The following is a 233070-nucleotide window of genomic DNA, read 5'->3' as shown; positions in this document are numbered from 1 at the left end:
TGTAAGAAAAACCTTAGAGAGTTCTGTAAATGATCATCAAAATAGCTGGCAGTGTTCAGCTGCAGGGTAGTTTATCTAAAAACAAACCCCAATGTTTTATTTATTTATCTTTATTTTCATAGTTTTCAATCAATCACTGGTGTGTGAGTGTGTTTGTGTGTGTGTGTGTGTGTGTGTGTGTGTGTGTGTGTGTGTGTGTGTGTGTGTGTGTGTGTGTGTGTGAAGTAACTCAGTTTTTGCATTTATATCAATTACTTGAGTAAATTGACCAGGTTATATAATAACACTGGTTCTTATTTTTATTGTCGGAGGTGACCCGATGGACTGGCGACCAGTTTGTACTCCTCCTCGCCTGATGGTAGGTGGAATAGGCTCAAGCCCCTCCGCAGCCCTAAATTTGTTTGAGAGGTAATGTATTGAATGGTGGATGAATGAATGGATGAATGGAAAATTATTTGAAACACTCTACTAACACATTTTTGGCTTTATGTGGATAGACAGATACCACGAACTGCCACACAGGGGCGCTTTCGAAAACCTGTTATTACAGTGTCGTCGTGCTATGTTCAGAGGCATGTGGTACAGTTTGTTGCTGCTGATTCAATGTTACAAATATTCATATTTCTTAAGATCTCGTGACAATTTTCTTCAATGTCAGATGTACGCGGGTACATTTGGGAAAAAAAGTATCTGCATGCATTTATTCATTGTATTCCTGAATATTAAGAGAAGCTGTGTGTTTCCTCCTATCGGCAGCAGGTTGCTGGCGTGCAATCAGTTCGGTGCGCATTTACTTGACCGTCTGCACATGGGCTTTAAACTTGGCACTTGCTCGATGTTTGGCACGGTTTAATGTTTACCGTCAATTTGCAGCGCCGCGTGTCAGAGAGCAAGCAGTCACGGTGAGCCACGCCTATTGCCCATGTGCTCCATCCACCAATCCCTTCATCCCTCCCCGCAGCACACGCTCCGTATTTTGCATAAAATGTGTATCAGTAGGGCAGCGCTCTCTCCGGCACATGCAGAGCGCACATGTAGCGTGGCTTTACAGAGCACATCCCACGGTCGAATAAGCGCATCACACTCCCCTCAGCCCTAGATCCCCGCCAATGAGCCAATGAGAATGCAAAAAAGTGTGAAAGGAGGGGGGGTAGAGAAAGGACTCTGCGAAACACAGAGAGCGAGCCAAACCCCACACAAACAGACATAGCTCAAGTTGGGGCGAGGGAAAAGGCGGTCACATTTCCTCCTCACCTGCAAACGTGATTGATGTGGGTGTTTGTATCAGTGGGTGTGTATGTCATGCCTGCCACTCTCACGCTGGTCATAGATGTGCTGAGTCCACTTTCCTAGAATTATAGAGAATCGCTTAATCTTCGCTCGTGCGACAACAACCCTAACCGTGCGGTACAGTTTCCAGAGCTCAGAAGGCATCCAGGTATCTTTGAGGAGACCAGCCTGCAGTTCACCTCTCTCAAAGAGGAACTGATTCTCACACACTTATATCCTACAGTTTACTGGGGAAGAATAACTTTGATCGCACTGGACGCATTTTCATCACTGCTTCCATTTTTTGCGCTCTATGGAGCAGGTGTTGTGCGAATAACTCCATCCTGACTTTTTCGTCTGTCTTCAAGAGACTTTTGTTCGAGGCTGGTGACATTCGCCGACATCTGTCGTCGAGTTTTTTTGAAGTTATCAACACCAACAAGAGAGATGGATAACAGCCCCGGTGGTGGTAAGATTAACTTTGATATTATGCTTGGCTTCCAGCAGCTGTTTAGTTTTGGTGGCAATGACTGTGGCACAGGAATTGATAAGTGTGTCAGCCATTCATGATATTGGCAATAATCAAGAGGCTAAAGCAAGTGAAAACTTTCTGACTTTCATTTATAGTAAAATAGAATAAAATTTAAAAAAACAAACATTTTATTATCAGTATGAATACAAGTATAATTGAAAGGAACAGGAAAGTGTAATACCTGAAAATATTTGTTTCTTCTAATAATGTTGTATTTTATGCTTGATGTGTTCGTTCCTATATAAACGAATAAACGCAAGATTGAGATTGCATTTCTGAGTTTAAGTGTTGGGCAGGTTTTCCGCAGTTTGTGACTATATTCCGCCTGCATCATCTTGCTCTTTCGTCTTTCAATCACCATAGATTGTTTGTATGGTAAATAAAAAAACTATCCATTGTAAGATTTGCAGCAAAACCTTAAAGAAGTTACTGCGTTGTGTTCACATGTCAAAGCGTGGACTAAAGCGAACCGCTCATGGTTGTGTAGAGGTTGGCCACTTCCTGCCTCTCGCAGTGAAAACAAACTCAAGTGGATTTACAGTCGCCGGGTTGTCAGTGTTATCACAGTCTGTCAGAGGCAGCACTGTACCACGTCAGGGAGAAAAGAAGAACAGACTTTGGCGTAAACGGCGCGTGTTTGTAACATCAAGGCCATCGCTGAAGTGCCTGCACTATAAAAGTTGATAACAGCAGAACTTCCATCCGTTCAGAGGTATTAGGCAGCGTTTTTTTTTTTCTCGAGGTCAGCCACGCTCTCGGCCTCTCTATCAAAACTGACAGTAAATCATTTACAACAGCGACGGTCACGTTCCAGCACAGGTGAGGAGCTCTGTCAACAAGTTACTCCAGTCCGGGAGCAAAACTGAACCCTCTCACTAAGTGTGTGTTTCTACTGATAAGTGGACGAGTGCTTGTCCAACAAGCAGGAAATAAAGTCATTACTTATTGTACATAGCTGTAGCGTTATAAAGCCAGTGACCACGTTAGACTCCGCGCTATTTTTTATTTTTTTTTTAATGAATATTCGGTGTTTGTAGCCTATATAAGTGCAAGCAACTTTAGAGTTTTTCAAGTTGTTATTTATTTATTTTTTTCTATCCAATTGGTATGTTTTACTTGGTCCAGGGCTGTTTAAAACTCATAGGGACAAAAGGCATTTTAAAACACTGAAAAATATAGCCTATATATTTTTTAAGGTTTATTTTAATGTTATATTTTTTTAGGTTACAGTCTTGAACTTTAGAATCTTAATAGTGTGATGGGGATACACATGATATAGGCCTATCTTAATTTCGTTTATGAATGAGTTATTTAAACAAAGCTCATCGTGACAGTATATCCAATGTTACAATTAATTTATATGATCCACTCTGTATCCGGTATACGTAGCTATAGGCCTATATTCTGGCCAACTGAAGAAAACATCAAAGTGTATCACTCATACAGTGTCATTGACCCAAAAAAGTAAGGGATATGGGTTGCATTCTGTCACGTGGGCAGTGTTTCACCCTTGTCCCAGGCTGACAGTGGGGATGTGTTGCTGGTGGTGCACAGTCATACCACCCCGCCGAATAACACACTGCTCTATTAAATTTGGCTCTTTAATTATAAGCCGCTGGCGCACTGCAGAAGCACATGGTTTCTGGCTGGAGCACAACTTCATGACATCCAAATGAAAGCTTGACTCAAGCCTCCTCACGTGGCTTCCCTCGCAGAGCCGCGTGCGACGCGTGAGATTTTCGGGCCCTCCTCCCGCCGCTTCATTGCTCTCACGGACGCTTCCGTGTTGATGCCGCCTGCGGCGATGGTGAGGAAGAGTTTGGTCAGTGGGTCAGCGATTCCATGCATCACCTTTTTTTTCCACCCTCTCTGGTCACGTTTCCCCGCCTCATGCAATGTGTGCTTATTGAAAGCTTCTCCCCACCTCTTTTTTTTTTTCTTGTCTTCATTCGAATCATGGACATCGCAATGTGGTAGCCTATGACTCAATTTTGAAACTGCAACATCTGTCCCCATCAGGTCAGAGCACACATCCGCTTAGGTTGCGTTTCAGTGGGAACGTGACACTTGTACATCTTCCTGCCATCAGCTGCGTTCTCCGAACTATGCTGAAACCGGCAGCAGATCAAAAGCATTGAGATCTGTTACTGGTCGAGGCTGGTAACACTGAAACTGGCCACGATTGAGTAAGCGTTAAACTTAGCTCCAGTCGACACAACCTGTCCTGATATTTATGAAACATAGCCCACAGCTATCCCCTGTTATATGAAAGCCCTGGTGGTAATTGCATGAGCCCGAGCAGTTGTGTGATATAAAGTGATACTCGAGGCACATAGACACACTTCTCTCAAGTTCTTGTGATATTGACCTACTTACACAAGCCTGCGGTAATGAAGTCTACCGCAAACGCCCAAGTGTTCTGGATATGTTCAGTAGCACACACTAACTTTTTTTTTTTGGTCAAACTGTATGACTTTGTTTTACAGCATACAACACACCTACAACAATGCTAGTATGAAACTAACAGCAATTATATTTGTGCACTTTCTATACAAGCAACCCCTATAAAGTGAAAATGAGAGATAAAGGACAAACAGAGATAAACAGTGAAGGGAGAGCCTGACTGCGGAGTGCTCACTGCTCACGTTTCTCTGCCTGCCTCCAGTCCCAGGCAGATTAGTGCTTACACGAGTAGGCTAAACTCATGATGGGCAGAGACGACTGATTGACTTCTCAATCAAAGCTGCCTGTGGTGACCTAGATTGTCACCGTCTTGTTGTACCTACTGTGACTAGGCGCATGGCAACCCTCTTTGGCTGCATGGGAAACCCCAGAGAACATGCAAGTATATGTATAACCCATCGTAGAATTTTGATTGATATCACAGGCTACCGGTGAAATGTGTAATTAATGAGTCAGTAAGGCAGTGTTGCCCACTGCTTGGCCTAGTAATTCGAGGCTCTAAATGAAAAGCACTTTGCAGCCTATGTGGATACTTCCTGCAGCGTGTTAAAGGGATTATCTACTGACTGTGTTGATAGCACGTTGGCTAATGTTGGTCATTCATAAACACTGGGCTGCTGAACATGTGAGTCTTCAGGTGGACATGCAATGTGTTTGGGTGGAGTAGGAGGTTGGGCAATGACTGGGTGTAAGCTCGGGGAGAGGTGAGGCGTAGGCCTGCGTCTGCTGGGTCTGTCTATGACTCTGGCATGAGTCAACAAATCCACCAACACGTGCTGATGGAGGGATTATCAAAACATTTGAGCCAAACAAGCAACATTTACAGGAGAGAGATAGGTTTGCCATATCGCTAGATTTATAAGAGGCTAAATAAAGTTTTAGACTGAAAACTGTATTTGTTTACTATATTGTTTAAAACACTTGAGTGGATTTCCAAAGGACCTGCAGCGTTCTGGCCGATACAATGAAATATTTTTCTTTGCAAAAAACGTGACTCATATTCTTCAACTGTTGGACTGGTGCACTGACTGCAGAGGTCTGCCGAGGATTAGTGCCACCTCACGCCCCGGGAGCTTCCCAGGCAGCTTATGTTTATAAATACACATCTGACTTCACGTCGTTGTATTTTTCTACACGAGACTGCGGATTTGGTTCGGGCAGTAACCGTGTCAGGAGTCCATGCATGTGAGGCAGCGGTCAGGTGTCTTGCTGTTAGCTCGCGCTGGGCACGGTGCCAGGGGAGCGAGGCTATTATTGGAGCGGAGGAGGCAGCAGACCCCGCAGACACGTGAGGTCGTGTCTCAGCTCATCCACAACGCCTGACTAAGTGCGCGCACAGGGAGAGAGAGAGCGGATGAGAAGGATGCTCAAACGTGTGAATAAAAACATATACCACACATTTAGACAGGGTCTGAATGATGAGTTAGCATGACATGGGAACTACTCACAATAGTAGCAATTTCGTCGCATCCAGATAAAAGTCTGTGTTTCGTTGCCGTGCGGCCAGCGGTACTTTTAGCGCGGTCTTTATCCGCACTTTTACTCCCGTTGCACCCAAGATGAGGCAACGATGCTGCAAGGACTCAGAGCTGTTCTTTTCTCGCCAATGGTTGTGCAACATTACATCACATCACATCTAACTGGAGCCGCTGAACGGTTTCCAGGGAGATATGGATCCAAATCTGTAATAACAGAATGTGATTAATTTACTTCTGCCACTTTATATTGTGCTGCAGGTGTAGCATATGGATATAATGTCACGTCACACGGACAGCTGAATATTTTCTACACTTTAGTTTCAGGTCAAGTCTAACTACCTGACCAACTCTGAGATCTAATGTCCTCCATTCTTTCCCTACAGGAGGAGTCATCCTGTATGCAGGATCCTCTGGCAGTTCCAGCCCAAGCCCTGGCAGCCCCTCCAGTGGTTACCAGAGTCAGTCACCTTGCTCCCACTCCCAGCCCTCATCTCCAGAGGAGGTTACCTTTACAGAGATTGGGGCACTAAAACAGGGCAGAGCAGCTGGGCGCAACACTCCATCCTCCAAACTAGTGTTCCAGTTTCCAGAGGTCTATGGCAGCCCCTCAGCAGCAGCTACTCCACAGAATTCCTATGCACACCCCATCACAGCAAAGAGGCCCTGCGGCTTTGCAGGAACTTTCACAAGTTAGTATTTCCTCACTCTTGAAATGTATATACTTAATCCTTCATCTAAGTTTTTCTTGCTCATCTAACCTCTGTTTCCTTTTCCATAGAGACAGGTGGGATGGTCCTGCTTTGTAAGGTCTGCGGCGACATTGCATCGGGTTTCCATTATGGAGTACATGCATGTGAGGGCTGCAAGGTAAGCCACTTATCAAGCAGTCCGGTGAAATCTTTTGACATTGTATTGATTTTGGTGCACCAATTTCATCTGACGTTTACATGTCTGTGTGTGTGTCCATCAGGGTTTTTTCCGCCGCAGCATCCAGCAGAACATCAACTACAAGATGTGTGTGAAGAATGAGAACTGTCTGATCATGCGCATGAACCGCAACCGATGCCAGCACTGCCGCTTCAAGAAATGCCTCTCTGTTGGCATGTCAAGAGATGGTGAGACATCCTGACATATTTCTTAATGAGAGATACCATCATGCAGCTCTGCCCCACAGTGTTCTGATCAGTCAAAAGCAGCAGCTTTTTTTTTTAGGTCATCATGCCAGTAGCTCAGTCACTCTGCACCTGTGTTGCCCTCCTACTTTGTCTCTGCACTGCCACAAATAACCATCTCTCTTTGCATCAGTCTCTCAAGTTTCTCAGTGTCTTTCTGCTGCCCTTTGCAGCATCCTCCCACAACACTGTTACCTTTATGCTTTTGTTCAGCACAGCCCATCCCCCTTTATGTACCCAGCATGTTCCCCCAGCTCTCTTACATCTCCCCCTCAGACAGTGATTTATGAGTAAAGGAGCCTTGAAGTCCCTTAAGCTATCTATCATTTGGAAAACTGCAGCAAACACAGGAATTATTTCGGGAAATTGGAACAGGGTCAACTTGATTGCCTTGTGTATGCACAAAGAACATCTTACTGCAGTTGTTAAGGGACAGGGCAACAATTAAGCAAGGGATGCAGAAACATTGTTGTGACAGACTTAATCAGGCATGACACCCCAATCACCTGGTTTTAGTACTGAAAGCTGAGACTTGATTGATCACCTATCATTTCACATAAAGAAACAGTTTGGCTGACCTAGAAAAACAAAACAGAATTGGCCCTTATAGTGTACTCATACATCATGACCTACTTGGTGTAGTTTGCGTGCTTTCTCCTTCTCAGTATGGTTTCTGCTTATCTCCACCCTCCAGCACTCTGCATTTCCTAATCTAGTAAAGAGGTTAGTGTTATTTCTGCGTGTGCTTGACACTTCTGGTGCACAGAGAAAATAGGGTGGCAAAATGCAGCTCAGTCAGAAAACAGTCAGGCCGACCCTCGGAGGGGAGATTTTCGAGAGTGTGAAGGACCACGACCTAGAAACCCCTTTTTTTGCTCTGTTTCAACCATGACGAAAACAGGAAAACCGCATTCAACTGCCTGCAGACCACAATAAACAGTTCACCCTGATTTTACACCATGCAGCTGTGTTACTTGGGCTTTGCAATATAGGCAAATGGCAAGTTGGCATACTTTTCTTCCCCTAACCAAAGCATCATTTTTTAGAACAACAGCTCATTTGTCTGCATTTGCCTTTCTTTTATCATACTTTTTACAGCACCATGTTCCTTTGACCCAACGCATTATTTATGTAAATTTCTTGACTTTAACACATGGGAATACCAGTGCATTGCTTTACAGGTGTTATTGCGGCAATTCATATTAACTGCCAAAAATCAGGTGTGCTTTACTTGCAAAAAACTTTGAACTTACTTTGAAGCTGCACCAGTTTAACTTTTTTTCTTTTTGCTTTACCTAACTCCACCTTGTGGGTACATACACACACAAAATACTATTTCCATCACTTTACACTGACACACATTCACTTCCGACAGATATAACCTAACTCTCCCCTTAACCACAGCTTGCTTTATCAGAACTTTTGTCCTAATTTTAAACTGAATCTTCACCTTAAGATCTAATGATTTGCACAATAAGGACTTCTTGTCCTTAAAAAGGAGGCTGGTTCCCACAATACAAACAGTCCCCATGCAAGCTCAGTATAAGCAGATACAAACTCTTACTATCCTTTTTTACTGTCTTTCACGTCAGCCCTTTCATGTTCACATCAGTGTCTCCTCCACTCATTTAAGCATCTCAAGCCCACCTTTCTCATCCTTCTCCCTCTCACAATCTCAGTGCCAGTGACATCACGCTCACGTTGCTCCACTGCCCTACTTACAAATGGAAGGAGAGAGCACAAGAGGAGCACTAGAGGAAGGAAGCAGAGATGGATAGAGGGGAGGATGAGGCAGATGGCACTAGGGGGTATATAAATAGCCTCTCCAGCTGATGGGTACTGAGAGTAGGGGGATGGGGAGAGGTGAGAAAATAATGGGTTTCATCTCCAACCTTGAATGTATCTCCTTGAAATCCTTCAATGCAGTTTTTTGTGGTTTGGATATTTGCACTTGTATAAGGAGGTATTAAGTGTAACACCTTACTGTAGCAGTCTTGTGTTTCCTGAATAGCACCGCTCTGGACGTGGAATGCACCTGCCTCTTGTCACTGAGGTTCCTGCGTTTTTATACTTGTGTGTTGCGTCTTATTAATTTGTTCATCGAAGGAAAAGAAAAGTCTTTTCAAGAACTACCACGTAAATTGGGTTTCTAAAAAAAGATAGATAACAAGATGATGAATAAAAACCAAAGCACAGAACATATCCAGTGTTACTGTCCATGTTGTCACAATGACTGGAAGCTGATGTTTCCTCACTGCTTGTGTCTTCTCCAGCTGTGCGTTTTGGCCGCATCCCTAAGAGAGAGAAGCAGCGTCTTATGGATGAGATGCAGAGCTACATGAACAGCCTAAATGAGTCCGCCGCCATGGACATGGACTCTTCAATGAGGGACAGTCCCATCAACACAGATGATTGCCACTCAAAAGAGGAAATCGGGGCCATTTCCAGAGCCTATCACAACATTTTCAGCAGCAACAGCAGCAACAATGACAGATCATCCACCAGGGCCAACATTACCTCTAACAACAACACATGTCCCTTTTCTACGGATGGCAGTTTTCCTCAAGTTTCATCTCAAGCCACCCCTGCCCAGAGTTATCAGTCTTGTCCTGTTGCCCCTGCAACTGCATGCCCTGTTGCCTCTAATGACAACCAACCTGCATTTCATAATGTGGACAACAATCGCTATTCCTATATGGTATCAACAAATCAGAATCATAACCAGTCAAATGTTACACCTCAAAGGAGCAGCTCTGCCAATCATAACAGTTTTCACAATGGAGAAAGTGCCCATAATCAGCCCTCCTGCCCATGGAAATTACCTCCAGGAGCAAAAGTCCTGGTAAGTACAAGTAGCCAACAGAATCGAATTAAGACCTCTGTATGTTATCTTATTTGACCATAAATTAATGAGTCTGCTGATGTTTTGGTTTTCTTTTAGGCCTGTCCTCTCAATGCATGCCCTGTATCAGGGGCAGAGCGGTCAAGTCAGGACATTTGGGAGTCCTTCTCTCAGTGTTTCACCCCTGCTGTCAAGGAGGTGGTAGAGTTTGCCAAAGGGATTCCTGGATTTCAAGAGCTTAGCCAGCAGGACCAGGTTGTGCTGCTAAAATCCGGCACCTTCCAGGTAACACTCATCTCAAATTCTTACTTTCTTTACCATAAATGCTAAATATGTGTCCCATTCTTTATGTATCCAAGTGTGGCTGTCTTAAATTGATCTTTTTGTTCTTCTGTTTTTTCCCATTTCTCATGTGTTCAGGTTCTCATGGTAAGGTTTTGCACCTTGTTCAATGCTGAGCAGCGAACCGTAACCTTCTTGAATGGCCAAACCTACCCCCTGTCTACCTTGAAAGCTTTGGGCATGAGCTCTCTGCTGGATGCAATGTTTGAATTCAGTGAGAAGTTGGGCTCCCTTGGGTTAGAGCCTGATGAGATGGCCCTCTTCATGGCTGTGGTGCTGGTGTCTGCAGGTGAGAGAGTGATAGATACGAATGCCGCAGAGCATTGAGAATTTGATTAGGAGCCAGTAACATACCAACTGTGTCAGCCACTCACGATAACCTCCTCCATGCTCCTCAGATCGTTCAGGCATCTCAGACATGCAGGCTGTGGAGCGACTACAGGAGGGTCTCATCTGCGCCCTTCGGTCCCTGATCACTTGCCGTCGCCCAGACAACACCAACCTCTTTCCCAAGCTCCTCCTGCGGCTGCCAGACCTGCGGACCCTCAACAATATGCACTCTGACAAACTGTTGGCCTTTCGTATTGACCCTTAACCAGGGCGGCCATTACCATTTTTGACAGATCATTTATTCATTTGCTCATTATATCCAGTGTAATTAATTATATAAGCCAGTTCACTTCTGTGTATTCCTTCAGTCGTACAATATCGACGGGCCATCACTAAGCAGCATCTGAAGAAAGGATATTGTAGATCGAAACAGTTATTACTTAGGGACCACTGGTGATGATTTACTGTGCATCAGTTTTTATATAAGAGAAAGGGAACCTGTATATAATATATAGTGAAACCTGAAATATTAAGGTAGTTGTGTTATCGCTGTTTCACCAACATACCATCTGCATTATTTGGAACGAGACCACAACTTCATGTGTCACTTGTACACAATAGAAAGTATTCTGTCACTTGCTATTTTTTTTTACTAATTGTCCAGAAAATGTTTGAAATACTTGAGTTTAAATATGCCAACTACATTAGTCAGCGGCATTTTATATTATTATTATTTCACAAAAACATTTTGTTTGTGTCAATGTATTGAATCACATCTGGACACTCCATGCAAATTGGACTTTGAAGTTCCTTTGTCTGCTGTAAATATTATTTTACCCAAATGTCTACGTATTTTTTGCTGAAGAGATTCAAAGGATCGGAAATGCTGTAGGAGTAGGGAGTAAAGAAGAATGTATTGATCTTCCTGAACTAACTGGGGGCTTAAGAATTTGTTGGAGGGATTCTCAGATGCTTAAACACAATTTTCTGGTATTAGACGATGTTACCAACCAGCACAAACCCTGAAATCACCAGCGCTCACTCCACATGCACCCTTCCTCTGCCCCCAATGTTTGTCATACAAACACAAGAGATATTTTTGGATGGGAGATCTAAATTGATTGGTTCTCTCACTGTTAGCTTGTTTGATTAAGGCTAATTGAGAACATCTTGTACATTTTGTAAATTTCTGTCTTCCTAAATAGTATCATAACAATGATATAAAGTTCGAATTATGCATTATTCCGCTTCTGTGTCCTTATTTCTGTCTATTCAAGCAAAATGCAGGGAGGAAGATGTTATAAATAGTTAGCATGGTATGGCTCTCAAAATTTAGAAACACAACTGAAAGTGTCCATTTGCACATCTGAGTAAAGTTAGATAATGCACTTTATCAACATGCAGGTTTTTACTTTGAACTATTTGACTGTGCATGTCATGGCTCAAGAAATCCACCAACCTGAGTTGGACAGAATCCACCAAGTTGATCATTATTAGTGTGCATTTTCTGCAAATAATAAAGCATGTATGTCATTGGAAAACATGAAAAAAAAAAAAGCACAACATCTGTCAAGAGCTACAACTTAAAATAACTAATGATTTGTGAACAGATAAATAATGGAAGAAGTATTCAGTGGCTTTACTTGAGTAAAAAGAGTAATTCAACATGTGGGTGTAATTAGAAAACTGGAAAACGCAGGAAGATTTTAAAAATGTGACTCATATACTACTTTAGATTAAACAGTTTCATTATTGTTACTTATGATATAAAGATAATATATCATATTTTCTCTTGTTGTGTTTGATAGAGACAGAGCCAAAAATCCAAATCAGACTCCAACTGATAGATATTTCCCTTACAAATTATTTTCAAAAATGTAGCAATTGTTTGGTTGTGTAAAAATACGAAGTTTAACGTTTCAAACTGACACAGTTTAAAGCCAAGTTTGATCCAACCAAAGGCCCAAACTATGTATTTAAAAAGTTTGACCTGAATTTTTATTCAAGTATTTTTCACATGATAAATCGCATGGAATCGTGAAAATATTTTCATTGAATTAAATTTCAAATCAAGCAACTTTTTTTCCCCCCAATTAACCAAGTGTTTCAGCTCTACATCGGTCTGTGAAGGCTGGTGAACCCAGGAAATGTTTCTATATTTTTTGATAATATCATGTTAATTTTCCAATTCTAACATTGTAACATGATAACTCATCAGATTTTCAAGTGTTACTGATGGATAAACAGAACTTAATTAAACAAAGTAGGCAAAATATTCCACTTGGTCATTTATTGATGAAAATGATCCAATATCTAATACTTATTTATGGAGACTGTATTTAACATTTAGGGTTGGAGGAGAAACAAGAGTAAAATTAAACATTCAATTAGAAGTTAGTCAGTTATGGGCAAAATCCTAGTTTTATTTAAAGAACTGTGTTAAACGTCAATCTGATCCTCAAAACTGGTTTTGAAACTGATTGAAATCCATCTCTAAACTACTGTTACTCTCTTCAGGAGTAATCAGTCAATAAAGACTGCCAAAGACCAAGGTGTGTGTCAGTCTGCAAAGCCACAAAGATATTGTAAACTCAACAAAAATAACTAACGCCCTTTCTTAGACTGACTGATATTAATGTTCACAAGTCTTAAGAACAATGGATTGCATGGCAGAGTTGCAAAGGGACAGGTCTTCAAAAAGAGCACTGCTACCTGATTGCAGTTTGCTACGGATCCTGTGGAAAAACTGTACCTGTAATGTGGACTCTCAACACCAAAAAAGGCTTTTTTTAAGGCTATGGTTTAAATGAGAAAATCCTGAAATGGAAGAAAAAATGAATTCTCAGTTATATCCAATTCTTAAAGTAAATGCCAGAGGGTTTGACCCACCAAAGAATGGTTAAAGAAGATTAATGTCAATATTTTTGGAATAGCAAAGTCTGGCTCCTGACTTTGTCACTTTGAAAGACTTTAATGGTTAACAGTTCTGTCTCAAGAAAAGGGCTAAAACTCCTCTAAAGTGATGTATAGGACGAGTCATCACTTACTGGAAACAGTGGTTTGCAGTGATTGGTGCACAAGGTTAATGCAGAAAAATCTGCTTTTAGTATTCTGTAGGCTGTAAATGATTTAATTGATAGCTGCTGATTCTATTGATAATCTACAGGTCTGAATGGGCTGCTGACTTTTGCTATGTCGACAAGTATGTAATGTGGTGTCAGTTTATGTAAGCCCATCTTTATTTACTTTTAGGACTTATATGAAAATATTGCGGGTGTTCTAGGCTATATTTATGCAGACATTTTAGACAATTCTAGAGGGATTGTAGTATAACTTGATAATAGGTGTTACCACAGATTCTAGATAGGCTGTGGTGTTACTGAGTTATTCAATCTAAAATGTGCGAGAAATTAAATACAGAGTATCTACCCCAATTTATACCAACGTGCTTTTACTCCAATGGCGAATGAATAAACTGAACCGTTGCCTTCTCCTCTTCAAAAAATAAAACTAATGCAGGGATGCCACCTTCTGGTGAAATAGAAAAAAAAAACGGATACCGGAAGTGAATGCTGTGTTTGCAAGAGTGCACTTGCTAATACCTTCTACTATCACTTTGTTGTTTAAACCTATCACTTTCTACGTCGTATATTTAATATGGGACAGTTGTCAAACGATACGGTAAGATATATTATGTATTGTGATACAGCTGTAAAAACAAATGGGAGGAAAGTGGCGGAAATTAAACCGACTTATATCTTTGCAGAAAGTTAGCTTGCCGGCTAACGTTAGCTATGAACAAGTCGCTGTGTAAAATAACTATTTTCTTCAGGGAACTTAAACGTGGATATTCTGTGTTTCACTCATTCACTTTTACAACTCTATTCTGACATAACTAGCTAGAGCGCTTGTTGTTGAGCAATGACAACAAATGTGTATTTACATAATTAGTGAAATTAAATAATAAGCCAAGTATTTCCCCACACGTTATTAGTTGTAACGCACTTGTCTATCTTGTCTTTCCATAGGTGCTGAGAAACAGAATGAAAAGAGTTGGAAATACCTCAACACCTCAGCTTTGATCTTAAGTGGGTGCAGTGTGTACCAGCATGTTGGTAACATCATACCTCGCCATTATTTTCCTGCTTGCCCTTTGTGTTGGCCTGGAGTTCACAGCACGCCGCCTAACTCCACCTCAGTCCGCTCCTACTGCTGTGGCCAACCCAGCTTTCCGACGCTTCCAGACTATATTTCTCAGAGCATATCTTTTGGCTTTGTGGGCAGACTGGCTCCAGGGTCCGTACCTCTACAAACTGTACCTCCACTACAGCTTCCTGGAATCCCAAATAGCGATTTTATATGTATGTGGCCTGGCCTCTTGTGTTCTGTTTGCTCCGTTTTCAGGCTGGCTCCCTCAGGTCCTGGGCCGCAGATGGACGTGTCTTCTTTTCTGCTTGTCCTACTCAGCTTGTTGTCTCACTAAGCTTTCCAGAGACTACTTTGTTTTGATTGTGGGCCGTATTCTGGGGGGTCTGTCTACATCCCTGCTCGCCACCACATTTGAATCCTGGTACGTGCAGAGACATGTAGACGTCCACGATTTTCCCAAGGAGTGGATCCCCAGCACCTTCACCAAAGCTGCCACCTGGAACCATGCCCTTGCTGTGGGAGCAGGGCTGATGGCTAACTTGCTAGCTGAGTGGCTCCACCTTGGACCAGTTGCTCCTTTTCTTCTGGCTGTCCCATGCCTGGGCTGCTGTGGCTGGGTGGTGCTAACAGACTGGGGAAAGGAGGAGGCTGAAGGAGGTCCAGAAGGAGACAAACAGACTCTGCTCCTTGGTACTCCAAATGGAGGTGTGGCTCGTTTGTCTGCTAAAGGCCGGTTCTCACGGAGCTGCCATGAGGGACTGCGCTGTCTGCTCACAGACAGGAGAGTCCTCCTCTTGGGTGGAGTCCAGGCTCTATTTGAAAGTGTCCTCTACATTTTTGTTTTCCTGTGGACCCCAGTCCTAGACCCTCATGGGCCTCCTTTAGGAATAGTGTTCTCCTGCCTGATGGCTGCCAGTATGGTTGGCTCCTTGCTGTATCGCTTAGCAACCTCCACTCGCTATCGTCTACAGCCTGGACATTTGCTCTGCCTCGCTGTACTCATGGCCTTTTTTTCTTTCTTCATGCTAACCTTTTCCACTGCACCAGGACAACCTAGGCCTCACGAATCCTTTCTGGCCTTTCTGCTGCTGGAACTGGCTTGTGGTCTGTACTTCCCTGCAGTCAGCTTTCTGCAGGGCAGGGTGATCCCAGAGGAAAAGCGAGCTGGTGTACTGGCATGGTTCCGGGTGCCTCTGCACCTGCTGGCCTGCCTTGGACTGCTGGCACTCCATGGGGAGGTATCAGGAACTGGTGGTGGGGAGAGTGGCAGCGGCAGCAGACACATGTTTGGAGGTTGTGCCGTCATGATGCTGGCAGCCCTGATGGCCGTCGTTAGTCTTTTCACCCTGGGCAGAAATGACACAGACCTGAAGCTGGAAGGAAGCAGAGGGGAAGGGGAAATGTAGTTCGGACTTGATACAAACACCAGTTTGTGATTGTCTAATTTAATGTGCCATTTTTGCCTGGCTGAAGTTACAAAACTTGTGTTTGACTGGAGTAAACTGCCAAATGAAGAAAATCCTCATCCACTGGTGGGGGGGTAGAATGAAATGATTTTAATTTTTTTCTGTATATGGTTTGCTGCTTCTTGGTTTTTATATGTGGGAGACTTTTATCAGTCTTGACAGTCTAAGGATATGTCTACTTTCATTAGGCAAATAAACAAATTTGTCCGGCTCCTTGAAACATTCCATTAATCATTCCTTATTTCCTAAAACTGCAACAATATATCCACCTTTCCTGACATCACATGATGGAAGCATATCAAGAATCTCTTTAAGAATCAGAAATGCATATGCTTTTTCTTTTGGGGGAGGGGGCAAATGTGTAAAAATTGACTTGAAATGATTTGAGGTTCACTGAGAAATGACTGAATATCCGAGCAAGTAAGTTCAAGGCCAGCATGTAGCCCGGTATCTTGCAGTAAGTCTCTCACAGTTCTTTTGCTAGGACTTGGTGTATTTTTATAGAAAACGGTGTGCTACCGTTGCTCAGACTTTTTTCCAATGCTTTTTCTGTATCGTCTAGCAGGTATTTTGTTTATTTTTTCACGGCATTTCTCTCTCCTTTACACTTTTAAATAAAAGTGCACCTGTTGTCTGTGACAAATTTATTTGTTTTGTTTTATTTTACCAGTACTTTTGGTTTGTGAATTGTGGATGCTTTATGTGGATTTTTGTCATGTCAGACGAGTACTTTTTGAAAATGATTCATGAAATGCTGCTCATGCAGAATGTAGTTGCTCCTGTTTAATTTAATTCAAGATTATGCTCACCTTTACATAGTCTACCATGTGGCTACAAGTAGTCATTTGCTTGAAAGTCGGTGCTTAAAACAGGTGAGGATTCATTCAAACAAAAAAAAGTCAAATTTGTTTGACAGAAAATAGATTTACTAGCTTTGATCTAAGAATTTTAACGTAATTCTAGCCCTTATACCACCCCCCTCCGTAGCTCTACTGCAGACTATATTTCCAGATTTCTCTGGACTTCTGTACCCATAACCCATCATGCCGGTTCACGCTCCCCATTTATCCCGGTGCTGTGGTACAGTCCCTGCTCTTCTCTATGGAGCAGCTTCATCTGGATGCTGCTAGAACATCTCTGCGTGAGTGAGGGAGGGGCATCTGCACGAGTCCAAACTGCCTGTTTTGGGGATTACATCACTGCATCGTCAGAGTCAGTTGTTCAGCCTTAGCAGCCAAGAAGAGTACCATAGTCCGAGATCCTGTCTCACAGCTGTCAGTCTTTGGCTAGAATTGGAAGAGGTACTCTGAAAAAGGAAGGAGACACCATTCCCACTGACTGGTCGGCACACAGATTAAAACGACCTGCAGCAGCACGACAAACGGGCATCATGACACAGGGCAAGGTATGAATTAGTTTATTTGAATGCTTTTGTTTGGGGATTATCTCCATGCTTTACAATTAGAACCGTTTAAATAGTTGGTATTGATGTCTGTGCCCGACATCATTACATATGACTCTGTCAGTGTGCATGCCTAGCCTGTCCCTTTTCTCCTCTCAAATGCGTGATGGCAGTGCGGATTATTTAGCTATATTTATTATTTAGCGGACTATTTAAGATAGTTGATAGATTTTGTCATTCGTATTGAAATAGTGACTTTGCAGTACATAAATAACCTCCTGTGTACAGTAGCTGGAACATGAAGTAGATCATTCGTGGCACCATCCTAAATGCTTTTTTATTCTCCTTTGGGCTGATTTAGTCTGTTTTCTGTGCTCTGTAAGATGCTGATTGAAATGCGTCACTGGCTTTTAACGCGCTGCGTCACCTGACACCCAACTTCTTTCTGAACCTCTAATAAAGCGTGCTGTGGCCCTGTTCTCACCTGATACGAGACACCGTTATTTTTTTTCCAGCTTGAGTCTCTCGAAGGTCATTTTGTTCAAGAAGGATGCTTATATTTTATTAACCCTCTAATCATTTGTTTTAAAACATCACCAATTTACCATGTCTTGCGGACATGGATGACCCATATGAGGTACAAAATCTGGCTTCCACCTGTCCACCTGACGATTTTTGACCCATCAGTCTAAACGCTGCTGGTATAATTGGATGCAGTTAAAGTTTTAAAGAATATGAAATATGCGCACTTGTCTGTACTTGCGTACTCGTGTACTTCTAAAACGTCATCACTGAAGGACCAAACAGTTCCAATTCAAAGTACGCACCCCAGTACGCTCCACATTCCCGGATGTGTGCTTGCTCCGCCCATTTTATCGAGTTTGCTTCTGTGGTGACTTGTGTAGACGTCAGACAGCTTGCTATCCCAGAAAGCAGTGCGGCACGAGCGATGATGACGTTCCGTTCCAAATACATGAGGGTGCTTGTGTGCTTGTGTGCTCAGAAGTCCATACTTCTGACAAGTCCATACTTGTAAGCACACGAGTACGGACTTGCGTACTTGGGTATTGAGAAACGGCCCGGGTTATCATTTCTTCCTTTTTTTTTTTTCAGATGTGTTGGCTAAAACAGTCAACTATTAAAAGTGGTTGACATTTCAAGTCAAGGTCTGGGTTTAAGTTGCTCTCGAAATACGAAAGATGAACGCAGTTGTAGTAGAAAAAGTTAGCAATGACCCAAAATGTCAAAGTAGGGTTGTTGATTTAAAGGGGAAATAAAAAATAAGTGAACTCACACAAAGTAACAGACTTATATCAGATGTTATTTATTTGATCTTTTTTTTTCCCTTTTTTTTAATTCACTGACTGCATGACACTTTTTAATTTGGTTGTACAAAAATGAACGCACTCCAATGACAAAGATGTAATTAAATTGAATTGAATTGAATTTAATTAAATTGTATATACTGAAAGGCAAAAATGTTAGTCTGTTATACCTAAAAGTGCAGCGAGTGTACGAATGTACCTTATTACAATTCTCAAGTCATTGTTCCAAAATCTGCACGTGCAGTATGCACTGTTCATCGTTGTGTACTACAGTACTTTCATCAGTATTGGATTAGCAGTAATCAAACATCTGCAAATGAGATTGCGAAGCTCCTACAATGGGGCTTACTTCTAGTCATCCTGGAAAAGTATTAGGTATATATGTAATAAATCTATGCATTTACACCATTATGTTTTTGTGGAATCCATGTATGTGTTAGATCAAAGGAATTAGATGATTAATTCATTGGCAGTAGCTAAATGCGGCTCCTCAAACGTGTAACACAGTTGAAGACTGGACATTTCAATCTCTGGTCAAATGATAATGTGATCTTTGTAGCTGCTCAAACACTGATTCACTTACTGTCTTTTCTTTCTTTTTCTTATTTTTTTTTGGATCGAATCAGCTGGCGCTTGCTAACAAGGCCACCGATGGCTCCACCAGCAGACAGGCCTTAGTGACACCAGCTCCTCCGTCATATGAAGAAGCAACTTCGAGTATGACTACACTTTTTCTTTGTCTTCAGTTAATCATAAAGTTTACCTTTTACTCATACATATGACAGCTGTTAACAGTGTAGGGGTTATATTCAGGCTAAATAATTGCTAAAAAGTCTGAAATGAATGTGTCTTTTAGGCATCAGTGCTCCTTGCTACAATGATGTTGAGATGCTTACAGAATTCACCTGGGATGATCGCAACATCAGGAGAATCTTCATTCGGAAGGTGCCATAACATCGCACTGTTTTTGCAAATGCTGTCTATCACAACTAATTTACCTCAGTGTCTGACCAATACCCATCTATACAATACAACACAGATTTGTTTTTTAGACTGATTTGCTTTCTTGTAGGTGTACGCCATTCTGATGATCCAGCTTTTGGTCACACTTGCTATTGTGGCTCTTTTCACATTCTGGTAAGTGTTGGACTCTATTTAAATTCCTCTCAATTTGATTAAAGTAATTAGCATTGAATTGTTCGAGTAGTGTACTTACTTAAGATGTGTCTTTTAGCGACCCCGTGAAGGCCTACATTCAGACCAATCCTGGATGGTACTGGGCCTCATAGTAAGTATTAAGTTTAGTTAGAAATACACACATACTTTTGCTTGATGTAACGTCTGTCCAAATGTATGTCTAATATTATTTCTTTTGTTTCACAGTGCCGTATTCTTTGTCACTTATCTTACTCTATCATGCTGCTCTGCACCAAGGTAAACATGGAGTTAAAAAAATAATGCACATCATAAAAAAGCAAAATCATCTCAAGTATTGCAATCACATACCTCTCTCTTCCCTACAGGAGACAGTTTCCATGGAATCTGATTCTACTTGCCATCTTTGTGAGTGGAAGGCTGAAAATGGATTTTCATTTATTGAATGTTATGTGCATGTCTCCTCATTTTTGGATGAGTAATGTTTCAAATGAACCTGCAGACTGATTTAGAATACCCAAAGAGACATTCATGGATCGACACCTGTTATTTATGTCGACCTCTTAAGGTTACAAATCATTACAAGGGTTAAAATTATCTTAAAATGAATGAATAAATATGTTTTGCTGAAGCTATTCCAGTCAGAACTTATCTAAAGATATTAAAACGAAAAAAAAACAAAAAATTTAATTTTAAAAAATGCCCACATTCTGACATGACTGTCCTTTCTGCCATGACAGACCCTCTCCCTTTCCTACATGACAGGGATGTTGTCCAGGTATGTTTCAATATTTTCTTTCTCTTTAATGTAATTGCCTTGTTTTACTTGATGTGGTGAATTCCAGAGGGTTTGCATGCAGATATTCATATCAGCTATATTAATGGCTTTTGTGTTCATGTAAATAGTAAAAACATATCAAAAGGTCTCTTTATTTAACATTCATTTGATCTGCTTGATCTCATGATGACCTATCCAACTTGCGTGTGTGTGGTCAGTGAAACAATATAAATATATCTTGTGTTTTTTTTTTTTAAAGCTTCTATAACACCAAGTCAGTGGTGATGTGTCTGGGAATCACAGTCGCAGTCTGTCTCCTGGTCACAATCTTCAGTTTTCAAACTAAGGTGAGAAAAATTAAATGTATTTGGCTTACAGATCTTCATTATGTTTTTGATACATGCCGGTTTTGGAGTTCAAATTACTCACAAAGACTACCTTTTCTGTCTTATGTGCTCTCCATCCAGTTTGATGTTACTTCATGCCAAGGTGTAATCTTTATCTTCTGCCTCGTAATGTTCATCTCTGGACTGGTGCTGGCGATTGTCCTTCCTTTTCAATATGTAAGTATGATCAACCAAATCAGTCAATCGCATCATTTGTCTGGTAAAACTGGAATGTGGTTAAGAGAACTACACAAATGAAATAATGGACTAAAAAGTTTAGGCACACCTACTCATTCAAGATTTTCAGATTATTTCTTTTGTCTTTAGAACAATATTCAAGACATTAACGTGATTAGATAACACTTGTGGAATTAACAGTTCGCCAAAAACTTGAAATGATATAAACAAAGAAAAACAGGTTTTAAATATGTGACTTGTCAAAAAAAAGATCTTCATCTGTTATCAGTGGTCAGGACCTGTTGGCGTCACATTTCAAGGCACAAAGTACCCCTTAAGCACCATTTTTCCATTTACGAGGTAGTGTGACATGCATGTCCCTCACAGTCTGAAGCAGACACCGTGAGACTGTAATCAAATGCCGCTGACATCCCCGTCACAGGACACCGTCGCACTGGTAGGAAAATAACGACACTTGTTGCATAAGGGAGATGTGTGCCCTCTAGAATGTGGTTGGTTCTGTTAAAGGGTTTATTTCAACCCAAACTATCTGGAAAAATCTGGCAATAAACTAACCAGTGACGGAAATTGAAATATTCTAAACCAAAATGTAATGGTAGCAGTTCCATCCAGAACTCTGACAGTCACCTGCCTGAAGTCCACCTCCTCCACTCAGCAAATATGCACCAGTGTTAAACACCCAGATCCAGCTACATGCGAGTGTAAACCACTACCCCTGCATGCTGAAATTTGATGTTAAAAGTGTACTATGTGCACTGAATTAAAACTCCAAGAGTTCCTGCACAAAGGAATTCGAGTATATGGGTAGTTTAGTCTAATGGCAGTCAGTTTCATCCCAGTTTATTTCTGAAATATTGGTTGTTTTTGCTTTTATTTCTTAAAAGTTTCAAGCTGTTTTTCTTATTCTGTTGTTTCTTTCATATTTAATGCATTGTGTAAATTATGTAAAACACTTTAGGAGGGTCTTGCCATAGTATAGATAACTACAGCTGGGCGGTTTGCTGCAAAGCAACATAACCTTTCAAAGACATTTAGAATGGAGGACGCTCCTGATACTTAAAACCATTCCTAGTGACAAGTAGTTGTTAAGGAGGCTGGTTGAGATATCTCAAGTATACCATGCAAAGCTAGCAACTAACCTCAATGGTATTTTTGTTTACTGTATAAATCCACACGAGTCTATTAGTAGTTTGGATTTCTTCAGCATTGTTCTTTAATGCAGAAGGTTTTGTCATTTGTTCTAGACCTCTTGACCAAGGGCTGCCTGGGGCTGTTTTGTATAACAATCTAATGATAAGTTAATTGAATCTTCAATTTCAAAATAGATAAAACTTCTTGAATGAGTAGATGTTTCTAACCCTCTTTTTGGAGCCCTTTTCATTAAATGTCGTGCAAACTCATATGTCTCGTGATTAATATGTGTTCCCTTAGCTACGAATATATTTAGTTTTCCAATCTAAGATGGAGTACATCTCAAGCTGTGATTTACTGTAATCACATCTAACTGAATCATTTTTGTGAATTAGGTACCTTGGTTGGATGCCATATATGCCGCCCTGGGAGCCATTCTATTCACAGTGGTAAGAGTAAAGATAGAGTCAAGCCATTAATGATGGAGCAGATCACATTCTGTAGAGCACATTAAGCATAAAACATCAAAATAAAAGAGATTTATAATTTCCTCTCTTATCATCTTTTGCAGTTTTTGGCATTTGACACCCAGCTCCTCATGGGGAACAAGCGGTACACCATGAGTCCTGAAGAGTATGTCTTTGCAACTCTCAACATCTACCTTGATATTGTGTACATCTTCTCCTTCTTCCTTCAGATCTTTGGAACCAAACGAGAATAAACTACATTCCCTATGTGCATGCAAGAGCTGCACTGTTATGGAAATTTAGGCAAACAAGATAAAGAGTCTTAAAACTTTGTTGATTGTGGTGACAGTGCTTCCAATCAGTTATTACGGCTTTATTTTCTGCCTGATACCTATGGGGTCCCCAATACTTTGTAAACAGCTAAACATGCACAATGATGCACGTCAGTATCCACACCCAAGATGTCCGAGACCTTTCCCTCCACCTCCAGCATGTTTGTGAACCCTTGTCCCAAACTACAGGTCAGCTTACTAGCTTTTCATGACAAGAAACACTCAGTGATCCATGATCTCCCTCCATTTGGTGTTGTTGAAATTTTCTGGGAGTGTCTATATGAAGCCGTTAGGGTGCATATGTGTCATAAATTACTGCAGACAATAAATGTTACTGCTCTTTAGGGTGTATTAAATGTAGAAATCAAGCATGACCTTTTGGCCTAACTATGCCAAGTACAGTCATTCCATCTTTTGGCTATTGCTGTGGGTGTTCATTTAGCGACTGAAAGTGCAAATGTAACTTAAGAATTGCTTAAAAAGTGTAAATAATTTCCTGTGTTTTTTGACATATCTGATGCTGTCTATGAACTGTGAATTACAACACAGTCCTCTGCTGTATTTAACAGTGAGAGGAGGTGATGAATTTTGAATGACAATCTGAAAATGTTTCTATTGAATTTAGGAGTGTGCTGCTCATATCCTCTTTGATTTGTAAACTCATATTCATGGTATACTGTATGGTCATATTGATGATTTTCACAAAGCTTCCATTCATTGTTTTCACTTTGTAGTTGCAGTGTTTGTAAGTCTTTGGTCCAACGTGTCTGTTTGTATTGTAAACTTTTTGATTTGAGATTGTTCACAGATTAATTTGAGGAAAGATACTTGGTTTGAAACTAATGGGTTTTGGTTATTTTACTCTGTAAACTTATGAGTTTAAGTGGTAACAAGCAGTAAATGTAAACATAACAGTGCCAAACACTCATGGTAACTTTTGATAAGGTCTGTACTTGTGGAGGGGCTTGAGTGATATAATTTAATGAGATTTGAAGTTTATTTTTCTATGATAGAATGTTATATTTCTGAAAGTGTGTAATATAAAATAGAAAGTTTGATTCCTGAAAAGAATTTATAAGTCTTTAAAAGTGGACTTTTTATTCCAGTTATTCTATTCTATTGGTGCAGTTTATTGTTTTAAAAGGACAGAGCATTTCATTGCAGAATTAGTGTTACTGTATTCATTTATCAAAGGATGTGTACAAATATGGTCACCAGTTCTCTTTGAATAAATAAATTGTACTTTAACACCTTTGAACTGGCATCTTATTTAATCCGTTATGCATGTGAAACTCCTCCCAAAAGATTCATAAGGAAAACTGTCAAATCGTGGCACATTTCACAGATCATCATAAATATCTTCATCACAGTTTTGTGAAAGTTTTGAAAGTGTTTTAGGCTTCTTTTTTTTTTAAAAAAAAACACATTAATTTTTAAGTCTGGGTTAAAAATCACTATCTAATATGTTTGCACTGCTTACATGTCATATGACTTCCAAAATGTTTAGCCCATTTGAAGGAAGCAGTTATATTCATGTTCAGGACAGTTACGAGTATGTTAACCCAGAATTGCAAAAATTAGACTTGATGCCGCCGTAATTGTTTAGACCCTCGGAAAACAGATTTTTCAAATAAAGATCGATTATCTTTTCGATTTAAAAATCATAAGAAAAAGCATAAACGGTTATACACAGATACAAATGTGTCGAAAATACTAAATAACCGCGTGCGCGTGGTGTATACACGTGATTAACATAAAATCCATATTCACAGTTTAGCCGACGGGTGTGACGTGTTATTAAAGGCTTTCCTCCAGTCTGCAATCAACCAGTAAATGTAGGTTATATTTGATTTTACAGCATCCAGGCATCCAATCAGAAGGTGCGATGGTACTACGTCCAGATCAGCCATGTTGTGGTTTTGAATGAGGAAGAAGCGGGAGATGTTATTCTTTACAAGTTTATTTGCAATTTATAGTCACATTAATGATATATAAATGAGTTAGGGTGTGACTCAAAATGATAGCAAATTTTCCGACCGCGCTGGTAGCGACTTATCGTATTCCTATTGGAATTTAACCATACTTCAATAAATTAGCCGTGTAGCTAACAGCACTAGCTAGCGTCCTAGCTAGGCACAGCTAATTCCAAGCTAACTAGCTTACTGTTGTTGTGTCGGTGGGAAATTAAAATGGTATTTGTGGGGAGTGTTAGCCTTTGAAGCAGCCTTAGCTAACCTACCTCTGTTGAATGAAGCACGCGAGCTTCATTTGGCTTGCTTATTTTGACAGTGAGACCGATAGTAGCCATAACGATTTATCTTTAAATCCGCGGTGTCATTTCTGAAACTTTTTAGCCATGTTGAACAAAATCTACGAATGGATAGAAACGAGCTTTGCCAATCTTCGCAATGGTGAACCAGCTGCGGAACACTCACATGGACACCGTGCAGCAAGAGATGGTCCAGTAAGACGGAAAAGACCCATTGAATGGTATGAACTATTAAAGCTTAAGCGAGCGCTATTGTGTTTAAAAGTATGCGAGCTTTAACTGACTCGGAGTTATCCAATGAATCAAAGACCGTTGCCTTTCTGTTCGCGTTTTGTTTATTTTCAGTTTAGTGAAGACGATTTCATTAATACGCTAATATGGAAACATACATTTGTTTTCCCCTAAGTTTGGAGGATGACCATAACATCGACCAAGATGGTTTAGTGATTAAGAAATCACGAATGGGTACGTGCACTATAATTTACATATACCATTTTGTGATTAACCTTGTGGATGTGGTTTTATCAGGAGGAGCCTCATAACGGCTATTAATTTGGATTGTTTGACAAATCTACAGGGGATCTTATTGAGTCTGTCAAAAGTGCAGCTGAAGGAGTCAAGAGTCAAAGTACCAGTGTGGCTACATGGATGAGGAACAACGTAAGCCCAACTTTGAGAAATTTTCTGCCTACCTCCCCTGATTCCCCTCCTGGAGAGTCCCAACCTTCAACATCATCAGCAGTCTGTACAGGAAGGCCGGTAAGACTTACATTTAGAGGGTATCATCGTGAATACAGATTAAAAACCCTTTTGGTTAGGCCTTTCACACTTTTTAACACTATTGCCTGATCACTGAATTTTAGCTGGTCACATTGATTTTCAGTAGCTGTTTGCACAGTTTTCATCCCCCTTTTTTTTTTTTACATAGCCTGTTTATATAGTGCCACCTAAATTATAATATTTGTCCAACACCTTTTGATGAGCAAGCACTAACCTTTTAATGGTGGATTTTATTAGAAATTCCAAACGGCACAATTGAATGCATGTAACTTAGAAGAGACAACTTGTGGCAAAAAAGGTGATGAGAGGTGATCACTCAAAGGGGATGTATACACAAATTTAAAACTAAAAGTGACTTAAGATGAACAGAAAATGATCATTTAATCATTAAAACTGTGTTTAAAGTTTGTGATGGCCCTATCTTTGCCTTTTTTGTTTCATTTTCCTCTGTGTCTATTTTTGGCTGAAGGTAGTTGACAGGAATTCTTTGGATGAGACATTTGCTGCCCCCTCAACAACTCTGGAGTGGAAAACATCCAAATCAGGTACATCTATCGCTTAAGTGTGCATTAACTTTTTAAATACACTCTAACTTTCTGAAACGGTGTGTAAACCTCAGCTGCCAACCTAACTCTAAAGTAAGGGGATTAGGCGCTGGGTTAAAATCGCTTTGCCTGTAATCTTTCCTTTGGGATTGTGACATTATGTCATTGACTTCTTTATATTATGTTTTTTAAAATGGTGTTGAAGCTCAGAGTAGCTGGGGTAGGCAATTTAACGTCAAGGCTGCAAGGGTATACGGGCCTTCAACTATTGGAGAGAAATGAATTATTTCACTGTTGTTTTTAAATCCCCCTCCAACTTTAGATTGGTTGCGCAATGAGAAGTCTATCATGGGATCAAAAGTCTGTAGGCGACAGGTGTGCATGAGTCCTACACATCGCGAGGTGCCAAAAACAAATGGGCACTCTGTCAATATGCCACCCTCTGTCACCCCCAAATTGCAACCCTCCCCACGGTTACGCAGGCCCCTAAATCCCCGACCACATGGGATTTCAAGGTAATTCTTGCATCTTGGTTTTTACCTCTTGCAAAAAAAAAAATCTCTCTGTCAGTAGATGCTTTTGCTTTGGGATTGTTTGTTAATAATCAGGTGTCAGTTAATGATTTTTGATCATTGAAATGTGTCAGCAGTTTGTTTGGTGGAGTGGGCACAACAAGCAGCTCCTGCACAAGCATGTATGAGAAGACCTTTCCCATCAAAGTGGTGCAGAGCCCGACGCACAGCATCTCATCAAGCCGGTTACACAGAACCAGGCCACGCTGTACAGCACAGGAGGTAAGGCACAAGGACAATAAGGCACCGTGTGGTTCCCTCTGATTTGTTTGATCCATTTGTTTGTTAATATTGTTGTCCTCTTGTGTAATTATCAGTCGGTTCGTGAAGAGGAGAAGGAGATCTACAGGCAGCTTCTGACCATGGTGTCTGGTGGTCAGTCATCTTTCCTTCACAACGGCAGCTCACACACCATTGTGAGGTCACACAGAGATTTGTATGTATCAAACAAATATAAGATACTTATAACAATATCTGCTTTACTGTTGAGTCTTTTTACTAAACTTTGTTCAGATAATTCCTGCTGTCTCATCTGTTGCCGCCTGCTTTCATTGTCTCATCAGCACCAGCTTCCTCACCAGCCGCAGAATTCGACAAATCTCTTCTCCAGCTGGGTCAGCAACAGGAGTAACTTCAGAGGGACCCAGTGGTCCCCCCAGCCCCAGGGGAATATCTAGCCAATGCTCCAGCAACCTCCCCAGCCCAGTGGGAGTCTCCAGCAAGTCAGGGATAGGATCTCAAGACACAGACCTCAGTTCCAGCATAGCAGCAGCTTTCACATCAGCTCCTTCCCCATCAGCTCTGCAGGATAACATCTCTCAGGACACACAGTCATCCGGTGAGACATCATCATGACAACTTAAGACAGTATAAAATTAAATCTCACAAGTATTTAAATATTTGCATGTCTTATGTATTTCTGGGTGTAATGTACTTTTCTTTTCTTACAGCACATGATGGTGACTCTGTAATTATTGTAAATGAGAAAAAAGGTAAAAAGCAAGACAGCTCAAGGTTAGTTTCTTTTTTTTTTCTTCTTTTTTTTAATGTCAAGGTTGCTATTTTATTCAGATTAGTCAGATTCTCCTAAACACTGTGAACAATTTACCCCAAACATCACCCATAAAGTTGGTGGATGGCAGATCTCCCCTCATATTCCTTCATGTAACCCCTGAAGATCAGTGCATCTGTTCCCTAATATTGTTTGTTGTGCTTTCAGAGTTGAACTAGTGCCTGAAATCACAAAAGACGTAGCTTTGCTTTCTTTGCTATATCTTTACCTTTATAAATAGCATATGTTTCATGTTAGGAGAAGTGTGTCTTTGGCTCTTTTATTACAATATTCATCATCTTATTCATTTCACAAGGCTGCACAGATGTATCAGAATTTATATCTGGTAACCATTTCAGCTCTTCAGGATATCCTATAAACTTTTCAAACTTTTCTTACCTCCCTTTCTGAGTGTGTTCCTGGTAATCAATTCTCCATTTGTTAAATTTATAATGGCATTCTCTTTATATTTCTGTCTGTTAAATAAAGGTTTAAACAGATAAATAGTTTACATGTTAGGTTTTTGTTGCACTTTAAAAAACTTCCCGACTTTGCAGGAAATAGCATTGCAAATATCATATGAGAATGAGTTGACGTTGACATCTAAATATTTAGCATGCACTAAGGTAATAATTATCAAAGTTAGTTTGATGCGCATGAACAGCATATTTTTCTGTTTTATAGTGTGCCATGTTTCCAAGCTGAGCTATGGATCAAAGAATTGTAAGTACACTCTACATAATCAATCACTATTCATTTTTCGCTGATACTAGAATTGAACGTGGCAAAGAGAAACCTTTTTTGTGCGACTAGGACTAGCATGTATGACTCTCGAGCGAGAGAAAGACGGAGACAAATAGAAGAACAGGAAGCTCTTGCCGCCCAGCTGCTGCGACAGGTGAGCGGTCACTGCTAAGGCCCTCGTTTCGGTCCGGTTTTGTTGTAATAATTTCCTCCTTTATCAACCGATTGATGTCCTGTCATTTGTCGTCTTCAGCGCTTGTCTGAGGAGGGGCAGCATAGCTCACATGTGGAGGTCCGTGTTCGTGTTCCTTTGGAAAAGGAGGTTCCTTTGACTCTTGTGATAGAGGAGCCGAAGCCTTTGGAGGAGACGCCAGAATTTCCTGAACTCACAGAGGTGTGGTCATTGTATCTTGATATACTTGATACTTTTGTATCTTGATATATTTGCTGTGTATGTATTTAGGTGAGCATCTCAAATAGATGTGCATTGAATATCAGAGGTCCGTTTCACGAAGCAGGTTTTGTGAAAACTCGTGAGTTGATTAACCCTGAAATGAGGGAAACTCTGAGTTTTCCGTTTCACAAAGGGAGGTATCTCAACCCCGAGAAAGAGGGGTAACTCTAGCCTGTTTCACAAAGAGAGGTAACTTAACCTCTCGGTCAGTTACCGTAGTAACAGACTCTCTGAACCTAACCTGGTCGGGACCAGGTTTTATTCAGGAAACCTCGAGTTTCTCTCTGTCTCCGCCCTCTTTCAGCCACACACGCCATTTGATTTCCTCATTCATTCAGTCAGCAGAGCGAGTTCTTCTACTTCTATGAGTCCATTAGGAACAGCAGGAGGCGACTTTTTTCACCAACATGGCATGTCCTTTTGACAACGATCCCGTGGATGAAGGTGCAGCAATATTGTGCAGAGAAATAAATATTCATTGGGAGATGTTTATCAGACGTGACGGGAGAGTTTATCATAGATGTTTTTGCATTTACAGACAATTATCTTTTTGAGCGGCACCATCAGAATTTTGTTCGGACAAAAGAAAAAATAAATAATAATAAATATTTGTATGAATAGGCTTAAAAAAGACATATATAGGCCTATTATATTTTATAAAGACACTCGTGTCTTGGGGGTGGACTCCCCCCAGGGACTCCCTCAGCCACTGGCCCTCCGTTAGAGGTGGCGGTGCTGGGCACCACCCGTTTTACGGGCATCTGCCTTCTTTCTGTTGGCTCAGTAGAAGTCTGTGTTAGTTTAAATAGGCTTAATTATTTAACAGAACATGATATAGATGAGAAGACATAGTTTATGTGTGTGAAAACAGCATTATGTTGGGAATAAAATAACTGCACAGTCAAATAGCCACTTAATATTTATTTTACAGTGTAAAACATGATCAAAATGAGGTACCTCCATGCCGAGGTCTCACCTGTTTGAACAATGTTTTTATATTTCATCTTAAACTGTTCCCAAGTGCGTTTCTCCCCCGCGAGATTGCACCTAAATGAAATAAATGAATGGGCACAAGCAGTTTTCCCTGTAATATTATTGGGATTGCAAAGGACTACATTTAAACTTACACTTTTGCAGCTGCAGCGGTGTTGCACTTATTTCTAAAATGTGTTGAAACTCGCCGTATGAGCGCATTAAGATTTCCAATTCGAGGTTGGTGAAAAACGTAGCCCCTCCTCTTCCCCGTTGCCATGGTGACTCGTCGAATCGGGGTTCCATTGATGCTGGCTTTTTAAAGTTGTGGCGCACACGCAAAACTCAAGGTGAACCTACTCAGAGTTGATTAAACTCACTCAAATCAGCGTTTCTGGAACCGAAAACTCAGAGTTTTCTATCTCAGAGTAGATCAACTCAGAGATCAGGAATAGACTCAGAGTTGGTTGAACCTGCTACGTGAAACGGACCCCAGGTAGTCCAGTATGTGTGTTATATGCAGTTGGAGTTGGAGAAAAACTAGATGTTAAACCCAAATGGTGCCTTGATATGTTTTTATGGATCATATCGGGATTCCCACCATATGCCATTTCACTGGTATGCTGTTGTACTTTATTCCTCAGGAAATGGATGCTGAGGTGAATGGGGCACTGATGAAAGGGGGTAATCCTTATGAAGTACTAAGTGAAGGTTTCGGTCTCAGCCTGACACGAAAAGACCTGCAAACCCTCAGCAACCTCAACTGGCTCAACGATGAGGTGAAAACACATAATGCTCATGTTCTCGTCTAAAAGAGACTCGCTTGTTTCAATGGTCAGCATTAATATTCATTCAACAATAACCTCTGTTTGCATGCATTACGATACTTAAAAGTCCGTGACCATTGTCCTATTTTTAATGTAATAACAGTTTTAGCCGTACAATCCATTCAAACTGTCCCCTTTTCATTTCTCAGGTGATCAACTTTTATATGAACCTGCTGGTTGAGCGCAGCAAGAAGCCCAGCCTGCCATCAGTCAATACGTTCAACACCTTTTTCTATCCTAAACTACGGAGCAGCGGATACTCTGCTGTCCGCCGCTGGACAAAGAAGACAGACGTTTTTGCTAAAGACGTCCTGTTGGTTCCTGTTCACTTGGGAATGCATTGGTGCCTCTCTGTAAGTCTTAATGGCTGTTTTTGTAAACCTGGAAGTAAGATTCATGTATGTTACTTTCGTTGCTTAATGTTACTTTCTTTTTTTAATTGTTCTTCTTTTCTTCCCAGGTGGTGGATTTCCGCAAAAAGTCCATCATGTACTTTGATTCAATGGGGGGAAACAATGATCAAGCGTGCCATATATTGTTGTAAGTTTCTGCCATTGTTTGTATGTTTTTTTTTTTTTTTTATGGGACATGTTTGAGCAGATAAATGTAACTGCTGCTTGACCGTTATGAATAATTGAAGTGTTTTGATTGACATTTATTTTGTCTAACAGTAACTACCTGCAGCAGGAGAGTAAAGACAAGAAGGGCAAAGAACTGGAAACCTCAGGTTGGACTCTGCACAGCAAAAAGTCCAGTGTAAGTCCAACACACCCGGGCCAAAAGCCTCAAAGTGTCTGTATTCGTTGTATAGCCAGTACAGTTCAGCAGGTTGTTTTGTTTTCATACAGAACAGGCTAGCATCCAGGGGCCGCTAAAGGGCCTTTTTAAAAAAAAAATAAATAAATAAAAACAATTTTTTATCTTTGTACATGCAGTATTGTTTAGTGTTGCTGTAAAGTGTCAGACTAGTGTCACTCATAGTGCTGCCTGCTTCTCTGTAGAGCTGAGTTTTTGCCAGCATTGGATAAAAAGTTACATTCCAGAGCAGTGTCTTAGGAGTCGCTAAAGTAATTAATTGTTAATAATAAAAAATGTCCTACCAGATTTTTAACTTATGACTCATTGTTTGTGGGTGATGGCCAGATGACGCTCCTTGAAGCACTGAACCTTTGCAACCTCGAATGCTCAGTAGTAACATCTGCTTATCAGCTTTGATTAACATTTTTTGAAACGGTGTAATATATCTGTAGAAGCTAATGCACACCAGTGTGTAAAATGTAATCATCATTACAAACTGAATAGATAAATGAAGATTTTTTTTTTTTTTTTTAAATTTGCCTCAATGGCTACCTCAACCTCTTGTTTTGACACCATACTGTTGCTGTTGTGTGAGATGGTAAACTCACACAAGGCTGTTATCTCTTCCAGGTTTTCTATCATCTTGTTACACGGATCTTCTTTTGTTCATTTTTATTTGCACCCATTTCAGTTGCACTAATGAAAACCTTACAGAGCCACTCTGCAGATGAAATATTCGTTTTAAAAAAAACAAAAAAAAAAACAACAAAAATGGTAACGCCAGATCAACCAGTCGTACTTCTGCATCGGGAGCAAGGCTTCATTAGTCATCAGTCACGAGAATTCTGGGAAAATGATACAAGGCTCGAATCAGGGCTTCATTTGAAATGGCCCCCACGACTCGACGCGTGCTTCAGAGCTTCATTTCATGGGTCCCATCGCTATTGCACTCATAAAATGTTTGAAATTTGTGTTAAATGAACACCTGCATCCCTCTTTCATTTGTAGGAAATCCCGCAGCAGATGAACGGCAGCGACTGTGGGATGTTCACATGCAAATATGCAGATTACATTACCAAAGACAAGCCAATCACATTCACACAGGTGATCACTAACGGCACCGGCATTTATTCAGTAAAACGCGTGTGGCTTCAGACTGTATAACCATTCTTTATTTTGACAGAAACACATGCCCTACTTCAGAAGAAGGATGGTTTGGGAGATTGTGAACCACAAGCTGTTGTGATATCAGGAGGGTGACTGAGAACTTGTGCAGTCAGCTCAGAGCTCGTGATGAAGACTGAGCTACGATCCTCAGGAGGACACGCGGACAGTGATCCTCATTCTGGGAAAGACTTGCAGACCAGCTCCTCTGATCAGGAACCAGCTGCTCTCGTCCTCAAAGGTCATTTAAGCCCACAGCAAGGGTTTGCTGATGGGATGTCGCTGGAGCACAAATCACTGCCTCCCAGTTCTCTTTTCCAGTTCTTTGATTTTCTTTGGTGCACCATTGGAGCATCAGTATAGCAGCTGAAACACTGCGTGTTTTGTATTGAACAGGCAGTACTGTTCCGAAATCACACTTGTAGTGACCTACAAATCATACTCTGAGGTGTAATGTTTCTTCTTGTTTTGTTTTGTATACATGAGTGTGTTGTCTAGTAAGATTGTTATTACATTTATACTCGTATGGTGCAAAAAAGAAAAAAAAGTTTTGCTTTACTTTGAAAGAAGGGAAATCCCTTCATTTCAAGGTCAAAACCTCTGGACACGAGGCTTCAGTTTAGTTTCTTTAATGTTAAACAGCTCTCAACCGGCAGCAATGAGTAATTAACAAACATCCAAAATGGTTTGTTAAGCTTCTGTTGGTCACTTATTGTGTTTACTAACTCCTGCGAGTATATTGCACAGTACGAGCATAATACTTCAAACTGATTCTTTATTTAAATGTCGTTGAAATGCACAAAAGTCTTAAATGGGACATGACCTCAGAGTATGATTTGGAATGAAAATGAATGTTCTCGTACTTCAGTGACTCAAATGTAACGAAACGGTTACAACCTAAAACAGCAGGGTAATTAAAAGCTTTTGCCATTTCCTTCTTATTCATATTCTTGATAAGATTGTAAATTGAGCTTCAAAGTCTATTTTATGTATTTGAGATCCTTTTTGTTCAACAGCAACTTTTGGAACATATTCAGTATATTTTGGATTTTGTACATACTTAAAATATATGCAGCCTACAGTGTAATAAACTTTTTTTTTTTTTTTAAAAAAAACCTGTTTTATCGAAATGTAAGTCTGTTTTAGAAATAAAGTGGAGAGTATTGCGATGTTTGTATGTTGCCTCCGAGTCGGTATGATATGCAGGTACCACGTTTGATAAACATGAGAACCCTACGTGTGTCTTGGCTTATTTCAATTGTGTCATCTGTTGCGTAATAAAAAACACACAAACCACAGTGGGGGAAAAAACAAACCCAAAACATTTATTTCAAAGGGCAAAAAACAACAAATCTTTTAAATCAAGCAGTGAAAAGTTGAAGCTATTGGGATTTCTTTTTTTTTTTCTTCTTCATGAGGGGAAAAACAAAATCCTGCTTCGTGGCACAAACGTTACTGAAGAGAGGTTGATGCAGAGAGCAAGACTTCACGGTCGTTGTTGAGCAGGAGTTACAAAGTTGACCTAAGGTGAAGCGTCGAACCACGCTCGGGGGAAACCAAAATCAGCAGCAGCTTGTGTTCAGACTCACGCCAGCGCTCGGGTTTTTCCTTCAGTGTTTTTCGGATTACGACAGTGGAGCACAAGGTAGAAGTTTAAACACGCACGTTCGTGTTCAGCGTAGCTCAACGCGGCAGCTTCAACATCTGCAGTTCATGGAAAACGATTCCAGTCAGTAACGCTTCACAACCCCTTCCGGCGCACTTAAGGCATTTCTGTGAAGCAAAATTCAAAAAGGGAAGGAGACACGAAGCTGAGCATAAAAGCTGAAATGGGATGGAGCGCCGAGTCGCATCTAAAGCAACCCCACAATGTCTTTGTTAAATAAAACGTGCCTTCTTACTCACAAAAACAAACCAGCCTCTTTTTTTTTTCTTTTTCCTTTTCTCTTGTTTAAAGTTTGCACGTTTCCTACAGTCATATTAACAACCACCTTTTGGTGTGACATAGTTCCCTTTTCATGCAGCAACTGTGCTAGCAATTAATGAACCAAAGATGCGTGTGTCAGAAAACAAAAACATCCGTTTATAATGAAAGACAAGCCATGTCCGCCAGAAGGTAAAGCCACATTGTGAGGTGATCTATTGTCATCATAAGAAGTGTCTCTTGGATATTGTAACATTGCATTTCTACGGACAATAAATTAATTGCATAGATCATCAGACCTTGGGTGTGTTTTCCGAACATTGGACGGAAGAGTAAAAGGATGTGGACACAGTACCAGCTGTGAACAGCCATGAGACAGACTGTAGTTGGTCATTGCCTGTGAACCTTGTACACAAACTGAATCTACATCGCTCTGGCAGAATGAGGTAAGTCAAGGTTTTGAGCATAATTTCTTTTCTCCGACATTGATCCCAACAGCACGGGGTTCAACTCTGTAACAATGCATCTGAACCTAACATACATATTTCATCCATGATCTGGAGTCATGTTTTTAAAGTGCCAACATTCGTGACACAGAACAGAACTGAAATGTCTTTAAAAAAAATAAAAATATTAAAGCCTCTTTGACATCAACACTGAAACCAGAACAAGATGAGGATGCAAACATACAAATAATCACATTTTTTTTTCTTTTTTGGTAAAAAAAAAAAAGAAAAGAGCCGTCTATCGTCTATTTCTCACTATATGCAGCACGCAACACACTATCAAATATAAATCAAAACCTCTTTGAAAAATAGGATCAATCTTAAAAGTATTTAAACGAAATCAGATAAAAGGGAAACCTTTAAATAACAAATATTTTAGGAAATGAATGTGAAAGCCAGAGATGCAGACACACACCGGCATTAAAGCATCTCCAAATTGACCAAAAGAATCGACCTAAGTAGTGTTTTTAAGAGTTTAAAACAGGACAGAACAATGCTATGCCAGTTGATCTCCATGCCTATGCAATAATATCTTCATACCTTAATAACAACGGCTAATGCTTGCTTCAGAAAATACATTTTTGCGGGATTCGCTGGAAATCAGCGTCCCCCTCTTGTTTACGAGGGCATTGGGAAAAATGAATATATGCGGCCACGCATTCTTTGCACATTTCAGACCATCTGATAAAATGTTGTTATCAAAATAACTACACTATTACTTCACAGGTAATGAGGAAATCAAAGGAAAACCTGAATACATGTACATCTCTTATTTACAGGCAGCTCTGTGTGTTTTCCCTGTTAAGAAACTTTGGATTCCATCAGGTGGAGCAGCTCAGAGTCAACAATCAGTATCAACTCTGGTAATAATACAGTGGCATGCAAAAGTTTGGGCATCAAGCTGTGCCAAGAAGATGGACTACTGACCCAAATGCAGAAAGTTTAAGTTGAAAGAATATTTCAAGCAGGTTTAGGGTATTCATTTTTTTGATCTATGCAATGTTTGAGAGAAATAACAGGAAAGTGGCGCCCAAAGAGATCTGAGCCCTCGCATAATTAGCATATTAGGGGCTCTGTTATGTAGACAGTCGTCATAAGGAAAGGGTAGATGCTAATTTCAAAGCTAACAATCAAGCAGCCAGCAGCTGCCTGGCACTTAAAATGTGAAAAATCAATGCCCACAAAGCAGGAGAAGGATATGATAAGATAGCAAATCATTTTTAAGGGAGCCTTCTCTGGCGGTCAAGTTTTGATCTGGAGGACCAAAAAAAAGTTTCAGCTTGTCGCATCTCTGGAGAAGGTCAATCAAAACTGTATAAGACTTCAAGAAGATTTAGCAAAAAGTTCTCCGCTCCACTGCACAGCCACACTTGCACAATATGACATTAATTAAAGAGTTTTCCAAAGAAAAACCTCTTACTGCATCCTCAAAAAACAATTAATTCCTACATTCTTTGCAAATGAACAACCATGCAAGCCTGTAGCATGTCGGAAACAAGTACTCTGGACTGCTGAAAGTTAATTTAGAAACTTTTCGGCAACAATGAGCAACGCTGTGTTTGGAGAAATAAAGGTGGAAAATTGTGACAAAGGAACATGTCTCCCACATAAAGCACAATGGTGGATTGGGGAGCTGGCAGAGTGGGCAAATATTTCCCCAAACAATAACTCAAACTTAGCTTCAACATTAAAAACACTTACAACATGTGTTAGTTTCTAATGGGACGGGGGTGTTACCTTCAGGAACTTTTTAATTTTTTGGATTTATAAAAAGCAATCATGTCCAAAATGATCGTCATCTTTAATGTTAAGCCTTTTGAAAGTCATCTTTTACATTAACCACAGTAAGAATGTTGACCAAACTCGTCCATGCCACTGTATCTGGAATGCTTTAAATCTATTCATTTCTTTTGAAGAGGTCCTCTCTGTTAAATCTATCATCTCGAAATGTTGTCGTCTTTAATCATTTGATTGTCTGAAGCTTAGTCAAGACTGTTTGAACCATAATTTATGCGAGAGTCAAGTGCCAAAAAAGGAAGTGAGACAACCTCAGGAAATGTTTCATACCTGATTAATCATCACTATCCACATCCGTCCAGACTCTACATTATGAGGCCATCAGCTTACACAGGGACTTCTGTCTTTTCAAATATCTGCACCAATCAATCAAATTAGGACATGTAACGATAGAAACACATAAAAACAAAGCATTATGTACAAAAAGGCAGTTCAACCGGAAGTAAAATCAGCTATCTTACAAAGGTCAAAACAAAACCTGACTTTAAAAAAAAAAAAAAGAAAGGAAAAACACACTAAAAACACAGTGTTGAGATGTTATTTTCCTGGTTTCATTGTAGCTCCCCGGAGTAGTACTAGAAAAGCACTAGAACGACGTTCAAAAAAACCTTTTAAAATGTGTAGTGTGTGTGACTTCATTCTTGACTGTTATCAAAATAGATGCTCCTTGGTGAGTTCCTCCTGGTTTCCCGCTATCCTCCAGCTTTTTCTTGTTTGGAGTAAAAGAATTTGCTTTAATATAGGAGTTTATAGAAAATATCTTTCTTTTTTTTTTTTGTCCTTTATGTTGAACAGTCCATGCCCTGCAACCCCCCCCCCCCCCCCCCACCGCCTCCGCCAGATGCCCCCTCGTCTGATGTGTCTGATGCCTTACACGCAGAGTCACTGTGCTGCATTTCCGCACTTGGGCCCCTTAAGAGTCCCGTCTGGGCTCCGGAGGAAGATCTGACACAGAGACCAGCCAATTAGAAACAAGAGCTGCTGCGGCACAGAATCTATTTACATTCATAAAGCAACAACCCAAACTAACCTCTTCACTTGTTATGCTGGTAGGAGTAGGTTGTGTGTTCTGTGGGTGTCTCTATGGCAATGGGTTGTTGGACGGCACTTTCCTGAGCGAGAGGCAGAGAAGATTAAATCCATGAGCGATTGTTTATCACATGTTCGTGTTACACTAGAAGAAAAAAGGGTTACCTCAACTGAGATGTTGGTGGCAGGCACTTGGGTGTATGGGGGTATGTAAGTCCCCTGCATAGATGTATTTGCAGGCATATACTGGAGGATAATGGAAATATTGAGCTCATTAGAAATTACAGCTACACTGGGAAGATACTGTCAAATTTCACCTGCATTCATCAGCCTAAATTACAAAGGGAGCTGCACCTCGAAAATAGCATCCCTTACAACTCTGAACCTGACGATAAACCCAACTTGCAGTTGATGTAAGTCTTTATCTTCATTCTGAAGTGATGGCATATCCCCAGGCAGGACAGAAACTCCACAAGCATTCTTCTTTCATACCTTGTCTAAGACAATCTCAACCTGGCTTAGTAGACATGACAGCTAAAGAGTTTTCCAACATCTGCTACCATTTGGAGCCACAAATCTGTCAAGTTGTTTAGTGCAGCTTTAGCAGTTAAATCTCAATGACAGCTCAATGCTAAATAACCCGCAGGCAACTTACTGTGCCACCGCTGCCCATGGAAAGGTGGCTGAGCTGCTGAGTCAGGGGCCCCATCATGGAGGATGGCTGGATGGACATGGTGGGGTCCATTCCTGATGTCATAACTGCTCCCTGTGAAAAAACACACTATGCTGTTAGCATTAACTATGAAGTCAGCTGAATATTAAGAGGGTTCAACTGCAACAGTAACGGGTTGTAAGGCCAGCAGCTTGGAGGCTCAAGACACTCACTGTGGGCGGCATTATGTATGACTGGTGATGTATCCAGGATGGGTTGTGCACCTGCAGTATTTCATGCCAGATAACATAATATAAATAACAATATCAAATAAAACATACAAAGCTAGTTTAGAGGACAAACTCTAGAATGTTGCAATTTCCAGAGTCTAACACTACAACTATACCTGATAGGTGGACACAGGCGAATGCATATATGCAGAGAGGGAGGCTGGCCCCATCATCCGATTTGGTGCAATGCTATAGGGAGAGGAGTAGAACCTGCAGAGAGAGAGAGACACAGTTATAAATGACCACAATGTAATCCCAGTTATGCTGGCTGTACAAGAGACTGATCAGAGGTGTCGTACTGACCCGTTCTGTAAGGCTGTAGTGGGGTCATAAGTCAGGGTCATCCCACCCTGAAGGAAACAGATAAAGAGGTATGTCTTCATAAAAGGAGAGTATTAGTAAGGTCATCAGGTATTAAAATAAAATCATAAATAAACTCACAGACTCCCCATCTCTCGTCCAGGGTCGACCATTCTGCAGATATTTTCCTTGGCTCTGACGTTTCTTCTGGCCTCCGTCAGCAAATTTACACAGCAAGGGTTCTGATGGCACTGAACCAGGGATTTTTCAAGATAAGAAAACATAGTGAACAATTATATTCTCTCTCATGGATGTTAACTACTTTGAATTGGATTGTTTTCTTAGACCAATCATTTGTTTTTAAAATAAAAAAAAATAAAAAAAATAAGCTGTAGGATAAAGACGGCTTAAAGACTCACCTGGAACTCCAGGAGGAATTTTGATATATTTTCCATTGAAATGTTGGATGATGGCCTCACATTTCTCTGTTGACTCCATCCTATAACAAAAAAGCAGTTAACAGTTTTTATCTACAAAAAAGGTGCAGGTGACAAGCTTCGAATGTCTTTTTGGAGATTGTATAACAGTAACGACCACCAGAGGGCTCACTTGTTCTAATGAACACTGATCACCTCAAGTTGATGTGCACTTCAGAAGTGATTTCAATCCAGTTGTGCAAAACGTTAAAGCTCCTACCTGGCAAAGCCCACTCCTCGGCTGGTCCCGTTGGCATCTCGGAGGATGCGAGTGGAAATGGCCTGACTGAAGGGCTTCAGCATGTTCTCCAGCTCGTGCTCATCCATAGACATGGGCAGGTTGGAAATGTACAAGTTGGTGGGGTCCTGCTCCTGTTGCTGACCAGGGAGATAACCAGGGGAGGATTAATGGATTAGCAAATGGAGGAGACAGAGGTCTTTGTTTCCTCATGATGAAAATTATGGCATAAACACAGCAGCTCCCCAAAAATGAAAAGCCATATAAGGGGAGTTGAATGGCCTTTTCACAGGAAGCCTCTGAAAAATCTGATATTCAGAAGGTTGACAGATGGTTAGAAATGAGTTTACATAAATCTATACAATAAGAGAGAAAAGGTAGAGGAGCTGAGGGTGGATTTAATTTTAGCCTTGTATGAAGAAGTGCCCTGCATGGATAAGATGCAATGAGAAAACATGGTTTAGTATCACAAAATCCTCATTTAATCTGTACAGCAAACAGTACAGCACCCCTAATGTGAAACTTTTGGTTGAATTAAATAACACCCCCACCGCCAATGAAAAAAAAAAGATATTTGAAAGAGGAGAAGTGAAAGAAACCAGAGGTAACAGAGGAGGAGTCCTCTCTTGGGACGATGCAGTAGACAGTGTGTGCATACTCCCATCACTCTTATCATGTTATTATCATAACGGCAGAAAGGAGGCCATTGAGCGCTCTCAGCCCCTTAAGAGGCTGAAAGCGCACAATCCAGGTAATGTGATACCAAATCCTGATTAAATGTCATATGGCTCTTCATCCATGGATGGTCTAAAATGATGAAGCGTTGTCTCTTGATGATGAGAGCAGAGCAATGACATTTAAGACGAAGACCTGTGGAGAATATCTGGGGCTCTATTATATCATCACCCCACAAAGCAAACTTTATCATCCTGTTTCCTGGATCATGGCAATGTGTCTCTGAACTACAAGCTGTTATTTCATGTGGTAATCCTGACCTTGAATGCAGGCATAGGTTTTTAAAACTCAGCGGAAATATGAGACTCTTCCGGATCTACTTGTGAGAAAACAATTGTCATAAAGTGCATGCTTTCTCTTTTCTAGGACTAGTTTCTTCTTTCCTTCCTTCCCTGCTCAAACAAATTTAATTTGATCTACACCATCTTGTAAGGTAACCAGTCTGTATCACCCTGAAACCATTATGCATATTCATCATCTGTGATGTGATTAAAAGCCTGTAAATGCAGTACGAGTTCATTTCCATGCCATGAATAATGCATGTGTAATCGCTGCGACCTGTGATGAAGGTGATTTCTCCCTCTCATCCTCCTTCACAGCAGTGGAAACTACAGCTGAAGCCCTGAGAGCGAGCAGAGGAGACCTGCTGCAGATTTCAACTGTGAATGACTCAGAGTGAGTCAGAGAAAAAAATTCTGACGCAAACACAAGTCTTGTTGTAAACCTCGGCTGTTGGACCAAGTGAGATCAAGTTATTTTGCGAGCAAGAAGCCGTATGAATGTCAGTGATCCAGCTTAGCGCGAGATCAGCTTTCCCAAGGTGTTGCCGGTGTGCGTGTCCATGAGTGTGTGCCATAATCCGACTGAGGCAAGGCTGCTGAAGTACATGTGCGGTTGTCATGTGCACTGTATATATGTGTGTGTGTGTGTGTGTTGACAGGGCGGTTGGCTGGGCACTGTGCCCTGCTGACTGGGGAGCTGCTCAGACACTGAGTCAGATGCCACGAGGGACAACAGACAACTTCTTTGTACAGCGAGCTCAGAAAGAAGGCCCTGGGACATGCTCCCCAAACACCATCACCGCGGTGGACACACATGTACCTGTGTGGATCTTGTTTGTGCAAAGACATATTCTTCAGTGCATTGATACCCATGAAGACACTGGTTAGGCACTCGCCCTGACAGTGGACCACGCAGCAAACGCCCCTCCACAAACCCAACGGACAACAAACAATGTGTTTAACTGGCTTTCACTTTACTCACAAACCAAGACTAAAATACAACAGATACAACAGAACTGAGCTCCTTCCCAGTGTCAGTTAAATGACCACTTTCTCTAATTTGCTTATATAAAAATGTATACTACCATTTCATATTAACCATATCAAAATAGGCAGAAGCCTGTACAGGTTTTACTGCCGAGATTTAAATATTTCACTTCTTTATTTCATTTATGGTCTCACATTATATTCCAGAAATTTTGTTTGGCTGCTCTTTTTTGAACAGGTTGTGCTTTCCTACCTTTCTTTTTTAAATACCTAAAAGGTGTTCCATTGGATTCCATCAGGTGATGATGTTTACTTTTTCTCCTATTCGGAAATTCTTCTGTAACTTTGCCAGCGAGCTTTGAATCATTATTATGGAGTATTCTTCTCTCCAGTTTCTGGAGACTGAAAGTCCTCTTTGTTTACTAGTATTTTTGAAAAGTCATAGGCATTCATAGGCATTCCCCTTTATGTGTCATCCCTCCAGCACCATGTGTACTCAAGCAGGCTAATTTCACCAAACTCCCAGCTTCATCCTGAAGCAGCTGAATTCACTGCTATTCCTGAAGAGGTTTGTGTAAAATGCATCATCTAAACAAAACAAATCTTGCTCTACAAGAACGTGCTCCTTCCTGTGCTATTTGGAAATGTTTAATCTTTCAGCTTTGTGCAAGAATGCAAAATTCTAATTTTTCATACCACCCATAGATATTGGCTCTATGGCACTTTTCTACGCATTCTCTTGTCCATCTGTTTTTCAGAGTTAGATTGGGCAAGAAGAACATTCTCCATGATGTTATTTAAGGAAATTGGCCACTGTGGCTCTGATTAGTGGAACTATAGTTCCATTCTAAATCTCCTGATTACTGCAACTGTGTCTTAATACATTTTTAGCTGGTCATTGATCCACCCATGTCAAGTCTCACTGTTAGATTTCTTTCAATTCCTCTAGCAGTTCTTTTTCCAAGTCCCACGAAGCAAATGTGGACCCAGCCCACAGATCTAAAACTGAAAAAGTTCCCGAATTTCATGGATTTTATCCCCAGAAACATCCATCCATTTTCTATACCCGCTCAATCCAATTCAGGGTCACAGGGGGCTGGAGCCTATCCCAGCTGTCATTGAGCGAGAGGCGGAGTACACCCTGGATGGGTCGCCAGTCCATCACAGGGACACACAACAACCATGCACGCTCACACTCACTCCTAGGGAAAATTAATTCATTTAAATTTTATCTATATTGCAACAAATGTCAGCTCAGTTGTGAGAAATAAACGCACCCATAACTGACATCTCAAGTGGGGTTCTTACCTTGGCCATCTGAGCCTGTACTCCGCCTGCCTTCAGTGCTGTCACTGCCTTCTGAGCTGAGGCAGGACTGTCAAAGTCCACAAAGCCATAGCCTGCAGAGATCAAAACACACGACGAGACACACAAGTCATGACAACGAGATACGATGCATACCGCAGGACTGGCAAGAAGTTTGAATGCAATTAGGAATGGTAGCAGTATTTGACTCTAAAGATACAACCTGCTCCTCTTGCTTTAAACTCAGCTTGTCCACAAAGGGCAGATGAGGATCATGTAACATTGCCCATATTATGTCACGCAATGCATAGCTGTTAAGCAGGTACAGTGTAAAGTTTAACGGACAGCAGAGCCCTAAGAAAAACATTTAGAAAGCTTTCTGAAATGTGAGGAAAAATTTAAGAATTAATCTTTAATTAATTTAAAGCTGTACTGAACAGACACAAATACAAAGCAAAAGATTTTTTGTTTGTTTTTCCACTGACCAACTTAAATTTTTTTTTATAGAAATAAGAAATCAAGAGAAATTCAAAATATAGACAGACACTGAAACTGATCTTTCAGCCTTGATCAACAGCACTTTTACTCCTCACCTTTGCATTTGTTGGTAGTCTTGTCCAAGATGGCCTTCGTGGAAACAATTTTCCCATACCTGCAAAAAACAGCAAGTTTCATACTCAGCCATCACACTTGCACTGTGTACTGAGAGTCTTTAATTACTTGCACATATTACATTGCAGGATTTAATAAACACGGTTTCTCTCTAAACTTAATGCACGTGTTGGCCCTGATGACTGAATAATATTTCACCTGAAGCATTCTGTGCGGTTGCAATTACACCATCTGATAATAAATTCTATGCATAAGGAAATCTTTAAGGGGGAAGGGTAAATTAAATGAGAGTAATACCCTGTGGTTTTCTACATGCTAGAAATCACTATAGATTTTCCATGTCTTATTCTTTCCAGCTCACGAACAATATTAATAGGGATCATACCTCAAGGGAAATCCAAAATGATGTGACAATTTGGTAAAAATTAATGTCCCTGTTGCATTTTCAGAGCACCCCACAAGACACCATCAACATAGAAATCTTGCTTTATCTGCTCAACATGATGGATGACGATACTGCAGATGCAGAGGAAGGATAGTGCTTGACTTTGGCAAACGCTCCTGTGCAGCAGTATCTATCAGTTACCATCTCTCCAGGCATGTGCATGCAGTGTAATCTGATATGCCTCTCCTTGGCTGTCCTGTCCAATGTTGGCTCCCGGCCATGCTCTCATTCTACTAACCAGCTTCTCCGTTGGCAGCCTTTTACCCTCTACTGGGTCTTAGTGCCTCCCAACAGTGCAATCCAGCTTTCATCCTGTCAACATTGCACCACTGCATCTGCGCTGCAGAAGTCACTTTCAAATTGAAATTTGTTTATCGGGATAAAGTGATGTCCTTCTAAAACTGTAATCTGACAGTCCATCTCTTGGATTATTCAGAACTCAAAATCTATCTTTTTAATTTGCTTTTCTTTTCCTTTCACCAAAGGAAGTCTGGATTTGTGTTTTTAAAAAATATATTTTTAATGAAGAAGCTTTGAGGGTATCTGAGCAGATACCCAACCAACTCATGATTTTACTTGAATAATAGAATGTTTAGAATTTGAAGCAGGGAATATACATGTAAATACCTAAGTACTGACAACACAGTGTGTATAATCTCAATACAAAGCCATGTAAGAAGACCAAACAGTGATTGATTTGATCTGAGAGTTCAGCGACTTTCAATAGTCATCTCAATATAGCAGAATACAAATGTAAACTGATGATAAATCATGCTTTAAGGAACAATAACTTATCTGTATTCAACGGCTGCTTCCAGCAGCATTCTTAGCTCCTCTCGTTTTTTTCCTCTAATCAAATTAAATTTAATTCAAATATGTCTAAATGCAACAAAAGCCCAACTATAATAATGTAAATGGAGTTTCGTCTATCACAGTTTTTTAAAATCCCCATTCAGTGCTGTTTCACTGGAGGTCTGTGGTATTACACATTTGACCTCCAGTACAACATTACTTTTTGAAGTTATAACTGAAATTTAAGCTATGAGCTCTGCTTGCTGCATACTTGCTGCTTACTGAATTACACTCAGAGGTCTCAGTCTTCATGATGCTGAGTAAAAAAAGAAAAAGGGCTCGAAACTCAGCCACGTGTGAGACAGCCCAGCTTACAGAATCAAGCCCAGCGTCCGTCCACTGCCAACCACTAGAGACAAGAGCAAGACCCAGAGCGGCATTAGGGCACCCAGAGAGATAACTGCAGCAGCCAGAGATGGAGGACCAACCCCCATCCCCTGCTCTCATCCCTCACTCTGTACATAGTGCATCTCAGAGGCTTGCATACAACAACTCTCAGTGTGGGGGAAGGGAGCTTTGGGAGGGCTTGTCCTGGCAGTGTGGACTCTTGTACAGTGTTTACTATACAAACTTGAGTTGAGAAAGTCAGATTCCCGCCACAGGTTGTCTTCCTGCTGCTTTACATCCTAATCTACAAGCTCATTCATTATTTACTAAAATGTGATACAACATTCCCAGTAAGTCTAATTCAAACGAAAATTGCTCTGGCTTTGATGTGCTCTACTGGAAAGCGAATTTCATGCAGTGATTTAATCAGCTCTCTAAAGACAGAAATATGAGAACTTCCCCCATGGAACACCTCTTGACATACAAACCCTGAACTCTGTTCACTCCTCCCCCTCTGGTTCCCTCGATCCTCACCCCACCCCACCCCACTCCCCCCCCACCACCGTGCCATTGCCCTTGTTTGTCTTTCCCTTTCCCCTGGGCTCTCCGTTTCCTGTAGGGTTGGGCAGCCTCATGTGAGCCATATCTTCCAGACAGCTGTAAAATAGCAGGCCTCACCCTCCCTCTCTCCCTTCTTAAATCTTTGTAGCCCCATTTCCCTCCTTTTCTCTCAATTCTCTCCTATGCTCCTCTGGTTCTCATCACCAGGCTCCAGAATTCAATTATGTAAAAAGGGATCATTCATCTGAGCCCTCTGTGTTTTGATGTCTTTCACTGAAGACCTAACAAACATATCAGATGGATTGGACAATGGCGTTGTTTGATGTCTGACTACATGCTGACCACAACAGAGTTTCTAAAGAATCCCAATTATACTTATAATACAGAATATGACTTTGGACGAAAGGCTCCGATTTTCCTCACACTGTATTATGAAAAGGAAAAATGTATAGATGAACAATAAATCATGTAGCTTAAAGGCATCAGGAGGAAGAGACAGAGAAGGATTTAATGAGAGAGAGTTAGACTAAACATTCCGTATCTAGTTGTTGGAAAGTCTGCGCTCAGCTGTGTCAAACTGAGAGCTCTTAGTTTAGAGCCCAGCGACTGTTGGTTTTTCCATGGAGCCACTACACAATCTGTCTGAGAAAGGATGGATGAAAATGTGACCCTCTTTTACTTTTCAGAAATACCTAATGAGGTGCGCTGAAGCATTCATGAGCATTTCGAGTATAAGGAAGCCATCCATCTGCTGTATTTGCCCATGCTGACATGCAAACCATTCAGCCTTTCAGCCAGCCAGCCATCACCTATCACTCAGAACTATCGTAATGGACTCTGCTCCTCTAACTAGGTTTGTGCTCACAGTGTACGAGCAGAGAGATTTACTGGGTGTGTAAGAGGACAGTGAGGCAATTGGTTTTTCCTTGACTTACGGCTGACAGAGTTTGACCAGATCCTGGTCTGTGGTTCCTGGGTGGAGGCCGCGGATGTAAAGATTGGTTTTGCTGAGCTGCTCTCCCCCGCTGCTGCTGCTGCCATTGCTGATGGTAGTTGTGTTGCTATTGTTGTTGCTGTTGGGGCTTGGAGGAGCCATCTGATGGTTGGAGGGGGACACATATGTCTGCTGCAAAGCAAACAGAAAGCATAATCAGATTTGAAATGGTACACGTCTACACGGCGCAGATACCAGGGTAGGTGCATAAAACTTGACATCTCATCTGATGAGTTATTTAACTGGATATGAAACAACAATCCAGCCAGATGGGGTCATGGGCTTGAAGCCAGGGTATCGACAGAAATTTATTGCTTTAGCTGACAAAGTTGGATGAGACGATTGACAATGAAAAAGATTCAATTGAGAAAAACATTTCTTCAAACATATATCATTAAATGTATCAAACCGCTGCAATCTATCACAAGCAGTTTGGTTTACATAGCAAAGAGTTCTTTGGCTGGAGAAAAAGGAATAGTGCCCCTGCAAGTCAGTGTTCATCATTCTGTACAATAACAAAGGAGGGTTGAGGTTTGCAATATTGAGTTTGACCCGGTCAACGGGAAAATCGAGCCAAATAGTATCTTAACAAAGAAACTGTTAGGAAATAGTTTTTTGAAAAATAATTGACACATCTATACGGTAAGCAGGCGTATTTCCAACTAGATTTTTTGTTTGCAAAAGAAATTGAACTAGTTGTACGACTAGACTGAATTTCCTCTGTTAAGTTGTATGTTGTCTATAATGTCACGTCTGTTTTCTTGAACTGTGTCTGCATATCAGATCCATTTTACAAACAGAAACAAAAATGGAATTTTTCCATACACTAATCAGCACAAACCAAATTCCATTCATCAATGTTGTACTGAAAGACATACATTATTCAAAATTGCTGAACAAATAAAATGAGTAATGAGCAAAATGTCAGCTTCTTTGCCTTGCTGTAGCATCAGTGTCCATGCTGCAGGCCAGGAACTATTTGATTAACCCGGGTCAGCAGGTCAAACTACAGGGAACAATGAGATGGCTTGTATGGGTGGGTAATTCCACAAAACTTTGTTGAAATCCATTTGAAGATTAAATAAGGGATGGGATCGCCATTCCTGTTATGACTATTAGTACTATCTTTAATCAAAAGCAGGTACAGTGGTATCATTTTAATTAGGGAAATATGCAATGACTTACGAGGTGAAGGCATTGTTTCCTGTCTGAATCTAAATATACTTCTGAATGAGTTACCATTACATTTTTAATTCATTTATTCACGTTAACCACTTGTATGTTTATGCACAAGTCAGTTTTTAGTTGCTTTTCATTGGGCACATGTAGTTAAAGTTGATGCAGCTTGAAATGATCCTTTTAAAACTTCAATCGTCCTGAAACAAGACGTGACATAAATCGCTCCACTTGCCCTTCATGGCCTGTTAAGTACCATGTATTGTGATCTGCTTTTCAGTTTGCTGTTCTTACAAGATCTAAACGTCCATCGCCTACATAACGTCGCATTTTTTTGTTTCATTTTTCCTAATTCGTTTGATATTTGTGTAGTACCTAATGCAATATCTGTTTTAAGCCATCTTGTTACTTCGTTGTGGAGAGTGAGTGCAGGAGTAACAAGTTGGCAAACTCTTGGTAAAGCTTAATAGCTCGGGGTGTTCTTGAAAGTTTCCTTCCCCCCCCCAACACAGTAACAATAAATCACCTGCAAAGAAAAGCATACCATCTTTAAAGAGACCATTGTCAATGTTTCAACTATACTCAACATGACGTGGATTTTTTTTTTATTGAGATTGAACCTATAAAAGAGCAATTTCATTATGTCATGTATTTCTAAAAAGTAATGCTGACTTTAGGACGTCACCTATAATTCCAACTATGATAGTGATTGTAAAATATTGATGCAATTTTCCCAAAGTACAAAGATATTTTATCTTTATTGTAAATCCAATATTGTAAATAAATAGGAAAGTGTGTTATGACCTATTGGCCATCTCTTATTGCTCATATGCTGTGCAGTGTAACAGCAGCATCCCTTCAAATGTAAGTGAAATGAGTAGCAGAATCAGTCATTTCTACCCTTCGCTGCCTTATGTTTTCCAAACTAATGTTGGATCTTTTTTTTTTTTTTTTTTCTTAGTCAAGCGGAGAAAATCACAGTGATTCACAGAGCCCATTCATCTTGGTCTGCCTCTTTAATCTCCCTCTCCTCTTTAGCATCAACAGTACACTGTTTGTTTTTCCACAATTACACAGCCTGCTCCTCGGCTTTCCTGGACTTCACTGTAGGCGGCTTGCACCGCCTTTCAGGGGAGATGCACCTGCAGAGGCTTGGAGAGATAGGATCTGATGGGAGACCAAGTCCGGGCCTGAGCCTTGCTACTGAGGCCTGTCTAATTGGGATCTGAGCTTGTTAGCGGAAAGTGCTAATCCCTCTCATGTGCTCTCTAGTCAGAAGGTAGTGTCTCATTAGGAGCGCTCTGCTAGGCTTCATCTGAGAAGATGATGGCAGGGAGTCGACTCCGCATCTCACCCCCAGCTGCACCAGCCCCAGCTCAAGGTGTTTTTCTCATCCGCGTACAGTAAAGTCCAATGTAATGGTGCAATCATGTGCAAATATGCATGCAGATGAACACAAATGCAGTTAAGAAGGCAAGGTCAAGTCTTGAGTCTTGAGTGTGCACCACTGGGAATCACAGATCTCATTTTCACTGCCTGCAAGACTACACATCCCCTCAGTTGTTCTGTACACAAAATATGACCTCCTGGCATGACAACAATTTCCTTCCTACTCACTACTCTTTAGTTCAGATAGCTGTTCACATTTCTAATATACATCCATAACAGTATAATCTCCGAGCATTATTTACATTCCAACACAAATGTTTGCATTTCTGTCCTTGAGGTGGACGAGGGGATGTGTTCTTGATGTGCTTGGTTTAAGTTTTTAGTTCTTTATCTTTTACTACATTCATGGAGACATCACAGGTCTGTGGGAATCAGCTTCACTAACCTACAAGTGGCACACAAGCACTGGGTGGGGAAATACATTTTTTTTTCCCCTCCACAATAACTATTAATCCTGTCGTCAGCTATTTCTGCTCTCTCACTTCGTGCCATTCGAGCAGAAAAGCTGGAAATGTGTACAGTCCTCCCGTCACTGTTACTATCAGATTTTGCATTCATCACAGCAGAAAGCTAAATCAGATCTTTATTTCATTAGCTGTGCAAGAATCCTACGTACAATAGGTGGCCTGCAGCATGGTGCAGGGAATGGGAACATGCCCCAGGCAGCAGCAGGAGAAGACTGATGAGGTGATTACAGATGGAGGGAACAGAGGTGATGCCTGTAGGGATTAAAGCTAACTCAAGGACCTTTTAAGCCAAAAAGAAACAATCAGGATTGAGGGTATGCCTTTAACTTTACAGTAACACCAGAGCATGGCTGTCCCACCTATGAATGCTACATCTCTCTCGCAACTCAAACCTTTTGATCAGCTGATAAGAGAGTGTGTTAAAAGAATCTTGCAAGCTTTCATGACTATTTGGTCATTCCACTTAGTTCTGCAGGCACAACAGGACATTTAATATCAATGCAATCCAAAGAAAACTATTTTCATTCATTTCGAAAAGTACTAGACTCAGTTTGAATGCTTTTTCTGAGAAAAGCTCATTATTCTAAACATAACTTGACAATAAATGTACAATTCAGTTATTAAAACAGCTTTTTCTATGTCGTGAAGCAGTTACAGCTTATGAATACATGCCAGACTACACTGTGTAATACAGAAAAAACAAACAAATGTGAGGTCCTACCTGTTTGGTTAAAGGCACTGTGGAAAAGATCATAATATTAAAGATGCAATCTCTTTATATTAAATCTCTGCAGCTGCTGGATTAAAAAAGAAAAAAAGGAGGGCTAGAAAAACAGTGCACGGTGGGAAGAACCAAATAAGAAAAGTGTTGAAAACCCTCGACGTCTAGCGGCTTATAGGTGAGACCTCCCTGCTCCTCTTCTCCTGACTGAGTCCACTTTCATCTTGACGCTGAAAAGGTCTGTTTTCAAACCAAATCAAGGTATGTGAAACATGCGGGAGGAGGAAAAAGAGACGGGGACTTAATGGAAAGCAGAGGGGAAAAAAGGGTGGGGGGGTGTCTCTCTTCATCCTTTTCTTCTCTCCGCCCTTTCTCTCGTAGTAAATGACACAGAACAGAGGTTACCACTTGAGGCTGGATTTACAAGTCTCCCCTCAGTGTGACTTTGGCGCTCTGACAATGTGAGAAGTGTAAAGGAAAAAAAAAGTGTGTGCGTGTCTTCTTTTTGAAAGAAATTTGAAAGCTTTGAGTTTGTAGAGCCCCTGCTGAAGTGAACATGTTGTCTGAATCCAGGATTCCAGGAATTCCGGGTGATTAATCTGAGCAATCTGAATTCCTTCCAGCTGTGAGGCAGAGAAGGGAATGACACAAGCAGGAGGGATGCGTTTGATTTCAGCTTTTTTTTTTTTTTTGGCTGTTCCTTGCAACAATATGAATGAAATTCATATTCAAGGGGACGTTTATGGATTAAATCTTACTAGTTAAACCATCGAATGCACTGTTGTTGCAAACAATTCTGTAAAATACCATCTTTTTTTATGTAACGTCTCTATGGTCTGCACAGCACAAGGGAATGAAAATAGATAACAATATGATCCAATGAATTATTCATGTCAGTGAGCCAGCCAATCAATATCGCAGCTTATATTCAGCTTTGAGTCATTGTACCCCACAGCTAATCTGCACATTCTAGTACGGTAGCAAAAAAAAATCGTCTAAAATAAGGTTTCTGCAGAGTTAGAGCACGGGCTCTGTAACTTTCCTCTACTTTATAGTGTTATGCAAACCCTCTCTAATCATTACTGAAGGGGTGGGGCGTATCACTACGCGTAAAAGAGAAGGAAAACTTTGCAAACTTGTGTTCAATTCGGTTAAATATTACCAAAATATCTGCGTAGTTCATTTATTTCATATGAAAGTCGAATTAAAAAAAAGAAAAAAGAAAAGCTGTCGAGAGCCTATGTGGATGCCGGCGCGCCTGTGGAACAGAAGTGTAAGCTGCTCTCTGCGCTGGCTGTATGTAGGAAGGGAGCCGCGGCCGCGTCGGAACAAACGAAAGCAAACTGTGCAAGTAATCCACGGGTTACAATGTAACAGGGCCCGTGTTAGTTTGGAACAGTGTGACAACAGCCCAGGAAAAAGCCGACAACAAATGTAGCAACAGCCACCAAAGAGAGTTTAAACGTCGCCTCTGATCCACTTTCAAGGACACTGCAGCTTAAACAGCCGAGCAGCTTTTCACAGGAGAGGCAGAGCTCGAACAACGCCGCATCGACTAAATTAGTTACTTTCAGAGGGACGTGATAGAAGTAGCTGCGGCGCCATTATTTACCTTCTTGCTGTTTTTGCCGGTGTAGCCGTTGTAGCCGTTGTAAGGGTTGATTCCTGTCCTTGGCGGCACAGAGAGCAGCATTTTTACGCGGCGCTGTGTCCGGAGAAGCGGAGAGTCAGCTGACGTCAGTCAGGGAAATTCAGCCAGGAACAGCGGTGGTGATTGGAGTCGCTCTCCTCAGCACTCTGATGGAGTCCAGTCGCTATCGCGCCTATATGCTTATGTGTTATATCTGTTTTCAACTTAAGAGTGCCATGCCGACAACAACACAAGCCTTATCAAATGCAACTCGTGCTCAGGAGAAAGAGAGATATTTTGCTTTAACTTCGACCTACCTACAACATAGGCTACCATTTAAAAAAAATAATCACGATACAATATTATATTGCCATATTACAAATGTAATCGTCTTATGCTGCTCGAAAAAATCTAAAGCAATGAACTGCTTAATAAATAAGAAGAAAATGATTTAGTGGCCTCACACCTACAGGAAAGAAACTACTCAAAGTCTACTGCCGCAGGTTCTGTATCGGTTGGGTACGTGATGTGGGACTTGTCTTCAATATGCTTTGGGCAAACGGCAGATATCTCTCCGATTACCATCTACATAACACGAAGTTCAATGAACAATGATTTTTCTTGGCCCCAGGTAGCTTGGTGAGTCAAACTGATTGAATATAGGTTTTGGCACCCTTTTAATGGTGTCTCAGCTCTGGGCCATAATGGTTGCCAGATTTGGGTGTGTGAATTTGGGCCGTTATGGGTTGAGACATGGCACAATAAACCTTGGACCATTAAGGAGCCAGTTCAGCTGATCTGAAATATACAAGATACAGACTTAGTTCAGTTTAACTCAGTCTAACTAATACATGGCCTGATGGATTTGGGCCACTCTGAGGTTAAACCAGTTCTTTAAATGATCTTCAGCAATACCTTCAAAAATGACGGCATTGAGGCCACTAAACTACAAAGCCTCCAGCTAATCTACTGATCGATATTTTCCCAACCATAACTTGTTTCATGAACAATTAGGTCCTGACATTAGTAAAACTATGAGACCAAAAAATTATTTCTTCAGTAATTTCCAACAGATGACTATTGTATTGTCTCCATTGAGCCAGCAACGGTGTCTGATCTTTCTTCTACTCTCTGTCCAGTTGGAATGTATGCATTCTTGATACTGTGATTTCAAAATATAGCCAGCCTTCCTGCCTTTTGATTGACATCGCTCTTGAAAATAAAGAACGTTCTACATTGCAGTAGCATGCTACATTTGCCAACAAAATTGGCAAGAAAGTGAATCTTTTGTTGGCTATACACTGAGCCATCTGTAAATGCTCTTGTTGAGGAATGGCGCTTCAAATGGCCATTGAAATACTTCAAATTAAGATATGTGTAATCTGTGCAATCAGCGTGACTGCATCAAGTCCTTTGTGTGTCCTCTGTATGCTCAGACAGGTTTATTTGTAGGTTCAAATGTGGCACAAACGAAGCTTAAACTAAATCTGAACTTCAGAATGTGGTTGTGAAATGCCCTCCTGACTGGGACAGACCTGGAGAAGAAAATATCAGACAAAGAGAAAAACTTCTGTGGACCATGTTGAACCATTTCTGGAAAGTTCCCAGACACGTAACTCGGAAACGCTGTGTAAAATGTTAGTTTTTTTTAGTGCTACTGTTATAAAATTTTCTTTAGATATCAGACTGTTGTCTGATTGTGTCTTAAAGCTAATTCTTTCTTCTGTGCCTTTAACCATCCATTACTCAGCCTTGTTAAGACTTAGAGTGAGTGACAGTGCTATAAGCTCTATGCGATAAGTTATACCCTAAATAAAGAATAGATTGGAAATATAGAAAAATGAAGACAATGAACAGAACAGACAAAGAGGTTGTGCGCTCTGTAATTAGCTGGGATCACAGACCTGGGTTAGCATCTGTAGATGTGATCACCCTCCCTTTTTCCTTTGTTTAACTATGACATTTAGGCGTGTGTACTGCATCGTTTCATCGTTTTCATCCGTTTTCGTCTGGACCTGAGTCTTTACAGCAGCGCGTTGCCGTGTGGTCGCAAGAATTTTCATACCCGTTTTAAAAAAAAACCTTGTTTCGTTTTCGTGTAGCCGTAGCCTCAGACATAACAGTGACATTAAATATTGGTGAATGTGGGTTAATTGAGAGCAGTTCATTTTCAGTGAAAACCTTAAAGTTGAAAATATACTTTGTATTTCTTATCATGTGTACCTTATCTGTGATAAAGTAAGAATTCATATGAATATTTCTGTTTCCAAGGAGCTGACCCATAATTTAAATAAAACTTAATGATAACATAATAAAAAAGTGTTCCATTCCACTCTGCTTTCATCAATGATTTTCCCTTTTCTCTTTCCCCCTTGTCTTTTGAATACAAGAGTGTCTTTTTTTTTGTTGTGTCTATAAGAGTTGCTTGGCAACTAAATCCCCTTACTCTTTAGCCCTGACCTGTATCCTGACTGATTACCCACCAAGTGTGAGGAAAACATATGCAATTGTTCACTCATCCATAGAGTGTGTTCTTTCTTGCCTCAGCGTTTTGATGATATGCCTACAATTCCCCATATAGTTTATGGTAATATACATGCACAAGGGATTTCACCCAGATTTCATCATGATGATTGCAGTCAGACAGATGAAATAGGCTCAGCTGAATTCATAATCTTTATCTTTTTTTTGCCTCCTATCTTTATTTCCCAAATGCATGCATGCAGTGGTTGTATTTCCATAAAAGTAACAATATTCCGGGTTTCCATCATTCTTCCCATCCTTCTTCCATATTAACTGACGTTTATTTGACAAAGGCATTTTCAGCCCACAATTAGGTCAGCCAGAGTTGCTCACTCCGCCTGTTTAAATCCACGCAGTGTTTTGATATGATGTGCAAGTGTTCAGCCAGATGGGATGTGAGTTCCACAGAGCTCAAGGCCAGTTTGGGGAGTGACTCAGTCAGCAGAGTGCCAGAGCCAGCTAACAAACACTGCGAATTCACCAGTAACAGGAATAATGAGGCCTGCTGGGAGCCAGGATAAGTTTTCCTCCACCAACAGAAAACAATAGATTTTTATCAAACTGAATTTCGGGAAACAAGCAGTTTTATCTGAAATATTGTAGTGTTATTGCAGGTTTCCTGGGAGAATAACCTCAATATACAATAACATTGATTAATTACTCATAAACTTAAGACTTGTGGGAGAATGACAGGTTGAGCATTTTGTTGGATGGGTGCTTTACTGGTGGGGCCGTATGGGGGAGGGTTGCAGATGGGGGAGAATTAAGGTGGGGCGAGTGTTGAGGGTGGTGAGGAGAACACAGGCTGCTGTTGCATGCTTCACATTCCTCAGGTGTTGTCAGCATAGCGTGCTCTGTAATTACCTCTTTGTGAAAATATGCACGGGGCTACACTTTACTAGCAAACCAAAGGACAGGAAATTGAAACTGTTTGGACGGATACGCTTAATGTGAGCTGGAATACTTGTTTTTTAAATTAATTAATACAGCAGCGGGAAAACTTTTGGGATTTACACACAGTAGTATATCTTACAGATGCATGATGGATTCAGAGGCCGTGTAGGACCATTTGGGTTCAAATGTGCAGACGTCCCTTTCTTTGAAGCTTAGGGCAAATGTGGGGAAAATTGTAGCCAAGCCGATATCGGTCATATGTGTTTTGGTCCTGATGGTATGGCAATAAAGATTGTGGTGCGCCTTCACAAGACAATTCTTTATCAACTCTGCGTACAAGCAGCAGGCTCCTGTCAACCAGCCTCTGCTTGTTTTATCATTTGTTTATACTTTTTTTTATTATTTTTCTTTTGGGTTAGATTTTTTTCACTTTCATCAATGACACCACACGATCAAAGAGAAAGCAGGTTCTCCCTGTCGGGGAGCCCTTCTCTCCCCCTCTCCTCTCCCTCCTTTGCTGTGCTCTGTCTCCTTGGCTGGCCCAGTATTAGCTGAGGGATTGTGTCCAGATGTGCTTGGAGAGAGGCCAGCCCCTCTGCCCTGGGAGAACATGTGGTCTGGGAGTGTTTATGCTGGCACTCTTTCAAGCTGTCTCCCACACAGCATGCTGGCGTCTGTCTCTTTTTTCGATGACAGTGCTCAACCCTCCTCCCAGCAAGGGGGGGCATTCTCAGGTTGAGGTGACACCGGCAATTATGCTGGTGTTGACAAACAAAGGAGACAGCAGTTAAAGAAAAATGTCAAACAAATGGCTTGCCTCAGAAGAGTACATTTTCCAGTCGTCTTGTAAAGGAGAACTATTGAAATGCACGGTCTGATAGTTTACAAAAAAAATTAATAAAATGTAAACCGCCATAGCATTTTCACCTGCTTGGATTGAAAAGTGCATGAATTAAACTGAGATGCAGTTGTGTTTTGCAGATTCTCCACATACTTCACATTCTCTCCCGGGATTCAGGCTCTGGGTAAACATCTGTGAGCTGAAACCCCCTGAAAGGACTGCTCCTCCTTAACTGTAAGAGGCAGCAAAAATAACTGTGTCTTTGTGTGGTGTGAGATACACACCTGTTGTTTTTATTACCCATGAAAATAAATACGGATGGGAAAAGGACATCGCATAATATCTTAAGCCAGCGTAAAAAAAAAAAAAAGGTTAGCAACAGACTGTGGCAGGAGCAAAAATCCTCTTGCCAACCTTTTTTCTATCAGACACTTCTGATTTGAATTTCTCATGAATTTACTACAGATGGCTTTAAACTGCTGGATTCCTTTTTATTATGTAAAAACACAACTCGGTCTGAATCCCTCTCTGTAATGTGGGTATTCAGTGCCCCCTGCAGGTGGAAGAAGTTTATCAAAATGTTCAGTAATAATGTCTTAATTAAATTTTATGATGTTTTCACATAGCTGTTAAATTAGAGCCTTTGCACAACTGAAGACCCGTTAATAAGCTAACTTATGACTTTAAATTTCATCTGAAAAACCCAACATCTGTTCAAATTTCATAGGTCATCTTTACATTGGTGTAGGGGCAGTTTGTTCCTGTTAACATCATATTAAACATTGTATTTTTTTTTTATCCTGTATAGAGAGTCTTTATAGGTGATTTATTCCAATACTCAAAATAAAGAATAGAATCTCTTTAGGGCTACAGCTATACACTGAGCAGCTATAAAATAAACGACCACCTGCCTGATAATGAGCAGCTCCTCCACATGCTGGCAAAAGAGCTCTGATCTGTGGTCAGAACTTCTGAGGGCACTCTGGTGAGTGTGGTACAGGGACATTTTTCTGAATTGGACTTGCTTCCCATAGATGCCATCCCATCCCATCAGATTAGTTTCTAGGGAGTTGGGTGGCCACTGCAGACTCTTTGTCGTGTTCCTCAAACAGTTCCTAAGCAGCTTTTGCAAGTGGACATACTGTTTTCCTTCTATCCATCAGTAAGTTAGGATGGGATGCGAAGGCCTTAAAAAGATAACTAAAATGTTGCAGATCAGTTCCCAGTCACGGTGTAGTCATCTTATATCTTTGCACATGTATGCTATGTATAGAATTGTTCTAGATGATTTGACGGCAAAACAACAGTAACATATCTAGTTTATATTAATCAAGACTTTGTCTTTAAGTTTTAAAGAAACTGATCCAAATTTGCACCAGAATTTTAATGGACTCTTCCTTTGACCACAATCTGTCTCTACACCAGCTTTGCGAGACTCAGCTGGATGGTGTTTGAATATTCTTTCTAAAAGACAAATCACAGAGAAGAAAAACTACACCGATTACGAGGTCTATATGCCCTGGTAGGAAAATCAAATCGAGCATTTTATACTGTAGTCCATGTTACCAAAATCGTGTAGCAAGATCCATCTAAAAACAGCCAATCTCCTTTTCCTGCGCCACCAGGGGGCCTGCTGGGGTCCAGAATGCAAAGGTTGTGTCACGTCTACCCGTTCCATTCATTGCTTCGTGTTTTTCTACTTTCATCTGCCAACCAAATGCAAATCCAAGAATTGCATGGTTTCATATCAATAACATTACACTGTGATCTTTAGAGAAAATAAATGATTTCATTAGAAATATCTCTACCATGTCGAAGTGGAAAATAACTTTTAAAGTACGAATAACATTTGAAAAGAATAGATTGTGTTTTAAAAAAGTCCTTATTATCATTCGAGGCAATCTTGTCGCAAGTAAAAAAGACTGCACTCTGTAGAAAACTGGAGCCAAAATGGCTTCTCTCCGAAAGCCAGTTGCAGCTACCCTCCTCTCTATCCCACCCATGTATATATTATGATCCCACCTCCATGGTTCAGGAAAAAGCCCATAAAAAGGGAGAAAAGGAGGTGTTTTCGGGCATGCGCAGACAGGGATTGTCGTTTAGTAATGCCCTTTTTTGAGGAGTTGAGCGTGACGTCACGGGCTCGTTCACAGTGCTGGGGCTTGAGAGGCTGACCATCCACTCATGCAGCCACAGGCGCAGGGAGATACTGGCGCTCCAACGGAAGAAACGCGTCGTACCTTTTAATTTCTTCTTTTAGTTTGCCAAGGAAAGAAGTGAACGGAGGCGGCGGCTGCAGCGCTCCTTTTGTCCAACTGAACGGTTCCGGTGGCATGGTGTGGTGAAATAAAGAGCCCGACGAGCACAGCGACAGAGGGCACACTGTGCATCATGTTTGGATGCCGATAATCAATTCGAAATATACATGACTGTGCTGCTGCATTGCCTGTAGCCTCGTTGGGCTATAGCAGCTCTCCTTTTTTTTTTTTTTAATATTATTTTGATTGCAGAAGCCCGTCTGAAGCGGTCACCGTGCGGGACTCCGGGTGCAGCTGAACGGACAATCGCACCCCGGACCACTGAGAGGGTTCGAATGAGGTGGCTGATTGTGGCTGCTTTGGTTTTAGAAAGCCAGCCAACTTTTTTTATCTATTAATTTTTAACAGCAGTGCCATCGGGCATTGCTCAGGAGATGGCGATGAGATTGTTCTACTTGGGATTTATACTCTGCTTGGAGATCCTTTCTCCTAATGATGCAATAACCATGGGTAAGAAGCCTGTTGTGTTAAGTCCCGTATTGTGAATTTCTAGAGAGCATGGGCACTTTTCCTTGCAAAGCATCTGTTCACGGGCCTTTGGTTCCAAGAGTTGTGGCCAACATCGAAAATATACTGTCCTTATGATAACACAACAGACTCCTCAAATGGAGAGAGACCGAAAGCCTTTTGTCAGAGAACCTATTGTGCACATATAGGGACTGTCTTGATTTGTTTTGGCCTAAAATCTGCGCTTATCTGCTTCTGTCTGAGCAGACAGAAAGGGCCTCCCTGTAAGGACAACACACAGTGAGGTTATTCACCGCTGGAATATTCAGCAGGTAGCGAGGGATCGCTGTACTTGCCTGAACGACAGAATTTCTGATGCGAAATACGTGTTTCCCCTCCACTTTTACATAGGACCCTCCCTGCCGCCCAGGAAAAAAACAAAACAATCATTTTTGTGTGTATTTTCTGTGTGGCTTGCAGCTGATAGCAAACATCCAACCCAACCTGCCGCGTTTCTGTCCACAGAAATCGGAACGCCACGCTCCACTCCCCAAATCCAAACCTGCGGGCACACAGCTCGAATTGGGATTTTTTTTAATGTTTGTTTTCGGCTACTTGACGCATATGAAAACAACTGTTTTCTGGTTGCTCTTAGCGACGCGGCATGTCCCGACATGTAGCGTTAGTGGGTACCCGGGAATTACACCATATTAGTGACAGCCAGGTCATGTCTGAGAGAGTGAAATGAATTGTCGTGCATTTAGCCTCTTAGGTCCTGGGAGCTCCTCAGTACTCCTGAATCCCAGATGGTAATTATGAGGTATCAAATGCACCACTGCTCTCGTGACAATGAATTGCAGACCTGTTGAGCTAACAGGTTGCTTTTATTTTATTTTAAAAGTACGATGAGACGTATTTCTTTGCGTCTTTTCTACATATAGCCTATACAACATTAAGTATCTAATGTTGCTTTACATAAACGCTAAGGAGTTATGAGGTCCTGCTGATGTCCAGTGGCGCATCATGACCTGGCTGAATCCTGTTTGGATAAATATTTTTGATGTTTTTGGTTCCAAAGAGGCAGCGCTTAGTTCCAGCCACTACTTATCACTCCTTTACAAAAGCTCAGAGGCCTGCTCTGTTTTAGAGAACCTTGCATAAGTTTTGGGTGTTGACAGAGAAAGCTATAGCTGAGGTTACATGAGTTTTCAAGCTCCTCCCTCCTCCATCAGCATGTAACATCTGGACACAGGGAGACCATTAATCCAATTTATATGTGATTGAAAGGGCAATGGCCGAAGAGCTGAGGGTGAGGAAGGGGTGAGGCAAAGAATCAGTCTTCTGAAGTTGACACAAAGTTTATTCCACAAGGAGTCGTGGGTGACGGCAACATGGCATATTTGAATAGTATAATTAGGAACAGTTGATTTAACAGTCTCCCTTTGGAGTAGTTTGAATCTGAAAAGGTAAAAGTTGGTGAATACAATTCGCAAGTCCAATTGGTTTATCTTAAGTTAAGAATGAACAGCTCCATAACTGCATAAATCCCTTTGTTATTGATCGGTTTTGGCGCTCTACACTGTTGTGACAAGATGTAGTCCAACAAAATACCTGCTGTGACTAATCCACGATCATTGTGGGTACTCTAACTGCAGTGAATCAAAAAGAAGGACTATGTAGCATCACCATTTTTAGAACTTAAAAAAACCATTCAAATTGCTGTTTGTTCCATCTGTTGGCCTAAAATCTACCCAGGCTTTGTTCGCATAAAATAGATGTAAAAGAAGCAAAAATCGCCATTTAAATAGCCAAAATCTCAAACTTATTTTACTTTGGTCAGTCGTCACAGCACTGATTCATTTCAGAAACCATTGAATGGTGCCTAAACTTTGAAAAACAAACAAAAAAGCTTAATAATTGTGATGACTTGAAGCTTTTCTTCGTGTCGCTGGATGTTTGCCAGAGAAAATGGCACGTCATTGGCTACTGGACAACAACAGAACTAACCACCCTGTGGATAACTGAAACATATCAGCAACAGTACAAGTTTAAAGTTATGCTTTTGTACTCCTTTTTTTTTTTTCTGTGCCAAAAAATAAACTATTTGTACAGTAAGTTGCGCCTACATCTAAATTTCCCAATATGAACATTGTGGCTGAAAAAAAAGTCGTGACATTGATCTTATTGCAGTATCTGTTGAAAACAATGGGGGTACCAGTCATCTTTAATGTGGATTGCTTGCAAGGCATGAGATGGGAGCTTATGTAACAATATATGTACAAAATGATACCAAAAAACCAAAATCAATAATAACATATTTTCTTGAACTGAAGCAGAAATCATTATCACGTATATTATTGACAATATGTAATGATATAATTTTTTAAATGTTACACTTATCGTCAGTACAGGTATATATCAACATTCCTAATCTACAAGGCAACACCATCCGAGTAAATGTAATGTTTTTAAATTTACTGACATTCTATGGTGATGAAATTGGATGATATTGTCCAACTTTATTGGTAACAAAATTACTGCTAGTTTCAGCGCTAATTCATTAAAATGGCTCCTGGTTGATTTCCCATTTTAACGGGACCTTTTCCCAAGATCTGTCGCTGAAAAAAAAAATCTGCTGGAAAAATTCAGCGTCCTTCACACAAATTCAACACAATTCATCAGATCTTGTATTTTTCTCTTCAGCTTTTCAAAATGGTATTCACCAAGGATGTATTATTGTAACTCTGCACACTTTAGGCTGTCGACTGCAAATGGACGAATGGGCCCCCAAAATGACTTCCTGTCATTCAAAAAACATCTCGCAAAGAACCATAAGCAAAGAATACTTGAGGTCAAATATAGCCAGGTGCACATCCTGTTGCTTCTGTGGGACATTTAGTGTGAAGCTTATGTGCAGGTGTTTTACATTTGAGCATTCATGATGGCAGACGGTGATTTCTTGACTGTAGTGTGAGAATGGATCCAGTTTTTATCCCTCGACTTCCTGCTCTTCTTATTGCATCAACAGTGACTAAAAGTTAAAACCAGATCGACGTGAATGTCTTCAGCGCAGTTGCCAACGTATTGCGGGCGTGAAACAACACTTATTTGTTGACTGTAGGGATGATCTGTAATTGGTATTTTCTGTGCGCTACATCAATATTTATGGCGTTTAGAGCTTAATATCATAAAAGGAAAGGTTGGATTTCTTTACCAAAATAGGAAGTGTGGGCTTGTGTAAATTCAGCACTTTTTCCCTTTTTTTTTCTTCTTCTTCTTCTTCTTCTTCTTCTTTTTCTACCAGATAATAAATCTGGTCCACTGTGCATTTCAGCTTCCTGTTCCTGTCAAATCGAAATATGATGAAGTTATGTCTCTGCTTTACATCTGGCACAGCTGTGAAAATGCTGCCTTTATGGTGGTGAACTCATCACTTGATGCTTCAACCTGACCGGACCTTTTTTTTCTTTTGGATACTTCTCTGTTCTCTTTTGTGTGTGGAGGTTTGTCGGCTTTACCAGCTCATGCACATGATGTTGGCGGGGTTGCTGGCTTTGTGCCTGACTGGAGAATCAATTGATCTCAGGACCCTTGGCTGCTTTCACACCTGGTCAGGGGAGAGACTGATCTATGGAGATATGGTTTCGATTTCATGGGCTGCTGCAAATTGTCAGAGCTGTTTACTTTAATCAAAGTCACAGGGCTTGCTCCCATTGGGATTGGGTTGTAACTGTACATGCAGCAGACTTCTATGGCGCCTGTGCTGAGGCAGAGATGCTTACCTACATATCCAGGACATGGCAAATTCTTTAAAAAAAAACAAAAAAAAAACAGGAATCTTGAGCACTAAAATAAAAATCAAATGTCATAATTTTGCATGTTTAAATCATTTTTTACATCTTTGTTTCATCAGTTACGAACACAGTGCAGGTAAAAGAACGTTCAGAAACTGCTAGCCCTGCTCGATTTGAATTGGGCATTACTGTTTATTATACATTACGTCATTTTTTTGGTTGAAAATAGTAATTTTCCTTTTCCTGTCCAAAACGGCTTGTTTCATCTCATGTTGTTGACATTACTGTAAAGACATAGTGTTGTCTTTGGCTTTAACATTAGGTTGAGGTTAAAAGGTGAATTATGTAATTTGTAGGACCTTCCCTGTTATTACTAGAAACAGCTGCTCAATAGACATGGTAACTCATCCATGCTGGCATTGCAACATAAGCAGCTTTTTAAGAAGGTCTAAAGAAACATTTATGAAAAGTTTTGTTTCACGGTCAAGATTTATGATCTCACATCTGAACAAAGGCCATTTGTTATGCAAAGCAGATGTCAACTCATTTGTGTTTTGTTTAAGTCATTCCCAGCAATCATTGGGTCAATAGGGTTCCTCCCTTCTTTGGAGTGATTCTAATGAGGGAGTCATTGCTATCCATGGAAAAAGTCATCCTTCATCCTTTTAAGTCATCTTCTTTAAGAAGAAAGTGAACTGTTTTGCCTTGAGCTTCAGAGGACATTTTTCAGTGTCTGAATTGCAGTGAATGCTTCAGTTTCTGTGGCCCAGCCTTCATTTTGTGGCTTCCATATTCTGTTTTCATAACAGCTGAATCTGGGTTGACGGTTCCTCTGTGGTTGCACAGAGCTGTGCTATGCAGAGACTACAGGATTGGCGTAAAAGAAGAACCCCTCCTTTGGCGCACCGTGAACCCATTTGCATTTATCTTTATGTCCATCAATCACACTCACTCTGTGCGTCTTTTACTGCATTGCATTTTACTGCTCTGGCCTGTGACATCCTGCAGGGCCTCATCAGGTTACCTCTGAGGTCAAAGCTGTACCCTATTGTTGTGAGATGTCACAAAGACTAAGCTTTCAGGCATGAGAGTGGGCACTAACTCTAACTCAGTGCTCTGCCGTTTATGCATGTTCAACCTCTTTGAACATGTAATTTAGAACTTGAATAGCCCATGGATATTACATGAACTCTGAACTGGTTTTAGTGCTTTAGTTCTTGACTGTGGCCTAGCTTGCACTAAGCTAAGAGATTGTTTCCACTGCTCGGGCACTGCACAGTGTGGCATTCAAGAATGTTGCGTCGGTGGTTTCCAGCAATGGTCATTGAAAGTCCTTGAATTAGATGCAATTAATCCCACTTTTTTCCCCCCCTACAAATGATGATATCCCACACTTCTATCCTCTTAGGCTCCAGTGTTGTAAATGAGGTTAAGATATTTTTCTTTAGATTAATAACGATGTCTCTCTGTCTTCATTCACATTATTGTGTTCCATGTTTTGTTTAAGTATGTTAAATGCATGGATTCTTCTTTTCAAAATCTACTCAACTAAAACAGTTCACTTCAGGGGCCTAGACACACACACTCTAGTAAGACTGCATTTTTCAATCTTGTACCTCCCTCGAAAACCTGAGTCCCACATTGGAGCACCAGGAAGGGTGGAGGTGATGGGTGATGAGAAACAGTCCCATGTCATAACACTCTCATTGCCCCAAGTCAGACTATGTAGACTCAAAGTCCCTTTTATTTATTCTTTCAAATAATTTCACATTCCCATTTTTACCATTATCTCTCAACGGCATTAAATAGAATCCACGCTCCACTCCTCAGCCTTAAAATGATCCGCAAGGGCACTGGGTGGGTTAAATAATTGGCTGTGCTTGGTTTCAGGGGCGGGCTTGTGTAACAAAAGTACATTTCATACATCAAACTCTCCGGTGAACGTTACAGTCTGGTGTTTTCTGTCTAAGGATGTTACAATCAGAATGATGAGTCTATGTTACAGCACATGCTGGAGCCAAAAACAATACTTTTAAATCATGAAGCAAGCCCTCTCTCACACTTTGTACATACGCTCCCTGGCAGTCTTTTAGTAAATAGAAACGAGCAGCAAGTACTTTTCCCTTGGATTCAAAAGCAAAGCTGTTTGTTTTCTTGAAAATGTTGCCATTCTTCTGTAACAGATTGTCTTTTTGAAGCAAAGCAACACACATGAAACCAATTAGAAAGTGCTGGAATGTGCAGCGCGGATCTGGAGCTGATCTGTGGAGTCGGATGGCCACATTCAGGAAGACAGACCGGTGTGGGGGGGGGGTGGAGGTGGAGAAATGGGTCAGTATTGCGTCCCAGCTGGTGGTGGTGTCGTCTTGAGGCCTCCATCATTTGGCTGCTAAATTGGTGCCACAACACAATTTGCTCACCGCCCCATTCTGTTCCATCCCAAAGAGTTTCTCTCAACCTTTTTGTGACACTGCCTCTTCTCAATGAAGGGATGGCTTTTTATCTACTTTATCAGGCTCTTGGGAGGGATGTTTCTATAAGACTTAGGCTTTGTGTACATTTATGCATTTGCTCATTCGCTTGTGTTTAATGCTTTTTGCCATGCATAGTGCTTGGAGGCAATTCATCGTGCACTGTTTAGACAGTGTGTGCTCCATACGGCTGGCAGTATGCTGAAAGTCAAACTAAGTCGGACAACTGGAGTCGGGGCATCCACATACCAGGAAGTAACTCAGGGATTTATTGCATTTTGGGTATGACAACCCTGGATTTAAACATTTGTTCGGTAAGTCTTTTAATGACAACATTGTAGCCTATACGTCAGTTTAGCTTCTCTAATAGAAATGCTTGCACTTCCTGGTACTCATTCCATGTAAGTTTCATTTCTTGATAAACTCTAAAAAATCCCTAAGCCATGTTTTTGCAAAGTAAAAAGGGCACAGCACATTACCTCACTGTTTTTCTTGGGGAAAGAAAGCAGATTAGCAATCTGTTATTTGTAATTTTGGCTGAAACAAAATCCAGACTTAGTTTCACTGAATATGATCCACTCAAGATAGCTTGGTTAAAAAAAACAACCCAACATAAAGAAGTGAAAGTCACATTTTATTTCTATTGAATAAATTCTGAACCCCCCCCCCCCCCCCTTTGGGCTGTGAATGTTCGCTTCCTACAAGTAGATTCATAGCACTCTTATAGATACCCTCCATTGTGGACACTATGGTTGCCTTTCTCAGGTTCTTGATTTCTGCATTGAGGACACTAGCACTCTGGGATTCCTTATATCTACCCACAGTAGTGTGATCAAGTTGCCATTCAGCTGTGGCAGGAAATGCTTGAGTTGGAATGACATTATTTGGGGGGGAACTCTACTTCCTGGGCATATATGAGATCATGTAAGGAGAATTATGTACCTTGCATCAATGGCACTAGTGTTTGCTGTCTGGTCAATCTTTATAGACTAAAAAAGTAACTAAATAACTTTGTCATTCCCTTTTGTCAGTAAAATGGACTCAAATGTAAGATCCCAATAGGATTTTGAACCCCCTAAATTTGTCAGCATTTTGGCAGTAGCTGTGGAAAAATGTTGCCTTTGCAAGCTGAATTAACAATTCACATCTCTGTTTGAGATATTTCAAGTGGGCTTTGAAAGAGGACTGCTGAAGGGGAGGGCTGTCAGCCCCCCCCCAGTCTCCAACCCTCTCCTCAGCCACAACCTCCAATTAGGCTCAAAGGTTCTCCCCTCTGTGGTCATTTCATGCTGGTGTGTAAAGCGATGATATAATTAGAACCCACAATGTTTTATTTCCAGTTTTATGCCTGCTCATAAGGAACAACTGGTTCAGCCCAGCTGCTTCACACAGAGACCCAAGAGTCGAAAGGAATGCTTTTACATAGCAAAGGCTTCAAGACTCTTAACTCATTTCAGCTCAGGGCCCTGTAAGCGCACCCGGTTTTGTTTTTTTAGGGAGATTAGATGGCAACATATAAAGCAAAGGCAAATCCTGCATATTTACCTCCATTCATTAGGACCTTGGTGAGCCGAAAGGAAAACCAAACTAATAAATTGGCATCAGGCCATAGCGAGCCTCTCTGCCTTTCTTTCAAAGAGAGTTGGGTGGCTGCATTTTCACTGAGTCAAGCAACCGATACAGCTCAGCTGGGCCATTTAACTGGACCACTGTCCTTGTAACAAGTCATTGACTCAATATGCAACACCACAATGTTGTGGACTCTGAGTAAACGTTCAATACACTCTGCCCCTTCCAACCTTCTATGTGGGAGATCATCATACGTGCAAGTATAGCTGAATTCACTGCACTGTAAGCTACTTGGTTTATTTGATGATATAACGGTTATATAATCAGGATTTTATCTGAGCCGATCTGAACGGCTTCAAGTGATGGCGAGTTAACACGTTGTCTTGATAGGCTGCCTTTAAGTCACAACGTCGGACATTTTTAGCCATCTGATCAAAAGAAACAGAAACATTTATGAGTGAAGGCGCCTTTATCGAGAATGGGGGTGTAATACAGTCATGTGCTTTACTGTCTTTACAAGAAGATGTCAAAGTTGGAACTGGAGCATTTGAGTCTAAACTAGCATATATTCAGGTAGGGTTATGAGACTCCGAGCTGCATTATGTGGGTGTGTAAGACCAGTCTTAGGAAGCTCGATTTCATATGCTCTTGGTTACACTAACATTTTTATATGCATGTTTATAAGTCCTGCTTTTGGCATGCTAACACAATAATTTGTCTTATTCTCGTGCCATTTAAACATTCTTACGTCTGTCTGTTCATTCTTATACAGCTCTCCTACTTCATCACAGCTTTATGACACCTAATATCTTCCTTGTGAATGTGTTTCAAAGACGAGTTGAAATCTCATTCTCTTGCATCACTTAGTTAGTGCTGTGAACCTTTTGTGTGAGCTTGTGCAAAATAGAGACTAATATATAGGGTGTAGCCCTAAATTTGAAAACTTTATTTTTCTTTTTAACCTTCGCAAGTATCAAAAAGTTGTTCATGTGATGGTTTTTTTTGTGATTTGATCTCGGCAAGCCTTTATTCTCTAATTTTATCTGCAAAACAAAGGTGACCATCTTACTGTTTGACTCCCGCACACACTTCACTATCACATAAAGTAAGAACACATATAGCTTGACAGCCTAAAGGAATGTGATCGCAATGACACACTAGCTTCATGCTCTCTTGTGATTTCAGTCACATCCCAGCCCTCTTGCGGTGCACCCCTCCGCCACCCACCCAAAACACCCCCCTGCCTGCCAAGCACATAGGGAGGGGAAGTCATCCAGGGCGAGTGAAAGCTCAGCTCCTGCAGAGAATCACAATGAGTCCTTCAGTGCTGTCCTTCCCAGGAGTAGTGCTGTATACAGTACTGTAACAATAACTTCTGATAGCAGAAGGGCTTTTGTGGTCTTAAGTTTTGTCTTCATTGCGGACAATATTTTTGACCACAGAGTTGAACAAAAACATTTCCCTTCTACATATTTTGAGCAACATATGTTAATTCCTCTGCATTTAGATAGAATTTAATTGTTCATGCCAGTAATGATTTAGAAAGTGTACTTTTTTTATGTATGGCACAGTGTTTAAACAGTTTGCTCCATTTGGGGTCTGTTAAAAAGAAAGATATGAAAACTAAACTATTTGAGTACACTGAAAGTTTTGAAAAAATGAAAGGACATCTTGCTCTTACCAGTTGTCATTCCAGTGAGTTTTTTTCAAAATAATAATAATAATAAAAAAAAAAAGGTCTTGTGACAGATTTTTTTTTCCTTCTTTTTTTTTTTTTTTTTTTTTTTAAGCGGGATGATTAGTTCTCCTGCACTGCTGAATAGGGGTAGAGGGAAAAATCTTGGACAAAAACAACCAAGTTAAACCAAAAACTATTTCCTCTGCTTGATACCATTTTAGGTAGGCCAGACAGTCTTACTGTTTTGATACAATTTGAGTCAAATACTCTTTTAAGACATAAGATACATAATTCATGCCTTCAACAGTCTGTTAAAGCCACAGCATTCTGCCTTTCAGATGTAGGTCGTGTTTATATATCAGTGCCTTCTTTCAGACATCTTTAACTGATGTAGAGATAAAATGTGCCCACGCAATATTTGCCATTTGCACGAGATTGGACAGTACGTTTAATGATATATGATGCCATACAGAAGTCCATACAGAGGCTGAGTTTACTCACTACGACAGGTCATTTAGGCTCAACAGTTCATGTTAGCTCAACAGTAAGTCTGTGTGGTTGCATGAGACATATTGGGGATGGGAAAAAAATCCTCTGAAAATACTGCCCATCTACATGTTTAAACTTGCTGTGATTTTGGTGAGAATTACATTATTTTTTTTAGAGCAAACTTGTTATCCCCCAAAAAACACTGTTTTCACCTCACATGGGTTTGCTTATTTAATGGTTATCTTTGTACATTGTGCTGTATGTTCTGAAAAGGGACGTCGTAGTTGCAGCCTGACGCGAAACGTAGTGGCGAACATTTAGTTTAAATTGAGTTTTATTTCTCCCCTTTTTTATTTATTTATTTATTTTTATATTATTATTATTTTATTTTTTTAAATTTTGGCTCAGGTTGCTTTTTTTTTTTTTTTTTTCAGCAAATCTTATACTTTACAGCTGATGATACTGAGGAACTCCACATAGCAGAAACGTTTGCACAACTCTGTATTTTATTCAATGATGCAATTGATGCACAGGTCAAATTCCAAATTAAGACCTTACCCTACAGTACTTGTCTCTGTTAATGTGACTGCGGCAGTTCAGACTTATGACAAATTGAAAGCGATGTATTGAAGTAAATGTTGTCTGCAAGTTTGTAGCTGCAATTTGTTACTCAAAAGCAGCATAAAACTCGCATATTCAGCCCTCATCATACTTAATAGAAAACAGTTTGTGTCTGGGAGGGGACCATAGGACAGATTCGGTGCTGACAGACTGATGCCATGCTGTGAGGGTAGAGCTCTATTTGACCGAGGTTTTTGAAAGTTCAAACATGTTAGCACTGTCGAACATTTGAGGAGTCATGAGCAACGCTGTAGCGCTGCTAGCCTGTGGTACACCTCAACAATCTGTGTTGACTTGCTGCCCAGAACTACCATGCACTCCAGTTTCCTATGGATTAGATGGAGATTGAATGCCCAGTTATGTCTTAGCTTTGAAACATGAAAGAGCCTCTGTGGTGTGAATTGGAAAAACATCTTGAGATTAGTGGAAAAAAAAAAAAAAAAAGATGTCCTTTAAAAAGAGGGGGAAACGACAAACAAACCGTGAACTATAAGGCACCACTGTTGGTTGTAAACCTGTAGAGGATTTTTTTTTTTTTAATTAAGTGTGCCTGTGAGTCCTTTTTAATACAAAACCGTCATTGTAAACTTACGTGGAGCTTCACATGTTGCTTTGCCCTGCCGAGTTACGAGAGCCGTGCTGCTTGAAATTTTAGATCTTAGTAGATTCTGCTTTGACACAAAAAATAATTAAGTAACACATTTTAGAAAATTCTGTTGACGCTAAAGGTCCTTAGATTGGCTATACAGAACGCAATTAAGATATACATTAGGGATTTTTTTTAAATTTTGAATTTTTTCAGAAGAAGTTTCAGACACATTTGCTTGAAGGTATGTTACTAGCTTCTTATCTGCTTTCTTTTTCAGCTCCCAAACCTAATGGTCCACCCAAGACTTGCAACCCTAAGCAGTTTGTGTGTAAAGACCAGGTGACCTGTATTTCCAAAGGTTGGCGCTGCGATGGGGAGAAGGACTGTCCTGATGGTTCAGACGAATCACCAGATATCTGTAAGTATGCTCACATAAATGGCTGCTAAAACTCTCGAAACAGGCTTGTCTCATCAGCTGTTACTGTCTTTTCCAGCCGATCGGGGTGATGTGAATCATTATCACCGTTACTCAGTCAATGATGAACCTTTTTTACATAATTGGCATTTTTATTACACGTCGTTTTGTCACAGGGTTGTCTCTGCAGATGATACTACAAAGCCTTTAAATGGCTTTGAAGAGACAACAGCATACAGTTTGATTTGGGCCAGAGTAAGGATGCAAGTTTTGCCCTATCTACAAAGAAAGCTGCTCTGCTGAATTATGCCTTTTATTAAGCAGCTGTATTTAGTCTGGATCTTCAGGGATGTGTCTGTTCTTGTTTGGACTCTGCACAGTCCCTGAGAGGCTTGTCCCAGTCGCTCACATCTGTCAACTTCTCGGTCCAATAAACTCTCCCTGGTAAAAGCCTTCCCGCCGTTCATACGCAGGCACAAATGGTGATTTTGATTGTCTGTGTTGTGCCACACCTTGCATCTGTCATGCCACAAGCACTCTCACCATAGCCTGGCACGCAAGGACAAACAGCTGACACCCAACATTAAGGGACTTGTTATTGTGGGTAAAACACAGTCAAGTATTAACACATGGGATTTTGGATTATAAAAAAAATATCTGAGATAGTTGAGGGTATCATGTTTCTGTGGTCACTGTATTGAAAGGGAGAAAGTTGTCATTATGTGGTTAGGTTAAATCCTTATTTTTAAGTGTATTAGGTATCTCATTTAAATGTTATGGTCTGACAATAATCTGCCAGATACTTTTTTGATTGTGAAGCTGAACAAAAAAATATTCCCCCATCTATTGTTCTAATCTTCTCAAAGATCTATTTTATTCGCGCAGATTTTATAAAAAAAAGAAAAGAATTTATCACAAAGTACCAAGCTCTTTCCTTACCATGTGTAATGGAAATTCAGCCCCCTTTTTTTTTTTTTTTTTTTGTTAAGAAGGGAAGAAGTTAATCGGTTTAGTTGTATGAATAACACCAATCACAGGCAGTCACAGAATTTGAGCGATTTTATTAAGCATCCCACACCTAATTCATTCAAGCAAGCTGTGGTCATTCAATTTGTGCCCTTTTAGGCTAAGCAATTGAAGTGAGTGAGTTTTCCATAGCACTTATGTAATTTAGTGACACAGACAATGGTGCGATTCATCCGCTGCAGAGAAAAATGTAGAGCTGTGTTTCACCAGAACATCAAGATATGTTCTGCTCAATTACCCATTTCCCAAGGGTGCTACCTGTCATTTTACTTAAAAGTTAAGCCACTTCTTCTCCATCCGAGTTTTCATGTTGCTTTCAAAATAAATATCCGTTTGTGCTATGAATTCACTTTCTCTTTGTACAGCGCGTCATGCGTTTGCAGTCTAATAAGCGGAGCGAAAGGCCAGGCGCCTTTTAAGTATCACAATAAAGGCAGCCAGACTGTGATTTTATCCATAGTCGTTAAGTTGATCCATCTGTTAAATTTGAGTAGTGTTTAGAATGGAGGGCTGCAGATAAAGCCAGTAAAATGCACCTGGGCCAGCATAAAAGGCGACAGGAGAGTTTTGAGTACAGTTATACTCTGGAGGTTATTCAACATCCTCTTATAACTCAGGAATGGGAAAGTCTCTTTTTTTCCTTTATGCTGTTTTTTCCATTCATGGAGTGAAACAATTTGCAGGTCATTGGCCAAGTTACTTCACTTGTGGAAAGCATCATGCGAGGCAATCCGACCTGCATGCTGTGACAGTAACAAGGTTGCTCTCACATATAAAAGTAATGATTCAAGAGTGATATCGGCATATGCTGAAAAGGTTTCGGTTTGATGCAGTGTTTCTACTTTCGAAGGTTTAAGATCTCACCTCAACATCTTCAAAGTTTACAAATGCATATACATTCACAATTGTGTTTATGGCAATCACATCGTCCTGATAGAGATAATTCCTCTATTCCATTGGCTTTTTGTCTCAACATGTCCCCGACCTGCAGTCTAATTCTGTGCCTTAATGCTGATGGGAAATGGAGTGGTGCCTGCTACTGTAATTACAACATTATTTCCAGTTCAACTTAATTACCATCTACAGATGTAGTTGAGGGAAAAAAATAGGTTATGCACAGATATTGCAAGACAAAAATAAACGTTCCTACTCTTTTCCTTTCTCCCTCTCCTCTGTTCTTGTTTCCCTTTACCACTGGCTGCTTTTTCGCAAACCTGTCCTAATGTGGGATGTATCCACAGTGTGTCCATCCTGTTAATCAAAGACTATGACACTGCAGGCAGTGCTGCCTGTCTATATGGAGCTTTCTTTTGGTTGAAAATTGTACATCATTTGAAAAACTTGTGCTTTCGAAGAGTGCAATTAAGCATCTGCTTGTAGTATTCCGTACTCCCTCAAGCTCGAGTGTTATGGAAGAATAACAAGCTAATTTCGCTAAATCTCCAGTTCTGTTGTTTCGTAGACGCCACCTGTTTTGTTTATGATGATCATGAATTCCTTTGCTTTCAATGTGGCGGGTGTTGTCAGTGTGTGCCTTCGTCTGGTGGGGATCTTTGATCTGCACCACTAGTGCCATTCTAGAAGTAAGTGTCCTCCGCAGTACCATACTGTCTGGCGTCTAATTGCCTGTCGTTTCCAAACAATTCACTGAGGCTGTAATTATGTTGAGGAGGTAAAGACAGACTTGCACCCCAGTAGCTGGGTTGTTACACCGCATCTCATGGGAGGCTGATTTGTCAATGTAATATGTAAGCATCTTTAGCCTGTGGGCCTGATTGTACAGTCCCCTCCAAAAGTATTGGAACAGCAAGGCAAATTCCCTTGTTTTTGTTGTTCACTGAAGACATTTGGGTTTAAGATCAAAAGATGAGTGTGAGACAAGAGTTCAGAATGTCAGCTTTTATTTCCTGGTATTTACATCTAGATGCGTTAAACAACTCAGGACATACCACCCTTTGTTTGAACCCACACATTTTTCAAGTGAGCAAAACTATTGGAACATGTGACTGACAGGTGTTTCTTGTTGACCAGGTGTTGCCTTTAAGGTTGATTATTCAAACATTAAATAGCTCTGCATGTTTAAACCTATAAAGACTGAATTTCTTGTTAAAGAGGATAAACCAACATGAAGACCAGAGAGCTGTCTATGGGAGAAAAGCAAGCCATTTTGAAGCTGAGAAAAGAAGGAAAATCAATCAGAGCCATTGGACAAACATTGGGCATAGCAAGCACAACAATTTGGAATGTCCTGAAAAAGAAAGAAACTACTGGTGTACTGAGCAACAGACGTCGAACAGGTTGGCTAAGGAAAACAACAGTAGTTGATGACAGAAATATTGTGAGAGCTGTAAAGAAAAACCCCAAAACATCAGTAAGTGACATCACCAACGACCTCCACAGTGCAGGGGTGAAGGTATCACAATCCACTGTTCGAAGAAGTATCCGAGAGCAGAAATATAGAGGCCATACCACAAGATGCACACCACTCATCAGCAGTAAGAATCGGAAGGCCAGATTGAAATTTTCAAAGAAGTACAGAGATGAGCCGCAAAAGTTCTGGAACACAATCTTATGGACTGATGAGACCAAGATTGATCTCTACCAAAGTGATGGAAAGGCCAAAGTGTGGAGAAAGAAAGGAACTGCTTATGATCCTGAAGCATGGTGGAGGTAATGTCATGGCTTGGGCATGCATGGCCGGTTCTGGAACAGGCTCATTAATATTTATTGATGATGTAACTGATGATGGTAGCAGCAGAATGAATTCCGAAGTGTACAGAAACATTTTGTCTGCCAATTTATGGAGAAATGCATCCAAACTAATCGGGAGGAATTTTATCATGCAGTAGGACAATGACCCAAAGCACACTGCCAATAAAACAAAGGACTTCATCAGGGGGAAAAACTGGAAGGTTTTAGACTGGCCAAGTCAATCACCTGACCTTAACCCGATAGAGCATGCATTTCACCTCCTGAAGAGGAGACTGAAGGGGGAAACCCCCCGAAACAAACAAGAACTGAAAGAAGCTACGGTGAAAGCCTGGAATAGCATCACAAAGGAAGAATGCAACAGTTTGGTGATGTCGATGGGTCGCAGGCTTGAGGCAGTTATTGCAATCAAGGGTTATGCCACCAAATATTAAATGTTATTTACTTTAAGATTATTTGTTCCTTTACTTTTGCTCACCTAAACATGCTGTGGTGTAATACAAATGGTGATATATCCTAAGTTGTTTAACGCATCTAGATGTAAATACCAGGAAATAAAAGCTGACATTCTGAACTCTTGTCTCATACTCATCATTTAATCTTAAACCCAAATGTCTTCAGTGAACAACAAAAAACAAGGGAATTTGCCTTGCTGTTGCAATACTTTTGGAGGGGACTGTATGTGGCATATTTATCTGTGGTTCAGGTGTGATTTGGGGTTTTTACACATGGATCGGCACGAGTTGTTAACTTAAATTAAGTATTTGGGTTTTGTCAGATTGGTGACCAGATTGCCAAAAGTCTCTTTGCCCACTCTACACACTCAAATAGCCACCAGCAACTTGCATCTACAAATTCCCCTCTGCAGTTGTGACTCCGTCATGCTCTCTGAGGGACTGCACCCACTTCCCATGACTCATCATGGTAGGTTCAGATGAGCCATTTTTCCTCAATAATATACAAGTTTAAGGCCCAGGAAGTGACAGACTGTACTCTCCTGGTTTGGAATTTATACCACACTATGTGCACCATCATCAATGGGTCTCTTTGCAGGACTACTGTTCTTATGCCGTTTTGGTATTTTGAGAAAAGGGTAAAGTTAGCTTGCATAGGTATTAACCCATGCTATACAAAGATCCTACCACACTGTCTTCAAGAAGAACACACATTATGCCTGCTTTGTTTTATCACACTAAGCACGTTACTATGACACTAGAAAAAATGAATTATTGTTTTAATCTGACCAAGTTTTGAACTGACTTTTGTTTTTTTGCACATCCATCCCATTTCACCGTTCTGATAAAAGCAAAACACAAGGTGACTGTTTTTTTTTTTTTTACAGGACATTGCTGTGTCACAACTTTGATTTAATTTCATACCTGTCTCTTGGAGCAGTCGCTGTGTAAAGTACAAACTCCTTCTGTTTGTCCATCAAGTCTGTGTGCAATTATGATTCTTGCATGAACCACATTCATTGTTGTTGAGCCAGCAAATGGGAACAGATGTTAAAATGAGCCTTGCATGTAAGCACTTTCTCCATCTTGAGTGGGGCTTGCCACGCAGGAATCCCTTTCAACATCAAAAACCTTATGCAACAATTGTCTGCGCCTAATTCTAATTTCTTTGTTGAACTTTTTAGCCCCGATTTTAGCATTAAAATGTCCACATACAGACTGCAAAGCAGAGGGTTGGATGTATCTCAGTCATGCAAATACGCTCTCTTTCTTTCCACTGGCAGTGTTCTCAGCATCCATTCAGGGACAGAAAATCCACTGATATCTGAAAGTAGTTAACCCTTGTAAATAACAAGCTACTCCCTGTACTCATGCTGTCAAGTGGTTATGTAAGTTGTCTCCACTGCCAAAAATAGGTTGCACATACATAGACATACACACATTGATTTGTTTTCAATGTTGATGCTAGAAAGTAATTTTGAGGGGATATTCCTTGGAATGCAGTTTCATAATGAAACTTAGGGACCCTGGCTTGGAGTGACTTAAGATGCTTAATGCAACCATAGCCAAATCTTGACCTTTAAGACCAGCCACACAGTCTTAATTATTGCATGTTCATGTTTTAAGATTGACATTTTTTTGTTGGGGGGGGGGATTTTTTTCAAACATTTTACTAACTCTATCAAAGAGTTTGTCAGCAATAGTGGTGGCGTGATACTCTTGTAGTTATAACATATTCCTTGGCCGAAACACGCTGGCCCATGTCGGTCCATGCCATGTGCTGGAGCTCAGCTGGTAAGGAGGTCAGATGGGAAGATTGAGTTATCATGTCCATGCAGCTGCAGGCGGCCGTGGTCCTCACAACACGGCTATCTGTCCATCGCTTGCCCTTGAGGCCCCTCTGGACAGTTGCCAACTTGGTCTTTTTTTTCCTGCCCTGTCTGACAGTCATGCCTCAGCAGCCTCTCCAAGACAACCAAATGGAACTGACTGCTGAGCTGGTGAGATGGGATGGAGGCAAATCTACAGAAATGTCTTTGTAAAGGAGAAAATGGCCCGATTAGCATTTAGACTGAGGAGGAAAATGGAAATGACTTTTTGACTGATCCTCTTTCTATAGACAGCGCCTTTTACAGTAATGCAGGTGGTGGCGGGGTCTTTTTCATAGTCTGCAATCAGTCATGTAGCAATAGTTGCAGGGGGCACCAGGCAGGGGCAAGAGGGTCTGTAGTAGCAGTGGCTCACACACTGCTTCGACAGAGGAAGGAGCAAAGCCCCGTAAATCCCTCTGGTCTCTGGCCCTGAGCCTTCCTCAGCCTCACCAGCCTATCAACAGGCCGCGAACACAGTGCTTTCTCACGCCATGCAGGCACCACTTCCCCTTCTCCTCTGTCTCCTCCACACCCTGTCTCCTTCTCTCCATCTTTCTTTCTTCCCTGTGTTGCTTTGTCTTCTTCTCTCACACACAGACAAGCGGGACTCAAGCACCTTGTGTCCCTCTTCCTTATACCTCATCTTGAGTCTTCCTTTCTGCCTGCAGAGGTGACTTATTTATTGTGCTCCCTTTGATTTTACAAGTTTGATTTTGGTTAAAAGCTGAATACCGTTTTATATTAGACCGTGGGAACGCATTTAATAGACTGAATGTTCAGACATTCGGTCACACAGATTTATTTGCTTTAGTTTGCTCTTTTGCAGATAGAATTCAGTTATAAATAGTACTCCTCTCCAACCTGAAAGGTGGCTGTAAAGTATTTGCAGTTTGTTAAAACTGTGGATTAGTCGAATAGTGTTTATCTGGGATAAACGTTATAAACAAGGAAAAATCTGAAATGGTCTATAGAACTGTTTCATTTCTTGTGGCTATAGTTGAAATCAATTGGCAGTCAAAGTCTGTGTTACATGTGTGAAAAACATGTTTTTGCTTGAAATTGCCAAATGAACCTTTCTTTGGATGATAGTGTGAAACAGATTGTGTTTATTTCTTTTATGGTAGAGTGATGGACCTCTTGAATGCACTTATTTGACAGCAGAGAAAGCTATTATTGCTACAGGAGGCTTTGAAATGTGCCATCATTTCTTTCTCTACAGGAAAAACCGAAAGACTTTTTTCGCAGCCAATTCTTATGCCTGCACTGGTTTGTTTGACACCCAAGACATGTTTTTTTTCTGGTTTATCACTTTGGCATTGTCAGAATCTATTTTTATTTATTTATTTATTTTTTTTTTTCAATTTTCATTGATTGTACGATCATTGTTTATAAGGTTGTTTGTTGTCTATTGTCGAGCAGAAAACTAACACACTAGTCTTCTACCAGTGAGCACACTGTGTGCCGTCTTTTATTGGAGATTTGGCACTGCCGTGTGCTTGTTGCGCAGTCTGCTGGAAAGTGTGATTCCAGAGTGGAGAGAGTCTGTTGGTGGACAGGCCTGCCTGTCACCCGGCACAACATATTAATTTGAGCTGACAGCAGACTTAATGAGAGTCACTCAGGGGCTGCCTTGGAAGCGAAGAGCAGGAAGAAACGCAGGCTTTTATACTCGGGACAAAAGATCGACAGGGGCTCTAAATTTAAGGTCATTACATAACTACAGGAACTGAAGGGTGGGGGATGGTCGGATCCAGAACTTGAGGTGTTGGAGGGAAGCACACATAAGGAGAGGCTGTCTTTTAAGCTGTCGCCAACTTCTGATGCCTGGTGTCCATTAGACAGACTTTCTGGAACTCACCATGTGCAAGGCCTGACTGCACTCTATATTTGAAGGTGACACAGGAAGGGATCCATCACCTGAAGCTGTGACACCGCGCTCAGGGGAAATATTGTGTAATGTTGTTTTTGCACTGTCATATGTCACTCCGCAGACCATTTGGTGTAATATGATTTTCTGTACAGCTGACCATAAGTTGTGCATTAAGCTCGATAGTTTATAAAGTTTGAATAGTCCCTGACCCCAAGACTCCTTTAATTTCACATTGCTCATTCAAGACAGGACTCAAGTGCCTTTGCTGTGCTTTGCTGTTCTTTTTGTGAAAGAACCTTCTGGGCCCGCTGAGTAGTAACACCATCAAATCACACCATCAGTGTGTTTTTTACTTCCTGTTCCTACTAAGTGGCTCTGGGATTATAACAGACTATAGTTCTGCATATAGTTCTGTTCAGGTCAGGATATCATTATCATGTTTGTGATGGCTGGTTCTGACTGGACCACAAAAGTGAGTTTTAACAACTTTCTGTGTCATCAGTAAAATTAAATGATTAAAAATGAGATGAGATCAATCTTATATTTTGTATTGCGCAAAGATGCGTGGCTTGAACTGTGGCTTTTTTCCTTTTCTTTTGATAAGTTGATAGCAAAGATTCACCTTTAATTTAAAAAGTGTGATGAGAGCATCAAAATGTTCTGCATTAATGTGAGAAAAACAGCAAGGCACTACAGCTAAACTGTAAGGTGCATTAGATTTTCTGTTAAAGCTGCCGTCTGCAACTTTTTTTTAGTCATATTAGCTTGAACTGTCATGGGATTCTGGAAGTAGAATATTAAATAGGCTGTTTAGGAAAAATCCCGAATTCTGTAGCTCCCTCTAAAGCCTGTAATCGTGCTTGCAAAAATCGAGCGCTCCCGGCTGTTTTTAACCAATCACCTTAGGTTTATTATTTATCTATTATCTGAGCAGAACAGTCACCAACCACGTCTTCCATGCTGAGCGTGAGTCTGCCCCCAGCTTGTGTGCGAACTCACGTGCACAACCTCGTCCACAGAGGGGGAGGGACCTGAAAGTTGTATCAGTTCGAATTTTCCGACTTTAGACTCGGAATTTTGAAAACCTGCCGACGGCAGCTTTAAACCCTTCATCACCAAAGGTTTAGTTTAGAAAGCCTTTCCAAAACCTGAGGGTTCTCTGGAAGACTTGAAGCTGTCCACTAAAAGCTTGTTTCTCTGCCTCTTAATAAACTATAAACTTAAAATAAGCCCCATATGAGAGGTTAAAGGCTATGTGAAAAGGGCCCTTGACTCACAAGTCCCAACTTTCTATCAGCCAACCTTTTAGAACCGCAACTTTGAAAAGTATACCCTCTTAAAACTAAAAAGAATCCCAGTTATTTAATTTCCTGTTTTCGTCTCCAGATCAGGTCAATACGAATATCCCAATTATACAGCCATTTGCTTTAGGAATTTTTCAGTATGAAGGGATATCAATGTGAATGCAGTGCTTTGATTAACCTCAGTTATGTTAATTGTGCTATATTAATAACATTTACTAGACTAATGATTTTGTCGATCAGAACAAAATAGTGATCCACACTTGTGGGAGAATCCCCCCGCCCCCTGTTTGTGACAAGAATGCAGTTCTGGACTCCAGCTGTTAGAATATTTCACGTACATCTTGCTATAACTGCTTTGCAATTCATTGGAGACGACACTAAATCACAACCATCTGAGGGAAGCAGTTAGATAAAGAAAGAGAGGGAGACCACATAATCTGTTTCAAAAGCACTAGCTATTAGTGTGACGAGAAAATGGAATTTAAGATAAAAAAACATTTCCAACATTACAGGACATGGAATTTGTCACTGAAAGCACTTTGTTGGTCACAGTGTCACTGTATCGGTACAGGGTCCTCCAATCCAGAGTGGAATCTCTCCAAATAAACTTGTAGTGTACACAGTGTACACAGTGTTGCTTATGTTGGGGTATTCAAGTTTAACCAGGAACCTGTGGATTTAGTTGAAATAGAGTAGAAGGACTCGGTGCTAGGCCCACTTTGTTTTGTTTTACAGAAAGAACTCCAATCACAGCAAAGATGTCTGCATAATATGTAAAATGATCTGAAAAAAGAGCATATTCTAACCCAAATATCCACCAAAATGCATACTAGGATGCTCCTTCGAGGTTAGCCGTTAGACTTGAATGTATGTTGTGTGTATGTATGAGTGTGAACATAAGAGGAAGGAGGAAGAAATTCTGCTTTCACAGAAGATGACTCAGAAAATGGCTGCTGCTAGTATAAGGGGTTATTATTGCAATACACTGTCAACGATGTCCCCCACATGAGCAGGGAATGCAGGGTCTGTCTCCATTTTCACTTGTAAAAACCTGTTTATTCCTTAATATTTTCCTTTCTATTTAGCTGTCAAGGTATTGCGTGGTTGTGTGTCTCGTGTGTCTCTGTGCGGCCCTGTGATGGACTGGTGACCCATCCAGGGTGTACCGTGCCTCTCGCCCAATGACAGCTGGGATAGGCTCCAGCCCGCCGCCCCCCCCGGCAAATAAATTGGATTAAGCGGGTATGGAAAATGGACAGATGGATGGATAGTATTGTTCTGTTGCGGTACTCATCTTGTTCTCCGTGGCTTATGTGCAGTGCTGTATTTGTTATTTGTTGCATTTGGTTTCCAGAAAGTTGCTCCGCTTGCAGCCTGGCATGTAGCAATATTGTAACATGTGTTGTAGCAGAGCTCGTTGTGGAAATGTCAGCTTGATATTCTTGGTCTCTTTGATGTTTTAGACACTAGTGGGAGTGGGAACGGGATTCTTAGTTGATTGTAACAAGAATGCACCACCAAAACATTCAGTTCTCATCACATCATATTTCGTTCAAAAAGGCTTACTCAATGCTTGGTTGGAAAGACGCAAACTTCTACAGTGGCTTTTCCTTTAAATGACTTTCATGACATGATTGGTCTATTTTATAGTTCCGTGAAAACTGTTGACAGATGCTAAATCCTTGGCAGGGTTTTCATTTCCAGTGAACACGGTAGTTTATTCTTGGTACTGCAGTTTATGCAGAAATCCCCATGCTGGCAACTTATTGAATGTAAATCAGGCTGGCTTAGAGGCTCAGGCTGTAGGAGGGCTGCTAATATGCTAGCATCCTCCAGATGGGAAAGCTACTCTCCCTCTCCATAAGCCAGATGTATTAGAAGCTAATTCTCTGTTCCAATGTGGCACATTTTCCGCACAGGCTGCTGTGGTGGGATCATTATGGATGCTTATGTCACTTTAAGGAACTTGTTTTAACTGAGTTAAATTCTATGTTCAGTGTGTGGTTACTAATCTCTTGAATGGATAGAGAAAACTCAGAGGGAATGCTTGTGGTTTTCCGTAAGGTTTATTGACACGCAGGCATATGTTCCTTTCTCCCTCATGTAAGTTTTTATGAATATCTACACTGTTTGGCAGTATCATTGTGGGTTGTTTCTGTAGATATATTCTCACTTTTCTTTAAACTCCTACTTAAACTATTCAAACTAATATTTTTTTTATTCCTCAAAGTATTCTTAGAAGACTTAAAAGTCAAATAATAGCATGTCGGCCCTATATATTCAAACTGTATTTTGGCTTCTTTAGCTGCATATTATTCCCAGACTGTAGTCTTTGTATGTATGAGAGGTATTTGAATATTTGCAGCCTGAGCAAACCTGCATCAGACACCAGCTTTTCAAAACCTTTTTCTAGCTCCGCACATAACCCACAGAACTCTACAGATCATTTCCTGTGAAGGAGGTGAACTTTATTTTCTCTGCTTCGAGTATTTTTCTAAAATGGGTCAGCAGATGTTAGAAAGGGGGGTGAAAAAAGGGAGAGAGAGGAGGAGGACCAGGGAGAAGAAAAGAAGAAAAACAGCCAAGGCAAACTGTTTGCTCTGCAGCGTGGGCTGAGAGGAGAGAGAAAGAGTGGGAGGGAGCGAAGTAAAGAGACTGCATTTCCTTCATACTCTGATTTGATGTTGCAAAAAATAAAAAAAAATCTCTTATTGGTGTTCAATACACTCAGTCTGCAAGATGATCCCAAGTGCAGCCCGTTTACTAGTGCTCTTTTTGAAATTTCACAGCATTAAAGGTGCAAGCGGCGGTTGCAAGTGTGCACATTTGTTGAATGAATGCATGATATTTGTCTCAATGTCAACAAGCAGGAAACATTTAGTTCCCAATGTGTCAAAAAGTCTGTTCTGTGTCAGAAATCTTTTTGTTCCCTTGTTCCACAGTTTTAAAAACAACATATTTTTAGGCGTTGTATGAAAATGACATTCGATGGATGTATGCAGATTGTTGTTTTTTTTTTCAAATCCTCGGTGTTTAACGCATTGGAGATAAAAAAAAAAAACAGGCTCAACAGGCTCTGAGAAAAAGGGCAGAGGACAGCGCAACAAAAGAAACGTTCTTTGAGTATATCTCATCCTTATTTTGTTTCCTCTTCAGTTCACAGCTCTGTTTGAGTACACGATCTTTATCTCAAAGAGACCACTTGATGAAATCAAGGTTGTAATAAAATTTACATTAAAAATATCAAACTCGAATCGTTCTGCTCTTTGGGATGTTTTCCTCTCTTGATCTCGACTGAGCTCATTTTGTGAAACCACCCATAGGCTAAAGGGTCCACAGCAAAGCTTCCATCCACACTCTTAAGTATTTAGTCTAAAATGTACAAATTCTAATTACAAATGCATTTTTTTTTTCAATATTCTGAGTCTTCTTTTATTGCCTTGCGTAGTTGTTTGTTGACATTTGGCTCTGCTTTGTACTGTTTTGTTTCCTTACAAATGTTTTGCTTGTTTTTTCAGGCCCGCACAACAGGGCGAACCAGTGTCCTGTCAATCAACATGGGTGTCTGGATCCCGACGTGTGCTTCCATTTGAGCAAAATGTGTGATGGAGTCCCTGATTGTTCTGATGGCTGGGACGAAGGGCCTCACTGCAGAGGTAAAAGAAAAAGAACCCGAAATGACTTTTTTGACAAAAACACACTCCGGATACAGATAGCGTTGATGTTTTCTCTATCTCTGTCAATCTGAGTCTGTTGCTCTTTATTGTTGTCCAGAATTTACCTGCCACCTGTAGATGTAAAGAAAAGGACAATCTCCCTCTTTTTCTACCATGAACTATAATCTCTATCAAATAATATCCTCCATTTGGCTGTTTAATGAGCTGGTCTGCTCTGGCTTGTGAAATTAGAATGGAATATCTCTTTCTGAAAAAAGTCATTAATTTATCTATCAGCTCAGCCACGAAGATGTTTCCCCGGTCCCTGCTAGATTAATGAGTATTCAAACCAGAAGCAGCTGCGGAAGAATCGCCTCAAATCTCCTAGTATTAATTAGAGACCGCACAAGAATGAAAGATGGAAAATATCGGGTCTGTAGCTTCTTTGTTGCAGCTGACAAAAGAGTGAACGTTGGCTGCCTTCAGGGTATTGCCTCAGTATTCAGCCCGGCAGCCCACAGTTTTAGCTGTCTGAAGTGCTGCCTGGTTTGGAGCTGCATCATCTCACATCTGGGACACGTGTGCTTTAAATGTCTGCTGTACGCTGCCCTGTGACTGTCTCTGTCTTTAACAGAATATTTTTCTCTCACCATGAAGTGGACCTAAGTCCTAAAAGAAGAGTAAGTCTGCCAAGTTGTCAAACAATGGCTGTAATCTTGGATTGGCTTATCTCCTCTGTTTAATCTGAAACCAAACCCAAAGCGTCTCCACTTTTTATTTGTCCTCTCCTGATTACAGCATTCCCACAGAAAAGAGTGTTCTTATCGGCCCGTCCTTTGTATAAATGAGTCTATCAATGAGCCATATAAGGTTGAGTCTCTAGTTAAAGAAATAAAAAAATAAATAAAAAATGGAAGTGAATTAGTCAAAAATTAATGTTTATTTAGTTTAGACCAGGAGTGGAGAACTGCTATGGGTCTAATAAAGAGTGTTTGCAACGGTTGTTGCACAGTGGTCATCACTGCCAGACAATCTGCTTACGCAACACAATGATGAAGTCATCAAGTCGCAACATGCACTGCCTGTCCCCGAGGACACAGGGTCCAGCTGTTTCCAGTAAGGGGCAGTGGTCAGCACACACTAGCACTTAAAAAACACCCTTAAATGTTCACGTGTCTGTTAGTGCCTGCAAGCGCTGTCATGTGCACACAAAGATGCACTCACACGGGCGCATACTTGCACATAAACCCAAACACACCCATTACACCACTTACAAACACACGACCAGTGTGTCCAGAACGTTTGGCATTGCTGTTTGTGAGCCGACCTTTTTTCGGGGCACCGTTTCACAAGCATCCTTGTGTTTGCTTGTACAAACTGCTGGGTTGTGCAGGTATACCTGGCCACTGATGTCTGAAAGCACACTTTGTCAGTCAGTGTGCCGAAGTAATTCTGCCAAAGTTGTTGACAAGAGTGGTTAGAGAGGGGAGTGTAGCATAGTAGGCTGAGCATGAATTTGATTTGACTGGAAAAATGTTTCCATTTTTCACAGTGTGTGGTGAAGCTTGCGATTTAAGATGCGTTCTTTATAGGAATGATAACAGCAGGCACAGGTGGATGCCGGGGTTGCAGTGATGATTAGGTTAATGCTGCCGATCTGGTCAAATAATGTCACAATAATGTCAAAGCCCTTAAAAGGTAATGCTGCGTTATACATTTTTTTTGTTTATTTATATAAATAATTTCTCTTTTGTGTTACTATGGGCCACTGTTTTTGTAAAGAAAAAAAAAAGATTATATCAGTCAGGAATTAGCAGTACAACCTTATTTCTGCATCCCTAAGAATAAAAAAAAAAAAGAAAATGTCATCATTTGTTTCATTGATATGTCACGGGTAACCTTGATTATTTTACTGGCTCGATGCAGTTTTTTTGCATAAACTTTCATTTGCATTATATGCATTTCATATGTAACTGGCTGTGGTTTGAGAATCTGCCTGTACAAAGACCACATTATCATCCTCATTCACCATTGAGTCTTAACCTAAACTGCTTCAGTTGCAAGAGTTGTCTTGCTTGATAAGATCCTCTTTTACTGTCAGTCTTTATAAATTTTTTTTTTTTGCTCTTCCTATCTTATAACGACAAAGAAAGCCTAAGTCTTGATTATCTTTAATTTTTTTTTTTTTTTTTTTGTCAGCCGTTTAAACTGCATGAATGTTTGAGAATCTTTTGTGCCAGTGTGTGTTGTAGAGTTGTGATTGAGTATTTGTGTAAGTTTCATTTTAGGCATCTGGGCAGCATGCTGCCTCTGTTTGTCACTAAGCTAGACTCTGTTTGCTCATTACTCACACGTCTGCCCTGTGTGTGTTTGCAAACCTCCCCGTGCACACAAAGACACACACACAAAACCCAGCTTAATTATACCACCCACTACTGTGATATATGTGATAGAAACCACCATGAAACCCAAAAATTGGAAAGTAGTTTCAGAGGATTAGGCAGGTGAATTGTCCGAGATTGTGTGTAAATTTACTTGCATTGAGCTTGATGATCTTTCAAACTTAAAGGGTTTCGTTTCGTCAAACGTTTTAGTTAATAAGTTGGAATTGTTCATACTGTAGAACACAACGTCTCAGAATCCTAATTGATTACATGTAAGGTATTTCCATACACAGTGAACAGAAATATTTCCTACAGGCACTGATAAACTGAAAGCTCACTTAGGAATAGATTGGTCTGAGTGACCGTGCAGGCAAGATTAAATACATACTTCAGTTATTTGGAGAATACATACTTGAAGAAGAAATGAGGTAATTTGATGGCACTTGGTAGGAAAAGAGAAGGCTTCTTTCAGCGACGTGAAGAGCATGAAGGCATGTGTAAACTTGTTCCTAGATGGTGAGAGTACAAAGGTAGGAATGTCCTGCAAATGTACTTTAAAATATCATTTGCTGGAATAGCCAGTTTATTCAGTTGGTGTTTTCTGCTTTCAGTTACAAAAAAAATAATGTGGAAATTGAGATTTTCTATTAAAATTGATTGTTTAATTTCTCTCCAAATTTTATCATACTATTTCCTCATTTATTGTGTGTATATTTTTTTATGAACACATTCAGCCCCCTGCCGTTCCAGTGACACCTTTTTCTGTTGAATTGTGAAGAGGCCGCTATAAACACAGAGCCAGTCCCAGGCAGACTGTCAGAATACACAACACAGAGGGATGTCGTTCTAACTTGTGCCGTCGCTTGTTGCCATACATGCTTCATATTATCAGTCTGCTATTCTGAGTCTTTGATGCCTATTTAAGTATGTTTAAGTGATGGCCATCCTATATTTAATGGTCCTTTTAACAAATGGCCTCAAACCTTTGCCACCTGTTTTGCTTGTAAGAGTAATATATGTAGGTGAAATTGAGGGTTGCCATGCATGTATTAACAGGATCAATGGACCAAAGGCTCTCAGTGTGTGTCTGATTTGTTTGCTTTGTTCATTAACCCTTGGTCAGATGTCTGACATGTTGCTTTTGCTTTTGTTTGCTCGGAGCTGGAACTTTCTAACCTTATATTTGCCTTATATCTGTTGTCTTTCATGCATTTTTTTTTTCTAAACCTCTGCTTGCCTCTTCTTCTGCTTTGCGTTCCTCTTGTTTGTTTTGTTGCTTATCCCTTTCCTGTCATGTCGTTTTCTACTCTTCACTTTACAGTTTCTACCGCTACTTCTTTCCACTTCAGCTTTCTTCCTGTTATTGCGCCACAAGAAATGCTCACTGAGGTTAGACAAGCCAAAGGAATTGCTTGCTGCTTCTCATCCCCGAATCAAGTTGAATTCTTTCAAGGGAAAAGCATTTTATTTTTTTAAAGAAATGATAAAGAAATTATTTAAAATTTTCCCTGAGTAATACACTCTGGTTACATTCAAAATGCATTTTAATATTATTTTTCCATATGATAGATATGCATCAAAAGGCTCACTCCAACCTCGACCAAAGTCTTTCAGAATCTGGTTCTTTTAATTTGTAATGATAATTCTTGATTAGAGGATTGTGTACGACTAAAATGCATTAAGAATTATGTATGGGTCTAAAATATTTGTCTTTATCACTTGCACATATCATTCACCCGTAGCAAGACACTGAAGTACAAAACGGAACACAATGACCCTGGACATGTGAGTATTTTAGCTCTCCAGTTGCCTGTGGTCTCTCACAGTGTGAGGCTTGGTGAATGGATTCGATATGGGCCACAGTGTGAGCTGGGGGACTCTTCCTTTCAGTGGGGCTACAACAAAAGAGTCATTATGGCCCAGAGTGCAACAGGCTTTATATAATAAGAGCCCTTCACTGGTCCAGCCTCTGCTCTCTATAGCCTCACTGCCACAAGCTACTGTACACGTAGTGTGTCCATGACCAATTACCATTTGTCGTTGGATGAATTCTGTTGTGTCGGTGGTAGCCTCCTTTCTTTTGGTACTTTACTGAAAGTTTTATGATGCTTTGCTCCCACTCAGTAAATGATTAAATGAGTGTTTCTCAACAGGTTTAGTCTGTTTTGGAGTGAAGTTTAGCTCTTTGAATTTGTTTAGCCTTGGAACTTTGACCCAACGACAAATGTTGCTTCGGACCTACTTTTCAAATGCAGCCAATGTAATGAGACCTGTACTTAAAACATTTTGATAATGTGCTAATCCAGTCTGGATTAAGATAAATATGGAACTAGCAAAACTAAACATTTTGCAAATTTACCTTTTTAGTTTTATCATAGACAAGTATAGGCAATGAATCCGATAGTCATATCAGAACAACACAACTATTTGTCATTGATCCACGTTTTTTAAAACATCTGTATTGTATCAAAACAATGATTATTATTATTATTTTTTTTAGATCTTTGATTTAAATTTGTAACTGAAAATATTGTCACATAAAAGATCCACTAGCAAATGTCTATGTTCAAATGTATGAATGGCTGAAAATCCCAAACACTTTGGAAAAAAATGGTTCATTTCAATTTGTCAGGTTTTTTTTGTTTTGCCTCTGTAAAAAGTTGGTGATTGTTGTCTGCCCCTCCATCCTCACATATCATGATTTGCTCAATGAGCTTCCCTTTACCGGTGTGTACACTTTTTATTGAACTTTTAGGCAGAAACCAGACAGTCTGCCTGTTTTTTTTTTTGTGGTGCACACATATAATAAATGTTTTGTCTGATCCAGACAGTGTTTGATTACTCTGTAGCATTCTTTTGTAATGTCAGATGAGTGTCAAGATAGACGCTGCTTCAGCAAAACATCTTAAAAATATGAACCGTGCATTCTCGACAGTAACTCTTTCACTATACTCTATATCAGAGAGCTGAAAGAGTGATGTCTTCACAGAGTCCGGCCCAACTGATGCACACATTTACTTTCTCACAATGCATCCACTCCGGATACTATTTTGAAAATTTCCAGACTGCAATGCATGTGTTAAAATGGCTTATGACAGACACCAGAACCCATTTATCTCTTAGCCTCGACACACATCCGTGCGTGCACACGCACACCCTTTAGAGGCCATGATGAGAGGATATGTGCACCCCCCCCCCCCTTTCATTTCCTGCCAAAAGATGTGTCCTTGGAATCTCTGGGGTTGGGAAAGAAGAAGCCCTTTTAAAGTGTGCACATTCAAATCAACCCTTCTGTTACACGCACAGATGACTACATGTGCGAGCACGTATATGACCCCCACTCTCAGCCTGTGACATCGGTTAGGATTGTATATGAAAGCACGGCTCTGTAAATCAGCCTGTGTGTCAGTTTTCATCTATCTGCAGTGTTTAACTCTGTTCTGTTTTTCTCTGGTTCAGAAAAAGCACCAGACTGTGCCTCTCTTGGGTGCCAGTATCATTGTGCAGTGACTCATGATGGGCCTCGATGCTACTGTAGACATGGTTACGAGGTCGCTGCAGATGGGAAGACATGCAAAGGTGGGTGTTGATTTAGCCAACGCATTCTAGTTTAGCCAACCTAAATCAAAAAGTAATCGTCTGACTGTCTTTTGTATGCGGCAACATGTAAAGAAGACTAGGAATTTCTTTCCGATTATTTGCTTCGGAGAAGACACCTCTGAAAAATGCTGTATACGGATGCTTTTGCACACAAAAAAGTGGCCTAATATAGGAGTATTTTGATAACTGTAATCGCTCCTCGTTTTTGTTGATGAGCTTTTTGTCTTTTGCCTGGCAGATTTCAACGAGTGCGGCGTGTACGGAACATGCAGTCAGACATGCACAAACACAGATGGAAGCTACTCCTGCAGTTGTGTGGAAGGCTACCTGCTGCAGCCGGACAATCGCTCCTGCAAAGCCAAAAATGGTGTGTTAAGACATTAGTACGATGTTAAGGCAATAGGCAACAAACCCATGATCATAGTTTATGTTGGACCAACACAAAGTTGCAGATGATTTCTCTATCTGTGGGGAATAGCTTATATAAGATGATCACATCAGCATGTTGAGACAACCATTTGTTTCTCAATTTTGCAATGAGAGTATGACCTTTGACTCTTCTGCATCTCCTACTTCAAACCATCTCCCTTTCATTTCCTCCATCCCGCCCTCTCGACTCCTCTCTTGTTACCCCTATCCAGAGCCGGTGGGTCGTCTACCTGTTTTGCTGATTGCTAACCTCCATGATATCCGATGCACCTCCCTAAGTAGCTCCATGTCCCGGCTCCCCTCCATCCCCACCAAGCAGACGATGGCTATGGATTTCATCTATGCCGAGGAGACAGTCTGCTGGATAGATGTAGGTGACACTCGTGCTGCCACCCAGCTCAAGTGCGCCAGCATCCAAGACCTGAAGACAGTCAGTAACATCCGCACCATCAACATCACTCTCAGCTTGCATCGTAAGTTGTGGTCTCATTGACATAAATGAGAGAAAAGTCTTATTTAACTGTTGTGGTTTTATCTGGAACCATTATTTTTATCTGACACACTATTGCAAAAAAAAAAATTAAAATTAAAAAAATCCCAAATAATGTTAACTGCTAGTGACAGAGAATAGTTGAAACAGCACTCTCCTTACCTGGTACAGTTGTGAGCTCACCTTGTTTTGAGATTCACATACTTCGGGAATCAAATGGTTGGTTTTGCATCTCTTTGCTCTGACGGATGTTACATGTGAAACAGTACAGCAATGTCGTACAAAGCTGTTCATACCAGGATAAAAATGCCAAGTAAAGACAGAGTACAGCATTATTTTTGTAAAGAACAGTCACACCCTGACTCATCGCTAATCACTCTACTGAAGCAATGAGTATGTTACTGATTTACAGTGATAAGATTCATAATGGGCGCCAATATGCCTGCAGGCATTAGTTTGCACATTTCTTAACCAGCAAACAGTAACCTACTTTTGAGCTTGATTTATGAACAGACTTCTGAATGGGAATACCTATCCCGAAGCTTAGAAATATGTCTTTTTCACTTTTTTCTTCTGATACATGAGTTGAATTGGATCTGTGATTAATATTTAAAGTTTAGCACTCAAGACTCACATTTCAGCATTTCTCTTTCTTACCCTAATCTTTTTCTCCTTTTTGACTGGTTTGGGATCAAATCTGTGCTGAATCCTTAAAGATAATCTACAGCTAAACTTATGTTGCCTAACGTTGTAAAGTAGGCTTATTAATGACAGTAATTTTCCACTTAAACAAATGTTAGGTTTTTGTTGTTACTCTATTTTGAATAGTTAACGGGGTACGGTGGACATTTGTGAATTTAATGCCCTTGAATACACATCCACCACTCACTATAAATACAGCTTTTTAATACAGAAGCTTTGTAAATGTAGAATTTGTGGTGGAGCTGTTGTATTAATTGCACGGGTTCACAGGTTTATTTACCTGAAGACCAATACACCCTTGTTGTAAAAGCTATTGAATGCAGTATTTCAGCCAGTCAAAACAACTAAAATCTTTTTCTTTTGTTCCGAACTTATTTTAGATCCAAATTACCTCAAAATATGATTAAAAACAATTAATGACAATTGCTAAGTTTCAAATTATCCTTAAGCCTTTGTAGATTTTAGACGATTTTCTCACCAATCCAGTGAAACATTAACAGTTTTTGAAGCTCAGGAAGAATTTAAAATATATAACTTTTTTGCTTTTCGGAGCCAGACTTGCAAAATTCACAATTGGCTAAATATCTGGAGGAGAGCTCAGTGATTTTTGCAAGGTTCCATGTAATAAATGTTTTGACATGATTTCTTTTTCTTTTTTTTTTTCATAAGTTCAGTGACTTGAACCATTAGGTTTTAGCGAGTTGGCATGAAGTGGCCCATCTCTTGATCTCCACTGTCTCCGTATTCTTGGATTCTGATATGATGGCATCTGTCATTAGTTTTTCCCAGGAAAATCCTCTGGGCATTTATAAGTCTTCCCAAGTACGGTACATTTTGTCCTAGAAGTTGTGGTGGATAGATAACCGATGTTTGGGCATTGAGTAATAATGGCAACTGACACATCTGGCCAGTGGAGGTAGTGTCTTAACACAGGCCCTCATTGGTAACACCCAAATACAGACACACACACAGGAGCCAACATACACAGCATGTTGCCTCAATTTTAGAGAGTTAGTCATATAATACTGCCATGATTTATCTTTGATTACAAACCAGACAAGCTTTGTGTTTATCCTCCGGGCTTACAGATCTGTTACTCTCTCAGAATGAGGGCCGAAATGTAGTCAAAACATAAAAAGAAAGGGCGTGGGCTTGTGCGCGTGTGCAAATGTGCGTGCACTTGGGAAGCTTTCCCTTGAGAATTAGCCCCAGGCAGGAACGGCAGACATGCGAACAAACAGTAGAGAAGCTGATTGTGGTGTAGACCCTGTGACATGATTAGTAGTTCCTCAGCTCAGATGCATTTCAAATGAGGGTTGTGTAACTGCTGTTACTGCTGATAGATGGGAAAGCTCTGAGTTCCCTGCCAGCTTTAAAAATTGGGTCTTTAAAGCTGATTGATAGACTTTTGACTCCTTCATATCCCACCTTAGTCTTATTGGGTTAGCTTACTGTTTTGAACCTTTGATTCGGTGCTCTGCTCAACTGTCTTCAAAACCAAATGCTTTTATGCATCTAAATCAAAACTGCAGATAAGTTTTGAAGGAAGTGTAAATGCGTCCAGTTCACACTACTAGCAACATGTGTTCTATCAACAAACATGTAAATTAGCCTGGGAAAGAAGCAAATATACACTTACAGAGCGTGACACTAATATTGTCAGTAACAAGAGCTGGAGTTCCACTCACTAGTGTAGCAAATTCGAGGCGATCTGTTGAAAAGCTGCAAAAGAAAAAAAAGTGAACCAGACGTTTCCATAGACCAGTTTGAAGTGAATAGACAAGACACATTAGCGAGGGTGGTGATAAAGACCAAGTTCCTCTGGTTGTAACTCAGTAGAGGTGGGTGGCCTAACCGGAAACAAGAGGTCTTACTTTAAAGAAGAAAATATCAACAATAAAACAAAGACAGATATTTTGTGAACATTCACAAAAAGAAAATGGAGATCTTTGAGATCATATTTAAGGAATTACTTTAATCTCTGTGAATACCTGAGATACTGAATCATCTCTGAGGAAATACCAGTCAGTCACATGAGTTTGTTGTTTTCTCTCTCAGATCGGAAACGGCTTTGCCAGGTCAAACGCAATGGGTAAAGTTGTTTCCCCTAAACTGTGTAAAGTCTTCTTCAAACAGTTAAAAACGAATCACATAACACATAGCAAACGTACACAGTTACCTCTCATGGGCTTTTTTTTCAGTTTTGAAATCTAATAATTCTAACCTTGACCAAGATGCGTTTGTGGTGCAAATCCAAGACTTTAAACCACAAGCCACATCAGCCTTCTGGGATGCAGATTATAAATGTGGCATTTTATGAATTAATAAGCTGTCTTTAAACTCACCACTTTGCACCTCAACATAAAAGTGAAGACAAATTTGCTGAATTGGGAAAATACGGTAATTTCCAGTAGACGAAGGGATCTGTTGGGTAGAGTGGGCAGAGGGGTGGAAGCGAGAGGGGCTCTGAAAGAAGAACTTCATTGGAGCTGAAAGGAATGATAAAATGAGAGGGAGAAAGAGAAGGTAGTGATTTGTTGTACCTTAGGGTTCTGTAGGGGTGTGTGTGTTTCTGTCTGCTTGTGGTCATGCAGATGGTATTTACACTCTGTTGGGTTATGTCAGCCTGAGCAGTCTCTAAATTTGTCTGGCTGTCTCAGATCCTGTCCACTTACGTTAGTTTAACGGCATTCTTAGCTCGCACTAACCCAAATACCTTAGACACGTGTATCTAATATTTAGTAGGACTAGCTTTAATGAATTGGGACTGGATGTTTTTCACTACTATTAACTACCTCAATGGGCGGTTATTTATTGTTTTGTAACATAGCTGTTTGCTTTAAACATGATTCACAAGATCGTGTCCTTCACGATTTGTCAATTTTCTCTTCTTGAGGGTGAACTTTCAATAAACCTATCATATTATTGATGTCAACATGGTTTCTCTGCCTGCTGGGCTCCGTGTTTAAAACAAGCAGGGCTCCGGTGTACTTGTAAAAGTAAGCTTAACAGACTTGGCGTTAGGTGCAGGGTTTTAAGCAGGGCTCGCACAAACATGATGATTTATTGCTTCAGAGAGCCTGAGACAGCAGGGCAGATAAGTAGATGAGGGTTCCAGATGTGGCCTGCTCGGTCGGCATGTGATTCCCCGACTGGAAAGATAAAAGGAGCAGAGCCTTCCAGTCCCATCCTCTACACCATCTGCACGGAACCTCGCAGCAGGCACCAGCACATCCGAACATATCTGTTTGTACATTGTCAAGTCTTCCTTGCTTTCCTTTTCTTGGGTCTTTGAGAATTCAGAATACATCTGTACATGGGAAGTCTTTTATCATTTCTGTACAAAAATCTGTGTACCTTTGAGTTTATGGTTGTACTTCTAGATTTGAATGCATTTATTTAAACAAAGCCTTTCCATATGATTTTGTCACCTTCATGCAAATGGCTCAACCATTTTAGCTGGGACCTAGATTTTGGCCTCCATTTCTTTTCCCTTTTTTTTTTTTTTTCTCTTTTTTTTTTTCTTTTTTAACCATGGGTGAAATCATGTCATGATACCCTTGCAATCGAACCTTCTCTCCCCAGCCAATACTCTCTCATTTTTCACCTTTAGCAGTGTGGGATTCAGCGGTGTTATAACTGTTTGGAATAACTGCCCTTGAAATATGTGGGATCACTATGGGAATATCATAAATTGCTGAGCTCCAGAACTGTGCTCTTGAGAGGTCAAAGAGGTTTTTGTGCAGAATAATAGGATCATCTTGGTACAGAGAGGATTATGGAAGCCGGATGATCACTATTCTTTACTGCTTTACAATAACATGTAAATACTTGCCCTGACTTGCGACTAGAGGAAGTGGCATTAAAGCATAAATTCTGTGGTGCTCCTTATGAGCTTAGGTGCTGGTGGGTGACTATTTTGAAGAACTAAATATTCTGTGGTCCTGTGAGTAAATATCAGTTCTACTTTGGTGGAAGGCATATTTGTTGTTGATAGTGAGACACCCTAAGTTTGTGAAACGTTTCCTCAGAGTAGTGTGAACAGGTAGGTGTTACAGGCAGGAAGAGAAAATGGGTCGTGAGGGTAGGGTGGTTAGATGAGAAGAAAGGCATGGGTTCATTCAGTTTCCCAGCAAAGTTTCCATTTACCAGAAGCAGCATGAGGGAAGACGTCAACAGAGCAGTTGGCTCTCTGGATAGGGGGGGGTCCACACTTGTTGCACAATGCAGTAGTTACTCAGTTGCACAACTTTCTCTTTGCTCTGTATATAAGTCTAATGAGTTCCTTGTTCAGCCAGGCTTCCAGCTGGACTTCTATAGAAGAGTAAGCTTACACCAATGGGGATATCACTCTCCCATCTTACTCCACAGCAGTTTTTTATTTTTTTTTAATTTCCATAATCTTAATTTTGATGCTTAGGTTGTCTGTTATGTTGCTGACTTTCAAAGATTTTGTTCAGCTTGGAGACACACTGCGGACACCAGAAACGTTCTCCTTAACTGTACACAAATCGTGACTTCAAGCATTCTTTCAGTCCCACGTAGCGCTTGTATTTCTGAAGCTCTGGGTATGTTTGGTAAGAGGTGTGGAAGTTTTCTGAATTGAGCCCAGATGTGGCTGTGCTCTGTTGTGTAACTTTGAGCTGCATTGTAGAAGGTTCGAGTGCAGGCTTTTCTTTTTTCTTTTTTCTTTTTTGTGAATGACCAACTATTCTGGACAGCCAGTTCTATGTCGGCAGTGTTACACCCCTCTCATGCATTCCAACAACAAAGGAAAGAAAAATGTGGTTACTTTATTAGTCTATGTCTGAGTAGTTATCCTCGGTTATGTGTGTGTGCCTGCTTTTAAAGGACATACAGTGGCAGCTGTTAAAGCAACACCCTCTTTCCATAAAGATCTTCAACTGAAACGCTTCCTCTTTCTAAATTGTCTCTGATGTTACGTTTCTATACCACCTTATATTGGGTGTAAGGGCTCACAGAAAGATTTGATGAACGTGAGGATGTTGAAGGGTCCTTGGGCCTTCAAATATTTAAGAGCCACCGCCATCATCCATCCATTTTCCATACCATCTCATCCTGTTCAGCCTATCCCAGCTTGCCAGTCAATCACAGGGCCAACTTATACGATGCTCTTTCTTTCACCAAGGCAAGTTTAGCATGCGTGGGACAAACATTTAAGAAGAACACACAGAATGGCCCCAGCTTAGATACAAACCGCAAACCTTCTTGCTGTTAGGCGGCAGTGCTAACCACCACTCCACCACCAACATGAATCAAATGTTGCTCCCTCCGTTTGATCACAAATGGCTGAAAAATCTTTTTTATACTAAAGTTGTTCTGGCATTTTGTATTTGGTCAGTACCTTATCAAGATATTTGATGTTGTGTTTTCCTTTAATTAGTCACCATTTTGTATGTTTGCCCTGTACTGTAAGTGAGGTCTCTTTCTTTTTATGGGTTGAAGTCTAAACTTTCTTTGTACTTTTATCCGTAAAGAAACTACTAAGTCATACTTCATTAAACTTGGTGGAGAGTGCAGCATAGGCAACTGGTCTCTCCTCTGTTATTCCAGTAGTCTGCTTCGGGACTACTGTCTACTAGTCTTCTTTGGAATCATAAAAACCTGGCATTAAAATGTCTTTGTCAACTGCAACATTCAGTATTTCAGATAAGTAAGTCTTCCATACTATATGTAAAAAATCACTCTCTATAAGGACGCCCTGTGTTAATCAAGTCCATTTCGTGGTGTTCAGCTAACAAAGTGCAGGGCTTCACCTCACTCTCATGCTGTAACTTTATATGTTTAATTTCCTTCCCCATGCTCTGCCTTTATCAAACATAAGTGGAGTGCTGGTAGTACACAGCCTGGCAGGTTATAGGAGCACATTAATTCAGTGCTTTTATATTTATGTGTAAAGGGAGTGAGTAGTCTTAAGGAGAATATCAGAGCATCTTAAAAAATAATTAAAAAAGAGGTTTTGACATAATCCTTATACTTGCCCAAGAGTTATATCACTGTGCTCAGATGATTGCATTTTTTAACGATTCTATTTTGTACACTTTTCTTCTCTCCCCTTCCCCCATCTGCTTCTATCAGATGTAGAGCAGATGGCTATAGACTGGCTGACTGGAAACTTCTATTTTGTCGATGACGTGGACGACCGGGTTTTTGTTTGCAACAAGAACGGCCAGACTTGTGTGACCCTGCTGGACCAAGAACTGTACAACCCTAAAGGCATCGCACTGGATCCGACTATGGGGTTTGTATTTTACCCCAACGTAGTTGACTTTGCATTACTGCCCAAGCAGTGCATGAGAAGAAAACGATGTCCTATGATCAGACAAGGTGCTGACCAAGCATGCAAGCAAAAGTGGAACACTTCCTCCCGACAGAAACCTAGACGAATGCTTGAAAACCACGTAAAAACTTGAATGTCGGCTGTTTCTGTTTCCTGATGTTGACAAGATGGCACTTGATGTAGTTCCCCTTTTCCAAAGAATCAATTCTCTTTTTTTCCACCCTATCCTGGAAATAATTTTAATTTCAGCATAATGACTAACATAGATTGCTCAGTTGTGGTAAATTGCACAAGGTCAAGCTAAAGTGAAACTTCAGGTCAAAGAACAGTTATTGTCAATAACTGTGCCAGTTCTGCAATCCTATCATTTCTTCTTGTCAATTCAATTCCTATTTACCATCCTCTCCCTTCTGCTCCTCTGTTACAGTAAAGTGTTCTTCACAGACTATGGGTCTACACCACGGGTGGAGCGCTGCGACATGGACGGTCAGAACCGCACAAAGCTTGTGGACAGTAAGATCGTCTTCCCCCACGGTATCACTCTGGACCTGGTTAACCGACTGGTGTACTGGGCTGACGCCTACTTGGACTACATTGAAGTGGTTGACTATGAGGGCAAAAACCGACACACCATCATCCAGGGTCTGCTGGTGAGGTTTCAGGGATGGTTGGATAGGTTTTCATAAAAAAATATCCTTGAATATCCTAGAACATTATTAAATAGTGTTGAACTTTACAGAATTGCAGTTGCTCAGAGTCTTCGCGGATTACTCTTCCAGGCTATCACATAAAACATGTGTTTCCCAAATGTGTACCACCACCGATTTAATGTCATGATCTTTAGAAAGCAGCTCTGCTTTCCAGTTGTCTCCTGCGTATCTAGACGAACAAAGTATGCCTCTACTGGGACAAAGCGTTTTTATTGCCTTGAAGGATATTACTGAAAGACTTATTTTCTTGGCTAGTGCCTTTCTAAACTTATTAGTCTGGCTCTAGCAATGCTTGGCTTTAACTTCTAGTGGAGTAATGATCTTAATGAAATCTGGACGGTGGTGGTGTTTGTGTGTTAGCGATAGGGGGAAGTAATATGATCCCAAACCATACATCTTTCTGACATTAGAGTAGAGCTGCACAGAATGGACCCTTAAGAAAGTAAAACCTCCCTCTCTGTTTGACAGCAGATAGAAGTACAGCAGTTATGCTGGCCTGTGCCAAGTTTACTCAAGTTTTCTCTCTCTGTCTTCGTCTCTGTGCTTGTCTGTCTTTTAAAAAAAAAAAACATGATCTCTTTGGTACTAATAAGATATTTGTATAAAAGTTTCAGTATGCTGTATTTGCCAGGCAGCGTTCAAGATAGAAATGTGCACAAAAATGACATGCAATTAGTCACACAGCCTGAACTTACTGTGAGTCAGTGTTTTCAGTATCCTACAAGGAGACATTTTAGGTTTTCTGCTTCACTGTTTTTTTTGTTTTGTTCACGTGTTGCAGATTGAGCACCTCTATGGACTGACTGTATTTGAGAACTATCTCTATGCCACAAACTCAGATGAAGGCAACCTCAACCCCAAGACCAGCGTGATTCGAGTGAATCGCTTCAACAGTTCTGACTTTCTGGTGGTGACTCGTTTAGATCGGGGAGCTGCACTGCACGTGTACCACCAGAGACGGCAACCTCAAGGTTTGCAGCGCGTCTTATAGCTTGGCTGTCGGTGTAACATCTGATCTCTGTCTGTAAACGAACAGTAACAACAACTGATACTCATTTTACATGTATCTGTACATGCAGTTAATGTGTTCTCCCTTTCCTCCTCAGTACGCAGTCACGCATGTGCCCTGGATCAGTTTGGAAAGGCTGGAGGTTGCTCTGACATTTGCTTGCTGAGCAATAGCCACAAGACCCGTACCTGCCGCTGTCGCTCTGGGTTCAGCCTCGGCAGCGATGGCAAATCCTGCAAGAGTGAGTATCAAGGCCAAGGAAAAGAAAAATAATAATAATTTGACCTGACATATGGAAATGCCAACAAAATCCTTGCTAGAAGTAAGGGCATTAATATATGAACCATGTCTGTTTCATCTTTTGTCTCTGCAGAACCAGATCACGAGTTATTCTTGCTGTACGGAAAGGGTCGTCCTGGAATCATTAGGGGAATGGACATGAATGCAAAGGTGCCTGATGAATATATGATTCCCATTGAGAACCTGATGAACCCCCGAGCTCTGGATTTTCATGCTGCTAGTGAATTCATCTACTTTGCTGATGCCACTAGCTACATTATTGGTCGACAGAAGATAGATGGCACAGAGAGAGACACCATTCTGAAGGACGGTAAGGAGGAAGCTACCCCTTTGCAGAGGATTTTGGAAACCATCTTTTTTTTCCCCTCTCCTCTTTTTCTTTTTTTTTTCTCTTTGTAAATTCAGCCTCTTTCAAAAGAATTTAGGATAGAACTTCTGGAAGTTATTCCGTATCAATTTCACTTCATCCTGGGTTGGCTAGCTATTAGTTCCTTTTTCACATTGGCTTATTTTGCGTATCTCAGGTATTCACACGGTAGAGGGAATAGCGGTGGACTGGATGGGAGGTAATCTCTACTGGACAGATGATGGACCAAAGAAGACTATCAGTGTTGCCAGGTTGGAAAAGGCTTCACAGACCCGCAAGACTCTCATTGAAGGAAAGATGAGCCATCCTCGCGCCATTGTTGTGGACCCACAGCATGGGTAAGGCATTAGAGGGAAGAGAATGTGTGCTGTGATATTGCAATGTGATGATTGTTTTTATTTATTTTTTTCTTATAAATGCTCCAGGTATGATGTGTGGGTGCAGCAGCATTCTGTAGTGGGAGAGGATGGTCTCAGGGTTTGACTGTGGCTGTGTGGGGAGCTGGCACTGCCGCTCTTTGTTAAACTCTCAGGATGTGTGTGTGCGTACATGTGTGGGAGGAGGTCTGTTTTCAAGAGATTTTTGGATACTCCTTCCTTGTTTTTGCTGTGAGATTTTCCATCACGGTATCGCAGCTCGAAAGTTCATTCATGACATTTGCAGCTCTCCCAGGAATGTCTTATCTCGCATCACATTTGAATGTGGCGATACCTCTTCTCCTTTCCCAGATGGATGTACTGGACCGACTGGGAGGAGGATCCCACAGAGAGCAACAGAGGGAAGATCAAGAAAGCTTGGATGGATGGTTCACATCACCAAGTGTTCCTGACCAGCAAAACAGTGTTGTGGCCCAATGGCTTGAGCTTGGACATTCCTCAGGGCATCTTGTACTGGGTGGATGCTTATTACGACCGTATCGAGTTGGTTTATCTCAACACCACTGAGCGAAAGGTCGGTGTTGTTCTGAGAATATACAGTATTTACTGCGTTTTTTGTCTTGCCTCGTTGTGTTTTTATTTGTGCTTTATTTTGCACAGAAGAGCTGCTCATTGTTTACTTCATTTTGAGATGTGATCCCTCTCTGTTTCCTGAATTAACAGGTTGTGTATGAGGGCCAGGAGCTTAACCATGCCTTCGGCTTATGCCATTACAAGCAATTTCTGTTTTGGAATGAGTACCGTGGTGGTAGCGTCTACAAACTGGACCAGGACACTAAGACTGTTACTTTACTCCGCAATGAGAGACCACCCATATTTGAAATTAGAGTGTATGATGCACACCAACAGCAAGGTATGTTCCCCTTACTACCTAACTGTCTTATACCATGCTAGTATGTATATTATGACAATGCTTCTTTCTTGGTTTCTGTTTTTGTTTAGGCTCCAATGCATGTCGAGTAAACAATGGCGGCTGTAGCAGTCTGTGCCTTGCTATTCCGAATGGCAGGTCCTGTGGATGTGCTGATGACCAAATCCTTGCTGTTGATAGTGTCACCTGCAAAGGTACATAGTTGCTGTACCGGAAAATAAGTTTCACTTATAAAATAACTGTGGAGGCCTGTGGAAAACTGGCTGGACTTTCAATGTGCAAACTGTATTCAACCATTTCTTTTTCAAATACGGGGAGGAGTTTTGAAGAAACTGCAAACGTTTTTTATGTACTTTCGAGAGGGACAAAAAGCTTTGTTTTGTTTCAGTGCTCTGTTCGTGTCTCAATGACCCATTTGTTTCCACTCCCAACCCTGATCTCATCTCTAGCCAACCCCTCCTACGTGCCCCCGCCCCAGTGCCAGCCAGGAGAGTTTGCCTGCAAGAACAACCGCTGCATCCAAGAGCGCTGGAAATGTGACGGGGACAATGATTGTCTGGACAACAGCGATGAAGCCCTCGATCTCTGCCGTAAGTGTGCTGCCATGGTTACACAGCAACACACAGCTGAATAACAGTCTGGTTGGACGGTCTTGGCTAACGCAAACTGACAGAGCACAAACTAAAGTTTCCAAGGTTTTAATCTTTCAATACAATGTGTTGTGTTATTTCGGCTGCCAACTGAGGCAATACCTAGAAGAAAGGACTCATATTTGTCTTAGATATTCTTTATGTGTCTAATTTAGAGTGGCACTCTCAAAGGGTTATTAAGGTAATTTATCAGACTGGATAGCATATCAAAGGTAACACTGTGCGCTCTATGAATAAAGACTGTGACTTAAGAAGGAAATTAAACATTTTTACGTTTACGTTTTTTTCCACCAGACCAGCACACCTGCCCAGCTGACCGTTTCAAGTGCCAAAACAACCGCTGTATCCCCCTGCGATGGCTGTGTGATGGTGACAATGACTGTGGCAATGACGAGGATGAATCCAACACCACCTGCTCTGGTATATACAACTGGACTGTGTGGTTTATACATAGTGTTTTGTTGTTTTTATCTGTTTTGTTGCTATGGAAGACAGGAGATTTGATTTTTTTTTTTTTTCATTATTTGATTGAGGCTTTATACTGTTGATTAGAAAGATTTAGTCTTGACTATTGGCATCGTATTGTCAAAACATCTGTAAATACCTGTGAAAACTGGCAGGGAGATTCCTGATTTTGTAAATGAAGATATTATAACCATCATCTGATCTGAGAATGTTTGTTGGGTAAAGGATTGATTTTTCAAATGCAGTATGCAGAAAAAAAGTGAGATTAAGTTAAAAAAAACAAAACATAAAGGTGTGTTTACAAGATCAGCTTGTTTTTCATCAAATTTATTTAAGTTACAGTTTAATTCAGTTTATTTACATAGCACAAATTCAACATATGCACTTTAAACATGGAATATGTAAGTCAATTCATAATCAAACTGGATTCTAATTGACTATGGGGTGAATGTGATTGTTGTTTGTCTCGATTGTCTCGTGCACCCCGTCTCTCATCCAATCACAGCTGGGATAGACTCCAGCCCTCCAGCAACTCTGAATTGAATTAAGCGTATATAGACGATGAATGGATAAATCAAACTATAATCCAGTTTGCTGTAATCCAATTATCAATAAAATCAATTATTATTGTCTGAGTTTTAAACGACATAGTCATAGTGCAGAGAGAAATTCTGTACTAAATAAATGCAACAACTGCCAGCATTTCAGCAGACATGCCCACGAGGCTGTTTTGATCTGTGACATCAGTAATAGTCGTCTGGAACCCAGTGACGCTCCATTTGGTTCTTTTGTACGAACCATTTTGGGTCTTTAATTTTTTTTCTCTTTCTAATCCGTCTCTGCAAGCTTGAATATTGAGTCGAAGATACTGCAAAAACATGAAGACTTTTTTAATGCGCTTAACTCTTTTCTGCCATGTTTCTCTACTAGCACGTACATGCCCGCCGAACCAGTACCCCTGTGCCAGTGGACGCTGCATTCCTATCTCCTGGACATGTGACCTGGATGATGACTGTGGCGATCGCTCAGATGAACCCGATTCCTGTGGTGAGCCTTTCCCACACTTTCATATTGTTTCTATTGCTTGACAATAACATGGTTTATCATAGGTAAAATTAATGAATCTTATGTTTTGTCTCATGTTCTTTATCCCAGCCTATCCAACCTGCTTCCCTCTAACTCAGTTCACTTGCGCCAACGGCCGCTGCATCAATATCAACTGGCGCTGTGACAATGGTATCACCTTCCCTCAGCTTCCAGAAAGCTTGAAAACGATCAAATAGGCAAAAAATCAACTGAGAAAATGTCTTATGTGTGCCTGTATGCAGACAATGACTGCGGGGATAACAGTGATGAAGCAGGCTGCAGCCACTCTTGTTCGAGTGTACAATTTAAATGTAACAGTGGCCGCTGCATCCCAGAGTACTGGACCTGTGACGGCGACAATGACTGTGGAGACTACAGTGACGAAACTCATGCCAACTGTACCAACAAGTGTAAGAAACAACAACAGCAGACGGTTTTTGGCTCTGTTCTAAATTTTTTGTCATGCGAAAGTTCATGTGTCAGTCTTTTTTAAAGTTTTACCTGCTTTACTTTCTTAAGTTTTAGTTGATGTATGTCGTGTTTGTTAACGACCTAATTGAAGCTCTCATCACATAGTATATTATATGTCACCATAAAGATGCAATCTTCCTCCTCTCTTTACCGTTTCTGCTGCGCTACATGATCCCACTTGCCTGTTGGCTTCTATTCATCTTTTACTGCCACTCCTGTCTGTTGCTCTGTTCAGGATGTGATGATCTTTTTGTGGTTGGATAGCAATTCAATTCTTTCATGGTCCCTACAAATGTCACAGTTGTTTTGACTTGTCTGTGGTGATATGAATTTTCATGTTTACAGTTTTAAATGGCTGATGGGTTAGGAATTCTGAGGAATTTCAGATTTGGCTGCATCAGAATGATGGCTATGTTTACATGGCAAGCAATATTCTGATATTAACCTGGTTAAGAGCTTACTCTGAATAAAACACTACAGCGTAAACAGAATAATCTGATTACTTTAACAGAAGTAGGGTCATATATGGAGTAAGCAATATTTTAGATAAGCCATGTGGAATATGCCAATCTTATTCGAATTATGTGGATATTTATACAACTTAAGTGCAATAGAATAGAAGAAGAAGAAAAAGAAAAATACTTTATTCATCCCCCACTGGGGGAAATTCAAATAGCATGTCTTATCAAAGTTTTCACAAGTTCTTGCTTATTTTTTTCCTTTTTTTATATATTTTTATATTTTTATATATATATAAGAACACCCTCACTTGTTTAGGATTTGTTTTCATAGATTTCGTAGATTTGGTTTATCACAGGATCTGGCAACACTTTTTCAATTAAGCACAGAGAAGAACGGCTGTAGTGAAAAAAAGACATATTTCAGATGAGGGAGAAACCCGAGTTGGCTAAAGCTCAGTGTATTATGGATGGATATTGATTTAATTAAGACTTTAAATGTGTACAAACATTGCAGTCACATAGGGGGATGTAATGTGAGCATAAGTCATTACTCAGACTATGCTCTGTAACGTGTAAACAGGGATATGAATTAGACAACCTATGTGCAACTCTTGTAAACATGATCAGATTATTTGGTTATATAGATTAATTAATTATCACCATGTACATGTAGCCATTTTTGCACACTTTCTTAAGCTACTAGTCTGCCCAAGAAACATAAGCTTTGTACATTAAGTGTTCTGATGCTGTACATAATGTTGGATCCATGCAATAAGGCTAGCCCACTTAAGTCCCAGCATGCAAAACTGGGGTCAGCTTGACCTGCTGATCTAATCTGTGCTCTGTGCTCTGTTGTGTGTGTATGTCTGACTGTGCGTGTCTTTGTGGGCTCTCTTAGCCTGCTGTCTGGAAGCTATTAGTGAAAAAAAGCAACACTATCCACTTCCCCTCCCGCATGTTATAGTGCAGTGCTGAAAGGTCCCAGTTTCCATTTCCTGTTTTAACTTGCCAAGCACTGACTTTTGTCATGAGGGGATGTCATTATGCCACCTCCACAGTGGTGCCTCTAATTTCCCTTGGACATCAGAGAGATGTGGATGTGTCGGTGTTGTTTGACTTGGCTCAGTGTCAGTTTTATTACTCCAGCATACTTACAATAATAAATTCCTGCAATGTCTTTTTCTCTCTTTAGCTTTTGGCCAAGTGTGTTTAGATGGTGCTAATTTTACTTGAGGGATTTTTTTTTTCAGTTGCATACTCGTACTTTAAAGATGCTCTGACTTGCCAATATGCACAGTCCATCTTTTTTTGGGAAACTAAAACACTTCATTTTGCTGTTTTCTCTTCAGCAACCCGTCCACCAGGCGGTTGCCATGTCGATGAGTTTCAGTGTCGGATGGATGGCATGTGCATTCCTATGCGCTGGCGCTGTGATGGCGACACAGACTGCATGGACCTCAGTGATGAGAGCAACTGTGAGGGTGTCACCCATATGTGTGACACCACAGTAAAGTTCAGCTGCAGAGACTCTGGTAAGGACTATTTCAGCTGTCCTACATAGCAGAGGCTGGTAACCAACCTGTAACAGTGTCAGTGTAAGATGTCGTGTTCAGTTACAATAAAGGTTTTCCCCTCTAACAAACGATGACGAATAATGTTTCTGGTTCGACCGTGAAGTAAAATCAGACTTTTGCAATTCATTTGACAAGTGGTCAAAAAATTCTGAATGGCAATTAAAACTGTTTGCTAAAATAAATTAATTTTGATCTCAAATTTCTCTGCAATATATTCTGGTTTAACTAAGCCTTGAAATCGTTAGAAAGCAGACTGTAGAAATATTCTAAAAATCCACATTTAACCCTGTTCAAATATATGCACTGTTAATTCAGTATTAATGGATCGATCATCTGTGCTGATATGGTTTATTACAAAAAGATTATTGGGCTAGAAATTCCTAACATGACATATATAACTCCTAACTCATTGGCAAAGACATCATCTTTGAATCATCAAGTTTTTGTTATTTTTTTCCCCCCACAATATTTTATTTTACCAAAATAAGTTTTCTGTAGAGCCGTTATTAGTTTCTAGATCAGCTGTGATGTCAAGTTTTAAGTTCTAAAGCTATAAACTGTGAACATATGCCATCCTGTGTGTTGAAGAGAGAAGTAATTCTGGCCAAAATGCATTGTTTAAGATATAAGCTGAGATTTTATATTTTGTGGCCTTTTCAGCTCGCTGTATCAGCAAGGCTTGGGTGTGTGACGGTGACAGCGACTGTGAGGACAACTCTGATGAGGACAACTGCGAGGCTTTGGTGTGCAAGTTATCCCACCACATGTGTGCTACCAACGACTCCATCTGCCTGGCACCTGAGAACCTGTGTGATGGCACTGACGATTGTCCGGATGGCTCTGATGAGAAACTTTGTGGTAAAAAAAAAAATATGTGTGTGTGTGTGTGTGTGTGTGTATATATATATATTTGAAGGCCTCCCTACACATAAAACATGATTTTTTTTTTCTAGTTTCATAATTGAAACACAACAAAGAGTACATACAGCATCTTTTCAGTCAAAAATTCCAATCCTTTCTTTTATGCTTCTTGCAGATTTATGTTCATCAGACAATGGGGGTTGTAGTCACAACTGCAGCATCATTCCAGGGGAGGGCTTCATGTGCTCATGTCCCTTGGGCATGGAGCTGGGAGCTGACAACAAGACTTGCCAGATCCAGAGCTTTTGCGCCAAACATCTTAAATGTAGCCAGAAGTGTGAACAAGAGAAGTCCAGCGTCAAGTGCTCTTGCTATGAAGGCTGGGAGTTGGAGGCTGATATGGAGAGTTGCAAAAGCACTGGTAAGGAAAACCAGGACCATTTCCTTTTTTCTTTTTTTTTTTTCCCGTTAGAAGGTTGAGATATAAACAGCTGTGGCTTAATTTCATCAGTGGCAAACAGCTGGTTTTGTGCAGATGGATTTTGAGAAAAGATTTAAAGCACTGAGACACTAACACTTTTCTGGACACTATTTCATGTTGTTTTTAGATCCCTTCAAGCCTTTCATCATCTTCTCCAATCGGCATGAGATAAGAAGGATTGACCTTCACAAAGGAGAGTTCAGTGTGCTTGTACCAGGCTTGAGGAACACCATTGCCTTGGACTTCCACCTTAACCAGAGCACACTTTATTGGACTGACGTTGTGGAGGACAAGATCTATCGTGGAAAACTGTCTGAAAATGGAGGTAATTTTAGATGACGTTGAAAAATGGATGGGGCAGTGGAATGCATGGCCTCCTAGAACGCTCTGATTTACATATTAAGATTAAGATCCGATTTATTGGTCATGCATACATCCATACACACGAAATTTGTCCTCCGCTTTCAACCCATCCAGGTTGGCACCTGTTGACACACACATGCAGATGGTCACACACTCAGAGAAAGATGCCAACCTGGAGCGTTGGGCAGCCATGAAGCGCCCGGGGAGCATGGGGGGGTACGGTGCCTTGCTCAAGGGCACCTCAGCTGTGACAAGGAGGTGGACTGACACCCCTCCAGCTATCAGTTCCACCAATCTTTTTTTTGAGTGGCGAGAGTGGGAATCGAACCGACAACCTTCCGGTTATTGGACGACCGACTCTAACCATATGTAAATAATATGTACATAATTTGTACATAAGTACATTTTTCAGTGTCCTATATTTGTAAGTAATATAAGAAAACGGATGATAGCGTGAGCAAATCCTGTGTTTGTCTGAGCATTTCTGGGAAATGACCTTCCTTTGAGTAAAGACATTATCATTCCTCAGAGCCAAATGTTTCTAAAAGGAGTGTGTGGACAGCAGTGGCAGTCTGTGACCCTGAATAAATCTACCAGGTCATGGTCCGCCTTTCTTGTTCCAAAACCCCAGGTCTCCTTGCCAATCAAGGTTGTGTTCCCAGCACAGCACTTCAGGGGCACACGGAAGGCTTTGTCTCTTCCCATTTGTTTCAGTACTCACTGTGCGTGACTGTTGCCAGAACACTGGCGTTGCGCAGGAGGCACAAAACTTTGCAGTTCTATTTCACAGCCCTCCAAGTATTCCATAAATATAGGCCTCTTGAGCAAGGAACAACATTTGGACCAGTTCATAGATCAGCTCCGGCTGCTCATTATGGAGCCCATTTCAGTGTCTCCAAGCATGTACTGGGTATTGCCAACAGCATAATAAAGACTACCATGCTTACACACAGAGGGGCAGCCATTACTCCAGCATTCCTTTTAAGTAAACTGTGTAGAGGTCTCGGTCTAATTATTATTGGAAGGGTTTATGATCTTTCTTAGCCAAAGATGATCACACATTTTGGTCTTGAACTTAGTTTTCATCAGAGCCTGTTGTTTCTGGGAAATTATTAAATAGGAGATCTGGTGTTGGTTGCTTGTTTTCTTAGAAGTGGGGTTTGGATAATGGTGCATGTCAGAGTCACATCAGTAATGTTTGCCATTCGCTCAAGGAAAAGGCTGCGGAATTCCTCAGTGTTTTAATATATTTATTGGGGTAATGCACCATAGATGCTGGATAGATACTAGTTGTTCTGCTTGGTGAAAGTAACTTGAACAAAGCCCCCTTTCTGCTTAAATCTATAACATTGAAATACTGTATAATGCTAAGACATATGAATCCTGTCCCCTGTTTCAGCTTGTTACTTACAGTCTGCTTGCCAAATACGTGATAGAGAACAAAACACCATCCAATTTTTGAGTTTGTGTTTCTCTGTCATGTGTTCTTATCAGCCTTGACAAGTTTTGAGGTGGTGATCCAGTATGGACTTGCTACTCCAGAGGGCCTAGCTGTGGACTGGATAGGAGGAAACATCTACTGGGTGGAGAGTAATCTGGATCAGATTGAGGTGGCCAGATTGGATGGGACCATGAGAACCACTCTGTTGGCTGGGGAAGTGGAGCATCCCCGGGCCATCGCACTAGACCCACGTGATGGGTGAGATGAAGGGATTCTAGAGTGAAAACCACCATAGAAAATGGAAGCTAGTGAAATTATTCAAACTTTTTTTGTTGATAAAGATGGATATAGTAACCCTGCTATGTTTTCCACAAGCTGCTGTTTTTTCCATGTCATTTTTCTTTTGTTATGATACGGTCCACATCTCAAAAATCCCTCACACTGATATATTTCTGTTGGCAGCATTCTATTTTGGACGGACTGGGATGCTAGTCTGCCCAGGATAGAGGCAGCATCTATGAGCGGTGAAGGCCGACGGACCATCCACAAGGAGACGGGCAGCGGTGGCTGGCCTAACGGACTCACGGTGGACTGCATGGAAAGACGTATTGTCTGGATTGATGCCAGGTAGCATTTGCACTGCATCCACTTATTACATCACTTCCTGGTTTGGTTCCCCCTTTGTTTTCCTTTCATGCATTTTTTGCAAACACGCAGATGGTCTTTGATTATGTAAAGCTACATACTAATCATCAATTCACATTGGAACATGATCAATGTTGTTTTTTTTTGTTTTTTTTTTTAAATCCTGTTATTCAAAGTATACATCTCTGTCTTGTATCTTTTAAAGGTCGGATGCTATCTACTCTGCGATGTATGATGGCACCGGACTGATTGAGGTCTTGCGGGGTCATGAATATTTGAGTCACCCCTTCGCTGTCACTATGTATGGAGGCGAGGTCTACTGGACTGACTGGAGAACCAACACACTGGCCAAAGCCAACAAGTGGACTGGGCACAATGTCACTGTAGTCCAGCGCACCAACACACAGCCCTTTGACTTGCAGGTCTACCACCCATCCAGACAACCCCAGGGTATGTTTAACACCAAATAACAGATGCATATAGAAAGCAAATGGAACAACACATGCTCACAGACAGACGGTCATATCTCAGATTTAAGTTGCTAAGTTACCTATGTTGACCGGCAGAGCTTTAATTTAAAGAGGAATGGTAAAGAACTCGCAGTTCATTGCTGACCATGTTATTAACGGGTCCTGTTCCACTAAGACAGCTGACCTTTTACAGCCGTGAGATGTGGCAGCAATTCGGACACCTCCTGCTGCTTTGATGATCAGAGAGTCACCTCACAGTTTGTTGTTTCCCACGGCCCGGTTAGGAAATAGCCCTTGTCCCATATCTGTTGTGCCAGTGAAAAAAATGATGTACATGTTAACCTGATGTGTTTTTTAACTCTTTCGGTGCCAAAGACGTCTATAGACGTCAATTGCGTTTTTTAACGGAGCGGGCTGGGGGACAATCTAGCGGAGTTTGTCACTAAATCTTAGGCTTGTAAACACTAAACAGAGAATATACTGGCAAAATTACCCGCAAGGTGGCAGCAGTGCCACTTTTCACAAAAAAAAAGAGCTTGTTTTCTCCGTTTTTTTGGTCAAACAGCTGTTTTTGGTGAAACCAACCTATGTTCTACTGTCTATTACTAAAGGACTGAAAATGGTAGAAACAAACTTTCTTTTCCTGATGAAAGAAGAGAGTCTACTCTTTCGTTTGATAATTTCGGTGTGTACATAGTCATAAGACACACTTTTCTGTGGGTCTTGGAAAATCAGTCAAAATACTGTAAAACACTTGGCAGTATGGCTCTCTCTTCACTGAAAATGGCTGGCAGCCAATGAGTTAATGGTAATTTACAAATGGCAGAGGAGACTCAGCACTGAATCGGTGTGTGCTTACACACATCAGGCTGGTGTCATGGAATCAGCTGAGTAAGAACGGCATCTTTAGTCGGAGCAGTGTGCTCCGTGATGCCACTTTGCCCTTACACACAACCCCATTTCACCCCTGTTAATACCTCCCTTGCCAGCTCAGAGGCATGTCGGCAGCAGATCAACAAGCCGCTGTACTGATGTGACACTGATGTGCAATGAAGGCGCATCCGTCCCGGCTTAGAAGGCATATGTGAAAATGGCAAATGAAGGCCTCCTGCAACGCAAATGTCACATGTCGATCTCCCAATTAAAATGGCAAAAAGGGATGTAACAACTGTTGAGCGGCATTCTGTCAAACCAAACCATCACTTCTTAATGTTCAGCAGGCAGTGGCTGTGAAATCCCAGGGGTCTGTAAGCAGCAGAGAGGCACAGGGTCTTGTGATGTGTGACAAGAAAATTGATTTTAATGAACCGTTAACTGACAGCTGTAACTGTTCCCTATGACAGTGATGACACGACTAGCTGTGTTTACAGATCTGGTAAACAGTCTTGTTTTTTTTGTTTTTTTTTAATATGGTATAGTTTATTACTACAATCCATAGTGAAGGCTGCTCTTTCTCGTGTGACCCATCTTTGCCTTTTTTTGTTTTTTCGTGAAATATTGTTAATAATGTTTTCTTCTTCTTAGCACCCAACCCATGTGCCACCAGTGATGGTAAAGGCCCTTGTTCCCACCTGTGTCTCATCAACTTTAACCAGACCTTCTCCTGTGCCTGCCCCCACCTCATGAAGCTGCAGCCTGACAAGCGCACCTGCAAAGGTAAGGATAGATACTGTGGCTTAAATTCAACTAGCTTTTTTTTTTTTTTTTGTCTCAACTTAAATCCAGTCATACACTGTCCATGCTATGAAGGATCAAAGAATTAGCTTTCATGTTTGCAAAAATTTGTACCTACCACAGTTTTTTTTTAGTTCGGATGGGTTCTGCCCCTGAACAGGACGTCTCTTAGATCTCCCCCCCTTTGGTGCCTCATTGCTTTAATTTCCCCTTCATTTATTTCCGTGTGATTTCTTGAGTGGGTTTGATCATGATTTTGAGGGCCGTCTGTGGAAATTTATACACGCAGATGCTCAAGTTCTCAATATGAGTGTCTAAATCCTATCCTTCCACAAAACAATCCTTATCACAGCAGTGTTGATGTGAGGATAATTGGATTAGTGTGATTGATGCATTCCCCATTAACACAGGAATTTTAACGGATCAAACCTTTCTAAACTAAGAAAAAAACCTTTGAATTAAACCTTCGCATCTACAACTTAAACTCTACTAGTTTATTCTAGTGGTATGAATTCTTGAATGATAATCGGTTATCTTCACCTCTGACCTCCTGAATTAATCCAGCCTAAACAAAGGTGAACATATGGTTTATTGGTTCTTTCAATCTACTGAGCATCTGTTTCCTGGGATCCAGCTGGTTACTTTTGGCAAGTAAAAGAGGGTGCAGCCTAAACTTTGCAACAATATTTATTGCAAAATATAGATAGGACAAACATCAACTTGAGATTGATGGTCAGAAGGCCAATTTTACTCTTCTGCTGTTTTGTAGAAATGGGAAAAGTACAAAAGCTGCACAATGTGCTTTTTTTTAAATTTGGTCCATTGATAAGTTAACATTTTTATAAAATATACCTAAGAAATTATTCATTTTTGTTTTCCAATTTTCAATATTTTTCTTTCTTTCTTTCTTTCTTTCTTTCTTTCTTTCTTTCTTTCTTTTTTTTTTACTAGAGTTCCGCAAGTTCCTACTTTATGCTCGCCAGATCGAGATCCGAGGAGTGGACATCGACAACCCCTACTACAACTACATCATCTCCTTCAGTGTGCCGGACATAGACAATGTGACAGTGGTGGATTATGATGCTGTGGAGCACCGCATCTACTGGTCAGATGTGCGAACACAGACCATCAAAAGAGCTTTTATTAATGGTACCGGGGTGGAAACTGTTGTGTCTGCTGGTAAGACCATTCTCAGGAGTGCTTGTTATTACAGTTTTTCTTTTTTTTTTTTATTATTATTCTTTTATTTGTATTGTAGCTTACAATTAACAGTCTCTCTCTGTATTCCCATGAAAACCCTCACCATTGTTATTGTGGTTCTGAACATTTTTAGATCTTCCTAATGCCCATGGGCTGGCAGTGGACTGGGTGTCCAGGAACCTCTTCTGGACCAGCTATGATGCCAACAAGAAGCAGATCAATGTGGCAAGGCTGGATGGCTCTTTCAAGAATGCAGTGATCCAGGGATTAGACAAGCCCCACTGTTTGGTTGTTCACCCTCTACTAGGGTGAGTGTTCTCTCCAGTTGGACAGGCTTTCATTCAACATGTGAATCATTTTTCTTATGCTATTTTTCTATTTTTTTGCTTAAAATACTGAGATTTATTTTAATCTCGACTTTGATTACGCCGATTGGAGAGTTTTGTTTTCAGCTATTTGTTTTCATAGATTACTTCTTAATTACTTGCTATGCTTCCCTGAAATTGTTAACTCACCCTTTCATCATTTGTTGTGCCTGTTATGGTGTACCATGTCTTTAATAGAACGTTGTTCAGCGTAATATAGATTTCAGTTCCACTTCACATCTTATATTATTCATGCCCCTCCTCAGGAAGCTTTACTGGACTGATGGTGACAACATAAGCATGGCCAACATGGATGGTAGTAACCATAGCACACTTTTCACAGATCAGAAAGGTCCAGTGGGTAAGTGGATGGGACTTCTATTTCCACTATGAATGTGATTTAAAAAAAAAACAAAAAAAAAACAACATAATCTCTGTTTAAGTCTTCAAAGTACATGTCGAGATTAAGAATATTGTTGTAATAGATATGAATTTATAACGTAACTCTTCTGTCCATTCAGGCTTGTCTATTGACTATGAAAAGGAGCAGTTATACTGGATCAGCTCAGGAAACAGCACTGTACACCGATGTCAGTTGGATGGATCTAAATTTGAGATCCTGGAAGGTGTCAAAGGCAAACTAACCAAGGCTACTGCCCTAGCTATTATGGGTAAGATAAAATTATGAATGTTTATAGTCACATGTTATCACTGCTAACACTTTAAATCAATAAAAAATACTAATGAATTTCCATTACTGTAGGAGACAAGCTGTGGTGGGCCGACCAAGGAACTGACCAAATAGGAACATGTGACAAGAAGGATGGTGGAAACTGGAAAGTTATGCGCAATAAAACCTCTCCCATGATGCACATGAGGATCTATGATGAGGATGTGCAGAAAGGTAACATGTCATTTGAAAACAAATATGAATGTATGCATTTTTTTATTTATTCATTTTTTGGTTCAGTTGATCTGAATCTTATATGCTGGAGTGAATGTCAGACTAGAAAAGAAAAAAAATTATTTTCTCTTTTACCGGTTTTCTTGATCTCCTTTTCCCTTAGCGGGTATCAACCTCTGCAGTAACAACAATGGGGACTGCTCACAGCTGTGTCTGCCCACCTCTCCAACAACAAGGTCCTGTATGTGCACTGCTGGATACAGCCTCAAAACAGGGCAGCAGTCCTGTGAGGGTAAGACATTGCTTAGTAGCTACAGTCACACTTGCAGTATGAATGCTGTCTTTACTAAGACCACTAACTTATTGTACTCTCTGAGCAGGTATGGGCTCCTTCCTGCTTTACTCGGTTCATGAGGGAATTAGAGGAATCCCACTCGAACCGGCAGATAAATCCGATGCCCTGGTGCCAGTTTCTGGCACATCTCTGGCAGTCGGCATTGACTTTCACGCTGGTGAGTGACACTGGAAGACATCAGTTAACAGATGAGATAGCTTGAGTGTCATTTTAAAGCTGTCATTATCTCCTATTCAGAGAATGACACCATCTACTGGGTGGATATGGGCCTGAGCACCATCAGCAGAGCAAAGAGGGATCAGACTTGGAGAGAGGATGTGGTGACAAATGGCATTGGCAGGGTGGAGGGCATCACTGTTGACTGGATAGCAGGTCACTACATAATTGAACTCATATTTTATTTTTATATCACATTAAGGATTCTACGAGCACAGATAAAGCACAAAGACTGATTTATATCTTTTTTCATTGACAGGAAATATTTACTGGACTGACCAGGGCTTTGATGTGATTGAGGTGGCCAGGTTGAATGGCTCATTCCGCTACGTGGTCATTTCCCAGGGTCTGGACAAGCCCAGAGCCATAACCGTCCACCCAGTGAAAGGGTAAGGCTCCTTGCCAATCATTTGCTTCTGCCCTCTGTAATAGTGCTGCTTTGATATACTTTCAATGTAGTCTCAACCATACTTCTGTATTTCTAAATTCCTCATAACTGCTCTTTAAAATGTGTCCTTTGTTCCTGTGCGCAGCTATTTGTTCTGGACAGAGTGGGGTCAGTATCCCCGCATCGAACGCTCTCGATTGGATGGCACCCAGAGGTTGGTCTTGGTTAATTCGAGCATCAGTTGGCCAAATGGAATCTCCATCGACTACGAGGTGTGGGCCACAAATAGTAACACTGCTCTTAAGATCGTCCTAGACCACTTTTATTAAGAGGATATTTCTCATATCTGGTTTAAATACTGGTTGTATGGCTTTCATAGAGACTCTTCTATTGGTCTGCTGTTCTTTTGTATGCAAGAATCATTCTTAACTTATACTTGGTAAATTATAGATCATTATGTGTCCTGTTTTTCATAAATTTGAAATAAAATGCATAATTAACTGGAATTAATGTACACCATGATAGTTTTAAACACTTGTGCTTATTCTAAATTCTGCCACCACTCCATATTACTTAATCAGCCGATATATATCGGTGTATATATATACCGATATAACCGATAATACATATATATATATAATATATATATATAACCGATAATAAATATATATATATTTCAGAATAACTCATCTAGCTTCAGAGCTGTCTCAAATTCTCATTTTTGCCTCAGCGTTTTCCTAATATCATCTGTTATTGTTAGCATTAGTCGCTGCAGTGACCTACAAAATGTATTGGAATGATTTTTTTTTGTCTATGTGCTTGATATTAAGTTTACAGGTTAACAGCAAGCCAGAGTTCATAAAGTTCACCATTATGCCATTTATCTGATTATTTGATGCCATTTATTTTTTTCTTCTTTTAACTGTAGGAGGGTCTGCTGTATTGGTGCGATGCCAGAACAGATAAGATTGAGCGCATCAACTTAGAGACTGGAGAGAACAGGGAGTTGGTGCTGGCCAGCAACAACATGGATATGTTTGCTGTATCTGTGTTTGAGGAATACATCTATTGGAGTGATAGGTCAGGTTCTTTGTTATTCTAAATGAAGCAGAGGAAAGGTTTCTTGGTGTAATGGGTGTTTAACTATTGTTGTCTTTTCTTCAGGACTCATGCAAATGGCTCCATTAAGAGAGGCAACAAAGACAATGCTACAGATGCTGTGCAGCTCAGGACAGGCATTGGTGTCCAACTGAAAGACATTAAGGTTTTTAACAGGGCCAGACAGCAAGGTGGGAACATAAATAAAGTAACCATAAATCCTAAAGTTTTTTTTTAACTATATTTTGCAAAGACATCCTCATAAGACCAAAGAGGAGAGCTTGTCCTGACATGTGTTCAAAACACAGAATGGTAACAACTTTCACCACAAAAAAGATTGATTAACACCACTCAGGCATCAAAGAAGTGCAGTATTTTGTTAGGATTATTATTTTTGTAACGGGTCAACTCATAAACATGTCACACTCTCTGCAGGCACAAACGTCTGCAAAGACAACAATGGTGGCTGTGAACAGTTGTGTCTTTACCGTGGCAACGGGGAGTGCACGTGTGCCTGTGCTCATGGCATGCTGGCAGAAGACAACCGCAGCTGCCGAGACTATGACGGATACCTGCTGTACTCAGAACGTACCATACTGAAAAGCATTCACCTGTCGGACGAGACGAACCTCAATGCGCCAATAAAACCATTTGAGGACCCTGACCATATGAAGAATGTCATCGCCCTCAGCTACGACTACCGAGGAGGTGGAGGGAAAGGAGCCAACCGCGTCTTCTTCAGTGACATTCACTTTGGCAACATCCAGCAGATCAATGACGATGGGACAGATCGCAAGATTGTTGTGGACAGTAAGTTTTCAGGCACCAGTTGCATTTCACTGTTTTCTGCATTCCCCAAAATACAACCAGAATATCGCTTAGTTGCGCAGCTCCTAAACATTTCACCACTCTGTGTAAATATACTTTGGCTGTGTTACTCTGTGGGACCTTTTTTTTGGGGGGGGGGGTTAAATTCACCCCATTAATATTTGAAATCTTTTTGACACTGTCAATAGATGTCAAGAATACACACTTTCACTGTGTTTTGCTTGTTCCAATACGTAACTGTCTTTTAAATGCTACTCTCTAAATTATTCAAGAGTATGTTTTTAGATTTGATCCCATTGTATTTAAAAGACCCCAAACCTGCTCTTCGTTAACAATATTCAAAACTTGTGCTTATTGATGTTGCACTGAGATTTTTCAAAAAGGACAAGATGAAAATTGTGAGTTTTTTGACACAACAATAACAGAGTCTATTTCATTTAGAAGAGTTAATCCAGATGAGGTTAAGGAAGTGTTTTCATCCTGATAAGATTAAGATTTATTATTATTATTATTATTATTATTATTAAGATTCAGTTGATTGAATTGACAACTTTGTTCCACCCATATAGATGATTCAAATATGACACAATTTGTGACAAACCATCCTAATGGAATAAACGGTAGATGAAAACTCCTCTTTACATCTGCAGTTGAACTCCTCACAGTTTATTATATTTAATATCACTTGTAGTATTTCATATGGAAACTCGAGGTATATTTCAAATGGGAAACACATATAAAGTACATGTTTACAATTTCCAGACCTAGTAATATGTATAAGTTTAGTCCAGGATTAAGTTGGTAATAGTTATTATTTTCACCTTTTGGTTAAAGAGTCAGTGTTGACCTCTCTCTGAAGTTGTGTCCAGTTCGAAAGGATGTACTGCGTCTCTGGTCGTCACACAGAGACAACTAACCAGACAGTTTTTGCAGCATGCCCAGCGTGCTCTGCCTAGCTCTAATAATTCTCGTCTAAACTTCTGCGACATTAAGACATACAACACAGGGTTTATCACTGCTACTGAGCATGACAACAGTCTGGCCAGAAGGGCAAAGGTACTGTTAAGACGTGAACCATTTAGAATTCCTCCAATGATGGAGAACATGAGGGCATAAGAGGGCAGCCACAGCAGTGTGAAAACTAGGACCAGGAGAGCTGAGGTGTGAGTAACTTGGCGCTGATAACGTTCCAACTGTGAAGCGTTCCCTATCCGCTGTGCATGCCGGAGGAAACAGTAGATCTTGGCATACATCAGAACAATGATTCCAAGTGGTAGAGCAAAACCGAAGAGGAAGAGGGCGATGCTGTAGACTAGCTGGCTGAAGTCAGACAGGAAGGCAAAGCAGTATACTGTGTGTGACACTGTAATTGTGCGGAAGACAAACTGTGGTGCTGCCAAGGCTGAGGCAGGGATCCAGAGCAGAGCCACTGCTAGCTTAATGCGCCTGTTCATCCTTAAACGATAGGCCCAGATGGGGTGTACTACTGTTAGGTAACGTGTCACAGCTAAAGCTGCCAAGGTAAAAACCGAGGCAGTTGAGCACATCACGCCCAGGAAGCTGATGGCTTTACACAGAAAATCACCGAAAGGCCAGAAGCCCAGGGTGATGGCAGAGGTTTGGAAGGGCAGGCAGAATAACAGGAGCAGGTCAGCAGCACTCAGAGCCAGCAGCAGGGTGTCTGTGCCATGGGGAGGTTGACTCTCTTTCTTTCTTCTTCCAGTTAGGATAGTGATGACCAGTATCTGGCCCACAAGTCCAGTCACCAGAATCAGCACATCCAGGATTAGCACCAAGGCTCTGATCAAATCATGTTCTTTGTTCCCTTGGTCAATGCCACTGTTGTTTATTTGCCCCAAAGTCTCCATGCAGTCACAGTAAAAGCCGGTTCATTTAATATACTGTTGATGTTAAGTATCAGAACAGCATACAGTATCAGGGTGACAGATCTGTTGGCTCCAGTACATCTCTTAAACTATATTAACAAGCATAATTACACTCAGCTGAGGCAGCTAGTACTTTGATAATGATAGCAATTAGTTAAGCTATTAGGATCACACTGGTTATTTGGCCTCTTCGCTGATGTCTTTAGTCTGTGCTCTCTCAGGAGAAATTTTTTTTTTTTTTTTTAAAGTGTCTTGTAAATTAATTTTTTTGGTTTCGAAAGCTGTAGTTTCATTTGCAAAAATAAGGAGGATATCCTTTTTCAAGTTCCCAAAAATGGTTAAGTTGGCTTCTTCCTGAGCAACATCATGGTCCTGTTGGTGTCTGGATGAAAGTCTCGTGAACTTTTTAAAGTTGGTTGAACATAACACTCCTTTTCTGAAAGAAAAAAAGGCATAGAAGACTCAGAGAAACATATCAGTTTTTATTCAGAAAGCTGCATCAGCATGTCCTTTGTAATTTAAGGAGAAGCCGTTTGGGTCAAAACTCAGATAAGTTTTGAGGGAAGTGCAGCAGCTGCTCTGTGGCTGTATAGATTCTTGACCCCGTGAAGCAGTAAACAAATTCATCCCAGTGCCTGCTAACAGACACTCCTTTTTAAAAGCAGTCAATGCTACTTAATGCTAAGTGCTCACCACAGAAGAAGACATCTTGCCAATTGTGAAGCTCCTCAGAGACTCTTAACATGTAGACTCCACCAGCAGACTTGATGTACAAAAATAAGTGGTATTAAATCCATTAGGGGAAATAAAAAGGTGTGATCAAAATAATGAATAACAAAAGAACATCTCTGGTGTGACATGGACTGTCTTACTACTCCTGAGATTGGCTCTATTCCGTGTGGCGGTAATCTTCTCAACGGGTTCTATGCACTGTTTGCTCAGTAACCAGGGGCTGAGCTAGTTCGGCCAATGGGAGGGAAGTCTATGATGTCCCTCATTATATAATCCTGGCCTGTACACACTTTATTTGTCCCTTTTCAGTGTGTGATTTTCCTGCAGTCAAAGCAATTAATTCTCATTTCTGTTTGGTGTTTGAAAAAATACAAGAACGATTTGTTTGTTTGGCTATATATTTATCCCAGATCTGGCCATTGAATTGCAGGTTTGTTTGGCCTTAAAAAAATGTCCTGCATTAGGTTTGAGTGCCGCACTTTGATGTTAACCTGAAAGATCTTTTAAATGGCAATTATATACTTTTAGCCAAGCGCGGACAATAAGTTCAGATTTTTATTGTGTGCCTTAAGTGGTCATAAATGTGGTTGCTAGTGTTACTGAAAGACATGGCTACACACTATGGATCCTGTAAGGCTACACTACCCTTTTCCATAGTGTGTTATGCATCTCATGGGCTCCACAGAAAAGATCTTTTACCACTGTATGGCATATCAGTGCTTGGTCGAAGGATAAAAGGGAAGCAAAGATATTGGAAGAGGCTGTTTTATCTTCTCCATTCATGGCCGGATTTATTTTCCCTCTAAAAGTGAGTCTAGTTGTTCCAATTGTAGTTTTGTTCCCAGAATGAGAAGCCCAGACCACGACTGAGCATATATACAAGTTTGTATGTGCAGGCAGATAACCATGAAACGACAGGATAAAACAGACACTTTAAAGTCTCTCCAGGAACAGCTGCTCTGGCACACGCTCAGATCTGTGTGGTATCACTGTCAGTTTACTCTTTTCGCCTTCTCTTATTCTTCGCCAATGTTACACAATTCAAAAGCTGATGAAAGTGGATGTAAAAACCTGAAAAGCAATTACCGGGCACCTCTTTAGTAAAGTCTCTCAGGGTTAATTCTGGGGCAACTGTGACAATGATTAATGTTTTGTTGAATTCTCACTAAAGGTTCTCTTTAAAGCTCATACTTACACCCCTGAGATGTTTTTTTTTTTTTCGGAGTGAAATAAAGAGTTTGTTCTTTTCTTCTCAAAACTTTGGCTTGGCAACAGCAAAAACAACTTTGTTAAAATATCACCATGGGTCCAACTTCCTCTCATTCTGTCTTACAGATGTCGGGTCAGTTGAAGGCCTGGCGTACCATCGAGGTTGGGATACACTCTACTGGACCAGTTACACAACCTCCACCATCACTCGCCATACTGTGGATCAGAGCCGCTCTGTGGCCTATAACCGTAACACTGTAGTCACTATGTCTGGCGAAGACCACCCCAGAGCCTTTGTGCTGGACGAATGTCAGGAGTGAGTCATTAATATCAAATCTTGGTGTTCTGCACTAAATCACGACCTTTTTTTTTTTTTTTCTCTCTTTCTTTTCTCTCATACAGCAGATTTCTTTTAGTTCAATCAGCCTCAACATTTTTGACAAAGCTCTCACTGCATGTCACAATGCTTGTCCTCTGTTTGCTTCCACCGTAGTCTCATGTTCTGGACCAACTGGAATGAGCTGGCTCCCAGCATCATGAGGGCCTCTCTGAACGGAGCCAATGTGCTCATTATCATCGGCATTGACATTAAAACTCCAAACGGTCTGGCTATAGATCACCGTGCTGAGAAACTCTACTTCTCCGACGCCACACTCGACAAGATCGAACGCTGCGAGTATGATGGAAGCAGCCGTTACGTAAGGCAGCCCTTTAATTTGACTTTTTATAAAGAAGATGTCTACGAGGTGCGGATGAATGCTTCATGAACCTGAAATTATGTTCAACAATGTTCTACCTTAGGTCTTGCTGAAGAGTGAGCCTGTCCATCCTTTTGGCCTGGCTGTGTATGGAGATTACATCTTTTGGACTGACTGGGTGAGGCGGGCTGTCCTTAGAGCTGACAAGTACACCGGAGGAGATATGAAAGTGCTACGTGCTGACATCCCTCAGCAGCCCATGGGCATTGTTGCAGTGGCCAATAACAGCAATAGCTGTGAGTATCACTGCTGTATTATCAACAGTGTTGTCATTTTTAAGTATTAGAAATGCAGAGCGAAGTGTGTTCTTGTAAGGAACTTATTATCGTCATTATTTCCTAACTAACCCCCCTGCGTTCTTCAGGCGAGTTTTCTCCGTGCCGAACAAATAACGGAGGTTGCCAGGACCTGTGTCTGCCTACATCTGATGGACGGGTCAACTGCAGCTGCCGTGGAGACAGACAACTTCTCGAAGATAACACCTGCTCTTGTAAGAGAGACAAAGGAGACGTTTTCAACAGTTTGACAATGTTTTCTTAGAAAGCCATCCACTTTTTTTTCTTTTCCCCCCCTAAATTTGAGTGTTTCTTTCTCACCAGCACTGAATATGTCATGTGGGAGTGTCGATGACTTTGAGTGTGGAAATGGTGACTGCATTAACTACAGCCTTACCTGTGATGGGATGGCCCATTGCAAGGACAAGTCTGATGAGAAGCAGTCCTATTGTGGTGAGTTTTTAAATGATTTGATTGTAACCAGGGAGTTGTCACGGGTCATTTCCATCTTACATTGGAGATTTTAAGATATTAAGAGATATTAAGAGTAGTTTAGAATGAGTACACAACATGGTATTAGAACAATAGAAAAATGATAGCCGTAAAATAGTCCAATTATTTTTTGTATTTTAAGCTCCTGGGTTAATTAAATGGGTGAAGTAAGCCATATGATTTCAACTCAACAGTTGTGTCAAAGTAGTGAGTTGATAGATTTAAATGGAAAAAAACGTGCACTTCTCTTTCTCTGTAGCCAATCGCCTTTGTAAGAAAGGCTATAGACGCTGCATTAACGGCCGCTGTATCGGCCACCAGTTCTGGTGTGATGGCACAGATGACTGTGGAGACCATTCAGATGAACTGCCCTGCAACAGTAAGTATTCTTTGTCCAATTCCAGATTTTGACAGTTGCACAAACTTTATTTCTGATTTTTAAGATTTACGTGTTATTAGATTTATTCTTCCCACAATGTTTTTCTACCAACTTTCACATTTTAATTATGTTTCCGCAGGATTAGTTTTTCATGTGATGAGTCCTTCAGTGGTTTCGTTGCCTTATGGAAACCCTTATTGACTGACTCTTTTTTTAATTGTAATTATTCAGGAGTTATTATTATATATTTTCCTGCCCTAGTGTACTTGCTCACAATGAGTTTATAAACTCTTTTTCTTTTTTCTTGCAGTGACACTGTGCAAAACAGGGGAGTTCCAGTGCAAAGATGGAAGCTGTATCTCCAACTACAGTCGTTGCGACCAGGTGGTCAACTGTGGGGATGCAAGTGATGAAATGAACTGCCGTATGTAATCCACCATATTTCTCAACAGTGTTCTTTGTCCTTACTACTTTACCAGTGGGACTGTTCGGAGAAAATTCCTTTTGAAGAAAATAAAAAGCCATTTAGGGCATGCACTTCTCATATCAAGTCTTTTGACCCACTGGAAGTGTGCAGGGTTGTATTTTTCTTATGTTTCTGTTGTTTCTGGACTGCAGTCGTTGGTCAGACCATATGGAGGCACTAGCTTCTGACAGCATGCTGGAGTAAGGATGATAACATAGCAATCAATTCAAAGCTTGAATGTCTGAGTAAACAGAAGTGTACACAAACAATTAGATGATTCAGCAGGTTCCTATGGGATTGTATTGACTTTTGTGAATGTGTGAAAGCATCTAATTGTTTTTCTGGAGAATTTTAAAGCTTTATTGCTTTGGTCTTCGACTGGCTGCAGTCCCAGTTCCTTGCTCAGAACACCAATGCTGCTTTGCTGAATTTTGAAACAGTAACCACATTTTAAACAAATTAGATTTTTATTCAGTCTGTAATGAATGTAATTTCAAGATTCTGTTGCTAGCAAATGTAGCTTAGAGAAACCTTTTCATTTTTCTCAGAAACTACGGATTGCTCCCGTTTCTTCCGCCTTGGAGTTAAAGGAGACTCCTTCCAGAGCTGTGAGAAAACCACTCTGTGTTATCTGCCCTCGTGGGTGTGTGATGGCAACAATGATTGCGGAGACTTTTCTGACGAGAAAAACTGTCCAGGTGAGGTTCCTTGTTTCCTGTCTAACTCGTTTCTACCTTTTCTTAACGCATCAGAGGCCCGACATCGTGTTTTCCTGTTCTTTTTCAGATCAACGAAAGCTTAAATGTCCAGTCAACTTCTTTGCTTGTCCCAGCGGTCGCTGCATTCCTATGAGCTGGACATGTGATAAGGAGAATGACTGTGAGAATGGCGCGGATGAGACACATTGTGGTGAGTCTTCTACAAAGTTGTCCTCGTATTTTTTTACACAAAACTTTCCAGAAAGTTCAGGTTTTTAGGCATATCATTTTTGTTTCCTGAAGTAGAAGGACAAAGTATAACATGTATAGTATACCGTGATATCCTATACTGTATATGTTGTACAGAGTGAAGTGGTTGAAACACACCCAACTTCCAAAATGCATTTTACAAAACGCTAAGTTCTCTTTCATCTTTCTTGCAGACAAATTTTGTACATCATCCCAGTTTGAATGTGGGAACCATCGCTGCATTTCCAGCCACTGGGTGTGTGACGGCTCTGATGACTGTGGCGACGGTTCTGACGAAGACCAGAAATGCAGTAAGTAGCATTTTGCTTGTTCTTCCTCTCCCAGTCATTTGACTGCATGCACAACATTATATGATATCATTCCATCATGTAACTTTTGTATGACGTCACAGAGTCCAAGACCTGCAGTCCCGAGGCTTTCCAGTGTCCAGGCTCTCATATGTGTGTGCCTCAGCGTTGGAAGTGTGATGGAGATAAAGACTGTCCAGATGGAGCCGATGAGAGTGTTAAAGCTGGCTGCAGTAAGTGAGACGGTTACAAAATGACCCCAAGGACAATCTGTCCTCTTTGTGTTCTGACTGCGTAGGTGCCCAGAAATATTGTTGCTTACTTTTAATTAACAAAAGTGTGATTCTTTCTGCTTCCAGTGTACACCAACAACACATGTGACGTCAAGAATGAGTTCATGTGCCAGAACAGGGAGTGTATCCCCAAGCACTTTGTGTGTGATCATGACATCGACTGCTCTGATGGCTCAGATGAATCCCCAGAATGTGGTGAATTTTTTTTCTGTTCATAGAAGAAAAGAAAATACAGGAGATTAAATGAGATGCTGGGAAATCCTTTCTTGGAATACAGTATTGGTTGAAATAATGGGATTATTTTTGTTGTACCATCAACTGAATTTGAGATTACTTATGTGTGATTTCTTGCTCTGGTGTAGAATACCCAACATGTGGTCCAGATGAGTTTCGCTGTGCCAATGGCCGCTGCCTCAACCAGAAGAAGTGGGAGTGTGATGGAGAGTTTGACTGTCAGGATCGTTCTGATGAAGCTCCCAAGAACCCTCGATGCACAGACTCTGGTAGGTTCATGATCAGTATTTTTCCTTAACAACTTCCCACTAACGAAGCGTCGTCTTGTTACAAAGACAGCAAGTCTATTGAATGTAGCAAAATGTAGTCTAGCCCAAGCTGAATGTAACTGAGATTCAGAGGTTTAGTCTGAATTTAAGTCTTGCCTCTTTTTATTTTTCGTCCTGATCCCCTGCATTTCACAACAACATCACAACATTTCCTGGTGTGCCATCCAGTTTTCTTACATATTTACTCAGTTTGAATTTTAGCAAATTAAGATATCTCAAAGAAAGCATATGTACATAAGGGGACCCCATTGCAAACTGCTTTAAAACCAAGACTTTTCAATCAACTCTATTAATGTAATATGTTACTTCTGTTTGCTGTCTGTGATTTTTAGAGAGGACTTGTAATGATTCGGCTTTCATGTGCCATAATGGGAAGTGTTTAAATGAGACTCTGCTGTGCGACCGTAACGACGACTGTGGTGATGGTTCTGATGAACTCAACTGCTTCATCAACGAGTGTCTCAACAGTAAGCTGAGTGGCTGCTCGCAGCTCTGCGATGACCTCAAGATTGGCTTCAAGGTAGGCCATCTAATTGGTTATTTAAAGGAAGTTTTTTTTCACTTTTTAACTGTTTTCTTCCAAAGATTTGCAAAGGAAAACTCATCAGTTATAAACACTAGTTAAAGGGGAACCTGATGTGAAAAGGTCTGGAGCCTCCATCTCTGGTCTCGTAGTTATGCAAGACAATGACACGTTTTAGCCCCCCCCCCCCCTTCTTCTTTTTTTCTTAAAGCAGGTGTCTGGTCTTAGAACAGCTTGAACTCTGTGTGAACTCTGGGAGAGCAGTGGAAACACTTTGAACACCAGCCAGATATTTTTTTTTTAATAATTTCGGGGATGTGTTGTAGATTGAGTAATTATGAGTTTGGTGTTTCCACTATATATGTACATATTGTCATTTCAGAATCAAAAGTTTTTCCTCACTGCATGTACCAGATTAGTTGACTACAAATTCACAAATGTTGCAAATAGGTTTAAAAATATGATTGCGTGTTTGTGTTCTTTCAAAACTCCATTCAGATAATTCAAGCTTATTTTGACTGGTAATGAGTACATTCTTTAAATGGTGGTGGTAAATAGAACACACTCACACACTCATACAGTGTCCACAGTGCTTTTTCTAAGCACTCGCACACATTCATACACCGATGGACGCAAACAAACTGGATGTCAGCTTATCTTTTATTTACTCGTGTTGTGTGACAGCCTTCCATGTTCGATGTAGATACTTATGCAGCTATTTGACAATGGCTGGTTTTCATGTAGTAGTAAAAATATATCTCTTACACCACTGCAGGCTCTTGTAACTGGTCCCAACTAAGAGTGAGAAGTACCAGAATCATTAATCAGGGAGATTTTTGACATATCTTCTCTGCTCTTGGCCCCTTCAGTGCAGGTGTCATCCTGGCTTTCAGCTGAAGCGCAATGGGAAGACGTGCGTGGATATAGACGAGTGCACAACCACCTACCCCTGTTCTCAGCACTGCCTCAACACACACGGCAGCTTCCGCTGCCTCTGCGTGGATGGCTTTGAACTAAGCCCCAATGACCCCACCATTTGCAAGTCCACATCTGGTAAGGCAGGCACATGTGTGCTTTCATCACAGTAGATGCATATATCTAGTTCAGTCCTGAGTAATATGCTTTTCTTTTGGTGTTTTGTGTGTAGAAATTGAACCCTACTTGATCTTTGCCAACCGTTATTACCTGAGAAAACTCAACCTGGATGGCTCCAACTACACTCTTATAAAGCAGGTGAGAAGCACGATTGTCAGTTTGAATAAACTTTTCATGTTCTTGCTGTTATCACTCATCAGATACTGTTCCTACCTCATTTTTTTTCAGGGTCTCAATAATGCAGTGGCTCTGGACTTCCACTATGCAGAGCAGATGATCTACTGGACAGACGTGACCACTCAGGGCAGCATGATTCGACGCATGAACATGAATGGAAGCAACATGGAGGTCTGTGAGGACATCTTGACATCTTTTCATTTAATTAGATATTTGAGCTCTTTTTTTTTTTTTTTTTTTTTTTTTTTTTTTAAGTGAACCACTGGACACAGTTGATACATCTGATACATTTTTGTTGACATTCACTTTTAGTTTTGTACGTGATGTGAGTGTCAGCTAAGAGGGTTTTTTGCTGTGTTATCATTTGACCGATCAACGTTACAGGTTTTGCACCGAACTTCCCTGAGTAATCCAGATGGTTTGGCCGTAGACTGGGTTGGTGGGAACTTGTACTGGTGTGATAAAGGCCGGGACACTATTGAGGTGTCAAAGCTTAATGGTGCCTACCGAACTGTGCTGGTTAACAACGGCCTTAGAGAACCGCGTGCTGTGGCTGTGGATGTACGCTATGGGTAAGAAACATCAAGTTAATTGCAACCTTGAAGTTTTAGATGTCAATACATTATTATTTAAATGTTGTGTCCATCACCGACTGGTTAGGTACCTTTACTGGTCTGACTGGGGTGATAACCCCCACATTGGGAGAATTGGGATGGACGCCACCAACAGAAATGTCATCGTGAAGGATAAGATTACCTGGCCCAATGGATTAACTTTGGACTTCATCAATGACCGTATATACTGGGCTGATGCCAGGGAGGATTACATCGAGTTTGCCAGCCTGGATGGCTCTAACAGACACACAGGTAACAGACAAGCAGGCTCTGCTAAGAAACGGGTTCAATTACAGGGTATGTTTTAGATTATCTAGCGTAACAAACTCTAACAATAAAGACTGCACTAAGAACACTGGTCATAAACTCTGTAAATCAGTCCAGGTTTTCAGACGGGATATGTGCGCACTCATCTGGACAGGGTGGTGGTGTTCTCAGATGAGCAATCGCAATCATGCAAATGGAGTCGCATATCTATAATAAAACTAACAAACCATATCTAAAATAAGAATATAGAATAAAACAGACTGGAAGATACACAGCTTCAGATTTAAAGCAGAAAGAAAGCTGTCAAGTATTTCTAGTAATTAAATTTTTCATTTAGTTTTTTTTTTTATTAAATCAAATTATTCATTCATTATTTTTTTTAAGAGAATTAATTGGCCGGGAGGCTTACATGTGTCGATTTCCACCATCTCAAATAGCTCCAGAGCAAGTTAGGTTTCCAGCATAAGTTTCCATGGTGATTCAGCCCTAGATGTGAAGAATACAACCTGAAGTTTCCTCTCTAAACCACATTCTGCTTTTAGTACAAGCCCTTCTGCACACAAAATTGTTATTCCTACCGTGTTTTCACACTAAGAACAGCTTGAGAGGCACAAACATGCTTTGGCCCGTATATTAGTTTGTAGAAAGCAAAGCTATGTCTGTGCAGTCTTTTTCAATAATAATGTGATTTTAAAAAGCCTTCTTGAAATGAACTCCTATGGAGGATGTATGCCATCTTATTGCTTCTCTAAACTTAAGTTAAGTGAAAAGAAGGATTTTTCTGCATTATATTGATTTTTTTTTTTTTTGTCTTCTCAATTAGACCAGCAGAGAACTGGGAAGCTTTCAGGTTTTTTTTATCACTTCCAGTTAACAGGATAAACAGTTTATTACAACACTGCGGTGATATTGGCTCTACGGTTGGATTTTCCTGATAAAATTTTGAAGGTTTACAAACTTGGAGTCTTCTGCTTCAATGATTATTCTTTTGTCAACTAGCCATGTGCACACAAACACACTTGTTTGTGGGTAACTAAGTATAAGTTGGCAGGTTAGATGGTTGTCCACTGGGCTGAAGTCTTGCTTTATAGTTCCAGCCGACAGAAACCCTAAAAAAGGACTGGTTGTTCTGATAATTGAGGCCTCGAGCATGCATAATGAGTTCATAACACTAGAATGTATAGCTCACTTGCAACAATAGATGATATTGTCTCCCATCCCGACACGATGGAATTCTGTTGTGCACAGGGGGGGGGTCTGTATTGAAAATTTGCATATTCGCTAAGCTCTCCACATACAGACCGCATCCCATTTTTGAATCTGTAAAGAACCTGCATAATCTAAAATTGTGTGTGGGTGGGGAAATAATACTACAAACATAACAAAACTGACATCTGAGTATTATGAACCATTTCCTTTTTCTTTTTTTTTGAGAACAGTGCTGATGAAAACATGTTGGATTTAAACAGAAATTGACATTATTACAAAATTACAAAAGCAAATCATGACGAAACGCCTCGTGATCTTGTATTTGCTTTGTGGTCCGTCCTTGGAAACACACACACACACACACACACACACACCGTAAAACCCCGTTGTGGCCTTGTGTGTATTTGTAGAACAAGTTTGTTTGAATTCAGATATGGACGGGCTAAAGGGCGATCTGTGCTAATCTGGCTAATATCTCAAGTCATTCTGATCCTGTAAAGCTGCTATTGCACTTTAATTGTTTAAAGCACGTTGTTTGTGAAAATCAACACTGAAAACATCTGTCAACTATTAGTGAGGTGTTTCGTACTAGTGCCACCTGTGTGTGCTTTGCGCATTTAATCTTGCAGATCTGTGAATGTGTGATGTTTTTGAATTGCTGTGGTCTTTTTTTCCATAACACTGGCCTTAGTCTGTGCAAACACCTGAAATTCCATGTATACGTTGGCAGAAAAAGTGCAATAAGAGTGTAAAACCTAATGAGGTGTGGAAACCATTACATAACACGCAGATACAGGGGGAGTCACTATAGCTGTGTATGCCATCCTGCCACAGGAAGTTTCTGTTTTCAGACGCAACATCTGAGCAGCATGAGTAAAAAATGAGTCATGGCTGTAAATCACTGAATCACAAAAATGTGATTTCAGACATGTAATATAAGCGAGTCAGGTGCGCGGTGTCATATGTCGTTTGCACACGTTATCTACCTGTTTTATGGAAAGCAAATTTCTGGCAATTATAGAGTTTCTAGCGTAACATAAAGGAAAATGTACAAGACATTACCGTCGGTAGGACTCATTAATGTCTCAAACATCATAGTTGATCAATTGTTTGTGCCCTCAGTTCTTAGCCAAGACATCCCTCACATCTTTGCCATGACGCTGTTTGAGGAGTACATCTACTGGACCGACTGGGAGACAAAGTCCATCAGCAGAGCTCACAAGAGTCTGGGTACCAATAAGACCACCCTGATCAACACCCTGCATCGGCCCATGGACGTTCACATTTATCATCCCTACCGCCAGCCAGAGGGTAAGAGGCATACTCTTAAAATAAAAGAGGTCATTTTAACAGCTTTAAAGGATGAGTATTCTCCAACCATTGCTGAGGCTTTTTGTATTTATTATATCAAAAAGACTTTTTTTTTTTTATATATAATATTCAGTTTATTGATTTTTTTATTATTTTTTCTAAGTACATATTGATGCCGACTCCTAAAATTATTATTGTCCTTCCTTTAATATACCTCTGCCATGTGTTCTTCTTCAGTTAAATCATATTTGTCTTTCCATTTCCCAGTGCTTAACCACCCATGCCAGACAAACAACGGCGGCTGCAGTAACCTCTGCCTCCTGTCACCGGAGGGAGGCTACAAATGTGCCTGTCCCACCAACTTCTATCTGGCCAGTGACCAGCGAACTTGCATGTCCAACTGCACAGCTAGCCAGGTGAGGAGACTGTTGTATCATCATTTAGGGATCTATGAATGAATAACTGCAGTGTTTTTTCATAAAGCAGTGGCTTATTGCAGAATGTTTGATGAATTGACAGCTGGCTGGCTGCCTAGTGCTCCATTAGCTACCATCTGCTCCTTTCAACATCAGTGAAGCCATGCAGCTCAAGCTTTATCCCCTCTTTGATTTATTTCTCTCCCCGATGTAGTTTGTGTGCAAGAATGACAAGTGCATTCCTTTCTGGTGGAAATGTGACACTGAAGATGACTGTGGCGACCGGTCAGATGAACCAGCAGAATGTCGTAAGTGTCTGAGGAGGTTATTCAGGACTTGATAGCGTGGCCACATTCTTGTAATCTTGTATATGCATGAGATGCGTTTTGATCTTGACACATTTAAGGGACTTTTCTACAGAGAGGACCTGAAATTGTAGAATATTGTTTGCCAAGTTCAGTATGACCCTGACCAACTGTGATGCTTTCTTGATAGCGGAGTTCAAATGCAGGCCAGGACAGTTTCAGTGTGGCACGGGCATCTGCACCAACCCTGCCTACATTTGTGATGGAGACAACGACTGCCAGGACAATTCAGACGAGGCCAACTGTGGTATGTCTCTCTTTTTATACTCAGTCATGAATCCATATGATTTCCAAATAATCTTATCGTGGGTGTTTTCTAAGCACTTGGAGAGAACAGTCAACTCTTAATAATCACAGTAGTACTTTATAAGTAATGACTGATTAGTCTCAAATCTTCTTTCCCAGATATTCATGTTTGCCTGCCCAGCCAGTTCAAATGTTCCCACCCAAGCCGCTGTATCCCAGGCATCTTCCGCTGCAATGGTCAGGACAACTGTGGAGAGGGGGAGGATGAAAAGGACTGCCGTGAGTGCCTGTCCTTTTTTCATCTGCCTCTACTTACATTACACAGCAACTATAAATCTCTTTTCTCCTCCCACAGCTGAGGTAACATGCGCACCCACTCAGTTCCAGTGTGCCATCACCAAACGCTGCATACCTCGCCTCTGGGTATGCGACCGGGACAATGACTGTGTGGACGGATCTGATGAGCCCGCCAACTGCAGTAAGGCTCCCACTTAATTTTCACATGGCTTTTTCTGACTTGTCCTAATTTGGCTATCAGTGGTAACGATGAGTATTTGTCTTTCCAGCCCAGATGACTTGTGGTGTGGATGAGTTCCGATGCAAAGACTCAGGACGCTGTATCCCCGCTCGCTGGAAGTGTGATGGCGAGGATGACTGTGGTGATGCGTCAGATGAACCAAAAGAGGAGTGTGGTAAGAATTCCCTGCACTGAATATAATTTAGTGCTTTTGATATTTTATTTTTTGTTCTTTCGCTGATGATGACAGTCTTTGTGATTTGTACAGCTGAGAGGACGTGCGAGCCATACCAGTTCAGGTGTAAGAATAACCGCTGCGTACCAGGACGTTGGCAGTGTGACTATGACAACGACTGCGGTGACAACTCGGATGAAGACAAGTGCAGTAGGTGTCACTTGGGTTATGAAATGCCTCCATGCTTCATGCTGTCAACATCTACAAGCTCACCTTGTTCACTATCACTAACTCTCCTGCTCATGCCTTGTCCACTGGTAACGTAATCGCTTTGCACCTTTAACTTCTAACATGTCGACAGACTTCATTTTCCCATATACTGTCATTTTGGATGCGTCTCACCTCATCTGATATTTGTTTCATTTCATACTGTCCCTTGGCATGAGCCAGAGGTAAGTTATTCCACCTCCCATATTTAGTGTCACCTCTGTGCCATGTCTTTTACTCTATGTCGTCTTCATGCTTGTGTTCATGTTCCCCTGTGATCTCCACTGAGCTGTGAGAGTTTGCGAATTGAGCAGCAAATTGATCATATTGGTAACATTGTAGTACTCCCTGTTACTAAATGCAACAGTTTGAGGGTAATATGTATATATCAAATATCACTAAAGTCAAACAGGGTTCCTTTCGCTCTCTCACAACATACTTTGAAATGTTTACAGTCATCCTTTGTCTCGTGTTTCATGCTGAAAGTTGAAACTGCCAAAGCTCACCTGATCTTCGCCTGCGTTGGCGCTGACAAAAGCCCTCTCCTTTCTTCTTTTGTAGTGCCTCGACAATGTTCAGAAAGTGAATTTGCCTGCACAAATGGCCGCTGTATTGCCGGGAGATGGAAGTGTGATGGAGATCACGACTGTGCTGATGGATCTGATGAGGTGCAGAGACTCAAATGTTTTGATGCTGAGGTGTTATCTGAATTGTGTCTATGGACACCTGCATGTGTATTTGTCACATTCCAAGAAACGCCACGTCGGGTTAGGCGTATTAACTAAAATCTTTCCTGCTGCAACTTCTTTGCTTGAAATGGAAGGAAAACTTGAATTGTCCTTATTTTCCATAAGTCTGTTTCTTATAATTGGCTCCAATTTAAGGGTTTTCAAATTTACAGAATTTTCTTTTTCTGATTTCAAAGTGAATATGTAACATCAGCCTAGAGTCTACAGATATGAAATAGCTTGTTGGTTATTTCTGATGTATTTGCAGCACTGTTTATTAATGCACACTGTCCCTGATAAACAAACTAATGAGAAGGAGAATCGACTGATATCACAAAGTATATACAATGGTGATGTGGTAATCCAACCACTGCATTAAACTACTTAATTTCCTCATTAGAAATCAACTTAGTTTAGTCTTCACCATGCTCACTTGCTTTTGTGTTTGATGCATTGAACTTAAAGAAAGGATTGTTTGCACAAAGTAAGACTGAAAGTTAAACAGAATTTTTCCAGCATCTTCAAAAATGTACGATTTTCTATACTTCTGAATTTTAAAGAGATGAATTCTATCCAAAGAGATCTACTTGAGCTGTTCAATATTTGCTTCCTATTATTGATTCTGTAAGTTCGGAAGCTCACTTTTGGTTTCTGTGTGTTATGATGCATCTTCAGAATGGCTGTGATCTGAAGTGTGACAACGACCAGTTCCAGTGTAAGAACGGACACTGTATTCCGATCCGCTGGCGATGTGATGCCGACCCTGACTGCATGGATGGCAGCGACGAGGAGAATTGTGGCAGTGCTGGTAAGCTTATGTTTGTGGAAGTGAATAAACAAGTTGACATTTATGGAAAGAGAAATGTGGGATTTTTGACTTGTCACACTTTTGCTAGTTGTGTCAAATCACTTCAACTCAGAACATCCTAAAAAAGATGAGATTTGTCATGTTTGAAAAAAAACAAGCAAACAAACAAAACATGTCTTCCTTGTTCTTCTTCTCAGCTGGGCGTCACTGTCCTCTGGATGAGTTCCAGTGCAACAACACTCTGTGCAAACCACTCGCCTGGAGGTGTGATGGCGAGGATGACTGCGGGGACAACTCTGATGAGAATCCTGAAGAGTGCAGTCAGTTCAGCCTTATGAATCCCACAAATGTTAAGTGTCACTAAGTCTTTGTGTTTTGTCTTGACCTGTTTCCTTTCCTCTGCTTTCTCTCGCTTCCCTCTCCATCAGGGAGGTTCCAGTGCCCCCCCACCAGAGTGTTCCGCTGCCAAAATGACCGCGTGTGCCTGCAAGTGTCAAAGAGGTGTGACGGTGTTAATAACTGTGGTGACAACTCGGATGAACTGAACTGTGGTAAGTTGTGGCGGTTTTCAGTAATAATTGTGATCTTGCAGTTTTTTTTTTTAGCTTGGATTGAAATGATCGCTTAGCTGACTGATTTTCCTTCTACAGAGACAACTCCGGCTACTCCCACATGTGAGAAGGATGAGTTCTTGTGTTCTAGTGGCAGATGCATCAGCTCTACTCTGCGCTGTAACTTCTTCAATGATTGTGAGGACTATGGCTCTGATGAGATCAACTGCAAAACAGGTGCCCATTTTGTACTGACCGCATGACGTCTGAAAGTGTTCATCTTTGAATGCATCAATTCATCTTTTGCGTGTGTGTTTGATACCAGAAACCAAGCTGAACGACTGTCGGAGTAACAGGACTCAATGCGGTGATGGAGATGAGGCCCACTGTGTCACCAATGGCACAGACTCATTTTGCTCTTGCAAACCAGGTTTCCAGAAGATAGGACACCACACCTGTGGAGGTACACATGCAAAAAGCACTGACGCATAATTCCTCAATGCAAATATTTATGATTCAAATGTTAACATATTGGAGACAATGAGCTTGGTTGCAACTTTTCTGACATTGTTTTCCTTTGGTTATCAATTTTCCCAGATAAGAATGAGTGTCTAGAGTTTGGAGTATGTTCCCACATCTGCAACAACACCAAGGGCTCCTATAAATGCAGCTGCCACAAGTACTTCAGCAGGATCCATGACACCTGCAAGGCTGACAGTGAGGACCGGACCTTAATTAGCTGCCTATCCTTTAAGGCTATGTTTATATGTTTTTTCCCCAACTTTAATAGATCTAATTACTTGAACCATCATTGTGACTTTTTCCTCTTTACCTTCAAGGCATGAACAGCAGTCGACAGATTCTCTACATAGCTGACGACAATGAAATCCGGAGCCTGGACCCTGGCATGCCAAACTGGCGCTATGAACAGACCTTCCAGGGTGATGCTAGTGTGCGTATCGATGCCATGGATATACACGTCAAAACCAACCGTATCTTCTGGACCAATTGGCACACTGGTCGCATTTCCTCCTATGAACTCCCCGGACCGTCAACTTCCTCCAACTCTCATCGAAACCGACGAGAGAGCGAAGGCAGACACACCAACCTGCAGGTAATGGTGGACATATATGTCCACAAACATCACTCACAGAAACACATGTATGGTCTGTAAAAGCCTTTACTGCTTTCATCCAGATTAAGGAACTGAAGATGCCCCGTGGTATAGCTGTGGACTGGGTGGCTGGTAACCTGTACTGGACCGACTCTGGTCGAGATGTCATTGAAGTAGCTCAGATGTCTGGTCAGCATTGCAAGACCCTCATCTCTGGCATGATAGATGAGCCTTATGCCATTGTAGTGGACCCACAGAGAGGGTAAGAGAGACAGTTACGCTGTTTGGATTTAGAATAAACATATTTTTTTTAATATTTTTTTTTTGCCATGTGTTTTGTAAATGTGTGTTGCTTTCCTTCAGTACCATGTATTGGGCAGACTGGGGAAACCACCCTAAAATTGAGACCGCTGCCATGGATGGCACTCTTAGACAAACTCTAGTCCACGAGAACATCCAGTGGCCCACAGGTTGGTGTTGTATGAGCACTGAATGATTTATTGAAATCCTGATTTATCAGAGTAAGAGTGCATAACTGTTCTTTTTGAGACGGTCACATTTCCATGTCTTCTGCCTTTGCAGGTTTGGCTGTGGACTTCTTCAATGAGCGTCTTTACTGGGCTGATGCTAAACTCTCGGTCATTGGCAGTGTTCGTCTGGATGGCTCTGATCCTGTCGTTGCAGTCTCTGGCATTAAAAACAGTTAAGACCTTGCTGCTCCCTAAATATCTGAATGAAACCAGAAATTTAAGAATCATGACAATAACTCATTGTCTGCATATTTTTCTTTTGTTGTGTCCTTTATAGACCTGATCCATCCCTTCAGCATCGATATCTTTGAAGACTATATATATGGGGTCACGTATATGAACAACTTTGTCTTCCGAGTCAACAAGTTTGGCAAAGGCCCCATGGAGAATCTCACAACAGGCATCAACCATGCCACTGACATAGTTCTGTATCACCGTTACAAGCAGCTGGAGGGTGAGTGTCAGTGGTACTATTTCACTTTCCCTATTCACTCTTTCCACACAATCTGCATGACTTTTTTAAGCATTATTATTACGTAAAATGCACACATAATTGTTTTTATAGACAATGTGCAGATTTTCTCACTTTTTTCTTTCTATATCAGTGACTAACCCATGTGACAAGAAAAAGTGCGAGTGGCTGTGTCTTCTCAGCCCAAGTGGACCAGTTTGCACCTGTCCAAACAACTACGTCGCAGACAACGGGACATGTGTGGAGAGGCCGACCCCCACCCAGTCACCATTCTGTAAGTCTGCACACATTAATGTGCATTACATATAGCTGTACCTTCACACCAGAAACCGTAGCTTCAGATGCAACGTTGAAAACAATCTTCCTGCTCTGCAGCTCCCCCCTCAGGGCCCTGCAACATTCAGTGTCAGAACGGCGGGAGCTGCTTCCTCAATGCCCGTCAGGTGGCCAAATGTCGCTGTCAGCCCAGCTACACTGGGGAGCGATGTGAGATCAACCAGTGCAGGGACTACTGCCTGAACGGAGGCACCTGCACTGCTTCTCATACAGGTACTTTGAAATTATTTCCAGCCAAGTTGAACGTCTGCCTGTTAGTTTCCTTGGTATTTTCTACTTCAGTCCGGGCTGAAATACCGTAACAACCTTTGAATGCAATAACACAAACATTTAGATTTATACGCTCCAGTGGAACAGTTCTTCTTTGGTGAATGTTTGGCCTCTATTGTCTTGCCACCACAATTTTGCCATGATTAGCTGTATGTGAAATCACTTTTGGATGGACTGCCATTAACTTTGGCATAGAATGTGATAATTTGAGCCTTTAACTTGAACATTTGTGCCTTTTATTGAGGCCAAAATGTCATTCTGTGTGATATATCAGTCTGTCTAAAGTAAACGATTGCAATGTTTCTGGGTTTTTTTGTTTGTATGTTTATTTGTCTGTGATTTCTTTTACCTCCTGTTTAATATTTCATCTGTGTCATAGGTGCACCGACTTGTAGGTGCCCTAAAGGCTTTACAGGGCCCAACTGCAACCTGCATACTTGTCAGGACTATTGCCTAAATGGAGGCAACTGTTCAGTCAACATGGGCAACCAACCAACCTGCAGCTGCCCATCACCGTACCAAGGAGACCAGTGCCAGTACAGTAAGTGAAAGCACTTTCAGATATTTCTGCTTTATCCTTAAGGAGTTGAGATTGTTAATGGATTGCAAAACAGTGTCTGCACTGTAAGCCTCTTTATTATGTAGGCATAAAAAAAGCAATTCATGGGTTTAACCCTTTTCTAAAATCCTGCAGATGATTAGCAAACATCTTCTCCTTATCATGTAATCAATAAAACAAATACTAGTGAAGCAAAGACAGAAGCTTTGGTGCAGTCATGGTCACGTATATTAACAGACAAAACATCAGATAATGTGATCAAACACGTGTTGAATGAAATCACGTTTAAAAGCATTGATAAAAAGGGGCGGTCAGTGGCGTAGTGGGTTAAGCAGCCGCCCCATGTACAGAGGCTATAGTCCTCGCTGCAGCTGCCCCGGGTTCGAGTCCCGCACCGAGCGGCCCTTTGCTGCGTGTCTCCCCCCTCTCTCTGCCCCCTGCTTCCTGTCTCTCTCCAACTGTCCTAACATTAAAGGCATACAAAAGCCCCAAAAAATATTTGAAAAAATAAAATAAAAAAGCATGGATAAAAATACTTTGACAAAATATAGATCATCATAGCCAACCAATTAGAAAGCAGTTAGTGAAAATCCTAACCATAGAAAAATGAATGTCCGTATTGACGCAGCACAAAGGCTAATTTATCTAAATCTGTGAATAAATGTCTTTGGTGACAGATGCCCTCCCTGCACCAAGTAATGGCCTAATCACCCCAATATCCATACACCTTAGACAACCCACTCTACGTCAAGCCAAAATGCCTGCCACCATTTCACATGTTGCTCTTATGTTCAGAAATTGTAATCCCACATTGCAGGTAGAAATGTGCTGCCCTTCGGTATCCCAACCCTGATTTTCCTCTTTAATGTGTAACCTGCTGTTGTTCTCTATGGAGACCAGATTTTATTTAGACAAACATTTGGATTCACAAAGCTTTTGAATTTCAGTATTTCATGTCACAAAATATTTTCACAGTTTATGAACATTGCATGACTCAGAGTTCTTCACACTCTTCCTTCCCGTCCTCAGGTAAATGTGAAGATTTCTGCCTCAACGGTGGAACTTGCTTACAAACCACGAACGGCACCAAACTCTGTCTGTGCCCCTCTCACTTTATCGGACACCAGTGTGAACTGGACAAGTGTCAGTTCTGCGGAGCAGGCAAGTGCTTGACGTCATTCTCAGGGAAAATCTCCTGCAGGTAAGCTCACCGTGAAACAAAATAAATTCAACTTGGGTTTTGAAATATTGGTCAACTTTTGATTTTTGGAATTAGCATACTAACTCGTGTTGATTTTTCTCAGTTTTAATTCTAAAACCACCAGCTATATGAGAGTACTGATTCATTCCCTGTCCATATGTACCTGTAGCTGTCCCAACGGTCAGACCCAGCCCAGCTGCTACTCCTGTTTGGACTACTGCTTGCATGGACAATGTTCAGTTGACACTCGCACTCTGCTGCCTCAGTGCAAGTAAGATATATTGCCCCTCACAGCCCCAACCAATCGCACAATCCCTCTTTCTTTCAAACTCTCACACTTCGTAACTCTGTTAATGTGTCTAGGTGTCCTGTGGGATGGAAGGGATACAGATGTGAAGTTGCAACTGATTTAGTGGATTCTTCTGCTTCTCATGGTAATAAGTCCCGCAAGTCCTGACAAAGAATATTGTTAATAAAACATGCACTTTGGTCCTGTTTGCTCACTTTATCTGCTCACTCACAGGTACCACCTCCATCGTCATCCCAGTCCTTCTGCTGCTGCTGCTGGCACTGCTGGTGGTCGGTGCCATCTTGTGGTACAAGCGGAGAATGCGCGGGTGAGTCATGTTTTTTCAGACAAAACTTTTTTTCACTTATTCAAACGTCCATTTTTCATCTGGTCCTTACTCCTTTTCTTTCCAGCTTCTCTGTCTCTCTTACATTTTGATAACCATCTATTTCCTGTCTCTCAGGTCTCTGTGCCCGGGCAAATCTCGTTCTCAGTGCTCGCGGTAACTTGATAGGGTTAAATAATTCACCTGCTGACCCACAAATCCTCTCCCCTCCTTCTCCTAATATACAATCGGATTGGCTTTGCATTTTGTCTGTCCATTCATTCGTTCTGTTGGTCAGTTTGCCCTTGCCTGCCATATCCTGTTGACCCCCCCCCCCCCCCGTAGGAACACCCTTCCATCAACGCAGGGAACTGTTGACTTACTGAACCTGAAATGATAACACCCTTCTGGCGTCTCCATACCTTTTCTTGTTTAAATGTGTAAATGTTAGGCTCACACTGTGCGCTTGCAGAATAAAATGTACAAATGTGCATTTATGAAAATGTTCTTGCAAAGAGCCATGTATTTTCAGTGTGAAATCCAGCATTCTCCATGATAGACATGCTGCTGCATTTACACTGGGTTTGATCAAATGGCCTTTTGACAATAAGACTCATTTGACAACCTTTGATGTTGTCTCAGTTGTGTGGACTGTGTGTAGATGGGGCTACGTCAGTACCAAGATTCACTTGTAATCATTTTTTTTTTGCTTCTGACTTGTTTGATTTAGGGTTTCTCCCAAAAAAAGGAGTGGATTATATTTTTTGAATCTGTTGCACAGGTGATTCATCACTGTTTATTCTCTCTGCAGTGCAAAGGGCTTCCAGCACCACCGGATGACAAATGGAGCCATGAATGTTGAGATTGGAAACCCAGCCTATAAGATCTATGAAGGAGACCCTGATGATGATGCTGGGGAGCTTCTAGACTCAGACTTTGCTTTGGACCCAGACAAGGTAAAATTACGAATAAAATTAGAAAAATAAAAAATAAAATACCTTCTCACATATGTTTTATTTAGTCTTTTTTTTTTTTTACTAGACATGCAGATCTTTTCAGTTGTATGAGCCAACAATATCAGTTTCTTCGGTAGAAACTGGCTTTAAAAACCTCTTTCTACAGCCGTCTTTCAATCATCCAAAGAGAAGAGGACAATGTTCTTGCAAAATGACATTCAATGCTTTGAGCAAAATTAACCTAATTAAATAACTTAAAGAGTCTGCAGCCTGAGGGAGAAGAAGGAAGGTGCTTTGGAAGCATATCCCTCCGCTTAGTTTTGTGGTTGTACATCCTGTATTTGTGTTCCTGCATCCCCTTGTTGCTTATTTATTTTTGATGACATTTACATTTGGTAAAAAGTATCACATATCGACAGACTCCTGCAGAGCACCCACCTGTGCATCTTTGTTCCTTTCTCCCCCCCAGAGACATATTAGAAATTGAGACATTTTCGGGATATTTTGCAGAGATAGATTTTCAGGTCACAGACAGAAAGATGGAAGAAAGAGGAAACGAGAAGGAGGAAAGGGAAATAGAGCTTTTTTTCAGTACCACAAGCTAAGTTCTCAACCAAATACAAAGTTTAAACAAACATTTTTTTTTAAAATAGCTGACGTTAGGAGAATTTCTTCAGCCTGTGGCATTATTTCCCAGCTGGGTGCAATTAAAACGTTGCTGTTTTCTAGTGGTAAGAAGGACCTGGGTTTTTTTGTCCCTATTCAGAAATGATGACCTTTTTTCAAGGTACAAAATGTAGCACATGCTTAATTTACTGAATGTGTGTTGTTTCTAATGCTGAGTGACCTTGTGATCTTCTTCGCCATTGCAGCCCACCAACTTTACCAACCCGGTATACGCCACCCTGTACATGGGTGCCCACAACAGCCGCAACTCTCTGGCCAGCACTGATGAAAAGAAGGAGCTTCTCTCCCAGGTCGACGAGGACATGAATGACCCACTGGCATAGAGCTCGGCTTGGATTGAACTCTGCCGTCATTGCCCTGCCTTTCCCAACCCAGTGCTGAGCCAACAAGCTCTCTCATCTTATGCCTTTACCAACTGAAAAGAAAAGCAACAAAAGGATAAAGAAAAGAAAAAAAAGCGAGAACACTGTATAAAATGTATAAAATGAAGGACTACTTTTTTAAGTGATTGCAGTATTATATTTTGTTCTTTGACAAAAAAAAAAAAATCTCTGGTGATGGAAAAGGAACCATTTTATAGACATTTATTCAGTTCTTTTTAATTTCGCTCACCTCACAACTCTCCCTCCTCTGTCACGCATATAGCCACTACCTCTGTGCAAATGTAAAAGATGGAGAGAAACAAATGGCTGTGGAACAATTTTTATTTTTTATTTTTGTATGAATTGTATAGGGGAGAAAAAAAGAGTATTGTTCCATCCTAGAGAAAGTTGCCAAGTCTTTTGTTGTTCATAAAAGAGAGAGAAGGGTCAGTGCTCACTATGAATGCTTCCTGGATGCTGGTTCTGTTCAGTCTTTCCACTTTATGTGCATATGTATGTTTGCTGCTGGAGGTCTAATGGGACACGAGACTGACAGTAATGCGATGATGTTTAGCTGCACATCTACACATTGAGGACTCAGTAACTACATTCACGGGATTGTCTTTTACCTCCTTGCACAGACTAAAGTTATATAAGTATATATATATTTCCATATATGAACCTATTAACGAAGTGTCTTGAAAATGTACCCAGGAATACAAACATCAGTAACAAATAGCAGTCTGTACTTTTTAACCCTTTTTTTTTTTTAAAGTCATTGTGTAACTGAAATACTTTGTGTCAGCAATGAATGAGTAAATGGCAATGTGCGAGTGGATGAAGATGATTGTAATTAAGTCCACATTCCAGGATAAAAAGTCTGGGATGGATATCTGTGGCCTTGGTTTAGCTTACTGCAGGGCACTCTGGACAGGAGCTGTGAAACTGCTTCAGCACATTCTTCATGGGAGTGAAGGCGAGCTTCTGTGAATTCAGTGAAAACCAATTGATGACCAATAATTAGCAGAGAATAATTGCATTCAGCTTTTGTTCCTTGTCATTTGATTGTAAACCTACTTTCAGGAAAGGGCAGGGAGACTGATGGTACAAACTTCTGTGGGAGATTGAACTTTTTTTCTTTCTTTTTTTTTTTTTTAACTGTGTACCTACATGTAATTTAGGTTAATGCTCAGTGTCAAGTGCGTTCCAAGGAAGGAGACTGACCACCTTCCTGATGAGACTTGTTTTTATTTTAAATTCTTTGCTTTGCTGCTAACCATCCGTCTGTCAAGGCAGATCTTTAGTCGCGACATTATTGCTTACTGTCAGTCACTGCTCAACACGCTGCTTTTAACTGAGCTCATCAGCCATACCTGCCACATCACACTGCATGGTGCTCTCACACACCCCCAACCAAGAGGCTACTCTGGCTTTACCTCCTTCCCCCCACTTGTTAACAGTATTCATCACATTCTTTTTTTTTTCTTTTAAAACATCCTGCTCTGTTAAATTTTCAAGTGACCATGTAAATTAGAACAATCATGTTTCAGTAGGAGGATTTCATTCGGTGGCAAAAATCCACATATCTGTGGCTCTGATTGTTTTGTTATGATTCCATTTCTTTTTGATATACGAAATTAAATGGATTTTTATAGTAGAAATGTACAGTGGCCCCCGTCTGTCATTTGGAGAGATGGAGAGGAAACGCAGTCCCTCGTCATTTCTTGCTGGAGTACATCAGAGATCAGCGTCGGTTATCCTTAAAGAATGAAGAAATAAAACACCCAACATGTAGACATTGCTTGTTTGAATGTTGCTTAATGAAATAAGGACCACCATCCTTTGCTTTCATAACCCTGAACTGTAATAACAATTTAATTAATCATGTTTATTAAACAGGAAGTGTCATCTTTCAGTCAATAGACAGTGCCAAAGAAGGCTTCTTCTACAGAGTAAATTTCTTGATTCAAATGTACATTAATAAAAATGTCCACTTAAAGAATAGTGTCTCATACAATCTTGAGCCAAATTAAGTAGTGTAAGGATACATCTCTCACTTTGTGCCAATGTAGGTAAACAGCTGTTAGGAGGAAACATTTGTATTGGTTAAAAAAAAAAAAAAAAAAAGCTTAAAATACCCATCATCTATTATAGCATATTTATAGCAGGTAACTCCAACATTACGTGCCCCTCAACAGCAGCCCTTATGGCGTCTTCTTCATATACGTGTCACTTCCAAAATGTCACTTAAGGTGAGACAGGAAGTGTTGTCAAGGCACGTGCTGTCACATTCCATTTTGAACCATTCATTGGACACCACTGATATCTCATGTCGGCTGCTTTGATGAAAAACACACTGAGAAGCAAACTGATTACCTTCTAGGTGAAGTGCGCCTCTTTCAACTTGCATATGGTCGGTATTATAAGACATGTTATAGCACAAGGCAGTAGGAAGTACAATCTCTAACAAAATGAAAGATGTAAAATTGAACAAATTATGGCTGAATCAATAGAAATAACACTGTTTACTCAAAAGGCACTTCTTGAACAAAAGACATTTAAAGCAGTTTGGTTTGGCTAGCTTGTCCAAAAGAAGCACTGACAGTGTTTCCCCCAGGATACAATCAAAATAAGAATTGTCAAAGTTAAGTCTTGATTGAATGTGCTGTGAAGACTTGGTGCAACACTTTTTTTCAGTCCACAAGTGTCTGATTATAATATCAAAAGCTTCCCTGTTGTTTGAAGGAAGGTTTTGCGAGTGTCTTCGAGGCAGACGTGCCAGCAGCAGCAGAGTCGGCAACTTTTCTTGGCTGCCTCCCAGTCCGAGTCCTGCCACGGCTGCATCATCTTAGGAAATGAACAGGCTCTGGGAATGTCCATGAGAAGATCCACACACTGGCAGGCTCTTGTTAGTGAAAACGCACTCCTTCCTCAGCCAGTCCTTGAGTGGCCTCACCAGTACTGCAGTTGTCTTCCAATTGGTCTGGCTCTCAGTGCCAGCAGAGCAGGGAAAGTCAAAGGAGTGGCTTTCACCTGTGCTTCTATAATGATGCCTGCTCGCTTAAAAGTGGCTGTAAAGGGCCTCCATAAATAAATAAATTACCCAGCCAAGACAAGAGCTCTGTCCTGTTCTCCCTTTGGAGTCTTTTGAGTGTGTGTGTTTGTGATCTGCAGCCTCAGAGGTTGAGATGAACCACTGGGACACAGGAGGAAGTGTTATAAGGAAGAGGGGAGTATAAGTGACGGATAAGTGGTTTAAGGTCTCTTCCAACCGCTCCGGATCAAGGCGTCAGCTCGCAGGAAGGGCTGGTTTCGGAGATCTGTGAGTAGGCAAGGAAAGAGGGGTGAGAGACAGGAGGGTACACGCACGTTAGAGGACCGAGAGGTCAATCTGCAAACTTGCTTCTGCTGTCTTTTACATGTCTTTTGCAGCGCTGAGTGTTTTTTAAGCAACAAATGCAAAGACGTAAACTCAGTTCCCATTTTATTGGGAACACCTAACGAACAGGTGTGTTCCACTTATTTGGCCCACCTCATTTTTATCAATGAGGAAAAACTCCATAACAGAAACACCCCTCTGTACAATCCAGCACAACAGAACCACGCGCTCCAAACCTGTTACGAAGATCAAAACAATTTATTGTAATTTTTTCCAAAAGGGAGACGTAAGTTCTGCTGCATTTGCAGTGCACTGGATTTAGTTAGATGTTCCTAATGAAACAGCAACTGAGTGTCTATTTCAGTGTATTTAAGTAAAATAAAATCATAAAAATTTGCAAATGTAGAGATAAACAATCCAGAGTTAACACACAGTACAACATTCCCATAACCTTGTATTTTATCTTGGTTTTTTTTTTACAAAATAGACAAATTCAAGGCTTTGGGGATGCAGCGATAGCAACTCTGTAACACTAAAAAGAGAGCACTAAAAAAAAAAGTTACAATACAATGGTCAACAAGCTCAAGATGCTGGTGAAAGTAGGAGACAGCCTTTAAGCTGTGTTAAAAACAGACCGCAGACAGACTGGAATCATGTAAATTTGACTGTGCGTTTCTTTTCTTTTCTTGAGCCTGTTGACCAGTTACTGTTGAGCACACCGCGGATGACAGTTAGCAAAGACAAACATGGCAGACACTGTTGACAGGTGAGAAGTAAATGAACACTGGACGACATGCAACACATAATAGAAAAAGGAATGAGGATGGTCTTCAAGGGCACAATTATGCGCTTAAACTGCATAATGCAGGAGCTTCTTCTGTGATGGAAAGACTTCAGCGTAAGAGGTCATGTTCTAATAGACCTTTGGGCATTTTGCATCTCTGGCTTCTGCTAGTGTCAGGAAACTTGCATAGCTATGATTCTGTTGTGTGGGAAAGCTAAGCTCATTGCTGTAAAGCTTATTTTTGTTTACTGGAAGCACTAGCTGAAGCAGCTGACATCACTGTAGCAGCACACAGGAGCCGGAGGGCCAAGCGGTCCACGTTTCAGCCAGGCCACCTTCCTTACCCTCTCTTAGGAGTGGGAAATACTGTCATTAATCTTCTTTTCAGCTGGAGGGGGTAGAATAAACAGTGGTGGTTGAGGAAAGAAGAGTCACATGTTAGCCGGAAAACCAACACCAAACAAGTTAGTCTTATGGAAAAAAAAAAAAAAAAAAAGCACTGTTGATAAAAACCAGTTTATAAGCCAAACCTCTTCTGTTCAATTCAGAATAACTTGAGAGAAATAGGCACAGCTGCTTGTGACATGCATTATATTATTTAAAAGTTTCATCACAGTCGTGGCTGTACTGTGAGTGTGTCAACATGTTTTTTCACATACTCAAAAAAAAATATGTTGGCACTCTGTGCAACTGCTTTTCAATGAGGCCAAGCAAAGAGGTTTGGCTGTCTCCTATCACCAGATGCCTGACGAGAGTCATCTCAAGTAGAAATAAAAACACAAACAACCAATGACGGCCCAGGTTAGTTGACAGAGTTGTAGTTTGGGTGGGTGACAGGGATCATGCTGCATGCACAGTGGGGTCAAGAGGCGTACGAAAGACACCTGGACAACCTTGGCATTAGAGAGGGGGAGGGCTAGCAGTTGGCGTCGTCGCAGAGGTTGGCTTCACAGAAGAACCGTGAGCCGCGTTTAGCAGTGCGGGCTGTGAACGGCACGCTCTTCAGTACTGGGGGAGGAGGGGGAGGAAGAGAAAACATGTCACACCTGTGAAACTGCCTTTCTGGGGAGTGCAACGGACCATATTTGGCTCAGGAGACTGTAACCTGAAAAACCTGCAAAAAACTGGAGCTGTGCTGTTTGTAGCGCAGATTTACGGAGGCAAACTCTGTACAACACTGAGGGTTTTAGTGGGGATTAGGACAGTCTGAGCATGTCCTGGTCCACAGTGTATAAGCTGTTGCAGCTCTCTGATAGTGCTGGGACAGAGGCATTATTAACATCATTTAATATTATGATGCAACATTTATATTATTTGCGTGTTAGAGAATGATTAGTGGTCATAAAAACACCGGTTAGCGTGTGGGCTATACTGAGGCTGGAGATAGTTACTTTCATCTCATTTAAGCTTCCAAATAAGGGATTTTAAAATGTCTTTTTAAACATCTTGTAAAATATTTAAGCAGGACAGTTGCAGAATTTCAATTAATTTTTTGGAGATCTTAAAAAAATCCTGCATAACGACATTAAATTTGGACTCTAAAAAACCAAAGTTCTTACAAACTTGGGTTTAAACCTTCTATATAACAATCTAGATATTGAGGCCCAGAAGCCTTAGTGCTGTAAATTTCAGAGCTGACTAGACACCACGTCATGGAAAACCAGCAGCTGCTGTGCTGCTATGTGCTGTGCTCCAGATGTGCAGGTGCCTGGACCACATAGCACATGGTGCATTTCAAAGGAGCTGAGCAGTCAATGACCACAGTCATCCTCAGCCTGGGAACACCGGGGCTTCTGGTAGCCACATGGGGTCCTTTAACAGTTCTCTCTGGCCCACCTGTGATGATGTCCTCAATAGTGCCATCTTTGCCCTCGTACACGGGCCGGTGGTCTTTGGCTTGCCGCCTGCGCAGCTCCGCGATCAGCTCCTGCTGCTGATGCCTCTTCTTTTGGGCCTGGACCTACACCAGAACAGAGGATATGTGCACTGTTCGCTTTGCTTTTTGGCACACTACAAGGCTTTATTTGGCACAGAGCAAACATCTGAGTTGTTTCATTCTGCTCGGCGACATGCACTTGGGGCTGTACCTTGGGGTCATGCTGCTTAGCCTCCTGAGCCAGTAACTTTTCTCTCATTGCTTCCTCTTGCTTTTTCCTCAGTTGGTTTTGTTCCAATGCATCCTGTTGAGAAGGAAAGGTAAGCAGTCTGTGACAAGAAGCCGGAGCTCAAATAAATCCAAGTCAACACACTTGTATAGCCCATTTCAACATAAAGAAAACAGCTCAAAAGTCCAAGATAGACAGGAAACACATAGTTTGATAAACATAACCACCCATTCCAAATGTATTCTTTCTCTCTGAGTTTGTCAAGAAATAGTTCAATATTTGGAAAGGTTGTAGCCAGAGGTGCAGGCGGGGATACAGGGAACATTTTGATGGTTTGGTTTACATTTCCAACATCATACTGAAAAGAAACCTGGTGAAATTCTTCGTTTGGAAAACACATGGACAGAGCAACAAGTATCCACTTAATAGACAACATTCAACATCTGGCCATCACCCATCACCCAAAACTCCTCCAAAATGTCCAAACCAAAAACAAATAGAGAGTATGGAAATAACAATACCAGACACATTTTTAACCAATCAGTACCCTATACAAGGAACTATAGTTGAATAGAAGCATTCAACTAGAGCACATAATAAGGTAGATAGTGCAGATGCTGTTGTAGCATCAGTTGTATAAAAACTGGAGGGTATTTTCCTCATTGGACCGATAGCATACATGAGAAGACCTTTTCCCTGTGTGGCTGCAGCAAAGGTTTAACAGGCTCATTTTGTGGTGCTTTGTTAATCTCACTGGATGAAATTCACTTTTGATGCAAGTGCATTTCAACCAAGTGACAGCACAGTGGTAGAAAAGTGTGTGACCTCTTTAAAGCATTGTCCAAAAACAACTTTCCAGATGGTAAACCATCAGGTTAAGACTGTTACCCCATTAAACTCAAACTCCCCTTTGTTTTAGCAGAGGTAAATGTCAAACTACAGCCAGAATTCATTTAGCTCAGCTTATAGACAGGAAACAGCTAATCGGCCACTGAAGACTTACAAGATTGTCTTTTAATCTTAGAGTCTGACTCTCAGTTCTATGGCTGTCGCACAGGAAGTGATTTCACAGGAATTACTCAGTTCAACTTATTGTTGCTTCAGTGTCTTGCAGTAATGACTACATTTAACTCATTGCCAGGACGCTCTGGAGTCACATTTACAACTGCAACCGTCTTTTTGTGGGGATTTTGTTTGGTACTGTGGTTTTATTTCTAGTCATGGCTGGTCTGTTTGAAACTCTGGGCTGGGCTCTTACTGAAGCTAAATTTAAACTTGTATATCTGGCAATAAAAGACTGTAAAACTGGACAAACTAATTATTCTGTATAGTTTCAGGTGTATGTCAATCTATCCCTTTAAGTCTCATGCATACACTCAAACAGACACATGGATCCTGAAATCCTTGTATTGCACATTTCCTTGAGCAGATCACATAAATCCTGACTGAGAACAATCTCAGGAAATGTGCTGTGTGGTGGGGCTGGGCGCGGCTGTCCGGGGCTAAAGAGGAGGATGAGGAGAAGGGGGGGTAAAACGCCACAGCTGCGACTCTAAAGTCAGACCCAGCTGGTCTTTCCTGTTTTTTGGCCTCGAACTACGCGCCACGTCCTGTGGCACAACGGCAGCCAAACTCTGCCCTGCTCTGCTCTGAGCGAGACTGACAGCAGCCCAGGGAACTTTCCAGATAGACCAGCAGAGAGAGCTTCACCCTGCTGCCTGCACAGGGTGAGGAGAGCTTGCTGTCCTCACCTTGTAGGCTTTGATGAAGCGCACGAACACGGGGAAGAACACAGAGGGTGGAGTCGTCTTGGCACTCTCTCCAAAGTAGTTCACCACACTGTTGAAGGCTTCCTAAAATCAAGATGGGAGAGAGGAAGCAATGTTTGTAAACACTGTCAAGCTCGGAGCCATGTATGAAATGTTACAGAGCTAAGTGTGGGGCAGAGGTGTGTTTTGGGTATATTTTCATTTGCTCCAGTGGATACTTTGAGGTTTAGTATGTGAGGACAGTGCTGGATACCTCTGCTGTCTTGGCGTCCTTCTGCAGCTTGTCCAGCTGTGTGTCACTGGACTGGATGAAGCCTTTCAGGACTGAATGATCATGGAGACTGCACTCTCTCCTGATCAGGTCCATGCCTTTGCCCAGCTCTCGGACGTCAAGCAGCACATTTTCCAGAGATACTGCACACAAAGTCATTAGAGAATGTTTTTAAACTTAGATGACTGTGAGCACACTGAAAGAATATCAATAATGTCTGATACAAGCTCACCTGCTGCAGCTTTATCCACAAAGTGCAATTCATTGTAGAAGTTGGCCAGTTCAGTGTACTTCTCCTTCACAATGAGAGCGATGTAGTGGAGCAAAGTCATTTTTCTGTCTGTGGACTTAGTGTCTAGAAGCTGTGCGATGAAAAAAACAGATGACATATTCAGCAAAAGCTATGCAACAATAAACCGTGTCTGTTTTGGAGTTGACTGGCTCTCCCTTGTCATTACTCACCAGGTCAAGACTTTGTAATTTGAAGCCATAAACGCAGCCTCGTTTGCTGCTGTTCATATAGTTTCCCAAGGCTAAGATGATCTGCAAGCAAGCCAAAAGAATTAATTCTGAATACAAACCTCTTCTCATAAACATAAAAGACATAAACACTTCTCACCTCGAGCATTTTCTTCAGCTTTGGCGAGGATTTCACTGAGGCAGAGGCAGCGATGATGGCGTTGAGCTGTGGTGTGAGCATGCTGATGTTGTCTGCAAAGTTCCCAACAAAGGTGATGATGTTCATTCTTTGGGTGAGCCTCTCAATCTTGCTGAAGTGTAACATGAAGCGATCTTCTTCTGCCAGCTGATCCAGTGGACGGCGCTCGCGCTCATACTGACGAAAGACCTTCACTTCGGCCTCAGTGGGCAGAAAACGCATCAGACACTCCACGAAATCCACGGGTAACACCTTGAGGTCAAACCTGAGTAAACATAATATATATCAGCGACTTGTACTATCAGTTACTTGTTATAATCTAAGTATTTGACAGGTGCATACTTCTCTATTGCTTTGCAGATCTCCTCTGTGGTCTTGTTAGCTTTTCTCAGGGTGATGGCTAAGTTCTTAGACCGATTTGCATCCAGAAGCGTGACTTTGTTCACTGTTTTCTGGGCTACTTTGCTCTTCGTGCAGATAGGATCAACAATTGGACCCTGGGCTCTTGTCTTAAACAGCTCCTCAAACTTCTCCAGATCCAGCTCCTGCACAGGAATTACACTTTACTGCCTTGTTCTAAACAAATATGAAAGACCCTGAAAACATAGTCAGCTTGGCAGCAAGTGCAAGAAGCTTCAGCTCTAACATACTACACACAGATCCCAGATTAAAGAAAAACCAACATGGTGTCTCAGTGGGATTTGGGCCACCAGAACAGTTCTAATCGTCTTTTAGTCTAAGAGACTTTACTAGAAGGATGGAAGACCATTCTTCCAAAAGATACTTGCTCAAGAAATTAGGTGTTTCTTTTAATTGGTCAATTATCTGTCTTTTAACATATTCATGTGTTTCTGTGTATCCCTTTTTCCTGAATTATTTCCCTTTGCTTGACGTAAAGAACAAACTCAATTGAAAAATAAAGTTTTAAGCCCTATGTTACCTTACCTTTTTTTTTTTTATTAGCATTTAGAGACATTTGAAACCAAGATCTATGAAAACAACAAAGCTAAGTATTGCAGAAGTCTCTTCTGCTGGATCTACCTCAAGCACACGCTCATCATCAATCTCATTGAAGACAGTGCCATTGATCTGATTAGGCTTCAAGGCTGTCCAGTTAAATACAGGCAAACGGAACTTGGTCTTGATCGGCTTCTTGATTCTTATAGCTGTGGTTAAGATATAAACACACAAATAGATCAATTAAAAACACCTCTACTGCACATAGTTGAAATGAGAGCAAAGTATAAAGTTGCCAAAGAGAAACACCATTTTGCTCTTACCTGACAGACCCAAACTCAGGATGACGGAGGGAGAAGCATCAGGCAGAGGAGGAGGTGGTGGGACTGGTGCAGCTGTAATTCATGTGCAAGAGGATATTAAAACAATATATATTGCATTTATTTGTATGTTTTGTAACTTTCTTTGATCTTATAGTCTTAGTCCCACCTGGTAAGATATAGTAAAAAATCATAACCACTCTAAGAGCTAGCGAAGGCTTTCTGCACACAAAGGAAACAAGTTTTGCGTTTCCCTTTCCTGTCTGGGTTAGACGAACAGAGCTGTGACCCATCACCTGGCTTGGCATGAAAAGGCAAAAATGTGGAACCGAAAATAGACCCTCTCTGAGCGTCTGCAGTTGAGCGAGTCAACTTTCACATGCATGTGTCATCAGATACAATCATTCTGAGTCATAGTGCATCACCTGAGGCGGACGGCAGAGGAGGGGGAGGTGGTGGAGGAGGTGGAGGAGGAGGGGGAGCTTCACTGGCTGGTGGCAAACTGGTGTCTGGTCCTCCAGGTTCTGTCAGCCCAGCTATTGAACCCAAAGACAGCTGCCCGATGTTCCCCAAACTGATCCCGGGGCCGCTGCCTCCACACACACCCCCGACACCCAGCGGCTCAATGGCGATGTCTCCGTCAGGTTTCTTGTGCAAACGGATGGTGCCCTGCTGCTCCAGCTCAAACAGCCGCTTCTCGATGTTGAAGTGCCTCTGGAATGCCGCATCCTTCTCCTTTATCATCCTCCTTAGGGTGTTGACCTGGGTGTTGGTTGACTCGTATGTCTCCTGAGAAGTCACCAGGGGGCAATGAAGAGCTCGTCATGATGACTCCACAAGCTTAGAGAAACATCCTGTTTCCTTCTGACCTAATTTGCCATCGCAGCAATTTATTCAGCCACATGCATCTGAAAGGGATCTTTTCTAACACACACACACACGCACGCACTAACAGAGAAAGTGAAGCCTTTTTGATGCACAGAAGACGAGACATATTACATCATGACAATACCCGTATTGCTTGCAGGTCCTTATCTTTGTGAAGAAGCAGCTTCTCCAGATCGGCTACTTTCATCATTGTTTCATTCTCAACCTCCAGCAGCTTTTCCGTCACCTGGGGATAGAAGACGGAGGGAGCGACAGAGAGATGAGAGATGAGATGAACTGATCCTCACAACAGGCATCTTTCCTTGCTCCACTCCCCTCCTACTGCCTCCTATACACTGCATCATCAATAAGAAATGAGATATACACAGCAGTATGACGCAGCAGGAACATGGCCCAGCTCTTAGTTTTGATTTTGACCACATTACACATGTTGCTCAGGAATTCGCAAAGAATCTTCACGCTGATCCTCCCCTATCATTCCCGACCTCTGATAGCAGAGTTTGTTATGAAATTCCGAGAATGATGTCAGGGCTGCCTACGACCTTTCCATGAGAAGAAGGTCTTTGCAGAGCAGCGTGGGATACACAGGCAGCGGCCCAGAAAGAACAATAATAAGATTGTTTCACACACAGTGTTTTCCAGCATTCTCCACCCAATTATTATCCCGGACCACTTGTGAAAAGCAAACACAGAGTAGATTTCTAATTACCATGTAGAAACAGCCAAGTTAAATACACAGCTCGTGAACGACAACAGTCTCATAAATGTGCACTGAGAGCAGTGTTGGTGGTCCAGACTGGGTGGTGCACTCACATGGGACAGGTGCTCCTCCAGTTCCTCCACCTTTTCCAGCGCGGCGTTTTTCGTCTCTGCATCTTCAAGGAGGCCTCCAACATCGAACACGTTATCCAGGTAGGCCTGGATCTGCACTGACAGCTTGTCACTCTCCGTGTGTTTACATTTCTGACATTGGAGACATTGATTCAGTGATTGATTAGTTGATCATTGATTAGTAACAGTGTACACACACATGGTCCTCCATTTTGGGCCACTTTAACCAGAAAACAGTTTCCTTACCTCAAGATAGTCATCCAGCCCCAGTTTGGTGAATTCATACTGCAGATGGACTCTGAAGTTCATGTCCTCAACTGAGTGGACCACAATGTTGATGAACTGCATGCAAGCGACCTGGACCACGAATACAAAGAGACCAATGCCCGCTTAAAACCTGTGATCTGTATCTATATATGGCTACATATTCCATGGACTCTTGCATGTACACCTGGTGTTAAAATGTGTTTTCCTTTATGAAGATTTCCAGATAAAGACTGCATTTTAAAGATGGGTGGTAATAAGTTTTCAGTTCAAACTATATTCATTGGTCCGAACAGGCAAACATTCACACTAAAATGCACCTGTAAATAACACAGAGGTCGTCCTACCATGTAATCGATGTTTCCCTCCTCACTCCGGAAGTAATCCATCAGTCTCTCAAAGCGATGCTTCTCTTTACAAACCTAAAACAGAGAAGGCGCAGAAATACAGTTGCTTTTATTTTACTCTATGCGATGATTTACTGAAGTATTTTTCAAACCAATGAGAGGATTCAAAAGCTGCCATACGAGGAGTATGTCAGAATGCAGAGATAAAACTGACGGATGCTGGACAGACTGTGATATGGTGGGAAATAAAGTCGCAAAAGTTCGACTCTGAGGTTCTTGTACTTTACAGAAGTGTTTCCAATTTATGCTTCTTTGTACTTCCACTCCACTCCATTTCAGAGACAAACGTTTGCCTTCAAAATAGGAAAATAAAATTTAAAAAAAAGCCTACTTGTGACCAACCCAAACCAAATGAAGTAGCTGTGAATGAAATACTGGATAAGTGGGTACGGCCCTCTTTGAATACCACTGTTCGCCCCCTTTTTTTTATTTCAGAGACATACCATCAGGCATTGATGCATTGTTCTGTAAAATGCCACCACAGAATTATCATCTTTTTTTCCACTGTGAGTTGATTAGCTCTAGCGCCTCTCTGGGGCTTTCACTTGCAAGGTAATTGTCCTGTTCCAGGGTTTAGATGACTGTACTGGCAGAATTTGAGAAGCAAAGCAAATCTTTGAGGTCCACCGGCTCCGACTGGGGAGCTGATCTTTATCATTGTTCAAGGTTGCCTCACATCTGGTGTCTTAATGAGACTAATAACCTCAGACGAGCCCCCGCAGAGCTTTGCTTACACCCTCAGTAGATGTAAAAACTCCAAGAGCTCCTCAGCTTTCATTCCTCTACACAGGCACTTTAAGCATTTATCAGTGATGTGGAAAATTACGGCAATTTAATGAATATGAGATTATTTTCTTTTAGTGTATCAAGTCTTCTCTAGGTCAGCAATGTATAACTAGATTAAAAACAGAAGTGTTTCATGTTTCATAGAAAATTGTTTTGGGCACCTCTTTGAAGTTGTCAAATGCTGAGAGGATGATCTCGTGACCTCCTCGTACAAGACAGACGGCAGCAAGCAGCTCGAGGACCAACGCTTTTGTCCTAGAAGTGCGGGAGAAGCTCATCAGTACAACACAGCTAAACAGTTCAGCTGCAAAACACAATGTCTGTCTGTTCGTGCAAGCCTCAAAATTGCTGCAAATGTCAACATTCGGGGGCTCAAAGTTATAATCCACACAAAGGTCTTTATCGCTTCTTAAGTGTTTGCCCTTCTAGCCTTCATTATAAAATGATCAGCTGCGGTGGGTTACCACTAATCTGCCTTTAGTAAACATTCCTTTTGCAGCCTGTATATGCGTCTCTGATCTTTGACTTCAGAGAGAAGCCAAGCCCCATGGAGAAAGGGAAGCATATCATATGAACTGGCTGCAGGGTTTCCCCAATTGTCTGGCCAAGCCCTGCTTCTGGGGAGACGGGGGTCTTCAGTTCTTACCGTGAGTTCTTATTGTTCAAGCTGAGAGCAATTTCATTGACAGCATGTGCATGAGACATGACCATATTGAAGCCATACTGCATGGAGACAGAGACAGAGAGCAGGATGTGGTCAGAAAAAAAACAGCGTATATCTGCAGCAGTTGTCGGCACAGGAAACACATCAACCTGTCAGACTGTGCTCAGTACAATACAGTTTTGGGTGCAGTGTTGGTGTCACTGCATAGTACCTGGTAGTTCATGATTGCTCTCAGGCACATGATGCACACATGCACATCATCTTTTTGACTCACGAGCCGGGAGTTCTTGATGGTTTTGGTGTTGGAAACAGAGCCATAGCTGCAACAGATGGCAGGAGTTAATATCTCCGAGTGATTCAGTGATCAAACATTCAATCATGGCTCACGGAATTTATTTCTAATGTTGATCTGCTATTTTCATGACTCGTGTTGTGAGTGTGCTGCAAAGAAAGAGAGAGACAGAGAAAATTACAGAGAACAAGGATTGACAGGAAAAACTTTTTGAGGTTACAGATGCATTGTGGGAAGCAACTGGTTTCCTTGCTGCTGTCAACAGACCAAGTGTAGGCTCACACACTGCTGTTATGTAACTGTATTACACAGTCATCATGTGCACATAATATTCTTTTTCTTCTGCAGTCTATAAATGGCTTTAACTGTGCCTCGTGATGACTTTTTTGCACACTTTTGTAAAGAAAAAACACATAATTCATACAGTTGTCCTAACACAGAATCAGCAGTAACGTACTCTAAATGTCAGCGGGTTACAAAGCCGGAAAGTTCCGCTCGGTCCAAATTTCTAAACATGCAGTCAAATAATTCTTCATTTTTTTTCCCTCGTCAGAGTTTGCATTTGTCTCGTCTGTGCAGTGGTGAGGAGGAGAACTGTCCAACACATGCAGCTGCTCACAGCTGGCTCTCATCTGTAGACAGTGCGGATGCACATCTGGGCGGATGAAGGAGGACCATTAACAAGGAGAGACACATTGCGCTAAAGGTCAAAGACTTTCAGCTTTTACATCTGATTGAGTTTGTGCAGACCAAAGCCAAGAGGGAGGTCACCTGGCCTTTAAATTATCGAGGCATTCTCCTAAAAACAAAACAGCACCAGGAGAGCTGTCTGCCATGCTTATGTCCACATGTTCACAGCATTCAAGGTTAGCAGAGCAAGGCAGTAACAGGGATAGGTAATAGCGGGGAAGCTACGTACCGCAGGACAGACTGGCGGGCAGAGCGCACCAGTGTGTTGCAAAAGGGCTGGGCACTCGAATGGTGCAGATCCTCTATGGACCTACTCCATGATTTAGCCTTGTCCAAGAAGCCATCCTCCCCATTTTCCAGCCCCTCAAAATCCAACCTGGGCCACAGACAGACAGACAGACAGACAAGGCAAGACAGAGGCACAGGAGTGGAGATGAGGGATGAGGGAGGTTAGGTTAGCGAGGCAGCTTGGTAGAGGGCCAGGGGTTATCACAAGAACTGACATGAAGCTACATGATAAAGCTCAGCACAGATATTCTGATTTATTCAGGCAAGCTATCGCTCAGCACTGAACCACGTAGCAACACTGTCCAGTAACACATTCAGTCTGCAACATTAGCAACAAGGCACGCAAACACAAATCTAAAGAAAGCAATGTTCCAAGAGCACATTTCAGATGCACAGGCAGTTTCCTACAAGCTCTTTAGGAGGCAGCAGCTAGACCCAGTTCCTTACTGATGGTTTTGCTCATGAGAAGTGTGTGTGTGTGTGTGTGTGTGTGTGTGTGTGTGTGTGTGTGTGTGTGTGTGTGGGCGGGGGGGGGGGGGGGGGGGGGGGAGTGTGTGTGAGTATACTCACATGACAGCACACTGGGCAAAGGAGAGGTACTCCACTAGGACATCAAGACCTCTGTTTTCGTCATTAAGGAACTCCCTGACCCACCTGTGACGCATAGGAACAGAGAGGGGTTAGCTGGGCAAGAAGAACACACCCTCCCTGTATCCTTTAGACGATTTTTACATTTTACATGTTAATGGAAAAAAGAGCCAGAAAGACAAATCTAATTAGTGTGATCCCTGTGGCTTCAAAGAGGCCTTCCTACAGGTCCCTTTGTAAACAAATCCAGTCTTGTTTATGCCATCCCTTCTTTCATTAATAATAAGTGTTTGTTTGTGGGTGTTGTGCCTGCTTATTTAATACTACTAAAAGAAATATATAGTTAGAATAGAAAGTTCTAACAAAGAAATTACAGGAGATTCGAGGTGAAAGAGTAGGAGATGCCACTGGTAGAGCAAATTAAAAGAATGAAAAAGCTAATTTTCACAAGCAGAGGCAGTTTGTCGCCATTTTGAAACAGGGTGGGCTAAAATGACTGTGTGCTGACACTACAGTGGCAATGGATAACGTACATGTGAACATATATACGTATGTGTACGTATACAGTATTCTTATTGTCATAAAATAACAATTTAATATGAAATCTTCTGCCACGAGTTGTTTAACCACTTTTTAAACCTTCTCTAGATTCCACAAAGTGCCTTAAAAGGAGTTCCTCATTCACACAAGCACTCACACACAAGTCAACATAATGTTTCTACAGAGTAAACTGGTCCTAACATATGAGTCATCATTAAATAAAGACAAGTTCTGTAAAAACTACTGAAGAATTGTAGTTACAAATTCATCATGAGGATCATGATTACATTCAATTATTTGTATTAGTATTAGTTTCCAACAATTATACAAGTTTTAAAGACTCCCTAATTTGCTCAATAACAAGTTTATCATTTCATATTGGGGTATTATAGAGGAAGTTTAAATGCTTCAATGTTCAAAGAACACATTCTTCTCATTGTTTTTCATTCTTTATTTGAGCTCATTCCATATTTAATGTTGTTAAGTAAAGGAAAAAAAATCTAGACTACACACAAGGTGTTTCAGGACCTTTAACATGCACCAACGTTTTTTTTTTAAAACTACATAACCCATATTTGTACGAACCCCAGGTTAACCAAAATTATCTTTTTTTTTTAAAAAAGAGAAAATTATTCGCCAAACTGCCTCTTGAACCTGCCATAGCTACAGTATGTTTCTACTAACTTTTCCTTTACCATAGCAAATTTATTTTTCAGTTTTTTAAAGGGCTTTCACTTTCCATTCAAATCACCTAGCTGAAATTTTAGCGAGTTTAAAATTGACTGTATGAAACACGGATTCATCTTCATCTGATTTACTATTGAGCAAAGTCACTTCTATGCTTACCAGATGTCAGCAGTAACTGTAGTGAGTATAATTTCATCTCAGCTAACACAATTTATGTCATAAACTACAAGAATAACAGTATAAAATATTGGTAAGAGCCGTTTTCAAGGGGCTTTCCCTGCCTCGACTGAAAGATTGTGGGGAAAAAAAGTCCATGGAAAGTAAATGAGAGTGGGGCTCCAGATTTCCTCACTGTTTAACTCCGGTTTTCTGGAGAAACAACTCCAAACAAAGGAATTCCCATTGCAACCAGAGAAAGAATGTGGAGGGCATATGGCTGAGAGAGCGGGGCTCAGGTCGAAGCCCTGACACTCAACAGTATTTAGTCTGCCTCCCCCGCAGACCCTTTTACCTCCTCCCCACTTCTTCAGGAAACTCCAGGAGGGACAGGATTGGGGTAAAAGGTTCTTAAAATAGTCTTGAAATGATGGTTATGATTACAGACTGCTGGTCAGCCAATGGATAAGTCAGGCAGGAAACTAATCAAGCGGAGGGAAGGAGGGAGACGAAAGGGAAGAGAGGTGCGCAGTGGAGAGGCAGGGAGGTTGGCTGATCATCAGTTTCCTGCCTCCCCCTCCTTTCCCTCCTTGCCTGTGACCTCCTCACTCTTTCTACTTCTCTGCAACCAGTTGCTATTTCAGATTTTCTTGGCAATCTTAGGAAAAACACTCCAGAAATGGCCCAGGATTCAAACACACACATACACTTTTAGACACAAAATAAACCAGCATCTGTTACACTTAATCCCACCCACTGAAGTCTCCTGCAAATAGTTCGTTTTTCCTTTCTTTCTGGGAAATGCACTGAAACAGATTTTTATTGAAGTGGCCTAATAGTATAAAAGTTATTCACGGAGCTCAATAAATTCTATGGAAATTCAAAGCCATTTTATAGGCTCCATTTTGATTTCAGAAACAGCAGCAAGTCGCTGCAGACACTTTTTATACACATATCTCCATGACGCTGTATTGGATATCTAAAGTAACCTTTACACCTGCAGTAGATGCAGCTGAGTTCAAACCTGCCCACAGAGTGACAAAATAATGCAAACGCTTCATTTGTTCTATTATATGTTTGTTGTGTATACACAGAAGTCTCCTTGTGTTTGCTCTTTTCACTGTGTCCAGCAATGCAATGGTCAACCAGGCTTCCTGCCCCTCTGGCATACACAACAAAGCTTCCTGCTCAACACTATGGAGGAGTGGACGAGGCAGCACAATGGCTACCATCTGGGCATTATGACGACCAGCTCTGTGAGGTGGAGCTGCGGGGCTTGGCAGGTTAAAACAATGGGGGAGAGAGCTGGGCACCAAAGCTGTAGGGTCCCCGCAGCAGCAGGAGCACACAAAGGAATATTCTTTTCAAGGGAAAACAATAAAGTGGTTTCCTTACCAGTAAATACAGCTGTGTAATTCATCAGAAGAACAGAAGATAAGAATCATTTACCCAATGTGGTTTGTCCGCAGTGATATCTCCAGCTCCCTTAAGACTTTTGTTGATTCCTGCACACGCCTGCGAAACTTCTGGAAGACATAAAGAAAAGCAGAGTTTGCTCTGGATTTATCACAGTCGGGTACTGATTAGAAGGCAGTGAGACACGACAGGAGCCTTTAAAAGAATCTCCACCAATTTTGCACTTCCATGCATTTGTCTACATCATAGTGCAGCCTTACCAATGACAGACTGACCGAGGAGGAGCTTTTATTCATCTGTTTAGCAACATTTCACCAGGCAGTTTGTAAGATTTATTACACTAAGAAATCAGATTTTTCAACAAAAAAAAAACCTTGATGTGCAAAATTTGGTGGAGCTCCCCGTTAACAGGACACTGAAAGATCATTTGTGTGGTCCCACCTTCCGTGTGACTCCAGGGTCTAAGTATCCTCTGAGCTTCTGGATGTAGGTGTGAGGTGGATTCTTCACCTGAAACCTCTCCTGAAGATACACAGCAGAGCAAAGCATTGTAACGTGAGTTTGCTGCACTCAGAGGGCTGCTGAGGAGTGAGCTATGAGGACAGGAGTGTGCACGTTTGGTAGTTCATGAATTCACCTGGTCGCAGATCAGGTCCCACTTCTTCTCATTGTCATACTGTCTGAGGAGCCGGGCTTTGTCTGGAGGCAGATTCATCGAGTTCTGAAAATATAACGTTTTAGTGTTAGTTTGGTTCACATATTTCCTTTTTTTTGCTGCTGGTCTATTTATGGTAGCTGTGACTGTGTTGTGCGTCAGTGCTCTGTAGGACTGTGGCGCCAGCAGCAAAGCACAGGACAAGATTTTTGGGGACTTACACCATGACCTCACTTCCTGTGTTGACTTTCAGCATCCCGTCACAAGAGATGATCCGCATCTCCTCGAGTCTGAGTCTCACTCAGGCTGCACTTGGTTTTTAACCACAACATGCTGCTATCAGAGCACAGGCCTATTACCGAACCTGTCATCTCAACCAGCCATAAAAACACTTCAGCGCCGCATGAGATGTCCTGAGGCATCCAGTTTTACTGGCCTCAAATTAAATCCAAAATGCTCCAATTTGTGTTTGGAGACCACAACATTTACGCAGTTTATGTCCTCATAACAACTGTAAAAGAAAAAAATAACACGAACTTTATGACAGAAGCTTTTGAATAATTGCTTCCTTCACTGAGCAGGAATCTTGTAAACAGGGGCTGACAGGGAAATCCTAAAAATGAGGAAGCGCAACAATAAAAAGGATCCCGCCAGTCCCTGAAACTGATTGCCTCAGTGAAAAACATGTGGATTTCTTCTTTTTTTTTAGCATACTCATTTACACCAGTATCAACAGTGCAACACAAGCCCGGCCTGCAAACTGCCTATCAGCTTGACTTTTAACCTGCAGCTATAACTCAGTCTGTTGTCCTGAATGCAGCACCCTGCGCTGTTAAACCCCCTCATCGCGAGATGTGGTGTTCACATGTTTTTCCAACGTTTGATAGATGGAAAACATCACACACTTATTCCTATGACAACCGCTCACTCACCAGTAGCAGTGGAACATCACATGCGAGTATGTCAGAATTATTCTTCCAGAATGAGACAACACTGGTCATCCCATCAGCACATCATGAATCACGTTTTCTTGGAGGGCAGAGGTTAGAGGAAAAAGAGTGCTTCTCCTATGCTTACATGGTGCTAATAGTTTCACATTTAATGGCACAGCGTGTGTGATCCCGACTTGCAGCAGCTTTGAATCTTTGAAAAGCCATTTACAACATACGAAAAATGCAAAGATAAAATATGGCTAAGCCATAAGAAGCTATAACTGCATTGGATATCAGTGCCAACACGTCGCACGTATTTTGACTAACTTAAAAAAAAAAACAGCAGGAAAGAGCAGAGAAGCGACATTCATACCAGATGTTCAGAATTATAGAAGGAATGTGTCCTGTTTATAGTAGTAGTTTATGGTAGTAAATTGTCTCCCTTGTCTGACCCACAAGCTGCTCTCTCCTCCTCTGCCTCTCCGGGGAAAAATTTTACCTACTACACGGTCTTTGTGAAGGTCATACTCTGAAGTGAAGGGCAGCATCATCCATCTGTATCTACCTTGAATGAATAATCTGTGTGAGCTGCGACTCACGAGTTTTATTTACCTATAGTTAGTGATCATCATTAGACAACTAGAATATCTCATTTAAGCTAATAACTCAAACTAGAAACAATCCTTGTTGCTGCATTCACTGGACAGAAAAGGAATCTGGACATTTCTCACAGATAAATTTCTGTAACAGATAAACAGTGACTAATTAAGGTGATAATTGCTAGATCAATTGATGAAGAAATACTCTGAATCCTGATTTAGTGCATGCTGATACTAATCTACCTAAGCTTACACAAAATGACTTTTGGTAAGTAATAAATTAGACACGCAACTAATACCAAGAGGATGCTTTGAATAAACGAAATAGACTTGGTTTTGACATAAAACACCCAAATGATACATGGAAAATAAGCCTGGTTATCTACTCCAAGATCTGTCCAGCCTGCTTCCATTTGTTTTCTTGGTCGGTCGTGCATGCTCAAGAAGAACTGTGGGGCAAACAGGCAAAAAAAAAACAGGTCTCCTTTTGTAGTAATTTAATTCTGAATTACTGAAAAATATGCAGACCAGATGCACGCAGAGACTCCCATCCATTTAGTGAAGAGAAAAGAACAAAAGAAGCTCAAAACTCAGCGACTGTTGCTTCAATTTCAGTTCTGAAACTGTTCATTAGAAGTGGAAAAAGTTTAATCGAGAGATGCACAACACACTGTATGTTACTCACACCTCACAGAGACATTATGAGCAATGAAAAAAAAAAAAAGACTTGAACGTGTTTGACATTTAATAATGTTCCACTGCCAGTTGCAGCCTCAGGTGCTGTAAACAAACACAGGTGAGACTGTGCAGGTGAGCGTGGCGATGCAGCAGTTCAAAACCGGCCACAAAATGTTGACTTCAATGGTAAAAGGGGCAAAAGGCAGAGAGTTGGGTCCCTCTCTGACAAGGTTTGGGTAATTTGAGCCAAGTAACCCAATTTAGTTAATTTCATTTCACTTTCTCCCACAGCGATGCTATCTTTCACTTCCTGTGTTCATAAGAGGCAAAAAGAGGTCGATTTTGTGGGAAAAAAAGGGAGCAGTAGCACTTTGCGGATTGCGATTCTTCAGCCCATTTTAGGGGAAAAAAATACTACAGATATGCCAAAAATGTTTGATGCTCGTTACATTGCCATTCTGCCCACACATTCTCCTCCAGCATGGCCTTTCTTGTCTGACCTGAGACTGGCCCTACAAAAGGTTCAGTGTGGAGCTTTGTTTTGATTTGGTGCTGTGCCATTCCCATCCTTTGACATTTGAGCTATTTCTTTGCTCATAAGGGGTTGCTCACAATGGCAGGCGGGCAGGGTCAGTTCATGCCCCATGGTGCTGAGCAGAGCACAAATCCAGAACACTGCCATCCATCCATCCATCCATCCATTATCTTCCGCTGGTCCGGGGATCGGGTCGCGGGGGCAGCAGCTTAAGCAAAGAGACCCAGACATCCCTGTCCCCGGCCACTTCCTCCAGCTCTTCTTGGGGGACCCCGAGGCGTTCCCAGGCCAGCCGAGAAACATAGTCTCTCCAACGTGTCCTGGGTCTTCCCCGGGGCCTCCTCCCAGTGGGACGGGCCCGGAACACCTCACCGGGGAGGCGTCCAGGAGGCATTCTCACCAGATGCCCGAGCCACCTCATCTGACTCCTCTCGATGCGGAGGAGCAGCGGTTCTACTCCGAGCCTCTCCCGGATGACCGAGCTTCTCACCCTATCTCTAAGGGAGAGCCCAGACACCCTGCGGAGGAAACTCATTTCGGCCGCTTGTATTCGCGATCTCGTTCTTTCGGTCACTACCCACAGCTCGTGACCATAGGTGAGGGTAGGAACATAGATTGACCGGTAAATCGAGAGCTTCGCCTTCTGGCTCAGCTCCTTCCTCACCACGACGGGCCGGTGCAGAGCCCGCATCACTGCAGACGCCGCACCGATCCGTCTGTCAATCTCCTGTTCCATTCGTCCCTCACTCGTGAACAAGACCCCGAGATACTTGAACTCTTCCACTTGGGGAAGGATCTCATTCCCGACCCAGAGAGAGCCAGAACACTGCACAACCAGATAAACTGGTTCTATTATCAGTGCTATCTCCCACATCATCAGGTCCCTTTTTAAGAGCCAAGAGAGGAGACTGAGTGTCCAAAGAGAACCACTTAAGAGACCGAAGAGGCCTTCAGTGCGTGTAAACTCTAATACAATTTCACTTCAATTTCAGATACCTTCCAGACTAAAGAATTACCAGATTATCAAAAACTATGAGAAACAAATTAACCAATAAAGAAAACAGTCTTGGTTGAATTTCTGGGAAGAATAAAAAGCAAATAACCTGAAAAAGAGACCATATTATTGAAAGAGGGGATAGAAATTAGGTGTCGTAAAGCAAAGTTATAGCACTGGCCAACTATGAGTGTAAAAATAGTAAAACAGAAACATGTGAGCCATTAACAAAGCGGGTGTTTCAAAGATTCAACAGTTAAAGTAGCTCTTGGGGTCATGTTACTGGTTAAGGGGGCAAGGAGAGCTATCAAGGACACAGCAAAGCACTTAAGTCACGCACAGACCCCAACGCTTCCTTCAGACACTCGAGTCCAGAGGACAACCGCCATCTGCCCTCAGCTGGACAGCCGCCTAATCCTAACTGATTTACAGTCAGCCTTGAGTTGAGTTTATGACCGGCAACAGCAGCTAGAAGCCCCAAGAGATACAAATGGAGAAAAGTGACAGGAAGTTTTCTCCATGACCTCTCACGGCTTCACACTTTCAGTTAGAAAAGCGTTTAACACCATTGTGCCTCGATTCAATCAAAATCATCTTTAACTCTATAGACCTGCCCGAAGAGTTTATTCAGCCTGGGGCTTCACTACCGAAAAGTTATTTTAGCTGAAAAAAAAACAGCAACATACTTTTACTTTGAATCGAATTTATTATGACTAATCCATCTTGTAGCAAACAGGCATTCAAAAGCTGTAGGATGCCTAATTCAATGCGAATCTCTCTTTTGTGCTGGGTTGTGATGGGTTTGGAGTGTGTGTGTGTTTTTTTGTTTTTTTTTTCAATCTACTTTGTTAGGTGTACAGAGGCCAGACTTAGTGATCGTCAGCTCACTGGGAAAGGAGTGGGTGGTTAAAGAGCTCACCGCTTGGACAGAGCCTGTGGCAGTCCAGACATGGAAGTCCAGACGGCTCTCAAGTCTGTCTACTCATCAGGGTGGAGTTCAGGGAGAAGGGACCTGTGGCTCAGATCGACTCTGAGCTAACATAATCAAGATCTATAGTCACAGCTGAGCACCACAGTTCAGAGTATTTGTTCACGTCACAGTCCCCTCACAGTGAAGAATCTATGGAGACAGCTGCTTACTGCAACTCATTTAATGTAAAGAGATGAAAAAAACATTGATGCTCTTATCGAAGTCAAGTAGCGGTGAGCAAACACTTTAGTGAATGTAAACCTGATATCCATGCAGTTACAGCAATCCAGGCTATTAGAAATCGGAGCATGGCTCAGCTTTTCTAGATCACTGACCTGGTAACTCCCACTTTAGTTGATAAAAGGTTTGTGTACTTAACCAGACCACAGAAATGTAGATATCTGGAATGTCAGAACAACAAAGAAATGGAATGCGTACACCCAAATTTAGACTGTGTACAGTACAGGCATCTGCATATATTGTCACTAGGCAGTGGAGTTATATATGAAAAAGTAGCATGCTTTGATATTATGCTGAAAATAATGAAGCAGCCAATAAGAGAAAGATAAGACCTGCTTATCTGTGCCATCTGTCTGAAGAGGGTGGAAAAAGCCAGAAAAATGATTCTTGTTAGTAGCCAACAAGGAGGCCAAGAAAACACATTGAAAATGGAGACCTCTCGTGACTATTTTTTCTCTAAGCATATTAAGTGAGCATAGTTTAGAAGGGAAACTGATGCACCACTTCCCACTAAACCAGAAAAGACAAGACTTAGTCCAAGATAAATGTTTCCCGCAAGACATGAATAACTCCAACAAAGCCTGAGAAGGACAGAAAAGGTGTAAAAACACACCAACTTCTGGGCATTAGTCTGACATACTATACGTGTCTCATACTGTACTCATAGGAGGTTATGATTACATGAGGTGGGGCTCGTCAAGCCAGGTGACCTGTTTAAATGATGTCATTCATGGTAAATACAAGCGTGAATCAGACTTAGGGATAAGTCTAAAATATCACACTAGATTTATAATAATGGACATGCTGTCTGAGCTATTGTTTGGATTCCTCCTTTTCCTTCGTTTTGAAACACAATGAGAGGAGACAGGATGAGAGCCTAAGCTGTTGTCGTCACGGGGCTGCAGGGACTTCCTTCACTCTCCAGGAAATCAAAAAAACTGCCCAGAGTGACTGTGGGTTTGTTCTGTAGCTGTTAAGTGTAATGCAAGCATGTGGTTTAGCACATCCACTCCCACGCCGTGCTTTTTTATGATTGTAATTTTAGGTGCTTATCCAACTCCCAGGTAAAGTGTCGCCGGGCTGAAAGCGTCGGTGCTGAGTGTGAGAAAACGCTGCCCCCCTTTCTCTGGGCAGACATCCGATCACCCTATCGCTCTTTTGTGAGGTAACCCAAACCTGGCGAGCACAACAAAGCGTGCACACAGATGCTGGAAGGAGGAGAGGCCAGCACAACACACACAACCAGTTCTCCCAAAGGCAGACTGCAAGTAAGAGAAATGCTAGTGTCCTTCTTTACAAAGCCAATTGGAACAGGTCCAATAAGGAGCTTGTGGAGATATTAACATAACAGGTGAGAGTTTACAAGCAAACACAGCATCAGCGGGAGAGCCAGTCAGACCACGGCTCTGAGCATATTTACATTAAACTGCCTCGTGTTTTCCGGTCCATAAACAGTAACAGGGGAAAAGAGTTTATACTTGACTAAAACATTCCACCACTAACTTGATGTCAACGGATGTAGCTCTACAGTGACGTTCAGACGGAGGCTGAAACGTAGGCCGAACTCTGTAAAACAACAGCGACACCTGCAAAGCACGGTTCCTCGGGTTAAAAAATGACAGCCTCAATCTGGCCTGGCCTGACAAGTATGGAAGTCTGAAACTAAAGATTTTCAATGGACAATGGCAGCAACATTGAGAAATATGGCTGATCTTCATATCTGAAAAGGTGAAACCATCATCAGACACCTCGCTGATTTCCTTTCCTCTGATTTATAAATCAGATCGCTGTTCTGGCACTAATGTAAGAGCAAATCGAATGGCCAAAGCCATCCTTGTTGTTGAAACTTTCCATAAACTGTGTAACATCTCAAATTATGGGCTGTTAAACCCCCATTATATCAGGAGTTTACAGCTCTCCAAAGCATGCTCCTGCGCCTTCAGGTCTGTGACGTCTGAATCAGGCAGCAGAGATAAAACACTTCCAATCTCTTCTTTTCGACACAAGCGATTGGACGTTCCACAAAACAACAGGAAGGTGGTGAAACGCCACTTCCAGTTAATAAATCAAGAACGACCTACAAGAGCCTGTTTGCTAATGCGTTTGTTTAAACAGTGATGCCGCAGTGATCGACAGCAGTGATAACGTGCGTCAAACAGGAGACGATTATCCTCACGAGCGTGTTTGAAGGCGAACCAACTGGCCAAGATAAAGAAAAAATGTCCTTCAGGGCTTGAGGTCCTTCTGAAGCCAGATGTTCATCAAGCTTTCAAAAGTGAGTGATCTTGAAATGAACGCTTGTTTACGTGTTCTTATCTTGGAGGTTCTTTGTGCAAAAACAACAGTGATGTGAGACTACAGCAGCAATCCCATCCAATTCAGCTGTTGTTTTTCTGAAGTTACAAACGCTACAAGTGGTCATCAATCTGAGGTATACGTTCGTTCTTTAGAGGCGGACATCCTGCTTGTTCTCCTCTGTACGTCTGAGCAAGCCCCAGGGAAGCCCCGGCCAACAGGCGATACGCACTGGGAATGTTGGGAATGCAGGTACGTGAATGCCTCAATAACTCACGCCGGACAAACCTTTTAACACACTGCCCAGTTAAAAAGATGAAGGTCTGGCCAAGTGAAAGTCCCACAAAGCTGAGCCTGAGCTGTGGGATAAATCTTGTAGTTTTTGATCAGATGAACTTTGAACGAGTTTTGTCGTCTTGGTAAGGAGAAATGGTGATAATAAAATAAAAAAGGTACAAAAACCAAAACCAAAAGAAAGTCAAGACTCAGAATTGGCGAATGATGTCACCAGTCACAGGGCTAAAAAAAAAAAATTCCCTTGTTTAGTAATGTGACTTCATTCAGTGGAAAGGTCACTTTAAAAGGGCAGAAGCAAAAGTTTCAAGTCATTGGAAGGTAAAGAAGCTGCTTGTTATTACTAATGTACACCAGAGGCAGCATCAAGCCGTAATCCACCGAGTGTTTAAACGGGCTTAAGGCGGTTCTTCTGAGCACTCGTGTAAAAGGAGTGTAACTACACAAAAGGCACCAGGGGATGAGGCCCCCTTTCTAAAACAACACTGACTGACAGAGTCCCCATTGTGTTCAAGAGGAAACCGCTTCTCCAACCTACAGCCTTGGTGCAGCTGCATTAGAGCCACATGCAAACCCCCACTGATACGCTCAGGCGCATACCAAAAAAAAAACCCAAAACACTTGTATATAAATGGCTAACACATGCCATTTGAATCATTTAACACATGCACATATTTCAGAGGCATGAAAACAAAACGTAGGTCAGAAAGGAGTGAATGTCTGAAAAAAAATATTGAGGATTAGTTTGATACTGAAGTTCCAGGAAGGTGAGGCAGCAGACTGCAGCTGGTAAGTTTGGTGTAAACACAGGAAACAGAAGTAAACGGCTGGTCTGGCACAGTCTGACCACAACTCATTTCTATACTTTGTTTTTTGCATAGAGAACGGATTTCTTCTTCGCATGGAGGCGAGCTTTCCCCTTTGCTTTCATGTATTGCTAAGCTAAGCTAACGGTCAACTGGCTGCTGCTTCACATGCGCCACATGGTCGTGAAAAGAGGTTTCTATCTGCTCATCTGGCTCAAGGGACCAAAAAAAACAGTACGTGTACTTCCCAAAATGTTCGCCTTTCCTTCCAGGAAAATCTGCGATGTTGTTGAAATCCCTCATACATTTTTGCAGACATGTTATACTGCTCAGTCATGGTCTTTATCTTGACCTTTCCTTTCCAAAATAACTGTGCGGTAAGAAGTAGCGAAGCACTCCCCATAAACCATTCCAGACTGAAATTGTGGCCTGAGGCTGCAGATGGCCAGGTGGACCCCATTCTGCCTGCCCTGCTGCTCTAAAACCAAGGTAACTGTGCACCCTTGAACCCCCCCCCCTCCCTCTATCTCTCTTCCAGGACACAGTGGTGGCCAGATGAGCCAGATGTAGCCACGATCAACTTAAGTGACGCAAGAAACACATCAGGCTGCATTGCAGCCACCATTTGACAAATGAAAATGATTTAAGTTTTACTATTTTTAAACTCATTGCACAGCTTGATTCCATTAGTTCCGTTTGAGTGGCATCTTGTCCTTTCGACTTCAGCCATGAAGAGAAGAAACAGTGATGTCAGACAGCACTGGAGTCACAGCGTCAGCACGTCTGACACTGCTGACACAACGCTATCCTCTCCATCTGTAGTTTTCCCAACATTTGCTGCCATTTTATTGTAAGAACTGAAAAAAAAAAAAAGCTGCAACAGCAAATCCATGCATGATGCAACTGGATGTCAGAGTTTGGAAGATGGGGGGGGGGGGGCTGAGCAGAGTCAGACGAATCGGTTAGGACGGCTTCCAGTGCAATCAAGGGGTGAAACTAATCCTGCGCTGCTCCTGTAACAGCTCTTAAATACGTGTGCGCTGTTGGTAAAGTCATTACAACCAGGAACAGTGGCAGGCCGCCAGTTCAAAGAGAATTTTCCTTCTTCTGAGAACTCCTGTGGCCTCGGCCGAGAGCAGCCCGCAGGAATCCAGCAGAGGATCGGGGCTCAATCAGTCAGGCTTTGAAATGCCACTCACTCGTCTCACGTCCTTTTCATGAGAACAGAGCCGCACGGAGAGTTATTTTGCAGGGCAGACACACAGAGAGAGTGAAGTTTGGGGGAAAGGAAGGCAGGAAAACTCTGTCTGGGTGGTTGAATCTGGGGCTCCACTTACATCTGGAATCATAAAATGAGGCCGATCAAGAAGCTTTAGGTGAGCTCTAGGTAGCTCTTTATCTAAAGCTTGCTAATGACAAGTTATGCATCAGCATCCGCTGCAGGAACACACATTATACGGTAAGGCCAAATAACCACAACGACCAAAGCAATTTCCCCTTCAAAATGAAGAAAGGGAATGCAGTGCAGCTGTTTCCAGCCACAGAGGACAAAGCTGAAGCCGAGTTTAAGGATGCTGAAGGACAAAAGAGACAAGAAGGAGCGAGACGATGCCTTTAGCACATGTTGCCGGTTAGGCCTGACCGAGGCATTTTATTAGCAGACCGCATGAAGTAGTCGCAGCTAACCCAGGGGTCTCGCCCCTCCTCCACTGCCTTCCACCATCTACCGTAGAGTCACCCTGTTAAAGTCATTAGCACAGGGATATTACTACACTGGCAAAGGCTGCTGCGCCCGTGACATCATGACGGTCTGCTGTGAATCCAATGGGACGTCTGCTGTGTCTGAGAGGGAGAAAAGGGGGCAGTCCCACCATGGAGTTGCAGACGCAAACATTTGTACGAGCGTGCCAAGGTGCAACAGGAAACACAGTTGTCCAGTGGAGGGGAAATGACCCATTTCAAAATATTAAATTCTGGTAGGTTGAAGCCACAACAAAGCCAGTTACATCACTGCTAACTAACAATAGGCTTTGTTAAGAAAAAGCGTTGTGAAGTGTTTCAGTTTGCCACACGCAGAGCTGAGAGCACCAAGATCTATAGCCCAAAATATAGCACAAAGAAAAACCAGGGCCTTGTCTTCCTAAAGAGCTCCAAACCACCAAATAGGAGGCCTTTGATGTACCTTTATCTCCCAACAAGAGGCGAGCAGGGCAGAGAAACGGCCATTGTCTGATAAGGACGCTAAAATATACAACCATGTTGTTCTTTCCCACAAAGTAAAGGAAATCTGAAGCTATTATGGGGTAAAACTGGGTGGGGCAAGAGAGGTTGAAAACTTTTCCCACTCACAAACACAACTGAAATGTTGAGCCTACTGCTTGATGCATAGAAATCATCTGCTGCTCTGCACGGCTGAACATAATAACAGGGATTGTCTTTGTGTCGCAGGGCAGTCAAACAACTGCGGGCTGCTGTGCTCCAGGCAGGATGTGCAGTATGTTGATGTTGAAAAAACCCTATTTCCACTCTTTTTTTTTTTTTTTTTGCCAAGGGAAATGTATGCGGGTTACAAAGCTGCTTAACTCCCCTTCCTTCAACTTTCTTACAGAACAAAAAAAAAACACTTCCCAAGGATGTTATCTGCACGAGGAACACATGACTCGAGCTGTTGCAGTAGCACTTACAGCGAAGTACAGTAGCCTATATAATGGTTCTAATGACGCGATTTAACAGAAGAGTGAATGATGAACGACTCAATGGCTTCTGGCTGCGCTGGCCCTTTCATATTAGAGCGTTGCTTTGTTGCTGCCGGCAGCTCTGGCTATGAGATAATGGCTTACAGAAACATGGAAGGTCCACAAAGTGTTGTGGAGTGACACTATATGAGCACTGCCGCGAGGATCCAAGTTCTTTGATGCTTGATGCTGTAATTAAGGTCTTAAAGAGCTAAAAGTCAAGGATGTGGGTGTGGTTATGCCGAGATGTGGAATGAGGAGCACAAAATAAGCACCCACGAAATATTACCGTGCCACATGATATATAAACAGGAAGGTGATGTTGTCTCTATGTTGGACACTTCTCTGACTCTGACGGATTACAAGTTAAAGCAGATCTGGCACCCCAAACACAGGGCAGTTTTTACATTTGTCTCATCTGAAGTCCAAGTTTCAGGATAATAGCTTCCTATTTTCCTAGCCAAGATTAAGACAATGAGGTTGATGCCACTCTTGTCAGTGTCAGATCAGAAAGTCTCACGCGGTTGCCTAGCGACTTCACAGTGTCCTCAGGATGTGAGTGAAACCACAACCGTTTTTTTCTCCTCTTGGGTTTTCATCAGATAAATCTGACATACACACAAATGAATGCATAAAGAAAGTGAAGCTTTGGGGGCAGTTTTTGTTTGTTTTTTCTTTTTAATGAGGTTGGAATTTTTATTTCTATTTACATTCTTTCAACAATCTGACTTTTGAAAACTTTCCAGGCTCTAGTGGAGGAACGGAAAGCATGTCATGGAACTAATGATGATCCAAAAAGGGCCTTTTACATGCTGACTGAACAGGGATGTGGGACATAAATCAGGTTTAGATCCACTGCTGGGCCAAATATTGGACAAATGGGCCAATGCTCAGACAAAAACTGCCCAAATTCTGCATACCCATAACTGATCATAGCAGGGGACTCTTTTGACCCAATTGGCCCCGTTCAGCTGCCTAAGAAGCAGACACCAAAACAACATCTCTACTCTCAATTTTTGAGTCACTTTCCTTAAATCACCAACTTAATTTGGAAGCTGTCAATCATAGCAGCCCACTTTTTGTGGTCAAACTAACGCAGAAGTCATCTATAGGTTATTAGGTAAAAACTGAATGCACCCCACAGCAGTTCTCGGTTTCAGAACCCCTCGTCTTTACTTTGTGACCAATAAATAAGCAGTAGCCTATGACACAGCGGGTATTCCGGGCACATAAATGTCCCTGACGCATCTGCGGAGTACCCAGTTGTGTTGCGCTCAGAACCGAAACGTCCCCCTGAGGTAACGTGACACTCCCACTCTGACAGCCTCTGCTCCACTGTGTTGATAGTCGGTAGAAGTGTCTGTGGAGTGTGGGCTCGCTGCAACAAAGCGCTCAACGCCAGCAGCCCGATGTGGAGTGCGGAGGGAGGAAGAGGGGAGGGGAAGGTCGTCCCGGGTGTGGGAGTTTTGGGGGAATTCAGAAAATGTTGTTTTCAGGCGGTTTGCCTGCCTGCAGCGAGAAAAAGGGGCAAAGGGAGCTGTTACAGTGTAGCCCATTGCCCTTTTTTTTTAAACTAAAAGAAGCCCTCCATCTGTGCCCCCCACCCCTACACACACACACACACCTCCCACCATGCTGCGCGCAGTATTTGCCACTTCAGCAAACGCGGAGTTCTCTGACTTTAGGCGAGACAAAAGAACCGCAGGAGAGGGGGACAGCAGGCGGAGAATGAGGGGCGGGACGGCACAGGTCGGTTCATTTAATGTGGCAGCGGCTCGTGACGGACAATAAAAGACAGGGGTGTAAATACAAACACGCTTCAATCTAGTTTAAAAGAGCCATAATTGGCTTTTTTTTTATATATGCAGAGGCAACACGTTCCGCTGTCGCGGAAGCTTTGCGTGCGTGCGTTAGCTGTAGTTTAGCGGGACGAGTTCAAAGTAACGGCGGTTCTGGTAACTGGAAAATAAACCGGTAAAATGTGAGAAAGAGTTGTTAGAGCGAACCGCCGAGTTGGTTAGAACTCACCAAAACTATGGCAAATTTCTCCTCCAGCTCGGTGGGGTCGGGCATGGGCACCTTCAGAGGCATGATGTGATGCTTCATCTCCGACTGGCCGTCAACACTTTCTATATTCCCCATTTTTCTCCCAGAGGTGTGGTGCTCTTCTGTCAACCCAAAAGCCCCGCAGACCCTCGGCTTTCTTTCAGCGGTGGGAATCCAAGTAAGAATCTCCAAAGTATCCCGGTAGTTTCATTCACGTATTAATCCCGATAAATCCAGTTTTCCAGTATAAAACGCTGACAGCGCAGTGGTCTCGAATTACTGTCCCAAAGTGCCATTTACCCTTAATCACGCGTTTAGGCTTACAGTGCGGCTCCACTGAAAAAAGATAGGCTACAACAAGAAGAGAAAAGACAAAAACAAAAAATCAAAAGTTTCTACAAAAAAACAGCTGGTTTCTTTTCCAAATCGTAGTTTCTGATTCACCCGGCCAATCCATTACTAAGAAGTGATTTCTTTTTTTTTTCTTTTTTTCCACGGGACAGACAACTTTTTCAACAGCCTCCCTGCAGTTACTTTTAGTTGCTGCTCAACTTTCTTGGCTACGCCGTGTTTCCATTCATTATTGTTGTGTGATCCTGATTAAGCCCTTTGCTGCTGCCTCCACTCAGTGAAGCTTTTCTCCTTTAGCCCCGCCCCCAGCCAGGGGTGACGTCTCTCCTGTTGGCCCAAAGACGTGTAAATCATTTCATGTTTCCCCGCCCCCTCACATCTGTACGGCAGGGGACCTGACATGCAGCTGGACGAGAAGATGAGAGCATATTAGCACTTTTGTCGCCACCTGGTGGCAAGACAGCAGCATGGCGTGTCAGCAAAACACCCCAACAGTTAGCTGGACTTATGAATTTCATTATATGTGACTTCCAGCTGCTTGTTTTAATTGATGTCTTCAATTCTAAATAATTTTTAATTGATTAAATTGTTATCATCGTTTTTCAACATTTTTTTTTACTGTAAAAGATGCCTATGGAAGTTTTTCTGTGCCATCAGTTTGAATATAAATTTCTAATATTGAATTTTTACAGCATCAAAATCAGACTTTGAATTTAAAAAAACAACAGTGTAAAAAAAAATCAACATCTAAAAAAAAATTCAGTGTAAAAAATTTTACTTCAAAAAATTCAGTGGAAGATGTTGAGTCTGTTTTTTTTCCACTGGATTTTTTCTAAATTCAAAGTCTGATTTTGATGCTGTAAAAAAATCAATATTAGAAATTCATATTCAAACTCTGATGGCATAGAAAAACTTCCATAGATGCCATACCTCAACATATTCTGAGTTTAAGTAGAAGTAGAGAGAGGAAGAAGCATATTAAATCACAAAGTTAGTTTGATTCATGAGAGTGCAAACTTTAATCAACAACTTCAGCAGATGCACAATGATATGATCAAAGTCAAAGCCCATCTCAGTTCCAGGATTGCACAATTTTGTCTCTACGCTGCCACATTAATGCCATTGTGCCAACGCGGCAGCGGTGAACATTAGCGTCTCCGCCATAAGATTCTAACTGCTCTGCTTGAAAAAATATAGACACGGCTGGAGCCCAACAAACACTTAAAAACGCAAAGAAGCCTGGGTTGCTGCAACCCAGCAACGTGTATTTACAAAGTCTTGTCTTCACAAAAGCACAGTGATGTAGACCCTGCTGACAGTGTCGTACCTCTGGTTTCAGTGAGGTTCTACAGGTTTCTAACACTTTGATTTACAAAAGTAAATTTGATAACATATAAAAACTTCATCTGGAACACATTTCAGAAACACTGACAGATTGTGCAGTTTTGTCATACTTAAGGCAATAATATCAACATATACAAACAGAAGACTATTGGGAATTGTTGAGTCAGTAAAAAGTAAAATTCTAGGGAAATCTTTTTCCTGTGTGTAAATCCATAAAACACAGTGAATGCCTACAGATCACAGCATAAGCCCTTTTTAAAATAAAATTCAAAGAGGACTTGGACATGCTTGAACACCTATAACCTTGATTCGTCGTGCAACACAGCTGCACTGATGTCAAATATCTATTCAGACAAAATATCTTCTCGAAACAGTGTCGATTCAGCACAGTTAACACTTTACGAATGATGAGCTACTTGTAAAGTGATGATCTGTGTTCCCACAGAGGAGATATGTCGTCTTTTTTTTTTTTTACTTCAGTGATGGTGGACATTTTCATTTAAGCTGAATATACAAACGCACACATCACAGGTCACAGGTCACAGAAGCGAAGCAGCACTTATGTTATGTAGAGCCAAAGATCAGGCTTCTTCTAGACGGTCTCTGCGACCAAATCGTACCTGCAAGAGGCAGAATGCAAGCTGTAGATGGTGTAATCTTTAGAAAAACAATGCTTTAACTTTGGTGATATGTTACAAGATTGTTCAGTAGGTTTTTGAAATCTTTACCATTGTGTGACACCAGCCTTGAGGTCAATTTGGTCCAAATCCAGCAGCAGCTAAGGAAATCAAGGGGAAAGAAAGAGTGTAGTGACCATCACAATGGCAAAAGTAGTAAGCACTCTTAGATAACGGAAATGTCCTTGCCAATACCTTGCCGATAAGCTCCCTTTCTCTGCTCATGAAGGAGACGCTGTTCTTCACAGACAGGTCCAGTCTTCTCTGCATGGACTCTTCCAGAGAAAAATCAAAATCAAACCTACAGAGCGAAAGAAAAAGAAGTCAGAAGTCAACGATGATGTTACACATTTCTGTCACCGTTCCGAGTTTCTCAGCCGCTTTTCACCTCTCGTTGAATTCCGGGTTGAGCTCCCTCTTCTTGATGGCGGTTCTCCGCTTGGTGGTGGCCTTCTTGTCGGGCAGCAGGATGAAGGAAACATATGGGTCAGCACCATCCTTGGAGCAGGCTGCCAGGGCTCTGTGAGTATACAGAGATTGTGATATATCACGGCGCCGACTGTTTTGGGTGAAAGACGTGATAAGAAGGTAACGCATGTCATATAGAAACCTGCAGGAGTGAACAATGATGAAAAGCCTGTTTTCCTCTGTGGAGTAGCCGACGGTAAGCTTCACCTGGCTGGATGAGTTTGCACTGTCAGCGACGCTAAAAACACACAAGTGTTCACATGTTCACATTACGGTGCCTCATAATGCATAAAGAAGAGACATATCAGGAGTGTTTACTCTGATTTCTGCATTCTTAAAGGAAAAAACATTCTGGATATCAGCCGACTGCAGAAAGTGTGACAAGTTTCGTCTTTTGGACTAAACAATGGGGCCAGTGTGTAGGACTCACATGGAGAATCCACCTCTGTGTTTGAGGTCCAGATGGGAAGGAACCCATCTGGGCATGAATTCACCTGCATTGGCATCACTGCCTGCTCCAACCGGAGCGCCACGACACACTGCCAGCTGAGTGTCCAAAACCTGCAGCATTAAAAGAAAAAAACATTATCAGATGGGACATTGTCAACAACACTTTGAGCAGCTTACCAATCAGTACCCAACAAATACGTTTGGGATGCCGCAGCTAGAAGAATCTACAGCTAAACTTGGCATGAGTGGTGAACACATGGGACACACAGTGTATCCTGCCTTCCAAAAAGTTGTGATGTGGCGCAAAATGGGAACAAAAAAAGAATCCAATCTCGTGACTGAAGTTGGAAGAAAAAAAGAGGATTTTGCAATTTTGGCTGAAGAAAAGAGAATAACTCCAAAATCAAGAGCGACAGCACAGAATAGATAACAATGAGAACATCTGTTCTATGACACAATGTCGAGAAAATAAGCAGTACGTTTGCTGTACCTTGAGCATGACCTTCAGCAGTATCTGGCTCTCTGGCAGAGCACCATCCAAACTGAGCCAGCGGTCCAGCACCAACCCCGGCTCAGCCAACACCTCCCTCAGAGGAAGAGTCAAGGCCCCAAGAGCCTGTCCCCAGCTGTGGGAGAGCTGGACAAGAACACACACGTATAAATATGCATACGTTTGTCAGACTTTTAGTGTGCCTGTAAAAAATATCCCATGTGGCAAAAAGACATGTATCTGCTTACAACCACAGCTCAGGGATCATCGCTCACCTTGACTGTGAGTGTTTCATCTCTGGGGTCATGAACCAAAAAATGAAAGGCTTCATCCCATCGGGGAGATGTGGATCGCTCGCAGATCTGTGGGATGAACCAATGGCAAATTTGATGACTTTTTTAAAAGTAATTAGTTTCAAGTGCATGCTCCGTGCTCATAATCCTACCTTGGTTTTGTGTGAAACATTATTGTGTATAATCTCAGCTCCAGCCTTTGGCTCCTTTCCATTCTTCTTCAGCTGAAATCGCACAAAAAAAGAGCACTCTAACACAAAAATTTTAAGAAACGGCGTTTGACTGCGAGAATAAAACAAATCAACGTTGATCCTAAGATTTTAGTGCATGCAGCTGAAATCAACTGCTGTGCTTCTTCAGTTGCGTCGCTCTAAACAAAAAAAATAAAAGGCCATGGACTCGTAAATGTGGTCTCACCGGCAGGCCGTGGGCACGCTCCGCATACACAAACAGCACAGCTGCTGATGGCACAACCTTGTTTTGGTACGACTGCTGGGACTGATACTGCAGAACCTGCAGGGAACCGGAAAGAGTTATGGAAGTGCAGTACAACAGTTGTGGTTCAAGTTTCTTTCGCAACAGAGCCAACAAAGATATTAGCATACATCAAAAAGTCTTTTCTATGCCAAAGGAACCAAACAACAGCGCTATAACACACAAGTACGGTACCAAGGCTTTCACAGTATAAGAGGTAGATGGCAAAGGATTGATTTGGATATTTCTTCATTCTTTAACAGGTGCAGCAAATCCCTGTTTTAGATTTAGGACTTTTCCAGACTGTTTCACACAGGAGGTTCATATATGTTTGATAAAAGACTCCTGGTATGCATTTCATCATTTCAGTTTGCAGGCTTCATATTCAGAGGCCCTTCTTTAGCAAACAGAAGGTAAAATACTTGTTTAGGCACACAGTGCGGCAGACAGACATGCCATTACTAGAGAGTGTTTTAAGCCATAATTACCCTGAGATGAGGACTGGATTAACAGGAGGATTGTTACATTAGCATCACTCAGTTCAACATTGCTCTGTGCTGCAACTGAGGCTTTTAGGAGTTTTATCACACGTTAAAGCTGGAGTGTTGCTGTGCTTCAGTTTTACTCTCAAGTGTGTGTGTGTGTGTGTGGCCATTTTCTTTCTTTTTTGTCTCAAGAGAGAGGAAATCCAGTCAGTGCCAGAGGGCCATTCAGGGGCTTGCAGACTAAATGTTATGCTTACCCCTGTGGACTGGAAAGTGTTATGTTGTTCCCTCATTGTATTTTATCCACAACTACCTCTTGTGTTCCCTTCATGGTGGTGACTGTTATTAGTGTTGCTCTTTTGCTCTAAATTGCTTTAATAATCCTTCCTGTTTTCCCGAGTTTGTTATCAGTGGGATCATCTTAAAAGGCCATTTCCTTCATCTCCTGCTCCGTTCAGGGCTGCAATAAAGCCACTGCATTATTAGCACAGTATATTGCCTCCAATAGAGAGAATAAAGATTAGAGTACGTATCTGACCTGCTCCAGTCTGAACGGGTCCGAGACTTTGGGCAGCCACTCCAGCACCAAGTGAACCCGACCTGACTTCACATCATTTAGAGTGTACCACTAAAACAAGAATGGCACAAAAACATGCGCGTTGTCATATGGACATTTTTAACACGTGTACATTATATCATTTTCTTCTGTTACAATCATTTCACTTACCGTATCAATGAATTGTGCACTGGTGATGTCTCTTAGGTTAAGCTTGAACCTGCAAAGACGGTTGACAGTGCATCGTTCATTTCAGTGACATCATGTCCCTTCTGCTACAAAACACAAAATAGTCAGAAGCGATCGGTGACTTTCTGTTTCACTGTTACCTTCCGAGAAAGTCATCCTGATCGATGTCCTTGTCAAACAGCTCAAACTGGATCTCTTGACCCGGAAGCTGGGTCAAAATCACCTAGATCCAAGAAATGAAAAAATAAAACCGTCAAACACTCACGAGATGAGCGACTTCGCCGACTGCTTGAGCATTAAAAGGGGCCGATACCTCGTAGAGTTCATTCCAGACAGGATTGAGGTTCTCTTTGATGGTGTGGCTGCGGAAGGTAATGCCGGCCACTCGGATCTTGACATAGGGGTCGCTCTTCCCCTTCACCATGCCCCCCATGAAGTTGTCCTTCGCTATCAGGTTTTGGGCCTCCATCAGATGGATTCGCAACACTCCCTGCAAGCGGGAGCGAGGACAGGGAATGTCACCGCAATTTGGGATGAGAGAAGCATCTGCTGCCGCTCAACTTTAGGTAACCATTTCCTTACCTCCGTTGCAAACTCCGGATCGGGTGTGGTGTGCTCTGGCCGTGTCGGCTGAGGCTTATTTAACCCACCGGTCACCATAGGGTTAAGGTCTGATGTGATTCCTCCCTGGCTTGTCCCGGACCCGGAGGTTGAGGGGCGAGGAGACGGGGTTGTGGGAGTGGTGTCATCACTCAGCCACAAAATCTAGCAGGAAACAATGAAGCTTGTGTGAGCAAATGTCAAGCAGGAAATAATTCAACAATGCTGTCTTATGTCTTGTGATAATCATATGAAGCAAGTTTGTTGGTAGACTATTCATAACACTTTTAAAACTCTCCAATATCTTTTCTAACATAATTTTAAAATAAAATAAAAAAACACCAAAGATAAGTAAATATAGATATAAAGATTTGCCCAAGGTGGATTTGAGTCTTCCCAGGGAGGTTTGCCTTAAAAGACGCTTGTTTACCTCGTCACATTACCCAATATATGTATGTTGAGACAATGACTCAAATACCGACCCTAAGCACAATTTTGGCATAGATGCGGCTTGCTGAACCCGAATTCTCTAGTTGAAACCACTGGTCCAAGGTGAGTTCGCGGGTCTCCAAAAGACGGCTCAGAGGGATTGTCAGACTGCCCAAAAGCAGAGTACGATCATCATCCTTCACCTGATCAGACACAGAAACAGAGGACACACGGGTGGAAGGAGGGGTATGTAAAAAAAAATGGTGTGAAATGTGTGCGAATGGTGTTTGGTTGTGTAAAATGTTGAACATGAGTTGAACCGTTACCGATGACGACCTACCTGAATATCAATATCTTGTTTGCAAGGATCCTGAATGAAGAAGGTGAAAGCATCCTCCCACACAGGGCTGTTCGTCCCGTAGCAAGTCTGCAGAAACAAGAAGTATAATCATGCTCTGAGTCAGATGTGAGGCCTTAAGCAGCGGCTATCTTAATTAACTTGCCTTGCTCTCTTTAGTTGCGTCCTGAATAGAAATCTGCACCATTGGGCTGGGGTCCTTGTTGCCTTTCCTCATCTGCAACATGTTGACCACATCAGGGTGAATAACAGAAGAAAAATCAGTGCACATCACATGAACTCATGAGTGAGAAGCTTACAGGCAGTTCGTAAGCTTGGTCGAGATAGATGGCAAGGATGGCGGCAGATGGGGGATCAGCTGTCTTTGTGGTCACGTTCTGGTTCTTTTCAATCACCTGGCAAAAGACAAACGGGAGAACGTGTGAGGAATTGGATGTGGTTTCTTATAAGCCCCGACACTAAAAGTTTTGCTTTTTCAATTTCTATTGTTCTGATGCTAAATTTATCTCGCATTCAAGTTAAAGGTAGAGCAAGCACAGAATTGAAAGCATAGTGCACAAAAGATATATGACAAACCCGGACACGTGAGAAGAATGAGAAAAAATAACGGTCGCTTAAACAAATCATGCAAGCTCCTATAAAAAAATCATCACATCACAGTAGAGTGTAACAATAAAACTGAATTAAATTCAATGTTCATCCAGCCTGAATTCTCAGCATGTGGCCTCACCTCACTCAGTCTGTCAGCAGAGGACAGCAGAGAGAGCCACTCCAGCCGCAGGTGAACGCTGCCGGATGAAACGTCCCTCAGGTTGAACCACTAGCCGAAAGCAAAAAAAAAAAAGGTTTATTAAAAAAACATTTCTCTCATCCAGCTGGTGGTGGGATCAGAGACGATCACGAGGAGGCACATGGTGTCTCCAGAGTCACATGATAACAGGATTACTGAATGCTGACAAATTTTTTTTTTTTCGATTTGAAATTGTGGAGGAAAAAAAAGAAGCAATAACAATAACGAAATACCGGATGTTTGCGTGAAACCGCCAACGAATTGCTACTCACATCATCCACGATTCGGGCCTTCTTCACAATATCGAGCTCTACCTTGACCCTGGAACACAGAAAGAAAAAGACATACGGAGGATCAATAATGTTATTAACAGAAAAATAACAAGACCATGGAGGCAAATTTTAACACTATCATGGCCCAAAACGGCAAAAAGCAGCTTTGGCAATGACATGAGAAACACACAGACATGTAGAAAATGAATGAGAATGAGTGAGCTACCTCCCCAGGAAGTCATCCTGGTCTGGGTCTTTGTCAAACACTTCCACTTCCAACTCCTGACCAGGTACTTCATGGACAATCACCTGACACATACACACACATAAATGGACAAATACCCAATACGCAACAACAACTGTACAAATATAGATACAGCCACAAATGGCATAAAAACACAAGGGCATGCAAACAGACGAGTAGGTGTAAATCCTTTAATGTCTATTTAGTGTTTGGATAAAATCCCTTTCTGACAAAAGAGGAGACAAATGTGTCGCCGTACAAGCAGTTGCTTATCTCGGAAACAGCTGCTTCCTGTTTCCACAGAAGGAGATAAAAATCTCCAGAAAACTGTCTATTCGTGCAGAAGCAGTGTCATATTTACAACCAAAGGCTTACTGCAACCCCCACAAAGCAGGAACACCAACAAGACGCCATCGTTCTTTGGCACACTAACATGGAGGCAAAGTAGTATATCTCATGCATCTTTCATTTTAGCTTTGAGCGAATTTGGTCCGCCTCCAGCCTGCTCACCTCATACATCTCCCTCCACTGTGGGTTCAGGTTGCTGTCCACATGATGAGAGGTGAAGGTCTGAGTTCCAACACGCAGCACGGCGTATGGGTCCGACTTCCCGTTGATTAAGCCTTTGATGAGAGTATCCTTGGCAGTCAGGTCCTCAGCCTCCAACAGGTGGATACGAACAACTCCCTAGCATGAAAACATGCACGCAGAGACAAAGTCAAACTGCATCGTCACAAACCGCAATGTGTTCCTCATTCTCAACGTGATCTGATGTACCAAATGTTGCATGAAAGCTACGACGAGTGCTTGCGACTAATCTGCTCGAAAACATATGCTTCAGTCAGTGTGGGCCCATGTTTCTTCAGGAGACCATTTATTATTGAGACAGTTACCCTTGGGAGAGGGGAGCGGAGCTGCGCCACGTGCAGGTCAGCCACCAGGGGGACAGTGAGACGATTGGGGAGCACCAGGTAGGAGGCTATTGCATCCATTATCATAGTGTCCGACATGGCACTGCAAATGAATGCAAGGATGACGTCCGGAACACACACACAGAGAGTGGACACACAAGCAGACAGATGCTATAAACTACTGCTGGAAACATGTTCATGCATAAACAACGTGAAATCCAGCAACAGAGCCAACGGGAGGAGTTGCGAAAACATCTCGGCAAATATGATCTGAAGGAGAAATACAATTAAAAAATAATGACAAACTGTCATCATAGGTATTGTCAAAGGAGCTGATGATGATGCACATATAGAGCTGAGGTATCAGACACAGATTTATGCCTCTGACAATGCTTTAATTGTATTTCCATACAGATACATTGCGTAGGGTTCCTTCATTCTCACTTTGAGACCATCCGTTTATCTTCATATTCTATATAATTATACTTGCATATATAGAATATATACAAAATTGTGTGGCCCTAAGCATAAAGCTACAGTCATAATCTTGCATGTACATAATCTGGATGGCATCAGTTAAGAAGAATTTAAAGAATAAGGTTGGCCTTGTCCGAAACTTTTTTCACCTCCAGCAAACAAATCCCATGAAAACAAAACATTTTGGTCATGAGACAGCTTTTTGACTTTCCCTGGTCACCCTGCTGGGCAAACTAATCACGTGCTTGTTCATTCCTATGTAAGTCTTTTTTCCTGAACAGTTGGGAGGTTGGTGAGCACATGTTGAGAACTACTTGCAGTTGTGGACTGACTTACAGAATGTTCGTCGCTGTCTTGAGCAATTCACTGCACCAGGGCCGTATGTGAGGGGCTGACTTAGGATAAAGGGCATTTTCCATGGTTGTGAGTTTAATAGCTTTAGACAGCAGTGGAGGTGCAGTGGAAAAGAGGAATCATTCATGTTAGAGTTTGACTTCACAGCCGATACTTATTAGTATGATCAGTTTATTGTTGCCTTTTGCCTTCTGATTGAAATCATTGACAGGAAGAAAAAATAGGCATGAGGCCATCCTTATCCTTTAAGCACCAGACCACAAATATCTACACAGACGGACACTTAAGCTCTATTTTCTCTCTCAATTGGTTTGGAGCTCCTCTTGAATTGAGGAGACGACTCTGTGATTCTGCCGGCTGGATAAGTAATAAAAAACTTTCACTAATATCTATGCATTGATTCCAACAAGCGCAAACTCCTAAACTTGTCTTCAAGAGACTAAACAGATCACGACAACCTAAGAGATTCCAGAAGGAGCCCCATCTTAAAAAAACTCACCTCAGTCCAGGGATATCCAACACATTGGTAAGTCCAGTCCAGTTTATGTCCAGTTTCTACACATATGAAAGAAAGAAAAATCGGAAAATAAATGTGGACCATGAACATCAATGACATGCCAGAACAAAAGCACTCACAGGCCTGCGAATGAAGAACATCGTAATGGCTCCGACTAGCGGCACGTCTCCAATCAGGGGCTCGAGGATCAGACGCAGCTTTCCATGCAGCTGCAAAGAGAACATTTTGTTGAAAATTAGCTCTCAGGCAAACTGCTAGTAATGCAAGGGCATGCAAATATGTTTTCACCTACCTGGACTCCTTTAACTCCTGCTTTGCAGAAGTACTTTTTGATTTCAACATTTATCTCAACATCACCAGTGTAGCTGCAATAGAAGAACGGTGACAAAGCTCAGCATAAATGTTTAATCAAGGGAAGCGCCTGATGAAAGTTATGACGGAGCTGTTTTTTCTTTGTGTGTGTTAAGTAAAGAGTGATCTGTTGTTACAAGCGGGGACACTTCATAGCACTGTAATTCAGGAGTATTTTGGTGTCTAGCAAGAAGCCAGCAGCCATTTAAAATGGCAGATGAACGAAAGCCGTGGTGCATTACCTCAGGTGCAAATCCAACATAACTTGTCTCTTGTCATGTTCTGTGTGAGCCTTTACACCAGTCACCATCAAAGCCTGTGAACACAGCAGCTGCTGTTACACAAAGCAAGCAAGACTGCGAGGCTTTCTGGAGGCACAGCAGCAAAGAACACCATCTACTGAAAGGAAAACGCTCATCCCAAGACCAACTGGGTGCAGAAAGAAAAATCACTGGCCTTGGCTTGATTGCATTTTCTAAGGTTGTGACACATTTATCATTTAAACAGTCGTGTGTACACACCTTTTCTCCGAGGTTGACCTTTGTGAAGCTGAGAGTCTGCAGATAAATGTTGGAAGCTCGGATGGCGGGAGCAATGGTTTCCAACAGCAACTTCTCCACATACTGACCTACAAAGGGCCAAGCCTGCTGCAGGATCTGCATAACACAGCACATGGCCATTATGTTTCGTGAACTGATATCAGTAAGGCAAAGAATACTTATCACTATCACATGATAATACACTCAAATGTGCCTCGTGTTTGCATCCATGGTAACACATTTAAGTTTAGATGAAGTTCGACAACGTGCATCAACCGGCTTCATGAAGTTTCTACGAAATGATCTTGTGAGACTGGTGATACTCGCATGCTGCTGGCAGACCTGAGTGTCAGCTGCATTATCAAACTCAATGGTATGGATGTGCATTAGAAAGAAATTTAAGTCTCCAGACAGGTTTTCTTTGCTGTTTTTTTTGTCTCCCTCGCATCACGAAACACCCATTTCTTTGAGCTGTTAAATACACTGAGTAACTGTGTGTTTGTAGACACAAGCAGGCAGCTGGATCACATGTCGGGAGGCCTGTCGGAGAGATGTAGGATGGCTGAGAGACGAGTCTAGCGAATCCTACAGTCCTGGCTTCTGTCGTCACCTTTTATTGCGCTTATCCACCCAGAAAGGCGCCTTGTATTATTAGTATTCGTACCCACGCAAGCCCGCTGCTGATATGAGTTTCTTACTCTGACAGAGAGAAAGAGGTTGGGATATGATCTGAGCCGCTCTCCCTGCCTCTTAATTACACCGGCAGATTATCTGCTCTGATGGAGAGGCTGTAACTACAGCCGAGTCACTTAAGGTACACATATGTTCCTCGCGATATCGAGTGTGAGGCATTTACGTTACTATTGTTGGAGTTTGTCAAGTTATGCGTGGACATCTTATTTCTGAATTAATTAGCTTTGCTTTGCTATGAGTTCAACTGGATGCAGTAGAGAAGCAGGAGCTGCATGTTGGCACTGATGAAAAATTGAATGCTGCACATGTGCAAAGTCAGAGAGAGAGGAAAAACATACCTTATTCAGCCACTCCACTTTCTCCACATCTGGAAAGTTGACCTGTGGACGAGTTGTGCGTCAAGCGTGAACTCAAATATGTCAGGGCAGCGTAAGATGACCTCTAGCTCTTATGTCTGAGATTCTCATGCAGAGTTTTTCGTTTCAAAAGGGAAATTCTCACAACATGCCCTCTTACCAGGGCAGCGTTTTTACTGGAGTAAACCATTTTCCCCTGCTTTCTACCCACAAAGATAAACACAACAAAATCACATAAAAAGCAGGAAGACAACGCGGACATGACAAGGCAGACTAATTTGGCAACTGACAAAAAATTTCAGGAAACCATCAAGCACATTGTGCACATCAGGTTTGAGATCTCATGCTCGGGCTTCTCGGTTCACATGCAAACTCGTGTACACACACACTTTCCTGCGTCTTGCTCTCTAACCACATATGATGTTCCTCTGCTCCGAAGGATGTTTATGAGTCATCAAGTTTTGGAAGCCAGATAAGGTCAAAAAAGCAGGTCCACAGAAGGGAAATGAGATGAGGAACACTCACAGGGAGGAAAAAATCCCTCCAATTACTGGTTAAAATGGTTTGTGTTCCACATTACTCTGTTATTCATTCAATAGTTCCACTGCAGAGACCCGTCATGCATGATCTGTCATTGCATTACTGTGGCAGCAGTTCAGGCTAATTCCTCAGGGAATTTGGATGTCCAAATACAGGAACATATGGACAACAAAAAGGATGGTCATGCATTCAGTCTTATTTTCTTTTTACGTGTGTTAAGTGTAAAAAGTCTAGAACATCTAACAATAATCCCGTCGCAGTCTCAAATATGTGGCTGGTATGGCAAGTACAATCTGCAGAAAATGATCACAGAGGACTGCGCGTCTCTTACCCAGGGAGGTAAATCCCTCTTGGCTCTGAAAACCTTCTCTGTGGTGAATTCCCTCTCGTTCTCCAGAAGGTACATGGCAGACCTGAGCCTAATCATTTTCTCCTGACGACTCTGTTTCCACTTCAAGTAAATCATCAGCCCGAACAGCACAAAGCAGATGCTGAAGCCAAAATATCCGGCCAGGTACACCGGTAGGAAAGCACCCAGGCATTTTCCATACGACCACAGCGCACTTACGGCGCGCTCGGCCGGGGGCCGGCTCGGTGAGGCCGGGTCTGTGCCTCTGCCAGCGCCCGGGTCTGTATCTGCGGTTGGCATGGTAAGATCCGTCAAAACTTCACAGTAGCTCGACCTGGCCTTCAACTTCTCTGCAGAGTGGCAAGTACCAGCGTGCGGCACCCTACTTTGTTATTGCAGAAAACCATCGACAAATACGCGAGAAACTGCGGGTTTCGGACGGTTACATCACAATCACGACTTTTCTTCGCGGCGCTGTGCCTCAGTTCCGCAGGGCACTATGATGGACTATTCCGCGTTTCATTTAGCTTCTTCTGTGGAGAAGGGCAAGCACAGACTCAGTGCTGAGAAGGCGGGCTCTGCCTCAAGCCCTCCTTCGCACTAAACCAAGTGGAAACTAAATCCTAGAATTATCTTGTAGCGTCATCCGTTGAGTCGGGCGGAGCGTGGGGTCTCAAAGCAAAGTATTTGCTGTGTCTGGAGACATTAGGCAGCGATGCCTTAGAATTAACCTGGCAAGCTAAAGGAACCGCTGCACACGGAAATATTGTACACAGGCTGCGCAGCCCGTTATCTTTATACAGTCAGTAGGTCGGAGTAAATCCCCCTGCATGCGCAAGCGCTCCTGAACACTGCAGCAGCTTCACCACCGAGCATGACAGGAGTGAAAACAAGTTCGTTGACAGAAAGGTGTCCCTGCTCGCCTCGAGTGTCCTGCGTGCTGCAGGTCAACATCAGCTTCCGTGGTGTCCTAGCAGCAGAGGGACCGGCATCCAGGATGTGCGCCAAATGTCACTGATGCAGTGGTTTACCCAATCGTTAAAAAAAAAAAAAAAGAGCCAAACCTTAGGCAAATGTGGTCATTCTCTCTGGTTGCACTGTGCGGTTTGTGCGAACGGCTCCATTGAAGAGGTTCATTTATGCCAATTAAACAGGCCAGGTTTTAAATAGCTCCCTTGCTGCCTGGAAACGACCGGTTGTCTGTATTTGCTCGGAGGGTGAAGATCCTTTGTGTACATAGACTAGCTGCACTAACAACATGCGCTTAGTCCCGAGAGTCACGTGGTATAAAAGCAACACAAATTCTATATTTTTGTGAAAGATCCAAATCGATGGGTTCATTTCCCAGTGTGTAATAAGGTTTGATTATGCAACATTAGAACCATTCTTAAGCATGCCCTCTATACAACTTACTTTATGACCGACTTCATTGCAACATGTCAGATTTGACAGTTATTACTGTGCTATTACCCTCTTTATTTGAACTAGTGTATGTTGGTTTCTTTGCACTCTTATATTGCCCCACAGTCTTGTTTTGTTTGTGTGCATAGAGATATGCTTCCTTGCAAGAAATAATGTGTGTAACACTGTCAGCACTCCGGGAAACATTTAAGAAGCTCTGAAATGTGGCAGCAGCAGTATACACGGCCATTCTAGCTTTCTTTTTCTTTTCTTTTTGTGTCATTTCCTGAATGTGCTATTTGTTTTGTCATGTTGTTAGTTGATTCATTTTCATTCTCTGCCGCAAAATCAGCGGATCAATGGCCTCACCGGTGAAAGATTAGGATTACCTGGCCCTAAACTGTCCCCAAACCCACAAATGAAGGGACACATATGCCACAGTGAACGGCCACGTCACTGCATGCCCAAGAATGAAGTCAGCTCTCTCACTCTGCAGCAAAAGGAGAAGTAGCCATCACAGGATGACTGTGTGATGTTGAAATGATGCTGGCCAAATAATTCAGGAGAAGCAAAAGCCATAACTGGGTCTCATGTCAGTCAGGTGGAACTTTGTCTTCTGACAATACCTTGGGTTTTTTTTCAAATACAGATTCATTGTCAACGACACAAATATCTTTCTTGACATCAGGGTAATGTGAACTGAAAGGAAAAATTCAATTCTGACTTGCCTTTCGTGTTACACTGCACAGGTGTTAAGGGCAACAAACGATTCAGGTTTCCATGTAAGTGTTGCTGAAAGCTCATCCTTCATTCTAACGTTTTCAAATCTTAACATTTCATTTACTGATTACAATATACTATGTATCATTGACTACTGCTAAGTTAATTCCCCCACGCTGTATGTGGGTCGTTGCAAGCTGATTATGCGGACCATTAGTGAGGACTGTGTAGGCTATACAACATCTGTTTTCTGTGTAAACTGAACCATCTGCTGAGTGCTCTCTCGGCTGCCACAACAAACTCAGCAAGAGTTAATTATCAGCTTATAAAAACAGAGATATCATTTCTAAGCAGTTTGACTCAGGTGCCTTTAAGCTGAGGGATATGATGTATATATATATATATATTTATATATATACATCATGAGGGATATGATGTATATATATATCATAAAAAAGTTTAAAAAAAGCTGCATTAAGAATCAATGAGGAGGGCCGGACCTCCTTTATTTTTCATTCATTACCAGCCTATTGTCTATACATAAACTGTAGCCTATAAATAAATAAATAAATAAATAAATAATAAACTTGAATTTCCCCCACTGGGGTATGAATAAAGTGTTTTTCTATTCTAAAACGTCTCAAAATTGTGCAGAAACACCAGTTATAATCCCACAGCCTGAGATAATCAAAAGCATCTCATCAGAAGCTAAAACCAATCAATATAAAAGCTTCTGTATTTTTGGAAAATGAGCTTTGGGTGTCATTTGCCCTCTTCAAAAAAAACCTATTGTTGGAACAGTTTGTCATGATTCATTTTCTGTGCGTTACCGTTGCCTTGAATGGGGACGTGAAGCATTAAACGCAGGCTGCAGCAGGATTTAGTTTGCAAACTCAGCTCTGGCTGTAACGGCAGAGGAAAAAGAAAATGACGATATGAACGATTACAACACGAGTCTGGTCACAGCTCAAGTGGGTACTGTTTGTAAAGTGTAAAGACTGGGTGTTATTGTACAAGTTTGGACAGAGATTAAAGTATAACCACACCCATTCGCCTCTTTGGGTGTTGACTTGGGTGTAAACATTAATCTCAAATTACAGAGGTTTCTCCTTGCCAGTCAGGCTCATTTCAAATATCTTTATTTCTAGACATGTACAACAGCAATGATATACAATTAAGGCGAGAACCTCAAGACCTGAATAATATAAACTTTTAACCGGTTAGGGGTATTTAATTCTTCTCAATGCAATTTTACGCAATGGTACGAATAATTCCAGTTTTGACACCAGAGCGTGTTTAGTCAAAATTGGCATTTCTGTAGAACGTGAACTTCTGTGTCTTTTCTACATTTTCTCCTCACTATTTTCCCCATCCAGGCTCGCAGGATAGTTAATCTGGTTTTAAACAGCTCCAGACCGGGAAGTTATTGTGAAGAAGAAAAAGGGAAATACACTGAGCGTTTTATAACCAAAACCTTTAATCACAGTATAAACAAAAACACATGACAAAAGTTGAGGAGGAAAAGCCAGATAGTCAGCAGGTGCGAGTCCGTTCTGCAGCATCGCTCAGACGCTGCTGCTCCTCTAGCGTCTCTGGCCCACAAGAACGTCACTGGCCTCAGACTCGACACTAGAGGGTCCTGGGACTCCCACCATGCCGGGTGCCGGAATCGTACGATGTCCAAGCCATGACGGAGAGGACAGTTCACTTAGACCTCTGCCTCATCTTTCGCCTTTTACGCTTCAGCCTGTACAAGTAAAAATCACAAATACGAATGAGACGAAAACTCTACCGAACTGTGACCGTAAAAACGTGCTCTACACGAAGTCTTACCTGCGCATGCGCTTCTTCCTCCACTACAAAGAGAAGAAAACGGTTAATTACACCTCAGTTGTACATAAACATTCAGAGCAGCACACTCCAAGATGCACGCTGACTAACTGAATAATCCATTTCATTGAAAGATTTACAGTTGCAGAGAAAGCGTTAACGCTAGCTGGCTAACTAGGTAACAAATATTAGCCCCGCTGAACAGTCAGTTTCTCCCATTATAGAAACTTAAAATACCAACCTTAGCCCTCATGCCGAAAAGTGATGGCTGAAAATAGATGGGAAATGGCAACAGTTATTTTCGATTGATTTAAATGGAAGGAGATTAACTTGGATTCCGTCCACCACGAAAAAAGATACTCACCGACAGCTAAGGTATCGTCGCAACGAAGAACGTCATACACAAGCGACTTTAAATTTATACGGGCTGTTACGTCATTAGTGGTGAACGAATACTGAAACATGGGAAATGGCGTTTTCTACGCTCATCTCTTGAGAAGAGACTTTTTGAGCCTCTGTTATACAGTTTCGGTTAAATGCGCGTTTCTCCAATGAACGTGCCGTGTTCATTTTGTTTGTATATTTCATACGTGTTTTTTCTTCTTCTATGGAGCTTGAATTATTTCAGGAAAATTGGAAAACAGAAATATGTATTAAAAGGCTTTGTTGAACACTCTTTTTGGCATTTTATAAAACGTTGGTGCAGGTTGACGCTTCAGAATTTAGGCACTTTTACTGTTGTCACCCTTTTATTTTCAGCTTATTCTTAATCGAACAATGTTATGTTTACTGTCACATGTGGTTGGCATTTAATTCAATTATTTTCTTTGCCACTTAAACGTTCTCTGTTCCACTGTCCGAAATCAATGCATTTCACCGTCCCAACACTTCGAGGTGTCATTTCCACCATTTTTCCTCCAGATATTATTTTGCTCAGTGCAGCTAAAAAGCTCAAACTCAAACAGTGCACGACTTTATTTCCAAGTCTCATTCAGATGTTCGTCTACAAACTTGTACATTTTATTTCCCTTTATATGCAGATCTTGGTGAGGCAGCACAGTAGTTTTCCACACATCAATCATAACTGACATTTTTGTCATTTTCAAACTGAGAAAACCGGCACCTAAAAAAAAAAATGCAATAGTCCAAGGTGGCTGCTTGCAAGTTCCTGCTGTTGTTCGCACAAGGTTTTAAGAATCAGTTGCTCAGTATTACATGTGGGATTCACCTGGCCTTCCCCAATAATGACAGTGAATGGGTCAAGTGAATGAAAGCCCTTGAAATTACTTTTAACAATTTTACTCAGGACAGCAGAAATTCTTAAGTCTATTTACAGCCCTGGGTGCACATAGCACTGTCAGTTACTTAAAAAAAATGTGGTGAAATGGGTCAAATTACACTTGAGCCGTGAGCCCTTACTCTGTAAGAAAGAAAAAGAAGACAACAGGAACGCACAAATTATGATAGGTGGTTATTTAATGTTTCCAAAAATAGTCTCTGAAACTGGGATTTGTTTTACAAAAGTATCCATATTATCTGACAGGTAGGTATGGAGTTCTTATGTAAACACAGACTGTCCGACTCAGCAGTGGCACCAGAGAACCGAAAGCTGAACCCTTAGCAGGAGTTGAGACCGGCCGCCACTGAAAAATGTTTCTTTTTTGTTGTTTTTTTTCCTTCTTCTTTCTTTTGCACCTGTCAAATTACTCAGGACAGGTCTCAAAAAGGTCAGTTTAAGAAATTGTTAGCAGAGTAACCAACAGTAGACGCCCAGAGGCATACACAATGATGTCAAGCACAGACCTAAGCAGTAGTAGTATAAATGCAGGAATTAAGCTTTATTCAACAGCAGTGATGACTAAAAGACGTCATGCCGATAAACTGTGTGAACGTCTCAAGACGAGTTTACACTCCTTTCGAAGGCATGGCTCCATGTGTACGACCTAAATTAACTTCTCTAAATGCCACACGATTACACGGACTTGTGCATTCATCGCCCTCGGCCGCTCTGTCAAACTCATTTTATTTTCCCACATCTTTTACTACAGTTATGTGGGGAACAAAAAGGGGGGGAAGCTCAAGACAGCTTGGATGGCGAAATGTTTCTGTGTGAATATGCCCTTGTAGAAAAGATCCTCTTGGATGGTAGAAGTGCAACCGCTGTTGCAAGAAAAAAGGCTGGCTCAAAGACAGGAAAATTTACTGGGGTCTTACATGTGTGTGTGTGCGTGTGTGTTTTAGGAGGAGTGACAGAAATTAGGAGCGGCATCATCCCAAACTGACATCAGTGAGATTCAGAGGTATTCAAAGCGGCTATGCCTCCAAGTGCCTCAAACAGCCGGGACAAAAGGAATTGTGACGCCTGTTCTTTGGGTCATCGGATGTCTGTCACAATTTATTGGAATTCATTCCGCAGCTTCAGTCTCCATCGCCTGTCCTGTTGCATTCTCAACAGTCTTTGAAGCCTAGCACGAAAGAGAAAGAAATGCGTTTGAGCAAACAGGTGGAAAACACGCTTGTGGATTCGTAAAGCAACATCAAACTGTTCTGCAAGTCACCTTCTTTTTCTTCTTTTTCTGGGTCTTGCGGCTGGCTGAGCTCTGAAGCAAAGCCTTAATGGGGAGAAAAGGGCACAGAAATGAGCTCATGATATCCAACACACGGTACTCCCACACACACAGGGACCTAAAAAGACGTTTCAGCTGACAGTATCATTCTTACATGTGGGGGGAGGAGAGGATGCTCTGCCCCCATCCGTCCAACAATCTTACCTTCAGCTCTGGGTCTTCCACCTCATGCTCAGACTTGTAGAGTTCCGGCTCAAAGAGGCTGCTGGTGATTCGCAGGGGTCCGTTAGCCATGAGCAGCACGGTGAACTTGAACTGCGCGACAAACTCACCTGATTGAAGACAGAGTTGAGAGTTAGAGAGGGGCTGCACAGCCACTGGCATGGCGCTTTTAATTGGTTTGTAGTCATTTTTATTCCGTTTGCATAGTTTGTCTCTCCTGACAGCATGGCTGCTACTTATGTAGCCGTTTATGACAATGATGCTACGGGACATTGTTACGTATTTTATGCCTGAATATATTCATTATTGGCCAGAGATAAATAGCCAGAGATGAAGATGAGACAAAGCTTTTTCCCATCTGGGACACTTTGAATGCTTCTGAGACACGCCGACATAAAGTGAATCCTTTCTTTGCCGCCTGAGAGCAATGACAAACCAACAAGCTTCGTAATGTCAGCAGATCTGCATGATAGGCCCCCCCGTAGGACATCCTGCTGTCACGCCAGCACAGGTTGCCATAGAGACTGGGTGCCAGAGCTCAGAAACATACGGTGCTTTAAACATGTATGCTTCACTATCTGAAACTACTGAACTATCGCACTATAAAAGCCCGGTTTCATGTAGGGTTTTCAATGGCCAGTGTTGGCGTTTCAACGCCACTGCTCGCACAAATAGGCTTATTATGCACTCAGTCTGCAGAGGAATTATTCAAAGTAATGATCAACCTAATAAACTTCCCAAAATGATCAAAAACAGGTCCCACAGCAGCCTCACCAGCATGTCCACATTCATCTTTGAGAGATGATAAGCAGAGAGGCACCTGGGGAGTTATTGGCGAATGCAGGCAACCTCAAAACACTGCATTTTCTGCCACGTTTATTGATTATTATTATTATTTATTTATTTTTGTTTATTATTAACATCTGCTCCCATCCTTTGCATTACACTGCTTAAAAAAAAAAAAAAAAAAAAAGTCTGGAAGCTTGGCTGGAACAGATGACACAGTCAACCTAACCTTTTGATAAGGTGGCCAATTGAATAAATGATAAGGAGGAAAATGATGCCAATAGTTATGGCCCCGGAGTGTATGTGGACACTATAAGTTATGTGTGTCAGCGGTCTAGTCTTCAGCTAAGGGACGCACGTCAACTTTGCATTTCCAAACCAAGGAAAGCCGATGCGTTTTCTTGTCTCCGCACCGAAAGAAAAAGAAGAAACACTTGCTACAAGTACCGTCTTTATGCGGGAGCGCGGACTGTCCCAGACTGAAAGACTTCTGGACTGAAATTTTCAGAACTTACTCATCCATTTATAAGAAAAATGTAGAGCCTGATCCTCTGGCAGCCATCTTTGGTGTGGCACCAGGAGAAGCACAACTAACGATAACTCAAGGGAACACCACCATCCCACAAACGCTGGATGGAGGAGGTGATGGCACACCTTAAATTAGAACACCTTAGATATACGCTGCAGGGGAATACAAACAGATTATCTAAGATCTGGCAGCCTTTTATTTCTTATTTTGAACAGGAGCTCCCCCCCTCTTTTTTTAAATTTGTTTTAAAATCCATGTATTTATTTTTATTGTATTATTGTTGTTATTTTCTATTTGTTTATTTATTTTAGAGTGTCTGGGCCACATGGGTGGTGGTATGTTTGATGTTTTGTATGAGGGTGATTTGTCTTGTTGTTATCCATCTATAGTTGAGTCCAGTTATCTTGTTATTAATGGGATGTTTGTTGTTTGAATAGAAAAATCAATAAAAACACTTTGATAATTATGCGGGAGCGCGGTACGTTTTGAAGTCCGATTAGTCTATTATAAACACTGTTCATAAGATCAAAAAGTAGCAGTGAAGCCGTTGTCGACAGTTTCAATCAGCTGGATGCCGGCAGAAAGTTCGACAACCTTACATCCCTGTCGAATTGATCGTTTTTTTCCCCCCATTTCAAGTAAATTGTGACGTCTTCCAACAACCTTCAGAGCAATTTGCTCACGTTTACACAACCCTTCGAGTCTTTTTGTGGCCAACAAAGCCGTTAATTACGTCCCTCCTGATTCCACTCACCCTCCTTCTCTTGCAGCACAGTGAACGGCTGCAACAGCTCGTGTTTGGCACACTCCACCACACCCAGCCTGGCCTTGCCTTCGTCCTCGAACGCTCTAAACACACAAAGGAGAAAAGAGACGCGAAGCGGTTGCACGGTGAGAGGATTGTAACGAGAGTGAAAGAAAGATGAAATATTTGAAAGTGCAAAGAGGGAACCTCAGAGTGAAAGGCATCGTATCGAAGCGTCTCTCCATCTCGCTGAAGAACGTGCGAGAGGTCTTCATCTTCAAGCCGTACACCTTGTTGGGGTCTCGTTTGTAAACGGTGGTCCTCTGACCTCCATCCTTTGCCTAAAAGACAAAATTTAAAAAATAAATTAATATATAAATCACCTCAACTTTACTAAACGTTCCAAAACCAAGCAGGAAAATTGAACTATGCCAAAGTCCTGCTCACCTTTCCCTCTCCGGTGCTGACAAGCACATCCACAGCGTACACCTCATGCACCTCAAACTCAGCCTTCTCGTGGTCCTTTCTATACGTAAAAAGGGACGAGGTCATCCACTGGTTACAAAGAACACGAGAGACAACAGCCGCGTGCGGCGAGAACTCACTTTTGCTGGTCCGTCGGGCTTTGGATGATGGTTTTCTCCCCATCGATCACATGCTGTTTGAGCTGATGGGACAGCATTCCTGTACACGATGAAAGAATAAAGTGAGTCAAAGAAAAAAATAAAATAAGAGGGGACCACGGAGCTGATGGCGCCGAATGTTCGCATAACACTCACCCTCGATTGGGGAGCACTTGAATGACTTTGCGATTTTGTTCCAGGCTTCTGTAACCTGCGTGTTCTGATGGAGGAGACACAGTGAGGAACATTAGATGATGTGTGCGCACGCATCCTATCGGTCCAATCGGTGCCGGAGCTTTACCTGGTTTCCGGGCTTCACGAGCCGGAGCGCAGCTTCTGCACAGAGGTGCGCCGCTTTGATGACGTCGGCTTTCCGCCCCGTCACCGGGTTGTCCTGAAGGGAAACACAGGAGCCAAGTGAAAGGCTGATAAGTACTGCTGGCTGTCAATGGTGCGGATAATCATGTGTGTAGCAACAGTGCAGGTGCTATTTCTTCTAGCGGTGACGACGTACCTTGGTCACACCGACAAGAAAGCTGTGAGCCACATTTGAGATGAAGCCGTCGACATGCACGCCCAGATCACTGCACACATACAGGGCAGTCAACAAGAGGTAACGCTGATAAAACCGAGGAGAAGTGATCTTACGCGCATGAAATTAGCAGCTTACATCTTGACAAGGTCCCCATCCTTCAGTACAACATCAGGGTCACTCTTCAGGGGCGAGTGATGGCACACGCAGTTGTTAACCGACACACAGGTAGGAAAAGCAATGCCTGGGGTGGAAAAACAAAAAAAAAAAGGAGCCGTGAGGAAGTGTCGAGTCGTTGACACCCACGGTGACTCACGAAGAGCAACAAAATCCGTACCTTTTTTCATCTCTTTTTCCCGCTTGAAGATTTTCCCAGTTTCTGCCATGATGAAGGCATCTCCCTTTTCACAGAGGCTGAGCACCGAGACTCCAGCTGCAGCAGCTGCAGCTACCGCCTTCAGAGCCTCTGCAGGACAACAGGAAAACAAACAGACAAAAAACACGATGTAGATGACACGGCACATCGGTAACAAACTGGATTTCAGAGAGACATTATAAGCTCATGACCGATTGATACCTGTGGAAAAATGATTTTTTTTATCAGTTTAAATGTATCCAATAAATCACTTAAAACCATTTCAGAAACAACAACGCTGGTACTTTTTCTTCTAATTAAATTAATCAAACAGGTGCTGGGCTGCCTCAAATGTGGACAGACATTGATGATTTCCTTGATTTCCTCCTTACTTGCTGTTCAAGACACGATTGACAGTGAACAATTGGTTTAGAATAAGCCAATGTTGTGTTTAGGAAGAGATCAATACTGGACATATCAGGTAAGAACAACAAAAACCCCAACTAGCATTACTTTAGGCAGCTTAAATCAAGATAAACAGATCCGCCGTGACAAGCCGCAGACAACAATCATAGCAAGGACACACTATATTGATGTTATTGATGTTATTAAGCAGCACTTATTTCCACCTCCCAGCTGGAGCACATGTAAGGACCTGGGAGGTAAAACAAAAGAAACACTATAAAAAGATTCTGAACCGCAGTCTTTTTTTTTTTTTCTTTAGGAGAGAAATAGTCCATTTAGGATTTGATCATTTCATAGTGCACTCAAACGTTGTGAAGATCGGCTCAAACGTTCACACTGACATACACTGCAAGACGCTACTACTAATGAACATGTTATTAACACTGTGATTAAGGTTACAGATGTGTTGTGTGTTCAAATGTGCGTCCAAAGCCTCACAGGTTGAATTATTGGCCTCACAAATCATTTAACCCACCCCCCCACCCCAAATGCGTTACATCACCTCATCCATAAAAGGTGACGGCTGGTTTAGCAGCCGTGAAAATAATTTCGCTTGAACTTCGCTTGCTTACTTTTTAGCGAAGGGAGTAAAACCCATTCACGTTTGGTGAAAATGAACGCATTCCTGATCTTAAATGAGTTGTCATTTAAGGCAACCAAATCGTCCCTTAAGTTACAGGAAGTTGTAATTTGTCTATATTTGAATTTGATTACATTGAAATCTTGGCCGCACATTCTAAAGCGAACCCCACTCTGTCGCTCAGTTTTCTCTTGTCATTGTTATCTGGTTCTTTAGCAGTTACAGCTAGCTAACGGTTGCTAATCGGTTAGCTCAGCCACATAACTGGATATCAAGCTGCTGGAGCAAGCGTGTCGCCTACATGCCGTGAAACACACACGGGATATCACAGAGGAAACGTGTGGCTAAGTGTTGGTATCATCCACGTTTCTCTCGCATACACCATGGCCCTCTCTCTGATATAATTTAATGCTACTACTGCGGCACATGGCACAGCTGCTGTCTGGATAGCTGACACAGCTAGCTAACACCAGACCGATCTGGATACTTGTAAATTGATCAAACCATCTGGTTAAAGCTGTATGTCGCTCACGGTTTGCAATCTCGGCTCCCATCTTGTACTTGGTGACCACCAAGTCATCGGCGATGGTCTGCTCCTGTGTGTCTTCATCCCCAGACATATTGGCCGTGTGCTGACCGCGAAGTCAAAGTAACTTTTTTTTTTTTCCCCCGGCGGGTGTCAGTCAGTCACAGAATGAACCACGCTGCTCCGCGCTGTGCACCGACTGCACCCGACAACCCACGATCCCGCCCGCTGCCAAAGACCCACTCTGGAGACAAGATAGTTCGCCTTCTGTTTGGTGCGTCACGCCTAGGATTACGGTAGCCCCGAGGTGTCAGACGTACAGCGTGGCGCAGAAAGAACATAGTGACATGCGTCACAGAAAACGCAAGTATTGCAAGAAACGTTACTCTTCAAGAAGCACAAGAACTTTTCAGACATCTCAACACTTTTACGAAATGAAATGATACTTAAATAGAACAATGCCATATTTCATTATGGGAATAAAACAATATTTCTTATTTCGGGAAGGTTGCGGTTGGGCTTTTTATGACGTTTTAATACATTGTGAATTCTGTGGAAGGCACCCGGCCCAGACGGTGTGTCACCTTCCTGCCTGAAGGTCTGCACTGACCAACTGGCCCCCATCTTCACTCGGATCTTCAACAGATCCCTGGAGCTGTGCGAAGTCCCCTCATGCTTCAAACTCTCCACAATAATCCCGGTCCCCAAGAAACCCACCATCACAGGACTGAACGACTACAGGCCTGTTGCCCTCACATCTGTAGTCATGAAGTCCTTCGAGAGACTGGTGTTGGGGTACCTGAAGGACATTACAGACCCCCTGCTGGACCCCCTGCAGTTCGCCTACCGAACGAACAGGTCAGCGGATGATGCCGTTAACATGGGACTGCACTACATCCTGCAACACCTCGACTCTGCAGGGACGTACGCCAGGATCCTGTTTGTCGACTTCAGTTCGGCGTTCAACACCATCGTCCCAGCCATCCTCCGCAACAAACTCACCCAGCTCACTGTGCCCTCCTCCACCTGTCAGTGGATTACAAACTTCCTGACTGACAGGAAGCAGCAGGTGAGGCTGAGGAGCATCACATCCAGCACCCAGACCATCAGCACAGGTGCCCCCCAGGGGTGTGTACTCTCCCCACTGCTCTTCTCCCTTTACACCAACGACTGCACCTCAAGAGACCCGTCTGTTAAACTCCTGAAGTTTGCAGATGACACAACAGTCATCGGCCTCATCCGGGACGGTGATGAGTCTGCATACAGACGGGAGGTTGAACGGCTGGTCTGCTGGTGTGGTCAGAACAATCTGGAGCTGAACACGCTAAAAACAGTGGAGATGACAGTGGACTTTAGGAGAAGCCCCCCCACTCTGCCACCCATCACCATCACCAACAACGCAGTGTCTGCTGTGGAATCCTTCAGGTTTCTGGGCCCCACAATCTCTCAGGACCTGAAGTGGGAGACCAACACAGTCACTACCATCAAAAAGGCCCAGCAGAGGTTGTACTTCCTGCGGCAGCTCAGGAAGCTCAACCTACCTAAGGAGCTGCTGATCCAGTTTTACACCGCCATTGTTCAGTCTGTTCTCTGTTCATCCATCACCGTTTGGTTCGGATCAACCACCAAACAGGAAAAAAACAGACTGCAACGGACAATAAGGTCTGCAGAGAAGATTATTGGTGTCAGCCTGCCCTCCATCCAGGATCTGTACCTGTCCAGAGTCAGGAAACGGGCAGGTTACATCTCTGCAGACCCATCACACCCTGGACACAAACTGTTTAAACTCCTCCCTTCTGCAAGGCGCTACAGAACTCTGTACGCCAAAACAACAAGACACAGGAACAGTTTTTTCCCTCAGGCTGTCTCTGTGTTAAACAGCTAAAACCGGACTTCAGTGTTTCATCCTTGCACCATGCACCAATTTGCACTTCTGATTTAATCTTGTTCTATGTCTATTTTTTTGTCTATTTTTTTGTAATTGTTGCACTAAAGAAAGTGAGGTGTAACCGGAGTCAAATTCCTCGTGTGTGTCCACATACCTGGCAATAAAAAGCGATTCTGATTCTGATTCTGATTCTGATTCTGGAATTTGTTTGTTTTTTCTTAAATATGGTGTAAACAGTAAAAGGGGGAAAAACGAAGGTTGATTTAAACCAAAACAAAACGGAAATACCGAAAAAAAATAGGTCGTTTATTGTTTATCACTGGGGTTCCATAACTCTCAGACGTAATTAACTCAGGACAGGAGCCAGAAAATGTGCCTTTATAGTGTGAAATTGGACGAAAACAGGAAAGCGCTCGAGTCTCCTCTTTTCTCTAAGATCATCTTTGAGCTCCTGCTCATCGTGTGCGCATGCGTCATAGAAAGTTCACGAGCCTCCCGGATGTCGTGTTCCGCTACCCATGACACTGGTGTCACCAAGCGGGTGATGTGCATTTTGCTTGTTTTAAAGGATAAGACCGGTTTTTTGACATTGGGCCCTTGATTTCACATTATAACATGATGTTCTACTCACCCCTGCTTGTTGTTGGTCATTTGGAGCTGTTCCGAAGATATTCGCGAGGCGTCTGGCTGCTCTCTTGAGATAGCTATTCGGCCATGAAACGGTTTCCTATGGGCAAGCTTATACAGGCACAAACTATGCTGTTTATAATTTATTAATTACTGTACACTAGCACTGATAACGTGGAGGTGCGTCGCTTACTTAAAAAAATCCGGGTTACTAATTTTGAATTTTAGCCGAATGAATAAATAGGCAGCAGGTCTGTGGGCTGTCTGTGGCAGTAGCACGACGAGGACGTCAGTAACACCCACTTTACGACAAAAAAAAACAAAATTACAGTAACCCGGATTTTTTTAAGTAAGCGACGCACCTCCACGTTATCAGTGCTAATGTACAGTAATTAATAAATTATAAACAGCATAGTTTGTGCCTGTATAAGCTTGCCCATAGGAAACCGTTTCATGGCCGAATATCTCAAGAGAGCAGCCAGACGCCTCTCGAATATCTTCGGAACAGCTCCAAATGTTCAACAACAAGCAGGGGTGAGTAGAACATCATGTTATAATGTGAAATCAAGGGCCCAATGTCAAAAAACCGGTCTTATCCTTTAAAGGCACAATGTGCGATTTTTATGTCATGAGGTGGCGATATAGAGTAAAATCAACCTCCGTTCAACCCCAGGCAGTAGAAGTAATCGCTGGTCTGGCGCTGGCCCCGGCCCCGCCCCCGCCGGCCCACCCCACTCACTCCTCCTCAGAGCAGGTGCTAGTGGCTTCAGAGAGGCTAACGAGATGGCAGATGCTAGCGGAAAATCCAAAAGAAGTTTGTCTAAAATAATATCAGACAAAAAAAGGGGGCAAGCCCGTGTTAATATAGGGAATGCTTTCATCAGATGGAGGCAACTAATGGAGACCATGGAAATGCGCTTTGACCACAGCCATTATAACTAACAGCCTTGCCACTCTAGCCTAGCAAGCCAGACCCGTACAGCAAAGAGCAAATTCCATTTGCGGTCGCTAGGGGCGTCTAGATTTCTAGGCTATTGCCACTCTCTATTAAGTCCCATTGTACCTAGCCTGATAAACCAGCCTAAATGGATTGGATGTCTAATTTAGTCTGGCTCCGATGAATGGATACAACGGAACATTGTTGATGAGCACAACCCGTTGTCTTTCAAACCGTGTCTGTGCCGCTAGCATTCTGCCAACATGGCGGATAGGGGCGGGGCTCTGTGCTATGACGACAACTCCTCATTCTCAATAGGCCAACGCTCTGACCCTCTGCCCCGCCCGCGTTGATTCAAAACACATCTCTGCGTTGTGATTGGTTTAGTTGCCATCTGCCAGATTCAGGGCAGTATTTTCAAAATGAAAAGTGCTTCGAAGCCAGACCCAACCGCAGGCAAAACATTTTGCCGTCCAGCAGTTGGCGCTGGTTTTCCAGGCTACATTGTACCGGCTTTTTGGCTGCAGTTCCACCAGAATTCCACTGGGGGCTTCGGTGGAGACCAGAATGAATGGGGCCCAATGGAGCTAGATGCTACAAATGGTCAGTTTCACCTAAGTCTCCTCAAGAACGCTCAGATTTGAATGTAGTTTCTGAGAGCTCAACATAGGTTTCAAGTCAAAAATCTACTGAACGAATACATATATCCCTTTGATTTCTTACAGGTTGGCTTCTTGTTGTCCACAACGTGCTAGCATTGTGCTAATGACAGCTGGTCGACCAGCTATGAATGACGTCATATACACTTCAAATCCTTATTTTAAGCAAATGAGTGGCTCTAAAAATCTAAAACTCAGCCATGGGTATTTTCTAAACATCCTCTTTCGAAAACAACATTCGAATTACTAGAGAAAAAATTATATCTTGAGATAAGGGCACGATAGGGCGTATAGCTCCATAGGACTCCATTCATTCTGGTCTCCAAAATTGAGCGCCCCACGTGGAAAGAGGGTGGAACTGCAACCAAAATCGCCTCGTTTTTTTTTTTTTTTATATAAACTTTATTGAAAAATTGGTCATTACAAATTCAAAAAACAGTTAGGTATTCATAGTATTACAATCATATATTGTTAAATTCAAAGAACATTACAATGCCAGGGGTCACAGTGTTCAAAATAATATATAAGCTTTGTTAAGTTAGTCCAGTAAAATATTATATAAAATGCATAGCTCAGTGGTCTTGATGGCTTTTTTGTTTGAAGAATATTGGATTGTTGTAAAGTATTGCTTGAGTTCCTTCTCAAAAATTAAAAATGATGGATTGTGATTAGAGAATTTGGATTTGTGTATGTGGTATTTTGCAAGTAGAGTAAGCAAGATGATGAGGTAATAATGATCTTTGTTGATCGCAGGATAGGAGTGGAACCCAAACAGCACATTCACATATGAAAGAGACACATCAGACAAGACATTCAGGGAAATAAATGTACAAACATCTTGCCAGAAAGCACATGAAACAGGGCAGGACCAGAACAGATGATAAAGATCTTCTTCACATTGGTTGCAGAATGAACAGTCCACAGCAATGTCTTTTTTGTATCTACATAAAAATAATTTACAGGGATAAAATCTATGAATCATTTTAAAAGAAACTTCTTTAATCTTGTTTGTAATCAGAAATTTAAAAGGAAGGCACCAGATTCTTTTCCAGTTCAAGTCTGAAGTAAGGCTATTCCAGTGAGAAACTACATTTGGAACAGAGATTAAGTCTTTTTGAAATAAAGCACGTATATTACAGTTGTTATTACTCTTCTTCGTAGAAAAGCAAATCTGACCAACAGTAGTGACAGCAGGGTCTAATTCCAAAAAAGACAGTTCAGATGTAATGGAGCTTTTAAGTAGCATAATCACACCAGACGGAACAGCGTCAAAAACAATAGCATATTCCTTTGGCGAAATGGGGATACTGTATTTGTTGAGAAATTCAGAGTAAGACATTAAAAAGCCATTAGAGTTGAGAAGCTGCTTGACTAAATAAATACCATGGTCAAACCATTTTTCCAAAAATAAAGATTTTCTTTTGTATAATATATCTCTATTGTTCCAGATATAATATCTGTGAGGTGAGAAATTGTGCTTATAAATTAAAGTCCAAGAAAGAAGCATTTGTTTATGGAAATTAGAAAGCTTTAGAGGAATCTTTTCAATGCTGTAGTTGCACAGTAAAATAAATTTAAGGCCACCAAGTTTAGAAAATAGGAAGTTTGGGATAAAGTTCCATGTTGAGGATGGGTTTTTAAGAAATTGTTTTATCCAATTTATTTTGAAGGTATTATTTAGGGTTGAAAAATCAAGAAAATTCATTCCACCGTGTTCATACGAGTTCCTTAAAACTGACTTCCTAATATAATGAATCCTATTTCTCCATACAAATTTACATAGCATATTATCAACTGCTTCAGCGGTCTGTTTGTTCACATCAAGAGACAGGCCAGCATAAGTCAAACGGGAAATGCCTTCTGCTTTGGATAGCAGGATTCTTCCTCTAATCGACAGGTCTCTTTGGAGCCATGAATTCAGCTTTTTCTGTACCTTACTTATAATGGGGTTGAAATTCAGACAGCATCTAGTATTTTGATTTTTGTTAATTGTTACGCCGAGATAGGTTACAGAATCTTTCACAGGAATGTTAGAGATGGAGGATACATTACAATTTTTGAGAGCTAACAGTTCACATTTACTGATGTTTAAGCAGAGCCCAGAGGCATTAGAAAAAGACTTAATTATGTCAACAGCTACTGAAACTTGAGAAGCATCCTTTAAAAATAAAGTGGTGTCATCAGCCAGCTGACTAATTATGATTTCCTTTTCAGCTATAGTAATGCCTTTGAGGTGGCTGAGTTTAATAAAATCTGAAAGTAGTTGAGTGCAAATTAGGAACAAGTACGGTGAGACCGGGCAGCCTTGTCTAACACCACGCTCTAGGTTAAACCTGGGAGATGTGCCTGCATGTAGTTTAATTGAACAGTTAGCATTATTATACATGGTCTTGATGGCTGCACAGAAGTAAGGACCAAAACCGAATTTTTTTAGGGCTTGAAACATAAATTTATGTTCGATGGTATCAAAAGCTTTCCTAAAATCTAAGAACAAAATTAAGCTGTTATCATTGCAAAGATCAGCATAATCGATAAGGTCTAGTACAAGCCTGATGTTATTAGCTATATGTCTATGTCTCATGAAACCACTTTGTGTTTCATCAATAATGTGATCTAAAACAGATTTCATTCTAATAGCAAAAATTCGAGCTAAAATTTTGTAGTCATTGTTAAGAAGGCAGATCGGTCTCCAATTATCAATCAAGAGAGGATCTTTTTTCGGCTTTGGAATTAGGGTTAAGAGTCCTTGACACAAGGTGGGAGGAAGGGTTTGTTCATCAATGCTCTCTACAAACACACCATGGAGGAAGGGGAACAGCTGCTCTGCAAAAGTAATATAGAATTCAGACGTTAGGCCGTCAACACCAGGGGATTTATTAGGCTTTAAGTGTTTGATTGCAAACAGAACTTCGTTTGGAGTTAAGGGACTATCACAAACATTTTTTTGGTCTTCACCGATTAATTTTAATTCAGTGAAGTGTGCAAAAAAGTTGTCGGCTTCAGTTTCATTATATTGTGACTCATATAGGGATTTATAAAATGTGGCGCAATAATTAGCTATCTTTTTAGGATCATCAGTGATAATATCATTAATACTGAGTTTTTGAATAGAGTTGCTTTTACCACGCGCTCTTTCTAACTGAAAGAAATATGCAGAGTTACGTTCCCCCTCCTCCAACCATTTTCTTCTTGACCTTACAAAGGCTCCTTCTGCTTTCATTCTGTGTATGTCATTTCAAAATCGCCTCGTTGGAAACCGGAAATGCACCGTGAGTGGCGTCACAGATTCTATAATAGTACAGATACGCCACTCACGGTGCATTTCCGGTTTCCAACGAGGCGATTTTGGTTGCAGTTCCACCCTTTTTCCACGTGGGGCGCTCAATTTTGGAGACCAGAATGAATGGAGTCCTATGGAGCTATACGCCCTTTCGTGCCCTTATCTCAAGATATAATTTTTTCTCTAGTAATTCGAATGTTGTTTTCGAAAGAGGATGTTTAGAAAATACCCATGGCTGAGTTTTAGATTTTTAGAGCCACTCATTAGCTTAAAAAAAGGATTTGAAGTGTATATGACGTCATACATAGCTTACGACCGGAGATGCCGCTTTACGGCAACAATCCTGCTTGTTGTTGGTCTCAAAGGCAGCAGCGTTTTCAAGGAAGAGCTGTAGTAAGAGAGAATGTGTGGTAACATCACAGGTTCTTAGGCTGTGGTAACATAAGCGGAAAAAGTCCATCTTAATTCTCTTGTCGCTTGGTATGGAGCCAGCCGTCAAGCGGTGCCTCTGGTCGTAATTCTGGTCGAGCGCTGTCATTAGCACAATGCTAGCGCGTGGTGGACAACAAGAAGCCAACCTGTTAGAAATCAAAGGGATATATGTACTCGTTCAGTAGATTTTTGACTTGAAACCCATGTTGAGCTCTCAGAAACTACATTCAAATCTGAGCGCTCTTGAGGAGACTTAGGTGAAACTGACCATTTGTAGCATCTAGCTCCATAGGGCCCCATTCATTCTGGTCTCCACCGACGCCCCCAGTGGAATTCTGGTGGAACTGCAGCCAAAAAGCCGGTACAATGGGGCTTAATAGAGAGTGGCAAGGCTGTTCGTTATAAAGGCTGTGGTGGCGTATCTGTACTATTAAGGGCGGATTATAGTTCTGCGTCTATCGTCTTGACGTGTTACTTTGCTCTGGTCGCGAACCACTTTTCATGTTATGGTTCTGCAACCTCGGTCTGGAATTTCTCGGGACGCACAGCAGTTTCCCCTCGCGAGAATTTCGGTGGGCGGTGACGAGAACTTCGGGGGTGCCGGCGGAAGTGTTTATTTTTCAAAAAAAAAAAAAAAGTGTATGCAAGATATGGATCTGGAGTTGCTCGACATCGAAGAAGAACAGCTTCTTTTATTGGAGTTGGCGAAAATGCAAAGGAGGAAGCCACACAGACAACCGGAAAGGCACACCGAGGACCAATCACAGCCGCTTTTGTCTGCGCACTTCCGTTGGTGGTCTGCGTGCGTCTGTCGCGTAGTCAGGATTTTTCTGAGGTGCACGACAACGCGCGCAGAGCCTCTGCGTGGGGGAGTGGTCAAGATTTTGACGCTCGCAGAGGCTCTGCATCCGAGCGTCAGAGGCTTTGCGTCCGAGCGTCAGAGGCTTTGCGTCTGAAGCATAAATCAGGCTTTATAGAATCTGTGATTTCTAGAATCTGTGCTTTGACCAGCGATTTCTTCTACTGCCTGGGGTTGAACGGAGGTTGATTTTACTCTATATCGCCACCTCCTGGCCAGAAAAACTGCCGGTCCGGCGCTATCAGTTTAGCCTGCTAGGCGTCCACTATTCCGGCACGTCAACGTAACTCGCCGGATTGGATGCCTAGTTGTCGCCGTGTTGCTACTACAGTGGGTGTGTGGGGCGTGTAGAATGGCTCCGGGGGAAAGTAAATAACTTGTGATTTTAACCAACCGAAGTTTCTCCCTCTAAAAATTTGAGTTTTGGAGGGAAATTAATGTTTATAAATCGTCAGCAATGGAACATTATTTCATATTGTACCATGGATCCGGATCTGCGAGCGAGGAAAGCTGCTGTGCTGCTGCTGCGACACAGGAGATGGTCTACTGTCATTGGGTAACGCACTCCGTCTGCCGTGGCAAATTTGCATAAAGTTCGGCCGAGCCCAACTTTTTGAAGTGCCGCAGGTCCGCCGCTCGCCGTGCCGGAATCCCAGCATGCTTTGCGAGCACGGCGACAACGATCGGCCGGATTTCATTGAAAATGAATTGAATGCGTTGGATACGGCTTGACGTGCCGGAATAGTGGACGCCTACCGTAATTCTGCAGTAAAACTCAGCTATGCTGCGTATAAACTTTGGTTAGGACATGCCAGTAGGATTATTTCTGCACACTCTTATGGTATGTATAGGTGTTTTTTGTATGCAATACACTTCAAAATGACATAAAAATCGCACATTGTGCCTTTAAATCATTGAAAAAAATAATACAAATTAAAACAGTTTATGAGTCTTTTTCAATATATAAAAAAAGTTATTTTTATTTTACAACACACAAAGACAACGGACAACAGATATTTTGCAAAATCAAGTAATAATTCATGTTAATATAAAAAGTACAAAAAGAGCTGTAAAATGGGTCATCTCGTGCTACTTCAGCAAACTGCACAATTTTAGCGCTGGGTCTTCAAATAATGCCAAACAAACTTTAAATGCCCTGAAAACTGAGATACTCCACATGTAATAACCATTATTTCACGGCCTCGTACCGACTAATATTTGGTTTCATAAATTATTACTTTCTGCAAAAATCAGTGAAGAACCATAAAAAAACGTATTTCCTTTAATACTGTGACTCTTCAAAGATTTTTGGCTGCACGGAACCGAAGATGTGGAGAACATTTTAAAACTCATATTAATTAACCACCACTTGCATCAGTTACTGTGTCTCTGTCCCAGTCCATAGCATCAGGTGAGTACAGCATCTGCCTTGAGGAACAGCCTGCTATGCCAGTAGTCTGGGTTGTCAAATGATGTGTTGCTGCCAGGCTCTCCCATGCCAGCACAAACCTTGATGTATTCCCCGATCCCTGCACACCTGCCTCTGCCCATCTCCTCAGGAGCAGCCCTCCCCTTCACTGGGAGGTTCTCATATTCTGTGTGCTCCCACTTTTCAGGCACCACTCCAAACCCGGTCATCTCCTCATACTCCTCCACGTTTGCTACTCCAGCTGTCAGCGCATCTGGCTCAGTCATGTCTGTACTGCTCAGATCCCCATGCAGAGTGGTTTGTTTATCTGTGTTGTGGCATTTCTTAGTTTCTTCTTCCCCCTCATGCGCCTTTGTCAACACCCTCGCTATTTGGTGTGTATCCTCGGTCTCCGTTGCACCCGTTGCAGATGTTTGAATCCCACTTCCCTTACGTTCAGGGTCACCTTCCTCTGAGGAGTCAGAACGCCTGATATCCATATATTCATACCTGAAAATCCCTTGGGCTGTTTCCGCTTGGTCATCCACAGTTTTGATCTCACTGGTGAACTGATGTTTGTCTATTGAGTCTCTTTGTTCTGCCACAGCTACTTCACAGACCTCGGGTACTTGATTGCATCTTACAGCTGAGATTGGAGTTTCCTCGAGTGCTTTGTCCTCTGTGGGTGACAGAGCCCTGAGTGTTGGAGAGGTTAAGGGGGACGCTGTATGACTAAGTGCCACTGCAGTGTCGTCGCCCTGTAACGATATGCTACTGGTCGAGCAGGGAAGAACACTAGACTCTGTGATCATGGTCTCATATTCCTGGGAGGGGTTTGTCACCATGGGAACCAGATTATTCTTTAGTCTTGAGTTCCTTCGGCCAGAACAAGATATTCTGGAGACTGTTAGCCGGGAAGACAAGAAGAAAGAGAGAAGAGGAAGAAATCTCAATTAGGCAGTTTTACATTTCTGTCACCCCATCATTCAGTTGCTGCAATCCCAACATACAGCAACAAACCAACCACATATAGCAGGAGAAGTTTGCACTCTCTTGTTGTGCTGCATGTAATTTACCTCTTTCTGGTGTACCAGGTGACCCAGGCAGGACATAGCCATAGCTGTCCACCTCCTCCTCCTCCTCTGCCGTCCACGCCTTGTAAGAGGACGGACTTGAGGCTGTGGAAAGCTTTCTGTGTCGGCTGATGGGCACACGAGGGTTACTCCTATCAGAGCAAAACTTAGTCCTGTGAAGGCTCCCAGTCCGCAAGCCTTCCTCACGCATTTCTGCCTCCCTGCTATTCCCTCTGACCTCTGACCTCTCGGGCAGTGTCCGCACTGAGCTCAGACGAGACCTGTGAAACCACAGCTGAGACAAAAAATTAAAGTCAGTAGCTACAACAGTGGCTCATTTTATTGTGTTAGTTCATGAGGTAATGACCCACTAGCAATGCTATGCAATAGAGTATTCTGCTAATAAGCATGGCGCTAAGAGTTAAAGTTAAAAACATCTACTCAAATAAGCTGGTAGGAAGGTGTAGGTTGGCATGAATTTGTGTGAACATTTGTGTGTTTGTCACACCTGGCGGATGCTTTCCGCAGGGCTGGGGGTCATTGGCAGGTATCCAGCTGGTGCTGCCTGAGATGCGCCAGTCTGCAAATCAGACAACACATTATGCGTCGATGGGTTTGGCACTGATTCAGTGACAGTGGTCCAAAACCAGCCGATCTATCAACTTAAAGACACGTTTATATTACCCTGTATGAATTAATCAGTGAACGAGACAGACTCCAAGACGGAGAGTGCTGAAGAGGAGGCGTAGCAAAGCCATCCTCTAGTCCCTCTTCATCTGGGTCTTCTAAATCTGCATCCAACAGTCCTCGCTCTGACTCTCTTCGATGGATTTCGCCCGCAGCAGCGCTTTCTCCTTCCAGCTGCACAGAGACATTGAAGAGCAGGGTTAAGGTGTCAAACCAGAGCTAAAACATAAAGCTGAGAACAAGTGACCATGAGCATTCCCACCTTGATGACAAGGTATCTGGGTGGGTCTCTTGCCATCCGAGTAAAGTCACTTGCCAGCTCTTTGAAGGTTGGCCTTATGTTTTCATCAATCATCCAGCCTTGACAGAAAATGTTTAATGGTTACACACATACAGTTGGTGTTTGCACCTAATAGAGAGAGCGTTTGAATGCGTTTGTGTGTGGCTGGGTGAGCTGTTTTGACCCACATTTAACCATCACCATGTAGACATCTATAGTGCAGATGTGAGGCTGCGACAGACGTTCGCCCTTCTCCAGCAGACTTGGCACTTCCTGCGGCTGCACGAATGCATAGGGCTCCGCCCCAAATGACATCATCTCCCACACCGTCACCCCTGTCCAGGAAGGGAGACATTTAAACGCTCGTGGCAAAAAAACTAATTTACAGATAACAGCTACACATGCTCACAAAGCCACTCACCATAACTCCAAACGTCACTTTGGTGAGTATATCTTCGAAACAAGATGCTTTCAAGTGCCATCCATTTTATGGGTGTCTGAATGAGGAGAAAAATTGCAGACAGGCAGTTTGGGTCGGCCTGATTAGTTTGAGCTTGAAAACTGTTTATCATTGATTTGAGACAGAGCGTGTCTCAGCAACCTTTGTGTCTGTGTAGACGTATTTCTTGTCATCGGGATAAAGGAGGTCTGCCACACCATAGTCGGAGATCTGGACCTGAAAGGCGTTCTTCAGCAAAATGTTGCGGGCAGCCAGATTCCTATGGACCATGCAGTGCTCCTCTAGATAGAACATACCCTGAGATACAAACACATGAACTCCACATACACCATTGGCAGCTTGTTTGTGACATTAAGTTGCTTAACAGAATTGCAGCTGTACTCACCTTAGCGACCTGCACACACCAGTTGAGGAGGCGCTGTGGGTCCAGGCTGTTCTTATGCTGCCTGATGTGTTCCAGTAAGGAGCCCTGAGAACTGACCTGGGTCACCAGCTGCAGACTGGCACCTGGACAAATACCCAGCAGCCTCACTATGTAGGGATGATCCAGGCTGCCCATGGACAGCATATGCTGAAAAATGATAAAATAGGGTTGTGTAATTGTGCATTTTTTATTACGTCACATTAACTGGTATAACTGATACTAAATGAATAAATAAAACCCAGAACACTCACATCAGTGATCTCGGTAAAGGTCTGTCGGCCTGAGCTGTCCTGGATGGTCTTAATGGCAACAGGGATCTTTACCGTCTCTCCCTCTGGAGTCCAAAAGCCCTTTAACACAAATCTTGTTTAAGAATACAGTAATAGCACACAAATGAGTGGATAAACACTAAACGTTTATCAAAAGGAAGTAATCAATACCTTGTGCACTGTGCCAAAAACACCAAAGCCAAGCACCTTGACTTTTTTCAGCTCAGAGGCTCTCAAAATACGAGCATGAACCTTCGTGCCTTTCTCTCCAGGACCCAGGGGCTCAAAGCTCTGCCAAAAACAGAACAATTACTCCTGGCTGACTCCTGGCTCAGCGAGAACAAATGCGTGTGGCCATAATAATCAAAGGCAGTTCATAAAGTCGTATGGTCTCTGAAGTCTCACCTCCCCACTCTCCAGATATCTCCTCATGGCTCTCTTGTGACGGATGGCCAGGCCTCGATGGTACAGCACTCCCAGGAAAAACAGCACCAGGCAGAAAATCAGGCCGGCTGGGACCCCTAAAGCTACACCTGTGATCTGACCGCTGCAGAGTGAAGCAAAGATGCAAGTTGAAAAAACTAAAAAAGTTGAAGACAAACTTCAGCAGAAACCCAACCCCCCGAGTTTCAGGTTTTTTTTTTACACTTTCATGTTTTAAATCAGGCTTTCTACAGTTTGATTGCAACTAATGTCCCCAAAGAAATGACAACGTTTGAAAAAGATATCGAGAGGTTCAGAGATACAATGTTTTGTTAAAATGTATTCTCTCTTTTTTCTATTAGTTGTGTAAGAATTTGTGGAGGTCATATGATGCTTTTTGGGTCCTTTCCTGTTCCCTCATTGTGTTGCGTGGATTTCTTTGTAAAAGTCTGCGGTTCCAAGTTACACAGCCTCAGGACAGCTTCCAAGGATGTCCCTCTCTGTCCCAGAAGACACTTTAAACATCTCAGTGGCTGTCAGGGCTTCACCTCCTGAACGCGTCATCACTATGAGCAGCACTTAAGGAACTGAAAATCCAGATGTTTGCTCCACATGAGTACTTTTACTGAAACTTGGATACTGTATGCTGAGCATGCTGGGGGACGATCAATGCTGATTATAAACATTTTAAGGAGGTGAAAACAGATATGAGGACATTTTGAACTGAGACATGAGGACTTCGGAGCTGTCATTTTAAATTTGCCGAAGGAGTGAGGCGATGAAGAGAAGAGGAGGCACAAGTTTGACGAATGACTTGAGCCTCGGGTGCGGGTTGCTGTGTTTTTGCCTTTTGTAGTATGGGGACAACCTAAACTCCACTGAATGTGTTATTAGCATTGCCTGACACAGCTCTATTAAAGCTGTCTAATAGAGCTGTAGAAACAGAATAGGAATTACACCTTTTTATGAAAGGGTATTTAAGATTAGAAAGAGGTGCTACAGGAGCTTTCTTTTTTTTTTTATAAAAAAAAAATGACATAGCTAACTTCATTCTAATGGACCTCTAAGTTACAACCATGAACCTAAAAAATGAGGATAGAGTGTGCGTCTAACATTGGACTGTGGAGGATCACACAAATAACACTGCAGTGTCAGTTTTCACCAGCAGAGGGAAACACTCACCTACTAACTGCCAGTCGCGCTGTCTCTAAACAGTCATTTAATCCTGGGCCGAAGCATCTGAAACGCATACAGTAGTGATCTCAAACATTCATGAATTCAGTAATTGTGACGCTAGAATACACATAAATATACGTTGAGTCTTACCCCTGTGTGCAATTGGGGTGACACGGTTCACAGTGACCCTCCCTGTTGGGATATTTGAAAATCAGCCCTTTCTGTCCATCATTTACTCCAGTTGGACAGGAGGACATGCAGTAAGGACCATCTCTAAGATTGGCACAAGCAACGCATTCATCTGCACCCTAGAGGAGACACAAAAGGACAGTGAGATGGACTACTGGGCAGATCGAGCCAGCAGTGAAACAAGGCATCCTGCTTGACACAAGCAGTATGATTTCTAGCCAAATGGGCACAAAGTGATGGAAATTAAAAATGAAAAAAATACAGAATACTTTCCATTCCACAAATGAGATTGCTTTTACTTAAGTTTTCATTCACAAAGCATCTCGTGTCTTGACAGTATATATAGTATTACTTTTTGAAGTTTGAGTTCAGAAGTGGGAAGACTTTATTCTCTCATCTGGGTTATAAGTTAGAGTGTATGGGAACACGTTTTAAAGAGATTTAAAATGGTAACATTAGACAAAGAAAAAAAGGGGTAAAAAGGTTCTTTCAGGGGTCAAATTTGTACAAGTATTTGTGAAGTAATGCCATAAGTAGGTAAAAAAAAAAGCCAAACGCAACAAAGTTCCTGTATAATGAAAGCAAGTGATTACCGGTCCCGTGCAGCTGACTTTCCCCCTCTGAGGCTTGCATTCTGGATGACAGGCAACACACTCACCATCAGAACCTGCAAATTCCCTTGGAGATCTGCAGAGACGATAAACAAAATTAGACATAACATAAAAGGACAACAACATCAACCACTTGAATGTCAACTCATAATTACCGACCCCGAGAGAAAGCTACAGCTGCCCACGCATGTGCCATCGCGGCTGTAGTTCCTACAGGAAAGACACTGGTCAGGGCCTGAGCCCCAACAGCCCGAGTCTGAACACAGTGGGTCACACACACGGCCCTCTGCAACTGCACACACAACCATAGAGGAGCATCAGGAACCTGCTGCAGCTAAACAAGGCCATTTGTGCTCGTCCCTCAATTACGATATTTCACAATTAGTTAGAGGAGTAACAACTTTAACATTTCACTGCATTACAGCAGAGGCTTTCCTCACCGCACTCTGCCAACTGCCTGTTGTTGTTGAGATTGCTGACTCGAACCCTGCGGCCTCTGAACAGCCGCGTCCAGTTGACGGTGTGGTGATAACAAAGGTTGGCGTTCTGACTGATGTACACGCTGCCGTCACTGATCTCGCGGAGAGAGCGCAGACCCAGTGAGGTAAGAGTGGGGATGCGCATCACCATCAGAGAGAAGCTCCTTTTGTTTGAGGGTAGGGGAATTCAAACATAACAAAGTTAACTGGAGGAACATTTAATGGTTTCTATCGGCACTCCCAATTTCGGTTGGCCATGTGATTGCATGCTGTTGTTTGCAGGTCAGTGATGGGAATCTCACATAAAAAAATTCCAACCTGTTCACAGCGGTCGCAGCAATGCGAGGATATGTCATGAGCTGCTAACACACAGAGGGGCTTACAAAACTGAGCAGACATTCAGGAGGGTATGAAGCAAGCAAAATGACAGAAATGACAAATTGTAATGCAACGCAATTTACAATCCACACAGGAAGATACACCATCAGTTTGGGAAGGAAACCTCAGAACCAGCCGGAGAATTTGAACAGGTGCATAGAACCACATTCATCAGATTGGTCATCTGTCTCAAGAAGATTTGATCATAATGACCTTGATTGCTGATGTTCTTGTTTACAGAATATTTGTTTAATCAGATTAAATTCCTGTCACTGAATGCAATCAGCCTTACTTGTAGAGCGACCGTCCTTGAATAGTGGCGAGGCTTGAAAAAACAGACAGGTCATTCAGCTCTTTGGGCCATGACTGGATGTTTAGAATATCTGAGAATGAGACGAAGTTATAGTATTAAAACAGGAACCCATATGACAACGTACACACAACACATGGCTAATGACAATTTCCAGAGCCAAGAAATGAAGTATTTCCAGCATTTTACAGCTCATGGACAGATGTCGTGTGATCCTCCTTTTAGGGTTCATCAGTATCATCAGTATTAAGCATCGAAACAGACCCAGACCATATGGGATATGGATTTCTATGCTGGAATACGCCATGGGCATTTAAGACCTCACAGACTAATACATGCGTTTCATAACCCAATGTGCCTCAAAACCTCTGTTTCTCAAGGGGTCAGTAATAGTATGTGTTTGTGCCATTATACGTTTATACAAATATGCGTTCTGAAAATCAGACTTTTCTCAACCCCCGTTCTTTAAATCGAACAGACACAACAGTCTTTAATTCCCATTTGAAACTGAATGTTAATCCTAGAGGTTTGTGTATGTTTGCTGCTCACAGTGTGTAATGTCTTTTCATTTCTTGGGATGGTGAAAGGCTTTTTATCCCAACTTATTTTTGTGAGTAAATGATTGTATGCCCCTATAAAGAGAAAATCCAATTGACAAAATGTTTCCCCTGACACCCTGCTGCTGATCATTTGAGTATATCAGGCGATGTGTCAGACATGTTGGATAGCTTACTGCTGGGTAGTAATTATCTGTGCTTTTCCAGTCTTTTCTCTCATTTCTACTGTCTCATCGCTGGTATTTTCGGAACAGGCCGAGGAATTGTGAGTCACTGTTGATCAGCTACAGGATATATTAGTCATCCATTGTGCATGCAATGACGTGGAGCAACACAGAGCTATTTCATTTGAGAAAATAGTAAACAACTGCCTAGTGCAAAAGTGACCCAGTCTAAAATTCACGATATCTAGCATTCATTTGAACCATATGAATTGCCTCTGTGGGTTCTTTTTGAGTAGCTTTGCTCTTCCATCAAGATTCCTCTCATATTTTTCAGACTGAGAATGCTCAGACTGCCATTTACTGCAGGTAAGACACTGACTACTCATAAGCACTTTACATAAACCCCCTAAAAAAAAAAAGGTCTCCACAAACAGCTTTAATATCTTTGCCATAACTGCATAGAAAGATGAATTAAAAGTCATGCTTCTCGAGAGGAGAGAAAGTCATTCTCATACTGACTCTAACATTTTAATAATGTAAATAAGAAATAAAACATATCAAACCAATAATTAACACAATTATTATGTATCATTACAGATTAACTTAAAAGAAAATGCTTACTGTAGAATATACAAACCTGTTATCTCGCTCACGGTGCGGAACACGTCCAATTGCTTGGCATAAAGGGGCGGGATGTTTTTAAAGTCATCTCTGTGAAAAGAAGAAACACAATATGAACATGCATGCTGTCCAACATTGTGCTCTGACACTGCAACTTATGCAGATGATTACCCAAGAATCCCCGTGACCAGGAAGTGAAGGCTGCCCTGGATCTTCGTACAGTTGATGAAGCTGTCGATGTTGCTGGAGTCCACGGTCTGTCTGTGTTCAGCACCAGTGCCTTCACACACTACAGGAATGACCAAAACACATCATTTCCTTTGACGACTGACAGATAATGTATGTGGTGAGAGGTGGAAAGTGTACTTTAATGTCAACCTTTTGGGCAGAACCCACTGCAGAGTTCACACTGCCTGTGGCCTTCTCTCTCTACTTCCATCTTGTCTAGAGGACATACACTAACGCAGGAGCTGCCGTCCACCACGAAATTAACTACAGACGGGAAGAAAAAGAGATAACACAAAACAGAGGAACCACTTGCAATGTAGCCTTATGTTAAACCTCAAAACACATATCTGCATTAATATCTGGTATGATACCAAATAACAGTGCTTCACATACTGACTACGTACTTGGGCACTGAGAAACACAGATTGATCCATACTGGTACTTGGCATTAGGGTTGGTCTCCATTTGAAATGTCTGCTTGTTGTAGATGAGAGTCTGGGGACACTGGGACACACAGGCTCCGGAGTCGTTGAAATGACGACATGCCTTTACAGGTACACACACACACACATACACTCAAACACTGACAATTCTATTTGAGTATTTTGCATATCAAATTAAATACTGACTTTGAAAACTCTGACATCACATGTTTCACACCTATGGCAGCTGAAGCCCATTATACAGTATACACAATTTATATCAAAGGTACAACGTAATCTATTCACAGTATATGCCTGTTTATCTTTCCAAACTAACACCAGGCCAAAGATGCAGACCTCTAGAATGCACAGAAAGCAGTATAACACACAAAAGGGGGAAAAAAAGGCCAACAGGAGGCTATGACCTCTTAGATCCACTTTGCCAGATTACTCACTTGCCTCAACATGAAGGTTACCAAAAAACAGGGAACACAGAGGTCAGGATTACATCTCAAAAGAGAGTAATTCAATATCCCATAAAGCCACAACGCCAACACTTTCAGAACACATTATTGTTTGAACCTATATAAATTACCACCATATTCTAAGTAGAACCTTTAAACATCGAATTTAATGCACTGTGGCAATGTTTAACTCGGGATGAATAATGACGAAAAATGTTTCTTTCTATGTATTTTTATCAACATATTCTGTTCTTTGTGTTTGGTGTTAATAAGATAATGTTATCATGCCAACATGATTGACTAAGAACGGAAAGATACCAACTAAATGTCAGCATTTTGTATACGTTAGCATTCTAAAAGTCAGCATTTTGCTCAAAGTGCTGCTGTCCTTACTTCATCCTCACAGAAACAGAGGAATAGGGGCACTTTTTAAGTAATTTCCTATTGCAACACCCAAGGTTTTACGGTCTGAGGCCATGAAGTATCATATTCACATGGACTAATTTCAGTGTGTTGCTTTTCTAACCGCTAACTCCACATCAATTGGTGACCCAAAAAGTTTTGAAAATGCTGCTGTACATCTCATGGCATTGCATATAAGAAGCACAACATTTCTGGCCCTTTTTACATGTCATTTATACACATTCCAAGCTTTCTGAGTCTTATACTGCACGGTTAGAGTTGGGGCAAAAGTACAAGGCAGGGTGAAATCCCTTAAAAGTAGATGCCATGCAAAAAAAAATATAGATTTCGTAATGACACACAACATGACACGGTGTGTTAATAACGTGTTTTCATGAGACCAAGCTACGTATTCACTGTCAAGGTTTGGCGGTTTTGGTCTGTGACTGTTTTACTTTTAGATGTTTTATTCTTGTGAAAGTAGTGTTTCACTTACCGGTCAGTGTTAAACCAGTTGATTATTGCCCACCCCAGATAAAAAAAGAAAAAAAACTTCTTTTATAGTCTAGCTTTCTCACCACTGTTTTGTTTTTCTATTGTTTTCCAGTGTTTTTGACGGCTCCTTGTCTGTTGTTTGCTTTGATAATGGCTACCTTGCGCATGTCCCTTGCGTGGGATTTTTGGACCAAACACATCTTTGTTTCTTGCATTTAGATCCCCTATTAAAACAACACCTTATTAATACTTGTATTACCACATATTGATATCATGGCAAAAACTTAAAGGCTGGATGATTATCCAAGAGACTGAGTATGCCATATGGCTGCTTGGAAAATTGTAGCCCACTTAGATTGTGCTGTAGTTTATCAATGGGTGAAATATGAAATTTCAACTCTGAGATTCCTGAAGACTTTTGGCTCTGTTCCAAAAGAATAAAATGTCGAAGCAAATGAGACCAACAAGCGAAGTTTCCATTTCTTTTATGGAGACATGTCTGAATAGAATGTCCTTGTGTTATTTGTTCTGAACAATTATGAACCAACATAACATGGTGCAAACAGAGCCTTTCTCTTGATTCATCCATCTAATTCTTGTAAAGAGGTAGAGGCCCAGCAACTTACGAAACAGTCCACATCTAGAGGGCCTTTGCATCCCGCTGCACACTCTATGTGACAGCAGTCCCTGGGGCTTGTCCCAAAGCAGCGGCCATTACACTGGGGAGCGCACACGATCTTAGTTACTGAGACACACAGGAGAAAAAGGTCAAACAGAGGTCACCTAAATGCAGGCATGTCTTTGTGCATGCGTCTCTCTGTGTGTATGTGTCCATAAATAGAGCCATTCTTTTAAGTGAATGTAGTGGAGGGAGAAATAAATCAGTGACAAAAATAGAAACATAGCATGTGGGCACTCACAGATCTGACACTGGTCCTCATTTGGACCCCAGCAATAATCTCCACAAGATTTGTGGCATGGGCCTGATAGAACGAGGGGAAGAGGCAAAAAGACAGGTCGTTGAGAAATAAAGAAATAATCTAGATATAATTGGGAATACGAGAAAAAAGTCCGGTCCAAATAGTTCAAATAATACCTCTCTCTCCGTTGTACTGGACGTCAATAGGAGCGCTGTTGTCCCGTATAATATCCTGCCAGAAGATCCAGGGGCCATAACTGAGATATTTGTTATTGATAATCTTCACTCCTCCCTCCAGAATCTCTGTAAATAAATGAGAGACAATATAAGAGAAAACAGAAAGGAGATTCTATCAGCAGGGGTTACTGCAGCCGCCTCAGTCTAGAGTTAAAAAGTCCAATATCAAGGGGTGTCTGCAGTGTGTGTGGATGTGTGTTCTTAAGTTTTCAAATAATATTGATGATCCTTCATGTCCCAGTGAATATTTTCTTTTGCACCTTTAATTTTCGTCTTCCAGTTTTCACTGGCTGTAAAATCTCTCCTCTCATTTACCTGTCAAATTAGCGAGCCCCAGCTGCCGCAGGCCATTGGAGCCATCCTTGGGGTAGTTAAAGAAAACTGAGAGGGCAAAACGTCTTTCATACAGACTGTTTCCTCTGATGACCCGTAGTTGGCCCAAGGGAATCTCCTGAAAATGGTTCATGGCAATAAGGACGTAGCCGGTCACCTCTCGGATTGTCTGAAAGGAAGAAAATACAGAAGTATTGCTTCATAAATGAAACAGCAGGGCTTTTTTTATTTTTATTTGATCTAAGTTACTTTTATGGTTCAGTAGAAAATATTGTCCAACTAAACTGGTTTAAGGGTGAATAAAGAAGGAGGATGTTAACCTTGAGGAAGGAGAAGTCCCAGTTACTCTCAATCTGAGTGATCTCCAGGTTTCCCATGATGATCTCACAGCCAGCATATCGGTCTTTAATCAGGTTGTACTGATTCTCTTGAGAGCCGGTGGAGCTCAGATCATTCTGTGTGCCAGGACACACCTCTGATACATAGGGATGAAGCAAAGTTCTTAGTCTTAGAAGGCTGTCTGGAAACAAAACTCACACCCTCGCATATTGTGTAGAAATAACTTGAGCTGAAGCTATTATGGTCAAATCTGAGCAAGTTTCAGAAACTCTACTGGGAAACTAAAGGAATGTACTGTATACTGAATTGAAATTGAAAGAAGACACCAATAAGGCCCTCTGAAACTGCACAAATAGCAAATGGGAGTCTTGTGGGTTTGTATTGTGACCATTTATGCGCTTGATGAATCTCCCTGATGCTGTGTGCGCTGCAGAGTTTGATCTGAAGCAAACAGACAGGCTGTAAACCACATACATGGAGCAGTCCAGGCCTGAGGGTGATGGAGAGAAGGCCGGGGGGTCGAGGGAGAAGGGCTTCTCTCAGACAAAGTGTCTTATTGTGATAAAGCTATAAAAGTGGACAGTGTTTCCCAGTGAGTGAAGAGTGATGCAGTGACAGACAGTGCTCCTGTGTGTGTGTGTGTGTGTGTGTGTGTGTGTGTGTGTGTGTGTGTGTGTGTGTGTGTGTGTGTGTGTGTGTGTGTGTGTGTGTGTGTGTGTGTGTGTGTGTGTGCGTGTGTGTGTATGTGTGTGTGTAGGGTGAGCGTTGCTGAGATCATACCAAAAGACAATGGGCCATGTGTGAGTAGGACGTTCTGGCAGTGGGAGGGGAAATATCGTGAACGGAAGGAGACATACACACCATCTATTAATGAGCAACAAAACTTGTGGCCTGGCTCTTTATGTGCAGAGATTAGGCACCTGCAGCACTGAACTCGAGTCACATTTCCTGTTTTCAGTTTGAACATGCAGGTATAAACAGGAATCTTACAACTGCACAGATACAGTGGAGCTGATAAACATCCTTTAAGGCCTGCTGCATGTATTTTTTTCTGGTTGTTAGTAAGAGCCGTATGATTATCACAGCCCAAAAACAACAACAACAAATACATGCTTTCAAATGAACAGTGACAATGAGGATCCACTGGAGGAGCTGCACAATGTTTCTATTAGAATCCTTAAAACACACACACGTGAATAAAATAACCAAATTCCACCTCATCTAAAATAAGAGAGGGCCATTGCAAAAATGTCTTTTAATTGACATAAAGTTAAAATTTCAGTATTTTCTGATCTGTATTGAGGATATTTCCCTACTTTATATCCCACGGCTTTGCATGTTTAGGCTTTAGAAAAAGATTCCGCAGGTGCAAGCTTATAAATAAAGAAAAAATGGATGACAATGGCTATGAATGTAGAAAAACGTTGCAGATGTGGTCCACTGTAACTAACTTCCTACCATCTTACAACGTATTGTCAATCATTCAATAAATGCTTGTAACATAGGGATAAGTAGAGATATTTAGAGCAAAGTGTTACTGTGCTGTGTCGTTCCTTTTTTCCGCAACTGCCATTCAAATTCAGTTTCCAACACCAGTCATCTTTATCAATATCAGTGTTCCAAGTGGGGATGTATTGCTAAATTCATGAACTTGATTACACCCGAGACATAATAAAAAAGCTTTTAAGGAACAGAACAGAGCATGAGCTGTGTGACCTAACACAAAGAAAAGGGGGTGAGTGGTGGCAACTCTAGATGCATCAGTATGAGCCGTTCCACAGTATATTACTGTGTCACATGCTAAGCAGAACATAGAGGAGTACGTTGAGGAGAAAATGCCAACAGGTGAAGTCGGGCTCTTAAATGTAAATGCACCTACCTTCATGCATTTGGGGCGATGCTGTATGTAGCCTGCATGACAAAGTCACACAGAGTAATATGACTCGCAGCTGGTCCATGTTGATGTCGCTCCCGTTCACCGAGATATTAGCATATCACACGGATTCAGGTAGTCCTCCAAATAGACTTTTGTATGAAATACAGGAAAAAAGTTATAGTTGGTTCAAAAAATGAACAAGAGTTTCCCGCTCTGTCTTTGAAAGACGAGAGACGAGAATGAATCATGAAGAGGAGACGAATGCAACTCTTTCCTCAGAATATTTATAGAGCAGATAAATCGATTGAATCAATTACAAAACTGAAAACAGTGAAGAAGTTGCAGCTTATTCTGATGCTGGGATTTCCCTCCCAGATAGGGGCGTCTGATTGGCTCAGTGCCAGAATTATTCACCAATCAGGGGTTGGTCCGTCTTTTTTTCCCCCCTCAAGCTGCGGCCTCAGTCTTTGCACTGAGCAGGCAACAAAAATTCAAAAATGTGTGTGAAGTATTTTGAAGTAAATAAACACTAAATGTATTTTTAAAAAAGCTTAAAGATTTGCAAATGCAAATGCATAGCACATTATTCAAAAGAAAACACAAAATAACATTTAAAGCAGTGTATCATCAAACAGCATCTTGAACTAAAACTGCTTGTAAACCATTTTGAGCATGCTTTTTGCATGCTATGTGTCTCTTTATGTGCAGGTATTTTGGTTTAGTGCTGTCAGCTGCTGCATGTGGACGCAGTGTTGTGGTCTCCCAGTCTGTGCCCAGTCTGAGTGGCTGCACTGTTTTCCCCATAAAGAGTAGTATTGTCTCCACAGGCCTGTCAACTGGTTAATCACCTCTTTGATGCGTATGGAGAAGCCAGTCACAATGGCCACATTGTCAGACAGTCAAGTGACTTCTGAACCCAAAACAAGAACATGCTTAATTTAGGGAAATGGCCTGAGAGAAGGCAAAATTCCTGAACATGAAGCTGTGAGGGAAAAGCGGGTCTAGTGGCCACTAATGGATGGATATCAGTAAGTGCTTCTGACAGATATGCTGTTAATCTTATTTTTTGAAAAAGGGAGGGAGATAGCTTGAACAGTCTCCAGTTTGTATGAAAGTATCCTTGTGGGGGAAGTTGGAGTGATAGGGATTTGAATGTTCATCTCTTTCTCAGTCTGATAAGATGGGTTGCAAAGTGTAAAAGATAAGCCTCTGTGTCTGATGTGGTTGAAGTGTGCATGATTGCCTCAGAGCTTTCAACAGTTTTCTGTCCAGCAGGAGGAGACAGAGTCTGAGAATTGTTCATCTGAGTTTTAAGCCATCGAAGGACCTCCTTGTGGTAGGTTGACTCAGAGCTTGGCCATCATTACATTATCTATTTGTGCTGTTGGTCCAGTCTCTAATCTCTTGCAGTAAAATGAATAGTCACCATTACACACATAACGAGGGAAAACGTTGCACATCATCATAGCTCCAAAGAGTTGGAGCCAGCCATCATGTGACATAACAGGCAATCCCTGTGACAGTTGCTCTTACTCTCAGTTCAACGGTGTAAAGCTGAAAAGGTTTCTTTTTTCACATTCTCAGAAGTGTTTCCTTCCAGTCTTGCTAAGACCAGTGACGTCAATAACTGCGTGATGGGTTTGACCATTTCACATGGCCACTGTGAAATGAGCCCCAGTGGCAGCCTTGGTGGCCCTGCTCTGTCCAAGGCAAACTGTGAGCGGTTCCTGCTGTGGCCTTTTGCAGTTCAGAGATTGATGAATTGATTGTGTGGCTGCTGCCAGTGTGTCTGTGCCCTGGGTGAAGGTGTCCCGGTTACCGGTGGGAATCCCAGCTATGGCATCCGCCCTGGGGCTGCTATTGTAGCCATCCTGCAGGGGGCCCTGGGGGCTGGTGGCCCCGGGAGCAGCTCCGACTCACATACTGCTGTCACACCCTTGGAGACACAGCGGCACTCTCCCCTACATGCCCCTGATCGCCTCAGACAAAATGACTCTCTCTGGAGAACAGTGAGTCTACGGCAAAACTACCTGACTCTGCCAAACTTCTCTTGATGGCAGCAGTTTGAAGAGGACAAAAGAGAAAGGCGGTGTGGAGCCATGTCCTTTCCACCTGACTGATCCGTTCATCCTCTGCCTGTATCCACCACTGTTTTAGTTTTAAATGCTAAACGCTGAACAGTTTCACGAAATAGAAAAACACACGAGTTCAGGATCTTGAAGCTGAAAATTTATTTTAAACTCAGTAGATGTTTGGCCCTCATAATGCAGAATAATGTGTGTACAGAGTAGTTACAGACTTCAAGGACGTTTTTCATTCATATGCAAGGATGGCCCTCAAGTTAAATCTGAGTTCAATACATGTATGAAAAGAGATTTAATAATATTTTTCTGTCTGATCTTCAATCAGGACTAGTTAGTTATGGCTTATACGTAATTGGGATTCCATGAAAAGATTACAAAAATGGAATAAAACTAATCAGCCCGGAATAAATTTCTTTGCTGTAAAAGATCACTTTTTTTTCTAGATGAAAAAAATAAATTGATCTTTAAAATGTGGCAACAAATTAAACAAAAGACACGATAGAGCCAGTCCATGTCTGTATTGCCAGTAAGATTGACAGTTTTGACTGAACAAATAGTTGTTTTTCTATTTGTTTTTAATGATGATTTGTGAAAAGTTTAGTTTGTATTCCTTTTTTTTTGTGTGTGTTACCCTAACCCGTTCCTCTATTTAGTGCTCCTGTCGGATTAAGGGAGTAGTAACTCAAAACTTAAACTAATCTTCCATGTGGTCAAATACACCTGCAGTCTGTGCAAGTGCTGATTTTGTAAGGGCAAATTAATTTGACCCACTATTTGCAAAATGGGTTTTGTTTGCAATGAAAAGAGCAAATAAATATTTATTTTATAAAGAGCAATACTTTCAATATTCAATTCTGAAGTCATCCAAAAGTACAAGTGTGATTTGGAACTTGAAGCCTCGAGTGGGCATATACATCAACTGACTTATCTCCTCTGTTAATCAGGTAAATGATTGGATTTACGTTTTGCAAAGGTACAGATGTGTATCCATCAAAAAGTTGAAAAGAGGAAGATGCCCTTTAAAGAGACTTGGCAGGGATATTAAAATTGAGTTTGATCAAAAACAAACAACCATATAAATAAGCAACTGGGGGGGGGGGGGGGGCAAAAAACAACAACTCATGAGACGATGCAAATGTATGTTTTGGTCTTTTATTGATCATTGAAGTGCCAGGAATCATCAAATCGTTGAACAGTTTTGCACCAGTTTGCGTTTCCCCCCTTTTCCCAGTCATAATAAAATCCCACTTTAGTTTTTCATCGAAGATAAATCTCTGGTTTGTGGAAACACATCATCAATTGGAATGTTGAGCAGCCTTGCTTTTCTTCACTTTCGAATTAAAGTCCCCGGAATAATCCTTGAACCAGGGATGCTTAGCCGCCACAATTGTCACAGGTCATTTGCGAGATACTTGAACGCTGGACATTCCCACATACAAACCTGTTATCAAAGAGAAATTAACCACTGGCTAAATAAGGCCACAAAAACTATTTTCACACCAAACTGAACATGACAGATAACACATCATGCTCACACACGCACAAAGCTGCTGTCAGGTACCTGCCAACGCACCGACCTCACTATCTACAGGTGCATCGACCGCACTGTCAACTTAACCGAGAACATCGTGGAATACTTCTCCTGTTACAGAAACATATATACAGTTGCGCTGACATAGAAAAAAAATCATGCTTTTGCATATCAGAAGGTCGTTTGGTAAACTTTACACAAATTCCAAGACATTTATTTGAACAGCATTGATCCAACCAGCAGCAGTGGTGTAGACTAACAAATATAGTCTGAGGAAACAGGCTATTACAGTATAATTCACTTTTATTACAGATCTTGTACAGTATTAACATGCTTTATGATGCAGAATTACGACCATTTATTTCATTTTTTCAAATGATGAAACAGAAAGAAAACTTGCCAAATCTTTTGAGCAAATCGAGCACAAAACTAAATAGGAATAAACATAAAGGATACTCCCTTCAAAATCACAAAGAAAGAAAGGAGACACCATATTTTATACCACAGCAAGTTATTTTGTGCAGCATGATGCACAGAGATCTGGTTAACACAATAAGCTCATGTAACGCAAGGCCAGTTCGGGATGGATGAATCGGGATGACAACCAAAGGTGAGCTCTTCCACGGGATATGGTGAATCCCAGAACTGACTTATAAAGAAAAAATAAACATTCAAAAACCATGTAAGCGCTTGTATTGCCAATCGCATGCCGTGTGGCGTCACCCTCCTGAGAGCAGGCCGATAGCAGCTCTAAGCCACAGAGCTGGTAAAGAGTGCCCGCTCTGTCATCTGCATTAGTTTAGATCTAAACACCTCAAAGAACAAACCTTTATTTAGCGCAACGACTTTTTCAAGCCTGCAAGCCGGTACTGGGATACCAGTAATACTGGGGCCTCTTTTTTTTTTTATTATTCCCTACAGCTGCCTTTACAGTAAATGCACATTACAATATCACGGTTAGAAATCATATGATGAACTTAGAGAATAGAACTAAATAAATAAATAAATAAATTAATAAATCAACAAATAAATTAATTCGGACAAGTACTATATGGAATATCTGCAGAATTTGTGTTACTTACAAGGAAATATAGAGATGTAAATATATATTCAAATAAAATCTGAACTAGTTAAAAGTTTTTCATAAAACTGAGCTCTGAAGAGTATCTTTCAGTGGCAGTAAAAATCTTTGCTTGGAGGATAAACTATGACATTACATTTATCTGAGCCTGTACAAGTAAACTGCTTTCAAACAATATTATAGCATTCTGACATAGAAATTGCACTCCCACTAAACTTTTATGATATTCTTTATCATGTACACCAAGTTCATAGAATCTAGGGGAAGATTGGTCTGCCGCCTGCACGAGTCATTACATTTTCCAAACACATTATATTTTCATGAAAGTCACAGACTGCAAAGAAGGGGAAATTCAAATACCCTCACAGCAACATTATGCTATCATTTCCCAATATTTATGCTTCAAGTTTGTCAAGTGTGAATGATTTAAGTCAACTTTGACACCACTGGTTTGTAAATTATTAAAAATGCTCACCACAAGTCCAAACAGATTCAAATAAATCAAAGCAAGGATAAAAGAAAGAGAAGTATTTGCGGGGGGGGGGTCCATTGAGAGTCACCCCCTGGGAGCTTTTCAGCATTTCCTCTCTATGTAAACACAACAGACCCACTATAAGCACTACCTGGAGCTGGCACCCAGGCTCTTCCCCGCTTTTCTCACCCGGCTCTTCACTTTTTGTTCTTCAGTTGATTGGCCAGCCAGTCCAGGCCCTCGTAGAGGCCGTCCCCACTGGTGGCACAGGTGGCCTGAATGTACCAGTTGCGATGACGTAAGGAGTGCAGGCCCAGCTTGTCTGTGATCTCTGCAGCATTCATGGCATTGGGCAGATCCTGAATAAATAAAAAAATAAAAAAAATCACACGGTACTGAACGGCAGCCAGGAAAGCTTCCACTGAAAACACGTGGACAGGAAGGCGAGAGTACGGGAAAGGAAGTGCAAGGGAGCTGTACCTGTTTGTTGGCAAAGACGAGAAGAACAGCGTCCCGGAGCTCGTCCTCAGCCAGCATCCTCATCAGTTCCTCACGGGCTTCGTTGACCCGCTCACGGTCATTGCTGTCCACCACAAAGATCAAACCTGCAGGAGGTCAAAAAAAAAAAAAAAGCAGGGACAATTTTCAAAAGAGGACCAGATTGGACAGGCTCCGTCAACCCCAAAGTGGCAGACTGGTAAAGGAGGCTGCTGGCCTAGCTCACCCTGCGTGTTCTGGAAGTAGTGTCTCCAAAGGGGACGGATCTTGTCCTGGCCACCAACGTCCCACACAGTGAAGCTGATGTTCTTGTATTCTACAGTCTCTACATTGAAACCTAAACAGAAGGCAAATCAAAATGAGTTCCATAAGATGGACATACCCTGAGACAGATGTTTAACCTGACGCTTATCGTGATCAGTTCTTCCCTCACAGACCGATTGTGGGAATGGTGGTGACGATCTCCCCCAGCTTCAGCTTGTAGAGGATTGTGGTTTTCCCTGCAGCGTCCAGCCCCACCATCAGAATCCTCATCTCCTTTTTGCCAATCAGGCTCTTCAACAGGTTCCCGAAGATGTTTCCCATGATGACTGGTGGCTCTCGCCTCAACTGCAAAAGAACTGTAAAACCGTGCAGTTGACCAGGCTGTTGCCTGCGCGTAGCAGCAAGGCAGGCAAAACAAAGCGTGAACCACATTTAGAAAGTCAAAACCACACTAAAAAAAAAAAAATCCTGTGGCGAGACAGTTGCATTTCAACTTCAAGCATTAGCACCTCATTAGGATTTGAAGCCACCTCAAAAAAACACACCTCACAGGTTGACAGGCTGTTGACCTTACTTTATGTCTAATGATTTTACACACTCTGAGAGTTGGCTGGGGACACAGGCCGCCGCACTGGCTCTCTGTTATGTGGATCGGCTTTCATGCTGTGCAAGGTAAGTATCTTTTCAGCTGTTGGCTGGCAACTGAAGAAATGCCAAAAATAGCAATCAATTCACTCATTATAAGACACACAACAAGGCTGTAAGTGTGTGCGATGCCAATAACTTGAATAGGTGAGAAGAGAAAGGCTTTACATTTGACTGTCTGCGGCCCTTGGTGGTACTGGCCCTTTAACAGGCCAACTCCACCGTTAACTTACGCAAACACATTCCACCTGAGGTGAATTTGGTGATACCAAGACTATTTGAATTAGCATTCAAAAAAAATGAATCAGTCTTCTATGTGTCGGTGGACAACGCATTTTTTTTCTCTCTCTCTCTCTCTCTCTCTCTCTCGAAAGCTTCTTTTTGTCATCACATACAATTCAATTTCAGAGCTTAAAATCGATGCTGTCTCTGAGTATCCATTCATTTCTATGAGGTGTGCAGGCAGGAGCACCTAGCACAGCCCGTTACAGCTGCAGTGGCTGCACATACATCTGTCATTATGCGAGTAACGCTGCAGTCCAAGCAGCTCATGTGTCACACTCTCACAAGGTTCCTTCAGGCAGAGTACGATCATTATTCGACCGCAGTTTGCTGGCTTTTGCACGAGCTAAGCTTTCGGTGATTAAAATAAAAATCAATTTCTTTTCTATAATCCCCGCGTACAGTCACGACAAAACGCACCAGTCGGCCTGATGTCGTCGATAAATTGTCGTTGATTAACCAAGAAAGGTTTGAAGGCGTTTGAAATAGCGACAAAATGTGCCGCGGTCACCTTTAATACTTGAATACATCCGTGAGAATTCTCACCATTTGCATCTCATTCACACTTACCCGTCAGCGGCAGGCAGGATACCAGCTGGATTCAGCAGGCAAACGACTGGATGGTAGTCTCGCGATGACTTGGGGGCTTTAATCATGTGGGTTCTCGCGGTACTTGGGACGCTACGAACGCCTCTAACATTTGACATCCCCGATGACTTGTCAAAAACCAAGAGCAGTGCTGGAGGGCAAGTGCCCGTTACTTGTGTCTCCATGAAACACAACAGGTAATCAAATGTTAAGTCACGTTTAGTCTGCGTTGAGGCTTCACATGCTTTTTCTTATCAAATGTCCATCTTCTCAAGGGAGACAGTAGAATAAGTTGATCTTCTTTTTTTTCTTCTTTTTTTTAAATAAAACCTGTTCCTGAGTTGATTATTTACATTAAGGCATTTAGCAATTAACACATCATCTATCTTAAGCCGCACCAATTTGGATTAATTGACCTGAACACTGGATTAAGCCAAGTTAGAAAATGTTGGTGTTATTTATAGTCAAAGTTCTCTACAGCATAGATTTTTTTTTTACATGTCTTGGTGTAAGTTTGACTGAAATGAAAATAAAGGCAATTTTGAGAATGCCATACATTTTTATTATAGCTGCTATGAAGTAATGCGAATGCAAAACGGGTAATCGTCTATTTAAATTTGGGCTGATGTGCAAAAATTTCAAACAGACAGGAAAATATCTTGGAATCTTGGACATTTGTGTTTTTCACAAGACTGAAAAAAGAAATCATAAGTCTGTCAATCCCCCCCCCCCCCCACACACACACACAAACCTCAAAATTGCCAAGTGCTTGAAATTTTTTTTATTTTTCTTGTGTCTTGC

General features: G+C 41.7%; 12 protein-coding genes and 1 long non-coding RNA gene across 22 annotated transcripts; 5 read left to right on the top strand and 8 right to left on the bottom strand.

Annotated features, from left to right (window-relative positions):
• Positions 1–1183: 1183 nt before the first annotated feature.
• On the top strand, positions 1184–11670 carry nr1d4a (nuclear receptor subfamily 1, group D, member 4a). The gene is made up of 8 exons (XM_075476782.1): positions 1184–1738; positions 6126–6431; positions 6521–6609; positions 6713–6857; positions 9188–9756; positions 9856–10041; positions 10177–10387; positions 10497–11670. The coding sequence occupies exons 1-8, from the start codon at positions 1717–1719 to the stop codon at positions 10691–10693; spliced, it is 1725 nt and encodes a 574-aa protein (XP_075332897.1). The 5' UTR covers positions 1184–1716; the 3' UTR covers positions 10694–11670.
• A 2318-nt stretch (positions 11671–13988) lies between these two features.
• Positions 13989–16690, top strand: mfsd5 (major facilitator superfamily domain containing 5). The gene is made up of 2 exons (XM_075475667.1): positions 13989–14109; positions 14457–16690. The coding sequence occupies exon 2, from the start codon at positions 14538–14540 to the stop codon at positions 15981–15983; it is 1446 nt and encodes a 481-aa protein (XP_075331782.1). The 5' UTR covers positions 13989–14109; positions 14457–14537; the 3' UTR covers positions 15984–16690.
• A 513-nt stretch (positions 16691–17203) lies between these two features.
• Positions 17204–24475, top strand: LOC142390908 (protein lifeguard 2-like). The gene is made up of 12 exons (XM_075476781.1): positions 17204–17448; positions 19397–19487; positions 19627–19715; positions 19843–19907; positions 20005–20058; positions 20154–20204; positions 20294–20333; positions 20666–20703; positions 20963–21050; positions 21171–21266; positions 22814–22867; positions 22990–24475. Exons 1-12 carry the CDS (start codon positions 17434–17436, stop codon positions 23137–23139), a joined length of 831 nt encoding a protein of 276 aa, XP_075332896.1. The 5' UTR covers positions 17204–17433; the 3' UTR covers positions 23140–24475.
• A 648-nt stretch (positions 24476–25123) lies between these two features.
• senp1 (SUMO specific peptidase 1) lies at positions 25124–34629 on the top strand. 2 transcript variants are annotated; one of them, XM_075476775.1, is made up of 18 exons: positions 25124–25707; positions 25893–25951; positions 26064–26245; positions 26736–26811; positions 27134–27326; positions 27461–27605; positions 27701–27819; positions 27947–28221; positions 28334–28397; positions 29119–29157; positions 29248–29332; positions 29432–29572; positions 31249–31383; positions 31581–31784; positions 31892–31971; positions 32103–32187; positions 33238–33333; positions 33413–34629. In XM_075476775.1, exons 1-18 carry the CDS (start codon positions 25574–25576, stop codon positions 33473–33475), a joined length of 2175 nt encoding a protein of 724 aa, XP_075332890.1. In that variant the 5' UTR covers positions 25124–25573; the 3' UTR covers positions 33476–34629. The 2 variants fall into 2 exon arrangements, with proteins under 2 accessions (XP_075332890.1, XP_075332889.1); XM_075476774.1 differs by having other exon boundaries at positions 27458–27605.
• A 68-nt stretch (positions 34630–34697) lies between these two features.
• Positions 34698–53300, bottom strand: LOC142390907 (RNA-binding motif, single-stranded-interacting protein 2-like). 4 transcript variants are annotated; one of them, XM_075476777.1, is made up of 16 exons: positions 53130–53298; positions 47646–47836; positions 44507–44565; positions 43917–44008; positions 40588–40745; positions 40311–40390; positions 40033–40142; positions 39895–39941; positions 39708–39801; positions 39535–39585; positions 39305–39415; positions 38815–38895; positions 38651–38732; positions 38495–38565; positions 37891–37976; positions 34698–35166 (listed from the first exon to the last, which is right to left on the bottom strand). In XM_075476777.1, exons 1-13 carry the CDS (start codon positions 53208–53210, stop codon positions 38655–38657), a joined length of 1233 nt encoding a protein of 410 aa, XP_075332892.1. In that variant the 5' UTR covers positions 53211–53298; the 3' UTR covers positions 34698–35166; positions 37891–37976; positions 38495–38565; positions 38651–38654. The 4 variants fall into 4 exon arrangements, with proteins under 4 accessions (XP_075332892.1, XP_075332894.1, XP_075332891.1 ...); XM_075476779.1 differs by having other exon boundaries at positions 34698–37976; positions 40588–40739; positions 53130–53299; XM_075476776.1 differs by having other exon boundaries at positions 34698–37976.
• Positions 53301–59530: 6230 nt separating this feature from the next.
• On the top strand, positions 59531–144626 carry LOC142390903 (low-density lipoprotein receptor-related protein 1-like). The gene is made up of 89 exons (XM_075476766.1): positions 59531–60173; positions 71659–71799; positions 84550–84687; positions 90531–90650; positions 90910–91038; positions 91313–91573; positions 98392–98554; positions 99021–99243; positions 100085–100274; positions 100410–100553; positions 100686–100922; positions 101137–101317; positions 101708–101930; positions 102080–102269; positions 102359–102481; positions 102737–102877; positions 103232–103357; positions 104333–104449; positions 104558–104638; positions 104731–104898; positions 106770–106952; positions 107655–107852; positions 108031–108276; positions 108464–108661; positions 110194–110398; positions 110603–110767; positions 110991–111235; positions 112780–112911; positions 113881–114108; positions 114263–114437; positions 114761–114855; positions 115016–115165; positions 115258–115398; positions 115562–115690; positions 115779–115910; positions 115991–116125; positions 116229–116358; positions 116503–116629; positions 117286–117437; positions 117522–117646; positions 117891–118265; positions 122237–122426; positions 122604–122808; positions 122912–123104; positions 123233–123358; positions 123468–123596; positions 123895–124014; positions 124325–124438; positions 125029–125178; positions 125267–125389; positions 125622–125738; positions 125840–125968; positions 126095–126223; positions 126391–126531; positions 126924–127111; positions 127984–128167; positions 128262–128347; positions 128438–128557; positions 128771–128958; positions 129047–129252; positions 131599–131787; positions 132055–132203; positions 132418–132511; positions 132699–132815; positions 132974–133093; positions 133170–133292; positions 133381–133506; positions 133600–133716; positions 134335–134441; positions 135177–135309; positions 135507–135629; positions 135738–135860; positions 135960–136097; positions 136186–136323; positions 136458–136577; positions 136700–136974; positions 137058–137236; positions 137338–137444; positions 137557–137676; positions 137782–137958; positions 138110–138250; positions 138352–138525; positions 138962–139123; positions 140171–140342; positions 140512–140613; positions 140706–140776; positions 140866–140959; positions 141768–141912; positions 142785–144626. The coding sequence occupies exons 1-89, from the start codon at positions 60098–60100 to the stop codon at positions 142920–142922; spliced, it is 13650 nt and encodes a 4549-aa protein (XP_075332881.1). The 5' UTR covers positions 59531–60097; the 3' UTR covers positions 142923–144626.
• Positions 119120–120151, bottom strand: LOC142390905 (galanin receptor type 1). The gene has a single exon (XM_075476773.1). The coding sequence runs from the start codon at positions 120149–120151 to the stop codon at positions 119120–119122; it is 1032 nt and encodes a 343-aa protein (XP_075332888.1).
• Positions 144627–144823: 197 nt separating the features above from the next.
• Positions 144824–176082, bottom strand: fmnl3 (formin-like 3). 5 transcript variants are annotated; one of them, XM_075476768.1, is made up of 26 exons: positions 175463–176082; positions 162339–162422; positions 162143–162223; positions 161735–161811; positions 158885–158968; positions 158256–158402; positions 157256–157364; positions 157027–157103; positions 156542–156635; positions 155535–155609; positions 155170–155280; positions 154906–155055; positions 154217–154318; positions 153630–153993; positions 153208–153279; positions 152969–153093; positions 152270–152472; positions 151889–152192; positions 151732–151812; positions 151502–151631; positions 151252–151412; positions 150981–151082; positions 149212–149304; positions 148961–149084; positions 148009–148132; positions 144824–146281 (listed from the first exon to the last, which is right to left on the bottom strand). In XM_075476768.1, exons 1-25 carry the CDS (start codon positions 175574–175576, stop codon positions 148041–148043), a joined length of 3156 nt encoding a protein of 1051 aa, XP_075332883.1. In that variant the 5' UTR covers positions 175577–176082; the 3' UTR covers positions 144824–146281; positions 148009–148040. The 5 variants fall into 5 exon arrangements, with proteins under 5 accessions (XP_075332883.1, XP_075332882.1, XP_075332886.1 ...); XM_075476767.1 differs by having other exon boundaries at positions 148018–148132; XM_075476771.1 differs by lacking the exon at positions 148009–148132 and adding an exon at positions 147469–147512.
• A 744-nt stretch (positions 176083–176826) lies between these two features.
• Positions 176827–190246, bottom strand: esyt1a (extended synaptotagmin-like protein 1a). Its single transcript, XM_075476765.1, has 31 exons — positions 189020–190246; positions 188131–188172; positions 187082–187216; positions 186803–186876; positions 186502–186574; positions 186329–186418; positions 186192–186247; positions 184844–184964; positions 184461–184637; positions 183933–184015; positions 183707–183755; positions 183375–183464; positions 182944–183039; positions 182790–182861; positions 182627–182713; positions 182340–182489; positions 181840–182022; positions 181571–181747; positions 181398–181480; positions 181240–181288; positions 181051–181140; positions 179971–180066; positions 179706–179777; positions 179536–179622; positions 179261–179407; positions 178751–178881; positions 178463–178558; positions 178241–178372; positions 178048–178153; positions 177904–177953; positions 176827–177795 (listed from the first exon to the last, which is right to left on the bottom strand). Exons 1-31 carry the CDS (start codon positions 189335–189337, stop codon positions 177768–177770), a joined length of 3240 nt encoding a protein of 1079 aa, XP_075332880.1. The 5' UTR covers positions 189338–190246; the 3' UTR covers positions 176827–177767.
• A 2371-nt stretch (positions 190247–192617) lies between these two features.
• On the bottom strand, positions 192618–193402 carry LOC142390274 (uncharacterized). The gene is made up of 4 exons (XR_012770447.1): positions 193353–193402; positions 193230–193256; positions 192992–193014; positions 192618–192905 (listed from the first exon to the last, which is right to left on the bottom strand). It is a non-coding gene; the product is annotated as an uncharacterized LOC142390274 (long non-coding RNA).
• A 1044-nt stretch (positions 193403–194446) lies between these two features.
• LOC142390901 (proliferation-associated protein 2G4-like) lies at positions 194447–201137 on the bottom strand. Its single transcript, XM_075476764.1, has 13 exons — positions 200925–201137; positions 199330–199458; positions 199131–199236; positions 198975–199044; positions 198762–198854; positions 198617–198680; positions 198443–198521; positions 198285–198363; positions 198045–198178; positions 197847–197941; positions 195760–195887; positions 195547–195600; positions 194447–195453 (listed from the first exon to the last, which is right to left on the bottom strand). Exons 1-13 carry the CDS (start codon positions 201010–201012, stop codon positions 195394–195396), a joined length of 1179 nt encoding a protein of 392 aa, XP_075332879.1. The 5' UTR covers positions 201013–201137; the 3' UTR covers positions 194447–195393.
• A 9415-nt stretch (positions 201138–210552) lies between these two features.
• On the bottom strand, positions 210553–225096 carry erbb3b (erb-b2 receptor tyrosine kinase 3b). Of its 2 annotated transcripts, none has more exons than XM_075476761.1 (28): positions 224828–225096; positions 222930–223084; positions 222592–222778; positions 222217–222342; positions 222041–222103; positions 221747–221865; positions 219742–219883; positions 219488–219601; positions 219281–219398; positions 219126–219199; positions 217750–217840; positions 217041–217243; positions 216760–216892; positions 216583–216676; positions 215951–216108; positions 215807–215863; positions 214607–214748; positions 214373–214492; positions 214184–214282; positions 213894–214079; positions 213650–213805; positions 213470–213545; positions 213237–213383; positions 213031–213128; positions 212766–212942; positions 212590–212661; positions 212085–212376; positions 210553–211912 (listed from the first exon to the last, which is right to left on the bottom strand). In XM_075476761.1, exons 1-28 carry the CDS (start codon positions 224904–224906, stop codon positions 211008–211010), a joined length of 4383 nt encoding a protein of 1460 aa, XP_075332876.1. In that variant the 5' UTR covers positions 224907–225096; the 3' UTR covers positions 210553–211007. The 2 variants fall into 2 exon arrangements, with proteins under 2 accessions (XP_075332876.1, XP_075332877.1); XM_075476762.1 differs by lacking the exon at positions 224828–225096 and adding an exon at positions 223423–223484.
• A 2950-nt stretch (positions 225097–228046) lies between these two features.
• On the bottom strand, positions 228047–232321 carry arf3a (ADP-ribosylation factor 3a). Its single transcript, XM_075476763.1, has 5 exons — positions 232252–232321; positions 230928–231110; positions 230717–230827; positions 230473–230597; positions 228047–230351 (listed from the first exon to the last, which is right to left on the bottom strand). The coding sequence occupies exons 2-5, from the start codon at positions 231073–231075 to the stop codon at positions 230190–230192; spliced, it is 546 nt and encodes a 181-aa protein (XP_075332878.1). The 5' UTR covers positions 231076–231110; positions 232252–232321; the 3' UTR covers positions 228047–230189.
• Between the last annotated feature and the right edge of the window lie 749 nt (positions 232322–233070).

The sequence above is a fragment of the Odontesthes bonariensis genome, chromosome 10 (genome assembly GCF_027942865.1).
Source record: "Odontesthes bonariensis isolate fOdoBon6 chromosome 10, fOdoBon6.hap1, whole genome shotgun sequence".
NCBI classification, from domain to species: domain Eukaryota; kingdom Metazoa; phylum Chordata; class Actinopteri; order Atheriniformes; family Atherinopsidae; genus Odontesthes; species Odontesthes bonariensis.
The sequence above is the reverse complement of the archived record's forward strand: the minus strand, read 5'-3'. Positions and strand labels throughout refer to the sequence as shown.

Bases quoted from the DNA above. Each gene is read 5' to 3' on its own strand.
- LOC142390905 (XM_075476773.1), bottom strand. From the start codon at position 120,151: ATGGAGACTTTGGGGCAAATAAACAACAGTGGCATTGACCAAGGGAAC.
- LOC142390907 (XM_075476776.1), bottom strand. From the start codon at position 53,210: ATGCTGCTCTCTGTGCCGCCAAGGACAGGAATCAACCCTTACAACGGC. The intron at 40,143-40,310 runs GTGAGTCTTTAA...TCCCTGGTTCAG, and splicing joins AATTCCTCCTGGAGTTCCAG to TGCCATCAGAACCCTTGCTG. The intron at 39,586-39,707 runs GTATAGTTGTAG...GAAATACTGCAG, and splicing joins CGCCTGTGTCCACCTATCAG to GTGCACAACCCATCCTGGAT.
- fmnl3 (XM_075476768.1), bottom strand. From the start codon at position 175,576: ATGGGGAATATAGAAAGTGTTGACGGCCAGTCGGAGATGAAGCATCAC. The intron at 162,423-175,462 runs GTGAGTTCTAAC...TTATATTTTCAG, and splicing joins AGAAATTTGCCATAGTTTTG to AACTCGATGAATCTGCCTCC. The intron at 151,632-151,731 runs GTGAGTAATGAC...TTCATCGCACAG, and splicing joins AATTACAAAGTCTTGACCTG to CTTCTAGACACTAAGTCCAC.
- LOC142390908 (XM_075476781.1), top strand. The intron at 19,716-19,842 runs GTGCCATAACAT...GCTTTCTTGTAG, and splicing joins GGAGAATCTTCATTCGGAAG to GTGTACGCCATTCTGATGAT. The intron at 19,908-20,004 runs GTAAGTGTTGGA...TGTGTCTTTTAG, and splicing joins GTGGCTCTTTTCACATTCTG to CGACCCCGTGAAGGCCTACA.
- esyt1a (XM_075476765.1), bottom strand. From the start codon at position 189,337: ATGCCAACCGCAGATACAGACCCGGGCGCTGGCAGAGGCACAGACCCG. The intron at 182,714-182,789 runs GCAAGTTAATTA...TTGTTTCTGCAG, and splicing joins ACGCAACTAAAGAGAGCAAG to ACTTGCTACGGGACGAACAG. The intron at 177,954-178,047 runs GTATTGGCAAGG...TGATTTCCTTAG, and splicing joins AAAGGGAGCTTATCGGCAAG to CTGCTGCTGGATTTGGACCA.
- arf3a (XM_075476763.1), bottom strand. From the start codon at position 231,075: ATGGGAAACATCTTCGGGAACCTGTTGAAGAGCCTGATTGGCAAAAAG. The intron at 230,598-230,716 runs GTGAGCTAGGCC...GACCTCCTGCAG, and splicing joins CTACTTCCAGAACACGCAGG to GTTTGATCTTTGTGGTGGAC. The intron at 230,352-230,472 runs GTACAGCTCCCT...TTATTTATTCAG, and splicing joins TCGTCTTTGCCAACAAACAG to GATCTGCCCAATGCCATGAA.
- LOC142390903 (XM_075476766.1), top strand. From the start codon at position 60,098: ATGGCGATGAGATTGTTCTACTTGGGATTTATACTCTGCTTGGAGATC. The intron at 104,450-104,557 runs GTGAGCCTTTCC...TCTTTATCCCAG, and splicing joins AGATGAACCCGATTCCTGTG to CCTATCCAACCTGCTTCCCT. The intron at 110,768-110,990 runs GTAGCATTTGCA...TATCTTTTAAAG, and splicing joins ATTGTCTGGATTGATGCCAG to GTCGGATGCTATCTACTCTG.
- erbb3b (XM_075476761.1), bottom strand. From the start codon at position 224,906: ATGGACCAGCTGCGAGTCATATTACTCTGTGTGACTTTGTCATGCAGG. The intron at 214,493-214,606 runs GTGAGACTTCAG...TGTTTTTGGCAG, and splicing joins GATATCTGGAGAGTGGGGAG to AGCTTTGAGCCCCTGGGTCC. The intron at 213,806-213,893 runs GTGAGTACAGCT...TTTGTATCTCAG, and splicing joins GGTGTGTGCAGGTCGCTAAG to GGTATGTTCTATCTAGAGGA.
- LOC142390901 (XM_075476764.1), bottom strand. From the start codon at position 201,012: ATGTCTGGGGATGAAGACACACAGGAGCAGACCATCGCCGATGACTTG. The intron at 199,237-199,329 runs GTACGGATTTTG...TTTCCACCCCAG, and splicing joins GGAAAAAGAGATGAAAAAAG to GCATTGCTTTTCCTACCTGT. The intron at 195,601-195,759 runs GTAAGATTGTTG...CTCCCCATTAAG, and splicing joins TGGAAGACCCAGAGCTGAAG to GCTTTGCTTCAGAGCTCAGC.
- senp1 (XM_075476774.1), top strand. From the start codon at position 25,574: ATGTTGAACAAAATCTACGAATGGATAGAAACGAGCTTTGCCAATCTT. The intron at 29,158-29,247 runs GTAAGTACACTC...TTGTGCGACTAG, and splicing joins GAGCTATGGATCAAAGAATT to GACTAGCATGTATGACTCTC. The intron at 32,188-33,237 runs GTAAGTCCAACA...TTTCATTTGTAG, and splicing joins TGCACAGCAAAAAGTCCAGT to GAAATCCCGCAGCAGATGAA.
- nr1d4a (XM_075476782.1), top strand. From the start codon at position 1,717: ATGGATAACAGCCCCGGTGGTG. The intron at 6,432-6,520 runs GTTAGTATTTCC...CCTTTTCCATAG, and splicing joins CTTTGCAGGAACTTTCACAA to AGACAGGTGGGATGGTCCTG. The intron at 6,858-9,187 runs GTGAGACATCCT...TGTCTTCTCCAG, and splicing joins TGTTGGCATGTCAAGAGATG to CTGTGCGTTTTGGCCGCATC.
- mfsd5 (XM_075475667.1), top strand. From the start codon at position 14,538: ATGTTGGTAACATCATACCTCGCCATTATTTTCCTGCTTGCCCTTTGT.